This window comes from Lepus europaeus, chromosome 12 (assembly GCF_033115175.1).
Source record: "Lepus europaeus isolate LE1 chromosome 12, mLepTim1.pri, whole genome shotgun sequence".
Taxonomy (NCBI): Eukaryota; Metazoa; Chordata; class Mammalia; order Lagomorpha; family Leporidae; genus Lepus; species Lepus europaeus.
The window spans coordinates 20,596,095-20,837,130 of record NC_084838.1 but is presented as its reverse complement, the minus strand read 5'-3'; the positions used below and the strand labels follow the sequence as shown (position 1 = coordinate 20,837,130).

Below are 241,036 nucleotides of genomic sequence, written 5' to 3'. Positions count from 1 at the left end.
TGGCCCTCGCCTCATCCAGTGTATCACAGTGTCTCACTCGCTTTCTTTAATGCACAGCTGAGACTGGGACACCCTTGTTTGAAGGATGAGGCCATATCGAAAATAATTGACTGTTGGGGTAGAGTCCTCACGAACCCTCCTCCACCGCAGCCTCCCAGTGTTCTGAGAGAGAAGGAACCAGGTAACTGTTGCTAATTGCCATTTCTCCGCCATCTGGGTCTTAGGGAAGCTGGAGATAGCCAGCATTGAAGCTGACGTGAAGGCTTAAGAAATATGTTGGAACATTGTCCTAGGAGACTTCTATCCCCAAGAAAGCAGTCCTTAGTTTCTCTTCTCTTCTTTTTGCTTTGTGATCCTTGCTGAGATAGGCCTCTGGATGTGAGTCGCCGTGGTTTTCTGAGCACATTTCCAGTGACACTCGGCCCAGTCTGACTTGTATGTAGAAAAAGGATCAAAGAGATCATTTTCTAGGCTCACTCTCTTCTTTCAGAGCCAGCTGTCCTAGTTTGGTATTCATCTCAATCTTTGGGGTTACAGACTTTGTTTTTCAAGGTTTTGAATTGTATGAAGGTACTTTAAAAAGTTCATGGAAAAAGGAATGAGAAGAAGTTTATTTTGGTGCAAAAATTTTGAAATCCATTCTCATTTTTTTTTTTTTAATCTCTACTATCCATAGCTTTTTTGGAAGACCTCTTATAGAAAGATCCCTGGGCCTGGTGGGAAAGGGTCAGGGTTTCATCTGTGACACAGTTGACTCATAAAAAAATCAGCTTACCGAAATGCACCTGAAGGAATTGCTTGCTAAATTAAGGACAGAAATACTCTGACCTTTAGTTAGAAATGATTAGAGTTTCTTTGGAGTCCAGGATAATCTGGGAAAGAATTTCTAAATTTTCTTTCAGTTGCCATAAAGTACCAGGATAGGGAACTAATTTGTCCTTCTCTTTTTTTATTTTAAAATTTTATTTATTTTTATATGAGAAGTAGAGTTACAGACAGTGAGAGGGAGAGACAGAGAGAGAAAGGTCTTCCATCTGCTGGTTCACTCCCCAAATGGCCACAACAGGCTGGAGCTGTGCCAATCTGAAGCCAGGAGCCAGGCTCCTCCTGGTCTCCCACATGGGTGCAGGGGCCCAAGGCCTTGGGCCATCCTTTACTGCTTTCCCAGGACATAGCAGAGAGCTGGATGGGAAGAGGAGCAGCCGGGACTTGAACCGGCGCCCAAATGGGATGCCAGCGCCCGCAGGCAGAGGATTAACCTACTGCGCCGCGGTGCCGGCTCCTAATTTGTCCTTTTCTTTTTGCATTTATTTAACAAATATTTATTGCATACCTATCATGTGTAATAGAATCAACCTCTAGATTGTCTTATACAGAAAGGGAAAGCTCTGGAGAAAGTGGAGAGTCATTCATTCCCAGGAGTGCAGGAAAGTATCCCTGTATTAATTAGGAAAGTTTTTTGGGACCACTAGGTGGTGATATTATATTGCAAAAATCACACCCTGCCTTTACACCTTTCAAAGACTGGAGGCCTCTGGTTATTTTTAAGACCAGTGTCTATGCTGCCAAAGAGATTTCGTTGTGAGTTAAATGAAGAGAAAAAAATACATTCACATTTACATTTGTGATTCAATGTCAGTGCCTCAGGGGAGGGACAGTTTCTTAAAGGAGGGGGCTGTGTCTATTGTTGCTAAGGTTACAACCCCAGGTTATAACTCTGGTGTGTAGGAGGCTTCAAAAACTACTTGATAAATGAATGAATTTAACTCTGAACAATTCAGATTGTCATTGAAAAAACTATTTCTGGAGTGTGGCAAATTCTGGAACATGCCCAGAGACCTAGGACGGGGGTAATAGTTGAGAGCTATTATTTTTTTTTTTTTTTTAATGATTGATTTATTTGAAAGACAGTCACAGAGAGAGGTAGAGACAGAGAGATGTCTTCCATTCTCTGGTTCACTCCCCAGATGGCCGCAATGGCCAGAGCTGCACCAATCCAAAGCCAGGAGCCAGGTGCTTCTTCCTGGTCTCCCATGTGGGTGTAGGGGCCCAAGGTCTTGGACCATCTTCTGCTTCCCAGGCCATAGCAGAGAGCTGGATCGGAGGAGGAGCAGCTGGGACTAGAACCGGCGCCCATATGGAATGTGGGCACTTCAGGCCAGGGCTTTAACCCACTGTGCCACATTGCTGGCCCCTTATTAATGTTCATGACAGATGATTGGTTGGGCAGAGACTCAGGGAGGCAATATTTTGGAAAGCAGAAATACCAAAAGTGATCTGAGACAATTACCTTGCTTTGTGTCCCTAAGTTTATCTTGAGCAAATTTCACCTGTTTAAGAACAAAGAGTCCAGGGCCGGTGCCGTGGTTGGCGCTGTGGCTCACTTGGTTGATCCTCTGCCTGCGGCACCGACATCCCATATGGGCATTGGCTTCTAGTCCCGGTTGCTCCTCTTCCAGTCCAGCTCTCTGCTGTGGCCCGGGAAGGCAGTGGAGGATGGCCCAAGTGCTTGGGCCCTGCACCCGCGTGGGAGACCAGGAGGAAGCACCTGGCTCCTGGCTTCGGATCGGTGTAGCTCTGGCCGTAGCAATCATTTGGGGGGTGAACCAATGGAAGGAAGACCTTTCTCTCTGTCTCTCTCTTTCACTGTCTAACTCTATCCGTCAAATAAATTTAAAAATAAATAAATAAAAGAGTCGGGGCTGGGGTGGCACTGGAACATAGTGGGTTAAGCATCCCATCTGGGCACCAGATCGAGTCTTGCTGTTCCACTTCCAATCCAATCCAGCTCCCTGCTGGTGCACCTGGGAAGGCAGTGGAGGGTGGCCCAAGTGTTTGAGCCCCAGCACCCACGTGGGAGAACCCAAAAGAAGCACTAGCTCCTGGCTTCAGCTTGGCCCAGCCCTGAAAGTTAAGGTCATTTGGGGAGTGAGCCAGTGGATAAGAGGACTTTTCTCTCTCTGCCTCTGCCTCTCCCTCTCTGTAACTCCACCTTTCAAATAAATAAATAAATCTTTTAAAAAAATGAAGGGAGGCAGGGGCCTGGAGAATGCACATTTAGCCTAGAGGTTAAGACACCTGTGTTGGGGCTGGCGCTGTGGCATAATGGGTAAAGCCACCGCCTGCAGTGCTGGCATCCCATATGGGTGCCGATTCAAGACCCAGCTGCTCCACTTCTGATCCAGCTGTCTTCTATGGCCTGGGATAGTAGTAGAAGATGGCCCAAGGCCTTGGGCCCCTGCACCTGCATGGGAGATCTGGAAGAAGCTTCTGGCTCTTGGCTCCTGGCTTCGGATTGGCACAGCTTTGGCCATTGCAGCCAATTGGGGAGTGAACCAGCAGCTGAAAGACCTCTCTCTCTCTCTTGCTCTCTCTCTGCCTCTCCTTTTCTCTGTGTAACTTTGACTTTCAAATAAATAATAATAAAATGGCACCTGTGTTCCATATTGAAGTGTCAGGGTTTGATAGCTGACTCTGGCTCCTGACTCTGGCTTCCTGCTAATGCAGTAGTGATGGCTCAACTGATTGAATTCCTCCTTACTGGTACGTGGGAGATCTGAATTGACTTCCTGGTCCCAACTTTGGCCTGACCTATTTCGGACATTGCAAGCACTTGAGGGAGTGAACAACTGATCAGTGCATTCTCTCTTACATAAAAAAAAATTACAGGGAGAGTGTAAATTAGTAATTCCTTATTTTTTTTCTTGGTTCTATATTGTTTGTAAGGATAGCTGTGCTTTGGGAGAAATCCCTAAAGTTCTTTAGGCTTTTTTCACGGCCCATCATTCATTTATTGATTTAAATTCAATCATTGCACACATATTTATTGAACATCTATTAGGTACAAAGCAGTGGCCTGGACTATGTGATCATCTATGACATTTTCTTCTCATGGTTTCTTTGCATTTAGCTCATCACCAAATCCTATTAGTTGTGGCATCCAAATCTCCACTTTCTCGTCCTGCTGTCACCCTTGTCCAGGCACTGTTCTGTGCCACCATCATCCTTTTGCCTGTCTTTCCAACATGCAAATATGGCCAAGATATACTCTAACCTTTGCCCTCGGGAGCAAACCCAAACTCTGTCACAAGGGTCACAAAACCTCACAGAGCAGGGCCATGGATCTGCCCGGGGCCCGTGTGTCTCCCCAGCTCTAGTGCTGCCTCTTCCCCTCCAGCCTGCTCCCGTCTTGTATGTCTCCAGTCAGGATGCTTTTTGGTTTGGTTCTTCTAATGAGTCATGTCCTGTCTTACATTCAGATTTTTTTTTTTCTGGGTACTTTTCCTTCAACCTGGAACATTCTTTCCTACCCCCTTCTGCCTACTTTCTAATCATTCTTTCAGTCTCAGCTTACATGTTACTTATTTTGGAACTAAGTGTTTTATTCTGATCATGTGAAGATGAGGTTTTTCCTGTTTCATTTTCCCTTTCCTAGCCTCTAATGGGTTTCATTGCTTGTCTGTTACCCTCCACTGCCAGACTGAGTTCTATGAGAAGCCTTTGCCTGGCACATTATAAATGCTCAATAGTATATATTGAATGAATGAAAAACACATAAGATCTCTCCTTTCTTTAGGGTACTTTAACTATAGCGATGTGAGATCAGTGGCACAATGAAAGCACTAGTGTGATGAGAAGGAGCAGTCACTTTGGATGTCACCATTTTTTTTTTCAAAGATTTATTTATTTGAGGGGCCAGCGCCATGGCACAGTAGGTTAATCCTCCACCTGTGGCACCAGCATCCCATATGGACACCGATTCGAGTCCTGGCTACTCCTCTTCCAATCCAGCTCTCTGCTATGGCCTGGGAAAGCAGTAGAATATGGCCCAAGTTCTTGGGCCCCTGCACCCACGTGGGAAACAGGGAAGAAGTGCCTGGCTCGACATAGCTCAGACTGTTGCAGCCACCTGAGGAGTGAACCAACAGATGGAAGATCTTTCTCTCTGTCTCTCCCTCTCACTGTCTGTAACTCTCTCAAATAAATAAATAAAATCTTTTTAAAAAAGAGATTTATTTATTTGAAAGTCAGAATTACAGAGAGACAGAGAGAGAGAGAGCGGGAGAGAGAGAGAGGTCTTCCATCTACTGGTTCACTCCTTAGATGGCCGCAATGGCCCAGGCTGGGCCAGGCTGAAGCTGGGAGCCAGGAGCTTCTTCCAGTTCTTCCACATGGGCGCAGGAGCCCAAGGACTTGAGCCATCTTCCTCTGCTTTTCCAGGTGCATTAGCAGGAAGCTGGATTAGAAGTGGAGCAGCTGGGACTTGAACTGGTACCCATTATGGAATGCTGGCATCTTGGCGGTGGCTTAACCCACTGTACCACAGTGCTGGCCCTGGATGTCATCATTTGAAGCTGAGTTAGGTTTTGGTAAGCGGAGATGTTTGAGGTGGAGGTAAGTGACATAGGTTAAAAAAAAAAAAATTGGAATATAGGCAAAGAGTATAGGGTTCCTGTCTGGAAAGAGTGGGAAGTAGGCCTGGTGACAGCTTGTGACAAGATTGTGCAGGGCCTGGACTCTGTTAGCCAATGGGGAGTCATTAATGGCTCTTGAATGGGGGAGTGATAGAACTCAATTAGTGTTTTAGAACATGTTAATTGAATGGCAGTGGGAAACAAGAATTGGATAGAGACCAGTGAGACCAGTTAGGAGGCTGTCCTAGGAATCAGGATGAGAGGGAATCAGGGCCTGGATTATATAAGTGACAATAGGATGGAGATAAAGGGACACTGTGCAAAGGAGGGAAAAATGAACCTGAACCTGAAAACTGGAAAGAAAGGGTGGAGTGAAAGATTGTTCAGCTCAGCTTTGTGAGGTGCTACTGTTGCCAAAAAGGTGAAGTTAAGAGGAAGAACCAATTTAATGAAAGATAAAAGGGTTCATTCATCAAATCGGTACAATGGAGTTATGACTATGTGTTTCACTTGTGGAAATTCTGGCAGTGTGTGGAGTAAGAAAAAAGCACAAGTGGAGAGGGAGTGACAGAGAGAATGAGGGCATCCAGAGGGGGCCGGAGTGCGAGGTGCGGAAAGTACGTTTGCTGTTCCCATTTCATTTTCAAAGCCATGTGTATTTCATGGGTGACAGAAGGAATTGTTCGGAGTAATTGTGGTTATTCACAGTCTATACTTGGCATGTCTTACATGTTGATTTTAGAGCCAAATTCCCTGGCGAGATTTAGTTTTTCAAAATGTGTGCTGGGTCCTTGACTGGGCAGGAGGCAGGTATGAAGAAGACATCGCTGTTGCTTACAGTCAAATTGGGTGGGGAGATAGGGAAGCTGACAGTTGGGGTTACAGTGCAGGTGAGCAGTCAGGGAGAGGGGTGGGTGTGGAGGGGAAGCCGATGGGGGGCCCGGGTGTCAGAGCCGAGGTGGCCCTGGGCTGAGGAGAGACTTGGGAGTCATCACCAGTCCAGGTGAGAGTAGCAGTTGGAGAGTGTGCGGTCTCAGAGGGAGAGAATGTTGAGGAAGGGAGGCTGAGGGGCACAGATAGGGAGCACACTCTCACTGGACAGCAGGAAGGGTCATAGGCTTGAAGAGTCAGCAGAGAAGGCAGAGGGAAGCTAGGGCAGGGGAAGGAGGCTGTCACAGGCAAGTGATTTTCATAATGAGGAGGACAATGCTGATCACCGAGTGAATGAACAGCAGAAAAAGGTGCAACAGCGATAGGGACAAATCCAGAAACAAAGGGGACACCTGCCGCGTCTCTCGGTTACAGAGCCAGGGAAGCCAGTGGAGCTGTGCCCCAGCTCCCAGTGACGCTCCCCTGTAGGACGCTGGAATCTCTGTCCACTGGAGGGGCGCTTCAGCGTCACGGGACACTGGTCCGGAAATAGGCCTTGTATTCGAGCCTGAGTGCGATCCAGCTGAGCCACGACCTCAGCTGCGGTTGTATTTTATATGAAACACACCTGTATTATTTCCTTCCCTAAGTAGAATCCACATTCCCACATCACAGCAAATGCCCACTAATAGCTTCCCCGGAGTTTGCTTCTTGCAGTTACCTCATCAGGATTTAGGAAGGGCAACATGCAGTCATTTCCTTTAGGATGCAGTGAGCTCTGGCTATTTGTTAGTCAGTGGTCCCTTAGTGTGCTCTTTTAAAGAGATTTAAATAATAAGAAAAAACTCTTTATATGTACCCATAGAGTTACCATCTCCAGTGTTCTCTTTATTCCTTTATGTAGATCCAGTCTTCCGTATGGCATCATTTTCCTTGGCTGGGAAGACTTTAACATTTATCCTTGTATATGTTTGTACATGTTGACTTCATTTAGCTTTTGTCAATCTCAGAACATCTTTGTTTGGCCTTCATTTTTTTTTTTTTTTTTGACAGGCGGAGTTAGAGAGAGAGAGACAGAGAGAAAGGTCTTCCTTCCACTGGTTCACTCTCCAAATGGCCGCCACGGCTGGCGCTGCGCCTATCTGAAGCCAGGAGCCAGGTGCTTCTCCTGGTCTCCCATTCGGGTGCAGGGCCCAAACACTTGGGCCATCCTCCACTACCCTCCCAGGCCACAGCAGAGAGCTGGCCTGGAAGAGGAGCAGCCAGGACTAGAACCGGTGCCCCAACCAGGACTAGAACCCGGAGTGCCTGCACTGCAGGCGAAGGTTTAGCCTAGTGAGCAGCGCTGGCCTTGCCCTTCATTTTTGAAAGATATTTTTGCTGAGTAAGGAAATCTGGTTAACAGTTTTTCCTTTTTAGTACTTTAAAGATACTGCTGCACTATCTTCTAGCATGTAGTTTCTGATGAAAAGTCTGATGTCATTCCTGTCTTTGTTCCTCTGTGTGTAAAGTGTTTTTTCTTTAAGATTTTATTTGCTTTAATATTTTTATCTTTTTCACTATTTTAATTAGATTGTGGTGTGCTTTGGTATAGGTTTCTTCATGTTTCTGCTTCATTGGCCTCTTTGAATTTGTGGGTTTATAGTTTTTTTTAAATATTTATTTTTATTTATTTATTTTTATTTATTTATTTTTTTTGACAGGCAGAGTGGACAGTGAGAGAGAGAGAGACAGAGAGAAAGGTCTTCCTTTTTGCCGTTGGTTCACCCTCCAATGGCCGCCGCGGTAGGCACGCTGCGGCCGGCGCACCGCGCTGATCCGATGGTAGGAGCCAGGTGCTTCTCCTGGTCTCCCATGGGGTGCAGGGCCCAAGGACTTGGGCCATCCTCCACTGCACTCCCTGGCCACAGCAGAGAGCTGGCCTGGAAGAGGGGCAACTGGGACAGGATTGGTGCCCCGACTGGGACTAGAACCCGGTGTGCCGGCGCCGCAAGGTGGAGGATTTGCCTATTGAGCCACGGCGCTGGCCTATTTTTATTTATTTTAAAGGCACAGTTACAGGGGCCAGCACCATGGTGCAGTGGGTTAATCCTCTGCCTGTGGCAGCGGCATCCCATATGGGCGCCGATTCTAGTCCCAACTGCTCCTCTTCCAGTCTAGCTCTCTGCTATGGCCTGGGAAAGCAGTAGAATATGGCCCAAGTGCTTGGGTCCCTGCACCCACGTGGGAGACCAGGAAGAAGCGCCTGGCTCCTGGCTTTGGATCAGTGCAGCTCTGGCCATTGCAGCCATCTGGGGAGTGAACCAGCAGAAGGAAGACCTTTCTCTCTGTTTCTCCCTCTCACTGTCTGTGACTCTATCTCTCAAATAAATAAATAAAATCTTTAAAAAAAATAAAATAAAGGCACAGTTACAAAGAAAGAGAGACATCTTCTACCTGCTGGTTCATTCCCCAAACGGCTGCAATGGCAAGGTCTGGGCCAGGCCAAAGCCAGGAGCCCAGAGCTTTTTCCAGCTCTCCCACATGGCTACGGAGGCCTAACCACTTGGGACATCCTCTGCTGCTTTCCCAGGCACATTAGCAGGGGGCTGGATCTGAAATGGAGCATCCAGAACTTGAACTGGTTCCTATATGGGATCTGGAACTTGAACAGGTACCCATATGGGATGCCTGTGTCACACCACAATGCCACAGTTGCTGGCCCTGTACTTTTCATCATATTTGAAAAGACTTAAATCATCATTTATTCAAATATATTTTCTATCTCCTGTTTCCTTCAGGGATTCCAGTTATATGTCTTTTAGGGCTGCTTGAGGTTGTTCCAAGTTCACTGATGCTCCATTCATTTATTAATTTGTTTTTAGTCTTTTTTGTGTTTAATTTTGAGTGTTTTTTATTGTTGTTTCTCCAAATTTTTTTTATCTCTTCAATGTCTTCACTTCACATACTCTTTTTTTTCCCCTAAGATTTATTTATTTATTTGAAAGTCCGAGTTACACATAGAGAGAAGGAGAGGCACAGAGAGAGAGAGAGAGAGAGAGAGAGAGGTCTTCCATCCACTGGTTCACTCCCCAATTGGCCACAACAGCCAGAGCTGAGCTGATCTGAAGCAAGGAGCCAGGAGCCTCTTCTGGGTCTCTCATGCGGGTGCAGGGGCCCAAGCATTTGGGCCATCCTCTACTACTTTCCCAGGCCATAGCCGAGAGCTGGATTGGAAGTGGAGCAGCTGGGACTAGAACCGGTGCCCATATGGGATGTTGGCACTGCAGTGGTGGCTTTACCTGCCATACCACGGCGCCGGCCCCCACATACCCTTAAAGTATGTCTTTTGGGTCATGCTTTTAAGCTTTTTTTTTTTTTTTTTTTCTATTGAAAAGACTAGAACAGCATTTACTCTAGGGCTAATAATTCCCAACAAGGGAGGAGAGACCCTTCTGAGTTTTTTGCCTAATGCCTCATGAATTAGATCTGTCTACTCTGGATGATGAGAATAAGAACTGTTCCTGGTCATGTTTTTTTTTTTATTTTTTAAAAGATTTTTATTTATTTGATAAGTAGAGTTACAGAGAGAGAGAGAGAGAGAGAGAGAGAGAAACAGAGATAGATCTTTCTTATGAATGGCTGCAATGGTCAGAGCTGGATTGATCCAAAGCCAGGAGCCAGGAGCTTCCTCCAGGTCTCCCATGTGGATGCAGGGGCCATCTTCCACTGCTTTCCCAGGCCGCAGGCAGAGAGCTGGGTGGGAAGAGGAGCAACTGGGACATGAACTGGCACCAAATGGGATGCCTGTGCTGTAGGCTGAGGTTCAGCCTACTATGCTACACACCAGCCCCCCAGTCCTGTTTAAACTTCAAAGATTGTTCCCTGTGATCCTTTTGGGTGGTTCTTTCCCGCTCCTTAAGGTCCTTTTTTTCACACTGGTGAACTGGCCAGTACCTCTTGAGGACTGGAGGAGGACCTTCCACAGATCCCCAGGGACTCCCATTGTGTGGCTCGCTCCTCTCTGGTATTCTGTCCTGTGACCTGTAATGCCTTGGCCCCCTGAACTCAGCTCAGTGACGTGGAGTTAGCTTGGGTTCCTTGTGCCTTTTAAAAAGTCTCTCTTGGCCATAAACTGGGCTAATCATAGGGACTGTCTTGTTGGTTTATTGTTTCTCAGGGACCACTGACCTTTGCTGCCTGATTTTAGAAATCATTATTTCCTATGCTTTGTCCAGTTCTTTAGTTGTTTTAGGTAGAGGGGAAAAATCTAGTCCACTTTATCCCATCTTGGCTGGAGGCAAAGTCTATCTCGTTCTTTAAGTTTGCTTTTTGTTTCTGTAGCAACACTTTGGAAAGTGAGGTCAAGCCAAGTGGCCCATTATCAGGCTAGAAAAGGGGTGCTTCTGGAGTCTGAAAGGGCTCCCAGCCTAACTGTAAGCACACAGTCATTCTCAGAGGCATGGGGTACACTGTTTTTCTTTTCTGGCTCTTAGCAAGCCTTGGGTTGTTATTGTTGGACCCAAACTACTATTTCACACTTAAAATCTTGAATTTTGTACTTGGTTTCTGCTTAGACCTCATTTGTGTATTGAGGTCACTGATGGCTCCTATATCTGAGGCAAATTGGAATTTCTCAGTGGTATTTACAGCAATCAGCACCTGCTCCTGTAGAGAACCACTCACCCGAAGACGCTGTGTTCTACCTTGAAGGTGAATTGCAGACCTACTTTAAAAAGGCAACTCCTTCATTTCAAGAGTGAACAGAATACCATGTAACAAAGCATTCCAGCTGGTTAAATTTAGGACAAGGAAAAAAAAAAACCTGACCAAAGAGTATTCTCTGGCTTTGAGCCCAGGGTGTTTTTCTTTTCAGAGTGAATTTGGTGCACTTTCATTCATGTGGAGCTGTTGCCTCCCAGCATTTTATTCTGGGATGGAAGGTCAACAATGCTTGCGTTGTCACCAAATCCAATGAACACTGCTCAGTTATTAACCTATTGACCTCTCAACAGTATTTGACATCGCTGATAATTATCTCCTTCTTTCTACATGCCCTGGCTTTCCTTCTCCCTCTGGCCTTTCTTCCTCTGTCTTCTGTCTTTTCAACTGGGACTCTTCTTGGTTCTGTTCTGAGCCAACTTCTCACATACAACCTTTTCCTCGGGCTCTCTTATCCATGCTCATGGCTCCACTGGGAATTCCTAAGTCTAAATTTTTGGCCTAAGTATTTTTCCTGGGCTTCAATCCAGTGTCTTCAACTGTTCACTTGATGTCTCCACTTGGACAGTATGTAGGTAACTCAACCTGAGCAGCCTCATAGTTGAGCTCACCCACTCTCCTCTCAGTCAGCCCTTCCTACAATGTTCTCCAACTCGGAATTCCTTCCTTTCCATCTGCCACTCAAGCACCCAGTCATGGTGGTTCCACTTCTTTCCATTCTCATTGCTACTATCCTAGTTTGATCCTTATCTTTAACTGGAAAAGCTGGAAAAGATTTCTTTAATAGCACTTGCTGTTCCCATCCCATTCATTCCCCTCACCCCACTCTAGCTGGAACAGTCTTTCTTTCCTTCTTTCTTTTTTTTTTAAAGATTTATTTTATTTATTTGAAAGACAGAGTTACAGAGAGAGGTAGAGATGGAGAGAGAGGTCTTCCATCCCCCGGTTCACTCCCCAGATGGCTGCAATGGTCGGAGCTGCGCTGATCATCCGAAGCCAGGAGCCAGGAGCTTCTTCCAGGCCTCCCACGCAGGTGCAGAGGCCCAAGGTCTTGGGCCATCTTCTGCTGCTATCTCAGGCCTTAGCAGAGAGTTGGACCAGAAGAGGGGCAGCAAGGACAAGAACTGGTGCCCATAGGGGATGCTGGTGCTTCAGGCCAGGGCTTTAACCTGCTGTGCCACTTCCTTCCTCCCTTCCTCCCTTCTTCCCTTCCTCCCTCCCTCTCTCCCTCCCTCCTTCCCTTCCTTCAAAGATTTATTTATTTGAGAGGCAGAATGAGAGAGAGAGAGAGAGAGAGAGAATGAATGAACAGATCCATCTGCTGGTTCACTCCCGGAAATGCCACAATAGCCAGGGCTGGGCCAAACCAAAGCCAGCAGCCAGCAACTCCATCTGGGTCTCCCATGTAGATGGCAGGGGTCCAAACAGTTGGGCCATCTGCTGCTGCTTTCACAGGTGCATTAGCAGGGAGCTGGATTGGAAGTGGAGGGTCTGGGCCTCAAACTGGTGCTCACATTGGATGCCACCATCAAAGGCAATGGCTTAACTTGCTGTGCCACAATGCTGGCCCCCAGAGCAACCTTTCTAAAGCATGAATTGATCTTGTTTAAAATCTTTTGATGACTTCCTTGTGCCGTTAGGAAAAAGCCCAAGATCCTTGCAATAAAAGATGAGTTCCTGTGTGATTTGACCCGTTTGCCCTTTTTTAAATTTTTATTTATTTTTTATTTTTTTTTTTTGACAGGCAGAGTGGATAGAGAGAGAGACAGAGAGAAAGGTCTTCCTTTTTGCCGTTGGTTCACCCTCCAATGGCCGCTGCGGCCGGCGCACCGCGCTGATCCGAAGCCAGGAGCCAGGTGCTTTTCCTGGTCTCCCATGAGGGTGCCATCCTCTACTGCCTTCCCGGGCCATAGCAGGGAGCTGGCCTGGAAGAGGGGCAACCGGGACAGAATCCGGTGCCCCGACCGGGACTAGAACCTGGTATGCCGGCGCCGCAAGGCGGAGGATTAGCCTGTTAAGCCACGGCGCCGGCCCTGCCCTTTTTTTTTTTTTTTTAAAGATTAATTTTATTTATTTAGAAGGCAGAGAGAGAGGGAAGAGAGAGAGAGAGAGAGGTCTTCCACCTGCTTTTTTATGCTCCAAATGGCCACAACAGCCAGAGCTGGACCAGGCTGAAGCCAGGAGCCAGGAGCTTCATCTGGGTCTCCCACATGGGTGGGTGCAAGGGCCTAAGCACTTGGGCCATCTTCTGCTGCACATTAGCAGGGCTGGATTGGAAGTGGAGCCACCAAGACTTATGGGATGTTGGTTTTGCAGGCTGTGGCTTTATCTGCTATGCCACAGTGTTGGCCCCTTGTTTACCCTCTTGAATATCACTCCCTTTCTCCCCCTCTAAATTCCCTGCAACACTTTCCTATTTTCCAGTTCCTCATACTGCAATGCTACCCTATCCTTTGCTGCTCTACATGTTTTGTTCTTTCTGTTTGCAACCCTTTCTTCTCCTTTGCCTGGCTAACTCATCCTTCAGGTCATGTTCTTCAGGAAGTCCTCTCTGACCTCCTTTATCATCTTGGTCTGCCCAGCTCCCCAGACTACGCACGACATTGTCCTGCAGGTTACCATGCTTCCTCTATTCTGACACTCATCCAGTCTCCTAGTTGACTATGAATCCTTGTTCACGTCTTTATCCCCAGTGCCCGGTATAAGGCTCAGCTCAATAAGTGCTTAGCAAATATGTTGAATTGCATTTTAATGTGTCAGTACACATGGAGGTCTCAGTCTTGCTGGTCTGTGGCCTCACCCTCAGAGCAAGGAGCATTGTGTGAAAGATGGCATTCTATAAAAGCTCTCTTGCTCAGAGCTGTATCCCCACTGTTTATGTACTAGTTTAGCAACCTGATTCAGTTAGCAACCTGCACTTTGGTTGCTTCATGCACAAATATAAATTTATGGGCTTCCAGAAGGCAAATGGTGGGACCTGATCGTTTCTTTCTTTCTTTCTTTCTTTCTTTCTTTCTTTCTTTCTTTCTTTCTTTCTTTCTTTCTTTCAAATGTTATTTGTGTATTTATTTGAAAGAGGTACAGAGAGTCAGAGGCAGAGAGAGGTCTTCCACCCGCTGATTCACTCCCCAGATGGTCACAACCGCTGGAACTGTGCTGATCTGAAGCCAAGAGCCAGGAGCTTCTTCTGGGTCTCCCACACAGGTACAGGGCCCAAGGACTTGGGCCATCTTTTACTGCTTTCCAAGGTCATGGCAGAGAGCCGGATGGGAAATGCAGCAGCCGGAACTCGAACTGGCGCCCATATGGGATGCTGGCACTGCAGGCGGTGGCTTTACCCGCTATACCACACCACTGGCCCCTGTTTTTTTCTTCTTCATATCTTTGTTACTAGTATTTTATGTATTCATGGTATAGTTCCTCCCTTGCACAATGATTATTCATGTTCGTTGGTACATTTTATCTTTTTTTCTTATTGATTTGTAAGACTTATTTGTATTTGCTATATTTTATGAATATTTTAAACTAATTTTTTAGGTTAAAATTTTTATGGCCAAAGTCTCTAGTTTAAAAAAATTTTTCCTCAGTCATTTGGAAAAGCAAAATTCATTCTTAGTTCACCTGCTATACAAAAATAACTGGTTACCCAAATCTGGCCCATAGATCATGGGTTACCAACCCCTTCACTAATGTGCTCTCTAAATTTGAAATGTCTCTTTATTTCTTGAATAAATGTGACTTGATCATGAGCATACTGATGGATTTGACTTGCTAATATTGTATTTGTAGGATTTGTGCACCTAGACCCCTAAGCCGGATGGGTCTATGCAGAGGTTCCACATTAGTTGTGGTCGCAGATATGTTCTATGTAGCCCAGGTAAAACTTTGTAAAAATTTGCTTCTTTTATTTATTTGCTTCTTTTCCTTTTGTTTTGAAAGTCAGAGAGGCACAGAGAGATAGAGATCTTCCATCTGCGGATTCACTTGCCAAATGCCTGCAGTAGTAGGGGCTGGGCCGGGGTGAAGGCAGGGCCTGGAAATCCGTCTCAGTCTCCTGCGTGGGTGGCAGGGGCCCAGCTGCTCACGCCATCGCTTGCTTGCTCCCAGGATGCATAATAGCAGGAAGCTGAAATCAAAAGTGGAGTTGGCACTCATGAGCAGGCACTCTGGAATGGGTGCAGGTGTCCCAGGTGATGACTTAACTGCTGGGCCAAATGCCTGCCCCTGGCCTACATAATATTCTCAAGTTATATGAATCAGTTGTCAGTACTAAAAAACTGGGGGAAAATACATTAAAAATTTGACATTTCTGGTTCTTCTTTAACAAAAAGGGAGACTGTTGGCCCAGTTTTAGCCACATTTAAATAGCTCTTCTCTATTGTATTTCTTCTGTTTCATTGATTTCTGCTTCTATTTTTATCTTTCATCTTTGACCTATAGTTTTCAGTTGCTGACCTCATTTATTTTTGTTTATGTATTTGTTTATGTTGCCTACCTAGTACTGACAGATCTTCCAGTTGTTTTTTTTTTTTCTGAGCTCTGAAATAGTTTAAATTACGTTGGCATAGTTTGTTTCTTCAAATTCCTCTAGAGTTGATTTTTAAAATGATCTGGGTTATGGGGCTGGTGCCATGGCTCACTTGGTTAATTCTCCGCCTGCAGCTCCGGCATCCCATATGGGCTCCGGGTTCTAGTCCCAGTTACTCCTCTTCCAGTACAGCTCTCTTCTGTGGCCTGGGAGGGTAGTGGAGGATGGCCCAAGTGTTTGGGTCCCTGCACCCGAATGGGAGACCGGGAGGAGGCACCTGGCTCCTGGCTTCGGATAGGTGCAGCGCTGGCCATGGTGGCCATTTGGACAATGAACCAGTGGAAGGAAGACCTTTCTCTCTGTCTCTCTCTCTCACTGTCTATAACTCTACCTGTCAAATAAAAAAATAAAATAAAAATAATTAAAAAAATAAAAAAAAATTTTAAATGATCTGGGTTTTCTATAACTTTTTAAGGTAGAGTTTTGGTTTCCTTTTCTCTTTTATCTATTATTAATGATCTATTAAAATTTCAAACACATATCAATTTTAGTAATTAATACTTTCTAAAAAATCATCCATTTCTTCCCAGAGTTTCAGATTTGTATATTAAAGTTGAAATAGTTTTTAAAAAAATTTATTATTTTATTTATTTGAAAGTTAGAGTTACAGAAAGAGAGAGAGAGAGAGGTCTTCCATCCTCTGGTTTACTCCCCAGATGGCCTCAATGGCCAGAGATAGGCCAGTCCAAAGCCAGGAGCCAGGAGCTTCTTCTGGGTCTCCCTCATGGGTATAAAGGCTCAAGCACTTGGGTCATCCTCTGCTGCTTTCCCAGGCCATTAACAAGGAGCTGAATTGGAAGTGGAGCAGCCAGGACTCAAACCACACCTGTCTATAGGATGCCCGTATCATAGGTGGCAGCTTAACCTGCTATGCCACAATGCCAGTTCTAATAGTTTTATTTTATTCTTAAAAAAATTACGTTTGGGGCTGGTGCTGTGATGTAGAGGGTAAAGCTGCTGCCTGCAGTGCCAGCATCCCATATGGGTGCTGGTTTGAGTCCTGGCTACTCCACTTCTGAGCCAGCTCTCTGCTAAGGCCTGGGAAAGCAGTGGAAGAAGGCCCAAATGTTTAGGCCCCTGCACCTACCTGGGAGACCTGGAAGAAGCTCCTAGTTCCTGGCTTTGGCTCAGCTCAGTTCTGCCATTGCAGTCATTTGGGGAGTGAACCAGTGGATGGAAGACCTCTCTCTGTGCCACTGCCTCTCTGTAACTTTGACTTTCAGATAAATAATAAGTCTTTAAAAAAAATTACTTTTGTATCTTGGTTATCTTTCTTTCATAAACTTCTTAACTTATAGTTTTCTATGTAAGTTTTGCTACAGGTCTGCTTATTAGTTCCTTCAAAGACTAGGCTTTGGTTTGATTATTGAATTTTATTGTATTTTTTGGGGGAATAAATTAAAACTTTATGATTTCCTTTTTTTTTTGACAGGCAGAGTGGATAGTGAGAGAGAGAGAGGCAGAGAGAAAGGTCTTCCTTTTTGCCGTTGATTCACCCTCCAATGGCCGCTGCGGCCGGCGCATCGTGCTGATCCTAAGCCAGGAGCCAGGTGCTTCTCCTGGTCTCCCATGTGGGTGCAGGGCCCAAGCACTTGGGCCATCCTCTACTGCCTTCCCGGGCCACAGCAGAGAGCTGGGCTGGAAGAGGGGCAACCGGGATAGAATCTGGCGCCCCAACCAGGACTAGAGCCCAGTGTGCCGGCGCCGCAAGGCGGAGGATTAGCCTGTTAAGCCACGGCGCCTGCCTTCTTCTAACATTTTAAAATATATCTTTAGTTTTAAAAAAATGTAAGATTTTTGTTGTTTTCTAAATAAAATGTTTTTCCCTTTAACTTTTAATTCTATTCCATTGATCTGTTTATCTTGCCTTTCTGATACATTATTTTAAAAAAATATTTATTTATTTATTTAAAAAGCAGAGTTTCAAAGAGGCAGAGGCAGGCAGGGGGAAAGAGAGAGAGAGAGAGAGAGAGAGAGAGAGAGAGAGAGAAAGAGAAAGGTCTTCCATCCACTGGTTCGTTCCCCAAATGGCTGGAATGACTGGAGCTATGCCAATCCAATGCCAGGACCCTGGAGCTTCTTCTGGGTCTCCCACTGGGTACAGGGGCTCAAGGACATGGTTCATCTTTCACTGCTTTCCCAGGCCAAAGCAGAGAGCTGGGTTGGAAGTGGAGCAGCTGGGACTGTAACTGGCGCCCATATGGGATGCTGGCATTGCAGGCTTTACCTGCTACACCAAAGTGCCAGCCCCCTGATACTACATTATTACTGCACCATTCAATATTGATATTTCAAGTCTTCTTTATTATTATTTTCAAATTTTTCTTTGCTCCCGGGCCAGAAGATATCTTAAAAGTCATTAAAATTCTTTTATAGTTAATATGAAAATGCACCCAAATAAATCCTTTTAAATCCCTTCTCTCCAAATCCAAAATCCAGAAATCCAAATCCCTCCCCTCCAAATCCAAATATTCCTCATTCATCCCAATTCTAAGTCTTTAAAAATTGCTTGGTGCAGGCATTTGGCACAGTGCATGGGTCACTGCTTAGGATACCCCCATTTAATATCAGCGAAGTGGCCAGTTTGAGTCCTGACCACGCTGCTTCTGATCCAGCTTCCTGCTACTACACGCTCTGGGGGACAGCAGGAGATGGTTCAGATATTGGGTCCCTGCCATGCATATATGGGAGACACAGATTGAGTTTCAGGCTCCTGGCTTAAGCCTGTCTTAGCCATGGCCATTGTAAGCATTTGGGGAGTAAATTAGAGAATAGAAGATCTCTCTCTGAGTCTTTGACTTTTAAATAAAAATGAAAATCTAAAGAAATGCCTGGGGACTGGCAATGGCACAGTGAGTTAAGCAGTAACTTGCAATGCCAGCATCCTTATCAGAGTGCCGGTTCTCGTCCCTGCTGCTCTGCTTCTGATCCAGTTTCCTGCTAATGTGCTTGAGAAGGCAATGGAAGATTCCCCATTTGAGGAGTGGACCAATGAATGGAAGATCTCTTTGTCTCTGTCTCCCTCTGCCTCTGTCACTCTACCTTTCAAATAAGTAAATAAATAAACAAAAAAATAAATCTTTTAAAAAATGCCTACAATCAGGGGGCACATTTTTGGCACAGTAGATAAGTTGCACTTGGGATACCCACACCTCTTTCACAGAGTGCGAGGTTTGAGTTCCAGCTCCTCCACTTCAGATTCAGCTTCCTGCTAATACACACCCTGTGAGGCAGCAGGTGATGGCTCAAGCACTTGGATCCCTGCCACCCACACGGGAAACCAAATTGAATTCCAGGCTCCTGGCTTTGGTCTGGTGCAGTCCTGGCCATTGTGAGTATTTGGGGAGTGAAGCAGCAGATAGAAGATCTGTGTGTCTATATGTCTCTTTCTGTCTCTCTGCTTTTCAAATAAAAAATGAAAATAAATAAACATTCTAAAATGCCCATGATCAATCTGTCTATGTGAATATGATGTGTGTAGGAGGTATATTTTGTGTGTCTGTGGTGTGTATTTGTGGAATTATATGTGGTATATATGGGATAACGGGATATGATGAGTATTTTTTAAAAAGATTTATTTATCCATTTGAAAGGCAGAGCTAGAGAGACAGAAAGAGAGAGAGAGAGAGAGAGAGAGAGAGAGAGAGAGAAAGAGATACAGATCTTTTATCCCTCCTGGTTCACTCTCCAAGTTGCCACAATAGCTGGAGCTAGACCAGGCCAAAGCTAGGAGCTTGGAAATCCACTTGGATCTCCTACAAGAGTGACAGGGGCCCAAGCACTTGGGCCATTCTCTGCTGCTTTCCCAGGTGCATTAGTAGGGAGCTGGATTGGGAAATGGAGCAGAGGACACTTGAACCTATGCTCTGATATGGGATGCCGGCATTGCAGGAGGCGGCTTAAACCGCTGTCACAATGCTGGTGCTGTGTTCAGGTATTTATGTATGTATGCATATTGTGTGCAGTGTGTAAGTTTGTATGTGGCATGTGTTTATGTATGTGGGTATGTGGGAGTGGCTTAAAGAGATACCGAGGCTTAAAAGGGTGCTAGGATGCTCAGGTCATGCCAGAAAGCCAGGCTTGGTCCTCATAACCCCCTGCCTTGTTGGGGAAAGCAGGGCCATGACCATGACCCTTTCTAGATGCCACCTGTGGACAGCACTGTGGGTTAATAGGGCCAGTCTCTCCTGAGTGCTACTGCCCAAGTTGCAATTTACCTCTGCCCTTCAACTGCTGAGAAAAGGGCAATCCCCCTTTAAGAAAGAGGAAGCTCCCAGGGCCCTGCCAAGTGAAAGAGCCTTACTAGTGGAGGTAAAGGTGGTGGATGCAGTTCCAGTGGTGGGGTTCAAGTCAGGGTCAAGTTGGCTTGGGAGTCTCCCAGCTGAATAAGCTAGCTACTGAGCAGGGAAAGACTCAGGAGGGAACCTGCAAGATGGGGGGATCTCCCAACAAGGAGTTAAGTGCCTAGTGTGGGCCTTGTTCTTTTCTCCTCCAGGTCACACTCAGACAGTGCAACTCTGCCCAGTTCTGCTGCCTCCCACCTTCGTGTGCTGTACCTGCAGGTTCTTCAGTCTCCCGGGTCCGTGGTACAGGGCTCAACAGTGATTCCTGGTAGAGCTGTGAAGAGGGTGACTGTCACCTTAAGCATGTCACGGGACCCTCTCCCTGTAGACCTTCTTTGCCCTGGCTCCTAAACACTATCTTTCTAGTTTCTACTGAAGATGAAGACCCCTGGCAGGGAGCTTCTGCAGGCCATGCCCCCAACTCATGCTCTCGCCGTGCTCCTGCAGGGCTGCAGCACCTCCAGGCTCAGTGTCCTGTCCTCATCCTGTGGCTTGAACCTGAGATTACCTGTTTCCCAATTTCCCTGCTGGATGGAGTGGAGGAGACAGGATCCCTTCCTGTTCAAAAAGGATGCCTGGACTCAGATTCCCCAGGCCAGGAAGAGGATCAGATACCTCCAAATCCAGGGTACAGGTAAGCCCATCTGCCACTGGGTTGGGTAGGGGAAGTGCCAGGCAGGACTTCACACAGTGCCAGGATTCAGACAGTCCACTAGTCATTCATGCAACTGGTGTGCTGATTGTAGGGCTCCTTCTCCAGTTTCTGTGCCCTGCTGGTGTCCGGCTGGTCCTGTGGCATCTAGTTTCCTTACCTACCTCAAGAAGGAAGCAGAGTGGGCCGGCGCCACGGCTCACTAGGCTAATTCTCCACCTGCGGCGCCGGCACCCCGGGTTCTAGTCCTGGTTGGGGCACCGGATTCTGTCCCAGTTGCTCCTCTTCCAGTCCAGCTCTCTGCTGTGGCCTGGGAGTGCAGTGGAGGATGGCCCAGATCCTTGGGCCCTGCACCCGCATGGGAGACCAGGAGAAGCACCTGGCTCCTGGCTTCGAATCAGCACAATGCGCCGGCCGCAGGGGCCATTTGGGGGGTTAAACCAACGGAAGGAAGACTGTTCTCTCTGTCTCTCTCTCACTGTCTAACTCTGCCTGTCAAAATAAATAAATAAATAAATAAATAAATAAATAAATAATTTACAAAAAAAAAAAAAGAAGGAAGCAGGTCTGCTACCTCCACCTGCTATTGGCCATGGGGCAAGGGTGGGATCAGGAAGAATAAGCCAGTGGCCTTTAGGGTAGTCAGGCCTGGGTTCAAATTTCAGCTTGCCTCCTCCAAGCTCTATAAACCTTGTACAAGTCACCTGTCCTTACTGCCTGAGGTTCACATTTCTCCCTGGTCACGTGGGCTAATACCTCCCAGACTTCCTGTGAAGATTAAGTGGGATGTGTGTGAGTTGCTCAGAGCTCAGCGCCTGGCACCTGGTCCTCACTATACCATATATGCACATAACTCTGCTTCCCACTTTCTCTCCTGTGTCCCCCAGTCTTGCCTTGAGTAGACCACTGAACCACAGACATCCACTTGGCAGTGAAATCCGGGGACCACAGGCAGATACTGACACAGCTCATGTTCAGATTGCCGTGAGCCCAGCAGCTTTGCCTCCCGCAGCATAGCAGATAATCTTGGTGTGAAGCCACTCTCCGGAGGTGTTCTGCGAATGTTTGCCAACAAAGCCAGGCAGTGGCTGACTTTCCTTCCAACTCTGCCGCCCCACACCAGGCCTGGGAGATTCGAAATGCTTCTCTCCCTCCGTGTCCTGTGCATTTCTGTCCCTTAGATGCTGTGGGTCTGTCCTGTTGCTGGATGGGACCAGGCTGCAGATGGGAAGACAGAGGCTGGCTGGAGCCAGCTGCTCCCTTGGGCTCTGTAGCTGGGGGGAGACAGGAGGGAGATCCAGGCAGCAGTGTTTGGGAGAGGCTGCAGCATGGTGGCGGTGACTTGTCCAGGTGCGGAAACTCTTTTCCAGTCCCCACTGCACTGGAGCAGGAAGGTGCACCTTTGCTCTTGCTTGGGTCTCATAATTACAGGAATGAGCTTCAAAGCAGGTTACAGACCTTGCTAATTGCTGGCCTGGGGGAGCTGGACTAGCAGGCCTAGCCCGCCCGAGTGGGCATGCCGGGCTAAGGGCCTTTTGAGGCTGGCTCTGCAGTCCGGAGCGCAGTGCTGGAGCCCAGGCGGTTCCGCCAGCTCCTCTGGGAGGGAGCCGCCTCTGGCCGCAGGTGGCCCTGCTCGCCGCTCGGGCTCCGGCGCCTCCTCCCTTCTGGCCCCGCGGCGGCTCCGTCAGGTGGAAAGCTCCCCATTCAAACCAGCGCGGGCCAATCAGGGCCTGGCGCGCCCCGCCGCTTCCAACGCGCGGGGCAGCCGGGCCTCCGGCTCCCGCCGGTCCCGCCTCGGAGACACTGGCGAGAGGGCGGGTGAACCTGCTGCCTCGGTTACTGGGGACCAACAGAGCCGCCTTGGGTTACAGGCGCTTCCGCTGTGTCCGCAGCCGGGACGCCATGGAGCGCTCCCTGCACCGAGTCTCGCTTGGGAGCCAGCGTGCCCACCGGGACTTGTCCTTCTACCTCACCACCTTTGGTAAGTGCCCTTCGGGGCAGGTTGCGCTCAACGCTCCCGACGCTGACGGAGCCCCGCTGTCTCTGTCTGGGGGCCCCTTCTCTGCCCCACCCCCATCTGTTTGCCCTGGAGCGCTCAGGCCAGGGGCTCAGGCGGAGGAAGCCTCTGGACACCACCTGCTGCCGGGCCACTGGTGCCAAGCCAGTTGGTTCCGCCTCACTGGGCTAGAAATAATCACGCCCCAGCTGGTCTTTCAGAGGCCAGGGTTGTCACCACCGAGTTTCCCATTAGCAGGCAGCTCAGGTTAAATCAAGGTCTTGCTACTGCATCTGGAGGTCTCACTCACCCCTTTGCTGTGGCTCAGGGACCCAGTAGGTGCCGGCCGAGCCTAGATGGCCTTCCTCCTGTGGGCTAACCTTGGAGGCAGTAACCGATCCACAGGCAGATGGGAGAACTCTGCCCTCCAAGGTAGACCACCCTCTCAGAAGAGTCCCGGGACTGCCCTCAGGGCTTGAGGTGGAAGGGGATGGGCAGTGAGCCTCACCTCCAAGTCTCTGGAAAGCAGCCAGGATGTCCCCAGTTGCCCCAAAGACAAACTTGGCCTTGCAAGTAGCCAGAGCAAAGATAAGTCCCCCTCCTCCAGCACTGCCCATCACAGCTCTTCCTCTCCTCACTGGCCCTGCGACTCCCTGTGAGAAGGTTTTCTGTCCTCTGTGTGGACTTGAACCCAGAGAGAGCAAGATCTTCCCTAAGCAATGGCAGAGTGGTTTCCTCAACTCAAGCTTTTCCAGGAGTCCAGTGCATTTCCTTCCAAAGATTATTTTCTTTATTTGAAAGGCACAATGATAGGGAAACAGAGAATTTTTCATCTACTGGTTCACTCCCCAAATGACCACAACAGCAAGGTCTGGGCCAGGCTGAAGCCAGGATCCAGAACTCCAACCATGACTCTCACATGGATAGTAGGGACTTGTACTTGGGCCATCATCCATCATCCTGGCTGTTTCCCATGTACCTTAGCAGAGAGCTGAATTGGAAGCAGAGCAGTGGGACTCAAACCAGTGTTCTGATATGGGATACAGGCAACCCAAGCTGTAGCTTAAGCCACGCTGCCACAGTGGCTGCCCCTGTCCAGCACATTTCTGGTTGAACTTGCGTACGCTTTCCTTGTAAAGGTTGGGGCAGTTACTGTAGCATAACTGGGCTTTGCCCAAGGAGTTAGGCCCTTCCTGGTGTTCCTGGCTACCCTGCTGTCAGGCTTACTGCTGCCCAACACACTTGGTTCTCTACAGCCCGAGTGATGGAAAAGCAATGACTTGGTCCCTGGAAGTGGCCTGTAGTCTGGTGTCCTGAAATTTATTGGTTTAGTTGGTGAAGGGTAATAAAGAGAGCAACCAATTAGCCACCGTGGCCCTCACCATGTGCCTTGGCTGTGTGAGGTGTTTTACCTGCATCATCTCCTTTAATGCCCCCAATTCGAGAAACAATTCCTGTTAGCTCCACTGGGGTGAGGGTAGGGGCGGTTTGAGACAGGGGAGGTTTCCAGGATGATCTGGGTTGGTGTCAGGGAGCTGTGAGGCCCTGTCACCTAGCTGTGTCCTGATGAAAAAGTAGAAGTGGGTTTCATTGTTTTTCCTCTCCACATTAGCATAGTAAGACGTGTTCATTGTTGAAAGCTTAGTGAAAAGAAGGTAGTGAAGGTCATCTGACATCTGCTTGTTAGTGTTTTGGTTTCTGTTCTTCTAGACTTATTTCTATTTCTGAGCATGCGTGGTCTGATTTTACCAGAATTTAGGTTGGATTAGAGTTGTATAACCTATCCTTTTTTTCTGGCTGCCATTCTGTGAGTATTCCCCAGCATGAGCCCAGGCTCTTCTGCTGAGTCAGTCTCCCTGGCAGATCGGAGAAGCAGGGGAAGTCCAGGCCCAGGAGAGCGGAGCCTCACACTCGGTCATGACTGCTGGGTCCAGTGGTTGCTGCTTGCGCTCCTGAGTGTGCAGGAGACAGGCAGGATTCGGGGGTTTAGGGGGGCCTCTTGCCTGTATTTGTGCTCTGAGGATAGTAATGAGAATGTTTGAAAAGTTCTTGTGGCGCTGGCGGGGCACAGCAGATTAAGCTGCTACCTCTAACACCAGCATCCCGTATGAGTGCCAGTTGGAGTCCCACCTGCTCTGCTTCCAATCCAGCTCCCTGCTGATGTGCCTGGGAAAGCAGCAGAAGATGGCCCAAGTACTTGGGTCCTTGCCATCCATGTGGGAGACCTGGATGGAGCTCCAGGCTTCTGGCTTTGGCCTAGCTCAGCCCTGGCTGCTGTGACCACTTGGGGAGTGAGCCCCTTCTGTGTCTCTCCCTGCTTGTCACTCTGCCTTTCAAATAAATCTTCTAAAAAATTCTGTTCTGTTTCCTGCGTTAACTCTGTTTCCTTTGGTGCTGTTTGTTTTGGTGGCCTCTTTTAGGCTGCCACTTTTCTTTATACAGGGTGAGCTTTGCTCATTGACTCCTGAGTGAAGGTTCCTATCAGTGGTCACCAAACCTGGCCAAATCTCAGAAGCTTGTGGAGCCTATTGAAACATATTTTCCTAGGATATTCTCCCAGAGATTCTGGTTTAATAGGCTGAGGTAGAGCCTGAAAATCCATAATGTTAAGATGCCACAGAAGTATTTTGACCACCAGCCAGGTTTAGGAGCTGTGGCTTCAGGGTCACTTTTGGTAGCCGATGTGCACTCTCTTTACTGTGGGCGTCTTTGCTGTGTTTTCCCCAGGTTGCTGGCCTTTTTCCAGCATGGCAGGTAGTCCCTGGCCTTCGCAGTGGACTTTGCCTTGATAGAATGAGTAAGATGCTGCCCAGCTGGTAGGTTCCTGAATGCAAACATTAAAATATATATATTTAAATTTGAGAGGGAGAGCGAGTGAGAGGGAGGGAGGGAGGGAGAGAGAGCGACCATTTCTATCTGCTGATTCACTTCCCAAGTACCTGCAGTGGCTAGGGCTGGGCCTGCTGAAGCTGGGAGCCGGGAATTTAGTCCAGGTCTCCCACGTGGGAGGCAGGGACCCAACTACTGGAGCCATCATCTGCTGCCTCCCTAGGTGCATGTTAACAGGAGTTGGTTTGGAAGCAGAGTAGCCTAGATTAGACCAGGCAGTGTGGTGTGAGGTGCGAGGCTCTAACGCTAGGCCTAACCTTTGCCCCTTGAGGACAGACATTTAAAGGTAGCACATGCATCTCAGGAAATAGAGACAGTGTTGTTTTGATCAGGATTCCTGTCGGGAGTATAATGTATGATGTGTATATTTTTGTGTGTGCATGAGCACAACCTTTGTACCACCCAAATGAACAAATTCAAATCACATTAATGGACCACATACTGCCTTCTGAAAAGGCCCGGCTTCAGGGGAGTGGGTATGCAAGCTGAGGCTAGGACGCTCCTACTCTAGGGACTCTTTTTTTTTTTTATCATAATAACTGGTGTACTTTGACAAAATCATTTTAGGGTTATATAATACTTTCCATCATATTTTTATTTTATTCAAATATTAAAGTGTTTTGGGAAACAGTTTTATTGAGATATAATTCATATATACATAGTTGACTCATTTAAAATGTACAGTTAGTTCAATGGTTTTTAATATATTTTTAGAGTTGTACAACCATTAACACTGTCGGGACGAGCATTTGGCACAGGGGTTAAGATGTTGCTTGGGACACCCGCATAGCATAGAGGTGTCCCTGGCTTCAAGTTCCGGCTCCACTTGATTCCAGCTTCCTGCTAATGTATATACTGGGAAGTGGCAGATGATGGCTCAAGTAGTTGCATCCCTGCTTCCCATGTGGGAGACCTGGGTTGAGTCAGCCAGTGAATGGAAGATCGATCTCTCTCTCTCTCTCTCTCTCTCTTATGTTGCTCTGCCTTCCAAATACATAAAATGGATAAATAAATCTTTAAAAAAGGAAGCACTTGGGGCTGGCACTGTGGCATAGCAGATAAAGCTGCTAACTTCAGTGCCGGCATCCTATGTGGGGTGCTGGTTCGAGTCCCAGCTGCTTCACTTCCAATCCAGATCTCTGCTATGGCCTGGGAAAGCAGTAGAAGATGGCCCAAGTCCTTGGGCCCCTGCACCCATGTGGGAGACCCTGAAGAAGCTCCTGGCTCCTGGTTTTGGATCGGCACAGCTCCGGCTGTTGCAGCCATCTGGGGAGTGAACCAGCAGATGGAAGACCTCTCTCTCTCTCTCTCTCTCTCCTTTTCTCTGTTGTACCTTTTATCTTATTTCCCCTAATTCCCAATTCTTTCTCACTTCAGCCCTAAGCAATCTCTACTCTATTTTCTGTCTCTATGGATTTGCCTATTCCAAACATTGCATAGAAATGAAAACATATAGTATGTGCTTTTTTAAAAAAAAAAAAAGATTTATTTATTTTTTTGAAAGGCAGAGTGATGAGGGGAGGTGTAGGGCAGGGAGAGAGACAGAGAGACAGAGAAACAGAGAATATCTTCTACTCATTGGTTCACAAAGCCAAGGACAAGTCTCCCACATAGGTGGCAGGAGCCCAAGCACCTGGGCTATCTTCTACTACTTTCCCAGAGGCATTAATGGGGAGCTGGATCGGAAGGAGAACAGCTGGATTTCGAATTGGTGCTCTGATATGGGATGCTGGCATCCCAAGCTGCAGCTTAACCTGCTGCCCCACAGTGCTGGCCCCTGTATGTGCCTTTTTGTATTGACTTCTTTTACTTTGCTTAATGTTTTCAAAGTTCATTCATGTTGAAGCATGTATCAGTACTTCATTTTTATGTCCAAGTATTATTCCATCATATAGATAGACCACATCTTACCCATTTGTCTGTTGATGAATATTTGAGTGGTTTCTCCCATTTGACTATTATGAATATTTATTTATTAGAAAAGATTTTAATGAATCACTCATACCATGTAAGATGAACTGTTTATTTACTTATTTTATTTTTATTTGAAAGGCAGAGAGAGGGAACCATCTTCCATCTTTTGGTTCATTCCCCAAATGCTCACAACAGCTGGGGCTGACCTGAGCCAAACCCAGGGTCCCAGGATTCTGTTCAGGTCTCCCATACGGGTGGCGGGGACCCTGAGCCCTCGAGCCATCATCTGCTGCCTCCTGGGATGTGCATTGGCAGGAAGCAGGATTGGAAGTAGAAAAGCTGGGATTCAAACCAGGCACTCTGATAGGGGACACAGGCATCCCCAGAGGCAACTTAACCCTTTCCCCAAACACCAGCCCCTGCTAAGACTATTTATGTACAAGCTTTTGTGTGGACAAATGTTGCAGTTTCTCGGGTGTATACGTAGGAGTGGAATTGTGGGATCACATGGCAACTCTATGTTTAGAGTTGAGGAACTTCCAGTCTTTTCCAAAGTGGTCACACTATTATTTTACATTCCTGTTGGCAGGATATGCAGGTTTTGATTTCACCACATCCTCATCAGCACTTGTTTTTGGCTGACTTTCTAATTGTAGCCACCCTGGTGGGTATGAAATGGTATCTCTTCACGGTATTGATTTTCATTTCTCTGATGATCAGTAATGATAAGTATTTTTTACGTACATATTGACTAGTTGTATATTTTCTTCACAGAAAAGCTTATTCAGATTTGTTTATTCATATTTAAGTTGGGCCATTTGTCTTTTATTATTTATTTATTTATTATAAAGATTTATTTGTTAGAAAAGCATAGTTACAGAGAGAGGAGAGAGAGGTCTTCCATTTCCTATTTCATTCCCTAAATTGCCACAATGGCTGTGGCTGGGCCAAGCCAAAGACAGGAGCCTGGCACTCCATCCTCGTCTCCCGTGTGGATGGCAAGGGCCCAGGCACTTGGGCCATCCTCTGCTGCTTTCCCAGGTGCGTTAGCAGGGAACTGGATCAGAAGTGGAGCTGCCGGGACTCCAACTGCTGCCCATATGGGATGTTGGTGTTACAGTTGGCGCTTAATTCTCTGCACCACGACCCAGTCCTTGTCATTTTATTATTGAATTGCAAATATTCTTTATATATTCTAGGCAAAAATCCTTTATCAGATATAAGATTTACAAATATTTTCTCTCACTTTGTGTTGTTTTCACTTTCTTGATAGTGTTCTTAGAAGCCCAAACATTTTAAATTAAAAAAAAAATGATTTATTTAGTTGAGAGAGAATGAGGGAGAATTGGAAAAAGAGAGAGAGAGAGAGAGAGAGAGAGAGAAAGATCTCATTGTCTGGTTTTCTAGTACCCAAATGGCTGGACCTGGGTGAGGCTGAAGTGAGAAGCTAGAAACCAAATCCAGGTCTCCCACGTGGGGAGCAGGAGCCCAGTTACTTGAGACATCACCTGCTGCCTCCCAGGATCTGCATTAGAAAGGAAGCTGGAATCAGAAGCTGGAGTCAGGAACTGGAGCCAGGACTCAGGCCAATGCACTCAGATATGGGATATAGGGATCAAACTTGTGTCTTAAGTGCTAGGCCAAATGCTTGCCCCAATATTTTTAATTTTGATTAGGTCCAATTTACTTTTTCTTTTGTTGCGTGTACTTTTGGTGTTGTATCTCAGAATCTATTGCCATATCTGAGGTCACAGAGGTTTACCTTTATGTGTTGTTTTCTGAGTTTTATAGTTGTGACTCTTAAGTTTTTTATCTACTTTGAGTAGATAATTTTTTTTTATTTATTTAAAAATTTTTTTTTTTTAAATTTTTGACAGGCAGAGTGGACAGTGAGAGAGAGAGAGAGACAGAGAGAAAGGTCTTCTTTTGCCGTTGGTTCACCCTCCAATGGCCGCCGCGGTAGGCGCGCTGCAGCCGGCGCACCGCGCTGATCTGATGGCAGGAGCCAGGTGCTTCTCCTGGTCTCCCATGGGGTGCAGGGCCCAAGCACTTGGGCCATCCTCCACTGCACTCCCTGGCCACAGCAGAGAGCTGGCCTGGAAGAGGGGCAACCGGGACAGGATCGGTGCCCCGACTGGGACTAGAACCCGGTGTGCCGTCGCCGCAAGGCAGAGGATTAGCCTAGTGAGCCACGGCGCCGGCCTGCTTTGAGTTAATTTTGTAAATAGTATGAAGCAAGAATCCAGCTTTATTCTTCTGTATATGGCTTTCCAATTGTCCTAGCACTGTTTGTTGAAAATTCTGTTATGTCCTGCCCATTGGATGATCTTGGTACCTTAATTGAAAATCACTTGGGACCAGTGTTGTGGCATAGTGGGTGAAGCTACTGCCTGTAGTGCCGGCATCCCATATGGGTGCTGGTTCGAGTCTCGGCTGCTCTCTCCCTCTCCCTCACCCTCTCCCTCTCTCTCTCTCTGCCTCTCCTCTCTCTGTGTAACTCTTTCAAATAAATAAAACAAATCTTAAAATAAATCTTTTGAAGCTGGGAAGTATAAATCCTTCCATTTTGTTCTTTTTCAGGATTATGTTCATTACCTGGGTCCCTTGAGTTTCCATGTGAATTTTAGGCATGATTTGTTTTGTTTACTTATATGTTTTAAGAAAGATTTGTTATTTATTTGAAAGGTGGAAGGATAGCAAGAGAGGGAGGGACTGAGAAGGAAATCTATCTGCTGGTTCCAAATGGCCACGATAGCCAGGACTGGGCCAGGCTGCAGCCAGGAGCCTACAACTCCATCCTGGTCTCCCATGTGGGTCCACGGGCCCAAGTTCTTGGGCCATCTCCTGCTGCTTTTCCAAGCACATTAGCAGAGATCAGGACTGAAAGCGAAGCAGCTGGGACTTGATTTGGATTCTGACATGGGATGCTGGAGATGCAAGTGATGGCTTAACCATCTGTACCACAATACCAGACCCTAGACATGAAATTTTGTAGAGAAAATAGCAATCCAACGTCACAGACACACAAATGTTGGGTAAATATTTACAAACATCTCTTGAAGGAATATCAACTTACTAACTTGCCTGGTAAACCAGATTATTCACCTGCCTGGTGTTTCTGAATCAAATTCTTTACCTGCCTGGGCTCTGTGGTAGTAGTGTCAGGGGAGGGGAAAGGTTGCCTTTCCTCCAGCAGGGCCGGGTCAGGAGACGCTGTGCAGACTGCTCATGTTCTGAGGGTGCAGGTGGATGGACGCTGGGTAGCATAACCCGCCTCCCCCTACAAGTCCCAGCCCCCGGTGAACCTGCGAGATGAGCTGTAAGGAGCACTTCTGAGTGCAGGGCCTGGAGGGCTGCCTGCCGTCTTTGGTTCTCCAGGGAGAAGCCAGGAAGATGTGGTTCTGAAGGTGGAGTAGACTGAGGCATTTTCTTTCTTGTTCCATGTTTGCTGGAGAGGCACAGTGCTAACCACTCCCTTCCCTTCTCTGTCTCTGATTAGAAGCCGCAGAGATCAATCATGCCTTTTCCGTGGTGAGAATGAAGCTTGAGAACAGATGCCAGCCAGCTGCTCACGGTGCTGGGCAGAGTAGGGTCAGGCCTTGAACTGGAGGCCTCCACTGTGCCCCTGCCAACCGCCTCCAGTTGGCCCTTGTTCCCAGCCCTGCTGCTCTGAGCCTGGGAGAGTCCCTGGGCCTGGCTCCTCAATGCTCAGAGTCCCCAGCAGCCCTTGGCTTCTCTGTCACTCGGAGTCTTGCCGGCTTGGGTGCTTTCAGAAATTCCTGAGTTGATAGTGCTTTGCCATCTCTCCCAGTTCTGCTGTGTGGGTTCTTTTTAGGCCTTTTAAAATGATGAAATATTACACTGGGGCTGGCACTGTGGTGTAGCGGGCGAACCCGCTGCCTGCAGTGCCGGCATCCCTGTGTGTGCCGATTAGACTCCTAGCTGCTCTACTTCTGATCCAGCTCTCTGCTATGGCCTGAGAAGGCAGTGAAAGATGGCCCAAGTGCTTGGTCCCCTGCACCCACGTGGGAGACCTGGAAGAAGCGCCTGGTTCCTGGCTTTGGATTGGCCCAGCTCTGGCTGGCCATTGCAGCCATTTGGGGAGTGAATGAGCAGATGGAAGACCTTTCTCTGTGTCTCTCCTTCTTTCTCTATAACTCTGCCTTTCAAATAAATAAATAAAGCCCTCTGTACCACAGCACCAGCCCAGGCTCATTAGTTTTTTTTTTAAAGGTTTATTTATTTGAAAGGCAGAGTTACAGAGAGGCAGAGAGAGAGAGAGAGAGAGAAAGAGAGAGAAAGGTCTTCCATCCTCTGGTTCACTCCCCAGATGACCGCAATGGCCAGTCTCCCACACAGGTGCAGGGGCCCAAGGACTTGGGCCATCTTCTACTACTTTCCCAGGTCAGAACAGAGAGCTGAATCAGAAGTGGAGCAGCCAGGACTCAAACCTGTGCCCATATGGGCTGCCGGCACTGCAGGCAGCAGCTTTACCTGCTATGCCACAGCGCTAGACCCTCATTAGTTTTTTTTTTTTTTTTAAGATTTATTTTATTTATTTATTTGAAAGGCAGAGTTAGGAGAGGCAGAGAGAGAGAGAGAGAGAGTTCTTCCATCCGATGGATGGTTCACTCCCCAGATAACCACAACGGCCGGAGCAGTACCGATCCAAAGCCAGGAGCCAGGAGCTTCCTCCAAGTCTCCCATGTGAGTGCAAGGGCCCAAGGACTTGGGCCTCCTTCCATTGTCTTCTCAGGCCACAGCAGAGAGCTGGATCGGAAGAAGAGCAATGGAGACTTGAACCGGCGCCTATATGGGATGCCAGGGCTTTAATCCACTGCACCACAGCGCCGGCCCGTCATTAGTTTTTTTTTTTTTTTTTTTTTAACTTTTATTTAATGAATATAAATTTCCAGTGTACAGCTTATGGATTACAATGGCTTCCCCCTCCCATAACTTCCCTCCCACCCACAACCCTCCCCTCTCCCGCTCCCTCTCCCCTTCCATTCACATCAAGATTCATTTTCAATTCTCTTTATATACAGAAGATCAATTTAGTATAAAGATTTCAACAGTTTGCACCCACATAGAAACACAAAGTGAAACATACTGTTTGAGTACTAGTTATAGCATTAAATCACAATGTACAGCACATTAAGGACAGAGATCCCACATGAGGAGCAAGTGCACAGTGGCTCCTGTTGTTGACCCAATAAATTGACACTCTAGTTTATGGCGCCAGTGACCACCCTAGGCTGTCGTCATGAGTTGCCAAGGCTATGGAAGCCTTCCAAGTTTGCCGACTCTGATCATATTTAAAAGACAGAGTGAGGATAGTAACCAATGATCCTAAGAGTGGCATTTACCAGGTTTGAACAATTATACAGCATTAAGTGGGGAAGAGGACCATCAGTACACACAGGTTGGGAGTAGAGCCATTGGTGGTAGAGTAGAGGTTATGATTACAAAGGAATGAGGCCCAAGTGTGCTAAACAGGGTCTAGAACAAAGGACAGAGTCATTATTAGAGGAGCTAAGAAAGGTGCTGTCTAAGCTACAATTAAGTTTTCTGATTGAGAGGCAAATAGAACCTGATAGAAGGGGCTTGATAATAATCTGGTGGGCTTTAGGCCTTGTAAGTTAAGAGGCCCAGACCTATCTATCTCTTCACATGGGGTAGATCCTAAGGGAGGTGTGAACCTCCTAGGGGAAGGCACTCTGTTGACTTTCATTACTTGGCTGGCCTGGGAGGAGAGCTGGCCAGGTAAAGGCAGGTGGCATCTCTAACAAGAAATTTACAGTTCTGCCTGCAATGTTGCTGACCCTACTTGACCATCCCCTCAGCTGCAGTGGTCACTTTGGAAGTTGGGCTGAGTGAAGGGATTTTCAGCTTAGAGCCAATAAGATCTGTGGCTCTGACCTGGGCATCCTTCGACTCCAGGGCAGGTCCATTTCCAGTGATCCAACTCTTGGCAGAGCTGCCAGGGCTCTTCACAAGCTGACTTCTGCTGAAGCCCAGGCTTACCACATTGAAAGCCACTGTAGTGGACTGGCCTGTTGGGTCTCCTTGATGGCAGATCACTGTACAGATCAGCCATTAATAGGCCTGCCACCCATTGCTTCTGATGCCGAGCTTTCTTTTCCTCCTGGTTTGTGTTAAAGCAGACCAGAGGATGCAAGTCAAGGGAGTGCCCAAGTCCCATCTCTAATCTTCGGTGGCCTGAACTACAAGTCTGTAGTCACAGGCATGTTCTGTAGTAGTTTTTCTAAGGTAGACAATGCCCATGAGGAAAATTATATTCTCACTTTAAAACTTTCTTTCCCTTTGGTCTGAAAGGGAGGTTTTTTCTACTTACTGTATACTTCGCTGATGGCGAAGTGAATCTAGCTATGAGATTATTATTTAAGTTCTTATTTTGGCTATGCTATTACAGAAAAATGTTAGCCATCTCTTTTATAAGGTCTAAAGATTAAATTGTACGTCCTACAGATTCCTTCATAATAGAATTAGTTTCCTACCTTGAAGAGAATAGAGAAATGAAAGAACAAGTTGGGCTTAGAATAGAGAAATGAGGGAGCAAGTCCTAGATCGCTTGCTGACAATAGCAATATCACATGAATACTTAGCAAACCATTTCAACCATTAGATAACAACTTAAGAAAACATTTACCAGAAGGTCCAATGCCTTCTCTAAATTTTAAGAATCATGTATTTGGAAACACCTCTTAAATATCTAACATGGTGTAGTTTGTTTAACCAGTAAACTTAAGCACAACCATATAAAATGTTTTTAGTTTCTTTCTACCAACAAGTTTAAAACATGATACACAGATTTAGGTCACACAAATTAAAATGTATCTTTGATTGATTTTAGCAGCTTAAATTTATGGACAATCTTATCTATAAGCCATTTAAAATAAAACTCTTAATAAAATTTCCTATGTGGACATACAATATGTACACACATATAACATAGCATAATAGACCAATATAGCAATTTTAATAATAGCTTTTAAAATCTTTAACTCTTTTTGTAGATTGCCAATTGATTTGAATTGCTTTTTGTTTTTAGATTACTTTAACACATTGCTTTAACAGAGCATCAGAGTTTAATTCTATGTCAAAGAGAAATTGAGCTTCCTGTGATCTTTTGCTGTGAGGTTTCCTTCCTTTACCTTCTTTCATATTGGTGACCATGTTTCTGTGTTTCTGTGTGTAACACATGTTTAAGCATCTTTTGCAGGGCAGGATGAGTGGCAACAAATTCTTTCAGTTTCTGTTTGCTATGAAAAGTCTTAATTTCACCTTCATTCACAAATGAGAGCTTTGCAGGATATAATATTCTGGGCTGGCAGTTTTTCTCTCTTAGTACCTGGGCTATGTCTCGCCATTCCCTTCTAGCTTGTAGGGTTTCTGATGAGAAGTCTGCTGTGAGTCGAATTGGAGATCCTCTGAGAGTAATCTGACGTTTCTCTCTTGCACCTTTTAGAATCTTTTCTTTATGTTTCACTGTGGTGAGTTTGATTACAATGTGTCGTGGTGAGGATCTCTTTTGGTCATGTTTATTAGGGGTTCTATAAGCTTCCTGTACTAAGATGCCTCTGTCCTTCTCCAAACCTGGGAAATTTTCTGCTAGTATCTCACTGAAAATGCCTTCTAATCCTTTCTTCCTCTCCATGCCTTCAGGAACTCCTAGAACCCGAATATTAGGTTTTTTAATAGTATCCTGTAGATTCCCGACAATATTTTTTAGATTTCTAATTTCTTCTTCTTTTCTTTGGTTTGCCTGTTTCCTTTCCTGTTCTCTGTCTTCTAAGTCTGATATTCTCTCTTCTGCTTCGCCCATTCTGTTTTTAAGGCTCTCTAATGTGTTTGTCATTTGATCTATTGAGTTCTTCATTTCATTGTGGTTTCTTGTCACTATCATAGTTTCATGTTCTACTAGTTGTTTCATTTCATTTTGATTCCTCCTTAATAATTCATTTTCACGAGAGAGATTTTCTATCTTGTCCATTAAGGATTTCTGTAGTTCAAGAATTTGTTTTTGAGAACTTCTTAATGTTCTTATCAATTTTTTGAGATCCGCTTCTTGCATTTCTTCGATCTCATCATCTTCATAATCTTGAATTGGGGTGTCTTTTTCATTTGGGGGCGTCATAGTGTCTTCCTTGTTCTTGTTAGCTTGGTTTTTGCGTTTGTTGTTTGGCATGTTGGAGATATTTGGTTTCTTCACTGTGGTGTTTTTTCTTGTTACACTATGGCTCTATATTAAGTGGACTGTCTGCTTTCGGTGGAGCCTTAGAGGCTTGAGATAAGTGTGGACTGAGAGCTGTGTTTGGTTCCTCAGGGTTGAGGGTGTGTCAAAGATGACACTCCCAGGTTAGGCGTGGTAAATCTCTCTCTCTCTTTTTTTTTTTTTGGATTCAAAAGGGAAGTAATTCCGCACAGCTGAACGTAATTGGAGGTAGTTAGCAGGCAAATGATACACCCACAGGAGCCAGAGATCGGAAGCTCTTTCCCAAGGACCACACAGGGAATCTCTGCTGCCCTAGGTGTGGGCTCCAATTCTCCTGCAGTCTCCCACTGGGTTGCCAAGTTAGATGCTAATCTCCTGTTATTTCACCCCTCCCCCCAGAGTCAGGTTTTTCTGCTAGGCTCAGGGCCGGTGCAGACCTGAGGTCGCCCTGCTTATGACGTATGTCCAAAATGGCGCCTGCTCTTTGTCTTGCTCGCCTTTGAGGGGTGAGCGGAGAGAGAGAAACTCGTGTCCGTATCGGTCACTTTTTTTTTTTCTCTCTCTCTCTTCTAGTTAGCCTGGTGAACTTTTCCCCACGGGGTTTCAAGCCTCGTTCCCTCTAGTCTCCTCTTTCCGCTTGCCCGCTGGTGTCTCGGGCTATGGAGGTTTGGCTCACCTCGCGTTCCAGCGCTGGTGTGTTGAGTCTGCCGCTGGTGTCTCGAACTTGGGCTCCCACGCTCTCCACGCAGGTCCACTGTGAATCACTAGTTCCGGAAGAGTTTCCTCTGCTGTTTCTTCCCCTACTCTTCCTTGACCCTGCAGTATCTCCACTTATATTAATGTGTGTCTTGACAAACTATCAATGTGCTCCCTTCCTATTCCGCCATCTTGCCGCTCCCCGTCATTAGTTTTTGTAAGTGTTCTGTGTGTACTTGCATTCTGTGGCAGTTGGATGCAGTATCCTTTTTAGATGTAAAGTCTAGGTCAAGTTTGCTAATTATGTTGTTCAAATATTCTGTATCCTTGTTGGCTTTTCCTGTTTGTCCTACTAGTTACCACGAGAGATGTATTAAGATTCCTACTGTCATTGTAAATTTATCTATTTCTCATTCTAGTTCTGGCGGTTTTTGCATTATATATTTTGAAGCTATATAAGAACTTACAAGTTTAGAATTATCTTTCTGGTGAGTTGAAACTTTTATGGTGAAGTTGTCTTTTATCATTGTGGAGTCTTCTCTTTGTGGTACAGCTGTTGTTGACACAGCTACCCGGCTGTTTCTGCTCATATTTGCCTAGCCAATCTTTTTCGATCCCCTGTCTTTCCAGCCTTCTGTGGTTTTGCCTTTTCGATATGCTGTGTGGATTAGGAAGGGCAGGCACAGCTGCGTTCTTTTTCCTGCTCAGTGTGGACCTAGAATGATTTCTTCCTTCAAAAAGATCTTTATTTACCTGTCAGGGGTTGGGGGTCACTAGCAATCTGGGGCCATCTTAATTCAGTGTCAGCAACTGAGATTATTTGAAGCTGAGTTGTAGTCCCTCGAGGGCTGTGTCTGTTTATAGTTCACTCTGTTCCTGAGGAGCGACCCTTCAAGGGTCCCAGTACAAAAGGTGGGGACTCAGAAGAACCCCACATCGTGGTGGGCCCTGGCCTCTCTCCTGTTCTTCCAGCGCCGTCAGCTCAGAGAGGCTCGCAGAACCTCCGCTCAGCCTCTCTGCTTTCCGGCTCCCCCTCTGGAATTTGCAGACACCCAGGAGACAGCGAGCCCGGAAAACCACTTGGCGTCTATGGACCTCCATCCCCGGCAGCCCACCTGCTAGCGCCTCCCTGTTTTGTTACTGCTACAGAGAGGTGCTGTGCAGATGTCCTGTCTGGTGTTTCTAGTTTGCCTGTGTGGGTCTGTCCTCCTAGAACCGGAAGTCCCCTCCCTATGCTAATCCTTCTGGGTTGCTCTTCCTTCCTGGCTGGTGTTCCCTTATGTCCCTTCCTCTTTCCCGCCCTGTCCTTTTCGAGGAGTGCCATTTATGTGCCAGGGGCCTCACAGATCTATTAGACCCGTGTTATTCATGTTCCCATTGTGTAGATGAGGAGAGGGAGGCTGGAGTGCTGCAGGCTCATCCGTGCTGGAGCCGGCACCCACCGGGTTCTGTGCCTCTAAACCCATGCTTGTTCACAGCTCTGTGCTTTCCTCTCGTGTGTTTTCCATATGAAACTTATTCTGCCAGAAAACTTTGATAATTTAAAAATAACACAAATGGTAAACATAATGAAAATAGGTTAGTGATTCTATTGTGTGGCTTACAGCTATCAGCAAGCGCTGTTATAACAGACACTCATTATAAAGTAATACGTAGGTAACTATTGAGAAAAAAGTCTGTGATACGAAATAGGTAAGGATGCGAGTAGTTTATAAATGTGGTCAAATTGACAATTTTGGAATTAAAATTATATGACTTTATGTTGTGGTTTTACAAAATCATTATAATAAAATCTAAAAGGAAATTGCAAAAGGCAGAATAATGGTAATTTTCTACACATAATAACATTGTATACAAATGTATATGGGTTAGGGGTCACAGTTCCAGATTTTGCAGTGTAGTGGAATTGACATGATTTGAATCTATCAACAGTCTTTATTAAAAAGACCTCAAAAGCCAAAAGCCAAAGACCTCAAAAATCAGAAGTCTTTGTCTCCTTAGTAATATGTGCGGATTTATCTTAAAACTGTATTTTGTCTTAACCAACTTTTAAAATAAAAATTACCTCAGCACGGAGATCAGATTTATGCGTCTTAACTATGGATGCAGTGTGGGGACTGATCACTTGTCTATTGTTCTGGAACAAGTCTTCCCAATATTTGTTGGGTTGAAAACCTAACCATTTTCTGCGAGTCAGGAGTTTGGGAGGGGCGTGGCTGGATGGTTTTGGCTCAGTCTCCCTCTGTGGTTGCAGTCGAGATGTTAGCCAGGGCCGCGGTTATCTGAGCAGAGGTTACTGAGGCCGCTGGTCCCTTCCAAGACGACTCATTCATATGGCTCTTGGCGGGAGTTCAGTCCCTTGCTGCCTGTTCTTAGAGGCTTCTGTTTCTCATTGCTTGGGCCTGTTCCTGAAAGCTGCTTGAGTTTCCTTAGGACATGGCAGCTGGGTTCCCACTGAGCAAGTAATACAAAAAGGACAATGAGAATGATCTCCCATAAAAAGACAAATTACCCAATTTAAGAAGTGGGCAAAGAATGTGAATGGGTATTTTTCTAAAGAAGATATACTAATGGCCTGTAGCACCTGAAAAGATGTTTGACATCATTAGTTATCAGGGAAATGCAAATCAAAACCATACTATTACACTAGAATGGCCATAATAAAAAGACTGACAATAGCAAGTGTTGGGGAGGATGATAAGAAATTAGAATCCTCATATTATCACTGGCAGGAATGTAAAATTATGCAGCTACTTTGAAAAAGAATTTGGCAGTTCTTTAAACAATTAAATGTGGAGTTACCATTTGACCAAGCAATCCCACACTTAGGTATATATCCAAAAGAAATACAAACCTGTGCCCACACAAAAACTTGTACGTAAATGTTCAAAGCAGCGTTATTAATAATAGTCTGAAGTGGAAATAACTCAAATACCCTTCACCAGATGAATGGTTAAGCCAAATATAATATATCTGTACAATGGAGTATTATTTGGCCATAGAAAGGAATGAAATATTTTAAAATAATTTTTATGAATATAAAGAAGACAGACTTCATGTAGTTCATAGTACAGTTCTAAGAAGATAACCATCTTTGCCTCCCTTCCTCTGTCCTTCCCTCAATCCCCCTACTTCTTTCCTTTTTTCCCCTTAATTTTTGCAAAAACATACTTTCAGTTCACTCTATAATCACATACTTAATGCACCACTAACCATAATATTCAAAAAGTAGAAAGAACACAGTTCCACAGGAGGATAAATAAGGGCTAAAAACAAAAGTCAAATCACAAGATGTTCTTATGATTGATGTATTTTTTTAATATTTTATATTTACTACATATCAGAGAAAACATATGTCTTTTTAGGATTGGCTTATTTCACTAATCATAATGGCTTCCAGTTGCATCTGTTTTATTGCAAGAGACAGTATTTCATTCTTTTCTGTGGCTGATATTCTGTAGTGTATATGTACCCCCTTTTCTTTATGCAGTCATCAGCTGATGGCCATCTGGGTTGATTCTACATCTTAACTATTGTGACTTGAGCTGCAATAAATATGGGGGTTTAAGTAACTCTTTCATATGCGATTTCATTTCATTTGGATAAATTCCCAGGAATGGAATGGCTGGGTCATATGGTAGATCTGCTTTCAGATTTCTGAGGAATTGCCATACTGTCTTCCATAATGGTTGAACTAGCTTACAAAGAATGAAGTATTAATAATACATGCTGCAATATGAATGAACCTTGAAAAATTATGTTGAGTAAAACAAGCTGGCGACAAAAGACTACATGTTGTATGATTCCATTTATATGAAGTGTGCAAAATAAGCAAGTCCATGGAGACAGGACGTGATTAGTGGTGACAGGGGTGGAAGAAGAAGGGAATTGGAGATGACTGTTAATGAGCATGGGGTTTCTTTTTTTTTTTCTTCTTAAAAAGATTTATTTATTTATTTATTTGGAAGGCAGAGTTACAGAGAACAAGAGCAAGAGAGAGATCATTCATCCACTGGTGCACTCCTTAAATGGCTACAACAGCCAGGGTAGGGCTAGGCTGAAGCCAGGAGCCTGGAACTCCATCTGGGTCTCAGGGGCCCAAGTGCTTGTGTCATCTGCTGCTTTCCCAGGTGCAGGGAGCTGGATGGGAAGTGGAGCAGCCAGGACTCAAATCTGGCCCTCATATGGGCTGCTGGCATTGCAGGGCAGTGGCTTAACCCGTTGTATCACAATGCTGGCCCCAGGGTTTCTTTTAGGGGAAGATGAAAATGTTCTAACATTACAGAGTAGTGATTGCTTTTACAATCCTGTGAATATACTAAAAAAGAATGAATTACACGCTTTAAATCAGTGAATTGTGTGCTATCCCAATATAGCTGTTAGAAAAAAGGACTCCCAAATGCCTTGACTTTCTTAGTCTTGGAAGCCACCTTTTGTCACTTCTACTATATTCTGTTTGTTTGAAGCAAGTCATGAAGTCCAGCCCACAGCCGAAGTCAGGGACAGGGCTCTACCTCTGAGGCATCAGGGACTTGGTGGAACGCTAAGCATTATGACTTGGTGGGAAAATGACCAAGCCAATGACTTGGTGGGAAAATTTTAACCACCACCTACCACCCCATTCATCCAGGCACAGAGTGACTAAGAACAGAGGTCCGGGGAGTTGGACTGCCTAGATTCCAACCCGAGCTCTGCCGCTTTCTGTCTGCGAGACCTGGGTGACCTGTTTAACTCTTAAGCTTCATTTTCTTTGCCTATAAATGGTGATAGCAGTGATAACTTTTATGGAGTTGGTATGAAGAATAAAAGGAAAAGCAGGTGGTAAAGTTTGAGGGCCTGATAAGCACCCCAAAACTGTTGACTTTTTCTCCTTGTGCTTGTGCCCTGCTTAGTGTTCCACTATGAACCTGGACTCCGGGATGAAGTGTATATGAGGCGTATAGGGTATTTGCCCTGAGCCCCAGGGAACTGCTAGCCTTTGTGGTGTTATGGCCCAGCCAAGGGTAGATGCTGACTGCAGTAGATTCAGAAATTTTATTTTGCTGGCATGCCAAGGAAGGATCTAGAATCCCTTAAGTGATCTACAGAAATCTAATTCATTAGGAGACTTGAATGCTAATTTATTAGTTTATGCTGAAAAAATAGAATTGCTGAGCGGACTAAAAGGCTTCTGATGGACAGAGCAGTCTCTTTCTGGGAGCAAAGACAGTTGGGAAAACACAGTGTCAGGTTTCACAGGAAGCAGAGAGTCAAGCCAAGGGGGTTGAATTCCCCCGGCACAATTATACTCCCACCACAGTACCCCCCATTCACATTGACTCTTCAGGTCTTCTCCTGCCAGTGGGCGCCATCGCCAGCCAGGGCCACTTCTCTGAATGGAACTCTAGATTGTCCCTCTTCAGCACAGCCAGCACTTGAAATCAACCTCCAGGGTTATGTGCCAAGAGCAGGGTGGCTCCCAGTTCCCCAGCACTGCCGTGGCCTCCCGTTTCTCCGTCACAGGGCACGGAGGGAGAGTGACCCTCTCTGAGCCTCGATCAGGGCTATTATTGGGAGGAGGCGGGGAAGGGGTACCTGGCAGCTGGCTAGGCCCGAAACCGACTTGTTCTCACACATGCACGGGGATCTGTGAGTGTCAGTGGCTGACCAGGCCCCTGGTAGAGGCCCAGTCTCCTTTGCCTCAATATCATCTCCTTTCCTGCAGCTTTTAACACGTGACAGCTCTGAAACAGGCAGTTGTGTCTGGGGTGAATTGGGTTTTAGGATGACAGCTGCTGCATGGTGACCAGGCAAGTCCCTCCTAGCTGTATTCTCTCACCATACCATGACAGCATGGGCTTCCTCTGGGACACGTTCCTGCACACGCCCGAGGCCGGCAGCAGCAGGCAGCCCCATGTCCTCGTGCCTTTTTTTCTGAGTAGGTCTCTTCCTGTGTCCTGAGAGTCAACTTTTGTCTTCCCGCACTAAGTAACGTCTGCTGGATTGAGTTTCTCAGCCAGTTTCCATGTCCTTTTGCTTGATACCCATGTCTCTGATTCCCCGCCACATCCTGTGCCCCACAGAATTTGGGTTTGCAGTGTCTCTGAGCACTCATCACACCACCCTTTGTAGACAGAGTTGGTGCCCAACTGCAGTCCCTGGGGACCTGGGGTCACGCCCTCTGCAGGCACCCTATCTGAGTCTGATGAGGATGGCGTCAGCCTGAACCCTCGTGGGCATTCTCACAGAAGTAGGAACATTGAGAATGCCAGAGATGTAGGGGGCATGAAGGGGTCAATTAGCTGGCAGGGAGACCAGCTGAAGACTCAGGAGTTTAGTCTGACCCCTACCCCCCACCCCCCAGCTACACCTGCTGGGTTACCTCTCTAGACTTGAAAGCGGTTCATGAACGGAGCCAGCCCTCTCTTGGGCATCCTCACGGCTTCTTGAGAAAAGCTGTGGCGCCTTGCCTGAGCCTGACGACACTCTGCTCCTGAACTGAAGGGTTGCGTTGGCAGACAGAATGTTACACACTAGGGGGAGTGCATGTTAGACAGCCGTGGCTGTTCTAGAAGATCGGTGCATAGGAAAGAGTGCTGGAGTTAGGGTCTCCAGTCCTGGCTTGGGACTACCCTGGATTCTTTGAGCCCAGAGCAAGTCTCTGTGTGGTGTTGGTTTTTTTTTTTTTTTTTTAATCTCAGACACAGCAGTCTTAGTTACCAAATGTTGGGATTGAGCAAGGTGGCTTCAGGGACCTTAAGTGTCAGACATTTCTTGGAGTAGGCTGACGGAGGAGGACCGAGGAGAGAGGCATGACCGAGGGAAGGGTCTCATTCTTCATCCCACCCTCCTCATCTGCGAGCAGGAGAGAGAGGATAGAGTCTGTCCTGACCTGGGGAGCCTGCTTTGCTGGGTTTGGTGTCTCTGCTGGAACAAGGTGTAGGACACGCTGGCCCTCCCTGAGGCCCTGCTAGTCAGGGCCTAGAGCAGGATCTGCATGGAGCTGTGAGACTCTTCCGAGTTCCCAGGCTCCACCCCAGGTCCATCTCCTGCTCCAGCTCCGCCCCCAGCCTTGCTCACAGCCCTGTCCCAGCCACGGGGCTTCGAGCCCCCTGAGGGCAGGCACTCACCTCATACAGGTGCCAGGCAAGTGCTTGTTAAGTGGAATTGGTGGCCATTTGTATTGGGGCGTTCTCGTTCTTGTCTCCTGGGAAAGGGCCTCTGTCAGGTGGTAGATGTTGTGCAGCGTATTGGTTCCCATGGCTTTGGAAATTCAAACATATCCAGGCCAGAACAGCCTGTGCACTGCTAGGAGTGTCAGGAAAAAATGTTCTGTCTTAAACATAGATGACTTTGAATTGGTGAGATTCCACCTGTGTCTGCTGGCCCTGTCCATTTCTAAACTTCCCTCTCCCACCCGCCGTGCCGAATAGGGCACAGTTCTTGTAGGACGTTGCTCAACTCTAGGGAGCCCCAAAGTGGTGATTGCTCAGCCTTGATGTAATGATACTGTAGATCTTTGTGATGCCTTTCATCCAAGGGCCTCCTCACCTTGCGGTGTTATCTGATCACAGTTTGGGGAGTGCAGCAACCCCTGTTATTAAATATCTACTTCATAGCCATGGATGTTGAGGCCTGGAGAGAGGAGGGGGCAATAGAAGTGGGAACTGGAACAGGATTCTGGGCTTCAGTGACCTGTGTCCTGGGCAGGAGAGCAGCGGGCTTTTCTGCTGGCTGAAGGACTGAGCCTGAGTTTGCTGGATTCTGAGCTTCTCTGAACAGTGCCAGTGCAAGGGTTGGGTGACTGCTGGGCCACAGTGGTTGGTAGACGCAAGCCCCACCCTGAGACATGGCGATTCCCCCTCTTTTGTTCTCCAAACTCTTCCTGTCCTGCCTCTAGCCAGTCATGGAGCACAGGCCCCCACTGCCATCTGTCTCGTGGGGTGTGTCCAGAGATGAGCAGTTGGAGTGAGAAGGGGATGTCCTGCTGTGCCACGCGAGATGGTGGAAGGACTTCATGTGTGAGGTCTAGAGGAGAGAGAGCCCGGAGATGGCGGAACCAGATCTGGTCAAGGAGATGCCCTGAGAGGCCACTTCTGGTTCAGAATATGACAGAGCATTGAGCATCAAGAGTTATTTCATGGCCGGCGCTGTGGCTCAACAGGCTAATCCTCTGCCTAGCGGTGCCGGCACACCGGATTCTAGTCCCGGTTGGGGCGCCGGATTCTGTCCCGGTTGCCCCTCTTCCAGGCCAGCTCTTTGCTGTGGCCCGGGAGTGCAGTGGAGGATGGCCCAAGTGCTTGGGCCCTGCACCCCATGGGAGACCAGGAGAAGCACCTGGCTCCTGCCTTCGGATCAGCGCGCCAGCCGTGGCGGCCATTGGAGGGTGAACCAAGGGCAAAGGAAGACCTTTGTCTCTCTCTCTCTCTCACTGTCCACTCTGCCTGTCAAAAATTTAAAAAAAAAAAAGAGTTATTTCACAAAAAGGGAAAGGAGAGCAAGCTCCCCTCCCTGCAGGTAAGGGAGCAGAGGGAGCGGACTGCTGGACGCAGGTGTCTGTCATGGATGTAACAGACGCAGGGGCTTTCTGGCTGAGGCCCCAGTCCTACTCTCTGTCTCCCCAGTGTGCCATCAGTGGGTGGGCTTCAGTGGATTCTTTTTTTTTTTTTTTTGACAGGCAGAGTAGACAGTGAGAGAGAGAGAGACAAAGGTCTTCCTTTTTCCATTGGTTCACTCCCCAATGGCTGCTGTGGCCAGTGCGCTGAGCTGATCCTAAGCCAGGAGCCAGGTGCTTCTCCTGGTCTCCCATGCGGGTGCAGGGCCCAAGGACTTGGGCCATCCTCCACTGCACTCCCAGGCCACAGCAGAGAGCTGGCCTGGAAGAGGAGCAACGGGGACAGAACCGGCGCCCCGACCAGGACTAGAACCCGGTGTGCCAGCACCGCAGGCAGAAGATTGGCCTATTGAGCCACAGATTACAGGATTACAGGGGGCCGGCACTGTGGCACAGTGGGTTAACACCCTGGCCTGAAGCGCTGGCATCCCATATGGGTGCTGGTTTGAGACCCAGCTGCTCCACTTCCAATCCAGCTCTCTGTTATGGCCTGGGAAAGCAGTAGAAGATGGCCCAAGTGCTTGGGCCCCTGCACCTGTGTGGGAGACCCGGAAGAGGCTCCTGGCTCCTGGCTTTGGACTGGCACAGCTCCAGCCGTTGAAGCCATCTGGGGAGTGAACCATCGGATGGATACCTCTCTCTCTGCCTCTTTTTCTCTGTGTAACTCTGACTTTCAAATAAATAAATAAAGCTTAAAAAAAAAAAAAAGAAAGGATTACAGAGAGAGAGAAAGAGCGAGCTCTTCCATCTTCTGGTTCACTCCCCAGATTGGCTGCAACAGCTGGGGCTGGGCCAGGCAGAAGCCAGAAGCCAGGAGATTCTTCCAGGTCTCCCATGTGGGTGGCAGGGCCCCAAGCACTTGGGTCATCTTCCGCTGCTTTTCGCAGGCCATTTATAGGGAGCTGGATCGGAAGTGGAGCTGCTGGGACAGGCACCGGCGCCCATGTGGGAAGCTGGCGTTGCAGGCAGTGACTTTACAAGCTGTGCCACAGTGCCACTCTCCAGTGGCTCCTTGAGATTCCAGAGAGAGTCTCTGGCCTGGAAGAGTTGTCTAAATGTCCCTGAAGAAGAGGACTATGGCCCTGTCTCTTCTCTGACCCTAATAGAGGTCATTAGGTGGCTGTGCAGATGCCTGGAAGTTTTGTTTAGTCTTAGTTTTATTTTATTTAAATAAAAACAGGAAAAGCCAGTGGAGGAGGGTGGGAACCTCACCCAGCCACTCACTCTTCACCCATTTTTCTGTCCTGGCCCTTCTCCCATCTCACATTCCCCTCTTCTTTCCCTCTCTCTCCCTTCCTCTCCCTCTCTCCTGCCTTCTCTCCCTCTCCCCTGCCTTCTCTCCCTCCTCTTGCCTCTTTCCCAGTTTCCTCTTTTTCTTTGTTTTTAATGGTAGAAGTGCTGTAGCTCATGGATAGATTCATCTTGTTAAGACAACAACGCTAGCAACAGGTTGAAATCCTCGTGACCACCTTCGCTCTCACTCCCAGTCCCCTCCCTGGCTGCGGTGGCCGATTTCACTCTGGCATGTTTTCAGAACACACGCACATCTACACTGTTCTGCAATTTGCTTGTTCATTTTAAAAACTTGTGTCAACCGTATTCCCTTGCCAAGTCGTATAGCACCTCCCCGTTCCTGCTGGCAGCCCATTCTGTTCCATAGTGTGCCTAGCTATAGATGACTTGCTTAACCACTTTTGTATTGATGGACATTTCCGTTGTCTCCAATATTTCCTTATTTTAAATAACGCTGTGGTGTCAGCAGCCGTGTTGAGTTTCTGTCTCTGATAATTGCCTGGAATGAAACTTGCTAGGAACGCAGGACATGCATATTGGAATTCCAATAGATTTTGCCAAAAACTACCCTCTGGCTGTCCTCCCTCCAACAGGGTGCGTATGATAGTGTCTGTTTTCCCAATACTTTTACCAACATCTGATACCTCCCACGGCGAGCACTCGCCAGCATCCACCTGGGCTGCCCGGTACAGCAGTGAGCACCCCGTCACCAGAGCGGCATGAACCATGACAGGGAACCACTGCTGGGGACATTGCAGTAGGGACCCCTGGTGTGGTATAGTGGCTGAGCCAGCTGGCTCCTGAGAGCCCTTCAACCAGAGACTGTGGGAGTTTTTGGATGGCTTCAATGATCAAAAGAGCTTTCTTGGCACCTTTGCTCCAGTTTTTGCCCAACGAGGAGCAGAGGCGAAATTGTTCCTATTGTTGTTTCCTTAGGTCGGCTGAAGCTGTCAATTGATGCCCAGGATCGGATTCTGCTGCTCCACAGTGAGTATAGCTGAGTGCAGGCTCGCCAAGGAAGGGGACCATTCCCTCCCAACCTGGAGCCGGGGCCAGGGCATTGTCTTCCTATAATGTCCTGCAGCAGTGGGTGTTTACTTGGGCTCTTTGTACTGACCCAGCCCTGCTCCTGCCCCTGGTGTGTCGAGTCTACTCAGTGGGCCTCTGTGCTGCACAGGCTGGGGCTGTCCCTGGGTACCTCAACACCATCCTTGGTCCCAATGCAGCAGACCATGGAAGGGCTTTCTTATCCTCATTCCCATCTTTTCTCTCCCACTCATTGATGGGCAGTGTAGTATTACAGTTAAGATCACAGTCAAGATCATGGTCTTCAGAAACAGACCCCTAGAAGCTGAATCCTGGAGTGGCCTTGAGCAAGTTGGGGTTTCTCATGTGTTGTATAGTGGTGGTCATAGTATCTGTCTTATGTGTTGTTATAAGGATTAAATGAATGAATATTAGTAAAGTACTTAGAACAGTGCCCTGCTTGTAGGAAACCCTGTGTGTTAAAAATAGAAAACTGTCATTCCAAAAACAATGATTACACATTGACTTTTTAAAAAAGATTTTATTAACTTATTTGAGAGGTAGAGTTATAGACAGAGAGAGGGAGAATCCGAAAGAAAGGTCTTCTATCCACTCGTTCACTCCCCAAATGGCCACAACAGCCGAAGCTGAGCCGATCTGAAGCCGGGAGCCAGGAGCTTCTTTCAGGTCTCTGGTGGGTGCAGGGGCCTAAGCACTTGGCCCATTTTTCTCTGCCTTCCCAGGCCATAGCAGAGAAGTGAACTGGGCAGCTGGGTACTCCACACAGGTGGAAAAGCAGGTACAAAGGCTAGGGGTCAGAGAGGGCAGAATGCAACTGAAGAGCTATCTGGTACGATTAGGACACAACCCAGGAGAAGATTTCTGTTTTATCAATCTATTCATCCACTGTTCATCTTCCCATCCGGCACTTAAACAGTTGCCAAGCTTCTGTCATTGTCCCCAACACCTAGACTCTCCTGTTCAGCCTGGAAGGTGCGGCCTTTCTCTTCAGCCTTCCTAGTTCTGGTTGCTAAAATGGCACCCACCCCTTGTTTTTGTACCCCCTTGATTACATCCTGCCTGGCCTTCCTTCTGTGCCTTTGCACCCACTGTTCCTTGTGTTGGGTATAATCATTTTTTAAAAACTCCTTTTGAAAACCAAATCTCTCTGCCTCCTTGCCCCTGAATTTGCAAGAAATCTGCCCGTCTTAACCATCATTAAGCTTTCAGAGGGATGGTTCATGTCTGCCTTATTTTCCCCTCTAGGAATCACCTCCCCCAACCCCCTCCCCCCCCCAACCTGCTTGGGCTATTTGTTTGTTTCTTTCTTCGGTGTGTCCTCATCGCAGCCTGACTCTGCTGTGTCAGAGTCGGTCCACCCTGTGTCTAGTCCTGCCACCAAAGTGGGGGACACAAACAAAGCCTGCCTCACTGCCCCTGGTGGCAGGGAGACCCAGGAGGCGTTCAGGCCTGGAGCCTGCCCTAGACAGCCGTGCCCTCAAGGGAGTGATGCATGCAGGAGCAGTAGCTAGGATACGGGGTGGAACAGACCAGCAGGCGCCTGGGGTCCTGTGGTGCTGGCCCTGGGGGGCCCAAGGTGAAGTTCCCAAGGACCAGCAGAGGGGTGTTCTTTGCCTGTCGGGGCCTGACTCCAGCTGTGCAAACAGTTTTTGCAGGATGCATCTTGGCCTCCACCGCTCCATTTGTCCTGCACAGTTTGCTTTGGCTTCACCCCAGTTGCAGGCCTTCAGCCCTTGCAGCCCATCCCCTCTCCTTCCTTTGGCTTCCCAGGCCTCATGCCTCAGTCAGCTGGGAGCTCTATCCAGCTCAACCCTAGCACTCAATCACAATCAAACATAAAAAAAGACAGAGAAGAGGCTCAGGTTCTGTAAGATTTGTTGTTCATTTCTGCAGACCTTCGGCAAATGGCCATGCTTTCTTTCTTTTTCTTTTTAAATAAAATTTTTTAAAGATTTATTTACTTGAAAGAGTGATAAAGAGGGAGAGACAGGGAGAGAAGAGACTTTCCATCTTTTCCATCTGCTAGTTAACTTCCAAGATGTTCCTCAGTAGTCCAGAACTCCATCCAGGTCTCCCACATGGGTGGCAGGGGTCCAAGTACTCAGGCCATCCTCTGTTGCAGTCCCAGGCACATTAGCAGGACGTTGAATTGGAAGCAGAACAGCTGGGACTCAAGCTGGTGCTCTGATATGAGATGATGGAATCATCGTGATGGCTTAACCCACTGCATCAGCCCTGCCATGCTTGCCCTCATGACTAGACCTGCACCTGCCTTACATCTGTCCTTTACCTTCCTCTTTGTTTCCTTAGCAACCGTTGAATAGTTACTTACACACTATCTCATGTACCATGTGTACATCATGGCCTCATTGACTGTTGTAGTGTCCATCAGTCACAGCATGGGTCCCTCTTCTGGGGGCGTCCTCCAGTCTAACCCTTCCATTCCCAGGAAGCAGTCTTGTGTGGTATAAGGAGCACTAGACTTGGAGCCAAGAGATGTGGATTCTGATCCAACTGTTGTTACCATTCCTTCATGATTTTGGGCTCCTGTTTGGAGCCTCATTTTCCCCATTTTAGTGAGGGGCTTGGCTCAGTAACCTTTAAGTTTCCTTTTAGTTGGAAAAGCTCAAGAATTGAATGCCCTCCATCAGGCCTCTGTGAGGGTGCTGCTAGAGTTTGGGGGGAAGGTGGGAATGGACTAGGTAATAGCCACTGGTGGTTCTGCAGGTCCAGGGCCTGGGAGGCAGAGCCAGAACCCTACTGCTCACAGGTGTGCCTTAGTGTGAGTGTGTATGTTCCCCCTTACCTACCCCAACGTTTCAATTCTCTCTTAGTCATAGAAGCCAAGGGTCTGATGAGCAAAGAGCCTGGTGTCTGCGATCCCTATGTGAAGGTAAGTGACAGGGCTGGAGGTGTGGTGGGGGGGTTGGAGGGGTCACAGCTGGGGCCACTTGACGTGGTGGCTTCCATCCCCTTCATTCAGGCATTTATTAGGCACAGTGATGATGCTCTGGCCTAGGAGAGACCCCCTCCCTGATCCTGGCGTGGTCCCTAGGATTTTGTGCAGGAGCTAGAGTCTTAAGGCTGATCTTGGTTGCACACACAGGTGGGCACAGTGAGCGTGTGGGTGACCAAGAACCACAGACAATTCCAAGCCCTCTTGTGATGAGCAACATCTGCACTCTCTTTCTCTCCAACACTAGGGGTGGGAGGGCCAGGCTGGGCAGCAGAGAGCAGGGAGCATCTCCAAGATCCTCCTGTTTGGGGCCCATGCAGTGAAACCAGAGCCTCTGCAGGGGCAAGGGTTTACTGCCAGGGAGCGCCAAAGGCCAGGAGTGTGGCAGCTGGGGTGCCAAGGACAGGCCCTGATGAACACCTCTGCATCCTTCCCGAGGCCTTCCGTCTGGTCAGAGGCCCCTGGGCAGGGCCGGCTGCTGGAGGCAGGGGAGAACAGAGTGTGGATTTACAGCCTTGGCAGGAGGCCGACCTGCAACCTCTTGTGAAGGGAGCACTCGGCAGCTGCTGGCCACGTAGAAGAGAGAAGGCTTTAGGTTTGGGGGAAACCGATCTGGAGGAAGAGTTGGACCCATCTCTAGCTGGGCACCGGCCACCTTCCTGGAACCACCCACTGTGAAACCCTGTCCCAGGCTCTGACTCCACGGCCTCAGGGCTTGGGCTCCTTGTTCCTTTCCAGCATCGGACCAGGGCCTCTCTGTCCTCTGCAGAGGCAGGTTCGCAGGACACTGGGGAGCTGTGCAGAGTCAGCTGCTGGGCTTGGGTGATTACGTGGCCGTGAGATCCGCTAACACTTAACTTTCTCCAATTCAAGATCTCTTTGATCCCTGAAGACAACCGAAGGCGCCGGCAGAAGACACAGACCATTCCGGACTGCAGGAACCCGGCTTTCCACGAGCACTTCTTCTTGTGAGAGTCTGGTGCAGCTGGGCCCTTAAGAAGGGAGGAAGGGGTGTTTACCCAGAAGCAGCTCTGTTTGCCAAATCTACAGCTGGATCTAGGCAGCACAGCAGTCACTTCTAAAGGATGTCTTTGTTTTCTCATGCCCTTGTGTCCCTGCATCCCTGGCACTGGCCCTCAGTGAGGTTCATGATGATAAGCTGTCATCTGGCTGCTTCTCGTAACTCCAGTGCCCCACCTGGGGCTGGCAGCCCCTGGAAAGAGCAGGGAGTATCCCACTGCACCCTGGGCCAAGCTTTCGCCTTCAGCAGAAGGAATTTTCCAAATGCAGGGAGGGTTCGCCTCCCTGTCCTCCCTTTCACTTAAACTTGCTGACCTCCATGAGCCTTGGCTTCCCTTATTGTCACACAGGACTAAGGGCAGTACTAGCCCCAGAGAGTGATGGGGGGGGGGGGGGGACAGGACCTGGTAGCGCTGGGCCTGGCCGGCTGGTCGCTATTGGGTTATGATGCTTTCTTTCTCCTCTCGCGGAACTCTGGAGCCAGCAGGAAGGTGGTGGACATTTTGTCTTTTCCCATGTGTGCAAATTAGTCATAATCATTTGGTTTTTCTTCCGTATACAAGGAAGTTTTGCTTATTGTAGAAAAATAGAAAATACAGATAGATGAGCAAAGAGAAGGAAATAGAAAACACCCCTAGTTGTACTACTCAGGCAGAAATATCTTGCAGGATATCTTGTCAGACTTTTCGCTTCTGTGAGGGTGAATGTCTCTCTGTGTATAGAGGTGTGTTTACAAAATCCAGGTGTTTTCTACTAGTGTGTGGTCGCCTCCCTTTGTCCTTCATCGTGTAACTTCAACTCTGTCAGTGTGCCGGTGGTCACCTCCCACTCTATTGGCAGTGTGATTTATTTGACCAGCTATGGAGGTTATTTCAGATTTCTGCAGGTGTGGCGGACTCCGTGGCCTGGAGTGGCCCCCCTAACACTCTGCTTGGCTTCCCAGTCCTGTCCACGAGGAGGATGAGCAGAAGCGTCTACTAGTCACCGTGTGGAACAGGGCCGGCGGGTCCAGGTGAGAGCTACGGAGCGGGCGGGAGCCCCACTCCAGGTTAGAGCCAGCAGGCAGCAAGGGCTCAGTTAGTGCTTGCTGGATAAATGAGTGGTGGTGGCTACACCACATTACAGAGGCTGCCACCCCCAAGTCCCTGTCACTCTGGCTGATGCCGAAGACTGTGCCCCCAGTGAGTGTTTGCTGAGTACTGGTGTCAGCAAGGCGCTGTGTCAGTGGCCACTGGGGACACCAGCCAGCAGACACGTGGATCAGCTCTCAGGATGCTCGCTGGTCAGGTGGGGATACAGCAGGTGCTGCATGGAAGTAAATTAGTTTATAGCACGTGCATACCCAGTGCCACAGACTCCACGCATGGTGAAAAATATGCCAGTTTTTTTTTTAGTCACCTCTGTACCTAGGCCTAACACACAGATGTTGAATGAATATCGGCTGCGTGAATAAAGGACTGAAGTGTGTAACAGGGAGGAGGGAGTGCCCCTTGCAGGCCGAGATGACCAAGGAGGGCTTCGTGGGAAAAGCTAAATTTGCGGCTTGGACAGAGGTTAAGAATAAGACAGAGAAGGCTGGAAGGGGTATTGCAGGCAGGGCACAGCAGGATCAAAGGCAAGGAGACAGGGTTCTGTGTGCTGGGCTCAGGCTGCACTGAGGAGGTACAGAAGTCTTCTGTGGGGGAGTCCACACAGGCTGGCATGGCAGTCCAGGGCATGGGGGGGGGCAGGTGTAGTCATTGGTCGTGCAGTTAGCACACTGCAGGGGAGGGGTGCTGAGGAGGAGAGCATGAGGAGCAGCTGCTAAGCAAAGGGGCTCAGTGCGGTTGGCTGTGGCCCACAGAGAGCCAGTGGCCGGTCACATCCATCCAGTATCGCAGAACCAAACGGTGGCTCAGAAAGGGGCCTGTGTGATTCACACTCAGTTCTGCTCACCACCTTAGACCTGGAAAATGTTTTTTTTATTGGGTGGATTTTTTTTAGTACCCTAAACTTTATTGGCTAATGTGCTTTGAATATATATATATATATTTTTAAAATTATATATATATATATTTTTTTTTTAAATTTTAAAGTCAAAGTTACAGAGAGAAAGAGAGGTCTTCCATCCGCTGATTCACTCCTCAGATGGCCATAACAGCCAGGGCTGAGCCAGGGCGAAGCCAGGAGCCAGGAGCTTCTTCCAGGTCTTCCACATGGGTGGCAGAGGCCCAAACACCTGGGCCATCTTCTGCAGCTTTTCCAAAGCCATCAGCAGAGAGCTGTATCAGAGGTGTATCAGAGGTGGAGCAGCCGGGACAAGAACCTGCTCCCCTATGGGATGCTGGCATTGCAAGCAGCAGCTTTACCCACTACGCCACAACGCCAGCCCCAAGTGTGCTTTTTAAAGTTGAACACTATTCTTCCTTCAAAATGAAAGACTTTTCTTTTAATCGGGTATCTACTTTTCATCATAAAGTGGTACTCATAGTACTATAGGCCTCATCTACCCATCCAACCACTCACTCGCTCATCCATCAGTTCACCTGTCATTTCCTGGGTACTAATGTGGCAATAACATCCTGGGTGCTGGGAACATGTGGGACCCATCAGAGACTGTCCTGCTCCTTTGAGGATCGGTGAGAGCACCTTGGGGGGTGTGGAGGAAGAGGGGAACATCATGTTAATAAACCCACCATTGGCTGGGTGCTGGTCTTGAGCCAGGGGCCAACAGTTTACATATTATCTCGTTTAATTCTTAAAATTCTGAGTGTGGTTTTGTCCCAAGTTTTCAGAAGAGGAAACTGAAGCTAAGAAAGTCTGGTAAATGTCACCCAGCCAGTTACCAGTAGGAGCCAGGATGGGGACCAAGGCAGTTGGACCCCAGAGTCCTTTCCCTTAACATGGTACTGTCTTGTGGATGCACAAAAAAGGCACAGAAGAAAGAACCAGCAGAGTAGAGAGGACAGAGCAGGGCGGGAGTGGAGTGAGGTGTCTGCACACTCAGGGGGTGCTGGAGGACCCAGGGCGAGGTCGGAGCTGCCTAGAGATAAGATGCAGGGGTTGGCAGAGCTGAATCAGATGATTCTGCAGGTTCTCTCTGGAGTGTGGGCTTCCTCCTTGTGAGACACACAGCTTCCCAGGTGCCATAAAGGACTGACTGAGCCTGAATCTTCACGGGCAAAGCCTAGGAATCTACGCTGTGGGGTTAAACCTCCTGCAGCCAGTTTGGGGCTTGGGGAGCTGTTAGCTGTTGGGAGGTACTGAAGGGTGTTGAGCAGGGGGCTGGCAAGTGTGCATTTCAGACTGATTAGCTTGGAACGTCTCTGGGGGGTCAGGGTGAGAGATGGTTTGGGATAGAGAGGAGAGATAGAGACTCAGGAGGTCAGTTTGTGAGAGGTTTGTGAGAGGTCCCACTGTGAGAGCAGTGGGAGAAGGCAGGCTCACCCCTGGCTGGCTGGTGGTGTTCCTGCTGAAGTTAACGTGTACTGGAAGGGAATCCGCTTGGGCTCAGCTGAGGGGCAGGTGCCTGCAGAGCAGCCCGGTGAGAGCCGAGCAGGAGGGCTCACCTTTACCTTCCTGGTGTCGCATAGGGAGTCAGTGCTGGTGGGACTGTGGGAGCCGTGACCATCAAGGCAGGTGAGACTGCCCAGGAAGAGCACTGAGTGTCAAGAACCAAGGTCAGAGTCTGTCTGAGGGGTCAGGAGAATCAGGGAAACGCCCTGAAGGCGACAGTCGGGATGTGTCAGAGAGGCAGACACACCCAGCGGCCCCAGCTCATGGAGGCAGGGACTGGCAGGTGCTAGAGGCAGACCCTAACCAGGGGGAGCCGCCCGTGGCATGGTGATCGTCCCTCCCGCCAGGACACGATGAGGGGGCAGAGCTGCTGGAGAAGGAGCCGGGAACGTGGGTCACGTTTTTGGAAAAGCAAGTGAGGCCGGGGAAAGTGAGTCAGCCCCCAGTGAGGTGGCGTGACTGGGGCAGTGTCTCCACTTGTTGCCTATTTTGGGAAAGTGAGATTCTTTATTAAACAAAACACAGCCAAACTCGTGGTCACAGTCCCAGCCCAAAGCTCAAGAGGGACAGAGCAGGCTCAGGCAGGCCCGCCTTCGGAGCCGATGGCCCTGCCCAGGCTGTCAGCACCCGGGAGGGCAGCTCAGGCTCCAGTGATCTCTGCGGACTCTCTCCTGTCTCGACCTTTGAGTGAGCAGGCCTCTGGGCTGGGGGAGGCGGACCAGTGACAGCAGGAACCTTGGGCTCCGCTGGATGCTCTCAGATCAAACTGTGCTCTCAGATGGATGGCAAAGTAGCGACATCAAAGCAGGGAAACACATGGTTAGTGTGCCAAGCACTTTACATACATTATCTCATTTAATCCTCGTAACAGTGCCGAGGGGTAGGAATTGGTATCGGCCTTCTCATCAGGGAAAGAAGCCGAGGCTTATGAAGGCTAAGGAGCTTTCTTGAGGTATTATAACAGCTCTTACTTGATAAGTACTTCCTACGTGTGGTCATTTATCTAAGCCCATGCTATGTATGATCTGATTTAACCCTTACGGCATGAAGTAGGTATGATTATCGCCGCTGTCTTACAGGTGAAAAACAGGCATGGAGAGGTTAAGATAGCTCTCCAAGCTCACACAGCTGGGCTGCAGTGAAACAAGCTGCACGCGCCAGCTGTGTGGTGCCAAGTGCAGGCTGTGTCACGAGGGTCTAAATGACTAAAGCTGCACCCTTTCGGTGTCGCAGCACTTGCTCCTCAGGCCTCAGGGCGAGTCTCGCAGCACTCACAGTGTAGTTTCCGGTCATCTTCAGCCACGGGGGTGACCGTCACGTTCTGTAAGCAGCAGGACACAGAGGGAAGTGTCTGCCCTGCAAGTCCTCACTGTCCCTTCGGTGACGGCGAGGATTGGTACTGGAGGAACGAGACGCCCCTCCGAGAAGCTCTGGGTGAGGGCTGCAGGAGGTCGGCACAGCCCGGATCCCAGCAGGAGCTGCGGAGAGCCAGGCCTCAGAGCACAGGTTCTGACTTCGCTCTGGATTGGGCCAGTCCCTCCCCTGCTCTGGGTCTCAGTCTCCTCATCTGTAGAATGCAGTTATCTTTAAAGTTTACAGAGAGAGAGAGAGAGAGAGAGAGAGAGAGAGAGAGAGAGAGAAAGTGGGAGAGAGAGAAAGAGAGATCTGTCTTCTGGTTCACTTCACAGATGGCTTCATCTGGGTCGCCCACGTGGGTGCAGGGGTGCAAGCACTTGGGTCATCTTCCTCTCCCAGGCACATTAGCAGGGGGCTGGATTGGAAATGGAGCAGCTGGGACTCGAACCGGTGCCCATATGGGATGTTGAAATCTCAGGCAGCAGCTTCACCCCCTATGCCACAGTGCCAGCCCCTGTCTTGTGAGCTTTTTGAAGTCCCCTGGTGTATGGCCAATCTTAATTTCATCAATGCCCTGCCCTCTTTTCCCCTCTTCTAGTGGTTTTATTTACTTATTTTTTTTTTCTGGGGTTTTTGTTCTTTTTTAAAATTTTGTTGGTTTCTTTCTTATCTGATTTTTTTAGTAGGTTGCTTTAAAAGAAATCCCAGACATCATCTCATTTTATCATTTTGTATTTCTAAAAGATGGCTTAAAAATCATGATGCTATTATCATACTTAAAAATGAATAGTAATTCCTCAGAATCATTGAATATGCAACTAGGCTATTTGGAAGTTCTGTCTGAAGAAATGGGGAAAGCCAACCTGACGTTTCTAATGTCTGCTGCAGCGTTTCAGACATTGTGGCCAGAGAATAGTGTTGGGGAACACTGTAATATTAGGTGTCCAGTTAAATGCATTTATATGCAATTAAAGAACATCCTATTTCTTTAAATCTTTATTTATTTATTCAAGAGCCAGAGCACCACAAAGAGAGAGGGAGAAAGAGAGAGAGAGAGCGAGCGAGAGAGCGCACTTCCATTCACTGGCTCACTCCGCAAATGCTGGCAGTGAGTGAGGCTGGGCCAGGCTGATGCCAGAACCGGAAATCAATCCAGGTCTCCCATGTGGGTGACAGGGGTCCAGGTGCTGAAGCCATCACTTGCCGCCTCCCAGCCTGTGCATCAGCAGGCAACTGGAGTCAGGAGCTGTGGCCAGGAATTGAACCCAAGTACTCCGGTGTGTGGATGTAGATGTTTTAACTATTGTGCTAAATACCCACTCCAGGAATATAATGTTTTGTGTTAATAGAAGCTGCATTTATAGAGGATCTGCTTTCTCTGTGCCATGCACTGCCCTGGGCACCGCAAGTGTATTCTCTCATTTAATCTATTTTACAAACAGGACCTCGGTGCCAAGTACAGTTGTCTAACTTCAGAAAGCTTGTGACCAGTGGTGGGTACCAGGCCTAAAGCAAAACGTAAAAAGGAAAACCATCAAATTAAAAATAAACTGGGGCCAGCATTGTGGGTAAAGCTGCCACCTGTGATTCCAGCATCCCCTATGGGTCTGGTTCATGTACCGGCTGTTCCACTTCCGGTCCAGCTCCCTGCAATGGCCTCGGAAAGCAGTGGATGATGGCCCAAGTGTTTGAGCCCCTATGTGAGAGACCAGGATGAAGCTCCTATTTCCTGGCCTTGGCCTGACCTGTTATGGCCATATGGGGGAGTGAGCCAGCAGATGGAAGACCTCTCCTCTCTCTCTCTCTTTCTCTCTCTCTCTCTCTGTAACTCTTTCAAAATAAATAAGTTTTTTAAAAAGTAAAAAAAAAAATGCAATTGAATAATATCATGCTCTAGCAGAAATCGTGTAAGACCCCTCAAGAATGGAAGTGCACTCGCTGAGAAATGGTGCGTTTTCATCTTACAGTGGTCTGCTCTCTGCGGCAAAGCGAACGGAATACTCCTTCCGGTGTGTACATGAAGTTAGCTCTGAGCCTCCCGACGGGCCGTGCTGTCTGTCTGCTGAAATGTTCTTCCTCTCTTTTGCTCTGACTCAATCCGGAGGCCTTCGTCAAGCATCGCAGCCCTGCGCTACCTCCTGCCTCTCCAGCCTTCGGAACGCGCTGCTCGCACTGCTCATCTGTCAATCTCACCCTATCCTGTGACATCCCCTGTGCTGCTGTCTCGAGCTGCTATTTAAATCCCTGCATGTTTGTCTTGTTTCCTTAATGCTGCGGCTGCGTGCCCGGAGCCTGCCAACCGCAGGCGTGATGGATTCATCCATTTGTCAAGCTTTCAGTGAGCGCACTGGGCCCCACGCTCAGGCGCTGGCAGGCACAAGTAACCAGAGCTCGATTTCCGAGATTTTGTGCCGAACGAAGCTTCAGGCAGTCTGCAGGGTGAGGGCTAGCTCCGGAGTTCATAAGCTCACTGCTATATTGCCATGTGCTCAGGTCGCTTGCAGAAGTCTTTTCTTCCTCCCAACAAAAGCAGGCCTAAAGAAGCTAATTGACAAACACTTAGTGAGAGGTTCCTGCCTGCAGACATTAATGTGACCGTTTACTCTGCCTAAAGTATCATGAAATCTTTAGAGGCCCCATGGCAGGAAGCAAAGCTCAAGGGAGGCTACTAACCATTTAGCATTCTCTAAGCACCAGGAAACGAAAGTTCACTTACTGAAGTCGAGAGAGATGGCATGACTGCAGCTAATTCCTCGGCCCGCAGACCTGCAAAATTTCAGCCCTGTGCGGTGCGGGAAGGAGGTGCACAGCTAGGCAGTGAGGGCACCGGCTCTCCAGCCGCCATACCAGCCAGGCTGGACAGACACAATTACGTTGGTGTGAGGATGCTGGCGAAGTCTTGCCTGGGCTTTCCTGGCCTGGCACTGCCATGAGTGTCTGCACTTGTTTGTGTGCCTGCCACTGCTTCTTGTTAGAACTGATCTGGCCACTAGCCAGGGGGAAGGAGTGTCTGTCTCTGGCTGTGGGCCGGCTCCGTGGATGTGGAAGGGTCGCTTTACTGAGGGCACTTTCCTGTCCTCTTTGAGGGGATTATGAATACGGCCTTAGGTGATGGAGGAGGGCGAGAGAGACAGGAGCGGGAGTGGGAGCTGCTGGTGAGGGCCTCGGAGCATGGCCCAGGCTGAGTGTGGATTTGCAACAGGGGACCCATTCTGAGGACTCTACCCCGGCATTCTGCATCCCCACCCCTCACTTGGCTCGGCTGCCTTGGAGAAGCCAGTGTTATTTTCTTTGGACTATCAGGTGGCAAGTTGCCACTCTTTCCGGAGAATCCAAACAGTGTGTATTTATAGAGGCCTTCTAGCCCTCTGGGCGTGGCCTGTGGTGGGCATGGGTGGAGACCCAGCAGGATGTCTCCATTCCCGGATGATGAGGGTTCTCAGGCACGAGCTCTGAAGCCCAGATCTGGGCCAGGCTCTTCAGCTGGTTCTGGGATGTCCTCCTGGTTCTGGGGTGCACTCCTGGTTAGGAGGTGGCCCTGGCTCAGGCCCCTGAAGCCCAGGTTCCTGGGAGGCACATCTCCGGGGCTGCATTATCTCTACAGGCAGTCTGTTCCACCCTTGGCTTTGAGAGGATGCCTTGCACAGGACAGACCTAATCTTCCACCTGTGGGGGTCCCTGAGACCCACCATGTATGTCCAGCCCACTGCCAAGTCATCCTGCTGTCTTAAGATCCCTGAGATTCTTGATCAAAACTTATTAAGCTAATCTACAAAAAAGTCCGAGTTGGGGTTGCAGCAAGAGAGAAGAACTGAGAAAAGAAACCACTTAAAACCCAAGTGTTAGGGCAGAGTAGGATGTGGTATAGTAGAAGTACTTAGAAATACATTTATACTGTTTTTTCCCCCGATGACAAAAGTAGTGCTTGTTCCCTGCAAAGGTTTGCAAACGTGAAAACCCAAAGAAGAAAACAAAAATCCTTAATAATCTCACCAGATAGAACCATTGCTAGTATCTTTGACGGTTTCTTTCTCATTGAGCTATAGCTTTGTAAACTTCCTTTTCTCTGACAACAGGAGATTTTTTTTTGCATTTCTTTCATATTAACCATAATATTCATCATTTTTAAGTTAAAGGCTTATTTATTTATTTATTTGAAAGGCAGAGATATGGAGAGAGAGATAGAGAGAGGTCTTCCATCTACTGGTTCAGTCCCCAGATGGCCACAATGGCTGGAGCTGGGCTGGTCTGAAGCTAGGATCCAGGAGCTTCTTCTGGGTCTCCCACATGGGTACAGGGGCCCAAGCACTTGGGCCATCCTCTGCAGCCCTCCCAGGTGCAGTAGCAGGAAGCTGGATTAAAAGTGGAGCAGCCAGGACTCGAACCAGTGCTCATATGGGATTCCAGCATTTTAGGCGGCAACTTAACCTTCTATGCCACAGCACCAGCCATCAATATTCATCATTATTAGAAGCTACAGAGTATTAACCTGCCCTTGATTATCATGTGTTAAGGGTCAACAGTGGACATTCTTCAGGAACTTTGAATAACTGTTAACCAAGAGGCACCAGGTTGAACACAGCCCCTCACCATAGTCAGCTGTTGCCACGGGGCCTGACCCTGGCTCATGCCTATTTGCCCCATGGGCAGTCAGGTCAGATTGGTGTCACCGACTTTTGTGTGTCACTTGGGTCCTGCCTGACCTGAGACTAAGCTTCTCAAGCTTGAGGTCCCATAGCTTTTCTCTTCGGCTGAGCGTCAGCCAAGTTGTGGGAGTGGAGACTTGCTGTGGGGACCAGCCCTTGTGTTCTCTCCAGCACCAGAACCATGAAAACCTGTGAGGTAGTTCTGAGTGTCTGTGGTTGGTGGAGAGAGTGTGGCACCAAGGCCTAGGACCATCGAGACCCCTGGACCTGCCTGCTGACTGATCCTGTGATCTTGGACAGGGAGCCAGCTCTGAGCTTCCAGGTTCCCTCTGTGAAACAGAGATAATAACTCCTCCATAGCCTGCCTCTCCCCATGAAAGTGCTTTGTAAGTCAGAGCACATTGGGTAAGCCCATGTTGTACTTGACAATGAATGTCCCAATGTAGACCAGTGAAAAGGTGTTGACTCAAGCCTCTTATTCTCCCAGACACAGCGAACTCATCGGCTGCATGAGCTTCGGGGTGAAGTCCCTGCTGACTCCGGACAAGGTGGGTCCTGGGGAAGCTTCTGGCAGTCTCACCCAGCCTGGGTCAGTACTGGGACAGCCAGGGCATTTGTCTGTGAGATGGTGCCCCACTGAGGCAGGGGCCCAGAGACCTGAGTAACAGCAGCGTTTGTCACAGGCCTAGCTGAAGGTTTGGGGCCCCTTCTTGTTTGTCTTGCCAGAGAGCAGTTGTTAAGCAGCCTCAAGATCTCTGAGTCCAGTGCCTGCCACTGAGGACCCTGGCAGGTTCCGTGGGGCCCAGTACTCGTGGGCTGCCCGGGACAAGGAGGGCCAGGTGCTCTTTGTGGTCTGCTCCAGTGGTCCTCTTGATGTGCTAACCAGGCCTGACACTCTGGGTCTAGCAGGTGCACAGGGCTGGGATGAGCAGCTCATGCTCTGTGGGGGTTTCCTTCGTGATGCGCGAGGACTCTGGGGTGCAGAAACCCCTCCCTCTGGGACATGAATCCCTCATCTGTCTCTGATCTGCACTGTGTGATCAGGGCAGTGATATGCTCCCTTTGCTGGAAAAGTCCAGGTGGTGTCTGCTCTGTGTCCTGGAAGTGAGGTCTGGGTCTGAAGTGGGTGGCTGAGGACCATGTGTCCTGAGTATGGGTCCCGGTGACCCCTGGATTCATTCCCCCTTGAGAAAAGATAAACCCTGTAGATTGTGTGGGAGCCTCAGGATGCCAACTTCCGTCCTCTCACTCTGCTCTCGTTCCTTCTCAGAAGGAACATACATTTGCTGAGCTCCTCCTGTATACCAGGCTCAGGGCTAGGCACATCAAAGAGCCTGTGCACAAAAATCTAGTGAGAGAGGCAGGTAGGAAGTAGATGGGTGTCCTGCAGGGACGAGAGGCTATGAGAATTCGGCAGAAGGGAGGTCCAGCTCTGCCCGGGGCATCAGGGAAGGCTTCCTGGAGGGCCCCCACGGCGGCCATGGGGCAGAGAGGCTGGAGTGTCTGTGTGTCCTGAGGGAGGCTGTCCAAGGGTGACTTTTTGAGGGGGGGTTGGTGGCTGCCTGGCCAGGACCCTCTGCCACCTCCATCTGAGCATGTCATTCCTTCTCTCGTGGCAGGAGATCAGTGGCTGGTACTACCTTCTCGGGGAGGACCTGGGCCGCACCAAGCACCTGAAGGTGGCCCGGCGGCGGCTGCGGCCCCTAGGAGGTGTGAGCACGCCTGCTGCAGTCTCCCAGCTCTCGCTTCGCCCTCCCTCCTGCCCTCCCGGTGTCACTCCGAGTCCCGGAGCTCGTCATGAGCCCCTGCTGGAGTGCACACTGTTGCCCTTGACACCTTTACTTATCTGGTCGGGCTTTCCTTGGCAAGTCTGATGGCCTGACCCGTGAGGGTCAGCTCTCCCCACCCCAGGTGTGCGGTGCTTCATGGGCGGCCCCACCTCTGTAGGCGGAGTGTTCAGGCCCTGCTGTGAACCCCGGGGCCCAGGACTTGTTCCCTCTAGTTCTGCCCTTCCCACATACAGCCCTGGTCCCCAAGCCCCAGAGTGTCCTGGAGGCCGAGGTTGGCCCAGCCTCATCCCGTGGGAGGTCTGTGGAACGGACCCTTAACGTGCCTACAGAAGCGTTGTGACTCGGCTCTGCCACCTTTCAGACCGGTTGCTGAGAATGCCAGGACGTGGGGACCCCGAGAATGGGGAGAAGCTCCAGGTAGGTGGGGACAGGCTCGGGTAGGGCTGGGGTCCCTGAGCAATGCTCCAGGGGCTCTGATCTGCTCCTTATCAGTGCCCACGCCAGGGAGACCCTGAAAGAGGGCAGCATTTGGTGCTGGAAGCACAGCAAGTCTGTGCTCAGAAGGGATTCTTCTTTGACTTCCTCAAGTGGGCTAGAGGAAGTACTGTGCATTTCTCAGGTTCCTTGTGGTCACAGCACGGCTGGGGAGACCGCCAGGCCCGCAGCCCTGGACATGGGAGCATCTGGCTCTTACTGACTTGGGGCCTCTAGAAGCCAAGTGTTCCCTTTGCCCTGGCCCCTGGCTTCCCCTGGCACGGTGGGCGGGTCACCCTTTCAGGTTAGGCCCACTAGGGGCTGGGGAGCAGCTGTGACTTTGGGCCTGACGGAGCCGCCTCCATTAGGGCTTTGAATGCACAGAGGAACGCTCACTCAGGGTTTGGGAGAAGGCTCCAAACTTCCAAACACAGCAGGTGACCCGTGGTTTTCTCACTGTTAGGAGAGGGAGCCACACTCCCAGTGATTAAGTAACCCCTTCCTCCCAGGTGCTGGCGTTACCCGCTGCCCTCCACCCCCTCTGAGGCAGTGCCCTATCTTACCGCTGAAGGAGACGTTAGGTCCGTCTGTGCCACCACTCAGCAAGGGGCGGAGGCAGGCTTTGAGGCCCCTCAGTGTGCAGGTGCCACACTGCCTCCTGCAGGTGGCCTGCGTGGGGAGAGATGGTATTGCTGTCTTCCATACAAACATGTTGGGTGTTCCAATCTACAGAACGTTTTCCCTGTTAGGGACTCAGGTCAGTTGCTCACTCCCTCATTCAGTGCTTCCGGCCGTGGGGGCCACACCCTGTGCTGGGTACTGGGACACAGCTCTGAGCACGTCCAAGGCTCTTCCCTCATGGAGCACACAGTCTCGGGCTGCGTGGTTCCTGCCCGTGGCTGTTGCGTGCTTGAAGTGTGGCTAGTGTGGCCAAGGACCTGAAGATCATTTTATGTAGTTTTTTTTTTTTTTAAGATGTTATTTTATTTATTTGAAAGACAGAGTTACAGAGAGAGGTAGAGACAGAGAGAGAGGTCTTCCATCTGCTGGTTCACTCCCAAGATGGCCGCAACGGCCGGAGCTGCACTGATCTGAAGCCAGGAGCCAGGAGCTTCCTCCGGGTCTCCCACATGGGTGCAGGGGCCGAAAGACTTGGGCCATCTTCTACTGCTTTCCCAGGCCACAGCAGAGAGCTGGATGGGAAGAAAAGCAGCTGGGACAAGAACCAGCGCCCATGTGGGATGCCAGCACTTCAGGTCAGGGCTTTAACCTGCTGTGCCACAGCACTGGCCATATGTAGTTTTCATTCATTTCAGCTTTCCTGGTCGAGGACAGCATAGTGTGAGAGTGACTTGCGGGTCTGTTGTGTGTGACTTCATGAGGAGCTTAAAGGCTTCCCTCTGGCTTCAGAGGGCAGCTGCAGAGACCTTTCCCCCTCTCTTCACACCTGCTGAGCACAGAGAGGGTGGGCAGGGAGCCCAGGGCCGTCAACACTGCGGGCTTTCCAGCGGCTTGCGGAAGTCCTGCTTGGTGCTGGCCTCTGCACACGTGTCCCGAGGCCTGGATGCATTTTCCCCGGGGCAGTGGGCTTGTACACTGAGGTGTGCCCAGGACTCATGATTGTCAGTGTGGTTGGGGCTAGAGGAAAAGGCCAGAGGTCACCTATTCAACTTTTACATTGTGTGTGTTGGGGTGTGGGCCCAGAAACCTGGGTGATCTGCCCATGCTCACTCAGCAACCAAGGTTAGGCCGGCCCAAGGGATCCCTGCTGTCAGCGAGGATGTGAGTGGTTGGGTGGGGCTTCCCCAGAGGCTCTGGGGTGGCAGGAGTGGGGTGGGATGGGGTGGCAGGGGCTGGACTCACCCTGTGCCGGTCTACAGGTTTGGGGGCTACAAGGCAGGAGATGGGACCTCGGTTCTGGTCCCTGCCTGGGCACTGCTTTTCTGTGTGACCATAACCTCTCCTGGCCCCATCTCCTCAAGGGTAAGACAGGCTCATCTGATGGCCTGGAAATGCCACATTGGACCAAACGGTCCCCACATCATCAGATCCTGGAAGCAGCCCCTCCCATGGGCTAGGAGATGGACTTGGGAGTAGCTTGAGTGGCAGGCAGGTCCTCAGACTGCCTGGATTTTCTGTTCCCTGTCTCAGATGCGTTGTCCAGGGGACAACCATCCAAGGCGTCCCCTGCCTGGATCCCTTAGGCTGAGTTAGCCCCCCTGGCCTTGCTTGGGACCAGGGACTTAGGGGGAGGCGGTGTTGTTGTAGGGCGGGTGGGCGCGTTTTCTGCCTGGTCTCCTGCAGCAGGGGTGTTTGTGAGAACACTGGAATCACCAAGTGGCCCATGGCGGGGAATGCAGCCAGAACAAAGGCGCCCTCTCCCCGCCGGGCCCGGGGAATACTAACTAGTCGACAGGAATTTTAATATCAAACTCTCCCTCTTCCTTGTCACTCGGAGGGCTCAGGAAGCCTTCGGGCTTATCGTGCAGAGGCACACAGCGCAGACGGGGCTTGGGGAGGTGAGAGGTGATTTCCTGCCATTCTTCTGTGGGGCGGGCTTCCCAGGGCGGTCATGCCAGGCTGACGGGCGCAGTGTGGGCTCCCGCTGCTGGGGGGAGAGCTGGGTTTTCATGGGGCGGCAGCCGAGGCAGGACCCGCAGCCATGAACCGCTTCAATGGGCTCTGCAAGGTGTGCTCGGAGCGCCGCTACCGCCAGGTGGGTGCTTGGCCCCGGGGCAGGGTGTGTGTGTGTGGGTGTTGGGAGCCGGCCATAGGGGTTCACCAGAGCAGGACCTCTCCCCCAACCTGGCCTTCCTTGCAGGCTCGTTTTGATCTGGGGGAGACTAGAGGCAGGTGCTGGGCTGCTGGGCTGGCCTCTTACCTACTGGCCCACTTTGGGGGCAGATGAGGTCCGGCCCTGTGCCTTTTTCCCAGCCATCCTGGGTGAGATTATCGAGCTGATTTGCTGTCCCTTTATCTGGGGAGGGGTGTGGGTTATGAAAAGTCCTCTCCAGTCTAAGATTGCAAGTGGGTCAGCTGTGTGTGTTGGGGGGGTGCATGAGGAGCTGTGGTTTGGCTGACTTGGCCTCCGTGTCATGGCACAGCAGTCCGCCTCTGTCCCCATGCAGGTTGATATTCCTGGGATGGGGACACCCATGGGACTTTCTTCCTTCCAACATCCCCGGTGCCTTGAGGTGGCTCAGGGTGCCTGTGGCTGTGGGCCTCTCAGCCTCCAGTCTCTGACAGTGGGGCAGAGTGGGGAGTGCTCACCGCATTAGCTGCTGAGCCTCCTCTGGAGCTGCGATAAAGTGTTCTTTTCTTGGATAAAAGGGGAATGGGATAGGGAGGGTGAAGACAAGAGCTGTTTAGATTTAAGGCGTGTCCAAGCCAGAAGGGAGCTCAGAAATTGTTCTCATTTCCAAAACAAGCAGAAGTCCCTGTGTTGGTGTTAATGGCCAGGTCTGACTCTTATGACAGGCAGCCCTTATGTCCCAGGAAGTGCCTAGAGGTGCCCTGGTACCTGGCCCCCAGGGGACCTGCCCTGCTGACCCCACTTGGTATCCTCACCCTCCTGCATCCAGGCAGAGCAGCGCCTATCACACCAGGGCCTGGGGGCAGAGTGCTGGGGCAGGCAGAAAGTGGGTCGGGATGTCAAGAAGTTACCTTGGGACCTAGGGCCAGAAGGCTAGGCACTCCGGTGGTCAGGGTGGGGCCCTGTGTGGGTGGGGGCTCTGGGACTCAGTGTTCGAGTGGCTCCTGGGTCGGAAACCAGTGCGGAGCTGAGAGCACCAAGCTTCTGGCAGACACAGGCTCACACCCAGCTCCGTGTCTTTTCAGCCGGAGGTGCAGCTCTCGGAGCCCTCAGAGCCTCTCAGAGCCTCAGGCTCCTGGACAGTGAGCAGGAGCCGTGTGGTGCAGGGAGGGTGCCGGGGGAGGAACTGACAGTGCGTGTGAAGGGCCCGGCCCAGCGTCTGTGCCACACACACCTAGGGAGTGTTCAGTAAATGGCCGCTGCGGGGCTAGAGGCCCAGGGACCAGGCAGGGGAGCGAGCGCCTGGCACGGCTGAGACCTGCAGCAGTGGCCGTTCCCGCCCTGGACAGGAAAGAGCAAGAACCACCCCCAGGAAAGACAGCCTGTGACAGGAGTTGCCGAGGTCCCAGAGTCAGGGCAGGGCTGCTCCCTCCCCTGCTGGCCTGAGGCCCGAGGTCAGAGAGGGGGGCCGAGGGGTAGTGTGTGCTGCTTACGCCGGGCCTCAGTTTCCCTCTCTGTAAAATGGGCACGGTAAAACCACACTGCCCTCAGGATCACAGTGCTGCCCAGGCTCTGGGCTGTTACCTTGTCAACATGGTCCACGCTGATGATGCTCCCTCCATGCAGGGCCACCCCTCCCACTGAACCCCGAGATGAGCTCACTTCCTGACACTGCTCCCTTCCCCCTTTTCGCCCCCCACTGGCTAGGACTGCTGTGTGCACTGGGAGTTCCAGTCCATAGTCCTGCCTGGACAAGGGCCCCAGGGAGGGACAGTCTCACTGGGCCACTCTCCTCACTCAAAATGGCAAGCCTAAATCCTAGGGTGCTGGGCCTCCTGCTCTGTTGGGGAGGACTGGCGAGTTCTAGAAATATTTCAGGAGCTCAGCTTGGGGTGAGGGGTGGGTTACAAGGTCCCCCAAACGCCTGCTGTCCCGTGGAGCGGACCAGGCTGTAGCCATGTCCCTCGGCTTCAGGCGGCCTGGCAACGCTGGGCCGTTCTTTCCTCCAGCTTTCCACGGTCACCCCAGCTTTGTTTTTCTTTCTTTCTTTCCATTTTTTTCTCTTCCTGTCTTAGCTGCGTGTTTTCCCAGAATTCTTATGGGAATGGGGTATTTTCCTGCCCCCTCCCCCTTCCCCTTGTCTGTCAGATTTCCTGTTTTACAAACTCGCTTTGAATCCAGGCCCAGGGCTGGTGGGAAGCAGCGCCTCAGGGGCCCCAGCAGCTTCCAGAGATCCTGGTCACCCTGGGCCCCTCCCATTCTTCTGTGCGCCTAGCCTTGGGACAGCCGGCAGGTAAATGCAGGTGCCCGCCACGAAGAGCTGACCCAGTAAGGCCGCCGTACTCTTGACCTTTTCTGGACTCGCAGAGCTGGCTTCTTCTGCACCCTGCCTAGGAGCCCCGTGGCCATGGCTCTCCAGGGTGCCCTAAGTCCCATTCTAGCAGGTCTCTAGCAGACACACTGTGGCTGTGACTGCCCTGCCCTCTGCCCCCGCCCCTCGAAGCCCTTTTCTGACTTTTGCTGCCTTAGCAGCTTGCCTGAGCCAGTGGACACACCGCACATGGCATGTTGTGCCGGTGGGAAGTGGCCATGCTGTCCTGGCTAACTTGGCTGACTTCCTACCATGCACCAAGCATGGCACCCGAGTCAGAGCACACAGGACGGTTCACAGCACAGCCCCCAGGTCTTGCCCTGTTGCTTGTCACACGCTGTGCTGCTCTGGAGAGATTTGTGTGCCCTTGTGCCCCTCTGGAAGCCGGAGGACAGGAAGGCCTCTTGCCCCTATTCCTCAGCAGAGGTTGGCATGCAGTAGGAGCTCAATCATTGTGCATCGGTTTGAATAGAATATCCGGGTGGCAGGGCCCTTTGATGGGACTTCCGACAGTAGGGGTTGTGACCTGCCATGCTCACAGGCCCCAGCAGGCGCAGTGAGGTCCGAGGCTAGTTCAGGTTCCTCCCGGAGGCCTGTTTGTGCCCTCATCAGGCACATCTTGGGTGCCTTGAGGTCCTGGCCATGGGCTGCACCAAGGAGGCCAGGGCTCTTCCCCTGAACCTTGGCTTGAGATTGAGTGAGTGCATCCTAGTTTCCCTCCCTTGTATGCTGGGAGGGCAGCAACCAGACTGGCTGTGGCTGTGGACCCTTGGCACAAGGCCAGCCCTGGGCCAATGCCCCATGGTCTGTGTGGCACAAGGAGAAGGGAATGAGGCTGGCAGTGGTCCATGGGCATCGTGGAGGGGCACAGCTCCTGGGGACTCAGAGTAGAGGGCGGGACTGCTGGGGCAGAGGAGGGTGACCCTGTTCCAGGCCCTCTGGACATCTGCCTGGGTTTACCTCCTGAGCTCTCAGCCTTCCTGCTTGGCCCACAGCTGAGCTCGGGAGGCCTGGACCTCGCTGGGGACAGCAAGGGGGCTGGCCAGCTCCTTCTTGGCTCTGATCTCCTTGGAGAGGAACGTGGCCCTGGGGTGGGGCCTGTGGGCTTCCAGGCCTCGCAGCTTCTGGGAGTGACCGGGAGGGCTGTGTCCTAGATCACCATCCCGCGGGGGAAGGACGGCTTCGGCTTCACCATCTGCTGCGACTCTCCTGTCCGCGTGCAGGCCGTGGATTCCGGTAAGTGAGTGCCTCGGGGTCTGCCTGCCCCATTTGCCTGCCAGGCCCCTGGGCGTTGCACATGGAGCACGAAGTGCAGGGCGGCCCACGCTGGAGCACAGCGTCCTGGACTGTCAGAGTGAAAAGATAATATTTTTAAGTGGCCACAGATGAAACTGAGGTTTATGAAAATATGCTCACCCTTTTTTTTTTTTTTATCAAAATGAAAACAGCTTTTTATATTTAGTTTCCCAATTGTTTGAACAGGAACTAAACCTATATTTTCTGTAATGACCGCATGGGAAAATGAGAATCATTTATGAACTCTGTTTGGAATTAGTAGTTTATCCTACTGTGAGCCTGTTTGACCCTTGAATACAGCCATTCCTTCCCCACTTGCTGCATAGAAAAGATTTCACCCCTTACAGAGTACGCATCTTAAGGGCAGATGCTAGGGCTCAGTGCTCAGGGTGTCCCAGCGCTGGTGCAGGGATGGGCGTGGGGGGAGTGCTCAGTGGACGATGTTGAAGGAATGAATGAGATGTGTGAGCTGGGCTGCAGGGTAGGGTTCCCAGTGAGGTAGGAGGCCTCGGGTGGTGCTGGGTGGCATGGTGGCCTGCAGAGACATGAAGCAGAAGAGGGGAGGAGAGGGCCCAGGGTGCCTCCCTCCAAAGCCCTTGAGAGCGGCCAAGTTCAGCCCCTCATTTCACAAGGAAACAGAGAGGACAAGGGCGGGCCTTGTCTGACGTCCCTGTGAAAGCAAAGGACGCCAGGCCCTTTCAGGAGGTCTTGGGCTTCAGGGGCCCCTGATTGGTTTTGCTTTGTCCCCACAGGGGGCCCGGCGGAGCGGGCAGGGCTGCAGCAGCTGGACACGGTGCTGCAGCTGAATGAGAGGCCTGTGGAGCACTGGAAATGTGTGGAGCTGGCACACGAGATCCGGTGACAGGGGCGGCGGGGGCCTCAGGCTGATGGCACATCTCCCCTGCTCCCCACCCCCACCCTAACTCTACCCCAGCCCTGGACGCACTGCCTCACCGGCCCTGCTCTGGCTGGTGTGCCTCTGCCAGCTGTGAGCGATTCAGTGTGCTCCTCAGGGAATCCATTTCTTGGCCTGCAAATGGAGGGTTCAGACTCAGAGCAGTTTGGATCCTGGAGCGAGCCGCAGGGAAGCAGCTCTCCAAACAGACCCTGGGGTTCATGATAGGCTTCAGGGCGTCGCTTTCCACTTGAGCTAATTATTTCTGCTACCTCTAAGCTAAGCCCATCGTTTTGGAGTGTGTGTAGACATTACAGATGTTTCAATTGCACACTTACTCTTTCAAACGTTGGAGCCCCTTCAATTTTGACTCTCTGGGATGAAACCCGGATGACTCCAGTCTTGATTGGCTTCTAAAGTAACTGGAGAAGAGCAGCATGTAGGTGCCTGGCACGCTCCATCCAGCCTGCTCACATCTTACTCTCGACAGGCATCATGGGTTGAGCACAGCGTTCTTTCCTGTTCAACGTGGACTTGGCCTAAACATTTTCAGCCACTGCCCATCAGTTAGAGTTGACCTAAGAGACCCCTTTGCTGTCTCTGCTTGAAATGGCCTCTTCCATCCCTTCCTGTCCTGACACTGGGACCTTCTCCTTGGGTCTGCCCCCCACCCCGCCCCGCCCCTTCTCTCTGTCCTGCCTTAGCTGACTTTGGCTCAAATTGTCTGTGCCATCCCCAACTTCCAGGAGCTGCCCCAGTGAGATCATCCTGCTAGTGTGGCGCATGGTCCCCCAGGTCAAGCCAGGGCCAGATGGCGGAGTCCTGCGGCGCGCCTCCTGCAAGACGGCACATGACCTCCAGTCACCCCCTAACAAGCGGGAGAAGAACTGCACCCATGGAGCCCAGGCTCGGCCTGAGCAGCGCCATAGCTGCCACCTGGTGTGTGACAGCTCTGATGGGCTGCTGCTCGGCGGCTGGGAGCGCTACACCGAGGTGACCAAGCGCGGGGGCCAGCACACCCTGCCTGCCTTGTCACGTGCCACTGCCCCCACCGACCCCAACTATATCATCCTGGCCCCGCTGAACCCTGGGAGCCAGGTATGGACAGCTGATGCATCGAAGGTGAAGGCTTTGGGTCACTGTGGGAGGCCAAGAAGTCTCAAGGACTCAGAACTGGGTTGTGGGGAGGCTGCGGGGTGTTGGGAGTGTTGAGTCAGGACATGGGTAGGTGCTAGCTCTGGCTCCTGTGACGCTGTCCTGGGAGAGGGTGCCGATGGGTCTGTGTGGCCTCAGGGCCCAGCTCCAGGACCGGGGCGGGGGGGTGGGGGACACAGGCTGCCAGATTTCCACTCACACGAAGGAAGAGCTTCCTACCAGCATGCACTTCCCCACAGAGGAATGGGCTGTCTCGGAGCTGCTGCGCGCCTGTCACCGGAGGTGTGAGAGCAGAGACTGCTTGACTCATGGTGGGCCTGTGCAGTGTGTTCTCAAAAACATTAGTCCCCCGAGACACTCTGGGAAAACGTGTCCTGAGGTCAGCTAAGCCTGGGACATGTCTGAATCCTCTTCCTGTCCCGGGAGGACTCGCAGCGTGGCTCTGAGGGCGCCCTGCAGTGAGGAGGGTGGTCCCAGCCTCTCCCCAGTGGCGCCCTTCAGGGCACAGGCGTTCCGCCCCACCATTCCAGGGTTCTGTGGAATGCACGGTGGTCCCAGCAGCTGCCAAGGAAGTCGGGCGCTTGCTCAGGCCTTGCACTTTATGCCACAGAAAGCCTCCCTGGACTCTAACACTGGGGCTGGGTGCCGCCGCCCTCGTCCCCGTGGGCTGGCAGAGCCGCTGTTTCTCCCTGGCGGCCCGAGGTGCTCACTTCTTAGCCCAGGTCCTGCCCCGCCCCTGGGGCTGAGCTGCTTCTCCCATCTCTCCCTGCAGCTGCTGCGGCCCGTGTACCAGGAGGACACCATTCCTGAAGAAGGTGAGTGTGCTCTCGCTGCCCCGCCCCTGACCCTGCCTGCTCCTCTGAGTCCAGAGGCCCTCCTCTCAGTCACTGCTGCCCAGCATCCTGGCAGGCTCTTTCCTGTTGGGAAAAGAGCAGTGTCTTCCTTCTCGCTCCCGTCGGATCCGAGGAGGAAGAGCGGCGACCTTGCCAGCATCATCGAGAGGCAGTGCCGGGACTCGGGTGGTCAGTTGAGCTTCGTTCAGTTTTACAGGGCAGTCAGTCTGTGGCAGGTGCTGTGGGCAGCAGGGCTGGGCCTGTGTGGAAGGGAGCCATGGAATTTGGAGCGAGGCAGTTTCAAATCGGACTCCTGACTATGGAACTTCAAGCAAATCACACCCTCTCACTGGGCCTCTGTTTCTTCATCTGTAAGATGGAGACGGCAGCTCCCACCGGAGCCGCTGTTGGGAGGGTGAATGAGTGAGGGCATGGCTGTGGTGGGAGCCGGTGAGCTGAGAGGCAGCACAGAGCCCACGGGTCTTTGAAGTGCGTGGCTGTCTCTGCTGCTTGATGGACTCTCCTTCGCCCTTCAGATCCCGACCAGTAACGGAGGCCAGGCTCAGACCTGTTCCTTCTCTCGGGAAGCCTGAGATTTCAGTCTTTCAAATAATTTTCATTTACGTATTTTCATTTTATTTGAAATGCAGAGAGAGAGAGAGAGAGAGAGAGAGAGAGAGAATGAATGAGATCTTCTGTCCACTGCTTTACTCCCCAGATGCCTGCAGCAGCCAGCGCAGGCCAGGAGCCCAGAACTCAGCCCAGGTCTACCACTTGTACCTGAGCTATCCCCTGCTGCCTCTCAGGGTGCACATTAGTAGGAAGCTGGACTGGTAACAGAGCTGGGACCGGAGCCAGGCACTCTGATATGGAGTGTGGGCCTCCCAAGTGGCGTCTTCACCTTGCACCAGACGCCTGCCCCTGAGCTGTCAGTCTTGATGGTGGAGCTGGCTGGGCTCTCCTTTAACCCCTCCTTGCACCTGCTGGCGAGCTCAGACCCTGTGAGGCTCAGGTCACTGATGGAAGATATTTTCTTTCCCTCTGGGGCAGTTGGCCTGGTCTGTAGGAAGTGAATTTTTGTTCCATCTGGGGAGGAGTCTGACAGTGATTCAACAATGAGTTTTTTAGAAAGCTTTTAGTTGGTACATTAAGTTAGAGTGGAGGTGCCACTTCTAAGTGGTGACTTCATTAAGGGCAGGGCCTGGGCCTGACTTATTTCTGTGTGCCCAGTGCAGGACCCAGGGCCTGGCAGACAGCATATACTCAGTAGAATTCCAGTTGAGTGACTGACCGAAGGAGAAACATTCTAGTAGCCTTTCAGGTTTGAAGCCTGGAGGAAGGAGGAGGGATGGGAGTGTTGCCTGCAGTTTGCACATAGCTGGGTGATCGGCCATTGATTCCCCCTCTGCCTGGGGGATGTCTCTGAGTCCCTGGTATGCTCCCAGTCTGTGTCCATGTTTTCATCACCCCCCCCCCCCCCCGTGAATATAATGCTTGGTGAAACAAGAAGGGCACAGTCAGCTAAGCTGTGGGGAGAAGGACAAGTAAGGAAAAGATGATGTCAGTAACACTGGGACTTTTTGAATCATTGCATTGATATCTTGATCTCACCTCATGTATTCATTATAATAATCCTTTGGCATCCAAGGACATCTTTGCTGTTCCGGGGTTTAAGTCTTCTTCATAGCTCCCAGGCCTGGGGTTCAGAGGCAGGGGTGAAAGTCATGGCACAAAGTTGCCCTTAGACACACTTGGGGTTGTCTAGAGATTAAGACTGTCACCAGTGGGTGACTTCTCAGAAGGGAGGGTGGAGCTATCCCAAGTGGAATAGAGTCTGGTATCCTCCCCAGGTCAGGGTGCCTGCCCGGCTGTGATTGGCAAGTTCCCCATGGTTGCTGGTGCCCTTGGCATTGTCCCCTGCTCTGTGAAGGCGGCCTAGCCTCAGATTCACCACTGCCCAGGGGGCATGGCTGCTGGGCTCACCTTGGAAGCTGGGGGAGAAGCCGTGTCCTTACTGTGTTTGGTCAGTGAAGCAGGTGTTAAAAGAGGGTGTTAAGGAGTTTGGGCCAGACATTCCAAGAAGTTACAAGTGGAAATAAAAGAGTTTGCCTCCACAGAGCTCAGTAACTGGGTTGCAACCTGGATTGCTCTAAGAAAAACATACTTCAAAACCAGGTTGGGAGGGCCATGCTCACTTGCTATACCTTGCCTGGGGTTTGTGGAGATGGGGCATCACAGCATGACTGCCACATGGGTTGGGTTGATCCTGCCTTACGTCGTTTGCTGGCCAAATGACCCTGGGCAGGTCATCAACCACTCCAGGCCTCAGTTTCCTTGTTTAGATTATGGGTTAGACAGACCTTTCCTTTCTCAAGTCTGAGTTATGGGACTCTCAAGGCCGCAGGTGGGGATTCTCTGATAGCCCTGGGCAGTTGGGCTGGGGCAGGGAAGAAAGAAATTCTTATAAGTCTAGGACTGGGGACCTAAGGCCCAGGCTTTGACACTTGCCAATGGTCCGTTTCTTTAGCTTTGGCCTGTTTTGCCTGAGTCCCCTGCTGGTCAGTCTTGCATGTTTTCCCCTTCTGTGTTCTAGGTGTGTCCATGTTAAATTGGTCTGCCAAGTTCCAGGCCCACCCTGTGGCTCCAGTCGTAGCATGGTTTGAGGCCCAGCAGAAACTCTGCCTCTGCCTCCACTGGCCCCGAGGAGTTGGTTATTCACTGGCACAGGATTTGTGATCATCTCTTACCCATTCACACTTGGGCCCGCTTTACCAGCTCTTTCCTATCAGGTCTCCTGTGCGAGCCTCCTGCCGGCCCGGGGCAGGCAAGTCAGTATCCATATCTGGTCCACTTGGCAGTGGAGGAAACTGCAACTCAGCAGGGCTAGCAGCCTGCTCAGGGTTGCAGAGCCAGACTCCGGCTTGGGAAGCCAGCGTGCTCAAGTTCAGGTGTCACTTCCCACCCCCATCCAGGGCAGAGCTTGACGCTCAGGATGGGTTCTCTCTGTAGAAGAGCCGGGGCCCGGCAGCACAGCTCCTCTGGGCCTGCCCAGACGAGGAGCTGTGCAACCCCTTCCTTGCTTCTGCACCTCCTAACCCCGTGGGCTCTTGCTCCTCCTCTCTGAGCGACTTGTAGAAGAGGCAGGAAGTGGTTTGAGCGATCATGGTTTGAACGCTGCCCCCAGATTTGACTGTGTTCGGTGGTCACTTAGTGGGGGCAGTGAACTTGTTTTTCTTATCTTCTCAGTAAGAATGGGCACAAGGTGGTGGGAGGAAGCAAGTGTGAAACCTTCTGAGTTGAATTTTCCTCTCAGGGCCATAGACTTTGCGTTGGTGGGGGGCTCCCCTGAGATGTATGATGCACAGGGCCACCTGTTTACCTGCTGGCTGCCTGGGCTGGGGGTGGCAGAAGGAGGCCCAGGAGCTGGGACTCAGGCTGGGCACCCAGGCCAGGGAGGCCTTGTTGGTTGCCCGTCTGGTAGCAGGAATCCCTCTGGAAGAGGCCCATGTGTGTGCAGAGTCCAGTCCTGTGGGGTTGGCCTCCTACCTGCTTGTGTCCAAGAGTTCTTGGCTCCAGCTACTGTGTTTGGCTCCTCTGGCCATCTGGTGGGCTGTGATACGGTCCTCTTGTTCAGCTGTGTGTCCAGAATTCCCTTGAGGAGGGACCCCCACTGCACCCCACTCCCCTGTCGTGCAGCCTTTGGCTCTCTTTCCTGAGGGTGGCCTTGTTTCTCTCTCCCTTCCTCCCTTGTGTGCTTTGACTCATTTGTGAGCTGGTGGCCAAGCTGAAGTGCCTTTCTGGACGCCATGAACCCTGGAGTCCTGTGGGGCACCTTTTCCAAGGGAAGGAATCACAAGCACAAGTTAGCAGCTAGGTTTTACCGCACATTTAGGAGGTCCCCGGCACTGTGGTTCTAAGGACTTTACTTAGTGCACCTCATTTACTCCCCACAGCACCCCAGTGAGCTTGGCACTGTGTTCCAGGGTCACATGGCTGCAAGGGGGAAACAGGATTTCAGTGCAGCCATCCGGCTTCAAAGCCAGTGCTCTTGACTGGGAACTGGGGCAGCAAGTGCCACTCCTTCCTCTGGGCTGACCAGGGTGAGCCAGGTGGCTCCAGCTCCCTTGGCTGGTACAGGACAGACTCCGATGCCTCGCTGTCTCTGTTCCCACTGCAGAGCCTGGTCCATGGGCCTAGGCAGCAGAGCCAAGTGTACAGGGAGTTGTGGGGACCGTACAAGGGGTGAGCACGTGCCCTGGCTCAGGGCCAGTTGGTACGCCTCTGCGACCCACTATTCTCTGGGGGACTGTGGGCTTGAGAGGTCAGACCTTTTGAGTTTTCAGAACCTGAGCGATCTTGGTTTGTAAGAGGAGGCCAAACGTAGAGGTCTGGCTCCCAGCCTGGGTCATTGCTGCCTCTGTCGCAGTCGGTGAGTCCTGGCTCTCTCCCAGCGCTGGAGTTGCCTGTTTACGTGTCCGTGTTTCTCACTAGAGTGTGAAGGAATTCCTCGAGGCCTGAAATCTGTCTGGAGCCTCCCTGTAGCTTCAGCACTTTTCCCAGGGCCTCGCATGAAGTAGATGCTGAGGAAACAGCTGCCGACTGGATGAGGCCGCATTCCCTGCTCCTGCGAAGGGGATGTCTGGCAGGGCTGGCAGGGCGATGGAAGTGCCTCGCGCTCCCCAGCTCTGCCCCACAGAATCCGGCACTCCCAGTAAGGGCAAGTCCTCCACAGGCCTGGGGAAGAAGTCCCGGCTGCTCCTGAGAAGGGGATGTCTGGCAGGGCTGGCAGGGTGATGGAAGTGCCTCGCGCTCCCCATCTTTACCCCCACAGAATCCAGCACTCCCAGTAAGGGGAAGTCCTCCACAGGCCTGGGGAAGAAGTCCCGGCTGATGAAGACGGTGCAGACCATGAAAGGCCATGGGAACTACCAGAACTGCCCGGTCCTGAGGCCGCACGCCCCGCACTCCAGCTACGGCACCTACGTCACCCTGGCCCCCAAGGTGCTGGTGTTCCCCGTCTTTGTTCAGGTGAGCCTGTGGCTGGCCCCAAGCTTCCCCCTGGAGGAGCTGCCTCAGTCCAGGCCTCATGCTGGGACTGAGGCGCCCCCTGGGGAGGAGAAATAGCTTCAGCTGCTCAGGGTCCTGGGGGTTTCACTGACAGAGCAGAGGGAAACGTGGGGGAGGTGAGCCCAGCGGTAAGGGGGTCCTCCTGCTGTCCCTTGCACTCTGCTGTGCTGGGCACAGAGCAGGTGCACCACCACTGCTTGGGCTAACGTCACGGGCCTGCTTGCCGAGGCTCCTGCTCCTGGCTCTGGTGGTCTCTTGCTTGGAGATGGCTGAGGAAGAACCTGGAGGTCTGGCCTCTGACCGGTCTCCTTGGGCTCAGCAAACCTGCGAGGCCAATGTTCGCTGGTGGCCTGAGAGCCATTCAGGTCTTCTTCTCTCTCCTCCTCCCTGTTTCCATCTTCCTCTCATTATTACTCCATCCTGATAAAACCAATGGGGACGTCTAGGTGCCTTTTCTGTGTACATACACACATCAGAAAAATCAGACTGAATTTTATATTGTTTTAAAACACAAGTTGTAGCATGAGCCTTTCCCATGTTGTTAACCGTTCCTTGAGCCTGTTTTGTATCTTCTGCACACTCTGGTGCGTATGTCACCAGTTCTCTATGCAGATACTTCTGAGTGTCTACACTTTGTTGTGAACAGTTCTGTGAGGCAAATCCTTGTGTGTGAATGGCCTCTCTCATAATTTTCCTTGGAAGAGTATTCCTGGAGCCACTTGACTGGGTCATAGTCACGATCATTTTTAAAGGCCTTTTACACACTTGGCAAAGGCTTTCCAGGAAGATGCTTCCATTAGTTTATCCTCTTTTCAGCACCATAGAGGGGACATAGCCCCGGCAGCTTCATTTCTGACCATGCCTTCCTTCTCTGGTAGCCCCAGCTCCCCATGCTGGGCCTGTTGCTGTGCAATGCACCTGCAACTGAACGCTGTGTTAGGACGGCTGCATCTCTGGCACGCAAATGCCTCTCCCACACAGCTCTCTATCCACAGGGCCTGGCTTCTGCCTTTCCCTAGGTATTTTTTTCTTTCTTAGGATGTGATGCAAAGGTCATGGGCATCACAGGAAAGTTATTATTTTATTTTTGTTTTTGACTTTTTATAAGCAATTAAAATTAGTTTTCAAAAGTTATAATTTTTAAATTATGAAATATGTAAACTAAAGATGGCATAACACTTAAATGTATGGTCTAGAAAATAACCCTAGGACAAATATCCACTAAGATGAAGAACTAGACCATAGCTACCGTTTTCAAAGCCTGTGTGTCTCTGCCACTCATACAGCACCCTTCCTACCAGGCGCACCCACCAGCCTGGCTCGCTTTTCTCTAGTTTTCCATCTATGTGCCGTCCTCTAAATAACACTTTTGGTCGGCCTCTTTCTAAATGTTATTTAATAGAGCCATCCTGCGTCCGTTTGTTTGGCTCCTGCTTCTTTTGCTTCATATGATTTAGAAGATTCATCTAGGTTGTGTGTGTAGTTGCTGTTTGTTTCATTATCTTTCTTCAAGCACTTTCAAGCCATGTTATAAATAGATGGCCACAAGGACCTGTCCTGCTGGGGAGAGCAAGGCCTGCTGGGTAACCTAGAACTTATGGAGCTCTCTGCTGGGCTGAGTGGGGCAGGCTGACGGGTGAGGTGAGAGGTGTGGGTGAGAATCGGTCCCTTGGGAACTGCAGGCTGAGAAGGAAGTCACTTGGCTGAAGTGTGGAATGAATGCAGAGCAGGGCCTGGCCCGGCCCGGGAGGGACTCCAGTGACCAAATCTCTTGGCCTGTAGCTCTCAGGATTGCTCCAGGGTCTGGCACCAGGTGCCTTCCTCAGGGGCAAGAATAGCATGATGGGGGCTAGGGGGGCTGGGAGCCCAGGGGAGGAGAGCAGTGCTTCAGAGGGCCTAAGCGGGTGACTTCCTCCCAGAGAGCGTGGCTGTCACGTGAGGGCTGGTGGGGAAGGTGGCAGCCACAGTTCCACACAGGACAGGAGCATGTCTTTCAGTTTCCAGTTTGCGCTTGAGGGGGCGTGAGGGTTCAGTGGGCTGGTGGCTGGCAGTCCCCTCTCTGTCAGGCCGCACCCACGCCCGCCTGAGCCTCACAGGGCTCTTTGAACTCACTCAGCTCAGGCCTTGCTTTGTTTGCAGCCACTGGATCTCTGCAACCCTGCCCGGACCCTCCTGCTCTCAGAGGAGCTGCTGCTGTACGAGGGGAGGAACAAGGCTGCCCAGGTAAGACTTGCACGCGCCGTGCCCAGGGAGGCCGTCCTGCTGCCGTCGCTGGTTGACCTCTGGCCCTCACCTGTCCGTCTTCCTGAGGGTCTTGGAAGCGTACAGTCTCAGGCTAGAGGAGACCTGGCAAGTCTGCCAGCCCCCTCCCCCTCCCTGCCTCCTTACCAAATGGCTGGCCTGCTTTTTCTTTCACATTTCCGGTGATGGGGAGCTCAGCTCCTCTCAGGGCAGTTTAGTCCATCTTGGCTGGCTTGGACGTTTCCCCAGCCCCTGCAGGCATCCCCTGGTCGGTCCCGGCTTCCTGTAAGGAGCAGAAGAGACGGCACTTGTGCCCCGCTGTGATGAGCGGCTTTGTGGGTGAGAAGATTAAAGCAGTTAGCTGGAGAGATGTTTTAGGGAAGCATCGGTTACCCGAGTTTTCTGAGTCTGTATTAACCCAAATCCCAAATCCTGTGCTGAGAGATCAGTCTGTGGTATATCCTGGCTGTGCCAGCAGAGCTTGGGGGTGGGGGAGGGGGTGCGGGCAGGTCCAGGGCCGGTCTTCCTGGGCCCTCGGCCTGCTTCCTGCTGGTTGGGAGAACCTCGCTTACAATCCCCAGAGTGCCTGGGTATCAGCTCAGCCCCTGAACTTCCAACTGTTTGGGAAGGCAAATGGGAGACCTGGGACCTGGCCAGGCTCTCTGGAGGTTTTAAGGCTTCTGCCAATCATGTCCTGATGCCGAATTGGCTCCACCAAGTTGAGGAGCAGCTGGAGGTAGTGGAAAGTGCAGGGAGCAGGGAAGCAGGAAGCACGTATCCAGCCGCAGCTCTGCTGCTGTCCTCTTGTGACTTCTACCCCTCTTCCTCTGTCTTCCCATCTGAATAGTGGGTATGTAGTGTGTATTTGAGGCATCAAGGGCCGAATCTGAGGTGGGCTGATCTAACAGCCTCAGCATTTTGGGGCACTGTGACTGTGGCTAAAGCAGGCAGCTGGCTTTGCTTCGTTTTGTTGTTTAGTCAAGCAGACCAGAGCTTATATGTTCCAAACGGGCACTGGCTTTGTCGAGGGAGCTCCCTGAGGAGGCTGCGTGCTCATTTCTGCCGCACTGGTATTGCTTACTGTATTTCTGGATCTCTCCTCTGAGAGCGTATCTTCTGAATTGCCTTGCTTTAAGTAAAACTTCATCTGGTATGAGGTTAGGTTTGACCAACAAGCACTGCCTTGGAGCGGTGTTTGGTCAATGCCTGTGATTGTGTCAGGAGTCAGAAGGTGTGGTGGAAATTCATCAGCGCCCGAAGAAGGGGAGCCACCCAAAAACATAGAGAGGAGCACTTTGAAAAGTTCATGGAAAGGGACAGCACTGTGGCATTGTGGGTAAAGCCCCTGCCTGTGACTCCTCCAGCATCCCATGCGGGCGTTGGTACGGGTCCTGGCTGCTCCACTTCCCAATCGGCTCCCTGCTAATGCACCTGGGAAAGCAGAAGATAGCCCAAGTGCTTGGGTCTCTGCACCAATGTAGGAGACCCAGAAGAAGCTCCTGGTTCTTGGCTTCTGTCTGGCCAAGCCCTGGTTGTTGGGCTTACTTGGGGAGTGAACAAGCAGATGGAGGATCCCTCTCTCTCTCTCTCTCTCTCTCTCTCTCTCTCTGTAACTCTGTCTTTCAAATAATAAATAAAATAAATCTTAGAAAAAAATAAAAACAATGCAATGAAATTACACAAAGAAAGTTCACAGAAAATGGAATTAAAAGGTAAGTGTGGGGACTGGCACCATGCGGTAGCACATAAAGCTGTTGACTGTGGAGTTGGCATCCCATATGGATGCTGGTTTGAGTGCCGGCTGTTCCACTTTTGATCCAGCTCCCTGCTAATGGCCTGGGGAAAGCAGTAGGAGATGGCCCAAGACCTGGAAGAAGCTCCTGGCTCTTGGCTTTGAACAGGCCCAGTTCCAACCATTAGGGCCATTTGGAGAGTGAACCAGCAGATGGAAGATTTCTCTCTCTGTAACTCTGCCTTTCAAATAAAACAAAAAGTTTTTTGTAAAAAAATATGTGTGTTGTGCTGTTGAAATGTTTTGGAATCTATGCATCTGAGAAACTTCAAAAGGTTCATAGAAAATGCATATTATGCAAAAATTATGCATGGATTTCAAAACTTGCTTCAACATAAACTTATCTTTTAATTCCATTTTTACATACCCTTATACATATGTCTAGATTTGTTCTTTTAAATTTTGCTCAGCATTAAAGCTGCACATTTTTTAAGGCTTGTTTGTACATTTGAAAGGTAGAATCAGAGAGAGAGAGAGAGAGAGAGAGAGGGCTCTTCAGTCTGCAGGGTTCATTCTCCAAATGACTGCAACAACTCGGGCTGAGCCAGGCTGAAGCCAGGAGCCTGGAACTCCATTTGGATCTCCCACATAGGTGGCAGGGGCCCAAGGACTGGGACCATCTTTAGCTGCTTTTTCGGGTAGGAGCATTTACAGGGAGCTGGATTGCAAGTAGAGCAGCTGAAACTCGAGCGAGCACTCCGATACAGGTGCTGGTGTGGCAAGTGGCAGCTTAACCCACTGTGCGGCAGAGCTGGCCCCTACTCTGCAGATGTTGGGCACTTTCCTGCGTGTCCTCACTCTGTGTCCATTTCAGGAACTGAATCCCAGTGGGGTGGGGGCACCCCCATGGGAAGCACGATGAGGAAACTGAGGCTCGGGTGACATTCACTAGGACCCGAGGGCTTCAAGGTTGGGGAGGGCTGGAGCCAGGAATTAGTTCTTCAGTCTCTGGCTCAGCACCGCTTCCTGTGATCCCACGCTGCCTCTGGCATGATTGTTTAAAAACAAACCAGCAAGCCCAAGCTGAAGCCATCCAGAAAAATCTTTGCCTTGTGCGTCTTTGGAGCCTTAAAACCAAGAACATCCACCCACCCCTTGAAGATTGAAGGAAGCGATTTGAAGACAAGTAAAATAAATACATTCCTTTCTCCTGCATTGTGATGGCAACCAACTATGTGGCTCCTTGGTGCCCTATCATGTTATTAAGCCAAAAATACAAACCAGCTCCAGAGAGATCTGGATAAATTCATAGAGCCCCAGTGTTGGTCAGACTCTCAGGAATCATTTCTTCCAATTGCTTCCCTATAACTTTCCAGCTACAGATTTCCTGGTCAGTTCTCCTCGGGGCAATGGAGAACACTAAATTTTAGAAAGTCTCTACGCAGAATTAATGTCTGTATTTCTGGAATGTTCTTTCCTCTTGCTTCTTTGTCCCATCTCTTCTCTGGGCAGGATCAGATTTGCTAATGTCTGTGAGCCAATCCAGTCCCACACCATGAACTGTCCCCCCCTGCCCCATCACACCCCGTGCTAAAAATCACACGCTTGAGTATCCTGAGATCAGACCAGCACTTTGGAGCAGCCTCACTGAAGCCTTCAAACCATAGTAACTGCGCGTGTGCTGCAGAGGCCAGGCTTGTGCTAGGTTCCAGGAATACTATGAAGCACCGGACACACCCTCACTTTACACTCTGACTCATTCAGTTTACCATTAACCAAGGCACCAAGGTCTTTTCTGCAAACCCTGCCTTTAGGCCAGATTCCCGGGAGAAGGTATGGTTAGGGCCCCTTGGGAGAAGTCACCCTCCAAATTGTAAGGATTCCAGTAACCAAATGGTCCCCTCAATCCCTGACCCTTTGGGAGAACAGATGTGTCCTTGGAGCACGTGTGGAGAAGACACCTGGTGACTCCATGGCCTGTGGGGGGAAGCCAGCAGGTGCCTGTTCCAGGGAGATGGCGTCATTCTACCATGGCCAGCAGGATGCTGGTGACATGGGAGGGGGCCACGTGTCCTCCCCAGGCACGCTCGCTCTCCGCCTTGCCTCAAGCTGTGTGCCAGCTCTGCCTTTTTCCTGACCTGACCTTTGGGGAAATTTTTCATTCATGCCTTAATCACTTCCTGTCTAGACCATATTCTCAGCTCTGGGACTCAGCCCCAGCAGTGGCCTGGGGCTTTTCTCACCTTGCCCTGGCTCCCCCCACTTGCCTTCCATGCAGTCTTCCCTGGGCCTGCGCCATCTTTTGTCTCCCCAGGTTGTCTCCTCCAGCCCTTCCTTTGCGGCCTTTCCTGTGGGTCGGGAGGTGACTGCCAGATTGCCCTGGAGTTGGGGGCATCTGTTGGGGGAGCCTGAGGGTTTGCAGCTAGCTTTGAGTCTTCTTTCTGTCGCCTTGCACTTTGAGGTCCTTGCCTCAGACAACCAACCCCTCAAATCCTCATGAACTCTGTGTTTTTTCCCCCCCTTCCTTTAACTACTTTATTATTATTTGGTCTCCTTTGTCCCTCTTCTTTTTGGAATCCCTGTTTGGATTCTTTTACATTCAGTGATTGGACAGCTATAGGGTCAGACAGACCTGGCTGTGTGGCTATGGACAGGTCACTTAACCTCTCTGATCTGTAGGGTCCTCACGTGTAAATGAGGGCAATGATGTTATTTAAATGAGGATCCACTGAGCAGGAAGTAACTCACTCCCAAGATCCCTTCCAGCCCACAGCTCTGGAGCCTCCATGTTTGGGCCCCGCTGGAGAAGCCAGAGCTGCTGCCAGTCTCCTGTTTGAGGACATCTGGTCCCCTATTGTCTGTGTGGCCCATATCCCCTCATTTTCCTGTGTTTATGCTACTTTCAAAAAGCCAAGAGATTCTTGGAATACAAGATATTTTCAAATTATAAAAATAACAGAGTCTTATTGCAAAATAATGCGAATTAAGCAGAAATATATAAAGTCAAGTCCCACGCCCCTGGGTGTAAGGAATGTGTGAGTATTCTAAGTAGTGAAAAGATCTATAGGGGTGTGCGGTCGGTGCTGAGACTAAGATACCACTTAAGATGCCTGCGTCCCACATTGGAGTGCCTGGGTTCAAATCCTGGCCCCGCTCCTGAGTCCAGCTCCCTGCTCATGCATCCTGGGAGGCAGCACGTGATGGCTCAAGTACTTGGGTACTGGCTATGCACATGGGCAGCCCAGATTGAGTTCTGGCCTCCTGACTGGCCTGGCACAGCCCTGGCTATTGCGGGTATTTGGGGGAATGAAACAAGATGGAAACTCTCTCCCTGCCTATCTCTGTCTCTCTGCCTTTCAAATTAAAATTAATAAAAAGTTAAATAAAAATGGAGAGAGATCTATAGTTTTACAAAAAGTGGATCATACTTTCGGTATTTCTGCCCACTGTGCTATTTTGGCTTCTGATAGATTTTTAGTTCTGCCCACACAGCCGTCCTTTGTGCTTTGCATGGTCACATCAGTTCTGCCACATGAACATAACGTGGCTTGTGTCCTCCATCCTCTCTGGCTGGGCATTTGCATTGTTGGTGAGAGCATCCTTGTAGGTTGCTATTTACGTATCCTGGTGTTCTTGGAGGAGGGAGTCCTAGGAGTGCGTGGTGCGGACTTGACAGCTTTCACGCAGCGTGTTGACCCCTTACATTTCAACAGCAATCCAGCGCACTCTCGCTGTGCCCCTCAGTCCGTCCCAAGTACCTGGCTGATTCTTTCTACGAAACAAGCGACGGAACAGCGAAATGTCAGGTTTTGACACCTCAAAGGGGAGTTCACATAATTAATACTTTGTTTTCTTTCGAGACTCTAAAATTGGATTTTATTGCTTTTTGCTGAAAGGCCACCGCAGGATTTACACAACAAAGACCAGTGTAATCTTCAGTGGCATTAGAGGATCAAGTGGATTTTTTTTTAGCATCCAAATATGCTGAGCATGCCTGTTGGTTTACCTATAATGTCTAAAAATAGTCTTCTCCTTTGTTTTTGGAGCAGCAGATACATGTATGTATCTGTATTGGTGCATAAGGAACTGGCTTTTTCTCCAAATGATTTATGATTAATGCAGTTAGTGTTTTCTGTAAGGACTTTGGAAATAGAACCTCACAGTGCACAATGTTCACTCCAAAGGGCTTGTGCAAGGAGCCTGGGAAGGACCCAGGGACCTGGCGGGAGAGTCCAGGGTGGTCATTTGGTCAAAGAGGTGGGCTGGGGGCCTCGGGCTGTAGAGAGACCTGCCCAGGCTGTCTGCCATGGAGGGTGACAGCCCTTCTTGGTCTCCTGTTCCTTTTCTCCGGCTTTGAGGAGTGGAAGTGTAGGAAAGTGGCGGGTGGAGGGGCTGTCTCCTCTTCAGGCAGCTCTCTGTGCAGGCCTGAGTTGCTCCTTGTTCTGCCCCAGCTGCCAAGGTTGCATTACCCGGAGCTCCAAGGGAGGCTGGGGCTCCCATGCCCAGGGGACAGCGGAGCAGCCTGTTTGCCTTCTTCCGGTGCAGGTAACCCTGTTTGCCTACTCGGACCTGCTGCTCTTCACGAAGGAGGACGAGCCTGGCCGCTGCAATGTCCTGAGGAACCCCCTGTACCTCCAGAGCGTGAAGCTGCAGGAAGGTAGGAGGTGCCCCGCTGCCGCGGCAGCAGGCAGCACGGTGCTGGTGTTCCGTTCTCCCCTGGCAAGACCTCTGCTGCGCCCCGAGCTTCCCAGGGACATTTCTGTCCTAGGGAGTGAGGGGGTGGGAAGAGCTTTGCACTCAGTGCCGTGTCCTGAGTGTCTCAGCCCTGCCCCTCACTACCAGCTTGACCTTCCTCAGCCTCTCTGTTTCCTCCTGTGTGAGTGGGGATAATAATAGCATCTTAGAAAGTTGTGAAGATTAAATGAGGTCATATATGCAAAGCGCCTGGCCCACAACAGGTGGCCAATAAGTGCTTGTTGCCGCCCCCACTCGCCACACAGCTCTGCCATCGGAAACCACGGCCTCTTCTACCCGCAGCTGCGAGGCCCTGCCAGAGCTGGCGAGCAGGAGCCAGTGGGAGTGTGGAGTGAATGTCTAACCCGCCTGTGCACTGCACCGCCTGCACTCGGGCCAGCCAGCCGGGAAGCAGCTGGGAGTATCTGTCGGGCGGTTTGGTTTGGCGCCTGAGGTCTCCGCTGTGAAGGGCTCGATTTCCTCTCCCAGATTATAAAAACAACAACAGACCTGTCTGAGCACGGGTGACAGGGGCAGGGAGGAAAATGTGACCCAGCAAAAGAATTCTGTTTGGGCGGGTTTTGCTCCAGGAAAACTTCCTGAGTGCTTGCAAAGCCGTCCTGCACACAGGGCCCCTGGAAGCTGTCAGTGTGAGAACCGCTCTCCGGGCGCCTCGGCACAGGAAGGCACGGACTTTTCCTTCTCCGCCTCCGGCTTTCTCCAGGGCGGCCCCCGAGGGGCAGTGAGGACGAGTAGGCCTCTGAGCTGCCAGGCCAGGGGGCTCCCTTGGGCCAGCCAGAGGGGAGCAGCCTGGACTTCTGGCAGCTCTGCCCTTGGCCTCCCGGCTGCTTGCCTGCCGCTTTCTGGCACCCGGCTTCCCCCTGCACTCCCCTCTCCCCTGTCCCCCAGCGTGCAGGTTTGTACCCAGGCACCCATGGGATAGCTCTTCTCTGCCGCCCTCTCCCTACTCCCAGCTCAGACAATCTAGGACCCAGCCAAACGTGAGGAGCCCAGCATGGGGGCCCTAATGTACACTGATTCGCTCTGAGACCTGGACCCTTGCTCTGTGCTACACCTGGCAGGTCTGGGGCCCGAGCCTAGGACCCTCTTTGCTGCTAAAAGGAGGGAGGGAAGAGAAGGTTGCGTTTCAGGTAGAGTCTGGGGATGGAAAGAGGGCAGTGCCAGACCTGGAGGCAGTAATGGTGGTGCGGGGGTCTGGCCTTGGCTTTGCTGCTAATGCACACTTGGAGTACACCCTCCCCCCATGCCATTTCCGTTTTCAGAGCCTCAGCTTCTCTGACAGGGGACGTAAGGGTGGGGCCAGCTCCACCCCTCCAGCTCTGACACCTCCCAGACAGGACCCTCCCAGGGTTGGGGTGCTGTGAGGAGCTAGACCATGAGTGTACCTTCTTGCCTCCACCCCTCAGGCCTGGACTGGGACTTGGTTGGATTTTCCTCTCCTAGAACCCCCAGACCCAAAAGTTGGGGAGCTCCTGTGGACAGGATGGCCTCTCATTAACATTGCTTATGGCAGGAAACTCCTTGGTTTCTTGTTTGTCTCTTTGAAATCAACATGAATGCCAAGGTCAGCGAAGGTGCCACTGACCTTGCCTGATGGTCCCTGGGAGGAGGGAATCTGCCCCACCCCAGGGACCAAGGACTCCATCATGCAACTTGCCTGAAGGGTCCCTAGCCCCTCGGGCCATGCACATGATCAGGGCCTGGCATGGGACATGGACCATCATGGATGCCCCATGGACATTTGTTGGGTGAATGAATGAATGATTACAAGAAGGCCTGGGCCAGCCTAGGAGGAGGGTGAGATGGGGCAGGTTACACCCCTCCCCCTGGGCTCCCCACCAGCAGCCACTCACGTTCTGCCTGCCCTCCTCCCGCCCAGCTTGCCCTTAGCCTCAGCAGGCCTGTGGTCAGTGGGATGGGAATAGGCAGAGAGCTGGCGTTAGTGACATTGGGACCCCTCTGGTCAGCCCGGCCCATTGTGGTCTCTTCCTGCCTCTGCCACCTGCTGGCTTTGCTACTCTTTGTGTTTTTGTCTCCCAGGTGGCAGCATCACGCCCACAGTGTGTCTTGCTGACTAGCTGTGGTCTCGGAAATGGCCTAGAAATGTCCGCTTGATTCCTGGGCGCTGGACTCGCCCTGGGGAGCCAGGGGCCCAGTCTTGGAAACTTAGCTGCCAAGGTCCCACCCAGCTACGGGAATGCTTGCAGCTAGATCTTAGACCTTTTCTGAGTGCTTCCTCAGAGCTCAGTCAGTGCGGGTGGCCAGGGCGGTGGCCGGGGTCGGGGTGGGGTGGGGTGGGGAGCCACATTCCCCTCTGGAGAGCAGAGCCTTGCGGAAGTGCAGAGGAGTCAACCTGCAGCCAGGCGGGAGGGTGAGGCTGTGGTCACCGACACAGGCTTTGGAAGTAGCCGCCTGCCTTCAAACCTGAGCTTTATTCACTGTGTGCCTTGAACAAGATATTTGCCCGCCCTGGGCCTCAGTCTTGGTGTCTGGAGAATGGAGACCACAGCCTTCATGGCTAGCGTCAGAGGAAAGAGGAGAGGGTTTGGTGAGTGGTGGAGTCTGAGAACGAGGCGGAGGGGCACATGTGGGCCAGGAAGCTGTCCCTAGACTCTGCCCGGCCCTTGGCGGGGGCTCACTGCACATGGTGGGACGTGAGACGCACTCCAGGACCACATGGCTCCTGGTTAGCTCTCAGAAGGGCCGAGCACTTGGGGAGTTTGAAGGAAGACGCGAATGTATGTTGGTGCCCTGCTCCTCGCAGCTCGCAGCTCAGCCGCTCAGCGGGCCGCCCAGCAGGGCTTTCCTGGGTCAGCCCCTTGCAGCCTGCGGCTCCTCTCCGCCCCCTCCACTCCGCACTTCTTTCTCAGGCCCTGAGCCATGCTGAGCGCTGCCCCCATTCCATCCTTCTCGCAAAGTGCTGGCAGCACAAGGCTGTGACGGGGAGCAGAGCGCAGTGAGCGTTCACAGTGATGCAGGGCCGGCGGGCCAGGAGGGGTTCGGCTGGCACGCGTCAAGGCATCCGTCCACCCTCCCCGGCGCAGGGAGCATGTCCCGGGGTGTGTCCCCCTGACCTTCGTCTCCTGGCTCCTTGAGGCTCATCTCCTGGGCTTTCTCAGTCCCTCCAGCGCTGTGTCCCGGCCAGCTTTCCATTTCGCTTACTTTCTTCCATAGATCTGTTGGCCCACTCTTGGCACTGGGGTCTGCTTGTGGAAAGGTCAGGAAGCGACCCAGTTGCTTTCTTACGGGAAAACAGCCACCTCCTCTGGTCTCCACCCTCAACGGCACTAGAAACCGGCAGCAGACACTTCGGACTGTGGTTTTCTGAAACACGATGGCGTTCTTCCCTCCCAACCCCTCTCTCAGCCGGGAGAGCTCGAAAGTTGGTTCTCCCTCTGCCCATAGCAAGCCCCCATTGACTTGGAAGCTGTTGGTATCAGGCTCTGGCTGGCAGCCCCCAGCCCTAGGGATATTTTTGTCTAGGGAACTGCTTGTGGACTTGCTTCCAGGGTGCCTGGTCTACACCCACACCAAGGCCCTCACTCCCTGCTTTTCCTGGGAGCTGACCTGACCCACATTCTCTGTTTCCACCTTGCTGCCTTCTCCTTACAACACGCTTTGGTTTTGTGGCTGTTTCTTTGCTTCAACTATGTGTTGAGGGCATCTACTTTGGGCCCAGCACTAGGCCGGGTGCCTTGATAGGAGAGAGGGGCTGAGCAGGACCAACATGGTGGGTGGTTGAGGGGTGGAGTATGTAGTGGGTTGGAGCCTGTCCTCTGGATGCTGCCCACATTTAAATCTAAAGTCTTGGGGCTGGCATTGTGGTGCAGTGGGTTAAGCCACTGCCTACAACGTCAGCATCCTATACAGGAGCCAGTTTGAGTCCCAGCTGTTCCATTTTGCATCCAGTTCTCTACTACAGCATTTGGGGGAGGAGAAGAAGATGGCCCAAGTGCTTGGGCCCCTGCTACCCACTGTTTTATGGGGGACCCATATGGAGTTCTAGTTTTTTGGCTTCAGTCTGGCCCAGCTCAGGCCATTTTGGGGTGTGAACCAGTGGGTAGAAGCTCTCTCTGTAATCTTAAAGAAAAAAAAAAATTAATCTTAGTCTCCTTACTGTAAGCTCCTGAGAGGTGCTTGTGATGAGGGTGGAGCTTATGCATGGGAAGCATTTAGAGCAGCAGGGGGCGCATAGCCCTGTGGTACTGGAGGCTCTCTGGCACGCAAGTATCACACCTGTGCTGACAGCCTGTCCGGTGAGGTCAGTTGCTGAAGTACAGGGAGCTCCTAACTGCACCACGCCTGGGCCCCAACAAGCGGCCCGTGGGGCATGCTGCTGGGTCCTGAGGCATGGCCGTGGTGGTCAGTGCAGGTGTTCTGGAGGAGGAGAGGGGGTGGAGGCAGGGCGTCTTCTCGGCACTGTGTCCCTTCAGGAGATCATGTGCTTCTGCATCTCCACTCCTTTGCCCAGGCTCTTCCCACCTCCTGCAGTGCCCTTTCTTCCAGTCTCCAGTTCTAGCTCAAGAGGGGCCTCCTCCTCTAGGAAGCCTTCCCCAGCAGCAGGGGCTGCTCTCTCTGAGCAAATCCTTTCCTGCCTGTATTCTACCTGGGAACCTGCTTGGGGTTGAGGAGGGAGCAGCTGCCTTCCAGCAGGGAGAGGGCTTGCTGACTGTTGAGTCTGGGATCCTAGACCAGGGTGAGGGGGTGCAAGCTGGGCTGGGAAGCCATCTCTGGGCTGCACGCACAGCCCACACATTTCTGGTGGGAAACAAGGCCCACCCAGGAACCGGATGGCTCCTTGTATTTCAAAATGGCGAAGACAGTTGGAGCGTATAAAGGAGAGCCCAGGCGTCTGCTGCCTCTGTGTCCCGCATTGCAGGGATCTTGGAAAGGGCAGGTCCTCCTGGGATGCATGGCAGCTCCTGCCTCTGGCTGTTGGTCGCTTGGAAGGTGCTCCCGGTTCCCTGTCCTGGATGGGATTTCAACATTCCTAGGGTCAGGCTGACCGGCAGGCGAATGCCTTGCGGCTGAACATCACTCTGGCTGGTGACTAGTGGGCTTCCCTCTAGAGACTTCCCTATTGCCTGGGTCTTCCTCTTTCTCCCTCTTCTTCCGGGAAAGCGCCACACTCAGGGTCTGGACGGTTCAGCGGCTGGGACTCTTCAGCCAGGGCTAACACGGGTCTTCCTTTCTGTCCCTTTAAAGGCTCTTCCGAGGACCTGAAATTCTGTGTGCTGTACCTGGCAGAGGTGAGTCCTTCCCTTTGACTTTGAGGAGAGAGGTCTGTGTCCTGGCACTTGAGGAAAGATGTTGGGCTGGGTTCCTTGATGCCAGCCTCCCCAGTAGGGGTCATGCAGGGGGCCCAGGGAAGTCCAGAATGGCAAGCTCCTTGCTCGGTAGCAGGGAGGTAGCATCCCTACCTCTCTGGTCTCTGTGAAAGAGCAGTAGACAAGGAAGCACTGGGAATGGCTTCATGATGGAGTCCTCGCAGAAGCCTGAGAGAGCACAGCCCAAGTTGCACGTCCCCCTTCCTCTAGGGCTCACCCTGATTCCCGTTGTCCTCATTCTTTGAACAGACCTCTGGGAGAGAAGACAGTTGATAAGATGTTAGCTTCAGAGGCAGTGCACATGTAGGAGGTGAGCTGGGGACTCTGGCTACTGGAACTCAGACCTGAGGACCAAGGAAGCCTTGGGTGCCCTCCCTTGGGGCAGTCACATCCCACCAGGGTACAGGTGTGACAGGTGGGATCCCTTCAGTGTTGGAGATGTTGAGTCCTATGGAGCCAAGTGAGCAGGGAGCAGGTAGAAGCCCAGGCTGGCCCCTCCTCCAGCCTCACCACTCTGGATTCCGCTTGGCTCAATAAGCCTTGCAAGGGTTATCCAGGCTCCTTTGTGCCCAGAGAGCTTCCTGCAGGCTGGGTTTGTTTTTCCCAGAGAAAAAGCACTTCTGCTGTGTTGGTTTCCAAGGATCTGTGACCTCCTAGTCCTCCGAAGATTGATGGTGTGATACTTAGTTCAGTAATGTGCCAGGTGATCTGACCCCAGGGGGCTAGGATAATGAAGTTCATGGGCAGCTACAAGCCTCTCTGTTCTCTTAATGGATTGGTGTTCATGAGAGGCACATCTGTAATGCAAGGAAGACAAATGCCTGCTTGGTCCGCAGCTTGGGACATTCTTGATGTGGGTGGTTTTAGGTCCCATGGAGAGCCCAGACTCACATCTTGATGGGAACTTCCAGCATGTGGTCCCCCAGAGAAGAAACCAGGAGAAGAGAGTCAGGATTTGGAGAGGCTTTTCCACTCTGCATTGAGGCAGTGCCAGTGCCAAGGTGTTCTCTCTGATAGCTCCCTGGCCACAAAGGTTCTGGATAGTGTTGCCCTCTACAGTCCTTGGCTCTGGGTCCCTAGCCCCTGGACAGGTGTCCCTCAGCCCCTGCAATCCCTGGGGCAGATGTGCCTCTGACTGGCTTCCGAGCACCCAGGGTTATTGGGTCAATTGGCACATTGGTCAGGGACCATCTCCCAGCCTGGAGTCTGATCCTGGCTTCATTAATTTAAGAGTCCTGGCCTTGGAGTTAGGAAGGCAGGTCTGCCAGTTCCTGAGCGATCTGGGGCAAGTTATGTAGTTATCTGACAAGAGGCCGACGAGGTCCACCTTGCCGGGCTGTTGTAGTGATTAAATGAGATTCAATGAGATGCTGCATCCAGAGCACTTAGCACAGAGCCTGGCACACAGCGAGTGCTCAATAATGCTAGCTATCATTATTTTCAGATTCATAACAAGGGGAAGAGCTTTTCATATTCATTTTCTCTCCATTAGAGACATCACCAATGCCTTATTGATCTTTTAAAATGAAAGTTAGAAGGAATTGCTCCTATTCTTTGTGTACACATTCAGATAGAGCAAGAGCCCAGGCTCCGGAGGAGGCAGAAGGCAAACCATGAATCTCCTCTTCCAGACCTGGGCAGACAACTTACCCTCTCTGGGTCTTAGTGCTCGCAACTGAAAAATGGGCATAGCCGTGCCTTTGCTTCCTCCCTCTGTTGTAGGGCCATTAGGAGAACTGCATGAAATGAGAGAACGTTTGTCAAAATACAGGGACAAACTTTAACTGTAGCTGCAGAGAAAACATTTTAGTTTTTACAAAAACAAAATTAACTCAGGATGAAGGAGGTCAGGCAAGATGGGGTTTTGAAGAGGCCGGGTGGAACTGGGTCTCTGGTTGGATTTGAGGATGCCCACGTTCCAAGGCAGGGATCTGCTGTGCATCCCAGAGGTCTGTGCGGGGCAGCACTGCCTGTGAGTAAGTTTCCTGAGGATGCCTTCAGGGAAGCTTATGGGCTTGGCCCTGGAGCCTGGGATTGAGGACACGCTGGGAGCTGGCTCAGCTGGATCACATGCTGGCTCCAGAGAGATGGTTCTCATGTTAGGGAAGCCACCAGGAAGTGAGGGCTCCCAGTTTAGACAGATTTAGGGAGATGGGAACTCAGTCTCTCCGGAGGGAGCTGGCTCAGCGCTTTTTCCTTTGGCCAGGCCAGTTTCCAAGCTCAGACTCCTACAAATATTTGTCCATCTAAGACAGTCCGTCCCTACTCCTGGGCCCAGCCTGGGTTTCAGCCCTTGTTGCTTTGGAAGCCTGCTGGGTCCTCTAGCATTATCAGTGTTTTCAGCCTCAAGCTCTCAGGGCCAGAGAGCTGCCCTACATGCTGCTACTGAGACAGGCAGTGTGGTCGCCACCCCACGCGGGGAGGCATGGCTTTCCCCAATTCCGAAGGAGCCTCCGTGCTCAGTGCTATGGACTCAGGGGCTTATTGAATCTCAACTGCTTGTGACAAATGATAGGGCTGCTAGGTCAGATGGTGACACGTGGCTTCCCAAAGAGGAGGGGAGCAGGAGTGGGTCTTGCAGGTGTCAGTAGGGTGGAGATGGTCACAGCTGCCACCTTGCACGGTTGTTGGAAGAAATGGGAAGGCATTGCTGGTCAAGTGCTTTGCACAGTGTGGGGCACTGGGTGGGAGGGCAGACTTAGACTCAGGGCCGTGAGAGGCTGTCTGTTAACTTCTGCAGGGAGGGTCGAGCGGGCTGCAGATGTCCAGCAAGCTGCCAGGAATTCTGCAGGTGCTCGTAGGCCCACTGGCCTAGAGTCTGTTCTGAAGGTTTGCACTCTGCTTGCCTTCAGGGCCCATCTGCCGCGGGAGGGTCCTGCCAGCCAGGTGTGCAGCAGCCTCCCCAGGTTCCGGGGTGAAATTCCGCAGGTTTTTCTCCAAGTCCTTGAGTCTTCTCTCTGCCATTCCTTGGCAGTGAGACTCAGTGAAGCCCTTGGCCACTCTGGGCTTTGGTTTTCCCCTTCTGGAAAATGGGAACAACGACCCACGTCCTCAGGCCTCTTTGTGGAATGGCCCAGATGCTCAGGTGATCGTAGATGAGAAAGTGCTTTTGAGGACTGAGAATTAGCTATAAAGAATTGGGATGAAGATGGGATTCCCGCTTCAGAGCAGAGCAGAGCAGAGCAGAGGACACTGAGGCTTAGCGGGAGGAATTTGCTGGATCCCACCCAGGTGGATACAAGCTGGGCTGGAAGGCTGAGGCCAGGGCATGGCCTTGGCAGGCTGGGAGGGACCGTGGTCCTCACTCACCCCTCCATTTGCAGGGGACCAGGACAGGACAAGGGGCAGAGGGCTCTCTGGTCAGTGGCTGCCCTGCCTGACTTCTCCCAGGGAAATCTTGAGTCCTTTGCTGGGTGTGTCCCTGTCCCTCCCGCTCCTCCTGCAGTGGGCGGGAGGGTTCTGGGAAGCAGCAGGAGCTCCAGTGTTGCCCAGCACATGGCTGCAGTCCCTGAGGGCAGTGGCCAGGGCTCTCCTCTGCGGCCTTCAGGAAAACCAGCAGCCGAGGACTTAAGGCAGCAGAGGAATGGCTGGCACCCAGGGGACACTTCACATTGCGGGGGGGGGGGGGGGGGGGGGACCACCCTGAAGTGTGGGAAAATCCCCGAATGATGCTAGGTGATGCCAACAGCCATCCCTGGCTCAGGGCCTCTGCTTTGCTGTCCTCTGCCTAGGGCTGCTTCTCCCAAGCACTCTCCTGGCTGGCTCCCTCTTGTTATGTAGCCCTGAGCTCCAGCGTCACCCCCTTCTAAGGGGACTTTTCTGACCACTTCGCTTAAGGGTGGCCTTGCTTTCTGAGGTTTGTGACTTTTCACGGTTTCTCATTGTATCATTATGTATTTCTTTATTGTCCTGACCCCCGAACTCAAGGGTGGTAAGGGCTTTGTCCCCTCTACCTCCTTATCTCCAGTGCCTAGGCTGGTCCCTGACGCGGAGCAGGTGCTCAAATACTGTTTACTCGGTGAGCACTTCCTGACCTGTAGCAATGGCTGCTGTGTCACGAGGCCTGGGCTGTCTTCACCGCTCGCCTTCTCCGTACCCTGAGAGGTGGATGATGTTGCTATCACCCCAGTTTACAGAAAGCTCTCAACTCTCCTGAGCTGGGAAATGCAGAGTGGGATCAAACCAGGCCTGTCCAGCTGCAGGATAAGGAGGGCCTGGGTGGGAGCACTGTCTTTTTCTCCGTTCTAAGTGTCTCATGCTCTTAGCTCCCTGGCTTCACCCATCTAATTGCTGTCCTGTGGGGCTCTAATAAATTCCCTTGGAGTTAGAAAGTGTCCAGTAGTGGGTGGTGACCCTAGGTGGTGGCACCGCCCTGCCCCGCCCCCAGCACATTCTGACTGCTTCCTGGTGACTCCCTGGGTCCTGAAGCTCCCCTGCTTGTACCAAGGCTGGCCTGGGTTTGACTCCTGGAAGTTCCTCCAGACAACCAGAGCTTACAGAGGCCCATCCCTGCTATGTACTCTATGAGGCCCAGAGGACTAAGGCCTTCCTAGAAGGAGTTTATGGTCTACTTGGTGGGATTAAATGATAGCCATGCCAGAGATGTGGTTGTCCACAGTTGGGCTGAACAACCATTGATGTCAGCCAGCTCACACGCTGGGCAGTGGTGGAACTGCAGAGGGTTACGTGACTGCCCATCATAGGCTTCCCAGAGGGACCTGAGTGGCTGTTTGGGTTCTGTTGGTGTGTCTGTCCAACGCTTCTAACCTCGGCCTTGTGACCGGAGGAGTGTGCCCTGAAGGAGAGGGGTTCTGAGAGCTGGATGGAAGTACTAGCTGCACAGAGCATCAGCCTGTGGCTTTAGCTCGCTGTGTTCCCCATGGCTCCCCCAGCTGCCACCTTGCTCTGTCTGCCCCCCGGACTGACCTCATCATTCTGTCCCCACAGGCCTCCACTGTGCTGGGAGCCACTGCCTCTCTCCTCTCCCCTCCCCCGCGGGCCTGCAGCTCACCAGCTGCCCCCAACCTTGCTTCCCAGCTTCTCTGGCTGCCTCAGTGTCACCAGGGATTAGTGTGCATTTGTGGCTTTTAGTGGGCGCTCCCCTCCCCACTGCAGCCTCGCCCTCAGGAGCCTAGGGCTGGGCTTGGGCCTGGGAGCCCCCTGCTCGGGGAGCAGCCCTGACCGTCCCTCTCTCTGTTTCCCTGACGTCAGAAGGCAGAGTGCTTATTCACTTTGGAGGCACACTCACAGGAGCAGAAGAAGAGAGTGTGCTGGTGCCTGGCGGAGAACATCGCCAAGCAGCAACAGCTGGCAACCTCGCCCCTGCAGAGCAAGGTAAGGGCCTTGTCCGCCGCCTCACCCCTGCAGAGCAAGGTAAGGGCTCCCTCCACCTCGCTTCCCAAGGCTGGCCTCCACCCTCAAGCCTCGGAGTTGAGTTTGGGGCTGGCAACTTGCATCTGGGCAGTGATCTCCTGGTAAGGGGGCCTGTGCTTAATGTCTCTGACCTTGGCTTTTCACTGGGTCCATTGAGTGGATTTGACATTGCCTGAGCAGATTGGCAGAGACAAATTGAGCCTGACCCATCAGCTCTTGGCACTGTTCTTTTTGGTTTGCCTGTGACTGGGCTTCATTTGGGCTGGCCTCCCTGGTGCTCGCTCCCCTCTGCCCACGGGCAGGCTTTGCCCAGGGGCGGTGTGCTGGTGTTGAACACTGGCCCGAGGCAGACATTATCGAGGGGAGGTTTGCGGCAGAAGCTGTTACAGTGGGATACAGGCCAGAGGCAGGCGAGCTGCGTTTCCACCGCTGGGGCTAAGGACTAGCCAGCCGGAGCATCAGAGAAGACCCAACTCTGGGGAGGCCCATCTGGGCCAGGCCCACTCAGCTGGTCCAGTGGCTGGGAAGGGAGAGGGGATGGGATGTGATGGGAGCTGGACCAGTGCCTTTCCCTTTGACCCCCCAGATGCCAAGCACAAAGCATAGTCACCATCCCCCATCGCTGAGACTTTCAGGTCTCTTCTCTTTCTGAATGTGGGCCCCTGAGGGGGTTGGGTCTGACTGGCTGCACAGTTGCTAGGTGTGGTTGCTTTGCCCAACCTGGGAGAAGAGGAGAGATGAGTGCGAGCTACAGCTGGAAACTCGCTGGGCTGGGTGCTCACCAGGCCAGGTGGGGGTGTGCATCAGACCCGCTGTGGCAGGAACTGGGGGGGAGGGGGCGGCAGCCTCTCCTGAGCACTCCCCAGCCACCCCCGCAGGGAGTGAGCCCCTAGAACTGTGTCTGCTGAGTGTGAACACACGTGATCTTGCTTGACATTAGGCAGGGGTGCGATTAAGTTTGGTGAGGGAAGACAGCGGGCAGGGCAGGGATCCTGGGTCTCACTGTGTCTTCAGTGTGACCTTGGGCAAGTCACTCCGCTGCTGTGCGCTTTGATGTCCCTATCAGTGACGTGGGGACACTGGTTCCTCCCCCAGAGGGTTGCTGTGGATTTGCAGAAGGGCTGACATAGATCTCGTGTAGTTCGTAGCACAGGCACTCACTTGCCCACAGCTGTGGGGAAGACGCTGCCCCCATCCTGCTCCCGACGGTGCAGGTTCCCACCATCAAGTTCATCTCTTGAAAAGAGACCTGCCACCATGGCAACTGCCGGCCTTTCCCCGTTGGTCTGGCCTGGGCCACGGCCACAGTCCAGGCTGCTCTCTCTTCACTGAGCAGCCACTGCGGCGCTGGATGGCTGAACGTGTGCCTCCAGCTTGCTTTGCGTTGCACTGACTTAGTTCCTCCTCTTCTGAAGGAAAGAGGATGTTTGTGCCTGGGCTTCCGAGTTGCTGGCTCCAGCATATGTCAGCAATAGCCTTCTCAACGCCTTGGAGACCCTTTCCTCCTCTGGGTCTGGGAGGACGGTGGGTAACTGCAGATAGGCTGTGCTTGCCCGGCGCGCCTGTAGTCCCAGCTACTCGAGGCTGAGGCTGGAGGATCGCTGGAGTCCAGGAGTTCTGGGCTGTCGTGCACTATGCCGATCGGGTGTCCACACTAAGTTCAGCATCAGCATGGTGACCTCCCGGGAGCAGGGCACTGCCAGGTTGCCTAAGGAGGGGTGATCCGGCCCAGGTCAGAAATGGAGCAGATCAGAACTCCCGTGCTGATCCGAGGGGCTGTGCTCGGCACAGGCTCTGGACTCGGAGGCTGAGCCTGGAAGGCGTCCAGGGTTTGGGCATCCTGAGTAGGCATCAGGGTGGACACTCTTCAAGCCAAAACTGTTTAAACATTGAGTGTCATGGAGAAGCCGTGTGCTGTGTAGGAGAAGGGTGATGAAACAGGGGGCCTGGCTACTGAGACAGCCTTGGCGTTGTCTCCTGGGCCTGAGAACCAAACCCTGCCCCAGACTCACACATTCTCCTGGGCCCGCACTCCTTAGAAGGCAGTCGTGGACCCGTCTTTTGTAGGGCAGGTCCCTTGGAGTCTCTGCAGAACCTCCACCACCCGCCCTTAGAGTTTTAGCAGTTTAGCCCTCCGAGTCACGCGCAGAGTGCTTCCCGCAGATACGACTCTCTCCAGCCTTGTAGGTTTCCAGACAGCTTCTGCGACCTCAGTGACTGGGCCCAGGTGGCTGTCCAGCTGGCCCAACCTGCGCTTGGCTCTGTCAGCTCCCGGCTGCCTGAGTGACCGTGACCCTCCTTCCCCAGGGCTGGGCCGCAGCCTTTCCACTAAGGTCTGTCCCCCAGGGTCGGAGAGGCGGGACCGAGGCCGGCTCAGACACTGGCTGCTTGCTTTCAGTGCGTGACAAGTCCCGCTTGACTGATGCCCTTGGATCCTGACTAAGTAGCATGCCCTTGTACGCCTTTTCTGTGATCCTGCCTTCTGAATGTCCGCCTTCGGTTAAACAAAGGAAAGCGAGAGTGAAGTATCCCCCTCCCCGCCCCGCCCAGTGCCTCCCTGCGGAAAGAGGAGTTCCCAGAACTCCCAGGCTTCCCTGCCCGCCCCGTGTCCCGGCTCCTCTCCGCAGTGGCTGCCTGTGCCTTGGGATGGGAGTTCTTCAAAACTCTCAAGGAATGTGAAGCTCTTTCCAGATTCATAAAATGTAGCCAGTGCGCTTTTCCCTGAGAATGAAATAGCTGCTGGTTGGGGAGCAAGGGTGTGGGGAGGTTGTGATTTCTGTGGGAGCCGAGGGCCAGGGCTCATCCGGTCTCCTTCAGGGATCTGCGCCCTGAAGATTTCTGCCTGATTCGACTGCCTGTGAAATCCGCCACCTCGCGGGGCCAGCTCTGTTCTCCCCTCCCCTCGGGGGTGGGCGGGGGCAGGCAGTGTGGGGGTCCCTGTGGAGGGCATCCCTTCCCTGGGGGCCATTGTCTTTCTGTTGCTCACTCTTGGCCTGCAGTTCCTCCCACTTCTGTAGAAATCTTGACCTCCTTCCTCTCCTGTTCTGCACCGCGCCCCCAGTCTTGCTTCATCTTCCTTGCTTTGGGGCCCGCTGTGATGCTAATGCTCCCAGCTTCTACCACCTGTGGCCGCTGAGGTTCTAAGCCAGGACAGAGAGGCAGGGTGGTTTTATTTTGGTTATCAGTGAAATGTAGACACTAAATACCTTCTCTGTGCCCTTTGGGGTCCTTACTGATACCTCCTAACTGGAGAGAAATGGTCAGGGCACTGGAGAGGAGTTGCGAGCATTAAAGACCAGGCCTGCGGGCCCTAGGGGTGGCCCAGCAGGGTCCCGGCTAGCTGTTCATCATCTGTTCACTGAGCCCTCCGGGCTGGGCTGGCCAAGCCGTCTGAGAAGAGTCGGCTGGCCCCTGAGCCCTCGGGCGTGAGAAGTGGGGGTCAGTGCAGCGGAATCTGTCGCACTCTTCCCTCTGGAGATCCCAGTGTAGTGACAGAGACAGACGTGGCAACAGACTGCTCCAGATGACACGGTGAGTGGCCTGACCCCGGGAGGGCCACCTGGCCTCTCCGAGACGCAGTGTCTGCACCAGTAAAGAGGACGGATTAACAGGGAGGAGTACACGCAGAATGCGCTTGGCCAAGTGGCGCGCAAGAAGAACGCTGTCAACTAGCTGCTGTCGCTAGCCTTGTTCTAAGTGATGTCTATAGGAGGAGCCGTCTGCTAGCCCTGTTCATGGAAGCTGCCACCGCCACTCAGCACACGGGACCACCGCCTGCCTTATTCCAGGGCCCAGGCGGGGACACAGGGCCTCCAAGGCACAGAGGTGCGTGCCGCCTTGTCATCTCTACTTAGACAGCTAGAGCCTGGCCTGGAGATGCCAGGGTCTGTCTGAGTGACTTAGTGAGGGGCAGAGGCAGGTCCTGGAGTCAGGCAGCCCCAGCCTGAGTAGACAGCAAGCTAATTCCAGTTCTGTCTGGTTCCACAGAAACTCCACCCTTACGGCTCTCTCCAGCAGGAGATGGGGCCAAGCAACTCCTCCAATGCTACCCAGGATAGAAGCTTTACCTCATCAGGACAGACTCTGATTGGCTGAGCAAACCCAAGGGCGGGACTCTGCTTCTAGCAACTTAACCCTTTCTTGGGCCTCCCCTACCACACAGTAACCTCACCTCAACTGGACCCAAAACGGAGGACCAAGATGGTTGGCCTAGGGTCATCTGAAGGGAGTGGTGCCAAGGGTGTGTGCAGAAGGACTGCAGGTGACATGGAGGCCCCGTGAGCCTGTGCAGACTGTACAGACTGGCTGCAGGAAGTCGCTGATGGAGAAGGTTCCGAAGCTTATTCCCTCCATGCAGAAGGAGGTTAAAGGGCATCTGGGCCTCCAGCAGTGGTTCCAGCACCCACTTTGGGGCCAGCAGGAGAGGCTGGAAGAGGTCACCCCAATGGAGAACAGCGCCGTGATCCACTGCTGCCTGAACACGTCTCCAGCCACTCGCCTCTCACGCGGACACCTTCGCTGGTTCCTTCAGTGGGTTTGGGAGAGGGGGTTGGGACTGGCATCTGCTTTGTACCAGGCTCTGTGCTTGGGGGTACCGCAGAGAACAAGGTGAGCCTGGCCTCTGCTCTCATCAAGATTCCCGTCCTAGGAGGGAGTAAGTGTGAACCAAGTCACAGCACCAGCACACACCTGCCCCCATGGTTGCCAGCGGTGATAATCTGGGAAAGTGGCAGTTTCCTACAGAAAGGACTGTAACTGGATTGCTTGGGGGGGGGGGGGCGGGGCAAGGGACGGACATAACTTTGCCCACTGGAAAGGAGCGAGCCAGTCGAGACTCAGGGAAGTGCGGTCTGATAGGAGGAGGTCCCAGCGTGGAAGGGCTTGGAGAGCAGGCCAGTGGGCCAGAGCTCTGAGAGGAGCAAGAGGGGTGAGGGCCACATTGTGTCACAGAGCCTGGGGTAGTTTCTACAGGGGTCCTATGGCAGACAGGAGGGGCCAAGTGGATAGGAGGACAGTTTGTGCCCCCCCCCCTCCCCAGTCCCCCAAGGCTGGAGCAGCGGTGTGTCAATGCCAGGCTCTGGGATGAGAAGAGCTGGTTCCCATCTCCCTTCCAGTCCTCGTCCTCCACTGCCCTGGATGTGAGGGAGGACTGGGGCCTTCCTCACAGAACCCCACTCTGGCCAGTCTGGGCTCGGGGCCAGTGCCGAGTTCTAAGAGTGTCCGTGGGAGTTGGGAGCCGTGAGTGCTCAGCTTGGCCACAGTGGGAAGGCTCACGGCCCCCAAGCTTCAGCAGGGGTTGCCTGTGTTTTCCCTTCATCCTATGCTGAGCTTGAGCCCCGTCAGCTAGATTTGCCTTCTGTGGAGCCCTAAGGGCCAGGGACCAGGGCTGGGTATGGTGCAGCAATGCTAGTGGAGACTCCTGCTACAAGGCTACAGGAGGCCCTACCGAGGGGACCGTGACCAGAGCCCAGCCGGCTCACGCCTGCTGCAGAAGCTCCCACACCCTTTCCTAACTGCCAAGGCCCAGAGAGAGGAACACCCAAGGCCACAAGGTCTGAGGGACACGGTTCTGCACTAAGGTATATCTGTAGGATCAGGGCCACTTGTCTAGGAGAAGGAGGTCAGAGACCCCCCCTGAGCTGACACTGTCTGTGGCATGTCGCACAAGACCTTAGAGAAGTCTTGGGCTAGGCCCTTGTGAGATTGCTCAGTTGCTGTGGCTGCTGGAACACTAAAAATGAGGGCCCGGCAAAGAATATGCCCTTCACCTGCCCCTTCTCCCCCTCCTCGCCCAGGAAAGATGAGACATACGGACTCGGCCGCCTAATGAGTGGTGGGCTTGTGTGCCTGTGATTAGGATAATGCTCCCGTCCAGCGGGGCACAGACGTTGCCTGGACTGGGCCAGCTGACACATAGTGGCTCTGGCAGCCAGGGCTCAGCCCGCAGGGTGCGTTCTGAGAGGCTGAGCAGCCGGGGCTGCACAGACAGCAAGCTGCACTTTGATTTCATTTGATTCCCTTACAAAATGACATTAAGGGGAATGTGAGGCACAGGAGAATTGCCTGTCTGGGAAGGCAGCAAGCTTGTCTCTACCGGGCCTGGTGACATACCTCTGGCCACCAGACAGGGGCCAGAGCACGGGAGCTGTGGCCACACACAAATGGAGACTTTGAGTGCAGCGTGCGGCCCCGGGAGTGGGACTCTGCCCCAGCTTGTTCCGATGCACTGCCGCGGGGAGCTCGTGCTCCCATCAGGATCCAGGCTGGGCCTTCTGGTGGGCCCGGGGCTGGTCCCCCCAGTGCCTGTGGTGAGCCACAGCGCATTGCTGCTCTGCCTCCCCAATCAATGAAGCACTTAATTTGGCCGTACAGGCTTAAGAAGATGAAATACGACCTGGTGGCCACTGCTCTTCAGCATCCCAGTCCATCCCGGCCATCCAGGATGATGAACAAGCATTCGAAATTGCCTCTGAGAGCCATAATCACGGGAAACATGGCGCAGCCCCTCCCCACCACATAAATCACTCCAAGAAGCACACAATGGCCTCTTTCCTGATGGGCCGATTGTCTTGGTTGGCTGTCTCGGGCGGAGCTGGGAGGAGGGGAGCACAAGCCTTTATTGTTGAAAAGGCCATCTGTGCAATTTGAATACAAAGTAATCCTTTTCGTTCCCCACACACCCATGTTCATGTTTTCTTGTGTCTCGGCCTCTAGGGCCTTTTGAAACTCTCATCTGCCCTGGAAGCCGTCATGCCTGGGTCTCTGCCGGCCTGGGGCTTTCGGTGCCTTGGAGTTGAGACAACACGGACCGTTTTGGAAATGATGACATTGTTGGTGTATGTCTTATGTGTTGTTTTTATTCTTCAAATTTCTTTTTTCATAAATTCTGCCACCAAAAGCCCTTGTTACACATGACACCAAGACACCCGAGAGAGTTCTACAGAGTGGAGGTGCAGGCAGTTTGACAACGTGGGAGAGTCCACTGTGAACACGCGGGCTTTGGAGGTGGCAGGCTGAGCTGGTGCTCATCTGTGGCTCTTTCCAGATGCAGGGTTTCTCTTTTAGGGATGGAAGTAAGAGAAATCAGGGAGGCAGGAGGGGGACATCCGGCCTGCCAGAGGTTGTGGCTCATTCAACTGTAGAGGGATACTTTTAGGACAAATGAAATGAAATACCTTATTTCCTACCTGGTGGAGAAGAAACTTCCAGAATTCATTTTCCTGAGGGATGGCACAGGCTGAATAAGTCAATCGTCTCCCACGTGATTTGATCAAAGTCTGATAGGAAAATCAAGGTTGAGCTATTGTGATAAGCTCATAGGGGGCCCAGCCCCAGACCACCTACTTCTGGTTATTCTGCAACCATGGACCACCCAAGTTGGGAGGGGCCGGGGAGGCTGGGCAGTCACTCCTGCATAAAGGCCATCCTGGGAGGCCTTGGTCTTCAGAATGAAGCCCAGGTCTCAGTGTGGCTCTCCAGGCTCTCCCTGGTTGCACTGCCCCCTTGCTTGACTCTGACAGCCCAGCCCCTGGGACTTTTTCCCTGCTATAAACTTGCCGTGCACATTCATGTTTAGGCTGTTCCTTCTGTCCGACACTGCCTGCCCTCCCGGCTGTCGCTGCTGGGTGCAGTCCGTAACCTTCAGGGGGTAGCACTTGCTCAGAGATGCCTTTCTCAAGCATACGTCAGCAGCCATTGCTCCCCCCTTGGCATTTCTAGGCCATTTTGATCATCCTTAGCACAGTGTGTGGGGCAGATAGATCTCCTCTGCAAGGTAGCTTCTTGGGAGCAGGTGGAGGGCATGCTTTATTTCTCTTGAATTCTGTTGTTGCCTGGTCTCCCATAGGTGTTCTGTAGACACTGTGCGATTCAGCTGGACCATCCACTTTAGCCTTCCTATGTTCTAGAGTCTAGATGAGGAAGCAGGTGGAAAAGGGAAAGTGGCTGACCAGCATCACGGGGCAGGCTGGCGTCAGAGCCAGAGCGAGGACTCAGCTCTCCTGACTGTTGGCTCAGTGTTTTCTGTTGTGCCTCAGCTTTGCAGAGATACGACCGTGGATCCCCAGCTGGTAGATGAAGCGATCTGGCCAGGTTCACTCCAGGGTCATGGATACCACCATATTCCCATGCTGACACAGGGATGTCCCTGGAGAGGAAGCGCGCCTAATCAGAACTGCCGCTGTGGTTCTCTTCCCTGGGTTGTGAGGCCCCCTTCTCACTGAGCCCTCAGAGAAAGCCAGAGTAAGGTTCTGAAGATCTTGGCTCGAATTCTGACTTTGCTGGTCCTTACTGTGTGACTTTGGACAAACTCCTTCACATCTCTGATCATCACAAAGAATAAAGGAGTTGAATGTAGATGTCGTCCAGGAGTTGCCTGATCACAAAATATGAGGACAGAGTAATAAACCTAAGTGTAAAGTAGCCACTCCTCGCAAGAAAGGTGGAAAGCCTGACATAGGGCAAAAGTTGGTTCAGGCTCTTCGCTGTGCACACGGTCCATTGAAACCATTCCATGAGAGATTTCAGAGGGGAAAATAGGCAGAGTTCAACGTTTCAGGCATAAAGAAAGAAAAAAAAAAAAAACAACCCTGGACATTTTAATCTTCGCGTTGAAACATGAGTGCTTGTATGTGGATCCATGCAAATATTGTAGCTGGTTTACCTTCACCACAAACCTGTAACACATAAGTACACGTAGGATCTCATCCAGGAAGGAGTCCTCATCAGAGACACCCAGCTTATAAACACACTCCTACCTCTTCCCCAGCCTAAGGTGCCGCTTCCAGGCTGTGCAAGCGGCTCTCCAGCCCAGTACCCTCCTCATTCCCCTTCCTTTCTGTGCAGGTAGGTGCACACATGCTGGGTTCTCTCAGCTGAGCCTCACCCATGCCTGTATCCATGCCTACGCTCTAGCCTTTCCGGGCCATGGCATCAGGGTAATTTCCAGGTGGAATTTAGGGTCCTCAGTGTGCCAGGTCTTTTGTTTCTCGTGTGGTCAGAAGTCTCCTTCACATCCTTTCCCAGAAATCGCCATTGACAGTTTTATTGCCTTTAAGGTACCTTGCTCAGACGCCCTGCTCAAGATAAATGTTCTACAAAGGGGTTTTTAAAGTGTTAGCGGTTTTCCATCTTGGTTTAATTCTATTGCTGCAGCATCGTTTTCTGCTTTTCCTTGGGGAAAGTCCATCCGGGGTTCAGTAGGCTAGCCTAGGAAGTAGACCAGCCCTCATCACACGGTTTTCAGTGGGGAAACGCCCTCTGAGACCTGGAATCAGCTCCCAGGCAGGCTTACGGAGCATCGCCCAACACACAGGCAAAAGCACAGAAAATGGTGCCTGTCTCAGTCGTAGCTGGAACGCTGGTCGAACCCTTGAGTCCTTGAACAAGCAGCTGAAAAGCCCGAGCTGAGTTGATGACCAAGCCCATCTGTAGAAACCACAGCCAAGATCGAGGCAAGAACCTGGCCCAGAGCACTGAGTGGCTGACTCCTGAAGATTCTGCCAGGTTGGGGGCAGGGGAGGGGCTCACTCAGCAACCCACTGTGTTGTCATGGGGAAATCGAAGTCACCACTCAGGGCTGTAATGGAAAGAGTGAGAGATCAGCCCTGCTAATGGCGTGGGGCGAGGTTGTCTCTTCGGCTGGCTTGTCTAGAAATTCCCAGCGCGTTCTTGCTGGAGCGGAATGAATGGGGCGGCTGTGTTTTACCTGGAGCTCCAAGCTGTCCCTGTGGTCTAAAAATAGCAGTGGGAACGGAGCTGAGGGGAAGAGGAGGGGGCTCCTTCGGGAGCAGGGTGGGGACACCTCACCCCCTTCCTCTTCCTGCTGGGCCCTGTGTGAGGAAGTCTCACGGATTCAGAGGACTCAGATCTGGGAGGGTCCTGGAGCCACCCAGCCCTCACACCCCCACCTCATCCAGAAGAGGGGACCCAGAGGGGAAAGGACTGGAGCCCCGGGAGAAAGTGCCAGAAGCAGCGCGGTGGCTGCAGGCCTGGCGAGGCTTTCTCTCTTGCCTCTGGGCACACAGGGCCTGGGAACCACTGGGGCTGAATGTAGCTGGGCTTCCTGAGAGTCGCCAGGCAGGCGAGGAGTCCCTGGCTAGTCCACCCTGAGCCCGACCCGGGCCAGCTGGCCTTCAGCACCATGCCTTCCCCTTGCAGCTGTCCCCTCCCTTGCTGACTTGTCCCCCTGTCACTTCCTACACTGTCTCCAGGGAGGGAGGACAAAGGCCAGGGCAGAACTGTCAGACAGAGAGCCTAGCGGTTGTAGACTTTTCTCTGCCCTTCCTCAGGAGCAAGCAGAGGAAGCTAAGGGGCCGGCAGGTCTAGAGACAGGCAGACCAGGGTTCAAACCCCAGCTCTGCTTCTCACCAGCTGTGGGATTGCTTATAGATCACCTAGTATCTACAAAATGGAACAAGAATGCCTGCTCACGGGGGATGTACTAGTGGTCAAAGGACTTGGTATGTGCAGTGTCTCTCAGAATACCTGCTAGGTGGCAGGTGTGCTGTAGTGGCACCCATCACTGGGGATCAGTGAGCATCCTTGACTCTCTATAACCCCCTTCTTTGGACTTCTGCTTGAGGCAGTTGACTTTTTTTATTGTCACAGAAGTAATTCATGTAACTGATGTTTATTATGAAGAAAGCATTTAATGTAGATGTACAGGGAGAAGGAAATGCAGTTCATTCTTGATTTCAGCACCCAGAGATAACTGATGTTGGCCTTCTGGGGTGCATCCCGTCAGCCATTTGCTTATATGTACTTATTTGCAGGTTGAGGCCACTGGTACAGTCCTCTTACCTGCCGTTTCCCATTTTAGAGCGTAATGTATCCACATGTCCATGTCAGTAAATACTTTTCTTCATCTTCATTGTGAGCGCCTGCAGTCTCTTTCATTGTGTAGATGAGACTGCTTTATTTCAACAGATCTAGGCGCTCCATGTTCAGGTTGTTCCATGGTTCCCTTGTTATAAAGACCTGAGATAAGAACATCTTGGTAGGTATATGAGGGGCCTTCAAAAAGTTCAGGGAAAAAGTGGAATGAAAAGATAAGCTTATTGTGATATTTTTTAAAAAAGTGAAATTTGTGACTATTCAGAATATCCATTCTCCGTGACCCTTTGGAGATTCCTTGTTATGGTATGCCCTAGCATTCAGTTCAACACCTGCTAAATATTGGATCCTCAGCGAATATTTATTGAATGAACATTTTGTTAGAGTAAATTTCTGGTAGTAGAATTTCTGGGTCATGTGTATTGGAAATAGATTCTTGATCCTGTTGCCAAATTACTTTTCTGAATGACTGTACCGAATTTCTACTCCCACCTTGAATTGACCGTTCATCCTGCTTTGCCAGGGACTTGCCCTTCTCAGCACTGAAATTCCTGACTCTTGAGAAAGGCCTGAGTCTGGATCGGAGAATGTCTGTTTGCCCACATCCTTAGCACCACTGGTGTTGTTAGATTTTTAATAGGTTCCCTTCGTTGATTACTGAAGATACTGAACATTAATTTATATGCCTTTTATTCACTTATATCACCTATTGTCAGAGTAGCCTGTTCAAGTCTTTTGCTCATTTTCCTGTTGGGTTGTTTATAGCTCAATTATTAATTCACAAGGAAGACTCCTAATATAATAAGGTTATTTATCTGTTAGGCTTTTATTGTTATTATTTCTTTAAGTTACGGTTGTCTATGATTTATAGGTAATCATATCTGCCAATTGTTGTGGTTTCAGCTTTATTGAGATATATTTCGAATTCCATACAGCTCACCTAGTTAAAGTGTACAATTCAGTAGTTTTTAGCATATTCAGATTTCTGCAGCTGCCATCATGATCAGTCTTAGAACATTCTTATGATCTCAAAAATTCTCAGAGCCAGCATTGTGGTGCAGAGGGTAAGGCTGCTGCCTGCAATGCCAACATCCCATATGGGCACCTATTCGGGTCCTGACTGCTCCGTTTCTGACCCAGCTCCCTGCGATGGCCTGGGAAAAGCAGTGGAAGATGGCCCAAGTGCTAGAGCCCCTGCCACCTACTTGGGAGACCTGGAAAGATGCTCCTAGCTCCTGGCTGCAGTCTTGCCCAGTACTGGCCATTGTGGTCATCTGGGGAGTGAGCCAGTGGATAGAAGATCTCTCTCTGTCTCTCCCTCTCGCTCTCTAATTCTGACTTTTAAATAAATAAATAAATCTTAAAAAAATTCTCACCAAGTCCTCCATTCCTTCCAGTCCTAAGCAATTATCAATCTACTTTCTGTCTCTGTAGATTGCATATATTTGACATTTCATATAAATAAAATCATATAATATTTTGTATTTTCATGACAGAATAGTCTTTGATTTAGCATGATATTTTCATGTTCATCCATGTTGTAGCATGTATCACTACCTAATTCCTTTTTGTGGCTAAATAGTATTCCATTGTCTGGAGAGACCACATTTTGTTTGACCACTCACCAGCTAATGGATATTTGGGTTGTTCCCACCACTTGACTATTATGGATAATGGGGCTGTAAGTGGTTTTGTGCAAGTTTTTGTGTGAATGTATGGTTTCATTCCGTTTGGGTGTATACCTATGAGTGGGATTGCTGGGTCAAATGGTAGCTGTGTTTAGCTTATTGAGGAAGTGCCTGCTTGGCTGTGCGACTTTAATTTCCAGCCACCAATGTGTGAGGATTCCAGTTTCTCCACATCTTTGCTAATGCATGTTATTTTTCTGTTTTAAAGATGATAGCCATCCTGGTGGGTGTGGAGTAGTATCTCATTGTGATTTTCTTTCTTTCTTTCATTTTTAAGATTTATTTGAAAGGCAGAGTCAGAGAGAGAGAGAGAGAGAGAGAGAGAGAGAGACAGACCTTCCACCTGCTGATTCATTCCCCAAATGGCTGCAACGGCCTAGGGCTGGGCCAGAGTGAAGCCAGGAGCCAGGAACTTCATCCAGGCTTCCCATGTATGTGCAGGGGCCCAAGCACTTGAGCCGTCTTCCACTGCTTTTCCCAGGCCGTTAGCAGGGAACCGGATCAGAAGTGGAGCAGCTGGGACCTGAACTGGTGCCCACATGGGATGCTAGCAAGACAGATGACAGCTTTACCCACTATGCCATGGCACTGGCCTCATTTCCCTTCTTATTTTCTTTTGACTTCTCTGCAATAACAGACGTCCAGTTTACTTTAAAATCACAGGGTCAGTACTCTTAAACAAAGAGCTCTGTAGGTAAAAGGTGGCTAGACCACTGTTTCACAGTAATGTAGACAAGGTTATAGGCAACAGTTGCATTTTCCTGGAAAAGCATATCATTTCTGTGCATTTTAAAATGTATATTTTGCCTTTGATGTTGTGGTATTTGACTAGGGATTATACGATAGTCACTTTTTTCTACTTGAACTTCATGGTTTCATTAACATTTTAGTTCGCATGGACTTTCCTTTGGTGTATAACATGAGGCAGAATGTTTTCCAGGTTTTTTTCTCCAGTGTTTGCACATTTACATTAGGATAAGCACCCTCTTGTTCCTCTTTATAAATTGCTCCCCCCACCCATTCTCAACTGTTTCTTATTTTAAATGAAATCAGTATATTTTAAAATTATTTTATCTAAAAGCTTCTTTATTTGAGGGACAGACAGCATTTGAGAGAGAGAGAGAGAGAGAGAGAGAGAGAGAGAGAGAGAAACTTCTGCTGTTTGACTCCACAGATGCCTGCCAGGACCAGGAGTAAGCCAGGCCAAAGCAGGCAGCTAGGAACTCAATCTGGGTATCCATGTAGGTGGCAGGATCCCAGCTTCCTGAGTTTTGACTGCTACTTCCCAGGGTCCACATTAGCAGGAGGCTGGGTTCAGGAGCCAGTGCTGGGAACTGAACCTAGGACTTCCAATACGGGTTGTGGATGTCTTAAATAGTATCTTAACTGCCAGGTCCAAAGCCTGCCCCTAACTACGACTTTATAATTCAGTCACCATCACCTTCCTATTGGTTCTTAAAAAAAAAAAAAAGACTCATTGAGATTTTTATTGTCACTTGATTAAAATATTTGGGGGCAGACGTTCGGCACAGTGGTAAGACACCACTTGGGCTGCCCACATCCCGTATTAGAATGCCTACTTCTGAGGCTCAGCGCCTCGGCTTGCAACCCAACATCCTGCCAATGCACATCTTTGGAGGAAGTGGAGGATGGTGCAAGGACCTGAGTCCCTGTCACCCACGTGGGAGGCCTGGATTGTGTTTCAGGCTCCTGGCTGGGGCCTGGCCTCACCCTGGCTATGGAGGGCATTTGAGGAGTGAACCAGCGGATGGGTGATCTCTGTCTGTCGCTGTTCTCTTTGTCTCTCTGCCTTTCAAATAAAGTGAAGAAAAAAAATCTTGTAAAAGTTTGTAGCTACACATACACACATACACCCCAAAAAGGGAAGTATTAAAACGATATATTATTTTATTCTCATATGGGAATAGGATTATGTTTCTTCATTTATGCAAATCTTAAGATTTCACAAGCAAAAGTTTGAAAAAAATTTCATATAGGTCTTGTCTATTTTTGTTAATTTTTTGATGAGATTAAAATATTTTTAAAATATTCATTTTGAATGACAGAGTGACAGAGAGAGAGAGATTGATTCCATTTGCTGGTTCAATACCCGAGTGACCACAAAAGCCAGATCTGGGCCAGGTCAAAGCCAGGAGCCAGGTGATCTACATGGGTGGTGGCAGGGATGCAAGTACTTGGGCCATCTCCCAGCACCTCCCAAGGTGCATTAGCAGGAAGCTGGATCAGAAGCAGAGCAGTCGGACTCAATCTGGGGCTCCAATGTCACATGCTGTTGTTAGTGGCCAGGATTGGACCTGGAGCTCAAGTGTGGGATGCCATCGTGTGTGACAGCTTAACCTGCTGCACCATAGTGCTGGCCCCTAAGCTCTTTTATTTATGGTACAAATGGGAATGTTTATTAATCTGTTATTATATGTGTTCTTTATCTGAAAATATACTTGTACAAAATTAATACCAAAAAACCCTGTTACTGAACTGAACAAAATAAATACACATCCCATCCCCCAAGCCCTGTCGCTCTCAGTATTAACTTCTAGTATCTCTTAGGTGTGGTTCCTCTAAATCTTTTTCCATGAGTATCCATACATGTATTTTATTTTACTGGGTAATACCACATTATACATAAATTTCTGTAACTCATCAGTAAAAATAGATTGTAGAAGTATTTTACATTATTACCTGCAATTATCTTTTTAAAGAACCAGTGGACCACAATTTATTTAATTTGCTGATGCACAGTTAAGCTGTTCGTCATGTTTTGATCATCTGAACAATGCTGCAATAAGTGCCCTCAGAATGTCCTGTGTGTTACAGTTACGTTTGTCTGTGGAAAGCAGAGTGACACACTTTACCGATGTGCTCTAAAAATGGTGTCCTTCTGATTACACATGTAATCTGCCGGCTTTATAGATGAGCAAACAGGAACAGGTGGATTACGAATATACAGCCTACCTTCCTACTGACAGTGAGTGAGAGTGCTCATTTCCCTACACCTACCTAATATGCGTATTGAATGTTGTTGCTCTTTTAATGATTGGTCCAAGCAGTGAAAAATTCTGTTCCATCCTAGCTCACATTTACTTGATTATTAATGAGGCCAGACTCCTTTATACATTTATTAATGATATATATTTCTTCTTTTCTGGCTTATTAGTTCATGTCATTTGGCCAGAATTCCAATGGGGCTTTGTTGCATTTATGAGATATCTTTATGTGGTTAGAATATTAAACATTTGCTGATTACATAAGTTATAAATACTTTTTTCCATTTCATCATTTGTCTTCTAATTTCATTTATAGTGTCTTTTATCATTCAAAACTTTAACATCTTTTTTTTGGTAAGCTGTATTTTTATAATCAAGTTTTTCTTTGGGAGTGGGGCTATGCTTTCTAAGACCTTTCTGACTCAGGGTATAAGGAATATTCTTCAATATCCAGGGACTTCCATCCTTTGGGTTTTTACATTTATGGTTTCAATTCCTTCGCAATTAATGAAGTGACTGATGTCGGATGGAAATCTCATTAATCCCCACCCCCAACAGATGAGCAGTTTTTCCAACCCTAATTTTTTAAAGATTTATTTTTTATTTTGAAAGTCAGAGAGATAGAAGGAGAAAGAAGGAAGGGGAGAGGAGGGTGGGGGAGAGGGGGGAGAGAGAGAGAGAGAATGAGAATCTTCCATCTGCTGGCTCACTCCTCATATGTTTGCAAAACCTGGGGCTGGGTCAGGCTGAAGCCAGGAGCCTGGAACTCTACCCAGGTCTTGCATGTGGGTGGCAGGGGCCCAAGTACTTGGACCAGACTCTGCTGCTTTCCCAGGTGCATTAGCAGGGAGCTGGATCTGAAGCGGAACATCCAGGACTCAGCTGGCACTCTGATAGGGGGTGCCATGTCTCAGGTGGTGGCTTACCTCACGATTGCAGTCCCCAACCAGATTTTTTTTCAGCTGTCCTTCTCTTTTTTCACTTATCATAGGCCAACTTCACACATCTGGGTGGGTCGACTTTTGAACTCTCTTGTCTCCGTCATTAACCTGTCTATTCCTACATCAGAATGAGGTGTTGTCATTGTAGCATTGCGCCTGCTGGAGCCAGCCTCCATTCATTCTCCTGCAGAAGTTATCCACCATCATTCCAGTCTGCTAATGGCTCTACACTCAGCTCTTTCACACATCTCTTTCAGGGGTCTGTAGTCATTTGTCTTGCCTCTGCCACCTGCCATGAGTGTGTCAGCTGACCCATACGCCTCTTCGCCTCTTCGCTTTCTTCCATACTGCCTAAGTATCAGTGAAATAGCCTGGAATGTTGGTTTCTGGTTGTTACTACTTTTAGATATTCGTTCTAATCTAAGAATCATCCTAGACTCAATCAACCTAAAATTGCATTTCACTTCCAGTTACATGATGAGTAGTAAAATCTGCAAGTGTTCCTGGCGTCATCGCTTGCTTCCGTCTCTTGGATGCCTGTCGTCTCATCCTTGCCTTCTTGGTGTCGATTCACTTTTGTCTGGAGAGCTTTCTTGACCAATTTTTCCAGAAAGGATCTGAGGTGGTATATTTTCTTAATCCTTGTAAATCTGAAAATACCTGTCCTCATGCTGGAGTCACAGTTTGCTTGCATCGTGAATTCTAGGCTAACAGCCCTTCTCCCCAGGAAAGCTAGCAGCAGTGTTTTGTGTTCTGTGTGTTCAGTTCCCTCTTTCTGGGATTCCTGTCCCAAAGAATAAGGGCACCTAGCATTTACGGAGCGTGCTTTCCTCCTGCTCTGTAATCTGCCCAACACTGTTGTCATTATCCCCATTTTATAGATGAGACAAAGGAACAGCGAGTTGGGTAGATTGAACTAGGTGTTAGAGCTAGGAGGTATAGGCCATGATGCAAACCCAGACACTGGCTCCAAAGCCTGTGTTCATAGCCATGACTACACTATATTTCTTCCCTGTCAGGTCCATCCCAGGGCCAGCCTTGGCCCTGACTTCGATACTCTTCAGTGACAGTATTGAGTGTTGACAGCTAAGTCTCTGTAACCAGTAGGGCAAACTTGGGAGTGCTACGGTTATAGACAGGTGGTGATACTGAGACCCGGGGAGGGACAGGAGTTGTCAAAGGTTTTCTTGTTGGGGATCTTCCCCCTCCCTCCCTTTCTGTCTGTCTCAGCTACCTCTTTAGGCCTCATCTCTGTCTCTGGGACTATTTCATGATCTCCTGTGGTTCTCCCTGTTTCTACTCTTCTCTCTGTTTCTTACCTTTCTGAACTGCAGCCAAGATGATTCTTCCTATGGTGCAAACCAAGTCACCATCTCACTGCCGAATGTTTATTAAATGACTGCGTGAATGAACAAATACTTTCAGAAGGACGAATATGCTTAGTCCTGGTGACTAAGTACGTAGTCAGGAATCCACTGGTTGCAAGCAGTAAGAACCCAGCTCAAGCGAGCTCAGTCAGTATGTGGACTTTATTGAATTATGGAGGGTAGCCTTCAGGCATAGTTGGATTCAGGCCCTTGAGCAACATCACCAAGAACTGGGCTTGCCCTCTTCATTTCTTGGTTATACTACTTATGTGTTGACTCACTCCCTCAGTGGTGGCTGAAGAGCTGCCCTCAGTATCAGGGGCACAGCCTTCCAGTTTGACTTGTTCATTCATTTCAACAGTAGTCCCTGGCCTGAGTTCTGTGGGCCTGAATTGGATCATGTGCCCATCTCAGCCACTGAAGACAGAGGAATAGGGTACACTGGTTGGCTGAGGCCTGGGTCATGTAGCCTTGTAGTAAGAGATGGGCCAGGTCTGGGTGAATCACCTGTTGTGGGATGAGGGAGGGATGATGGCAAAGAAGGGCAGAGGGAAGCTGGTCAGGCAGGGCCTCAGGTGTCCTCTTCTTCACCCACCCACATGGTCCTCCTTCCCCCCAAAGCTAAGTCGGCTGTTGGAGGAGAGACAGACACAAGCCCACTATGAATGGCACGGAATGACTCAGGGACAGTTGTGAAGGGGTCAGTGAGATCACCTGGTGGGTGGGACTTGGTCAGGGACATTGGGGAGTTTCTGAGACAGAGGGCAGGGGTGTGAGGTATAAGAAGGATCGTTCTAGGTGTTCTAGGTGAGGACCTGAAAGCAGACCAGTGTAGGTGGAAGAATGAGGAAGGTGGACAAAACCCACGATGAGGCTGGAGAGTGTTCAGGGGCTGGTGGGGCATGACCCGGTGGTTGGGGCAGGGAGTTTGAACTCCACTCCGCAGCCGTGGGAGCCGCCTTGCTGGCTTTGGGTGGTAGAAAGCTCCCTCCAGGCTAGGAAGAGGGCAAGGCAAGAGACTGGGAGCAGTTTGGAGCTTTTGCCCTCAGCCAGGTGAGGGTGGCTTGGGCTAGGGTGGAGTTGGTAGGGATTGAGCGAGGGGTGAAGGAACCACATGATGTGGAGGAGGTGGGATTGGCAGGATTTGGTGGGTGATCGGACGGAGTGTATTGGGAGAGGGTTGACACTCAGGAGTCAGGTTCAGGCAAACAGGTGCATGGTGTTGCCACTCTCTGAGCCAAGAGCAGTGGAGGAGGAACAACGTGGGTGACTAGGTCATGAGTCCCACTGTAGTTGTAAGCATTGTGGAGCACTGTGATGGAGTCCCAGCTGGCAAATTATTACGGAAACCAGAGCGTTTACACCAGGCATGTTCATCCACCTGTGGAGATGGACCTAGCCTTCTGTAGAACTTACACTGCATGATTTGCTACATTGGTTTGACATCCCCTGCTCTAGTCTTTAGCTTATTCAGTGGGATCAGTCCCACTGATCACACTCTGGGATGCACCGTCAAAGTTCCTATACATTCTCAATCTTTCTACTTAGCTCATTGCAGACCAGTAAAAAGCAGTTCATGAACCCTTACCACTCTGCAGACTACTTTTTGAGTAGGCAGATGTAGTCCTACTACATGCATGTTTACAAATAGGGACACTAAGGCTCAGAAAAGGGGTTGGCTTAGGCCCAGGAGTCACAGAGGGCAGTGCAAAATCTGCATTTCAGTCCAGTCTTTCCCCCCATTCCTCTGTTTATGGCCCGAGCTCAAGCCCAACAGTCCAAGCAGGGGTGGAGCTGGGGGAGTGCACGGATGAGCTGTGTCTAGCAGCCGAGGCCACAGGGCTGGCCTCCACATAGCTGAGTCAGTGACTCTGTGCTCAACACTTCCCAGGAACTCAGGTTGTCAGGGCACAGCTTGGCCCTAGAGCTGGCACAAGCACAGTGGGTCGAGGATTACTCCCAAAAGCCTGAAATCCCAGGCCAGCATCTGGCTGGTTGGGCTGGAGCCAGGAAGGGTCATGGCTCCTGGCCATCCTGTGCTGCTATAGCTGCCCAAGGTCAGGCTGATATGGCTGGGGTGACTACAAAGTGTGCCCCAGGCTGCAGGCAGAAGCCGGCCAACTGCAGGCCTCAGAGCCAGCTCTGGGGAGGGGGGGGGGGGGACCTTGGTATCCTGGCTGCTGTTGCATGTGGGCTTCTCCTGGCCGTGGTTGGGCACTAAAGTTCCTGCTAGCAAGTTGGGACTTGTCCTTTCGTGCCGGGTGTTTGTTGGTGAGGAAGCCACAGATGGCATGGGAAGAGACTGTAGGGAGCACGGTATTGAAGGAAGAGCATACCGGTAAGAGCATAGGCCTTAGAGCCAGTCCGCCTCCATGCCACTGCTTTGTCATGCTACTTTTCTTTGCCTCAGTTGCCTGATCTATGAGATGGGTGTGATGATAAAACCCCATGGTTCAATAAGTGTTCATTGTATTAGTCGCTTTTCCATTACTATAACAAAATATGTGAGATTGGGCAATTTGTAAAGAAAAGAGGTTTATTTATTTAGCTCACAGTTCAGTGGTTCAGGAGCATGACACAGGCATTGGCCCGGTTCTGGTGAGGATCTCATGGCAGATGGCAGCACGGTGGTGGGAGCGCGAGTGGGAGGGAGAGATCCCATGGCAAGACAGGAAGTCAGCAGGGAAGGGCCGGTGGTGCTCTTTTGTGACAGCCCTCTCACAAGACCTTGCCAGGGTCCCTTGAGAACTACACTTATTCCTTCCCAGGGCAGTGCCCCCGATGACCCAATTACCTTGTGCTAGGCTCTGCCTCTCAGAGGTTCTGCCGCTTCCCAGCATTGCCACACTGAGGACTAAACTTCCAGCACACGAACCCTTGGAGGACTCAAACCAAATGGAAATAGTACCCTCGATGATTACCAGCTCTCAGTGTAGGCCAGGTGCGTGTTAGGCTGTCAACAGATTTTACGACATTTAACTTTACTGCTTACATCAACCCTCTCGAGGTAAATGCTGTCCGCTTACAGAGCCACAGTGACAAGATACTAACAAGAATGATGGCTCTAATTTATTGAACACCTACTGTGTGCCAGGCAGTCCACATACACCACCTCATGTAGTCCCCTGCAAGGCCCAACCCAGGAGAGGGTGCTACCCCATCTTACAGATGTGGAAACTGAGACTCAGAGATATTAACGAGACTTGCCCACAATCATTCACACTCAGATTTTTTGGACCCAAAGGCTGGGCTCATTCTGAATACTCCTGACAGAGCCAGTTCCTTTAATGGGAGAGCGAGAGGGAAATGAGATTGACCACTACTGGGACTCTGGGTCCCTACTCCCTGGCCAAGGTTCATTCTAGAACCAGAACCTCCCTGTGAACTTGATCCTGAGGATGCCCCATCACTTGTGATAGTGACCTCAAAACAAGGCATGTGCTACCAGGAACAGTAGGACCCATGTCCATAGCCAGCTATAGGAGAGTGTTTCCTTGTGTAGGGTCCCAGAGGCCAAAGCCTGGCAGGACAACTCCTGCTTAGAGCTTCAGCACCCGGATGTGCCATGCCTGCCTCTAAACTCTATCCCAGAAGCAGGCTGCTTCCCTGCCAGCTCTGTATCCTTCATTCCCAGCACGGAGGCTTAGCACAGTGAAGGAATTCAGTGGTTATCAAAATAACAAACTTTCCTATCTGACTCTGCAGTGGGGAGGGCCTTTCTGTGTGCAGTCTGTAGACGCCAGACTGCAGCTAGAAGCTCCAGTCCTAGGCGGCTTTGCGGGTTCAAAGCTTGGGTCAGGGTGAGCATCTGCAGACACTTCCATGGAGTTTCAGAGCAGCCCAGCCACCATCCCCCTCTGCAGCCGCAGGCTGGAGCAGGGCTGTGTTGAGGTGTGGCCAGTGTGCACCTGGCCCAGGCTTGGGTGTCTGGGGGTAATGCAGGCCTGAGCAGCTGCTGGCAGCGGGGAGGGGATGCTGTTAGTCTCTCGGATGTTCAGAATTCCTGTACCAGCCCTCCCGCGGCTTCTACCCAGTTTGTGCCATAGCAGTGTCGCCTTCCAGGATGGGAAGGCTCAGGGAACAGCCCTTGGCAGGTGTCCTTTTCTCTTTGTGGAGGACATTGCCAGGGCTTCTCTTCCCCGAGCAGTGGGGGGCGGGGGTCGTCTGCATGGGGAAAGGAAGTAGGCTTCTACCTGGGCAGGGTGTTGGCGACATATTGGGCTGAACACAGCAGAGACAGGAAGGGAAGACGGTGGAAACCTCACTGGGTCGTGGGCTGTAGGGGAGCAGGGGGGCCCAGCGCCTAGGCTGCATCTCCCTAAAAGGCCTCTGTGGACCCTTTGGTCCCGCCTGAGGGTGCTGCCCTGAAGAAGCTGAGTCCCTGCCAACTCTCCCGGTCCCACCCTGGTGCTGCCGCCGGCTGAGCTGGCGTGAGCGATGGGGAGTTTGCTGGTGTGGCTGGGCTGCACAGCCAGCCGTCTTCTCAGGATACCCGATGGGCTTGTCCGTTCCGCGGGTTGCAGTGCCGCACACACAGTAGAAAGTGGACCCGGCTCAGTCTGTAGCTCTGCACTGCCTGATGTGTGATCGCTGGTGGAGTTCATAATCTCTCAGGGCCTGTTTACGCATCTCTGAAATAGGGGTGTTAGAAACTGCATCTGAAAAGGTTTTGAGGAATTAGTCATCAGGAAGTGCTTAGAACAGTGCTGACATTGAGGGTCAGGTGTTTGGTACGTGGACTCTGTGGACCAACAAATGGGGCTCAGCCCCTGTGTGTCCAGATGTTGATGTCATCCTATGGCCCGTGGGCCACCTGGGTTTCGCTGCTCTGAGATCCCCGTTTCTCCTGTATTGAGCACTGGCCTGGGGCTGAGCAGTCCCTGCTCCCAGCCCTGCTACCCAGTTACTCTATTTCTTTGGAAGCCACTTTGGCTCTCTGGGCTTCAGTTTCACTGGCTATAAGTGGGGAACAGAAGTGAATGATCTCCAGGGTCCCTCTGGCTTAGGCTTGTGTAGCCTGGCAATCAGTGATACCCCCAAACTGTCCCCAGACTGTACTCTGGAAGGGCCACCGCATGGGCAGAAAGAAGACAGCAACTGCCCCAGGACCCCTGGGCACTCAGTGCCCCTGAGCCCGGCCTGGCCAGCTCCTGGCTGTGGGGCACAGAGCTGTTCAGCCCTTCTCCCTTAGGCTGTGGTCCAGAGCTCTGATGGGTGTGTCCCGGGCCCAGGGCCTCAGGTTGGTAGAGCTGCCTTGCCCATCCCAGCACAAAGTCTCATTGTGGGCTGGTTAGTTTGACCACGTGGCTGCCGTCTGTGCCCCTCACTGCACTGTCTGCCCTCCCTGTTCTCCATCATCATATTCCCAGGGCCCATCATGGAGCCTGGCATGGATTTGCTGCTCTCGAGCCAGGAGTCGGCTGAGAGCAGGTAGGGGCTCCCCACCCTCAGAACTCTCGTCCCAAGGCCCCCCGAAAGGCTGTCCTGGGAGCGAGCCCCTGGAATCGGCCATCTCCTGAGACTCACTCCCTAAGTCCCCAGGAGCCTGTGGGATGACGGACGACAGCCTCCAAGTCTGAAAGCTCTCCGGGCCCTGCCTGGGCTGCTGTGGCTGAGTTCGTGGGTGACCGGATCACTGGGGACTGTTCTGAGCTGCCCGGATGAAGGGTGTTTTCTTACACCAGCATGTGTGTGTGTGAGAGACAGGAGAGGCGGGAATAGAGTCCGAGCTGGGAAGGGGCAGTGTGGCAGGAAGAAACAGACGCTGAGGCACTGAGACCAGGCTAGGGAGAGTAAAAGGCAGAGGGTGGCTCAGGTGCGACGGGTAAGGACAGGAGATGGGGCTCCTTCTGCCTGATATTTTCTGTACTGACATCCCAGGGTACCTGCTGCTGAGGGGAGAGCCATCCCTGAGATAGGCACCCCCAACCTGGACCCCAGGAACAGCGGTGTTGTGTGATGGGCTGAAGCCACCCCAGCCACAGCATCTGAGAATGGCTTTGTGCGTGCAAACTGCTTGGTTTTTGCCAAGGAAGAGTGGGCACCCAGAGCTGGGCTCTTCAATCCTGGCTTCACAGCCAACTAGCTTGAGACCTCTGCTGTTCTGTACCTTGGATCCTCCATCTGCAGACAGGGTAATAATAGTCCCGCCGCACACAGTGCTGGGGAGCATTAAATGAATTAATGCAGATAAAGCTCTGGGACCGAGACCTGGCACAGAGCTCATGTCCAAGAAGGGGTAGCCAAGAGCTTGCTCACTGAATCCTCAGTGAATCCCACAGGTGAGCAGTTCAAGGGTTTTCAGCCCCATTTTACAGATGTGGAAACTAAGGCTCAGAGAGGGGCAGGAACTTGCTCAGCGATGCCCAGTACTGGAGCTGGAACTAGAATCAGGGACCCTCGCTTCCCTGCCCAGTGCTCTTTCCACTGCCCCCGTGGTCCCTGGGTTAGGGATGTCTCTTTCACCCAGTCTTAAGCTCTGCCCAACTCAGATTCCCCGGAGTTTGGTGCACAAGGCTGCTCAGTAAAAACGCTGTCCAGCTGTGCTGGAGGGCTCTGTCCAGAGGGAGCTGAGACCGCCACTCCCCCACCCGCGAGTTGCTTGCATTCTCAGAGTCAGCTGTGCCGGCTCCAGGTCCCTGGGTTCAATTGCAGCCGCCCGCTGGGACAGAGCAGCGTGGGGGTGGGGGTGTGACGGGGAAGCCTCGGTGATTGGCTGGGTCCTGCCAGGGAGCGGCAGGCGGCGGCTTTGCGCTGCCCCAGCCGGGGAGCCTTCGGGCTGTGTGCGGGGTGGAGCCGGCTCAGGATCCCAGTGCCAGGGGGTGCCGCCGGGAGTGAGGGATGCCTCGCTCTCTAGGGCGGCACTTTGGGGCTCAGCTTGGGCGCTGGGGCCGGGCGGCAGGGGAGCCGGTATCTGGGAGCGCGTGAGCGTGGCTCTGGGGCGCCGGCTGGGTCCCCGTGGCTGAAGGACAGGCTCGCCTCCGAGGACTCCGTGCGGGAGGCATCCCGGACTCCTTCTCCTATGAAAGTGGTTTGGGAAACCACAGAGTTTTCTCTCTGATGGAAGAAAGAAGTGCAGCCTTTCTTCAGAGTGGCGGCGGCCGGCTGGACAGGGTGTGTGTTTGGGAAGGGCCCTGGAGGAGGAGGAGGAGGGCGAGGAGGAGAAGGAGGAGGAGGAAGAGGAGGAGTGGGAGGAGGGATGGGTGATGCAAGGGTTTTGAAAACGCAAATGCTACCTAGATGTGGGAGGTGGAACCTGGCCACTGGGTTCTGCTTTTTCCCAGCAGGTACCGCTCCCCTGGGGAACTTGGGTGAGTCCATAAATAGCCCTGCTAACACAAAGGAGCTCTGTCGGGGAGGGCAGCGCTTGACACGGCCGCCAGGAGCTGCCACAGCCGCAGCCGCCTGCCTGCCCGCCCGCCCGCCCGCCCGCCCGCGGGAGGAGCCGGGTGGAGACCCGGCGGGCTGGCTGGGAGCTGCCTGGGTCCCTGCCGCTGAGTGCTGGGTAGGTGCCTAGGTGACAGGGTGGGTGTGTGGCGGGCAGGGGGCTCTTCGGCTAGCTACTCCATGCCCTTGTTCCTTTTGTTTCTTCCCCAGGGCAGCCATTGAAGGCATGTTGCGAGCAAACCAGTTGTATTCTGTCGAGATAGCTCTCTGTGTGTGTGCGTGTGTGTGTGTTTGTGTCTGTCTGTCTGTCTGTCTCAGGGCCCTACAGGGCTAGGGGCACTCGTTGCTGCTCCCCACTTCTTGTCTTGCCAGCCAGCATTTCTTTCCCAGAGGGACAAGGAATGTTTGGTGACCGACAAGTCGGGACACTGCGTGGGGAGGGAACACTCAGCCAGCAATGTTGGCTATTGTGTCAGGGATGTTGGCCACACACCAGACGCGGGGGACAGCAACTCTTGCCTAGTTCCACTGGTGGGGAGAGAGGTGGTTTCTAGGGCTACTCTTGGGGGGGAGGAGGTTACCCCTGATCCCTGGGACTCAGCTTTTGCAGAAATGTCTGCTGGAAACACCAGCAGGGATGCTCTGCCTCCTGGGCTCCAAGTCCCTTGGGGCAAGGGCGTGCACCTGCTCCTTTGGCTCCAGCTAAAAGTATAAGAAATGGGGTAGTGGCTCAAGACCCACTCACCCACAGAGCTAACTGCTGAAATGGACAGAAGCCAATCCTCTTCTCAGCGTGGAAGGTCCATGTTGCTACTCTTGTCCCAAGGTGTCCAGGGAGAACCTGGGCCCGGAGAGGGGGAAAGCTTGTCCAAGTTCAAACAGTGGCTGAGCCCGGACTGGGATGGAAGATGTGTCTCCTCTACCCTGAGGACAGGACACATGGGAAGCCGTTACCTTGACTGTGCAAGATAGATGCCTCACTTGGGGCAGGGCCATGAGGCCCTCGGTAACTCACAAACTTCCCACATCCTGCTGCCCTCGGGTCTTCTGGCTGGGAGGCTCCCTGGCCCCCCTGTCACGATGGTTAGAGTGGGCATATCTCTGGAAGCAAGGAGCTACAGGGCCTGCCCCATGATGCCTGCGGGATCTCAGCCAGGGCCTTGCAGGCATCGTCAAAGTTTCCACCAGGGCCCCTTGAGTCTTCTGCACCCAGCCAAGGGGCACCTCCCCTCTTCCCCAGCCCTGGCACGTGGCATGGCTTATCCCAGGGCGGGCCCTCCAAGGAGCCAAGTTCTGCAGCAGGGCTCGCTTCAGGGCCAGCCCAGCATCCGGGAAGAGGGCAGATGGCGAGAAGAGAGGCAGCCGAGGCGAGCGGCCCTTTGGTGGGAAGTCTCCAGGGTTTCGGGCCCGAGATCACCGATGGGGCTTCAGAAGTTCTTGGTGTCCGTGAGGCTGCTGCACCTCCTGGCCCTTTGCCCTTGCGCATGCGCTTCCATCTGCTGGGAAGCCCTTCTCTTCTCTTCCCTCCAGGTCTTAATTCCACCCGACTTCCACAGCGAGAGCCAAGAAGTCTGTGCATTGTGGAGGCACCCATGTGGGTGCTTTGTGTCCTGTTTATGCAGGATCTGGCCCGGAGTCCCCGGGGGCCTGGCTGGAGTCCCATGGCGTGGGTGGAGAGGGGTGTTGAATTGCCCTGGCCAGTTAGGGTGGGGTTCTCTTGAGGACAAGCACTCTGCACCCGTCAGCTCTGTCTGCCCATCTCCTAGCTCTGTCCCTGGCAAGAGAGCGGGCACTGGCAACCGCAGGCCTGGTGAGCAGCCCTTTCAGGAGTGACCCTGGTCTCTGTAAGTCAGGGTTGCATCTAGGCTGAGAGCCTGCTTTGGTGGGCGCTGAGGTGGGAAGTTTTCACCTGGCTGAGGCCATAGGGAAGCTGACTCGGGGGGCCATGCTGGACCGGGTGGTGTCCATGTGTCGCCTGGGCCGTGGACAGTAGAGCTCTGGCTGGTTCAGACACAGTGCTCACGGTCCTCTGCACAGGCTCCTGGGGCTTAGAGCTGCGCTCCTTGGATTCCTTCAGGCTGGGTCCAGAGGTGACTGATTCTCAGCAGGTGGTCTGCCCAGCTCCCCCAGAAGAGGCACAGCTGAGGAGGGGTTGCCCACACCCAGATAAGTCCCTGGGCTCGGAAAGCTGCTTCCCAGTTGGCCTGTAAGGCCCTGGAGATGGTGGAATCTGTTTGCCTTCTGGATGGATAGGTGGAGAGACAGGGGCCTGGGGCAGGAGAGGAAGGACTTGCCTGCTCTTAGACACGACTCAGCAGCCAAGCAGAGACAAGAGCCCGCTCTCTGGTTCCCAGCCTGGGTCTCTCCCCTCTGCACCAGCTGGGTGTCTCAGGAAATCTGTTCCGTCCTGGGGCTCCCCAGTGACACTTTCCTTTCCAGACCCTTGGGTTTATTGACTAGATCCCTGCTGTTCTCTGGAAATGATGATGTGTGTGGTAGAGACAGCTCAGGAGATGGAGGCATCTTTCAGCCCCTATTCATTGGAAGAGCTCAGGCAAGTCAGCCTCTCTCTGGCTCAGTTTCCCCTTTGCAGCAACCAGGAACTGGACCAGGTATTGCCGTGCCCCTGTCAGCCGTCTGATTTCTCTGATCCTCTTCCACTTCCTGGGTTCCAAGAGTCAAGGCCAGGGTCTGGCTCTGCAGGGGAGCAGCCCCCAACCTGCAGCTCAGGCATTCTGGGTAGAAGCTTTCTCATGCAACTCGCAGCCCAGGCTCTGGACTGGGAGATTTGTTGTTGTTTATGGAGCCAGGCCGTTTCCAAGATGTCATTGCTCAGGGAAAAACCATCATTCCTCCCAGGGATAAACAAGGCTGCTTATGGCTCAGCCCCCTAAGCCCGGAGAGGCTGGAGCCACTCACAGCAGGCCAGCTGGGCTCAGCCCCAGGGAGCCGCCGCCTTTCCCTGCACAACCAGCTGCACCCAGACATCCAGGAGTGGGGTCGGGGAAGGGTAGGGGAAGGGCTTGGCGGAAGGGTGCTGAGGCCATGAGCCACTTGAGAGATCAGAGCTTCCAGACACAAAGGAGAGGAGAGAGGGTCCTAGGATATCCCCTTCCACTGGCAGAGGGCCTAGGTCATCCCAGCAGATGTGTGGATAGCTGCCCGGGGTGCCCTCTGCTCCAGATGGCTCAGGGCTTCTCCCCTCTTCCTGCCTGCCATGGGCTAGCCTGCCCGCACCTGGCACTGTGGCCCAGGCTGCTGCCAGGGAACTACCAGCGACCCCCTCCTGAGAAAGGCGGGGTGTACAGGAAGTTATTTGGAACCAGGCATGCTTTTCACCCTATAGCCAGGGCTTGCTGTGGCATCCTGTCATCTCTTGGTGGGGATAGTCTCAGGCTAAGAGCTGAGCCTGAGACACGGGGGATCCGTGATGGTGAGGAGACATGGGCAGAGGCAGAGAAGGGGCCCAATAGAGCCACTCCTTAAATGGCAGTGGACATCTTGAGAGAGGCTGGGGGCAGCCGGGAGAAGAGCCATGCAGGGGAAGGTGGCCTGGCTGTGACCCCTCAAGTCAAGGGCCGGAGCTGATGTCCAGCGAGGACACGAACCATCACTGCTCAGACCTCGATGAGCGGAGTCTCCAGCTGACCCAAGTGGCAGCTCTGTCCCATCCTCACTGGCTCCCTGCCTCCCTGCCTTCCATACGAGCTAAGCATGTGCTTTGTGCCTTGCACTTACTCGGTACCAGTCTCTAAAGCCCTGGTCTTCAGTGTCCGGGGTGGGCCGGTAATAGACAGAAATCACACAACTTCGATGGGGAGACACTGCATGTCCTGGGAACCCCCACCAAGCATCCAGAGCAGCCTGGGTGCCTCAAAGCTTCCTGCAAAAGTGGGGCTGAACTGGTTGTGTAGACACTCCCCAATGAAGAAGTCTCTGGTTTATGTGTGAATCTGAGGTGCAGACACGTCTGCCTGTCTGGACATAGAAACTGCTTCTGTGTGTCCACGAGCCACCTGCTCCTCCTTGTCTGGGGAGGCCATCTGAGATCTTTTACTCAAGACCCCGAGCTTACCTGCCTCTGGTTCCTCAGGCAGTGACCCAGCTTCCTCCACTCGTGTGAGATGATACACGCAAAGCAGAGACGCTTCATGTGTATTGGCTCCAGGTCACGTGAGCAGTGGGCGTGCCTAGACCAGTACCTTGCCTTGTGTGGTGTGGTGACATCGAGTTGGGGGGATGCTCAGCTCAAGGTCCAACACAGAGAAGGCATTCAGCAAATGGGAGGCATCTCTTGCTTCTCACAGGCTGTGAAAGATGTGTACAAAAGACAAGGAACTCACAGAAGGAGCCACTGCCTCAGCCCAGGGAACCCAGGAGGAGACACTGGAGTGAGCATTTTGTTTGTTTTTCAAGTAAACTTTCAAACAGAAGTGTAGCACACTCACAGGAATGTGAGAGACAAGGGGATGCATTGTCACCAAGTGCACACACTTGTGTAGCTCCTTTCTGGGTCAAGAGATAGAACATTCCAATCCAAGTGCCTGGTTTCAAGTCCTAGCTCTGCTTCCAATTCCAGCTTCCTGCTAATGCACACTCTGGGAGACAGCAGTGGTAGCTCAAGTACTTGGGTCCCTGCCACCCACATGGGAGTCCTGGGCTCCTGACATAGGCCTGGCCTGGCCCTGCCTGTTGTGGACATTTGAGGGGTAGATCAGCAGATGGAAGATCTTTATTTCTGTCTCTCTACATTTCAAAATGAAAATAAATAAAAATTTTAAAAAAGAAATAGAACTTTACTATACCCAAGAAACCTCCTTTGAGTTTGCTACCACCTCCAAGTTAACCCCTATCCTAGTTCTGTCATTGATTAGTATTGCCTGTCTTTGAACTTCTTATAAAACATTGAGTATGGGTTCTTTATTAAAAAAAAAAAAAGGTTTACTTATTTATTTGAAAGGCAGAGTGAAAAAAAGGTGAGAATGAGAGAGAGAGAGATTTTCCATCTTCTGGTTCATTCCCCAAATGCCTGCAACAGCCAGGGCTGCCCCAGACTGAGGTCAGGAGCCAGGAACTCTATGCAGACCTCCCACGTGGGTGACAGATCCCAAGTGCCAGAGCAATCATCTGCTGCCTCCCAGATGCACCAGCAGGAAGCCGAATCAGAAACAGAGGCAAGACTCAATTGTAGGCATTCTAGTGGGAGGCAGCTCAAGCTTCACCCACAGCACCAAAGTGCCCGCCCCTGAGTATGGGTTTTATTCTGCTGACTTCTTGTGATGAGTGATTTGATGTGAGATTCATCAGTGTGATTGCATCCAGTTTTGTTTTGTTCATTCTCATCACTGTGTGGTATTTCATTGTGGGACTATACCACAGTTTATCCCTTCTACGTTGGTTTCCAGTTCACGGCTATAATGAGTAGTGCTGCTGTGAATATTCTTGCCCATGTCTTGATTTCCTGTGTGTGCTTTCTGTTGGGTAAATACCCAAGGTTTGCAACTGCTGAGTCATATGGTTGTGTATAATTAGCCTTAGTAGACACCATCATATAATTTTCCAAAGTGTAACACCACTACCGCCTCTTTGGAGTCTTGCACCAGAGTGCCAGTTGCTCTGTGTCCTTACCAACATTAATGGTATTAGACATCGTGATATCTAATTGTGGTTTCAAGCTGCATTTCCTTGATGACTAATGAGGTGAGCACCTTTTCACATGTTGAATGGCCCTTGAACAATCCCTTTTGTAAAGTGCCTGTTAGAGTCTTTTCCTTATTCTGAATAATCTTTTTCTGATTGATTTGTAGGCGTTTAAAAATCTTCTGGATATGTGTTCATTGTTGGATGAACACATTGCAAATATCTTTGCTCCCTCTGGGCTTGCCTTTTCACTCTTTCCAGGGAATATTTGAAGAGCAAAAGGTCTTAATTTTCAAGCAATCCAATTTGCTAATCTTTTTCTTTTAGGGAGAGTGCTTGTTGATTCTTGTTCCTTTGCTTACGTTAAGGCTATGGATATATTCTCTTATGTTATCTTCTAGAAATGTTATTGTTTTGTGTTTCATATTTAGATCTAAAATTCACTTGAAATCGACTTTTCTGCATGGTGTGATGTAGAGGCCAAGACTCATTTCCTCTGGGTGGATGGCCAGTTGATTAAAAAGACCATCCTTTCTCACTGTAGGGTAATGTCACCTTTGTCGAAAGTCAAGGGCAGTGCATGGCCAGGTGAGCTGGAGTTCTGAGGACTGAGGAGCGTGGTTCTCCAGGGAAGTGGGGGGAAGGGGAGTGCTCCAGGAAGGTAGTACAGGGTGAGCATAGGCGTAGGGGTGCCTGGGAGGCGAGTGTATTTGGAGAACTGTAAATAGATCACACTGGCTGGATGGCAAAGAGGAGAAACAGCAATAAAATGTCGTCAAGAAGGACCAAACATACAGGGCAAGGGGCTGGGACTGCCCCAGAGGGACTCAGGGGTAGATTTTGAGCAGAAGAAGAATATGGTCAGTGAGACCGAGAGGGTGCGAGGAAGTCCCATGACACCGCGATGGCCGGGGGATGAGCCGGAGCAGACCCGGCCAAACCCAGCCCCGCCACGACCTCAGCAGAGACAGGGGTGTCTACCCAGGGAGGCCGTGCAGGCAGGAGTGTGCCCGGAGCCTCAGAAGCAATGGCCTTCCCTCGCACCACTTCAGCGTCTCAAAGTGTTCCACATCTCTGAGCTGTTGCTGGGAGGGAGGCCTTGATTTGGGGGTTGGTCCCTGGTGATGCCCCCCACCCCCCACCATGCAGGAGAGTCAAACCATGGAGAGGAAGGCAAGGAGCAGAGGGCCCAGCCTCCACCTATCCTACAGCAGCCCTAGGAGGCCACACTGACTTGATCACATGATGAGGAAGCGGGAGTCAACCCCGGGCCTGCCCAATGCCAAACGCTGGCTTTGTGACCACAGCATGGTTGCGCCCTTCCCTGGGGTCTTCCCGGCGTGGCAGAGCTTTCTGTTTGATCAGCTCTGAAGAACACCGTGGAGAAGCCCTATGCTCTGCTTCTCCCAACCAGGGACCACTTCCAGGTGGGGAGAGTTTGGGAGGGCCGCCAGGTAGCTGGAATTCTGTGTCCTTCCCGACCCCCGGGTGAGTCTGATTCCTGCTACCTGGTCTCCAGCGGAGTAAGAGAGGGGTCCCTGCCCCTGGTCCTGCTCGCTGCTGCCTAGCGGTCTCCAATGTATAGCACAGCGCTTGCCCCAAGTGGATGCTCAGGTGCTTCGAAAGGAGGGAGGGAGAAAGGAGGTGAGGCAGGGGGCAGAAAAGGAGATCCCAGGCTAGTGGGGAGAGCATGATGTCAGAGTCCGGCCCAGCCGTGGCTTCAGTTCCGGCTCCTCCACTCCTAGTGTGCGTGCGCATGCACCATCTCATTTCCCTAACATCTCTGCTTCCTGCCCATCCGGTTGGATGCTCTCTTGATGCCCCCAGCTGGAGGGTTGTCTGCTGCCCTGCCAGCCCTGGCCTGCCCCCCTCATAGAGTTTCCTCTACTTGTTTGCTTCTCAATCTTGCACAAGTTACTTAACCTCTCTGGGCCCCAGTTTCCTTATTTGCAAAATGAAACCAATAATACTAACTTCCTAAGTTTGTTAGAAGTGAGAGCATATACAGTGGAACTTCAAAGAGTTAAAAGTTTATTTTGTTGCCCCAAATCTTTGAAACTCATTCCATCCCCTCCCCCCACAATGTGCATATCCCGGAGCTTTTTGCATGTCCTCTTGTGTCAAGCCTGGTGTGTAGCAGGTGCACAGTTAGTGACCTCACTCCCTCTCCCGATCCTTGTCATCCTGTCTCTGTCATCCCTTGCCCCACCTTCCCTATCTCTACAGCACTAAGTAATCATAGCTTTCAGGGTAAAGTCCACATTCCTTAACATAGCCACACTCCTGCCTGCGGAGCTACCTGTCCTTGTTGCAGTGTCCCTGCAGCCGGGGTGTCCTGTCCCTTTCCTCCCTCCCCTCCCCTCCCCCATAAAAGCCTCTTTCTTGCTGCCTCTGTGCTTCCGTAGCCCCCTGGGTGGCAGCAGAGTGGGGTTGGAGATCTGCCTGGCCCTGGCCCTGGACAACTGTTGCCGTTGCCCCGGTCCCTTCCGGGCAGGGAATGTGTCCTGCCGCTGTTTGGCTCCAGCGCCTGGCACAGGCCCTGGCCCATGGCTGGGGCCCTGTGGACATTTGCTGAGTAACTCTGCGGACAAATGGGGGGTCAGTAATCCTGATGAGCCAAGCAGGGCCTGCCCAAGCCCCAAGAGCAGGGCAGGCCAGAGCTGCAGCGGGGCAGAGAGCCCTCCAGATGGGGCATTGAGGGAGCATCTCGGTGGGGCTCACAGGGACGGGCAGGAAGCGGGTTGAGGAAGCAGAGATATTAGGAAAATGAGGCAGCGTGCGCCTGGGGCAGGCAGAGGACGAGGGGGCCAGCTGAAAAGGAGAGTGTGGGTGGAGCCCGCAGGTGAACTGGTGCCTGAGCAGACAGGAGAGGCCAAGCAGCCTGGAGCGGTCCTGATGAGGCATCGGTTAGCAGAAGTATAGGAAGAGTGCGGAAACCACAGCTGTGGACTTGCTGCCTTTCAGAGAAGAGAAATAGAGGCAGAGGCTGTGGGGTGGGGGCATAGACCACGAGGTTGCTCCCTCACCCCTCCACACCACCACTAAATCCATGTTGTCAGAGGCCTTGAAAGAAGAAGGGGCACACGTGACATAATCCAGGCCCTGGGAGCTGCCGCCCCTGCCCAGTGACGTGGGATCTCCAGCAGGCTCCCAGGGGCGTGTCCTGGCCTGGTCAGGTAGCATGGATGAGAAGAGGGAAGGTTTCTAAGAGGGGCCTCCTGTCACCTCACTTAGGAGTCCCCTTCCCCGAGTATTGGCCTTTCCCCGAGAGTCTGACCTGGGCCGAGGGGTTTCAGGGGGCCTCAGTATTGCTCTCAGCAGAAGGCACGCTCCCAGCTGCCTTCCAGCCCCCTGCCAAGACCCAGACAGACCCACAAGCTGCGGGGGTCTTTAGAGACAAAGTCTCAGTCTATGACCACTTCCCTTCCTCCTCCCTCTGTCTCCTCCTGCAGCCGGGCTTCTGTGTATCGGCAGCATGAATGGGTAGGTGCCTGTGGCACCCCTGCCAGCTCTCCATCCTGCGCCGAGGTCATGCGTCTTGTTCGTGAGCTTCCTGTTACAAAGGACGCAGGGTGTGTGCGGGGAGCTGGCCCTGGCTGGGTCCTGGGCGGGATTCTAGTCTTGATTCTGTTGCGTGACCTCGGGTGTGTCCCCTGCCTCCCCTGGACCTCAGTTACCTTGTCTGTTATCTGAGCTGCTCCCCAGAATTGTCTTGGAAGTGACAACCATACAAGGGGCTGTGCCTTACTCTGAGGGACTCTGGTCCGGTAGGTCTAGAATTGAGCCCAAATATGGGTGATCTAAGGTGGAGCTCTCTTGAGAACCAGAAGTCTAGAGATGCATTTTTCAAAGTTTAATATGCAAAGGAACCATTTGATTTCTTGTTGAATTGCAGCTTCTGATCAGGCAGGTGTAGACTGAGAGTCCGTGTTTCTTCCAACTCCCTGTAAAGGCTGCACTGCTGGTTCATAGGTCACACTTGGAGAAGAGAAAGTCTACATGGCCTTGTGAAGTTCACGGAATTGCTCACTCATTCATTCACTGTGCATCAAACACTCAAGGAGGGGAGTGGTCAGATTGGAGGCTAGAGGGAGGGATGGAGCCCAGGGTCTCCCAGGACTACAGGATTTAGAGTTGATCCTAGAGCCAGGTGTATCCAGGCCTTAAGCAAGGGAGTGACAAGTTCAGGTTTGCAGTTGGAAGCTTCCCCTGGCACAACACAGAGAGCCACCAGGGAGGACTGGGCCAGCCCAGGGGTTCCATGTCGTGTGGATGGGGGATGAGGGAGACCTACAGGGCAGTGGTGGTATGGCTTGGAGAGAATGATTAACTGGCTTCAGTCTTTAGGGGAGTTCTGGGAGTTAAGCAGAAAGGACAGAGTTCCCAAGTATCCTGTGCGCCACCCCCCCCCCCCCCCATTCAGCCTCGCCAGTGGGAAGATGCCTGTGCTTTCACAGTGGGCGATGGATAAGAATCTGGTGATTGGCCAGGGGCTTCGGTGGTCAAAGGGAAGGAAGAGAGAAGAGTATCCCAGCGCCTGGCTTGGTGACTCTGGTGGTGTCACTGATACAGAGACCCCAAGAGAAGGAAGGAGGGTGCTGATGGGACTTCTAGGGGGTCTCCACCTGCGTGTTCTCCGTTCCACCAGTGTATTAAGCCCCTTCGTGGCACAGGGCTCTTGCCTGTGCTGCTTCCTGCCCCGCTGAGCCCCCCTGCCCAGTGACCAGATTTCATTGTGTCGTTCTGCAGGGCGGCCCTTCCCAACACACATGCCCCTTTCTCTTTCACAGCACCTTGGAGTTTCCTTCATGGTGGAGGTTGTGGTTTGTGTGTATCCCCTGGCTTATGTGGGCGGTGACTTGGTTCAAGTCTGTCCGTCCCCTCTATGCTGTAGGCTCCATGTGGACAGGGATTGTGTCTTTCCTAGGAAGCCTAAGATGGCATTTGGGGACATAGCCGTTCTGTGGAGATTTGCTGCCTGCTTGTCCGCAGGATCCGGCCTCGGCACACGGCCCCGGGCTGGCCGGTGGTGTGGACTCGAGGTGTCCGCAGCCAGGTGGCGCACAGGGTGACTGTAGCCTGGAGTGGATGGGTGCATGCAGGGCTGAGATGGTGCCTGGAGCAGGTCCTTCGTGACAGGCAGGGGAGCCCGTAACAGAGGGAAGGGGTTAGCAGACGGGTTGGAGGAGTCCAGGGAGGGAGATGTCAAGGCCAAGGTGTACCGGAGTGGCCATGGCTACTGTTTACTGAGTGTTTACAGGCTCTAGCCCTGTGCTGAGCTCCGGATGTGCGCCAGCTCATTTAGTCATTCCTCTAACAGCCCCGTGAGGGGGGCTCGTTCATCCCATGATCTAGCTAACGCTATTAGGTGCAGGCGGGTTAAGCCCAGGTCCCTCCAGCCAGTAAGTGTGAAATGGAGGTGGCGTCAGAGCCCTCGCGCCATCGGTGCCACCCCCACCTTCCCAGACTGCCCAGAAGGAGAGCAGCCTGGAGGGCCCCTGAGCCGGAGGCAGAGGCAGCCAGAGCTGGAGGAGCTCAACTGGGGCTGGGCCAGGCAGCCTGAGCATCTGGGCTTCCTGGAAGTCAGCATGGAGCCGGGGCCCAGGAGCTGGTGACCTGGCATGCACCACGCTGGAAGGAGCAGCCCCTGGCAAAAGTGGGCAGGCATTCTGAGCGCCTTGCCCTTTGCCAAGTGGCATTCTCCCCCACAGAGCACTGGCCTGCCTGGCTCAGCTGCCCGAGCAGGAGGCGTCCTCATCCTGCTTCTTGGTGGAGGGCTCCACGCACCGGCGATCACAAGAGAGCAGACGCTGTGGGAGTTCCCCACCCCTCCCCACCGGGTTTCCTGGCTTTCCGTGCCCTGCTCTTTCTGTAACATCCCCACTGCCTACGGGCTGCCGTGAGGCCTGCACACCCTGGTTGACTCCTGCCCCGCCACCCCCACCAGAGCAGGAAGTGGTTTTGGAGGGCAGATGCTGAGGCCAGCATCTGCGGTGGAGCTGATGAGTCATCTGAGAGCTGCAGGTGGCCTCAGGGGTCAGCAGTTGCTAGCTGTGTGACACTGGACAAGTCACTTCCAGCACCCGCTGCCACCTCCAGACCTGGGCTCTAGGGGCCGGGCCGGTGGAAGCTCGAGCTCTGGCCGTCAGCGCTGCCACCCTTCCCCAGCCTGTGCTGAGCTCTGGATTGGATTTGGGGGAGGATTTGATTAGATCCTAAGTAGTGGCTCCATTTAGAGGGCCTGCTTCATTTCCTGTGTGCTGGCAGCAGGCGAGACCTGGGCAGCATTAACCCTGGTCCCGCCAAGGCAAAGAAGTGATAGACGAAGGAAATGCAGACCCTTAGGAGGGTGGAGGGGTGGCATCCAGTGGCGCTCTGGGCCCAAGGTCCTGGGGGAGCGGGCTGGTCTCTCTGGGGTGCCCTGGCTGAATTCCTGCGGCCCCAGCCTGTGGCAACAGCAGCCTGGCTGGGCGGCCCTGCTGCCTGCACTTCCTATATTGGAGCTCTCAGCACCTCCTGCAGACCAGTCGTCTAACCTTTGTTCTGCTTAACGGAGGACACAGATGGTGTGTGACAGTCCCTGCTGTCCCCAGTACCTGCCTCAGTGCCTGGGAAAGAAAGAAAGAATGAATGCGTGAGCACACACAGGGCCCCTCCTGACCCCTGCCACAGTGCCCACTTGTGCCCCCGCAGCAGGTTTGCCATAGCACAGCTCTGCCTGAGCCATTCCTGTTGACAGGGCACTCCATGCCTGCCATTCGTTCGGCTACCTCACCCTCATCATCCTCTCCTCTCCTGCCTTAATTCTCCCCTGCACTCGGCACCCGGCCCTGCTGTCCCCGAGCACGGGCCTCACCACGTCTACACAGTGGCTGCTGCTCACACAGCCCTGCCCGGGAGCCCAGGAAAGAGCTGTGCTCTGGTCCTCATGGCAAGGGCTGTGGGGGGCTGAGCAGTGCTCGTGGCCTGCTGCCCCTTGCTACAGATCCCCTGCGCTTGTGGGTCAAGGGCCCAGGGGACAGGAGGTACAAGTCTGAATCCCACATCGGCCTCTGATGTCTTAGGGAATTCCTTTACCCACGGAGGGCTTTTTCCCCATTTCTAATAAGATGTGACACCTACCAGCCACCATGGTGCTGTGAGGAGACGGAAGAGGTCGTGGGGGTCCAGTGCGTTAGCCCTGGGCTCTGCTCCAGATGAGGAGACAGAGGGTCTAGCCACACAGCTAGCAAGTGGCCCCACTGGGGTCACACTCCTGAACCTGGACCAGCTGGGCACCTGGAGAGCCCTTCGGGCCAGGTCTGTGGGGGTGGGGGCACCTCTGCTGAGAAGCACTTCCTCTCCTAGCTTTGTTTGGTTTGGCCTCTTCTAGGGCAGGGTTGGCAGAGGCGGGTTGACTTGCCTTTCTGGTTTTGGGGCTGTACTACACTTTCCCCAGGGGTGGGAAGGCTGCTGGGACAGGCGGGCCCGGGCCCCACTCCTACCACCCAGGAAAGGGGGAATGCGGCTTCTCCCCAAGCTGCTCCGAGCTCTCTGCGTCGCTCCGTCCCAGGCCTCCAGGGCACCCGGCTGCCTGCGGCTTCCTTCTGCCCTTCCAGAAGCAGGTGGGCCTGCCTGTTGGGCGCTAGCTGCAGGGCCCTTGGAGTTTCCTGAAGGAGGGTGCTCTCCGGGGGGCTGTGGGTGATGGGCAGTGGGCAGGGCTGCCTGAGATCAGAAGCAGTTCGGGAAGGTTGCAGCCCCTCACTGGGCAGGTCACTAAGTTGCCATCCGGGTGGGCTGTCAGTCTTCCTGTCTGTGCAGTGCAGGTGGAGGGTCTCTCCCCATCCAAGAGCAGTCCCAGGGGGCTGAGGCCCAGCCCTTCCTTTCTAGATGAGGATTCTGGATTGGGGGTGGGGGGGCACTGCCTCAGTTGCTGGCTTTGACCCTGGCATTGGCAGAGCTTGCTTCGAGGACAGTGTGGGCAAGATGCATCACCATTTGAGGTCTTTGACTTCAGAATTTCCCTCTAGATCCATTTTAACATCGCCTTGACTGTCGCCACACCATGTCCCTTCTTTGTATTGTCTACTGTAAGAGGTCATTTGGCTGCATTGGTAGTCGCATATCTGAGATGGAGACCTTGAGGCCCAGAGGGTTTGTGCCTGGCCCTGCCTGGCCCCTGCCCGCCCTGAGCCGCAGCCTCCCTATCCGTGCAGTGGGGCTCAGGAGTTGCTGATGTTTCAGGGTCTGGGACTGTGGGGTGATCACCCCCCAGCTGCAGGCAGGAGTCCCCGAGCAGGAAGGCCACAGGGTCGGGGGTACCTATCTTGGGCCTGGGAACCGGAGCCTAGCATGTGCCCTCCCTGAGCCCACCAGAGCACCCAAGAGCTGTCTGAGGTCGGAGGCTTCCTGCACTTCCCCTGGCCAGGCCCCACTTTCACTTTCATGCTCCCAGACAGCAGCTCCTACCTACGCTGTGCTTTCACATCCGCCCCTGCCAGGGTGACCCCGGCTGCGTGTGCGGAACCCTGCAGCTGCCATGAGCCGCCCGGCTGGGCTGCCTACTCCTGGCTTCAGGCTCCCCAGGGCCTCAAGGACGTCTCGGCTCCATGCGTGGGCTTTTTGGTCTTGAGAGGATTATGCCACAGTGGGGAAGTCACTGCTCTTGGGGCTCAGTGGTCTCATCCATGAAATGGACATCAAGAGTCCCCATGGCAGGCACTCTTACCCCGTGTTCTGCATGTACTGACAGTGTGTGTGTGTGTGTGTACGTGCCACCTCCTGTCACAGCGATTCTTAGGAACGCGTATGATTTTTTGCCGTCATTAGTTCCAGGCGGCTGTGTCGTTCTGAAGGACGAAAGCTGGGCTCTGAGCAGTTCTAGCCCCACCGCTCCAGGTCCTGGAGTGTGACGAGGGCCTGGCGCCGGCCTGAGGCTGCCTCCCCCACGGGGCTGTCTGTGATGGTGCCTGCTTGTTAGCTTCTTCTCAGAGCGGCAGCAAGGGAACACTGGTTCCCTCCGCAGATGACATTTATGGCTGGGACGCAGCAAGCCCCCAGGGCTCCGAGGGCTGGGGGAGGCAAGAGATGCTTTGCTTTTTTGCGGAGTCCCTGAGGTTCCCACAAACAGTTCGGAAATCTCTGGGCGGATGGTCTCGCAGCGAGGTTCCATGTGTCTGTGATGTCTGCTTAGTCCAGGTGTATAAGGTTTGGAAGTTCTGGTCTTGTTCCAGTTTACCAGTTTCAAAAAAAAGATAGTTGACATTTAGAGCGAATTCTTATTTGAATGACTCACTGGGACTTTTTTTAAACTTTGGTTTGGTTGACGCGCCCCTTCGGCTAGGCTCAGGACTCTGCCAGTCTGCCACTCCGAGACGGCCCCGGCTGGGGGCTTGATTTGCTTCTGGTCCCCGAATGTAGACTTCCTGGTTTCTCTCTTACTCACAGAGTCAGCGTCACCCCTGTCTCCTTTTCTGTAGAAGCGGGACAGTGATGCCTCCCTTTCAGGGCCTTTGGGAAGATCGCGTGAGAGCCAGGCCTGGTACCTGGCACACAACAGGGACAGGCCATCTGGCAGGTACTATGCCCTCTGCTGTCCTAAGTGGCCAGCCATGTTGTTGATGGAGCAGAAGCCTTGGGCAAGGAGATGAGGGTAGAACCCTCGCAGAGCTGAGCCACAGGGGTTTTCAGTTTTCCATTGGGCACAGGCTTCTATCCGCGGGGGCTGCAGGGTCCCGGCCCCCGCCAGATTCCCCATCACCTTCCGTGATGTCTGTGCGCGTGGGGCCAGCACCGTGTGGCCTCCTCTTCTGAGCCTTCCTTGTTTGCTTTCTGTTTCCCAGATGTTTGAGACCGAGGCAGATAAGAGGGAGATGCCCTCAGCTGAAGGGAAGGGGCCGGCTGCCGAGGCCCCCCCACCCAGCACGGACCCCTCTTCTGGCCAGGAGCCTCCTCCAGGGCCAGAGCCACCCCTCAGCCAGGACCCGCCCAGCAGAGATGCACCCACCTGCGCAGAACCCACTCCGGGGCAAGAAGCCCCACTGAGCAAGGACGCCACGCCATGCCAGGAACCGCCTCCGGCCCAGGACCCCCCACCCCGCGGTGACCTATCTGCTGGCCAAGAGCCCCCTCCCAGCCAGGACACTCCACTCAGCAAAGACATCCCTGCCATCCGAGACCCCCTGCCCTGTCAAGGCCTGCCTCCCAGCCCTCCTCCGCTGGCTGAGACCGCGAGCACAGGGGACCCCCCAGCGGCCCCCGGGGCCCCGCCTGCCGCCTCCAGGCCCGCCTTTGTGATCCCCGAGGTCCGGTTGGACAGTGCCTACAGCCACAGGGCAGGGGCCGAGGGGGGCAGCTCAGGAGAGGAGGAGGAGGATGCAGAAGAGGCAGAGGAGGGCGAGGAAGGGGAGGAAGATGAGGAGGAGGACACGAGCGATGACAACTACACGGAGCGCAGCGAGGCCAAGCGCAGCAGCATGATCGAGACAGGCCCGGGGGCCGAGGGCGGCCTCTCGCTGCGGGTGCAGAACTCACTGCGGCGCCGGACGCACAGCGAGGGCAGCCTGCTGCAGGAGGCCCGCGGGCCCTGCTTCTCCTCGGACACCACCTTGCACTGCTCGGACGGCGAAGGCGCCGCGTCCTCCTGGGCCATCCCTTCACCCCGCACCCTCAAGAAGGAGCTGGGCCGCAATGGGGGCTCCATGCACCATCTGTCCCTCTTCTTCACAGGGCACAGGAAGGTAAGGAGACCGGTGTGGAGGGAGGATGGCTAGGTGGCTACATGAGAGGGAGGTGGAGGGACCCAGGGCTGCAGGATCTGAGCAGGCACCCTGTCTCATCCCTGCTCTCTGTGAGCCTCCCAATGACTCTTCTACCCATTGGACAGAGGGAAAAACTGAGGCCCGGGGGGACCAAGGAGGCAGAGCCTGGACTGAAACCCATGATTTTAGGATTCCGGATGGTGTGTTCTTACGCCTCCATCCCACTGCTGGTCCCCACAGAACATAGTGCAGATGTGACCTGGCCCAGGGCACTGCGTACTTGGGTTTAAAAGATCTGATAGAGTAGCTGAGGAAGTTTTATCTCTGGTTTATCTCTGCTCCAGGCCTAGCCAGACCAGAACTCCACTGGCCAACAGCAAGCCAGTGACAGGTCTTACTGTGTGTCATTATTCTAAGCAGTTCACATCCACTCATTTAATTCTCACAATGGCCCTACGCAATAGAGAGTATCTCTGTACCCATTTTATAAATAAGGAAACTGAGGCACAGGGAGGTTGTCTAACTCAGCCCCAGTTACACAGTCTATAAATGAGCTGGAATTGGAATCTGCTACCAGGGCTAGACCTCTGAACCACCGAGCTGTGGGCCTCATGCAAATCTTTATAAATAGATGCGTGTTGATTACCCCCCCTGCTGTGTGCCAGGCCCTGTGCTCCATGCCACAGCAGGGGCCACGGAATGTGTGAGGCTCCTCCCAGCCGTCTGTGTGGTGTGCAGGCGGGGAAGGGGGCCTGAAGCCCAGCAGCCGGCTTGGGCGGGGCCCTGTGCCTTATGTGCCGTGTGGCCTTGGGCGAGGGAGGTTGAGGGTGCACGGGAGGAGGCTGGTGCCTGACGAAATTAAGGTCCTGGGAGTGTGGGTCCTGCTTTTCTGGAGGTGTAGTAGCCAGTGCTGGGTGTTGTTAGGACAGCTGTGCTGAGGCCAGGGCTGAAGGTGGTCGGTGCCAGTGGGGTGCCGTGCCCTCTGCGACCCGGACATTCAGGAGAAGGGGAGCCTGGGCCCAGGGCCATCTGGGAAAGTTCCAGGAGACAGATGCCCCCAGCATGGCTTTGCGGGTTGAGCGGGTTTATAATGGACAGGAAGAGGCAGGCGCTCGATGGCCAGAGTCAGGGGTGGCAGAAGCGTGACATGCGCACTGCCATTCTGCGCTGCCGACGTGGTGCGAGCAGACGCCCCCCGAGTGGGGACATGGCAGAGGAGCCTTCCTGGCTTCCTAGCTGCCAAGTACTCAGGCAGATGGCTTTCGGGAGCCCGAGCCCTCCAGAAAGCGCCTGGAACTTTGGGCGTCGGAATGGGGACGAAATCCCAAAGGAATGGCAGCACCGGATCTCGGTGCCTGCGTCCGTGAGCCCATGTGGGTCTCACACACTGGAGAGCTGTGGACTCACTGAGGGAGCCGTTCCTCTGGGGTTTCTGGTCCTCAGCCCTCTGGAATCAGGATTTCCAGGGGCAGTGCTGAGGCCCCTGAGGTCGTGAAGTTTGAGTGCCACCCTCTGAGGCCATCCTTTGAGGCAGCTGCAACTAAGAGTCAGGAACTCTCTCCTAGCAGGCGGGGCCTCAGGCTCACTCGGCTGGGGCCTGGCCACTCCTCTCCGGAGGGTGGCTGAGGCCAAGGTCCCACCCTGCCTTGAACCTCGCATCCCTCTCCCCAGTTCTGTTTCTCTGCTGCCGCCTTTGTTCCCATACAGATATTTGTATACAGATACGTTCACGTCTGTACTTCTACGTAGCTGCCCAGCTCCGCTGGCCTCAGCTCTGTTTCTGGGACAGATCCTTCTGTACCAGATCTCTCCTGTCTCAGCTTCCTCCTTTGAGTGACCGAGGTTCCCCCTGGAACTCCCACACCTCCCGCCCTGCCTCTTGGCCTGCCACTTCCTTTCTTGGGCACGAGTGCCTGAGCTGGCAGGGGCCCCAAAGGTTGTCTCTGGCCCTGCCCCGGCCGCCCTCTTGTGCGGCTCCCACTTACCTGGGCTGGAGCCCTTCGCTGTTCACCTGCTACCCCCAAACTGCCAGCTTCACAAGAAACCCATCTTTTTTTTTTTTTTTTTTTTTGACAGGCAGAGTGGACAGTGAGAGAGAGAAAGACAGAGAGAAAGGTCTTCCTTTCTCCAATGGCCGCCGCGGTAGGCGCGCTGCGGCCGGCGCACCACGCTGATCCGATGGCAGGAGCCAGGTGCTTCTCCTGGTCTCCCATGGGGTGCAGGGCCCAAGTACTTGGGCCATCCTCCACTGCCTTCCTGGGCCACAGCAGAGAGCTGGCCTGGAAGAGGGGCAACCGGGACAGAATCTGTGCCCCGACCGGGACTAGAACCCGGTGTGCTGGCGCCGCTAGGTGGAGGATTAGCCTATTGAGCCGCGGCGCCGGCCAAGAAACCCATCTTAAAAAAAAAACAACAGAAACCAGGCTTTTTATTATTTTTAAATCTTATTTATTTCTATTTGAAAAGCAGAGAGAGAGAGAAGGAGGGAAGGAGGAAGGAAGACATCTTCCGTCCACTGGTTCATTCTCCAAATGTCTGCAACAGCTGGGGCTAGGCCAGGCAAAAGCCAGGAGTCAGGAAATCTATGCAAGTCTCCCATGGGGGTGAGGGGACCCGAATATGTGAGTCATCACCGCCGCCTCCCAGGGCGCGTTAGCAGGAAGCTGGATCCGAAGCAGAGCGGGGACACTTAATCCCAGGCACTCTGATACATGCTGTGGGGGTCCTGAGCGGCAGCTTACCCCCTGCCCCACAGTGCCTGCCCCAGGAAACCCACCTTCTTCAAGAACCACTGACAGCCGGACTGGACAAGCACTTGGCCTAGCTGCATCCCCCACTGGCAGTGGGCGCTGGGCCAGTGTCCGTTTCCTCATTGGTGAAATGGGTGTGGTCGCGGGACCTCCCTCCGAGGGTCACTGAGCAGACTCACTACCTCGGCGGGGGGAAGGGCTCTGTGGCCGTGCCTGGCACTCGGTGCTTCAGGGTGCTGAAACAGAGGCGCAGAGTGGAGGAGGAGGCGGCCCCTCCCCGTGGCCTGGCCCTCTGGGAGCCTCAGCTGGTGCTTCCTCCCCGCAGTGCCAGGCCATGGGGGCAGAGAGGGGGAGGTCTTCAGGCCGTGGTGTCAGGCAGACCCAGAGTCGGGTCTCAGCTCTGCCGCCGCCTGCCTGGCTCTGGGAACGTGGCCCACTCACTTCTTTAGAGAGCAGGTAGCAGTGTGCAGAAAGCTGTGTGCCAAGCACATTACAAGTTCTGCACGTGGCAATGATCCTGTGATGCCGGGAGACCCAGGAAGCCCAGATGGGCGGGCAGATGGGCAGGCGGGGCTTTGGGCTGTTCACTGGTGCTGCTGTGTGGAGGAGCTGAGGCTGCCCAGAGCCTTGCCCCCTGCCACAGGGTGAGACCCAGTCCCACCCTAGCTCCTTCCCCCGCCGCTGTCCTGTGCTCTCGGTCCTGGGTGATTTCTGCTACGAGCAGGATGGTTGCTTCCAGACAGACCTTGGAGAGGCCCTGTTGGTCCACCAGCGCTCCACACAGCAAGGCCCCAGGGTCATCCGCGGAGCTGGCTCCTGGTGCGGAGTTGTCCCATGGCGCCCCCTGCTGCCAGACCCCGGAGGCTCGGTAGGGCAGATCCTACTGGGGTCTACTGGGGTCCTTTTCCTTCTTCCCTCCTGCAGAAACTGTCTCAGTGGGGAGCGGGGTGGGTGGAGGCAGCTCTGTGGTGCTAAGCTGCCCACCTGGGTGGAGTCAGCCAAGAGGACCCCAAATACCTTCCAGCCCCAACGCCTGATGACACCTTCAATCATTTCAATCATTCTTCTTCTTTTTTTTTTTTTTTTTTTTTTGATAGGCAGAGTGGACAGTGAGAGAGAGAGACAGAGAGAAAGGTCTTCCTTTTTGCCCTTGGTTCACCCTCCAATGGCCGCTGCGGCCAGCGCATCTCGCTGATCCAAAGGCAGGAGCCAGGTGCTTATCCTGGTCTCCCATGGGGTGCAGGGCCCAAGCACTTGGGCCATCCTCCACTGCCTTCCTGGGCCATAGCAGAGAGCTGGCCTGGAAGAGGGGCAACCGGGACAGAATCCGGCGCCCCGACTAGGACTAGAACCTGGTGTGCCGGCGCCGCTAGGCGGAGGATTAGCCTGTTGAGCCACGGCGCCGGCCCAATCATTCTATTTTTAAAAAGCCCAAAGCAGAGCAACTTCCTATCTCTGAACAAATCAGTGTAGAGTTGGGATCCAATGCTTCCGCACGGTTTCACAGGACCCGCCAGGCTGTTCCAGCCGAGAGGGCAGCCACGTGTGGCTGGTGGCCACAGAGACCACACTGGGACAGGTAGAAGCAACCAGCCAGGACCCCACCCACACAAGAGCCCGTCAGCACCGGAGGGGTCTGGAGTGGACCCGGCATTCTGCCACTTGCCAGTCGGGAGGTCCGGGCAGGTCACCAGATGGCTCTGGGCCTTGTGCCCTTACCAGTATTTTACTGGATTGGGGGACGTCAGAGCAAATTGCTTAGAGAATTGTACAGGGATTAAATGAGATAGATTAGCCCGTGGCGAGTGCTCAGTTAATAGACAACCCCCCGAAGCTAGCGGCTGCTGAGTGCCTTCCCACGTGTGGAGCGCGTCACATGCATTGACTGACTTCGTCCCCATGAGGAGGGCCAGTTTAGTAGCCTGGATTTGCACTGAAAGAAATGGAGGCCCAGAGAGGGCGTGTTGCTGAGCGAAGGGCAATTCGCTAACAAATGATTGAGCCACGCTTCCAATCTGGGCAGCTTAGAAGCTGCACCCTCGGCACTACTGTAATTAGAGTTCTAATGACAGTCCGATTAGAGCCATCACTCTGAGAGGCAGTGAATGTCCAGTTCTGGGGGTGGCTGGGTGAGGCCCCAGCCCCAGGGACTGCTGCGCAGAGGGGAGGGAGGGCTGGCTGCTTCTGGGCTCCCCTCTGATTGCCTGTCAGCAGGGCGGGAGCAGCCAGTGAGAGAATGAGGAGCAGTGGAGGGAGAATCTCTGGGGAGTCCCTTTGCACATGGGGCCCGAGCCTTGCGGCAGCTGTGAGCAAGCAGGGCCAGAGGCCACGGCCTCCCTGCAGATCTGGGGAGGCCCTAGGGCTGGGGGTCAGAACGCTGTCTTTCCCTCTGTCTCTTGTCTTGCCCCTGGTGCCCCGCTGGCCCTGGCTGCCTGAGGAGGAGGCCCACTTCCAGTCCTAGCAGCCCAGCCGCTCTGTCAGGCCGCTTGGCTCGGGCCAGTGCCTGCTGAAGACGGTCTGCTCCCAGCAGTGGAAGGAAGAGCCCATTTCCCAGCATGCAGAGGCTGGGGCGGTGGGCAGGGCGGGAGTGGTCCCCAGGCCCATTGTGTGGGGCCCATAAAGTGCGGAAGCTGAGGTTAGAATGGGAGGAAGCCCAGCGCTTGCGGCCGCTTTCCCACGGGTGGGGGCTCAGGGCTGCTGCGCTCAGCAGACAATGAACCCCCATTACAGAGGGCACTGTGTGTGCCAGGACCGGGCCATGGGGGCCCCGACTTTGTCCTGGTGAACCTTCCAGCAGCCCCCCGAGGCGGCCATCGCCAGGACTCTGCTGTAGCCACACAAACGGAGGCTGAGAGCCCTGGACACTTCTCCCAGGCCGAGGGAAGCAGGCCTGGCCGTGAGCCCTAGCTCTGCAGGCACACACCGTGCGGGCGGGCGCCTCCGAGTGCACGTACACACACGTGTGTTTACAGCTCTGGCAGGGCGGCACTCTCCGGCAGGCAGAACTTCCCCTGAGCCTTTCACTGGAAACGTGCAAACAGTGCCCGGCCTCGCCTCTGCGGAGTGGCAGCCTCTGCGGGAGAAACATGGCCTCGAAGCCACACTTAGACTCCAGCTCTGCTGTTAAATGCTGGGCGTCCTTGGGCGAGCGACTTCATGTCTCTGACCCTCCGCTTGCATTATGGATGTACTGTGAGTAGCTGGATTCTGTGCGTGCCAGGGTCTGGCCTGTAGTATGATCTCAGTGAAAGATGTCATTCTTCCATCATCCATCCATCCATCTGTCCGTTCATCCATCCTTCCATCCCTGGTGGATGTCCCACGGAGGCCAGGTGCTTCCCCTGTTGGCTGTATCTGGAGATACCCCCACCCCCACCCAGAACTAAGAAGGGCACTTCAAGGCTTAGCCTATTTTCTTTTACAAATGAGGAAACAGGCCCCGGATGGGGGCGTCTCCCGGGGAGTCAGAGGTGAGCTCAGCCCGGTGGCCTTCTGTCCTGTCTGGGGACACAGGGTCACGCCCGTCCTGAGCCCTTGCCCTTCTTCCGTCTCTGAGCATGTTCAGGTTCCTGTTCCGGGGTAGCACTGCCGGGGCCCTGGGTCTCCCCGGAGGAGGATGCCTGAGCCCAGGCAAAGCAAGGGAGACGGCACAGCCCCCGTGGAGCTGGCGGGAGTCTGGAGTGGTCCAGAGCAGGGGGAAGAAAGGATTGAGGAAAGACAGCTTTCCACGGGGGTGGCCGGCACAGGCCAAGGCCAGGGGCTCAGCTGGGGAGGAAACAGTGGGCTGCCATGGAGTTGCAGGCCCTGGGTCAGGCAGTCATGGCTTCAGAACTTGTCTCTCCAAATCCGCTTCCCCTCCTGACCCAATCATTCATTCGTTTGACACATTTGACTTATTGAGCTGCTGGTGTGGGCCCCACAGAGTGGTTCAGGCAGACAGAGGCCTTGCCCTCGGGAGTCCACAGCCCAGAAGAGGCGACGGGTTTGGAACAAGCCATTCTGGGTGTGGTGGGGCCCTCACGAGAGGTGAAGGGGCACAGCCTTGTTTGAGGGCTCAGGGAGGGCTTCCCAGGGGAGGAGGCATTTGAGTTGCTTACCTGAGGTCTAGGTCTTACCTGAAGCTGGGTCTTGGGAGCAGAGGGAGGTGGGAGAGTCACAGAGGCATCCCCATGGAGGAACAGCATGTGCAAAGGCCGTGAACTGGGGGACTTGTAACTCATGCCAGAATTGAACTTCCTGGGGCAGGCATTTGGCCAAGCAGTTACACTGCAGCTTGGGATACCTGCATTCCATATTGGAGGGCCTGGGTTCGAGTCCCGCCTCTGCCCCTGATTCCAGCTTCCTGCTTATGCACACCTTAGCAGGCAGAAGTGATGGCTCAAGTATTTGGGTCTCTGCCACCCCGATTGGAAACCTGGATTGGGTTCCCAGCTTCAGGGCATCTGAGGGGTAAACCAGCAGATGGGAGGTGTCTCTGTCTCTGCCTGTTTCTCAAACTAAGTAAATAGATAAATAAATAAAGATCTTCAAGCCTGGCACTTTCTTCCCAGGTCCTCAGATGGCAGACGCCGTCATACTACAGGGTTCACATTATCCGGGGTACTGGGGAGCCATGGAGAGCTTGAAGGCTGGAGAGGTGCTCTCGGGCCCGTGTCACGCCTCACTTCCACCCTGCTCAGCAGTCCCAGGTCTCCTTCAGTCCTCAGGTCCCAAGTGAATCACCATGATCCCTGTTTTAGAACTTAAGGAATGGAGGCAGAGAGGGGTAGCGACTGTCCAGGTCCCACAACAGAAGCCTGGCTGGAGCCGTGCCTGCTGCCTCCGCCGCCTGCAGAGGCACCGCCCCAAGTGCTCCACCCCGCCGCGCCCCCCCCCCCCCCCCGGCAAGCCAGGGTCCTAGAAGAATCAGGAGGGGGTGCAGCCCATCGCACGGCAAGGGCAGGCAGGCCGTTCCCAGCAGTGGCTTTCCTCCCTCACCTATTCGGTCCGGGCGGGAGCTTTGGGGACTGGGCTGGCTACAGGCGTCTTCGGGCCCCTGTGCCTCTCCTGCTTGGGTGCCAGCCCAGATGCCCCGACTGCACTGTGTCTGTCTTCTCTCTGCAGATGAGTGGGGATGATGACGAAGCCTCCCGGAAGAGAAAGAGCAAAAACCTGTATGTTGGAGAAACGCATGGCCCCTTGCTGGTGATCGGGGAGCAACCCCTAACCCTTCTTCCTCCCCGCCCTAGGGCTTCTCTCGCCTTCTGGGGTACAGGGGGGGAGAAGGGGCTGTGCCCGATCCCACCCCCAGCCCCAGGCAGACACCAGGAACCTGCGGGATTGGGATTTGGCAGTGGGGCAGGGTCGCCAGGGCCCTGAGCACTCACTCAGAGAGAGACAAGGTGCTGACTCAGTACCCGGAAGCCACGCTGCACCCCAGGCAAGTCGCCAGGTTGCCCTGGCCCCCGGCCAGCTTCTGGGCCCAGCAGCGACCTGAGGATGGGGAGCTGACCATTCTAGGGCTCTTGAATGCTGGCTGTCTCAGGCATTACCAGGAGGGGGCGCTGCTGGCTCGGCTACTGTACACCATCCTCCCCAACCAAGGCTTTCTGGCCCCACTCTGGCCTCCCATGCTTCGCGAGGTTTGTTAGAGAAGTCAGTGAACAAGGTGTGGGGAGTACTTCTCCCCAAGGCCCTGGATCCTGGGGAGAGGTACAAGCAGACGGCACACGGTGGCCTCCAGGAGCCCGTAGCACCCACCATGAAGCAGAGATTGGGCCTGAGAGAGGAGGACACCCGGGCTTCCCAGATATCTCCTGCGACCCTTTTCCCTGGCCTTGACCTTGGCTGGGTCCTACTGCCCTGGAAACCTTTTGTGACCCCAGCTCCCCTGCCCCCTCCAGTGTGCTGCAGCAATTGCAGGCCTGTCTCTCGGTTGCCAGGAACAACTGCACTTCCTGCAGAAGGTGGCACGCACACACTAAAGTAGCCCTTTGCACCAGCGCCCTCACTCGGCTGTTGGTAGGACGAGGCAGGGTCCTGGCAGCAGAGCCTTTCTGGAAGGCACTCGCGGGGTGAGCGGAGTGGGGCCCTGGAAGGCAGGCTCCCAGGTGCTGGAGCCGCCCTGGCCCAGACTCCACCCCCTTTCGGAGTGGGTGCTGCCTGAAGCTCATACTCCTAAAATCTCATTCGAGGACCCAGTGCTGAAAATGTACCTGACATTTATTGTGTCGGGCACAGCTCTGTGTGCACACGTATCGGCTCACTTCATCTTCACCATTATTTTTATTTCACATTTGCTGTTATGTTATCCTCATGTTAGAGCTGAGGAAACTGAGGCACAAAGAGGCTACATTACTTGCCCGAGTCCGGGAGTGAGTACGCGGTAGAGCTGGCCCTGACACCTGGCACGCCAGCTGCGTGAATGTGCACCTGTGTCTGTCCCGTATGTGTCCGGGAGGGAAGGCCTGGCTGGACAGGAGCGTCAGCCTCCTCCCGCCACCGAGAAACACGGTGGGCTTTGAGTAGGCAGGGCCCTGGTGATGGAGGTCCCCCCACCCCCCCGCAGGCTGGGGCTCAGGCAAGCCGCTTGCCTGTCCTGGGCTTCTGTGTCTCACCTGGACACAGGTGAGCTGGAGGAGGGCCCTCAGACAAGAGCTCTGTGCCCCAGGAAACAGTGCTCCCTTGCTCCGTGTCCCGCAAGGCTGAGGATTCCGATCCTCACCCACAGAGCAGCTGATCCTGGGACTCCCCGGCCTTATCTCACCAGCCTGGAAGCTCTGGAGCAGGATTCCCTGACCTATGGGCCAGGTGGGCCTCGGCGACCTTGGCCCGGGCGCTCCGCACCAGGCACTGGCAGCGGCCCAGCAGGTGCTGCTGCTTTCCTCCCTGTCGGACATTCAGAGAGGGTCGGCTACCTGATGGAGGGCACACAGCCCACAGCTGCCGGAGCTGGAGCTAGAACCCAGAGCTCTCTGGCTCCTGGGCCTGGGCTCCTCAGCCACCCCCCTCCTGGTACCGCTTCCCTTATATAAGGTGTCCCTGCGGCTCCCAGTGCCGTTTGAAGCTTCATTAACTTCCAAAGAACAAAAGCTACAAACTTAAGGAAATGCACTTGAAAGTTTAATTATCTAAATTCCTTTGACACTTATTCAGCCTTGTGATTCGATAATAAATTTTGCGTTTAAACTTCTGGTTCCCATCAGCATTTTCCACCTTCAGAACGATGGTGACCAAAGATGAAAACTATATTATTCAACAATTTGTTATTCGATTTATTATTCCAAAAAAATTGTTCAAAAATCATAAAACTAAATATGCGTACAAAATGCAGTAATTCAACTTCCAAGTGACATGCTTTGCGAGTGTACAGGATTTGAGCTCCGGAAGTTAGCCGAGAGTTTGGGGACTCCTGGTGTATTCAGGGTTGGGGACGGATGTACCCAAGCTCTCCTCCAGGAGGTGCCCGTGCTGCAGCTGGGCAGTGGAAAAGGTGGGGACCAGAGCTGAGAGCCAGAGGCGTTTAACCTCTTCCTTGCTTCAGTGGTAGCGGCCTGGCTAAAAATGGTTCTTGGCTAAAAATAGCCCGTCCTGCGGCCCTGGTGGGCAGAGCCTCCCCTCCCTCCCTTCCCGGCTTTCCTCCCGGCAATTTGCTGACTTGTTTTCTCTCCCCTTCCCGTTGCCGGCTGCCATGGGAACCGGGAGGCTGGTGACAAATAACTGGGTCTGGCTGGGGGCCGAGGGCGGCCCCGGAGGAGGCCCGGCCCTCGCAGACACATGCCCCTTTCACGGCTCCCTCTCCGCGCCCCCTCCTGGTCCCTCCCATTTCCTGGCTCCTCCTGTCGGAGTCCCAGCCCCAGCCTGTGCCTGGGCGTCCAGTCGTCCGGCCAGGCTCCCAGTGAGCGCCCGCGTGGCTGCCGCCCGCACCACTGCTACCCGCTCAGACCGGGGCCTGGGGGGCAGGAGCCCGAGGGGTGCTCCCAGCTTGCCGTCCTGGGGCCCCAAACCTGGGGGCCCTGCAGAGATGCTGCGGGGCATGTACCTCACCCGTAACGGGAACCTGCAGAGGCGGCACACGATGAAGGAGTAGGTGGCCCCTGCCCAGCCCGCGGCCTCCCTGCCCCGCCGGAGTGCCAGTGCCGGCTGACCAAGCGCTTTCTCTGCTTTTGCCCCCAGAGCCAAGGACATGAAGACCAAGCTGGGCATCTTCAGGAGGCGGAACGAGTCCCCTGGGGCCCAGCCGGCGGGCAAGGCAGACAAAATGATGAAGTCATTCAAGTAGGTCCTGGCTGGCCCCCCGGGACCCTCCGCGGGCAGCGGGGCAGGGCGGAGGGGCTAAGGGCTGTGTGTGCCTGATTCCACTCTGGGCAGCTGGAGGCGCGAGGGGGGCGGGGTACCCAGCCAGTGGCAGCGCTCTGGGGGTACGGGGCCCAGGTGGGGCTGGAGGTGGCAAGCACCCCAAGAAAGGGTGCGAGCTGCCTTCCTGCGCTCGCCAGCCCAACTCAGCCGGAACCCCGGGTGCGGGCACCTGACAAAGGGCCCCAGGCTCATGGTCTCCGTCGTGTTCCGCCCCTCACCTCTCAGGCCCACCTCGGAGGAAGCCCTCAAGTGGAGCGAGTCCTTGGAGAAGCTGCTGCTGCATAAGTGTGAGTAGGGCTGGCCTTTTCTCCCCTCTGGGTTCTCTCTCTCCTTTCTCGCTGTCCAGACCTACAGCGTGGCCCTGGTCAGGCCGCCTTCCCTCTCTCCTGCCCAGGCAGGTGTCCCTACCCCTGGGGAGAGGCCCTGGCTTTGGCCTTGCTGCTGGCTTCTGCCAGCCGCTCCCTGTCCATGGAGCTGGCCCTGCTTGTCGGAGGTCACCTGGGACCTGTGTGCCCAGACCCGTATTCCCAGAACAGCAGTAAATACCTCCAGGTACTGAGGGCCCACGTCGGCCGCAATGTGCCCGGTGTTTGCAGGGCAGGAGCTCTGATGCTCCCAAGGTCCCCGGAGACGGGGTCGACGACCCCTTCTCACAGGTGAGGACACTGAGGCTCACGTGGGCCTCTCGGGAGGCAGTCACAGGGCTGAGAGCACAGTCCAGGGCGGGTGGGGGCTTTGCGAACTGTGCAAGGGCCGGTGGGACTGGCCCTGCCTCTCACGGGGGGCCGGGCTTCTCCTCCTTACAGATGGCTTAGCCGTGTTCCAGGCCTTCCTCCGCACGGAGTTTAGCGAGGAGAACCTGGAGTTCTGGCTGGCTTGTGAGGACTTCAAGAAGGTCAAGTCGCAGTCCAAGATGGCAGCCAAAGCCAAGAAGATCTTTGCCGAATACATCGCGATCCAGGCGTGCAAGGAGGTAGGGCTTCGGGTCGCCCTCGGCCCCCAGTTGCCACTGCCCAGTGGAGCTTCAGCCAGCAGCTCAGGGTGGCAAAGAGGCAGAGGGACTCTTGGAAGCTGGGCACACAGGGTGGGGGTGAGAGGCCCAAGCGGGGAGCAGAATCCTGGCCACACTTGGGCACGGCCAGGGGCCAGGCACGTGCTAAGCCCTCTGCGCTGGGGGCTTTCGTGTAATCCCCATGACGACCTGTCAAGTGGGTGTTAGTACCATCGTCTCCCAGGGGTCTAGTCCTGGCTGCTCACTTGCGTCGAGCGCCTGCTGTGTGCCAGGCAGCCTGAATTTTCAGAGCTTCTGGAGGTGTGTGCGTGATTGCCAGCCCGTAGAGAAGGCAGCTGGGGCACAGCGCGTGGCAGTGGTCGGCTTCAGGTCACAAAGCCCGGGCCAGCACTGCTGCGATGGGAAGCCTGGGCAGCCGGCCCCTAGTGGGGGTCTTTTCAGGCTCTGTAAACTTTGCCACCCCCCCGGCAGGGTGACACAGAGCCAGGACTTGAGTCCTGCGGCCTGAAGGCCCCTGGTGCAGGTGACCCTGCCCACGCAGGGCAGAGGGGCTGCACCGGCCGCCAGGCCTCTGACCGCGCCACCTCTGCCTCTGCAGGTCAACCTGGACTCGTACACGCGGGAGCACACCAAGGACAACCTGCAGAGCGTCACGCGTGGCTGCTTCGACCTGGCCCAGAAGCGTATCTTTGGGCTCATGGAAAAGGACTCGTACCCCCGCTTCCTCCGCTCCGACCTCTACCTGGACCTCATTCAGCAGAAGAAGATGAGTCCCCCGCTTTAGGAGCCGCTGGAGTGGAGCTCACCTTCAGAGCAGGCAGTCTGGGCCCCCCGCCCACCTGCCTTCCTCCCCACTGCGACAGAGGGGGCAGGCAAGCCCCCAGAGGACAGACGGACGGACACTGGGATGCGAGGCCAGGTCCAAGGAGACCCAGGCCGCTGGAAGAGTAGAAGGGCTGGGTCCCCGCTGGGTCCCCACTGTCCCGGTACGAGGGGGCCCAGGGCCCTGGCAGGGCGGGGGCCCCGGCGGAGCCAGATCTGGAGCTGCCGCTCCCGGCCGCAGACTTCGGAGACTTCGCGTTGACCAAGTTCCTTAGAGAGCTGGCTGAAGGGGCAGGAGGCCTGGGCCTGGGCTCGGGGCCCCGCTGGGGGCTGTGGGGCTCGGCAGTGCGGCCCCCCGCCTTGAGTTCTATTTATTGAAACAGCAGCTGGACGCTTGGCCGTCATGCCGCGCTAGGAAGCCCTTGCCGCGTCAGTTTCCCTCATTTCCAAGTGCAATATTTTAACCAGCGCCTTGTGAAAAGCCACCTGCCAGACGAGGGGCCGCCATTCTCCAGGTTCAGGGCGTTTGCTGGTCTCAGGCACCAGGGGTGGCAGCAGGGCCTTCTGGACTGATGGGGCCTGGAGGGCACCGCGGGCTGACCTCACAGACACCTGGCACGGGTGGGGTGTCGCTTGGCGGCTCTGGGCAAGCATGGCACCCTCAGACTACACAGTAGCCAAGTTCTGGAACAAATAAAAGGCCTGTGTTACTTCTCCTTCTCGACCCTTCCTGTGTTCCTGGTCTTGAGCCTTCCCAGGGTGGCTGCCCGGGGGTGGGGTCCACCGAGGAGCTGTCTGTCCTCCCTGCTTCCCAGCTTGTGGTTGTGCACCTGTGGGAGCTGCTCCCTAGCTGCTGCCTCTACACCGGACTCCCTGCCACACTCGGCTCAGGTGACTTCCCCGGGTCACCTGGTCAGCAGGTGGTGGGGCCGGGTTCAGCGCCGCAGATCCTGAACACTATGAGCCACAAGGTGCGTCCCAGCCTGGCCACGCCGCCGGCAGGCCCAGCAACCTGCAGCAGGTTCCTGCACTTCTCTGCCGTGCCGCAGCCGGCGTTTCTCATGGCGCTCTCAGGTGGTGCTGGGTGGTCAGTGGAGGTGGACAGGGCCAGAATCTCGGGCGTGGTGGCTGCTGGCTCCAGGAGGTCTGGACAGAACTGCTTCTTGTGGTGGTGGTGGTGGTGGTGGTGGGGTGACATGAGGCAGGACTTACACAGATGGCAGTGGCCCTGTGATGAGGCTGTGCCGTCCGTGCCTTTGTTTTGCCTCTTGCCTAACAGGATAGGCAAACTTAGGAAAGGCCTGGCCCCGAGGCATATTTCAGAGAGGGACATGGCCCCCTCTCCTAGGAGTGGGCAGAAGGGGGCACAGAGCCCAGGCCGGACCCTGATGCCCACGCGTATAGCCTCCTAGGGTCCGAGGTGGAGACCCGCTCTGCAGGCTGACTTAGAGGAGCGGATGGAGATGTGCGGGAGGCCCTGGGCCCCATCCACATGAATCTTGTTCTGCACCTGGGTCCTGGGCCCCGCTCTGCCCCTGCAGACACAGAGGACATGGGTGCTGTGCAGCCCCTTCCTCCCTGCCCCATGCTGGCCACCCACCTGCCCCCTGCCCAGTGAAAGGGTCTCAGCTGGTGGTCTCTGGAGGCTGGCAGGGAGTTGGGGGGGCTGAGCTCTCCCCAGGATTGCAGGGGGCTTGGGCACAGAGGGGGTCCTTGGTCCTGCTCCCACGGCAGATCTTGAGGCCTCCTCCCCCGGGGTTGGGGAGGGATGGCTGAGCTGCCTGACCGGCCCAGACAGCTGCCGTCTTCCCAGCCTCCTGCAGGTGGGGCTCCCTGCTCCTGCCACCCCTGCGGCCCGCCGGTAGCACCACCACACACAGCTCTCCTCTGGTTTGAGGCGGCCTCGCTCCCTCGGAGGGCAGCCCCTTCACCAGCAGCGGCGTCAGGGGCCCACTCACCTGTCGGAATGGGGCGGGCCTGGTTGGAGACCTGCCTTGACCACTCAGTTGCTGTGCACCCTTAGTAAGTCACTGCCCCTCTCTGAGCCTGTGGAGGTGGGATTGGTGCTCTCGGCTTCTCCACAACGGGAGCGGAAGAATCCCTGGAGCCCATTGCAGCATGGGCCTCTGGAGGTCCATCTCGGCAGCTTCTCCCCTGGCCTGGGAGCCTGAGCTCCTCCCACGGGGGCTGGGTCTTCCTCCTGCGGACCCCAGGGGCCCGAGCCCTGTGTGGCTCTGTGAGCCAGGAGGGACTTCTTCCTCCGCCACCCCGGAGCCTGCGGGCCTCTCCGAGGCCGGAAGGACCAGGGAGCAGAGCTGTTCTCTTCATTCTCTGCGGGGCACCCAACCGGTGACAGCGGAGGGGACTGAGGCCCTGAGAGGACCGCAGTACCACGTGCTGTCCCCCGGCGGGGGGCCCAGAGGCAGAGCTGGCTCCGAAGCCAGGACTTCGCTGTCCCAGCCTGGCCTGGCCGCTCCCTGGCATCTTGGGCTTGGAGAAGCCGCTGGGCCCACGGAGAGATTCATCGTCCACTTTCTTGAGGTTCCAAGGATTCAGTCTTGAGCCAGGCGCTCCACCTTCCGGCCCCCTTGTTGCCATGGAAACCAAAGTCCAGGAGCGCAAAGTCAGGCAGATGGAATTCCCATTTCAGAAAGGCCATCGCGGCCCGGTTTCCATTACTCACACCCCGGTGCCCTTGGCCTCCGAGCGGCTCTGGCTGTGCAGAGCAGCTGGAGAGCCCACTGGAAAGGCACGGGGTCCTCCTGCCCTGGCCTCTCCTGGGCTCCCTGGAGGCCTTGGGTACACCCCCCAAACCCTGCCCTGCGTTGCTCGGGCCGGGCTCCATTCTTCTTTCCCACGTGGGGAAGGAGCAGGCTCCCTGGTCTCCGGCCGGCAATCCCAGCTGGTTCAGGTGGGGCCTCGGCGCTGGGAGGTCCTGGTGTCCAGCTCCCACCCCACTGCAGAGATGGGAAGACTGAGGCAGAGGTGGGGCAGGCAGGGCCCAGGGTTCGGAGCCAGGCTCGTGCGTTCAGACCCTGGCTGCACATCTGCCAACCTTGCTATGGATCACATCACCTCTGGTCACCTCGGCTTTCTCAGGTATACATTGTGCGTGTTGGCACCTACCCAGGAGTGGCGATGACAGAGAGAGGCTGCGTATGTGTGTGTGGGGGCAAGGACAGGGCAGCGCCCGGCACGCGCATGCGCAGCTTCAATGTGAGCGGCTGTTAGCATCAGCCAACGCCCAGACAGTGTGGATGGGGAGCCCTTAGCCTGAGACCCAATTCTCACCCTTCCAGGAACAGGTTCAGGGAGTGGCTGGAGCAGCTGGGGTCACTGGCAAGGAGGGCGGGGCCGGGTGAGGAGCGAGGAGGGTACAGCAGCAGCGCTCACTTGGGTGAGTGGCAGGGGTGGGGGGGCGGGCAGTGGGCACCACCTGCACCACCGCTGCTGAACTCCTGGCGAGGGAGCCAGGTCCCTCCTGCTCTTGGCCTGTGCTGTGTGTGCCACGTGCCTGCATGGCCTGGCTTGGTGTGACCATGGCCTCCTGGTATCTCCAGCCTGGAAGGGACCATCTAGCTGCCCAGTGCTCAGCCCCTGCGTGGGTTTCTGTTTGCATCCCTTCCAGGACAGGGAGCTCATTACCTTCAAGGTAGCATGGGAGGCCCCGGAAGCCCTCTGGGGTGCTAAAGTTCTCGCCATCTGAAGTTAGGGTCCTGGGGTAGGGGTGGGAAACAGGCAGGTCAGCAGGGAGCCATCTGCCCAGGAAGCCACCTGTCCACCCACCGGAGTCTCCACTCCACTCCTCCATGTTTCCTCCCCTGCACAAACTCCTCCTGGTGCCCCACCCCTGCCTCTGCACCCCTGGGCCCTTTGCCTGGGTCCCCTCCCTGGGTTCCTCCCGTGGACAGCCTATTCCCGAGAGCACCCCCGCTGCCCTCTCTACCCCTCCAAGCCTCAGCCCGCCCGCCCATGGCTCCCAGCCCTCGGCCTGCGGACCCAGGGTCTCAGTGAAGCCCCTGGTGTGCTGTTGTTTTGCTTACAACTGGCGACATCTGCAGAACATCTGGCTCTGCTGTCCTCTCCCTGGACGGGCCAGGCCAGAGGGAAGGAGATGCGAGCCCCGTCCTGGGGTGGGGCGAGGCACAGCTTGGGGGGCGGCTGGCGAGGGTCTCCTGGAGTCAGAGGGCCGTGAGGGCAGGGCCAGCTTGCAGAGAAAACAGGTGCACACCCCTCACCTTCCTGCTTTCCCTCCATCATCCTCACCACAGCCCTGAGCGGGAGGGAGGGCTGCGGATCATTTGCAGCTCACAGATGGGACAATTAAGGTTGAGAGAGAGTGGCCACGCACTAGGACCAGAGCCCCGATCCCAGGCAGCCGCAGCCCGGCCTTCAGGAAACCGTCTATACCGTGGGGCCATTCGGGCGGGCGGCTCTGGTGGCAGGTTCTCCTGGGCTGGAGGGTGGAGCTCTGCGAAGCAGGTTGGGAGAGGGGATTAAAAATCAGCCCATTTGTGGGCGGTGACATCCATCCCGGAATCTTGTGAGGCCTCAGGCCAGGGCCAGGCCTGGAGAGAGCCACCCAGGAGGGAGGCCAGGCCTGCCTCCACCAGCTGCCCGGGGCCAAGCAGCCCCCACATCTGTCCCCGGGGCCAGCTTCTAACAATGGGCCAGTGACCACCTGGGCTCAGCAGGGTGCAGGAGGTTCCTCCACGGTCAGTGGTCTGGGTTCTCCCAGATGTGTCCCCCACCCCCGGGTGGCCTTGGACGAGAGCCCTCGTGTCGCTGCGTGTGTGAGCTCCGAGGACTGTTCTGCCACCTCCCCCGAGGCCTGCTGGGCTTGGACAGAGCAGCCTGTTTCCCGCTTGCCCAGGAGTCACGGGGCTCCCGCCGCTGCGACACTGCCCTCCTCTCTCTTGCCCGCCTGGAGCTGGACTGCGGATTATTTACAAGCTCCGCCCTGCCACCGCACACCCTGGACCCTGGGGCCAGAGCAGCCCCTCTGGGGGAGTCAGCTCGGAGGGCGCCTTCCAGGGTGGAAGGGTGGGGGCGGGATCCCCACAGGCCAGCTGATGGCCCCCAGACTGCAGGAAAAGAGCCCAGCCTTCAGCCGGCTTCTGCTGTCAACCTGGGGCAAGGCCTTCCTCCACCAAGCCTGAGCCTCACTTACTACATCTGCACAATGGGCAGGAGCTGTCTGACCCCAGGTGGCTGAGTGTCTCCCTCTGAAGTGCTCTTGGGACAGGAGCTGACTTGGAGTTCTGTCCCTCACTGGGCAGAATGGTGGTGACTGGGAGCTCGGGTTGGAGTTCAGGCTCAGATGTGGTCTTTGCTGTGTGACCTCGGGCAAGTCACTTACTGTCTCTGAGACAGTTTCCTCATTTGTAAGGCGGGTTAGCGGTCGTTCTTGCCTAAGGAGACTGTGAGTGAGATACAAGCAGCCCCACAGGTCTGCCTGGGGAGCCAGGAGCTTCATCCGGGTCGCCCACGTGGGTGACAGAGGCTTAAGGACTTGAGCCATCCTCCGCTGCTTTTCCCAGGCCATTAGCAGGGAGCTGGATTGGAAGAGGAGCCGCCGGGACATGGAGCCGGCGTCCATATGGGATGCCAGGGCTGCAGACGGAGGCTTACCCTGCTGCGCCACAGCGCCGGCCCCAAGCGCTGTTATTCTTAACCATGGCCATGTAGCGTCTCCAGCACAGACCCGGAGCCAGGCTGCTGGGAGCTCTTCCACTTCACTGTGTGAACTTGGGACCTTGATTTACCCCTCTGTACATGGGGTTGGGAGCAGTACTGTATCATTAGGTAGCTGCATTGAGAGACTGCGCCTTGTCCAAGGTTAACACAGTGGCAAGAGGAGACGGGACCTGAACTCTGGCCGACTGGCTCCAGCTCATGCTCTTGAGTGCTAGGCTATATTCCCTACTCAGCTTGGCTGAAGTGTCACCTCCTCAGGGAAGCTTTCCCTGGTAACCCTGTCTGCCCCCGAAGTGCTCTGTGATGCCTTTTCTCTTGGCACTGGTCCTAGGTTGTAATCCGACACACGTAGGCATTCATTTCTTTGCTGTCTCTTCCCTTTCAACCTTACAGCCCCCCGGGGCAAGGACCCCTTCTGTCTCCCTTCTTGCTCTTTGCTTCCCCAGCTGGGGACCCACCACCAGTGCAGAAGCAATGCCTGCTTGGCAGGTGGGAGGGCGTATGGATATTGATTAGCATTCCCAGTTTCGAGGACAAGCCATGAAGCCTGGGTGAGAAGCTACTGTACAAACACATTGACCTCGCACAGAGGGTCACGAGCCAACATGGAAGTCTGTGTCTCTCTCACATAAAGGAAATCCAGACCCAAGCAGCCCAGGCTGTCTGGCATCAGCACCATCGTCAGGAATCCCTCTATCCCATTACCAGGGAGTTAAACCGCTGCCTTCGATGCCGGCATCCCATAGCTGAGCGCCGGTTCCAGTCCCGGCTGCTCCGCTTCTGATCCAGCTCCCTGCTAATGCACCTGGGAAAGCAGCGGAAGATGGTGCAAGTGCTTGGGCCCCTCAAAAATGGAGCTTGCACCTCGTGTCCAAAGTGTCTGGTTGAGCTCCCGCCATAATGGAGGGTGAAGGGGCTGGAGAGGAGGGGACAGGAGGTGAATAAATGAACGACAGTGATCTCTTAGGATGCCCGACGCTGTCAATGTCACGCTCTCCTTACTAACCATTGGCCAGAACTGGGTCCACAGCACCCTTGGTTATACAGGAGGCTCATTCCAAGTAGCCGTGTGACCAGGTGAAACCCTGCAACCCCAGGACTCTGGGGCGGAGCAACTGTTGCTGCCACAGCCACCAGTGACTGACAGTCGGCTGTGGGGCGGGGGGAGGTGGGGCAATGGGCGTGTGTCGATCAGCCTTGCAAGCAAACCTCCCCAAAGCTTGGTGGCCAAAAACAGAGATCAATTCTTTTCTTTCTTTCTTTTTTTTTTTTTTAAAGAATTATTTATTTATTTGAAAGGTAGAGTTACAGAGATGCAGAGAAAGAGAGAAAGAGAGAAAGAGAAAGAGAGAGACAGAGAGCGAGAGAGGTGTCTTCCATCCACAGGTTCACTCCCCAGATGGCTGAAACAGCTGGAGCTGCACCAATCTGAAACCGGGAGCCAGTAGCTTCTTCCAGGTCTCCCACGTGGGTGCAGGGGCCCAAGGACTTGGGCCATCTTCTAGTGCTTTCCCAGGCCATGGCAGAGAGCTATATCGGAAGTGGAGCAGCCAGGACTCGAACCGGAGCCCATATGGGATGCCGGCTCTGCAGGTGGCAGCTTTACCCTCTACACCGCAGCGCTGGTCCCTGTCGTTTCTGCCCTCTTTGCTTCTGCACCTTAGCCAGAGTCCACAATGCAAGAGGAGCACTGCTGGACGTGGCTTTGCCCTGTGGGCGGGGCTTAAATCTGCTCCATGGGACCCTCCCTATACCTGGGGAAAGCTGTCATTGCAATGCAAGTGTGGTTTTGTTTTTTGATTTTGACATTTTGAAATAATGATATATTCACAGGCAACTACAAAGATAGTACAGGGAGGCCCCGCCTCTCCCCAAGTGCATCTCATGTAATTACAGTAACATCCTAACAGTGGACACTGCTACAATGCTTGTGCAGAGTTCTATGTCATTTGATTCCATGTATGGATTTGTGTTACCACCACCACAATTAAGATACAGAACCATTCCATCACCACAAAGATCTCCCTCGAGACCCTTTTACAGTCACACCCACCGCTACCAGAATAACCACCGATCTGTCCTTGGTCTGTATAATTTTGCCATTTCAAGAACGTTATAGAAATAGCATCATTCAAAACATTTTGACATTGTCTTTTTTCCCTCAGCATAATAATGCCCTTGAGATCCATCCAAGCGGCCGTGCGCCTCAATGGTTCCATCGATTTCCTTCCTGGTCGTGTTTAGTTTTTTTCCCTGGTGTGGATGTGCAAGAGTTTGGCCACTTACCTGCTGATGCCCACTTGGACTGCTTCTGGCCTGTGGCCTTACATGCAATGGTGCTGTGAACAGTTGCGTGGAGAGTTCTGTGTGGACGCATCTTTGGATTTCTCTGGTATAAATGTCCAGGGGAGTACAACTGCACAGGGACTGTAGGTTTAGCTGTTTAAGAAATTGCCAAGCTCTCTTCCAGAGTGGCTGCACTTGAGAGATCAATTTCACCACAGCCTTGCCAGCATTTTTTTTTTTTTTAAGGCAGACTTACACAGAGAGAAAGAGAAAGACACACACACATACATACACACACACAGAGGGAGATCTTCCATCTGCTGGTTCATTCCCCAAAGGGCTGCAACAGCTAGGGCTGTGCTAGGCTGAAACCAGGAGCTAGAGTTTCTTCCAGGTCTTCCGTGTGAGTACAGGGGCCCAAGGACTCGGATCATCTTCCACTGCTTTCCCAGGCACATTAGCAGGGAGCTGGATCGGAAGTGGAGCAGCTGGGTCTCGAACCAGCGCCCATGTGGGATGCTGGCACTGCAGGCAGAGGCTTAACCTGTTACGTCACAGCGCTGGCCCTTCCTTGCCAGCTTTTGATATTATCCCTTTGCTTTATCTGAGCTGTTCTAACAGACGGGTGGTGACATTTCATTCAAGTCTTAATATGTGTTTCCCAAATGGCCAGCTAACATCTTTTCCTGCCCCTGTTTGCCATCAGTGTATTCTCACTGGTGAGCTATATCATGTCTGGGATGGTGCAGTGGTGTAGCGGGTAAAGCCCACGCATACAATACTGGCATCCCATATCCGTGCCTGGCTGCAATGGCCAGGGCTGTGCCAGGCGGAAACCAGGAGCCAGGAACTCCATCTGGGTCTCGCGTATGGGTGGCAGGGGCCCAAGTGCTTGGGCCATCTTCCATTGCTTTCCCAGTCCCATTAACAAGCATCTGCATGGGAAACAGAGCAGCCAGGACTCAAAGCGATGTTCATATGGGATGCTGGCATCGCGCGTGGCAGCTTAACCTGCTGTGCCACAATGCCAGTCTCTGTCTCTTCGTGTCTTTTGCCCATTTTCTAAAGAGACTGTTTGCTTATACTGACTGTTGAGGTTTGAGAGTATGCCACATATCTTATGAATGAGCCATTTGTTGGATATATAATTCGCAGAACATTTTTCTCCATCTGTAGCGGGTCTTATCCTTTTCCTAACAGCATAATTTGCAAAGCCAGCTTTTTCATGTTTGATGAAGTCTAATGTATCATTTTTTTTCTTTTATAGATCATTTTGCTAGTGCTATGTCAAAGAACTTCTCACTAAGATTTTCTCCCATGTTTTCTTCCAAAAAATTTATAACATTACACTTCACACTTAAATCTATGATCCATTTTGAGCTCATTCTTATATAGAATGTGAGGTTTATGTTGTGATCCTTTTTAAAAGAATTTATTTATTTATTTGAAATGCAGAAGAGGGGGTGAGAAAGTTCTTCCATCCACTGGCTACTCCCCAAATGGCCGCAATGGCCAGGCTGGGCCATCTTCTACTGCTTTCCCAGGACATTGCAGAGAGCTGGATCAAAAGTGGAGCAGCCGGGACTTGAACCAGCACCCATCTGGGAAGCTGGTGCTGCAGGCAGAGGCTTAACCTTCGATGCCATAGCACCAACTCTGAGATCCTTGTGTATGTGTGTGTGTGCATGTGTGCATGTGTGTGCAGATGTTCAATTGCTCCAGCACTCTTTGTTGAAAACACTGTCCTTCTGTTGAATTGCTTAAAAAAAAAGAAGAAGAAAGAAGGGCCTTTATGGATAGAGTTCCATCTCCCAGAGTTCACCTATTTAAAGTGTACGATCCAATGGCTTTAGCATATTCACAGAGTTGTACAACCATTGTCACAATGACTTTTAGAACATTTTCATCACTCCCTAAAAACTCCATCTAGGCCGGACAGCAGTTGCTTCATCCGCGAGATCCTACCCTCCCAGCCGAGGGTAACCACGAATCTACTTCCTGTCTTCACGGATTTGCCTGCTCTGCAGTGGAATCGCGTGACTGTGGTCATGTGGGACAGGCTCTTTTCCCTTTACACAATATTTTCAAGGCTCGTAAGGTTGTAGAATCAGCATGTAATTTCTTTTTATGACCTAATATTCCATTGTGTATGCACGTTTCATATGCCACAAATAAAAGACATCTTATTTCTCCATTCATTTCTGGATGGACATTTGGGTTGTTTTCCACTTTTTAAAAGGAGATTTATTTATTTTTTATGTATTTGAAAAGCAGAGTGACAGTTAGAGAGGGAGACAGAGATGCCATTCATTTGCTGATTCACTTCTCAAATGCCCACAACAGCCAAGGCTGGGTCAAGCCAAAGCCAGGAGCCAAGAATTATATTTGGGTCTTTCATGTGGGTGGAAGGGACCCAAATGTTTGGGTCATCACCCACTGCCTGCCCTGGTCTCATTCTCAGGAAGGTAGATTGGAAGCAGGGCAGCCAGGACTCAAACCAGCACTCTGATCTGGGATGCTGGCATCACAAGTGACGGCTTAGCCCATTGACCCATGCCACTGCTGGAACTCGAGCCAATGCCCATATGGGATGCTGGAGCTGCAGGCAGCAGCTTTACCTGCTATGCCACAGGGCTGGCCTCTCTTTTGTCTTTCTGTATAAATTTAAAATAATCTTGTTTAATCCACAAAAAATCTTCTTGAATTCTTTTTTTTAAAAGATTTTTTATTTTATTTATTTGAGAGGTAGAGTTACAGACAGTGAGAGGGAGAGACAGAGAGAAAGGTCTTCCTTCTGTTGGTTCACCCCTCAAATGGCCTGAATGGCCGGAGCTGTGCTGATCTGAAGCCAGGAGCCAGGTGCCTCCTCCGGGTCTCCCATGTGTGTGCAGGGCCCAAGCACTTGGGCCATCTTCTGCTTTCCCAAGTCATAGCAGAGAGCTGGATTGGAAGCAGAGCATCTGGCACCAGAACTGGCGCTCATATGGGATTCCAGCGCCACAGGTGGAGGATTAACCTACTGCACCAAGGTGCCAGCCCCTTTCTTGAGTTCTTGACAGTAGTTGTATTGAACCTGTGTTTCCTTTGTGGCAAACTGGTAACTGCTATGTTGCATACTCTAGTCCATGAACATGGTATGTCTCTTTATTTGTTTAATCTTTGATTCTCTTCATCAGTATTTTGTAGTTTTCAGAATACAAGTCCTGTTCCTGTTTTTGTGATTTATACACAACTGGGACCAGTGTTGTAGTGCAGTATGTTAAGCCCCCACTTGGGATCCTGGCATCTTTTATCAGAGCACCATTTCAAGTTCTGGCTGCTTGGCTTCTGATCAGCTCTCTGCTAACATGCCTGGGAAAACAGCAGCAGATGGCTCAAGTGCTTAGCCCCTGCCACCCATGTGGCAACTTTGGAGTTCCAGGATCCTGGCTTCAGCGTGGACCAGCCCTGGCCATTGTGGCCATTTGGGGAGTATATCAGCAGATGGAAGATCTCTCTGTCTCTGTCTCTTTCTCTCTCTCTGTCTGCCTTTCACTTTAAGTAAAATATTTACACTTTTTTTTAAGATTAATCATAAATGATCCTACATTTTTAGCTTCAGTTTCCATGTGTCCATTGCTAGCACAAAGCATATAGAAATACAGTGGATTTTTGGGGCTAGCATTGTGGCATCATGGGTAAAGCCACCCCCCACAACATTGGCATTCCATATGGGCACTGGTTCATATCCTGGCTGCTCTAATCCCAATCAAGCTCTCTGCTGTGGCCTGGGAAAGCAATGGAAGATGGCCCAAGTCCTTGGTCCCCTGCACCCATGTGGCAGATTCAGAAGTTCCTGGTTCCTGGCTCTTACCTCCTGGCTTTGGTCTGGCCCAGCCCTAGCCATTGAGGCCATTTAAGGAGTGAACCAATGGATAGAAAATCTCTGTCTCTTCTTCTCTTTTTCTCTGCAACTGTGCCTTGCAAATAGATAATAATAAATTTCTTTTTAATAATAATAATAAATTTTTAATAATTAATAATAAATTTCTTTTTAAAGAAATACAGTGGATTTTTGTATGTTTATCTTGTACCTTGTGACTTTGCTGAATGCATGTAACAGTTCTAGGAGCTATTTTTTATAGATTTCTTGGGCTTTTCTACACGAACCATCATGTCATCTACAAACAGGGACATCTTCTTTCCTGAACTGTATGCCATTTAGTTCCTTTTCTTGCATTACAGGGCTTCAATCTTTCACCAATAAAAATGATAATGGTTGTAGGGTGTAGGTATTATTTACTTAGTTAGGAAGTTATTTTACTTACACAGGAAATTTATTGATGTAGCAAGTTGCCCTCTATTCCTAGTTTTCTGAGTGTTTTTTGTTTTTTATCATGAATGGGTATTGAATTTTGGTAAATGCTTTTTCTTATATTAACTGATAAAATCATGATTTTTCTTCTTTATCATGCTAATGTGGTAGATTACAGTCATTGGTTTTTCAGGTGTCAAACCAGCCTTGTATCTCTGGATTAAACTTCACTGGGTAATAACAGATAATTTTTAAAACATTTGACTGAATTCTATTTACTAATATTTTGTTACACATTTTTGCATCACATACATCCGGGATGTTGGTCTGTAGTTTTCTTTCTTTTGTATTGTTTTTGCTTAGTTTTTTGTAAAATTCTGAAAATGAATTGGGCAGTGCTCCCTTTTCTGTTTTCTGATAGCTAATGTAAGGAATTGGTGCTAATTTTTAAAAGTTATTTATTTATTTAATTTGAAAGGCAGAGAGGGAGAGGGAGTGGGAGAAAGGGGGTGGTGGAGAGAGAGAGAGAGAGAGAGACCATCCATCTACTGGTTCACTCCCTGAATGCCTGTGACAGCCAGGGCTGGCCAGGTTGAAGCCAGCGGCCAGAAAACCCATCCAGGTCTCCCAGGTGGGTGGCAGAAACGGTACCACTTGATTCTCACCTGCTACCTCCTTCATCAGCAGGAAGCTGAGATCGGGGGCGGAGCTGGCGTTAGAATCCAGGAACTCCAGCACGGGATACGGTGTCCCAGGCAGTGCCTTCACCACCATGCTAAATCCCTGCCCTTGGAGTTAATTTTTCTTTAAGAAGCAGGTGCATTTTAAGCCTCTGAGACTTATCTGTTAATCTCCTATTGGTCAAAATAAGTCACCTGTGCCTGGCGTCAAAAGGCAAGCCGCAGAAATGCAAACTCACGGCACAAAGGGTGGATGCTGGGAAGGATGGAGAACCGGACTGGTGAGTCAGCCGCAGGCACTTGGGTGCTGCCTGCTGGGTCTCCCCAGAGCCCAGCCCTGCCTGGCTGCACCCTCCCACGAGGGACTTTTGGGTGTTGTTTATGCAATATTGCTGGGCTCAATTTAAGCAGAGCTTAAATCCAATCCACAATGCAGAAATGGCACAAGACCTGCCTGCCCGGATAAGTATCGCGAAGTCTCTGAGTTGAAAAAGAGTGGAATTTAGTGTCGTTTGGTTGATTGCCACTTTTGTCATTCACTGGCACTTCTTGGAGAGAGACACACACACACACTCACACACACACTCTCTCTCACACACACACACTCATACACACTCACACACACACTCAAACACACACACACACGCATGTATGCGCCAGCTGGGCTCATTCACACACACACTCTCTCACACACACACTCACACACACACTCATGTGTGCGCCAGCTGGGCTCACACACCACAGCCTCCGCAGAGGCTGCTTCCTGACCCCTGTTCACCCCGGGTCTCCTCTTCACACCCGAGGCTCAGCTCTGGGGGCGTGTCTGCTGGGGCACCTTTCCTGGCACCCCCCCATCTAAAGTAGAGGCCCTGGTCTTGTTACCGGAGAAATTGCAGGGTTCTTGTCTTCGCGCAAGAAAGAATTCAGGCGTGAGACAGAGAGTAGTGGGAGGTAAAATAGCAAGGTTTATTAAGAAGGAACATCTGTAAGGACGGATGGGCACCTCTCCAGACAGGGCCTGAGAGAGAGTGCCCAGTCCCTCAGACTGGGGGAGAGCGGGGCTGCATGGGTGAGTGGAGAGTACACCCGGCCAGGCCAGGCGGGCGGCTCAGCAAAGGTGCAGAGAGCTGAGCGCGCCCAGTCCAGTTGAGGCTGGGGGTTTTAAGGAGATGGGTCTTGCTTCCCCACCTCTGCTCCTCTTGGAACAAAGGGCTTTTTGGATGTAAATAGAAAAACTTCTCTTGAAGGTCTGAAACAAAGGACTTTCTGGATGCAAATGTTATCAGACCTGAGGAAGGGAGCAGGGTGTTTGACATGCAGATACTGGGCTGCACCTGGGAGATTGTGGAAGATTTATCAGGCAGGAAGTAGGAGGGGTGAGGGTCTCCACCTGGCAGGTTATCAGGTAGAAGGGGGCAGGGCAGGCAGGATGCGAAATCTGGGCTTCCCCTGAAACCTTGTTAGGATGACTTTGAGATGCAGATGCATATAGATGTCTTCTCTTTAGGCCTGTCACACACACATAAGCTCATAACTGACTTCCTACCTAACATTCCCCCCTCAAGAGGTTAATACCCAAAATTCTTTTTGGGATTATGGATGAAGTTCCGTCTTCTGTAACTTCTTCAAAGCTGGCATGTGGGCGTCGAGGGAGATTTGGGTATTTCCTCTTGCTCTCTGTCTTATGGTGTGTGACGGTGGCCTTGGAAAGACTGTCCTGTTCAGTCCAGAGGGCTGCTCAGGTCGTCCAGTGGGATGGGCTGGAAGCCTTGTCTGACGACAATTTGGAGTTCAACAGCTCTTAGTCTGCTAGAGACAAAACGAACAAGGGCATTAAAAACACACGGTCCAAAGAGAAGCAGCAAGATTACAGAAGTTATTGGGCCAAGGAGAGGAAATAGCCAAGATTTCCATGACCAGATGTTAGGCCAGAAATCCCAGCCCTGCTTGGCCTGGTCCTGGAGCTGTTTGGAATTGTCCAGGAAAAGTACAAATTTGGGTTTGTACCTGTCCAGTCTGACCCAGAAACAACATTCTTCCTGGAGCATGGCACAGATACCCCCTGGAGCAGCAGTTAGCATGTTTAATACTTTTTTTTCTTATAACCTTTTGTGACTTCCACACACCCTCTTCAACTTACTTTAAACATTTTACCATTTCCATTCCAGTCTAGAGTAAACTAGCCATCAGGATAAAGTCATTCTTACAAACCATGTCCTTTCCCTATATAAAAAGCTCTTTCCTTTTTAACCCTTCTTACCAACAACACTCTTTCCTTCTGAACCTTTCTTACCAAGCACACATTTCTATACTTGATGTTTTCCATAGAGCCTGGTTGGCTCTTCTTACCTTACCAGAAGACTAAGGTCTCCATGCAGAGTGAAGATGCCTTAAAAATCCCTTGTGTGATCTAGAGCTCTGGTTTAGGCAATTAGTTTTGCTAGCTGAGCAAAAGTTCCTGGGGGCAGAGCACGTTTCAATAACGTGCCATGCTGTAACTGTTGCATACTCTGAGAAGCAGGTCCTGTCTGACAAAGCTGCTTCCATCTATGAACCAAACTTTATTTGCATTAGTCAGGGGGCTGTCTTTTAGGTCCCTTCTGCTGGCATAGATCAAGTCAATAGCCTCAGTACAGGAGTGGAGGGGACCACTTTCCCCTGGAACTGGCATTAAAGTAACTGGGTTTATGCCTTATTTTTACCTGAGGGTTTTCTAGAAGGAGGACCTGATATTTTAGTATTCTACTATCTGTGAGCCAGTGAAAGCCCTTTTGCTCTAATAGAGAATTTATTTGATGTGAGGTATAAAGGGCGATATTTTGCCCCAGTGTAATTCTAGATACCTCCTCTGTCAGCAAGGCAGCTGCTGCCATTGTCTTTAGGCAGTGAGGCCATCCTTGTGCAACCATGTCTAAGGTTTTAGAAAAGTAGCCCACAGGTTGCTTAACAGGTCCCAGATCCTGAGTTAACCCTCCTAAGGTGACTCCCTGCCTCCCAGTGATGTACAGCTGGGAGGGTTTCTCTGGGCTTGGCAGTCCTAGCACAGGGACTTTAGCCATAGCATCCTTTAGCTGAGCGAAGGCTGTGGTTTGCTCTTTCCCCCAAAGGAGGGGGCTCTGCTTTGGCTGCCTGTTAAGAGCCTGGTTTAGGAACTGTGCTATTTCCCTGTATCTAGGAACCTGTAACCTGATAGAGAAAAGCTGGGACTGCCTGAAGTTTGCAGAAGTAGGAATTTGCTGCATGGCCCATATCCTCTCTGGGGCTGGTTTTCTCTCCCCAGGGGAGAGGACAAGGGTTAAATAGTTAACACTTTAATGGACTAGCAATGCTTTGTTTTCCTCCAGATACCTAGTAGCTAGTTTTGCTAGCAAGTTAAGCCAATGTACAAGACTAGAGTCTCAGGCTGGGAAAGGAGACAGACTAACAAATTGTTTACATTTAATCATCTACATTATGGATTATTGTGCACCCCCCTCAAGAGATAGTCCCTTTAAGTCCTCAGTGAGGACCTGTCCAAATAGGTGCAGGACTATCTGAGTTAGCTGTTACTGAAAGCCCTGTTTTTAGGAACTGGCAGGGAGGACTTTCTCTAAGCTTAATACTATTGGATAGACGTTTAAGGCCTGGCTGGGTGTGTGAGGCCCAGACCTATCCAGGGGGTGCTGGAAGAGAATTGCAAGAGATGCAAATCTCCTTTAAGGGAGGCACCCTGTTGACTTGCATTACCTGGCTGGACTAGGAGGAGAGCTTTAATAGGAGGCTGGTAGAAATAGGCAACTTGCGTTTCACTGACCCTAGGCCATCCCCTCAATAGCAGTGGCTGGAGCTAGAAGCTAGGCAGAGGCTGGGCAGAGCTAAAGGCTTTTTAGCTCGGGGCCACAAGGTCTGCGGTTCTGAACCAGGAGTCCTTCGACACCCAGGGCAGTTCCGTGTCCAGTGGCCATGCTCTTGGCAGAGCTGACAGAAGGCAGTTTCTGTCACGACAGCTGCTTGCCCAATGCCCTGGCTCCTTATATCAGCAACAGGTGCTGTTTGGGGTGCACTGGCCTTGCTGGGTCTCCTTGACGGCAGATCACCGTGCAGAAAGCCATAGATTGGCCTGTTGCCTATCCTCATATCGCTCCTGCTGCTAGCTTGCTCCTCGTTCTCCTGGTCTCTAATAAAGTAGACCAAGGAGGCAGCCTCTATGTCAGTCAAGGGGGTGCTCAACCCAACCCTGATTTCTTTAATATCAGGGTGAGCTAAAAAAAACTATGGTCATGGGCAAATTCTGACACTTAGTATTTTTTTGCGAGTTAAGACCATGCCCATGAGGAGAACTATGACCTTTTAGGTAAGATCAACTGTGGTGACCTGCTTGTATACTTTGAGGTCATCAGTACAACTTTCTATTTATCCCTCAATTTGGTTTAAAAGGGGAGTTCTGCCCATTTACCGCGTACACTGAAAAATTGATCTAGCTGTCACATTATTTCATAGTTTAACCTCTTATTTTGGCTATGCTGTTTGGCCAGGCATTATTACAGAGAAGGTCAACCATTCCTTACATAAGGTCTGGGGATCAAACCGTACATCACAGTGGAGAGTCCTGCAGAACTGTAGTAACTTCCCTTCTGGAAGAGAAAAGAGGAGAAGTGAGGCAACGAGTCAGGTCTCTAGACTGACTTCCTGGGCTTTCAGATTTAACTGGCGGTTTAACCAGTGCTTACTGCGTAGCCTGACTTAGAGGAGAAATTGTGGCAGACGTCACTGCCATCCTTTGGCTTCCGGATTATTTACCGTGTAGCCAGTGGGCTATGGGCCTGGGTTTCCGGGTTTAACTAGTCTTACCGTGTAACCCATAAGTTTTTGGGCTTCCGGGCTTTCACCGTGTAGCCTGTGGACACTAGAGTTTTCTTGGGCTCCTGGAACCTGGTTCTCTAGCACCTGCCGCATAACCATCTCCCATCGTCTCTAAGTCTCTTTTGGAACACTTTCTCCCTTTTGGCTAGACCTCCCGTTTGATCCACATTTAAACTAGCAATACATTTGAACTAGCAATGCCTGGTTGTTCAGCATTAGCTGGCCAGAGACTTCGTCAGTCCCTCTTTAAAGGATCTGGCTTCTGAGCCAGAGACTGGAGCAGCTAGAAAGAAACACGTTTATAGCTGAAGTTTAGCATCATTTCACATCTTGGCACCACTTTTAATCTAAACAGCCGATTGGTTATTATCTCTGCAAGATGAGAGATATCTCTTTTGACATCTCCAGGGGCCCTCTGGGGATGTCAAAAGTCCGGATAATTTAGAACTTTGATTTTCAGAAAGTCTGTTAAAGGTGCCAAGAGAACTTAGAGTATCTGGTCAAAATAGAATTCCTTAACATCCTGAAATGATAGCCATTCATTAGTCAGGGTGATTTTTACACTTTTAAACCAGATCTGATCATAATACTTAACAATGCTTTTCATCAATCTGAACTTAACAGAGACAGTAGAGTACACAATAGATTACTTTGGCAGAACATGAATTTTATGTCTCTTGTTTGTCGAATAAACCAGAAATAAAAACCTTGAACATAAGGGTTCACATAATTCAGAACTATTTAACAGAGTCAAAAAGAGCTTACAGGACCTAACTCTAGAAATGGCAGAGCAACCGATTAAGCAGACACTGTTAAAATAGACGTTACAGTTTTTGCAAAAACAAATTTCAAGATTTACGACTTAGACCATTTCCAGATATTTACTAACATTAGTGCACATTTTTTAAAAACCTCATTGTTGTAACAGAAGATCAGACTTCAACTCTAGGTTAATGTAATTTTGGCATTAGCACTCAACTTAAAGAAAACTCTGTAAACAATTTTAAAGTTGTAAACCTTTTAAAACTTTTCATGACTTGCTCACACCTTCTGAAACTTTATACCTGTAGTTACTTTTACATAATCTTGAATTGTCATGTATGGACAATCTATGAGAATACATGCTAACAAACTCAAACAGTCTCTCTTATCGAATTTAAGATGTGAAAACTACACAATACATTTTCCCACATTTTGTTTAGCATTGATGCCTAGATGGCTTAAGACACTGAGTTATTACTGAATACCACACCATTATCTGAATTAAAAGTCAAAATTACATTTCCATGCTTTTAAGTAACATAAGAATAACTCCTCCTGGACAGCAAACATGGACACAACTTTGAAAAGATCTTAATCGTTAAGAGAAACACGTTTAAAGCATATCAAAGACATGTAAAACCGAGCAAGTGAGCTACCAAGCAAACCAAAGGGCTTTGGCATTAACTTAATTCTCTGAACCAATGTTAACAACATAAAGGCTTGTATACACAGAATTTACTCTTATTTTTATAAGACCACTCTAGCTGGAAAGCAAAAACATGAATACAGCATAGGTCTGACACCATTTACAACATTTTAATACATTTTACATAATCTGAATTGACTCAAGCAGCTGTTACTTTAACAAATTTTAGAGTCTCATCCTTTGAGAGTTCCAGGGATCCGACTGGAAGCCCAAAGTTGGAAGACTCGGTTTAGAATTTAAGCTGTCAGAGTCAAGCGGTTTAGCCAACAATTAGTACATTTCTGATCAGTTGGGTAATCACTCAAACACTGGAAACAGATAAACAACATAGACAACTTCGCGTTGCAGTTTTCCCAATCAAGACTCATAATGGCAATAGAAAAACGCGAAACCTTCAAGGCACGTGAACGAACACTCTCAGATAAGTCAGGGACAGCAGCACAGAAAAGAACTAGACATCAGCATATGAGCCCATTGCTTAGGTTTCCATTAACTGCAAAGAGAAAAACCCATCAGGTTGGAAAGGGTTAATGGCTTAAGGTACTGGCTCCCTTAGGTAAGGCCAGCAGTAGTATTGAATTGGAAATTCCTCCAGGAGAGGAAAAAAAAGCAGCCCTGGGGGGGCGCTTTCCATAGGGATATCTGGCTATGCCTGCCTGGGTGCAGCAGGCCACGTGGACTGGAATAGAGTGCAGAGAAAGGCTGTGGTCCCCCATTTACAGGGCAGACTGCGCACACCTGGGCCTGGCAGGACTGGCCGTGGGGTTGGGTAGGTGCGCCATTTCACCAAGAGTGCTGGGAACCTCCTATAATTCAGCCAAAGCCAGATCAATCAGGACTACTGCAAACACTCAGTCAATTGCAAGTGAGCTACCATAAGCTGCAAAGACGGACAGCCTTCTACCAGGTTGGAAAGGGTTAACTGGTAACAGCTTTTCCCTAGGTGGACAAGATGTGAGCGGCTGCCCTCACCTTCCCCTATGAATCTCAGCTGGAGGAGAGCAAAGGGAAAAGGCCCTGATGTCTGGGGGCTGAGTGGGGTTTGAAATCTCCTATCGCTCAAGAGTGCCCACTACCTAGTTGTCCGAGTTTACCTGGAGGGCCAATATTAGCCTCGACCGAAGCTAAGCCCTGCTCGCGTAGCAGTAGGCAGCGTGACCAGGCGTCCCTCCAAGAGAGAGACCTGGTCCTCGGGTTGCGGTCCGGCCGCCGGGAAGCCAAAGCGAGCTCAGGGGGTCTCCACGCTCTCAGGCAACTGCCCTTCCTAGTCGCCCTCCCGTTCCTTACAATCCCTCTGGAGTTTCGGCCGTAGCTAAGCCGTGGCCGGGGGGACTCCGCGTTCTCGGAGAGCTGTGGGGTGCCGGACACTCAACGGTCACTTCCACAGATCCGGTCCCGCTTGAGGGAAGGAATACTGACCTCCGATGTCTTCTCAAACTCCTGGCTGGCTCGCCAAAAATGTTACCGGAGAAATTGCAGGGTTCTTGTCTTCGCGCAAGAAAGAATTCAGGCGTGAGACAGAGAGTAGTGGGAGGTAAAATAGCAAGGTTTATTAAGAAGGAACATCTGTAAGGACGGATGGGCACCTCTCCAGACAGGGCCTGAGAGAGAGTGCCCAGTCCCTCAGACTGGGGGAGAGCGGGGCTGCATGGGTGAGTGGAGAGTACACCCGGCCAGGCCAGGCGGGCGGCTCAGCAAAGGTGCAGAGAGCTGAGCGCGCCCAGTCCAGTTGAGGCTGGGGGTTTTAAGGAGATGGGTCTTGCTTCCCCACCTCTGCTCCTCTTGGAACAAAGGGCTTTTTGGATGTAAATAGAAAAACTTCTCTTGAAGGTCTGAAACAAAGGACTTTCTGGATGCAAATGTTATCAGACCTGAGGAAGGGAGCAGGGTGTTTGACATGCAGATACTGGGCTGCACCTGGGAGATTGTGGAAGATTTATCAGGCAGGAAGTAGGAGGGGTGAGGGTCTCCACCTGGCAGGTTATCAGGTAGAAGGGGGCAGGGCAGGCAGGATGCGAAATCTGGGCTTCCCCTGAAACCTTGTTAGGATGACTTTGAGATGCAGATGCATATAGATGTCTTCTCTTTAGGCCTGTCACACACACATAAGCTCATAACTGACTTCCTACCTAACAGTCTGGGTGATCCTTTGTCAGGGACTCAGCCCTGGAGTCACAAGGGGTGTTACCTGCCTCTCCTGGAGCTGTACAAAGCCTGTAAAGGCTGGAGCCAGGTTGTGCTGTGGGACCCAGCACCCAGTCCAGGGCTGGTCCAGAGCAGGTGCTTGGAAACTAACAGCAGAAGGTCTGAACGGCCCCAGGCCAACGTGGCACTCGCAAGGAGTCTCCCTGAGATGTCTTGGGGTGAGCAGCCAGCTCACCACCCCACCCCACCCCATTCTGAGGCCTGGGGGCGGATCCCCAGCCCCTGTGCTCCTGTGAGGTGGCCCTGGAAGTGAAGGGGTTTAAGGAGTCAGCCCACAGGCAGACTTGACCTTGAAGGTCGTGGAAAGACTTTCTCAATCCAGCCTGAGCTTCCCCTCGAAGCCCCTCCTCCTGCTCCACCGAGTAGACTCCACGGGCTCTCGCTGCCGCGGGCACCTCACCCCTCACCCCTCTTGGGCTCTGTTTCCACCACTTGGAACACTGTTCCCTGTGCCTCTGCCTAGCCAGTTCCAGCCTGTTCTTCCAGGCCCTTCCGTGGAACCCCAGCTCACCCCTGACCTCTGAACTCTTGCACATTGAGAGTCTGCACCAAGGGAGTTAGAGCCAGCATCGAATTTTCCACTCAATCTTCCGCGGTGAGAGTGACTTTGGGCTTCCCGGTCAGGGCGATCCAGGCCTTGGCCAAGCTGGATTTTGGCCAGAGTGGTGGCCGGGAAGAGCCAGGCACCTCTTGATCCCTGGAGGGAGATAAGCAGCAGGACCTAGACAGTGGTGGGGCTATTTTTAGTCGCTGGTTCCCGGCAGGCCTGGCCCCCTCGGTCTTGTAGGGGAACAATGGGCCCTTGAGCCTTATGCAGCCCCATGGCCTGTGCGGGCCTGCAGGGGGCACATGTGGGGGAGGGGGAGGCGGTGCTCAGAGGCAAAGGCTGCAGGAAATGTTTCCACCCTGGCCTCGTCAGACTTCCTGTGGAGCAGGTGCGGGGCCACCTGGAGATCCCGGAAGCCGCTGCTCCTTTGTGGCTGAGCATGGCCCACGGTCCTGGGGTCGCGTTCTGGGGGCCACGCGCGGCCTCTCAGCCTCGCCCTGTGCCTCAGCATACTGAGGCCAGCCACTCACACTCAGCAAGTAAGAGGAGTGGGGGTCCGAACCCAGGTCCTCTCTGTCTCCTCCCAGCAGGGCGCCCCTGCTGAGCCCCCCTTAGGACCTGCTGGCAGCCATGGGCATCACCATCTCCTTCCCAGCTGCTCTGACTCCATGAACGACCTTGGGCAAAACACTTGGCTTCCCCGAGCCTCAGTTTACCCATCTGTATAATGGGCGTAGGGGCTTTTTTTTCTCAGGGCTGTAAGCCAGGTGGATGGCACATCCAGATGGGGAGGGGCGCCGAGGGAGACGGGGAGAGGCGTTACGGGTTGTCCCACTTCCTGGCCCACATTCTGGAAGATGTCCACGCCGGGAAGCACTTGGGGCATGGTGAGTTCCAGGTCAAATCTGCCAGAGTGGCTGGGGACAGGCCCTCAAGCATGGACCACAGCCCTGCCCTGACAGCCGCATAGAAACAGGGACCCCCTCTTCGCTGGTGGATCCCCCACCGCTGCCACACCGAATGTCCCCAGCGGGGGCTTTGACAGGAGCGATCTCTGGGTGGACCTTAGATACAGTGCTTAAGAAGCCGCTCGTGGCCGGCGCCGCGGCTCACTAGGCTAATCCTCCGCTACGCGGCGCTGGCACACTGGGTTCTAGTCCCGGTCGGGGCACCGGATTCTGTCCCGGTTGCCCCTCTTCCAGGCCAGCTCTCTGCTGTGGCCAGGGAGTGCAGTGGAGGATGGCCCAAGTGCTTGGGCCCTGCACCCCATGGGAGACCAGGAGAAGCACCTGGCTCCTGTCATCGGATCAGCGCGGTGCGCCGGTCACAGCGCGCCTACCGCGGCGGCCATTGGAGGGTGAACCAACGGCAAAAAGGAGGGCCTTTCTCTCTATCTCTCTCTCTCACTGTCCACTCTGCCTGTCAAAAAATTAAAAAAAAAAAAAAAAAAAAGAAGCCACTCATGGGAAGCCCCGCCCCACGTCAGAGCGCCTGACACGGACTTCCTGCTAACGCACACCCTGGAGCGCGCAGGGACTGAGCCCCTGCCACCCGCATGGGAGGCCTGGATGGAGCTCCCAGCTCCCAGCTCCAGCCTGGCCCAGTCCCAGCTGTTGGGGCATTTAGGGAGTGAACCAGAACCAGCGGATGGGAGATTCGCTCCCTTTCTCTCTCTCTCTGCCTTTCAAATACATAAAATAAGAATACCTAAATCAATGATTTACTTTATTCCCTGCAGGGGTGGAGGCCTGGGTCTGAGATCACGAGAGGGCGGGGCTGGGGTCTCCCGAGGTCTCTGCCCTTGACCCACTGATGGCTGCCTCCTGCCGGCATCTCAGCCGCTCTCCCCTCTGTGCCTGTCCGTCTCCCCGTCGCCTCTGCTTACAAGGATGCCAGTCACGTGGGGTAGGAAGTCACGTGGGGTTGGAACCTGAGGGTTCAAAGTCAGCAGGTGGATTTTTGGGGGTCGGGGGAGATGCAGAGCAACTGGCAGCAGCCCCTGTGTCTGTGGGCAGAGGGCATGCTGGGATCTGAGGGACCCTGCATTTATTGTTAAAGATTTATTTATTTATTTGAAAGGCAGAGTTACAGAGAAGCAGAGAGAGAGAGAGAGAGAGAGAGAGAGAGAGAGAGAGAGAGGTCTTCCATCCACTGGTTCACCCCAAATGGCCACAATGGCTGGAGCTGCGCCGATCCAAAGCCAGGAGCCAGGAGCTTCTTCCAGGTCTCCCATGCGGGTGCAGGGGCCCAAGGACTTGGACCATCTTCTACTGCTATCCCAGGCCACGGCAGAGAGCTGGATCGGAAGAGGAGCAGCTGGGACACAAATCGGTGCCCATATGGGATGTGGGCACTGTAGGCAGCGGCTTTACCCGCCACAGTGCCGGCCCCAGGGCGCTGCACTCCCACATGAGGGGCAGGGAGGGGACAGTTTCCTGAACAGTCCCAGAGGCTGGGTCCTCGAGCCCCAGCTGTGGGTGATGCGCTGTGGTGAGGCGTGGGTGACGGCGCCCTGGGCGTCGCGTGTCTGACCCCGAGTATGTAGGGGGAGGAGGGGGTTTGCCTGTCTGCAGAGTGGAGGAGAAGGCCTAGGGGCAGTCTGCCCGCCGGGAGAGACGGTGGGCTTTGAGGCAAGGGCCCAGTGAGGGCAGTGTCTAGTGTTTCTGCAGACTCTGAGCCGTCCCCGGGGAGCCAGACCCCGAATCCAGCCCTTCCTGTGGGACCGGGGGCAGGAGGGCACAGCAGGGCTGGCCGGAGGCAGAGAGGCCCGGAGTGCCAGGTACAAAGGAAGGGAGGGTTGAGTGAGCGACAGCAGGGAGGGGCTGCCGTGTCTGGTGCGGCCCCGGCGCCCGGTGCAGGGGCCACCCCAGACCCCGCAGAGGGCGCGGGCCGTGTGGCATCGTGACCCCTGGCCCGGCTGTTCTTGGAAGGACGCGATGGCAACTTTCCAAGAACTGCTGTTTCTTTCTCCCTCTGGCTGCTGCTGGGCCCAGGAAAGCAGGGACCTTTGCACTGGTCAGGCCCAGCGTGGAACTCACGGCCACGGGGGCTGCTGGGGACGGGAACAGGACGCACGCTGATCTTGTGCCCGCCTCGTGCCCGCGCCAACTATGCCTGCCACGTGGTCCTCCCAGCTGTCCCAGGAGGCAGCAGCTGATAGCTCCACTTTTGTTTTTTAAGATTTGTTTATTTATTTGAAAGGCTGTTACAGAGACAGAGACAGAGAGACAGAGAGAGAGGAGAGAGAGATCTTCCATCTGCTCGATCACATCCCAAATGGCTGCAAGGGACAGGGTTGGGCCAGTGTGAAGCCAGGCGCTTCGTCTAGGTGGGCAGCAGAAGCCCAAGAACTTGTGCCATCTTTACTGCTTTCCCAGGTGCATTAGCAGGGAGCTGGACCAGAAGTGGAGCAGCCAGGACTTGAACCGGCTCTGGTCCTGGGTGGGGCCGTAGTCTCTGCAGAAGAAGAGGAGGCCGTGCCCCTCAGGGGAGCTAGATTGCTGCATACCTGGAACTGCCCCGGCTGCTCCACGAGAGCCCAAAGCTGCCTTCCTCGCTCTGAGGACTCCTGAGCTCCTGGTGGCTGCCAGGAGCTTGCCTTCACCTCTGTCTCCTCTCCAAGCCCATTTCCTGTTTCTGATGGAGCAGGGCAATGATGCTGTGATGCTGGGTCAGCATGAGTGGAAAAACAGGCCATCTCCATAACGCACACAGGTCACCAAGTGCCAGTCCTGGGAGAGCTGACTTGCTGCGAGGGTTGCTGTCTTGGCCAGTGTCCCAGTCTTGCCCCATCTCTTCGGCCCTGACGGACTTCAAAGGCAGACCCCACTGCCGGGAGGGGACGGGGGCCCGGGCTCTACTTCCTGAGCTGTGGGGGGCTCTGGGCCGTTGCCTGTCTACACTGCAGCTTTAGTGTGCATTCGGGCTGGGGGCGGGGTTAGGACTGGGTGTGGGGGCGAACATGGGTTCTGATATTAGGGGCAGGGACTGGCGGGGGCCGAGTTCCAACAGCGGCCCCGTCTCCTCGGCTGCCTTCTCCACCTGTCGTGTTTCACTCCACAGGTGGCCCAGGTGAGACCTCGGAAAAATGTCCTCCGGGTGGGGTGCGTTTGGGGGCAGCAGGGACCTTCCCCGACCCCGCAGCCCCCAGTGCCAGGTACGCCTTGGGCTGCACCGCCTCTGGCTACGGCATCGGCGCACAGCCCCCATCAAACTCTGCACATGTCAAACAGGCACCCCGCACAGAGCAGCGCACGTCACAAATACACACAATGAGCATACGAACATCACACACACACACACGCACACACACACAGCAGCGTGCACGCGTGCTCTGATTGGCAGATGCATTGCAGCCAAAGCTGCCTGACCTGGGTGACACGGGGAATGACGCGGGCTTCCACGCACCACAGCATTGTCACAGGCGACTGGAACTCAGCGCCCAGAACAGCGCCTTTAGTCCAGACCCAGAGGCGCCAGGCACCCAGTAGGACTGCTGTGCGCCCCAGGGCTCCGTGGGGACCCCTGGCTGGCTCAGGCCACCATCCGGTTCCCCTCTGCCGGTGGGACGGAGAGCCTGAGCCCCTGGTTCCTCCTGCCCCACCGCGGTCCCTAACCCAGTGCGGGGCTGCGTGCGGGGGTGTGTGTGTCTCCGGGAGGGACGGTGGTGGACCCGGAGCCTGGCCCCCACGCCCTGCCCCGTCTCTGAGCTCAGAGCTGCTCGGCCCAAGGAGCCTCCTCCGGAGACATTTGCCAGCTGCAGCCAGCAGGAGAGCAGATGGAAAATTGGAGCAGGCTCTCGTCTTGGGTCAGAGAAGAAAATACTCTTTTTTTCCCCTGCTCTCTAAAAATATGCTCAGGGCTTTTTTGAGCCTTGATGCAATAAAACCAGCTGCGGCCCATGAGGCCCCCGCAGCCTTCGCCCCGGAGAAGAAAAACAAAAACATGGGCTGGCGGCCGGCTCCACGCCTTGTCCAGGCCACCTCCGACCCGGAACAGCGGCCCGGAGCGCGCCAGACGGCCCTTGTTTGTCATCCCGGTCACTTAGCCCTTGCTCTTCTCATGCCCGGTGGGGCGCCTGAGCAGGCGACAGAGGTGGCTGCGGCTGGGACTCTGCTCCTGTCTCAGGGTGGGCGCACCAGGTACCCAGAGGCAGCCCAGCAGGAGCCAGCAGGCAGCGTGGCCCTGTCCTACTTGGGGGAGCAGGAGGGCTTCCTGGGGCAGGTGATGTTTGGATGACCTTAAAGGACGGCGGCCGGGAAGGGGCCAGAATCCACAAAGGGGATGGAGATCAGCAGGTGGGAACGTGAACGGAAGTGGACCTGGGGCATGAGGGAGGGGACACGGGGAGACCAGCCGATGGCTGGGAACCTGGATGAGCCATGAGATGCGCACTGGACAGCAGCGAGCCGCCGAAGGTGTCTGAGCAGACCGGTGGCTTATCTGGAACCCGGCTGCTGGGGGCACATTTGGAGGGGGAGGCTGGCTGCCCCATTGGAGCCGAAGGCTTTGGTGCAGGAGTCCCTTAAAGAAGGGGCTATGGTTTCCATCAGGGCCTCTCCTCCCTGTGGCCTGGGTGAGGTGTGGGGGGGGGGGGGGTGGAGTCCAGGGATCAGACTCCAGGCTCCGCCCCTGCTGGGGACTCCGCCCCTGGACAGGTGCCTGTCCCAGGTCTCTACCTTCCATCTGCAAATAAGGACCAGGTGACCTCTTCTCCTGCACAGTCAGTGCTGGGAGGCTCACTGGGCATCTGAGCTGCTGCCCTGCGGGACAGACAGACAGACAGACAGGGACACTGCACTTCAGAGCAGGGAGGGGCTGCTTCCCGGCACCCACAAGCCAGGGGCCGGCAGGTTAGGAACCTTGGCACCCAGGCTCTGGAGGAAGGCTTCCCAGTGTGGCTTTGTCATTCTCAGGGTCCCCTGGGGCTGGCCACTGGCCACAGCTCTGCCCCCAGAGAGCTGCCCTGTGCTGGAGCCCCGGGGGCGGGGCCTGCTCCTGTCTGCTGAGGCAGGAGCTGTCAGTGGTGTCACCGTGGCAACTCTGCCCCACACTGTGACTTGTCCCCCTTCTTGGCAGGACACAAAATGGAGGCTGGACGGTCCCCACGACCTGCACTGGGCTCAGAGCAGAGCCCCAGGGGGCCCTGTCCTTCCTGGCACACCCCCGCCCCCTCCCAGCAGCCTTGTTCTCCCTTGGGGTCTCAGGGCCTCGTCTGGGCACACAGGCAGTGTGGGGGTGGCTGGGTGCCCGGGGGAGAAAGCACAGGCTAGGCCATCCCTGCCCCTTCCCGTGCCAGAATGCTCTGCGGGGCATAAGAGTCCCCTTCTTCGGGCAATCCTGGTGTGATGGCCTGCGACACCCTTCACCCCACCCCCAGCACCCGAGGAAGTTCCTGGCCCAGGCCTGGGTCCCTGGAGCCGCTATTTCCGACCCCAGCCCTGTCCAGCCCAGCCAGCAAGTGGGCAGCAGCGTGGGCACTGGGAGGTACCTGGAGGTGACAGTGGGTCCTTGGCTCAAAGCAGGCAGCAGGGTGGCTGGGGGCCCCTGAGAAATGACAAGGGGCCTGCCATGGCAGCCAGCTGAGAGCATCCCCAGGGGCAGGTGTGTGCTTGCTGCAGGCCGGGTTGCATCCAGGAGAACGTGCTCTGGGCTTGGGTGCTGCCCGGTGTTTTCCAAGCCTCTAAGTGGTGCCAGCTGCACCCCTGGCACTGTGATAGATCTGGGCCGGGAGTCTGGGCCCCTGGTCCCACAGCCGAGACCCCTCCTTCCTGCCAAGCCCCCTTTCCTGCCTTAGTCCCTGAGACCCGATGCAACCTGGGGTCCCTAAGAAATAACAGCAGTAAATGTTTCCTGGATCTTTTCTTTTAAAAAAAGAAAAGGACTTATTTATTTATTTTAAAAGCTGAGTTTACATAGAGAGAGAGAGAGAGAGAGAGAATCTTCCATCCACTCTTTCACTCCCCAAATGGCCACAATGGCTAGAGCTGGGCCGGTCTCTGGTCTGAAGCCAGAAGCTTCTTCCAGGTCTCCCATGTGGGTACAGGTGCCCAAGCACTTGGGCCATCTTCCACTGATTTCCCAGGTGTGGTAGCAGGGAGCTGGATCGGAAGTGGAGCAGCCAGGACTTGAACTGGCGCCCATATGGGATGCTGGTGTTGCAGGAGGCAGCTTGACCCTCTACGCCACAGCTCCGGCCCCTTGAACATTTTCTTATGCGTCAAGTACCAGCGCTGTGCTCGCTGCTCTGCGTCCCTGGGACCCTCGCAGCCGCCTGGGGAGCGGCTCATGAGACACACACAGCCCAGCCGCAGCAGTGCACGCCGTGAGTGTCAGCCGCGTGCATGCCGGGGTCACCCAGGGAAACATCACGGCTCCCGAGGCCAGTGTCCCCTGCTAGAGACGGTGGTGTCCGTGCCCTGGGGTGGGGCCCCGGGGTGGGGATTTTTAAAAGATTCCCGGAAGATGCTAATGCACAAACACGTTTGGGAACCACAGTGTTTCTGAAGAAGCTTCAATAACAGAACTTTAAGCGCAGCCAGCTGTGCTGTGGTCTAATTGATAACACACGCCCCCACGATTTGCTGAGGTTTTTTTTTTTTTTTTTTTTTTAACAGCACCCTAACCACTTTGAAGGTGCAACTCGGCAGTGTTGCGTATGGTCACGGTGTGGTAAGAAGACGTCTTGGAAGTTTTCATCTAGCAAAAGCGGGGCTCTGCGCCCCTTAAACTACTCCCCACTCCCCCCACCCCCACGCCCCGGCCTCCAGGAGCTGGGCACAGTGTTGCAATTTCTCTACCTGGTCGCTGACACTCGCTGTTTTCTGTTTTGGGGACAGTGGCCCTCCTAACCGGTGCAATGCTGAGTGATCTTTTCCTCGCCTTGATGGTCATCTGGAAACCATCTTTGGAGAAGTGAGGGCGGGTGTGGCCCGGGGCCCAAGGCCCTAGGAGGGATAGGGCCACACTTTTCCCCTTGAAAGGGAAGAGGGGAACACAAAGCCGGCATCCTTCAAGACTGAAGGGGTGGAGGGGGCGCAGGTGCGGGGGAATAGGGGTCCCTGACAAGCTCGGGGACTGGACCCCAGGACTCCTGGCTCTCATGCTGGTTCTGGCTCCTTGCAGGGAAGGCAGAGCCTACACTGACCGTCTGAGCTGGTCTTTCCGGCCCCTCACCTGCCAAGAGCCCGCAGGTGGAAGGTGGGCACTGGGGGGGGGTCATCCTCACCTATCTACCAGAGCAGTCCCCCTGCCGCCCGCGGCTGGCCAGGGCTCGGTGGCACGGGAAGAGCCCCTATTGCCACGCTCTTTGGTGGCACCAGTGGCCACTGCGTGGCTCAGTCAGGCAGGGCACCTGCTTTCCTCTCCCTCCTGCCCACCCCCAGCTCTAGACTCCCTGTGGCTGTGGTGCCTCCCTTCGTGCACCTGCAGCCCAGAACCCTCCGCGCTTGACCTGGAAGGGCCAGGGGACCTCAGGCTGTCCCCACACCCAGGGCTCCAGCTCAGCCAGGCACAGGGAAGCGGACTGAGTGGGGTGGGTTGTCCCGAGCTCCTCAGGAAGGTGCCGGGGCTGCTGGTGCAGCCGGCGGCTGGCAAGCTCCGAGCTCTTCCTTCCCGCCCCTTCCCTGGGGCTCTGCTTGGCAGCCACCCCCTTGCATTTTTGCAAAATGATGTCAGCTGCAGATAATGGTTTTTCCGTTCTTGGTGGAGTAGGAGTTCCAGATACTGTGCTCCGGGGGAGGGGCTGGAGAGAGGGCGGGTTGTCCACCCTGCGGGCCCCAGGTCTGGGGGAGACCCTCTCCTCTGACAGCTGTATTTGAGGTGTAAGACAGTGCCCGCTGGACTCCTGGGCTGAGAATGACCAAGCTGCACAGGCCCCAGAGATGAGCCTCTCCTGCCTCCTCTTTGTGCAGAGGGGAGTCTTCGGCTCAGAGAGGGCAGTGTCTTGCCCAAGCTCACACAGCATTTAGTGGCAAGATCTGGACTCGCACTCCAGGCTGCTGGCTCATGGTTTAGAGTTTTCTACTTTACAGCTGAGGCTTTTGCTGTGGTGGGGAGGTCCCGAGATTCGTGGGATGTTTCACAACATCTCTGGTGCGAGCCGCCAGTGGTACCCTCCCCAGCTGTGACAAGCAGCCACGTCCCCAGGCATTGCTGAAAGTCCTCCCACTTGAGGGTCAGTGTCCCAGCTGTCACAACTGGCAGCAGTCACATATTCCCCCACTTTAGAAAGGGGTGCGGGGGCCTCCTGAGCGGCTGCACCCCCGGAGTGCTGTGTCCACTGCTGCAGGCAGAGGGGGGCGTCTTGGACACAGAGGCGCAGGGGTGCTCTCTGTGAGTCCCACTTCACGTCTGACACCTTTGGGCTGTGAAGGCAGCCCCGGGAGGGGAGTGCGAGGCGCTGGCTCGGGGCTGGGACCGCCTCCTGGCTAGAACACTGCTTCCTCTGACCACTTTTCTTGGAGCAAAACTGCCGATTTATTTTCTCGGGGAAGTAAAAATAAATGCTGGCTTTTGTAATCCCATCCCCAAACCCATCTGGAAAAACCGGGCTCATGGAGCTTGGCTGAGCAAGCTCTGCGGCTGTGTCTGGCAGCTCCTGCAGTCACAATGGGCCTTGAACATCGGAACAGGCACGCTGACATTTCCTTTCCTGTTACACGGTGCCTTGGAATGTTAGCCCCGGGAGGCCGGCCGTGGGCAGGCGGAATCCAGTGGGAAGCAGCCCTGGACGGGGCCAGAGGCGAGCTCGGCTTCTGACTGGCCGTGCAACTCGGAGCCTCTGCCCTTGGTCTCTCTGGGCCTTCATTTTCCCATCTGCAAAAGGGGAGGAACAGTGTTTCTCTCCCTGGGGGTCCAGGGGCCACCTGCCTCAGAACCGTGGAAGGAGTTTCTATGAACTTCCAAGTCACCTTGATTGGACCCCCCCTCCCCAGTCCTTCAGGGCCTCCCTTCCCCCACCCTCATAATCAAGAACGAGGGTCTTGGCCGTGGCTTGCGCTGCTCTGGGATTGGGCGCTGCTCCTGAAATCCATCTGCTTTGCAGCTCTTGGCCAGGCCCCTGAGGTCCCGCGTCCAGCTGAAGTCACCGTCAGAGCACATGACGCCTCCAACAAGGAAACCCGAGCTGCTAGTTACAGAGTTTGGTTTCAAAATTGTGCCATTTATTATTTTTGTTGGATTGGCTCGGGAAGCCTCGTAGCATCCGTCATACATCATTTCGAGCGCATTATTCCCCAAGAATGCGTTTTCTAGCTGAGGCCGGTTCCTCCTGCTCAACGCTGGAAACCTTCCTGGTTTTGGCAATGGAAGTCTTTCACAACGGGTTAGCTATTTATACTGCCTTAAAGGACAGGCCAGGAACACTCTGTCAATCATTCTGAAGCCCCAGGGCTGCCACTGTCAACTTCAGCTGTTGCCATGCGTTGATGCTTCTGGGGACCTCTGAACTCGGTGGTCCTTGGGCCTGGCCCCTGCAGGTCCCCCAAGCTGCCACATCCTTGTGCCTGCTTTTGGAAATTCTGTTTTTCTTTTATGCAGAAAACCCATAACCCCTGAGTGTCAGGATTGCAAGCGTTGCAAGAGTTAATAAGCAGCCAACAGGAAGGTTCTCTGATCAATCAAGGACTTTTGCTGCTGATTTTGACAGCTGGGAGAAAAGGGTTAATTTTTTTTTTCTTTCCCGTGTTCGGCCCACTGCCATTGCATCCACGTATCTCCCTGGGCAAATGAGGGACAGTGTAGACACATTTTCCCATGCAGCCAATTTGCCTTTGAGGTGGACACGGATGGTTTGGGAATTAGAGACGCCTTCATTTCCTCCTCATCCACACCCTGTTCTTGGAGCTGCAGCTCTACCCCTAGTCCGTGACCCAGGACCCACGACTCGTGCCCCAGCTCCACTGGGCACCTGATGCTCTGGCTAGGAAATGAGCAACTGGGGTTCATAATTGGAAAAAGTCACCTGTGCGGAGCTGAACTTGCAGCTGAACTTGTGACATAGCAGCCAAGGATGCCATGGGGACCGCGGGTAAGCCCAGAGCGAGCCCAGGGGCCAGGCTGCGGGGCCTCCCTGAGCAGAGAGTATGTGTTTGTGTGTGCCCATGTGTGTGTGTGTATGTGTGTGTGTGTATGTGTGTTGGTGGGGGGGAGAGCACATAAAAGTCCTAAGCCCCCGAGGGAGGGACTGACCCTAATCAGTCACAGAAAAAAAGGGCCGAGAGAGCTCGGAAGAGCCCTGTCCGCTCTCTCCATTCGGCAGCCGGAGGCCCTGGGGTGCTGCAAAACCGCCCCAAAGGCACCCAGAGGGGCCGTGGCCGAGCTGACCCTGAACTCCACTGCGCCCGTTCCGCTTTGCTGTCTACTGGCTCAGAGGAGACTCGGTTTCTCTCTCTCTCTCTCTTTCTCTCTCTCCCCTTTCCTCCCTCCCTCTCCTTCCCTCCCTCTCTCCTCCCTCCCACCCTCCCAGATTCTGTTCTGCCGGGAATCAGAAGCCTGGCCAGAGGCAGGGACTGCATGGTTTGCTCCAGGTATCTCCCCCAGCTGCTCTATTTCCACCGCTGGAGCTTCCGTTTCCAGGCAGGTGCACACCCTGTGTCTTGCTCATGGTTTGACGAGCCCGCAGGTTCTGATCTCCAGGCAATCTCCACCCACCATGCAGGTTTGTGAAGACGGCCTAAGCACACCCGTTTCCCAGAGGAGGAAACTGAGGCACAGAGAGAGGAGGTGAGCGGCCCAAGGCCACACAGCAAATCAGGAGCCGGGCTCAAATCTGCCTATAGCGTCCAAGTCTTTTGGTTTTTTTAAAAGATTTATTTAAAAGGCAGAATTATAGGGATTGGAGTTGTGGTGAAATGGGCGCTGGTTGAAGTCCTGGCTGCTCCACTTCCAATCCAGCTCCCTGCTAATGCACTTGGGAAAGCAGTAGAAAATGGCCAAGTGCTTGTGTCCCTACCACCCACGTGGGAGACCCAGATGAAGCCCCTGGCTCCTCCTGGCTTCATCCTGGAACAGCCCCGGGCGTTGCAGCCATCTGGGGAATGAACCAGCAGATGGAAGATCTCTCTCTCTCTCTCTAACTCTGACTTTCAAATAAATATATGAATCTTTTGAAAAAAGGCAGAATTATAGAGAGAAAAGGAGATACACACACACACACAGATCTTCCATCTACTGGTTTAGTCCTCAAAAAGCTGCAAATGTGGCCAGCGCCGTGGCTTAACAGGCTAATCCTCCACCTTGCGGCGCCGGCACACCGGGTTCTAGTCCCGGTCGGGGCGCCGGATTCTATCCCGGTTGCCCCTCTTCCAGGCCAGCTCTCTGCTGTGGCCCGGGAAGGCAGTGGAGGATGGCCCAAGTGCTTGGGCCCTGCACCCGCATGGGAGACCAGGAGAAGCACCTGGCTCCTGGCTTTGGATCAGTGCGATGTGCCGGTTTGGAGGGTGAACCAACAGCAAAAAGGAAGACCTTTCTCTCTGTCTTTCTCTCTCTCACTATTCACTCTGCCTGTCAAGAAATAAAAAAAAAAAAAAAAAAAAAGCTGCAAATGCAGGCGCTGGGAAAAGAAAAAGCGAGGGCCCTAGAATTCTGAGTCTCCTCCAAGGGTGGCAGGGGCCCCAGCACTTGGGCCATCTCCCACTCTTTCCCCAGGCACATTAGCAGAGAGCTAGAGCAGAAGTGGAGCAGCTGGGACTCGAACCAGGGCTCAAGCAGAATGCTACATCTCCGGTGCCTGAGCTCGCTGTGCCACACCGCTGGCCCCAGAGTCCTGGCTCTTGCCTGGGATCGGCCGGGGAGGGGAGTTGCTAACAAGATACACTCATCCCACAGAATTGCTCAGCGGACCCCTTGCCTAGTCTCCAGTTCCTCCTCTCCAAAGCGTGATTACACTGGGTGGACTCTGAAGTTCGGAGACCTCTCCCGGCTGAGAGTGGGCCTGGGCAGAAGGAACAAGAGGTGATGGATGTCTGCACACACATGGTTGATCCAGATGCCAAGGGACCCAGCCACCAGAGCCTGGCTCCCAATCCCCCTGCCCCACCCACTATCACCATGTACACTCCCACCGGTGAAGCGAAGCGCTCCAGGCTTAGTCTTCTCATCCATAAAATGGGGATAGCGATAGCATCTGCCTCATTGCAAGGCTTAGGTCAGCTGACACCTGCAGTCAGGCCCGTGCCAAGCCCCCAGCGAACACTCAATGTGCATGAATTGTCACCGTCATCTTCACATCCTGCGGCACCCCCTGGGGGGGTGGAGATGGGGGGAGGCTTCCGGCCTCCCTCCCCCCCGCCCCGCAGCGTCTCCCTCTCCCAGATGCTGGCCAGCCCTAGGAGTCTACAGCCGGCCCCCGTGGGCTTGTTTCCTGGGCAGAATGAGTCCAGGATCACTCAGACGTGACACATGGCCTGGCCACCCCTACCGGGACCGCAGGCAGCCAGTCCTGGGCTAAAAATACCGCTTTCATGAATGGAGCCAGGGAGGGCTGTTCTGGGAGCCACAATTAGTGCTCCTGGTAAAACCCAGCCTCTGACTCCTGCCCCCCTACCTGCCCCCCCCCCCAACACGCTCAGCACCGTCCCCACTTCTGTGTTGCCCCTGCTGCTTCAAGGAGACTCGCTCAGGGTGGGGGGTGGGGAAGGCAGCTGCGCCTGAGGCCCTATAACAAGTAGGAAGCCAGCAACCGCCCTCCCCTCCCCAGCCCCCTGCAGAGTGAGTTCACAGCCAAGGGCTGCAGAGTCAAGTGTGGGCTCCAAGTCCAAGGTCTCTGTCTCCCAAGCACCAAGGCACCCCCCCATGTGGCCGCCCCCTGGGGACAGATGGGAATTGGGGGCGGGGGAGGTGCAGGCTGACCCCAGTCACCTTTCTTCCCTTGAGATCCCACCAGGTGTGGTCATTTCATGAGGACCAGAGGCAGGGAGTGAGGGCCCAGCTCAGGGAGCCCAGGCTGAGGCTGGGGTGGACGTGGAGAACCAGGCCTGGGGTGGCCAGAGCGGCCTGCGGTTCTAAGTCAGCAGAGGCCGAGGTGGGCAAAGCTCGGAGGAGCCGCCAGGGACAGGAGCCTCCTCCCGGATATCTCAGGAAGAAATGATGAGAGGAGACTGGGGGTGCGGGCTTCCTTAAATGTATTAATTTATCTTTTTGATTTGAAAGACACACACACACACACACTCACACACACACACAGATCTCCCATCGCTGGGTCACTCCCCAGATGCCCACAACAGCTGGCCACACTAAAGCCAGCAGCCAGGAACTCCATTCGGCTCTCCCATTGGAGTGGCAGAGGCCCAATTACTTGAGCCATCACCTGCTTCCTACTGGGGTGCACGTTAGCAGGAAGCCAGAATTGGGAGCAGAGCCAGAGCTGGAACCCGGGTGCCCTGGGTTGGGGTGCAGGTGGCCCAAGTGGCAACTTCACCATTGTGCCAAATGCCAGCCCCTGTCCCTTCCGAGAGAAGAACTGCCGCTCCCCTACCCCACTCAGGGGCGAGGGTCTCCAGCTCCGCCTGATGTGACGGATGTGGGGAGGGAGCGAGGCTCACCGAGGGCACTTCGGGAGCTCTAGATTCGGGGAAGCTGAGACCCAGGCACGTTTGAGGGTCTGGGCACTGGGAGAGGCCTGGGGACCTCCAGGAATCTTGACATCTTGGGCGTTTTCGAACTTCTGGAGAACTTGTAGACTCTGGGACCCTGTCAATGTGTTCGGAAGCGGGTGTGCGATAGGGGCTCTGGGGCTCGGGGAGCCGAAGCGCCCTGGGTGGAGAGGTGGGTGTTCACCTGCAGGGCCCCCACCCCCCACCCCCGCCCCCAGCTAGCCCTCAGAGCTCATTTTGTAATTCAAGGTTGTGTTTCTCAAACCGGTGACGTTTGTTGGCCTATTGGGTTTTTATGTTTCTAGCTTTTCTGGAAAAGATGATTTTTGCCTCAAGTTGACCAAATATTCACCTATGGGATGGGATACAGAAATCACCTACTTTTAAGTTTTTGTATTAATTTATTTGAGAGACAGAGACAGACAAAGAAAGAGATCTTCCATCCGCTGGTTCACTCCCTAAATACCCACAATGGCTGGGGCTGGGCCAGTTTGAAGCTGGGGGCTGGGAACTCAGTCTGGGTCTCCCACATGAGTGACAGGACCCCAACTCCTTGAGCCATCACCTGCTGCCCCCCGAGGTGTGTGCTGGCAGAAAGCGAGAACCAGGAGCAGAGCTGGGAGTTGAACCCAGGCCCTCCCAGCGGCATCGCGACCACTAGACCCCGGAAATGTTATAGAAAGGGAAACGGAGGCATCAGCTCAGGGTCCTACTGAGCTTCACAGTCAGCTCTGGGCCTCGGCTTCTGGCTCTGAGCTGCGCCCACCCCAGCCCCTCTGTTCTCCGCGGCTGCCTGTGACGGTTTGGATAGTAGTTAGGGTGGTCCCCAAGGACCCGTGTGTTGAAGGCATGTATTAACAGATTATGGGTGATTATGGGTATTAGTCCAGTTACGGCGTCTGAAGCTGGGGCCTTGGGAAGTGGTTGGATTGGATTGAGCTGCTGGGGGGAGGCCCACCGTGGGCCATGGCAGTTCTCTATGGAGATGTCGGCTGAACCTGAGCCCACCCTCTCTGCTTCCTGGCTTGCTGTAGGTTCCTTCCCATCCACTGTGGGTATCAGCCACAGACGAATGGGGCCTCCCGATCCCGCACCATGGGCCCCCCAAACTGGGATGGACAGTAAACCTTTTCCTGGATAAGTTAAGCTGCCTCCCGGGATTTTAGGGCAAGCACCAAAAACAAACAAACAAACAAAAAAAAACCAAAAAAACAAAAAACCCTCCCTAATGCACTGCCCCATGTGTGTCCACAGAGGGTCCTTGCTGCCTGGGGGGATGTGAGAGTCAGGGCTACTCCCGGAGCTACTGCAGACCCCACAGGCCGGGGGCTTAGTCCCGCCAGACTGTCCCTTCTCCCCCACCTCAGCTGCCAGCCAGGCAGCCCAGGAACTTCCTGTGCACCTGAGCCATGGGGGTCCTGTGGCCCGCTCCTCGGAGACGCTGATAACTCCTAGGACAAGTGGCAGAAGTCAGGGTAGTGTTTGCAAGGTGTTCCTGGTTTGTCATAAAGGATTCAACTCAGAAGGAGCTCGCAGGAGGAGATACTGTGGATGCAATGTGGGTTTGCCAGGAGCTTCCACACCCTCCCGGCCAGGCCATGCCTGCCCCACCACCCTAAGCTCTGCAGGCGCTGTGGCTAAGAGGTTCTTAGGCAGCTTCGTTGCGGTTGATTAGATCATTGACCACTGGGTATGGACTGCAGTCTCTAGTCCGTGTTGCCCCACGGGGCACCCAGTTCCCCTCCTGACCCTATCTGGGGCTCCCCTATGAGTCATCTCAGTAGCATACAAAAGCCACCCAATCCAAGGATTTGGGGGCCTCTGGGTCAGGACTCAGGAACAAAGATTATGATTTATTCTCCCCCGTCCACTTCCCACTTCAAGATTGGCAGCCCTTAGGTCAAGATGCCTGCGTGGCCAGGGAAGCCTTGTCCAATATCACAGGCCAGCTGTTCCACTGGGGGTGGGCACCACGGATGATGGGGGGTGGGGGCACCAGGCAGCTCCTTAGCCTGCCTGGGCCAGGAGTATTCATTTAAAGGTTTTGTTTCCAGAGATCCTCTCTCCCCGATCCTGCCGTCCCTCCATATCTCCTTTGCTGTTTTGAAATGCACCTGTCAGGTCTCCTGTCAATTCCTCAGGTGCTTTGCACCTGCTGTTCCCTCTTCTGTCATGCTCTCCCCATCTGCCTGGCCATGCCTGGCCTCTCGCTCCCAGTGGCCAGCTCCTGTGCCACACGCACGCACCTGTATTCTCAGTCGCACCCATCAGCATTCCTAACGATGGACCTCATTGCGTGGTTGTTTAACAAACACCGACTGCCAGCTCCAGGAATGTAGGGGTGCTCTGCTCTGCTTGGTTCAGCACCACGTGCAGCCTCCGTCCCAGGCCGAGCTTGGTAGATGGATCGCTGCCAACTGGAAGACTGAATGAGCGCGTCAGGTCAGAGATGATTTCAAAACAACAAAGGCTTCTAGGTGTGAGTGAATTAGCAAAATAGGCACCACGTGATTATTCAACAATAGCCAATGGAGAATGCGCGCTGGTCATCCGTGATGGAATTCGTATGGCCCGAAAGATCAGGACCATGGTCTGGGCCAACACCAGTCATGAGGGAAACACAAATCAAAAACGCGGCGGGACTCCGCTTAGCACTCACCAGGACGGGGGAGGGAGCGCTGTGGTGGGGAGGATGTGGAGAAACCGGAATCCTCGTATGTTGCTGGTGGGAATGTAAAATTGTGCAGCCGCTGTGGAAAATAGCCTGACAGTTCCTCCAAAAGCTAAACATAGAATTACCATATGACCCGGCAAGTCCTCTCCTAGTTCTATTTCCAAGACAAGAGAAAACACATTCCGGCAAAAACTTGCAGTTGGATGTGCACAGCAGTGCTATTTTTCGTTTGCAAAAAGTAGAAACCAACTTCCATGTTGGTAAACTGATGAACAAAGAAACAAAATGTGGTCCAGCTGGCAGTGGAATACTAGTCAGCCATAAAAAAAGAATCAGGTACAGATCCAGGCTACAACCTCGAAGATCTATTCGATTCTATTCTTTTTAAGCAAAGGAATTCAGTTACAAAACCTCCACTCTGTATAATTCCATTTATATGACCTACCCTGATGGCAAGGCCAGAGAGGTGGAAAGTAGGTATTAGTGGTTGCCAGGAGGTAGGAGGGAAAGGGAGTTGGGATGGACCGGTTACAGGTTTGAGGTTTCTTTCTGGGATAATGGAAATGTTCTGGACTCAGATAGCAGGGAGAGTTGTGTAACACAGCGGGGATGCTAAAAGCTACTGATGCGCACGCTTTAAAACGATCCATTTTGTGTTGTGTAAGTTTTATCTCAAAATGTAGTGAATACACATTAAACGTGTATTCACTAAAAAAGAAAGCAATCATGATTTCTTGAAGGGAAAACAGTGGGTGCATGATCTAGCCACACGGTATCTGTCGGATTCTATACATACCACAATCTCTAAAAATCATTCAGGGGTGTGTGTGTGTGTGTGTGCGCATAGCTGATACAAATGCAACCACAAACTCAGGTCAGAAATGCTGTGCTTGTCTCCATTTAAAATGAGGCTGGGGGACTGGTGCCACGGCACAGCAGGTTAAGCCTCTGCCTGAGGCATCGGTGTTCCGTACGGGTGCTGGTTCGAGTCCTGGCTGCTCCACTTCTGATTCTGCTCCCTGCTAATGGCCTGTAAAAGGGATGGAAGATGGCCCAAGTCCTTGGGTCCCTGCACCTGCCTGGGAGACCCAGAAGAAGCTCAAGTTTCCTGGCTTTGGATCAGCTCAGTTCTGGCTGTTGTGGCCAATTGGGGAGTGAACCAGCGGATGGAAAGCCTCTCTCTCTCTTTCTATCTCTGTAACTACCTTTCAAATAAATAAATAAATCTTTTTAAAAAGTTATCAAGGATCTGGCTAAGACCTTGGCCCACAAGACCAGTGGGGAATCCAATCTCAATCATTTGGGGGCTCCTTCCCTCTCTCCTCTGTCCACACCAGCACCCCTCTGCTGTGTGTCCCTCTGATGCTCCCTGCTCAGAGGTCTGGAGTTCCTCTCTAAAGTCCTCACCCTCTCCAGGGCCTGGCTGTGCGCCAAGCCCCGCCCTGTGCTCTAATGGGGGAAGCCCCAGCCTTTTCCCCGACTCCCTTCCTCTCTCCGGCCTTAAAGCCAGCACCCTCCGGGACCCTTTGCACAGGCCAGGCGTACCCTTCAGGAAGCTCCATATTTAAGCTCTGAAAAGGCACCCCCAGCCCCAGCCCCTGGCCCGGAGAAGGGGAGCGGAGGCCCTGTGGAGCAAGGAGGACAAATCATCCTGACTCACTGTGGACGGAAAACTCGACTTCCCATGTTCACAGCCTCCATGTCTGGGGCGGGGGGAGAGGGGAGGGATTTGTGGATCATTTTCATTATTCTTCATAGTGCTTTTCTGGGTGTTCTACTGTGACTGTCTATGACTTTACTGATTCAAAATACGATTTAAGGGGCAGGTGTTGTGGTTCAGCCAGCTTGGCCATTAAGCTGGGTTTGGTATACGCACATCTCATATGGGAATCCCAAACAATTTCCTCTGTTTCCAATCCAGTTTCCTGCTGATGCGCATTCTGGGAGGTGGCAGGTGATGGCCCAAGTACGTGGGGCCCTGCCACCCTCTTGGGAGACCTGGATTGAGTTCAAGGCTCCTGGCTTCAGCTTGGCCCAAGCCTGGCTGTTTTGTGCATTTGGGGAGTGAACCAGCAGGTGGAAGACTCTCTCTCTCTCTCTCTCAAATAAAAATAAAAAATAAAAAGAAATAAATAGAATCTAAAACCCTGCCCCTTGCTCCCTAACCAATTCCTTCCCTCCTGGTAAGGCCGGGTCCTCTTCAGTCCCCTCCCCCAACCCCGCGCACGCCGGGCACAGTGGAGGGGAGCGGGTGTCGCAGGACTGGGCCCGCTGGGACCACCTCTCAGTGACAATAGGTGGCTGCGCCCACGTGGCCGGGAGCAAAGTCACTGGCTGCAGACTCTACAAAGGAAACGGTGAAGAATGCCTGGGCCTTGGACGGAAGCCCTGAGAGCGCGGGGAGGAAGAGCAGGCTTGTGAGAAATTTCTTTGAAGACGGCATTGCAGGGTGGGGGCTGGAAGGGGCAGCCACTTCCTTCGCCCCGAGCTGAATGAGGCCACTGCACTGGCCCTGAGCCCCGGGGGGACACTGGGGCCCGGGGAGAGTGCGCGTGGCCGTGGACGAGGTGTCTTTCCTGGGGTGGACCTGCACACTTGTCTTCTGGAAAGTGGTAGGGTCATCATGAGGCAGGGGCAGAGCTTTGTGCTGGAGTGCAGACCCCCCCCCCCCCATTAAACTGCCCAGGACAGGGGCAGGTGTGTGGTGCAGTGGTAAAGATACCCCGCACCCCACAGCAGGGTGCCTGGTTGGAGTCCCGCCTCTGCTTCCTGCTAAGGCCCCTCTGGGGGCAGCAGATGATGGTGGCACAAGGACTTGGGGCCCTGCCCCCAGGGGGGAGACCTGGATTGCGGTCCAGGCTCCTGGCTTCAGTGTGGCGCAGTCCTGGCTGCTGCAGCTCCCAGCTCCCAGGCCTTGAAGCTGCCTCTGCCGAGCCAGCCAGGAAAGCTCTGTCTTCCTACTGCTCGGCCAGGCTGCGGGGCACTGAGGCCTGGACGGCGGGGACCGGCCCCAGGTCGGGGGGCGGTGGGGAGAGAACGCTGACCTCTGCTCGCACCCAAATCTCTATTTTTGGACCAGAACACTCTGCGCTGGTCTGGGCCTTCTTGCCTCAGGCTGAGTTTGCAACTTAAAGGCTCTATTGTTGGAGCCAAGACATCAGCTCTCCCTCGATGGCATTTGAAAGAAGCAGATCAGGGACGGGACTTAGCGATGGGACCTTGATTCCCTCCCAGTCTGCGGGTTCCAGCGCCTTCCTCCCTGGTCCTGCTATGGCGGCAGCACTGGCCTGTCTCAGGAGACTCCTAGAGGCGGGCCGCAGCCCCCTGCTGATCCGGAGGCCAAACCGAAGCGCAGAGGGATTAGAACGCACCTGCTCCGGTACTTAGCTCGAAGCAGCCAGTCTGTCTCTCGGAGCCTCCGTCTGCTCGGCTGGGAAATGGGCTTGCTGGGGTTCCCTGGCAGGGCCACCCCAAGGAGTCATTTGCAGAGATGAGTGGAGGTGCAGCCTGGGATCTCACCCTCCCCTTTGAGCCCGCCCTGTCCCCTGGCGCTGTGACTCCAGGCCCTCATGTCAGGAAAGCATGGCGGCTGGCACACGTGGGTTTGCGATTCTGGAGGTCCTGTCCTGCTACCCGACCCCACCCCCACCCTTCCTGCAGTCTCTGGGCAGCTGACAGGAGGAATCCTTCAATCCAGACTCTGGGGGTCCCTGGCTCCTGCAAGGACTGCTATGTGGGGCTGGCTCAGCCCTTCTCGGGCACGGCTGCCTATTAAGCTCCCTGGAGCTCTCTGGGGGAAGCCAAAGGAATGCGCCGAGTGCTGAGAATGTGAGAGGCTGAGGGTTTCTCTGCTGGGGGCTGCCTGGCTCCCGGGCTGGCCCTGGCTGGGGAATCCAGGGAACTGGGTTTGTAGGGATCCGGAGTAGGTGCAAGACAGCACCTTTGTCCCGGGGCTGCCAGCCTCACAGCCGGACCCTCTCGGCTTCCATATTGGAAGGGCCCCCAGCCCTGCAATCCCACTTCCCGCGGAGTGTGAATGCAGCCATGGCCCTGGGCCTCACGAGCCCGTGTGTGCCCAGAGAGGACTGTGTGTGCTCACAGGCAGTGCGTGAGTGTGTGTGTGAGATACGGGGCCGGGAAATGAAGACGGCTGCTAGTGGACCATCCCACGTAACCAGGGCTGGTGGTCTCGCTGAGAACTTCCCGGCCGGATCATTGCTGGGGTCTCTGACTTTTGATTATTTTAAGAATGTTATTGGCACAAAGCTTATGGCTACTTAATCCAAGGATGACTTTTCTTACGCAAACGTACCTGTCATCACTTGAGTCCCTCTGATAGCGGGCACAGGCCCACCCGCCCAGGGAGAGGGTGAGTCTGGCTCCCTGGGAGGCCTCTGGATGGGGGTGCAGGGGAGGGAGCAGAAAGTCCCAGCCCTCACAGCCAGGAAAGCCTGGAGTCATGCAGGGGAAGGAGGCGCAGGACAGGGAGGGGACAGGCACAGTGGCAGGATGGCCCTTGGATGGCCGGGGCTGTGTGTGGGGTTGAGAGGAAAGGGTGGTAGAACCAGAGCTTCAGGATTCAGCGTGTGTCCAACGTCCCAGCCTCAGTTAGGTCTGGGCATACCTGCAGGTGTCCTGGGAGAGTGGTCTTCCTGGTGGCTGGGGAAGGGGCCAAATGATTTGTCTTAGCAGGTGCACTCGGAGCTGGGACAGCGCTCTCAGAACCCTTGGCAATTGCCTCCAGCGAAAGTGACGGAGGAAGGCAGAGAGAGGGCATCAGAGGCCGTGAGGGGGCAGTGGCCCACGACGCAGGCTTGGGGAGGCTGTGGACTGTCATGGGGTGGGGGTGGGGCGTGTGCCAGCCCAGTGACAGTGACAGTGACGGTGACCGCACTTACTGAACGCTGTCCTCACAGCAGGTGCAAAGACCTGCACTCAACCGTGTAGTTCAGTGGTGACACAAGCAGGTTCCCAGCCCTGCTCTTTCCACTCGTGTGGCTTTGCCAAGGGACACCCGTGTCTGTAAGAGTCAACTTCCTTGTCTGGGGGATGGGGGTCATCTCTGCACTTCCCAGGAGGTCCCTGGGAAGATCCAGCACCATAATCCACCATAATCCACGTGCAGCACCGGACACAGCCCTGGCGTAGCTTTCTCAGCCGATGTAGCACGTGCTACCTTCCACCACCTCCAGGATAAGGCAGACTGTGGCTGGCATTTGGGCTTCGCTTATATTTGCTCATCTCATTCTCACACAGGTTCCACAAGGCAAATGTTTGACTCCCCGTTGTACAGCTAGAGACACGGAGGCACAGAGAGGTGCAGTGGCTTCCCTGGGGCCACACGGCCACCGAGCACGGGAGCCAGCATTTGAACTCAGGTCTCTGTGGCCCGGTAGCCTGCTCCTGCCTCTCCAGGCAGCCTGCAGAGTCTTCACAGGCGCTGAGCTGCCCATCACCAGGCGAACTGGAAGATTTCCGCTCTAGGAGTCAGCTCTGTGATCCAGTTTCAGGACTTAGGAAGGGGCATGGGATTTACCGGGTCGTGGGGTTCGAGGGCCAGGGAGTGCTGACAAAGCTCAGAGCCCCGAGGCCTCGTGCTGCCCGCAGTGCACGGGAGGGGGGGGTGTGTGTGCGCGCGCACGTGTGCTGGACGGACCCCACGTCCTTTCTTCACTGAGAGCTCCAGCCTTGCGGGTGCCCAAAGTCGCAGATGGTGACCCAGGACATGGGAGCTAAACTCTAGGAGGGAGGTGACAGGGAGTGCTGGAGGCTTGGTGACCACTGTGACCCTGAGGTCCCTCATGCAGTGATCCTGATGTTACTGCCCCTGGGACTGGCCAGAGGGCCCCGGCCTCAGGAGACGCAGGCATGAGAACACACACGTGAGCCTGTTGGCCTGGGGGCGGTGGGGAGTGAGTGAGTCACCAACTCAACGGGTGACCTCATCCCCCACCTGTCCGAGAAGGGTCCTGGGCGGTGGAGGGGGCGGGTGCTGGGAGTCTGGCTGGAGTTCCTTGGAATTCCCCAGGCCAGGAAGGCTCAGCGGCACTGCCCTAAAAGGCCTGCTGGGCGAAAGGCTGGCCCCCGGGAGCTTGGTGGCATCCGAGGACAGGAAGCAATTCAGGGGTAGGCTTTTCCCGTCTGGAAGGTACCCGGGAGACTGCTGGGTTGCTGGCTGGGTGCGCTCTTCCTGCTGGGGGCCTGGGGCCTCTCGGGTACCAGCAGCTGCTCCCGGTCTTCAGGATGGACTGTGGGAAAAGGAGCTTTGCTGCAAGAGAGGAGCAAGGTGCACAGTGGGTTCCACCCGCTCAGGCAGTCCCAGGGATCCCCTGGCCTGAGGCGGTAAGCAGGCTGAAGGAGGCTTCGAGAAATCCCAGGCTGGACAGAAGTGGGGATGTGAGGGGAAGGTAAGGTTTCAAATCAACAATCAAGTTCAAAGCCTTGGCCTCGCTCCTGGGACTGTGCGGGCATCTTGGCCGAGGACACGCGGTGCCTGTTCCCCAGAAACTGGTAGCACATTGCTGGAAGAAGACATCTGAAAATGAAAGTCAAGGGCCAGAAAAGAAAAAAACAACCACCAAACAGACAGAAAAGTCAAAGTTCAAGTTCAGGGCGTATCGCTGATCGGGCACAGGCCTGCCACCGGCCCTCTGCAGGCACTAGATCGTGGATGCAAGAGGGAGAGGTCTTTGGGAGTCCCTTTTGTGGGAGGGGCCGTGGGCTCAAAGAGGTTGCATCCCTCACCCAGGGCCACTCAGCCATCAGTAGATGGTCTGACTTTTTCCCATTGTGCTATAGGGGCCTTGCTAGGTGCCCAAGCGGGGGGCCTTTCTCATTCCTGCTCTGAGCCAGGAGCTGTGTGGCATGGGGGCGGGGTTCCAGAGCCCACGGGCCACACCCCATCCTCATAGCTGTATACTCTCTGCAGCTGGTGTAGACAAGGAGTTCCTGCTGTTGGGGCTTCAATGTCCAAAAACCCATTCCCGGGGACCCGAGGCAGGGCTGCAGGGGCTCGAGGGAAGTCTCCCAGAGGGCTCGGGGCAGTCAGGCCGGTTGAGGACAGACATCTCGCACTTCAGGAGTGCTCACAGAGGAGCCCCGCAACAGCCATGCAGCGGACAGTGCCCTTGGAGGCAGGATGGCAAAATGGTCAGGGACACTGGCTTTTGGAATCGGTCAGTCCTGGACCCTGGCTCAGCTCTGGCTCTGTGTGATTTGGGGCAAATGACTTGCCCTCTCGGAGCCCGTTCCCCCACCTGCGGAACAAGAATACTCACGCATCCCTTGCTGCGATGTTAACTTGCTTGGTGCATCAGATACACCCCGTAGGCAGTTGGCACTGTTCAGGTCCTGATCGGCCCCTCCCTCCTCCACGTGCAGGGCCTCTGGGCAGCTCTGAGAAGCCAGGGCTCCGGCAGACTCCAGGCAGGGGCTGCCCAGAGCCCGGTCCCCACGGAGATCAAATTTCCAGCCCCTCAATGGAGCCAAGTAAACACAGGGGAGACAGCGCGGCTCCCTCGGCCGCCCGCTAACAACCAGATTCCGAAGCCGCCGCAGCCGCGGCTGCCCACTCTGATTATGTCGGGCTCCAGCGTCCCGGGGCCCTGCTGCTGTCACCCTCATGGGACTCTGAGGTTTGGGGCGGGGGTGTGGCAGGGGCAGCACAAGCCAGGGTGGTGGTGGCGAGGGTGGGGCAGCCTGGTCACCTCCTCCCTCTGTTGCTGACTTCACCATACCACTGACGGCTGCTGGCAGATGACACAGAGCCCAGGACCCTAAAGAAACTCGCTCTCTCTTTCTCTCTCTCTCTCTCCCTCTCGGCCCCACACCTGCTTTGTTCTTGTCGCTCCAAGGTTGAGGCCTCGGTTTAATAACCTCTACTTTCTTCTCCCTGTCTCCGGTACTTTTGCTTTGCCAGGAGAAATCAGCATGTTTTTAATGAATACAACGATGGGAGAGGCATAAGTAATTAAGATCCAGGATTCTAAGCCCTAAGGTGTGCCTGGTGAACTCCTATCCACCCTCCAAAACTCAGTTCAAATAGCCTCTCCCACCTCTCCATGCTACCTGGCGCAGGCCACTCCCGCACATGGCACATGGCCGTGAGACCTTTCAGCCCCTGCGAGGACCTTGCCTGTGATCTCTGGCCCCTCCCCAGCAGTAGCCCCCCCACCCCCCTCCAGCAGCCGACGCCCACCCTCCAGCTCTCAGCTCCTACGGTCCCTCCCGTGGGCCCCTGCTCCATCCCCAAGGCCATCACTGTGGTCTGTAATTGAAGCATCTGCAGCCTGTTTATTTGATTCCTGCCCACTTCCCTTCTTGGAAGCGAGGGCTACCCGCTGGGTTACTTTTGTCTGTCTTGCGTCTGCTCCAGGGGCCCCTCCTCCATGAATTCTTTCTTGCTTTCCTGGGGGCTCATTTAGATTCTCTCCCCCAATCCCACATCTCCCAGCACTGTCTCGTTGATGATAATATTTTCTTTGCATAGAAGAGGGCGTGACGCGTGTGTACAGCTCAACGAATCACGGATCGGGACACGGGCGTCCGCTAGGGGGCGTCGCTTTCCCGACTCAAGGGAGCCCTGGCCTTGGGATCATTTCCTTTGCTGTACGTCCTAGCTTTGCTCTCCCCACGCATTCCTCGACTCGAGTCTCATTTTGCCCAGTTTGGAGCTTTCTGTGCCCAGCAGCGCCCTGCGTGCTCCGGTCTTGTGTGTTGGACTCCTTGGGCTCAGGGTTATGTTCCTGAGGCGCAGCCCCGTTGGCCACGTGGCCTTCGTCCTCTGCTGACCTCTGCTGTGGCTGATGGACGTTGGAGCTGTGCTGCTGAGAGGTTTCCTATCTGTCTCCCTGGGCGCAGGGGCCCTCCAGGGTTAGGGGACGTACTTAGGAGGATCACTGGGTCCTAAGACCCTCACTTCACCGATGTTACTAATACCAAACTGTTTTCTCAAGTCTTCTTCTAACCGGTTGACTAGAGTTCTCATTGTTCCACATCCTTGCCAACACTTGCTATTGCCAAGTTTTTAATTTTTGCCAGTCTAACAGATAGGTTATTTTATTTCATTGTGATTTTTTAAAAAAGATTTATTTATTTGAGAGGCAGAGAAAGAGAGCAAGAGCTAGAGCGAGAGCGAGAGAGAGAGAGAGAGAGAGAGAAAGGTCTTCTATCCACTGGTTCACTCCCCACTCCCCACCGCTGGGTCTCCCACACGGGTGCAGGGGCCCAAGGACTTGGGCCATCTTCCACTGCTTTCCCAGGCCACAGCAGAGAGCTGGATGGGAAGTGGAGCAGCCAGGACTTGAACCAGTGCCCATACAGGATGCCAGCACTGCAGGTGGCTGTTTTACCCGCTATGCCCCAGTGCTGGTCCTGAAAGAATTCTTTATATATTCTGGATGCAAATCCTTTGTCAAAATAATATGTTGTATTTTCTCCAAGTTTATGGATCACGTTCTTCTTCTTAACACTGTCTTTAAAGAACAGAAATTTCAGTTTTTATGATGTGTAACTCAGAATTTTTTTCTTTTATAGTTCGTGCATTTTCTGTAGTAGGAAATTTTGCCTAATTCAGAGCCAAAGAGATTTGTGGTTATGTTCTTTTGTAGGAGCTGCATAATTTCAGTTTTCACATCCGGGTCTCTGATGTGCTTCACGTGAATTTTGGTGGTGAGAGGTCGGGGCAGGTTTACTGCTGTCACACTTATACCTCATTGGCCTAGCACCACTGGCTGAAGAGTCTGTCCTTCTCCCGTTGAATGACGTTGGGGCTTTTGTCAAAATCGGTTGACATGTGTGCTTAGTGGTCCTCAGGACTCCCTGCTTCCTGTTTATGTCAGTCCTTCAGCCAGTCACACACAGTCCAAATTGCTACAGCTTTATAGCAGTCTTGAAATGAGGTAGTTCAAGCCTTTTGCCTTTCTTTTTATTTTTCAACATTATTTTAGTTATTATAGTTTGTTTTTTTTTCCTTCCCACACATATATTTAGTAATTGCCTTATCACTTCCACAAGAAAGCACGCTGGGATGTTGGGATTTTGATTGGGTTACACTGAATTTGTAGATCAATTCAAACCACACTGAGATTTACAAAGAATATGGAACCTCTTTTTTTTTTTTTAATAAAGATGTATTTATTTGTTTGAAAGGCAGAGTTACAGAGAGAGAGGGAGAGACACACACAGAGAGATCTTACATCTGCTGGTTCACTCCTCAAATGGCCACAATGGTCAGGGCTGCACCAGGCTGAAGCCAGGAGCCTGGAACTTCATCCAGATCTCCCAGATGGGTGGCAGGTGCCCAAGGACTTGGGCCGTCTTCCACTGTTTTCCCATGCGCATTAGCAGGGAGCTGGATTGGAAGTGGAGCAGCCAGGACTTGAACTGGTGCCCATGTGGGATGCCAGCCTCACAGGTGGTGGCTTACCCTCCTCTATCACAACATGGGCCCCAGAAATTCTTACTATTAGCAGTGTTTCATAGTTTTCCACATACAGATAAATATATATTACATATATTTTGCTAAATACAACCCTAAGTGTTTAATATTTTTGATGATATTGTAATTGGTATTTTCACCAAATCAATTTCCAAATGTTTATTGCCAGTATATAGAAATACAATTCAATTTTAAATATTGACCTTATATTCTGCATCCCTACTAAATTCACTTATTAGATCCAGTAGATTTTTTTAGTAGATTAGTTAGAATTTTCTAGAAAGCAGATTATGAGTTTTGAGCTTTGGTTTTCTTCAAATATAGATTTTTTCTTAATCCTTGCCTTCCACGTATATGTAATTTATTTCTTTTTCTTGCCTTATTGCGCTGGTAGGTACCTCCTATACAATTTTTTTTTTTAAAGGTTTATTTCTTTATTTGAGAGGCAGAGTTATAGACACAGAGAGGGAAGAGACAGAAAGATCTTCCATCTGCTGGTTTACTCCCCAAATAGCCACAACGGCCAGAGCTGGGCCCATCCAAAGCCAGGAGACAGGAGCTTCCTCTGGGTCTCCCAAGTGGGTGCAGAGGCCCAAGCACTTGGGCCATCTTCTGCTGCTTTCTCAGGCCATTTGCTAGATCAGAAGTGGAGTGGCCAGGACTCAACCTGCGCCCATAGGAGATGTCAGCGCCACAGGCAGAGGCTTAGCCTACTATGCCACAGCGCCGGGCCCTGTACAATGTGGAACCCAAGTGGTGAGAATGGGCATCTTGACTGATTCCCAGTTTTAGTGAGAAAGAGTCAATCTCCACCATTAAGAATGATTTCAGCCCCAGTTTGTCACAGATATCTCCTTAGCCAATCTGAGAAATTTCCATCTATTTTTTGTTAGCTAAGAGCTTTAAATCATGTACGAGTATTGAATTTATTGTCTTTTTTTGAACCTGTTGAAATAGCCATGTGCCTTTTCTCCTCTATTCTGCTGAAATTGTGAATCATATTGATTTTCAAATATTGAACCAACATTGCATTCCTGGGATAAATGTGCTTGATTATTCTATACATCACTAGATTCACTCTGCTAAAATACATAGGGTTTTGGTCCCTGCTGAAGAGGTATACTGAACTGTAGTCCCTCCCTCCCTCTCTCCCTTCTTTCCTTCCTTCCTTCTTTCTTCATGTATTCTTTCCCTCTGGCTTGGGTGTCAGGGGATGTTAACCTCACACAGTGAGTTGAGAAATTCTCCCTCCTCCTACATTCTTTAAAGGAGTTTATATAGGTTGGTGTTATTTCTTCCTAACACGTTTGCTTAAATTCATCATCGAAGCCATCTGGTTTTAGAGTTTAATTTGTGTGGCACTTTTAATTACAAATCTAATCCGTTAATAGATATAGGACTATTTACATTCTCTATTTCATCTTGAATTAACTTAGGTAATTTGTGTATTGTAAAGAATATTTTCAGGGCTGGCACTGTGGCTTAGTTGGCTAAGCCTCTGCCTGCAGTGCCAGCATCCCATATGGACGCCAGTTCAAGTCCCAGTTGCTCCTCTTCCAAACCAGCTCTGTGTTATGGCCTAGGAAAGCAGCAGAAAATGGCCAAGTACCTGCCTGGGAGACCCAGAAGAAGCTCCTGGCTCCTGGCTTCAGACCGGGCCAGCTCCAGCCTTTGCAGTCATTTGGGGGAGGGGGTGAACCAGTGAATGGAAGACCTTTCTCTGTTTCTCCCTCTCTCTGTAACCCTACCCTTCAAATAAATAAAAATCTTAAAAAAGATTTTTTTTCTTTTCATCTTAATTGTCAAGCTTATGGAACTAAAGATGTTTGCATATCCTGCATGGGTCTATAACGAGGCCCCTTTTCCATTCCTAACAGTGGTAATTGTGTCTCCATTCATCATTCTTTTCTTAATCAGTCTGGCTAGAGATGAATGAATTTTTATCAATTTTCCTAAATCTTTTAATTTTACTGATTGACTCTACAGTTTTCCCTCTCTTGGTTCACTGATTACACTAGTCGTTTCACCTGTCACCTTTGGGTTTATTCTCCTTTTGAAGCTTCTTCAGTGGAAGCTCAGACCGTTGATTTTTTTTAAAGATTTATTTTTTATTTTTTTGAAAGACAGAGTTACAGAGAGAGGTAGAGACACAGAGAGAGGTCTTCTATCCGCTGGTTCACTTCCCAGATGGCCACAACGGCTCGAGCTGCGCCGATCTGAAGCCAGAAGCCAGAAGCTTCTTCCAGGCCTCCCACGTGGGTGCAGGACTTGGGCCATCTTCTACTGCTTTCCCAGCCCATAGCAGAGAGCTGGATGGGAAGAGGAGCAGCCAGGATTAGAACCGGCACCCATATGGGATGCCGGCGCTTCAGGCCAGGGCTTTAATCTGCTGCGCTACAGCGCTGGCCCCGACCGTTGATCTTAAACGCGTCTTTTCTCTGATATAAACACTGTGTCCATCAGCTTTCCATTACTATAGCGAAATAGCTGAGACAGACTGCTCGAAAGGAGAGGGATTGTCGGCTCATGGCTCTGGAGGTGAAGGTCAAGGGCCCCACCTGATGATGGCGGAGCCCTGGGGTGGCTCAGATCATCAGCTGGAGTGTGTGTGCCTGCGTGTGTGTGCATCTGTCTGGTCCTTCCCGCTTCCCTCCCCCCCCCCCCCCCCATAAAGCTGCCAGGAGTCAACCATGAGGGCTGTATCCTAATGGCCTTACCTAACCCAATCACTCCCCAGAGACCACACCTCTAAACACCAGAGTCAGAATAAGTTCCACACTTTTTTTTTTTTTTTTTTTTGACAGGTAGAGTTACAGACAGAGAGAGAGACAGGAAGAAAGGTCTTCCTTCCATTGGTTCACTACCCAAATGGCCACCATGGCTGGTGCTGCGCCGATCCAAAGCCAGGAGTCAGGTGCTTCCTCCTGGTCTCCAATGTAGGTGCAGGGCCCAAGGACCTGGGCCATCCTCCACTGCCCTCCCGGGCCGCAGCAGAGAGCTGAACTGGAAGAGAAGCAACCAGGACTAGAACCTGGAGCCCATATGGGATCCCAGCGCCGCAGGCGGAGGATTAACCAAGTGAGCGACAGCACTGGCCCCAGTTCTACCCTCTTAATAACTCACAACCAGGACCCTCAAACCAAATCTAAACCAGAGCAAACATTGAAAGCTATCAATTTCCCTTCAAGCACAATTTTAGCTGCATCCCACTCAATATACTGTGCTTCCATTCCCATTCAGTTAGAAATGTTTTCTGGGTCTGGGGCTGTGGCATAGTAGGTAAAGTCACTGTCTGTGACACTGGCATTCCATATAGGTGCCGGTTGAAGTCCCAGCTGCTCCACTTCTGATCTAGCTCCTGCTAATGACCTGGGAAATCAGCAGAAGGTGGCCCAAGTGTTTGGGCCCCTGCACCCACATAGGACACCAGGAAGAAGTGCTTGGCTCCTGGCTTCAGATCGGCGTAGCTCCGGCCGTTCTGACCATTTGGGGAGTGAACCAATGAATGGAAGACCTTTCTCTCTGTCTCTCCCTCTCATTGTCTGTAACTCTAGCTCTCAAATACAAAAAAATCTTAAAAAAAAAAGAATTACTTTCTATAATTTCCAAATATTTAGAGATGTTCAAAGTATCTCTCTGTGGGGTCAGTGTTGTGGTACAGTGCGTTAAGCCACTGTTTGCGATGCCACCTTGTCACCTGGGAGTGCCCATTTGAGTCCTTGCTGCTCCATTTCCAATCCAGCTCCCTGTTAATGTGCCCAGGAAGATAGCAGAAGATGGCCCAAGATCTCAGTGTCTCTCCCTCTCTCTCGGTAGCTCTGCCTTTCAAATAAATAAATCTTTAAAAGCAGAACAACAACCCAAAATATCTTTCTGTTATTGATTTCAAATTTAATTCTATTGTGGCCAGAGATCATACTCTGCATGATTTCAATCTTGTAAACTTCGTGGAGCCTTGTTTATGGCCTCGCATGTGGCCTGTCTGAGCGGCGGCTCCATGTACACTTATGCATTGTGCTCTTGCAGCGTGGAGCTTTCTGTAAATGTCAATTAAGTCCAGTTGGTTGAGAGCATTGCTCAACCAACATATCCTTTACTGATTTTTAAAAAGATTTCTTTTACTTACTTGAAAGGCAGAGTGAAACAGAGAGAGGGCAAGCCAGAGAGAGAGATCTTCTAGCCTCTGATTCACTCCCCAAATGTCTGCAGTGGTCGGGGCTGGGCCAGGCAGAAGCCGGGAGCCAGGAACTCCATCTGGGTCTCCCACTTGGGTGGCAGGAGCCCAGGCACTTGGGCCAACTTCTGCTGCTTTCCCAGGTGCATTAGCAGGGAGCTGGACTGGAAGTGGAGCAGCTGGGACTTGAATCAGTGCTCATATGGGATGCCAGCGTCACAGGTGGGTTAACCTGCTGCACCACAACACTGGCCCCTACTGATTGTTTATTTTCATTGGTTGCTCTTATTACATAAGAAGTTACATTCATATTATAAGAAAAGGTGGAAGTTTCAGATGCAATCAAGTTTTTGAAGAGGCAAACATTATTAGCTGTTTTTTTAAAGCAAGAGTTGATAGATACTACCTAAATTTCTTTCTAATTTTAATTCAGAGGCAGAGAGATAGAGAGAGAGAGAGAGAGAGACCCATTCACTGGTTCCTCCCCCAGATGCCCACAACAGCCAGGGCAGGACCAGGGTCAGACTAAGGCCAGGAGCCAGGAGCTCAATCCAGGTCTCCTACATGGGTGGCAGGAACCTCATTTGTTGAGTCCTCATTGCTGCCTCCCAGGGTCTGCGTTAGCAAGAAGCCGGATGCAGGTGCTGGCTCCAGGAACCCGACCCACATATTCTGAGATGGGAAGTGAACACCTTAACTGCCCAGGTAGCCGCTGGGTCAAACACTGTTCACAGATACTGCTTCTGAGAGCAGCATTGCCAAATCACCTGGAAGCAGGTCCCTTAATGGACTGCACATGGTTTGCACGGCCTTCTCACTCAGGCTCATTGAATCAGAAGGTAGGGCAAGGGGGCTTCAAGCTTTGGGGTTTCAGTGTAGACAGCCGAGTGGCCGCGAGCAGAGGTAACGCTTGTGTGTGAACCCTGTAGACCCCGGTGGGGGCTCTGCTTGAGCAAGACAGCTTGCAAACGATTCCCGCTGAGGGACCTACACCAGCGGCAGAGTGGGTCAGTGCTCCCAGGGCAGGAAAGGGCCATGACACTCACGGAATAAAAGGAGCTCATGGAGCAAGGTGGCTGGAGCAGGTGAGCGGGGCGGGCCTCGGGGGCAGGCTTGGTGTTAAGAGCCGCTGATTGGGCAGGGAGCAAGTCAGTCCTCATTAGATATGGGTGTTGTCTCGAGCGGTGACCACGTGTGTACACAGATAAAACAGTCACAAACACCATGATTTATGAACCTGGGAAATCAAACACACCCCCGCTGGACTGCAGGAGGAAGAGTTTAAAGTCTGTTGTATCAGAGCCTTGCACTGTCTCCTGCCCGTGCTCCACCAAGTTTTTAAACTCTATGCCTGGCTTCCACCGGACTAAGAAAAATGCCCAACAAAAACAACCTATGTGAAAGATCTTGGTGAACAAGACCCCAGCAGAGAGAACGGGCCATCAGAGAAGGAGGTACCTTTCTCTGAAGGGAGGAAGGAACCTGGAGGTGATATGGCCTTGACTAAACAAGTTCAGAGTCGGTGAACTCAAGGGGCTTCCATAGCCTCGACAGCTCATGGCAAGAGTCTTGGGTGATTGCTGACGTCATAAATAAGAGTGCCAATTGTTAAATCAACAACGGGAGTCACTGGGTACATGCTCCCCATGCAGGATCTCTGTACTTAATGTGTTTTACTATGAGAGTTAAAGATAACACTACTGGTCGAACAGTACTCTATACCTTGTGTGGTTGTGTGAGTGCAGCCCGTTGAAATCTTTGCTTAGTATATACTAAGGTGATCTGTATATGAAGGTAATTGAAAACAAAACTTGATGAAGGGTGGGATGGGAGAGGGAGTGGGATAGGGGAGGGCCGCGGGAGGGAGGGAGGCTGGGGGGGAAGCCACAACAATGCAAAAGTTGCACTTTGTAAATTCACATTTATTAAATAAAAAAGAAAGGAAGAAAAATGCCCAAGCCCCTACCATGGCCAGTGGCCAGTAGGCCCTGCAGGAAGCACTCGCACCCACCTCCTGGGTCTCACAATCTCACAGTAATAACAATAATAGTAATAATAATAGTAATATCAATGGTAACACATAGTCAATAGTAGTAATAGTCAATAACAGTAATATCAGTAGTAATAAAATCAATAGTAGGGGTAATAACAGAAATACATAGTCTATAGTAGTGATAACAATAATAGTAATAAGTACTCGTTAATACTAACAGTAATAAATGGCCAATAATAGTACTACCGGTAGTAATAAAGTTATTGTCAGTAGTAATAGTAATAGTCAATCATAGTAATAATATTAGTAACCAATAGTCAAGTAATAACAAGAGTAATAGCCAATACTAGTTATAACAATAATAGTATACATGTCAATACTAGTGAACAACAGTGACGAGTAACCAGTAATAGTAATAACAAGAGCACCGGACGGTCTGTAGCAGTGATAATGACAACAGGAATAGCAACGCTAGCAGCTGCTGTTGGCTTGGCATGACCTGTGCGCGAGACGCTTGCGTACCTCGGCTCCTTCTTACAGTGACCGTGCGGCTCCAACATCGTCATCCCACTTTACAGGTGAAGAGCCAAAGACGGCGAGGGGAATGAGTAAGTTTGCACCCCCACCCCAGGGTGGTAGAATCAGGATTTGAACTCAGGTCCGCCCAGCCCTGAAGCCAACCCCTCCTCCACCACCTGGGCTGGCTCTCAGTCTCCCCTCCTGCTCCCTGGCCCCCTGTAGGGTCTGCATCTGTGGCAACCACTCCAGGCCTTGCTGAACGTCTGCCCAGCTGGCCCCCAGGGTCTGGGCCAAGGGCAGGCGGCTGCGGCGGCACACGGCTGGCAAGCGCTGCCCTACCAGGGCCTTTGTCTCCCCCGTAATTGGGACCCTGTGGTTTCGGCAGGCCCCGGAGAGCCTGCGAGGCTGTGGGCCAAGTCCTCAGCCGAGGACGCCGAGTGGAAGCAGATGTGTCCGGGGCCGTGTCTGGCCCGGTGCCCGGAGGAGCCCGTCCATCTGGAGTGCTGGGGCTTGGGGAGGATGCTCCAATGGTTAGGGCCGGGTGGGGGCTGCACACAGACGGAGGCCCTCCCAGGGGAGGATTTCCATCTGTTGGGGTTAAGAAAGAGCTCGAGTCTTCATTGTTGACATGATGCCAGGGCTACTTCTAAGCCAACAATGGACGGAGACGAACATCTAACTTCTGACACATTTCACAGAGCGGGAAACTGAGGCCCAAGGCAGGGCAGGGGCCTGCCCAAGGGTCCTCCCACACCCTGTGCCCTGGGCCCTGCTAAACTAGTCATGGTGATGATGGGTGTGGACCGAGGGCAGGGGCTCCCCAGTCTCCCTCGGGCAAGGTCCGCGTGGGTGTCTCTCTTGGGGGCCCCAGAGCCGTGGAATTTTCTGGAAGGAAAGCCCAGCCTGTCCCAGGCCAGAGGCTGGTGGCCGAGGTCTGCCTGTTCGATCAGGTTAACCCCAGCCTCCAGTCACAGAGGCTCCTTCAGCACTGAGAGGCAAAGGGACCTCTCTCCAGGGGCCCTCTGGTGGGGTGGGGGGGTCTCCGGGCAACGAACCCTGTGACCTTAGTGGGGAGCCCTGTGTTGGGTCTCAGGTCTGCCTCTGAAAAGCTCTGTGACCTTGGGCAAGCAGCTTCCCCTCTCTGGCCCTCGGTTTAGCCATCTGAAAAATGGGAATAATAGTATCCCAATGTCCTCCAAGGCAGCAGAGGGTAAAAATCTGTCCCTTTCTGGTCAGCCTCTCAGGCCAGCCCTCCGAGGCGGGGAGAGCCATCTTCCCCCTGCCTGGGAGGGAGGAACAGCTCAGAGACACACAGCATCCACACAGCCCTGCTGCGCGGCCGGAAGAAGTCTTCCTGGCTCCTCGCTCTGTGGTCATCTCCTCCCCGGGAGACCCCCTGCCCACGGCCAGACCACACAGGGCCAGCAAACCTGACCTTCAGCCCAGGGTCTCCCTCACCCTCATCAAGGAGCTGAAAAAGGGGGCAAGGCCCAGAGCACTGGTCCTGGTAGCCCCCGCCCATGAGAAGCACCTCTGAGGTTCCTCGGGAGGTCCCGTCTTCTGCACCCTCACGGAGAGCTTGGGCCGCCTCGCTCGGCTCAGGTCACTCCCTACCGGGGCGCTCACGACTTGTGCACGTGGCCCGTCACACCCCAGCCTGTGAGAAAGTATCCTGGGCCAGGCTGAGACCCGACCCCACGTCAAGACCCCTGCTCCCCACGGTACTCCCAGCCCCAGCCCTGCAGACAGCTGCCCAGCAGCTCCCAGAAACGGGTTTCCCAGACTCCCCTGCTCTCGTCTGGACCCTGGCATGGAGAAGCAGCCACGCCGGAGAGGCCCCGGGCTCTGCGGGCTCACCTCGTCCTGTCCATCAACTTGAAGGACACCGGCCTCCCCAGTGGGGATGAGGGACAGCCCAACAGGACGATCGGTGGGTCTGGAAGTCAGCAAGCCCGAGCCCTGGCAGCCTTCAGCCAACAACTTGACATGGAGTCTCGGAGGGCTTGCTTTGCACCTCCGAGCCTCACTTTTCTCATCTGTAGAATGGGGGTGGACATCAGAATTGCCAGCAATCCCAGAGGCGCCCTCTGGGCTTGTGTAGCACCTAGGGGAGGGGTGGCGGGAAGGGAACACCAGCAAGCTGAGTGCCCTAGTCCCAGGTGAGGGCTGTGTGGAGTGATTGTGTCTCACCCAGGTGTGACTGGGCAGTCCCCTGCAGCTGTGAGCCCGCCCCCCCCCCCCCCCCGCTCTGCCCTCTCGGCCCCTCAGGTCCTTATCTGCACCTGCTAGGCTGCTATAGATTCTTTGTCCGTAGTGACAGCACTTCAAGGGACAAAGTGCATGTGGCCCTATGACACAACAGGTGTACCCAATGATCAGAGTCTGGATGAGCACCCCCAGGCCAGTGTCCACCCCTCTGTCTGGTCAACCCGTCCCCAGACGTTGTGGGTAAGCATCCCCGAACCCTTTCCTTGCAGAGATGTCAGCTGGCTGTGACCGTGTGTGTCTTCTTAGCATGCTGTGAACACACACGCGAGCCCGTGAGACCCCCGGTGTCTCCCTGAAGTGTTCCCTCGGAGAGGAGCGGGAGTCTTGCGGGAGTGCAGGTTCCCACGCAGACCTCTCCCGGGCCCGTCCTGAGGCCATCCTTGGGCCCCTGCAGGCCGTGAGTGACGGAGCCAGGGCTGGGGCGGCTCCTTCCCCCTGCCGGCTCCTTCCAGAACCATCTGGGCAGCCTGGGACGGATGGCATCAGGCACTGCGCCCGCAGGACCTCAGGAGCTGGAACAGCATGACAGGCGATACCAAGTGACCGGGGCAAGACCCAGGTGTGCGCGCCACCGGGGATGGCTGTCGGGGAGCGGGATGTGGCCGGTCTTGAAGCAGCACCCCCGAGGCTTTCTCACCACGCTTGCTGGAAACGCTGGGTTTGAGGCTCCCCGGGCACCCTGTGGGACAACCTGCAGGACAGGTGGCCTGCACACTTCAGAGCATTTAGCGTGAGGAGGAACAGGGCCAGAGAGCTGATTGGCTCCTGGCCTGGGAAAAGCACAGGGCGCAGGGCGTGTCTGTGCACCCCTGGGAAACCTGGAGTGCGGGCGCTGTGGGGAGGGAGGGGGCGCCGGCAATTGCCAGGTGCGGCCCTGGGGGGCGCTGCAGAGCACATCCCATTTCTCGGAGATGCTCCCCCAAGTGTTTGTCATGATAGCACAGCTGGCAAAAGGGACCAGAGAGCGAGAGTGACAGCCTCTGTGTGTGTGTGTGTGTGTGTGTGGTGGAACACAGAGGGAGACACGCAGAGCTTGGGTGGGGAGGAAGAGAGAAGCGGACTGGTACAGACAGATGTCAATGGCGGATCTCAGTGAAGAGCGCTCTTTCTTTCTTTTTTTTTTTTTTTTTTTGACAGGTAGAGTGGATAGTGAGAGAGAGAGAGACAGAGAGAAAGGTCTTCCTTTTTGCCGTTGGTTCACCCTCCAATGGCCACTGCGGCCGGCGCATCGCGCTGATCCGAAGCCAGGAGCCAGGTGCTTCTCCTGGTCTCCCATGCGGGTGCAGGGCCCAAGGACTTGGGCCATCCTCCACTGCCTTCCCGGGCCATAGCAAAGAGCTGGCCTGGAAGAGGGGCAACCGGGATAGAATCCGGCGCCCCAACCGGGACTAGAACCCGGTGTGCGGGCGCCGCAAGGCGGAGGATTAGCCTGTTAAGCCACGGCGCCGGCCTTATTGTGCTCTTTCAATTATTCTGTGCTCCTGGGGCTGGTGTTGTGGCTTAGAGGATTAAGCCCCTGACTGCCATGCTGGCTTCCCATATTGGAGTGTCAGTGTGAGTCATGAGCTGCTCCACTGCCGATCCAGCCCCCTGCTAATGTGCCTGGGAAAGCATCCGAAGATGTCCCAAGTCCTTGGGCCCCTGCCACCCTTGTGGGAGACCCGGATGAAGCTCTTGTTCCTGGCTTTGACCTGGCCCAGCCCTGGCCTTTGCAGCCATTTGGAAATAGAAGATTTTCTCTCTCTCTCTCTCTAATAAATAAACAAACCTTTCAAAAATCCTGTGCTAGATCTTCCAAATGAAGCAATAATTAATGCAAGCACTTGTTAAAGAGCCCGGCCACTTTCCTAGAATCTCAGCGACACAAGGCAGACTCAGCAGTTGGGAAATGTCTTCCATCTCTTCGGCCAGCTGCCCGCAAAGCCTCGCTCATCACGGAAGCTGCTACTCATAAAACCCCCGGCCTGAGTCTCTTCTCCCCTGGCACGGCGGGCCCTGGGGGCCAGCAGCTCTCCGAATCGTGCCGCCGCCCTGGCTCTCCCTCCTGCTCGGGGCCATTCTTCATGGACTTGCGGTAACTTTTCAACACCTCTTTGGTGGCGGGGGGCCTGGGGTCGGCAGGGGGGGATGTCTGACTACATCTCAGCCTGGCATTCGCCAGCTGCCAGGACTTGCCCAGAGGGCTTAAACCTTCCTGTGCGTCAGTTCCCTCATCTGTAAAATGGGGTGGAATCCTAGCAGCTACCTGACGGCGTGGTGAGGATTGAAAGGGCTGATGCCCCCGGAGCACTGGACGGTGAGTCCACGGCAGGCTGAGCTACACGAGGGCTGGCGATGGTGGCTTCCCAGATGTCTCCGAGGGCCCACGCTCTGCACTCCTGGCCTTCCTTCTCCTCGGGCACGTGAGTTGGGGCACAGCCAGGTGCAACCATTCACCTGCAGGGGTTGCACTTCCCCCACCGCGGGCTCCCTCCCTGGGCTGCCGGGCAAGGGTCAAGCCTGCTCCCACCCAGACTCCCTGCAAGTGAGAACGCCACGGTTGCGGTCTGAAGCCTCTTGGACTTGCGGGCTGTTTTGCTTCCATAACCTTATCTAGTCTGACTGATAGGGCAGGGTTACCCTGTCCTGGCCAAGGCTCCCTGAGTGTGCTCACGCTCAGCTGGAACTTTGCAGGCATCTCTGGCTCCCAGTCAACGCGCTGGCCCTGTTAGGAGGCTCCCGCTCAGCCCTCCCAGCCCTCAGCAGCCTGGGCCCTGGTTGAGGGTCACTGAGGCCATGCTAGCAGTGGCGGCTGCCTCGGCCTCAGCTGCTGCAGGATGTTTGGTCATTGTCTTAGTCTAGACATCAAAATTAAAATCTCTTATCTTCACACATACTGGGAAAGCTGGGGCAGGCTGTATCTGGGTCAAAATTCCTCTGCCTCTGGCCTGCTGCTGCTCCACCAGAGACGAACCTTCTCGAAAAAGAAACCAGGGATGCAGGATGGAGCCTGGGCTGGGGGCAGAGAGGCTGGGTTTCAGACCTGGCTTTACTTCTCGCTGAGTGAGCTCCAGGAGTTGCATTTGCCTGCCTCAGGGCCTTTGCACAAGCCATGTCCTCTGCCTAAACATCTCTCCCCATCCGCCTTCTTGCTCAGCTGGTGAGCTGTTGCTCAGCCATCACATCTCAGCCCAAAACCCAGGCTCACAGCGCTCAATGCCGCCTTTGGAGCAGACACCTTCCTTTAATCACTCATTTGGAGATTCACACACAGGCCCCGCCCCCGCTAGGCTGGGAGCTCCCTGACGGGGATAATCTGTCTGTCTGTGACTGGATCAAGGCTTGGTGGAAGAATGAGTGATGTTTACTGGCATCCAGCGAGGAGGGTGGTGGATTCAGTCTATTTATTTAAAATGGTTTACTCATTTATTTGAAAATCAGAGTTGCAGAGAGAGGGAGAGACAGAGAGGTTTTCCGTCCACTGGTCCACTTTCCAGATGGCCACAAAGGCCAGGGCTGGGCTGATCTGAAGCCAGGAGCCAGGAGCTTCCTCTGGGTCTCCCATGTAGGTGCAGGGGCCCCAGGACTTAGGCCATTAGCCAGGAACTGCATCAGAGTGGAGCAGCTGGGACTCAAACCGGTGCCCATACGGAATGGTGGCATTGCAGATGGCTTTACCTGCTACACCACAATGCCGGGCCCTGAAGGTGGGGTTTGAAGATGTCGGCCCACCCCTCCTGAGGGCAGCTCTCCTGCTACCCTTTCCTGCTGCGGGATTGGAAATCTTGGACAAGGGTTAAGCAGGACTGAGCAACTTGGTGCTGTGCTGCCCCCTGGTGTCCATTGCTAAGAAAACCCCGGGGAGGAAAATGAATGCGTTGTGTGGGTCGTGGTCTCCTTATTCCTAATGGCAGCCGTGTGAGACAGGAGTAATCAGCCTGTTTTCCTATGACGCAATCCCACACTTGTCCATCTAATGGCGAATGATCTCTGGGTGCCTGTTGCTTGCCAGGCACTTTGCTGGGAGCTGGTGCTTCCTTCGTGAACAGCATGCACGCTCCGGTCTCATGGAACCTGTATGCAGATCTTCAATAAGGAAAGCAGATAGCAAATCAGATCATATGTGTGTGTGTGCGTGTGTGCGTGTGTGCGTGAGCCCATGCAAGTCGCCAGGGTGACGTAGCAGGTGCACAGGTGGCCCAGACGTTAACCAACTTGTCCAAGGTTACGAAGACGCAGATAGAGTTGAATGGAGTAATCAGCTGGCAGTAACAATGACAGAAGCCCTAACTCTGTGCTGTGTGCTCAGGGCTGCTTACCCATTTGTGAACTTTGCATCCTTACAACGATTCCCCCCCAGCAGGTGGGGAAACAGCACGGGGAGGGTGGGTCCCTTGCTCAGCCAGCTGCTAAGTGGTGGAGCCAGTTTGGACCAGAGTCTGTCTTTTTTTTTTTTTTTTTTTTTGACAGGCGGAGTGGACAGTGAGAGAGAGAGAGAGAGACAGAGAGAAAGTTCTTCCCTTTCTGTTGGTTCACCCCCCCAATGGCCGCTGTGGCCGGCTTACCACACTGATCCGAAGCCAGGAGCCAGGTGCTTCTCCTGGTCTCCCATGCAGGTGCAGGGCCCAAGCACTTGGGCCATCCTCCACTGCACTCCCTGGCCACAGCAGAGAGCTGGCCTGGAAGAGGGGCAACCGGGACAGAATCCGGCTCCCCGACCGGGACTAGAACCTGGGGTGCTGGCGCCGCAGGCGGAGGATTAGCCTAGTGAGCCGAGGCGCCAGCCCAGAGCCTGTCTTCTTAATGCAATGAGACAAAACCAGAAGTCCAGGTATCCAGGCTGCAGCCCAGTGGCCCCTCTCCTGCCAGTCCCTTGTCTCCAAGCCATCCCTGGTGCCTGGGTGTCTTCCACGGGTTGGACAATGGGGAGGAGAGGGTGGCATGATGGCCCTGCCATGAGGGAGGCAGACAGGTCTGCTCTGGAGACAAAACTACCCCTCCTGTGCCATCAGAGGCTCAGAGAGCAGAGGGGCTTCAGGGGGGTGAGGGTGGGAGGGGCCAGGAGGCTCAGCAGGATTCATTGTACAGTGCAGTAAGAAGGAATGGGGCTGGATGAGGCTCGGGCAGAGGGAAAGTCAGGCTGCAGGAGGACCCCCAGTGCCAGCGCTTATCCACCAGGCTGAGGAGCTGGGCTGGCCCTCAGGGGGCTGGGGCCCCTCGGTGGGACAGGGATGGTGGGGTCTGGGCTGCCCGACAGCCTCTGGCTGCAGGGGAAGGCGGGCGGGGGCAGTGAGATCCGCAAGAGGATGCAGGTGCTCCTGCAAGTGTCCAGGCAGGAGGGGTCTCATGGCACGGAGGTCCAAGGTGCCTGGGCTGAGCAGTGGCCTGGCCCACTCCTGCCTGCCCCCTCTGACTCGATTCCTCCCATTCCCCCCCACCTCCCACTCTTCGCTGCTGCTTAAGGGTCCTCAGCAGTCCCAGCGGGATTGCCTCCCCCAGACCTGCTTGCCACACCCTCACTGCCCCCTGGCTCTAAGCCAACGTCACCTGCCACTCCCAGAGGCCCCCAGCCCTTCCTGCGACCAGTTTCTCCTCACATGTGTCGCCGTCTGCTCCCGACTCGTTGCCACGCTCTGCATAGCACACAGCGGGCCATACCCTGTCCACAGCAGCTCTACTATCTGTCATCCTGGCTTGTCGCCCACACACAAGCACACACGCACACACACCTACCACACGTGTACCCGCATGCGTGAGCACGCACAGCACAGCTGCAGGTGTGCCCACATGCAGAGAGGCACACGCACGTACTCCCGACCCTTTCCCCTCACTAGGATGGGGCCACCTTGCCCCAGGGCCTGGCTCAGGTGCAGTGGCCGCTGGGGCTCTGAAAGCAATCATGGACTGGAGAGTTGAGCAGAGGATCCTACTGATCTTCTGCTGCCACCTTGTGGCCACTTTCCAGATGGTACCAGTGGCTGCCGATGCCTTTGCCTGCTTCTGGTCCAAGTTGAGCCGCCAGGCTCAAATCCCAGGGCTCCCCGGGAGAGGTTGGTGGTTCTGTCCGGTGTGGGGTTGTGTGGGGGAGAGGCAGCTGGGAGGGTAGCTGGTGGCTCCTGGAATAGGATAATGGGCCCCCCTCTCCGTGTCACCCCTTTAGCCCTATCCATCCCTGCAGGACTATGCTCAACACTCCCCCGTCCCCCACTGCTCAGGGGGCAGCTTGGGGCAGAGCCCTGGCTGTGCTCACCTCGGAGTCTGTGGGCCTCGCCTGGGCGCCAGTACAGACAGGTGTTCCATGAGCGTGTGAGGGAGGGGGCAGAGAGGAAGGGAGAAGGAAGGAGGTGTGTGTCGGGGTGGGGTGGGGGGTCTGCTCACTGAGCTGTCCCAGTTTTAGCACGGAGAGTCCCCTGGCGCAGGCCTGAGTCAGCTCGCTGTCCACTGGTCGTCCTGCTAGGGAAAGTGCCTCTAGGGAGGTGAAGGGGGAGGGACCATGTAAGGTCAAAGGGCAGAGGGGGGCTTGGCTGGATGGATGGCGACTGTGATGGTGATGGTGCTGGTGATGGTGACAGTGCTGGTGACTGAGCTGGTTGTGCCTGAGATTAGCTGTGAGCCTGTCATCAGGTGTGAGGAGGAGCCTCCCAAGGAGGCAGAGACAGAAAACCCTGGCCATTGCCCAGCTTGTTCCAAGGCTCCACCCCCGCCCATCTGAAACAGACACAGAGACTGCAGGGCCCTGTGTTAAGTGCTGGAGAGAGGGGGAATCCGAGGACAGGGTTCCTGGTGGGCAGTAAAATGTTCTTTTCCCAGCAAGGGATTTGGCTGTGCTCAAGCAGAGCTTCAAGATTCTATTGGGGGTGGTCCTTGAACTTGACATGGAATAAAAATCAGAGGGTATGGGGCAGGCATTTGGCCCAGTATTTAAGATGCACGCATCCCATGCTGCAGTGCCTCGGTTCAATTCCTAGTTCTGGCTCCTGAATCCAGCTTCCTACTACTGCGGTGATGTCCCAGGTGGCTGGGTTCCTGCCACCCACATAAGAGACCTGGATGGAGTCCCTGGCTTCCCAGCTTTGGCCCTGGCCCAGCCCTGGGCACTGTAGGCATTTGGAGAGGGAACCAGCAAGTGGGAGGCCTCTCTCTGTCTCAGATATATTTAAAAAGTCATGGAGTGGGGGATTGTTCAATGTGCAGGCTTCTAGGCAGGTCCGCCAGAGATGCTGACTCAGGATGGGGCTCCAGAATGCATAAGATGTTTCTGCAGGTGTTAAATAAAAAGCACTCACTGATGCTGGTTGGAGCACAGGAGGGAGACTTTCCTTTGGGTCATTGAGATAGGCACAGGGACAACTGCCATGGGGTTCGGCAGCAGGAGAGACTCAGTGGATGGAGGTACCAGGGCCAGGGGGATCCTGGCTAACTTGACCTAGCCGGATTCCAGACCCATACTTGGAGGAGCACTCTGCAGGGATGGGGTGAGAAGGACGGAGTGGCAGTGACCTACACCACCTCGAAGGAGAGCCGGGGACAGGGGGAGAAGCTGGATGTGCATGGGCTGCCACGCTGTGCACAGAGGTGCCCGGGTGGACGGACACGATGGCCCCTGGCCTGCGAGAAGTGGAATGACCGAATGCTGGCCCTGGAGCAGATTGAAGGAAAGATGGTATTCATCGATTTCTGTCTTGTTCTTGTTCCATGTCACCAGTTCAAGTGCATGTCGCAGAGGTTCTGAGCACTCACACTACAAGGAGGAGCACAATGAGGAGGTGCCAGGGTGGGCACTTGGCCTGGCAGTTAAGACACCCACACCCCGTTTCAGAATACCTGGGTTTAATTCCCAGCTCCTGATTCCAGTTTCCTGCTAACCCAGACCCTGGTGATGGCTCAGGTCATTCCTGCCACCCACATGGGAGACATGGAATAAGTTCCCAGCTCCTGGCTTCAGCTTTAGCCCAACCCTGACTGTTGCAGGCATTTGGGGATGAACCAGTGGATGGGAGCACTGCCTGTCTGTCACTGTCCATCAGTTAACAAACAAATAAAAGGAACAGGTACAGCCTGCTTAGACTCACCACTAAATTTGCCAGGACCCTGGAAACAACCGGCACAGGCTTGTCTTAAAGACAGAAACCTTAAGTTTTTCTCACTAAAGCCAGCACTGCCAACGCTGCTCCAACCTGCACTCCCCTCCGGGTGTGGGGTCCTTTTGCCTTTTTGAACACATTGGGTGGGCCATGTTGACTTCGATTTTATATTCTCTGGTGTTTTAGAAAGCGTATGCTTAAGTTCTATTTGATGGATGAAGAACTTATGTTTTCCAGCATCATTCTCAGCTGGGTTGAGATTGGGAGGCAGCCTTCTTCCTTGCTTTTCTTCTTGAGCATCATTGACATTAACTGAAGCTTTTTGAATCCAGGTTATAATTATTAGATGACCCACCCAACCAGGTTATGGCAAAAATTTGGATATGCTTCCAAGGCTTGTCTCCTTGTTCCATCACACATAAATTCCCATTTTTCTTCTGCCATTCATACACACATAGGCTGATTTCTGCCTGGCTACCTTAACATTTCCCCCTCAAGAGAAGTAACCCAAAATCTTATGTGGGGTAACATGAATGAAGGTCCAGCTCTGTATTTCCTTCAGAGATGTTGTATGGGCGTATTCTCTTGCTATCTATCCCACAGTGTTTGGAGGTGGCCTGGGGAATGATTGTCTTCTGTAGTCCAGAGAACTGGACATAGTGTCTGGAGGGGAAGGCTGGAAGCCCTGTCTCATGACCACCTGGAGCTGGATGGCTTGTTCTCCAGTTGAGACAAAATAGATGACAACATCACAGACACACAGGTCAAAGAGAAGCAGCAAAAGATGGGAGCTTTAGGGCCAACGAGGGGCAATAGCCAGGATTTCCATGACCAGATGTTAGGCCAAAAATTCCAGCCTTGTCCACCCTGCTCTCTGACCAAGAAATGGTGGACATGGCTCTGTACCTATCCAGTTTGACTGATCCCCCGAAAAATATTTTTGGAGCATGACCGATGCCCACTTGTCTGCCTGTTTTGAAGGGATGGGTTTGCCCACCCTGATGCACAGGCTGCAGTCTTGACAGCTTTTAACTGGGAACAGACTATGTTTTGTTCTTTCCCCAAAGGAGGAGGCCTTGTTCTGGCTCACTCTTGAGAGCCTGAGATAGGAATTTTTGCTATTTCCCTGTACGTGGGAATCTAGAACCTGTTAGTTGGGCTCTCCTGAGGTTGTAGGGGTAGGAATTGCTACATGGGTTGTATCCTCTCCAGGACAGTTTTCCTTCCCCTTGGGGGTGAGGATGAGCATTAAATTGTTTACTTTCTGACAGACCAGTTGTACCTTTTTTTTTCTTGGACCTGCGGTAGCTACATTCTATTAGGAAGTTGAGAGTGCTGGTCAAATGCTCAAAACTGGAGTCTATGATGGGGAAACAGATAAGCAAGTCATTTACATACTGGGTTATTTTTGTACCCCTTCAAGAGATAGGTCCTTTAAGTCCTCCACAGAGGCCTGTCCACGTAGGTGAGAGCTGTCTGCAAATCCTGTGGCAGTGGTGTACAGGTTAGCTGGTACTCTGTACCCCGTTTCCTAACCCGTTTAATGGTGGTCAGAAACTGACAGCGGGGTGGGGGTGGGGGCAGGTAGGGTTAATAATAATCAGGTGTGTGTTAAGGGCTGGCCAGGCATGTGTGGGGCCCAGACTTACCTCTCTCTTCACATGAGCACTGGAAGAGACATTGCAAGGGAAGTGTGAACCTCCTTAGGGAAGACACCCCAGTGACTCCCATTACCTGGCTGGGCTGGGAGGAGAGCTGGCCTGAATAGGAGGTTAGTACCCAAGAGGTGGTGTCTCTAAAACAAAACTGACAGTCCCACATGCAACCTCACTGAACCCAGGCCAGCTCCTCAATAGTGACGGCTACTTGGGAAGCCAGATGAACAGGGGTCAACAGGACCTGTGGTTCCGACCTGGGGGTCCTTCAACCCCGTGGCAGTTCTGTTTCCAGTGACCCAGCTCTTGGCAGAGCTGTCAGAGCTCTTCAGAAGCAGCTGTTTGCCCAGAGCCCTGGCTTTCCATATCTATAGCAGGTGCTGTCTGGGGTGGGTTGGCCTTGCTCGGGCTCACTGACAGCAGATGACCATGCACAGCGACAATGAATGGGCCTGCACCTGTCCTTATGCTGCCCCTGCAGCCTAGCTCCCTCCTGCTCCTCCTGGTCTCTGTTAGAGTAGACCATCAAGGCAGCCTTGGGGATGTCAGCCAAGGTGGTGCTCAGGCCCAGCCCTAAATATTTGAAGCTTTCTTTTAACAGTGGGCAGGTTGAGCTAGAAATCAATGGTTACAGGCATTGTCCTGACCCTGATGTTCCCTTTGGGGAGAGCTGTGTCCTTTCAGGTAAGATCCAACATGTCAGTCACCCTGGACCAGCCCTCTCACCACCCATGAGGGTCCTTAGTGAGGCCATCTATCTCCCTTTGTGTCTCAGCCAATCTTCTCAGGCCTCAGGACCTACAATGCAGGGTGGTGGTGATGGCAGAGCGCTGAGTCTAACGGGCTTAGCAAGGCGTAAATTGGCCCCAACCATAGACTGCAGGGACCTTTAACAGGGGAGCAGAACAACTTCCATAACTTAGAGCTCCTCCCGCAGGAGTGCGGCGGAGTTTAATGAAAAGAAACGATGATGAGAGGCAGGTGCAGGGCACCGGGCAAGCAGGGCTGCTCATGTGGGAGGCTCTGGAGAGGCTCAGGAGCCATGAGAGGGCCAGGCTCCCCCGTGCACCTTTGCCCTGCCACGCAGCCCTGGGGGGTGGCAGGTCACCTGGGAGTGTGGAGGAGGAAGCCCAGGACATGGGCCTAAGAGAGGCAGCCCCTTGGTGCTGTCCCTGGGGGATGTGCAGTGGGGTTCCGGCATGTTTCCGGATTGGAAGCTGATGCCACTGCCACGCTCTCCTGCCCGCCTAAGAAGGCAATGACCATGCCAGGTAGCAGAAACAGAAGCAGCTGGAAGCGGACACTCTCAGCGCCACTGCAGTATGTGGCCCACAGTGTCGCTGACTGCCTGCACCTGCAGCTTTCCTGGCCAGGTGTTCCCAAAGGGAACAAACTGGCAGCACGTGGGTGTTACAGAGAACAGGACGTGGGCATGAGGAACTGGGATGTTACGATGACTGCAAGCAACATGGACTTTGCTGAAGTCAACTTGAAGTCCCAGCTAAGTGCACCTCTGGGGTAGGGGATGACGAAGAATGTGTGGTATGGCTGCAGCTGAGCCTGGTACGGGTGGTCATGCTGGCATTTCAGAGCTAAGTGGGAAAAAGGTCTGAGGAATAGTTGTGCGTAATGTAGTGGAGTGGAGAGTACTTAAAAATTATTACCATCATTTTGGGTGAGAATTAAACCTTGTTCTCAAAAGATGAAGAAGAAGATGAAGAAGAAGAAGAAGAAGAAGAAGAAGAAGAAGAAGAAGAAGAAGAGGAGGAGGAGGAGGAGGAGGAGGAGGAGGAGGAGGAGGAGGAGGAGGAAGGGGAAGGGGAGGGGAAGGGGAAGGGGAGGAGGAGGAGGAGGGGAAGGGGAGGAGGAGGAGGAGGGGAAGGGGAGGAGGAGGAGGAGGGGAAGGGGAGGAGGAGGAGGAGGGGAAGAGGAGGAGGAGAAAGAAGAGGAAGAGGAGGAGGAGGAAGTGGAGGAAGAAGAGGAAGAAGGAGGAGGAGGAGGAGAAATGATGAAGAAAAATATGATGTACACTTGACAGACCAGGCTGTGTCAGGCTGGAGCCAGGAGCCAGGAGCTGGAGCCTCATCCAGGTCTCCCACATGGGTGGCAGGGATCCAAGCACTTGGGCCATCTTGCGCTGCTTTCCCAGGTGCATTAGCAGGGAGCTGGATCAGAAGTGGAGCAGCGGGAATTCAAATCGGTGTTCCAAAATTGGATGCTGGCATTGCAGTCGGCAGCTTAATCTGTCATGCCACAACACAGGCCCCTGACAATCGTTTTTTTTTTTTTTTAAGATTTTATTTATTTATCTGAGAGGCAAAGTTACAGACAGAGAGAGGAAGAGACACAGAGAGAAAGGTCTTCCATCTGCTGGTTCACTCCCCAAATGACTGCAATGGCTGGAGCTGGGCCAATCCAAAGCCAGGAGCCAGGAGCTTCTTCCAGGTCTCCCACATGGGTACAGGGGCCCAAGCACTTGGGCCATCTTCTACTGCTTTCCCAGGCCATAATAGAGAGCTGGATCAGAAGAGGAGCAGCCAAGACACTAGCCGGTGCCCATATGGGATGCTAGTGCTGCAGGCGGAAGCTTAGCCCACTATGCCACAGCTCCGTGCTCCCCCCAATCTTTCTTATAGCGTGGTTTCTCTATGCTTTTGCTTCTCATTTTGTTTCAGCCCTCAATAAGTTAGAAGACATCTTTTTTTTTTCAAAAGCGATACAGAGGAGTGTGTTTTCTGAGCCCATGTTTGCCTGAGAGTAAGCGTCTTCTGTTTTCTTGTTGAAACAAGCCAGCTTGGGCAAGAATGAAAATATTATCAAACTTCAGAAAATGGTCATCGGACAGTGGCTGTGTAACACAATGGTTTAGGAGCGCACGGATTCTAGTTCCAGTGCGCCGATGGCCAAACACCAGCTGCGTCATGGCTGTGTGACACTGGGCATGCCACCTGCCGGCTCTGTATTTCAACTTGATCCATCCACAGAGATGACAGTCACTGTGCCTTCTGCGGCAGGGTTGGGGCAGAGGACAGAGGGAGCTGCTGCGTGCGAGCATCCCGCGCGTGCTGGGACCTGGCCCGCGCCGTGTGGATATCAGCACCTGTCACTTGGCATTCAGGGTCCTGCAGACAATGCCGGTGTGTGTGGCCCAGAAATGTGCCAGAGGCCAGCCCGAGTCACAGCTCTGAGCACTCAGTGTCTGCAGCACAGGAGGGGCCCTCCCACTCCGCCTTTTTTCACATCCTGGACACGTCCCAACCCCTGCTAGAAAAGCCCCAGCAACCTGCTCCCCAGGGAGGCAGTGTCTTTAGGGGTTTTACCTTCCTGCCACCTCAGAGCAGCCCCCGCGTGAGGCTGATTATTTGGTGACAGCCCAGGTGAACAGGCCCCTGTGTGCGCTCACCGTGTTGCCCGGCTGGATGATCCCCGCTCTCTTCCACGCCCACCCCTTGCTCATTCTCTCAGCCATTCATTCACAACGCATCTCCCAAATTTCAGGCACACGTTTAAGGCCCCGGCAGCCCTGCTCACATTGCTGCGTGAAGGACGGACAGGTGTATTCCACAGCGTCTCAGGCGCTCCTCCCACAGGGACTCAGCAAATGCTTGGGGACCCGAACCCAGGGCCTGACGTGAGCTGTCACAAACCCGCACCAGCGTCCGCTAGCAGGCAGCACTCTCAACAAGTGCAGAGCCTGAGTCCCTGAGGCTGCTGGTGCTGGGCTCCCGGGAGAGCCGATTGGATGGGATCACGGCCTCCCATGGGGCAGCCGCAGAAGGTTCCAGGCATCTGCCCGAGGCCCTTTCCAGCTCTGGCCTTTCCAGGACCATGCAACCATGCAGGCTGTGGAATTCAGTTCTGTTCAGAGCCTTTGAGAATCCAGGGGGGCAGAGGAAGGGGAAGGGCTTGTCCCAGGACGAGCTCCAGGTGCACGGAGGAATAGAAAGCTCAGACCAAACCTCCAGGGCTGTGTTTAGCAAACGCAAGGGCAGCACTAACATGGCATGACCAGACATTTAGTCAGCTGTCAGCACAGAGAAAGCCCCACCACGCTGCTTGTGTGGTTTTAAGAAATCGGAAAAGATCTACTTGTAATCTCTCTTTGCAAAGGCAGAGGCTCAGCCCCCTTGGCTCATGAGAAGTAAATGCAAAATAATCACAGGTTTCAGGGCCTGAAAGCCACCACCTGGGGAGGAGGCGGGGTACTGGGGGGGGCAGCACCAGCCTCGCAAGGTAAGGTGGGCAGAAAGCAGCCACCAGCACTGCCCGCTGTGGAACTGTCAGTTAACCGGGTTAAAAAAAGCTATTCCCAAACAGGCTCCTCCCGACGGCTTCCGAGCTGACGTGGAAGCCGCCAAAGTGTGTATTTGTGGAGTCGTAAGTAGGTCAGATATTTCTGTCGCTAATTATTACTCGTGAAAAAATATGTCGTGAGCTTGCCGCAGGGAGAGAGTATCGGAAGCAGCATTGATCTCCGGAATCTCCGGCTAGGTTCATCGGTACAGGGCTGGGATCCCAGAGATGGCCACAACAGGGGAAAAGTGCTCCTCACTCCGGGTCCCCGTGGGGCCGACGGTGGGAACTCCAGCAGGGAGCTGGCAAACCTGGGTTCCAGGCCCTGACTGTCACTTCCGTCTTCGGGGTTTCAGCTTCCTCACTGAGTCGCATGGTTTATCCTGTGTGCAGGTTCCGCCTCTGTGGCCTTCCCAGTGGAAGTTGAATATCTGGAGATGTGGAGTTTCCCTTTGGATTTTAGGGATATGGGCCATTTCCTGTTCTGGGAGGGGGTCAGCCAGGAGTAGTTCAGAAGTGAGATCAAAATGTTCTGGAGTTGAGTTTTAGGTGGGAAGTTTGGCTGTGCCTGGGTCAGGCCCGTGTGCCTGGGTATTTTCTGAGTATTGAGTGTGTGCTAGACATTGTGGCAGGCATGTGGGAACCAGTAAAGCATACAACTGTACACTCCTTTGTGTATTTAGGAGGGGTGGCCTCTTAGTATTGGGTTGCAGAGAGTGCACCAGCTTCCCAAGACTACAGAGATAGGAAGTTACAGAGCTGGGATTAGAACCCAGTCTGACTCTGAGCCAGTGCCATCTTCTGCTCTTCCAGCCCCAGTATTCCAAACAAAGCCCCATGGTTGCATAGGAGGGAGCAAAGAGGCCATGACGTCTTCTCCCTTCCCCCTACTACCATGGCAAGATGTGCTCTAATTAGTTTTATTTTGCAGGCTCTGAGACTTGTCAGTGCTTTATGCAAAGTTATGCAGAATATGCAAATCAGGAGTGACTCTGCTTGTGTTGTAAACAGTAGGGCACCTGTGATTCTCTGATCTGGAAAGCTTCCTGGTGGTGTGGGCCGTGGGGAGGGTGCTGGGTTCTTCTCTCCAAGGTCATACCTGCTTGCAAGTTCCCTCTACGGGTTGTGCCCAGGAACTGGCATGTAAACACCCCTACCACATGGACAGCAGTAGCCCCAAGTACCTGGGCAAGGATGAATTTATTTGATCTGTGAATTTTGTATTTTTTTTTAAAAGGTGTGTCTCAGTTTTCCGAGTTGGTCTTGGTGAGCTTTCATGTCCTTGTCGCACTCTGAGTGTTCAGCTTCCTACGTGGAGGCTTGGGGAAGAAGGAGAGCTTGTTCACTCTTCAGTGTTGCTAGGGTGCACCTGCCCCTGGCCAGCAGTCACTGCCACCATGCCATGTTTGTGCTCCCTCACTGAGGGGTCTGACCTCCCCGATCTTCTTCCTCTGCTGGTGCACATCCCATTCCTGCTTCCCAGGACCCCTCTCTCTCCCTTTGCCATCTGTCTAATGCCTATTCTTCTTCAAAGGTCAGTTCATACTCCCCCTCGTCCACCTGTCCCCTCCCCAGGCTGGACCAGGTACCCTATGGACCCAGCCTTCTTGCCAACACCTCCCACCTGGTTACTGTCTCTCTTCTCCCAGAGCTGGTGAGCCCACTGGGGGCGGAGACTTGCTCCTTGTCTCTGTCTACCCCCAGGGCTGTGGCTAACCTACAGCTGAGGAGAGAACAAAGATAAATGCACCTACCCGTTCTGGTTCAAAGCAAGCAGTTGGATGAACTCCCTACCCGCCTTGCGACTTTAGACTTAAAATAGGCATTGGGACACCAGGCTCCTCCAACTCCCTGATGTGAATTTTAATTTTTAATAACTTGAGAAATCAATGAACTATACCTATGGGAAAATGATGAGGAATCAGCCACATAAATTAATGGGAAGTATGTGTTCACATTATCTAACTGTATTAAGTGTGAATAATAATTAATTATAGATTCTACATGCAGTCTTGTCTCAGAGAATTCTCTAACCCAATGTGAAGGAATTTAAAAAGTCATTCATCACCCACCCCCCGCCCCATGCTCCACCTCAGGCCATAACATCAAAGGCAATAGCCAAAGAATTTTCCATAATTTATGAAAATCATCATCTTAGAGGAAAAATAACCCTCATTAGGAGCATAATACTTGGAAAGTGAAGCTGCCCCTGAGCGTGTTTGTTACGCCGTTGTAATCGGCTGACCCACCTTCCCTGTCCTGGCCTGCATTCATTCACTGTATGTGGTGCAATGTATGGGGAGGCGGCATAGCAGGTGCATAGCAGCAGGAACTCTGGAGCCAGCCTGGGTTCAACTCCAAGCTCATTTACTTTCCAGCTATGCCGTGTAAGGCAAGTCACTTAACTTCTCTGTGCCACAGTTTCTCTAACTATAAAATAGAGAGGATGATGGTACTGACAGTACCTATCTCACAGGGCTGGCGTGGGAGTCAAAAAAGGCAGCACGTGGCCAGCACTCGGTGTAGACCTTAAGCACTCAATAAATGCTCATTCTAGTTGTGGGCCTGAGGTTGCCATGAGCACTATTTGGGACAGATGGAGTCTGCCCTTGAAGAGTGGGCTGGTTGAGGGAAATCGTGCTCGGTTAAACGACAAAGTGCGTGTGTTACCTGCGGAAGTGGGTAGGATGATGATAGGGAATAACCGGGCGTCTCACAGGAGGGCACAGCTTCTCTGGGGGGGTCTGTTAGGGTAGCCTTCAGGAGCTGGTTAAGGAAAGGCTTGGTTGCAGAAGGCTCCAGGGCTCTGTGTTTTCTCCATCTGGGTTGCCCTTTCCCTGTTTAGATTTTTTTAAAAATTTATTTAAGGGGCCAGCGCTGTGGTGTAGCAGATAAAGTTGCCGCCTGCAGTGCCAGCATCCTGTATGGATGCCAGTTCAAGTCCTGGCTACTCTACTTCCAATCCAGTTCCCTGCTAATGTGCCTGGGAAAGCAGTGGAAGATGGCCCAAGTCCTTGGGTGACTGCAGCCATGAGAGAAACCTGTAAGAAGCTCCAGGCTCCTGGCTTCAGATTGGCTCAGCTCTGGCTGTTGTGGTCATTTGGGGAGTGAACCAGCAGATGGAAGACACCCCCCCCCCCGCATCTGCCCCTCTCTCTTTCAAATAAAATAAAGAATTTTAAAGAAGGAGACACACACACAAACAGAGAGAGAGACAGAGAGAGAGATCATCCCTCTGCTGGTTCCCTCTCCAGATGTCAGTGGCTGAAGCCAGGAGCCAGGGGCTTCATCCAGGTCTCCCTTGTGGGTAGCAGGGGCCCAAACACTTGAGCCAATTTCTGCTGAGTTTGCAGGCAACCAGCAAGGGTCTGCATTGGAAGTAGAGCAGCTGGGACTTGAACTGGCTCCAACACGGATGCTGGTATTGTAGACAGCAGCTTTACCTGCTATGTGACAATACTGGCCTCTTGAGTTTGTTAAAGCATGGGCCAGGCATATCTGGTGCGAAGACACATGGCACAACCACCATGATCAAAACAACGTGGTAAAGGATGCAGCAAAGTCCTTGGAGGGTGGCACGGAGCAGAGCGCTTCGGACAAGACTCCTGGGGCCGTCCCAGGGCAATGGGAAAGGACAGATCCCTTAGCGTCTGCAAAGCCGGCTTGCTGTTGGGAGAAACTCAATCCTGTCTTCCACCCCATAATCCTGGTAGATTCATGACAGTCCGTCAAAACTCTGAAGGGAATAGAAGGAAACTGGGGATAATGGGTTTTTGACCTGGGGAATAGGGAAAGACTTTCTACGACTGAAAAGGCACAGACACACAAAAAAAGAGGCCAAAAAAAAAAATGGTTTGATTCCACTACATCAAAATCAAGGATTTCCGTTCTGCAGGGGAAAGCATAGACCAATGAGGCAAGCAGATGCCAAGCTGGGAGAAGCCTAATTATGTCTAAGCAGAAGGGGCTCACTGACTGCGCTAAACACGGAGCTCTTTTAAATCAACAGGGAGGAAAACCAGGAAATTCAACACATATGGTCAAAGGCACTCACAGGGGATCACACGGCCAACATCACATGGCACTAGACAATACAAGATGTGCAAATGAAAACAACACGCGGACACCTCCCTCCTGCCTCAGAATGGCGTCCATCAGAAAGCTGGGCAGGGCAAGGCTGCCACGTGCAAGGGGGCTCCTGCTGTGACCTGCAGCTGGGCGTGGTTCTCAGGGCTGCTGAGTGAGGTGCATCGTCTGTGGATCAGTCTCCAAACGCGAAGCATGGTCTCGTGGCCTAGGGCTGGGTGTGCCTGGAGAACGGGGTCCTCTCCTCTAATTCACCCAGATGCCCACCTGCCATGCTCGCCAAGGGTCTGTGGGGTGGTGCCTGAAGGTCAGTGGAGCATGTAAAGACCCCCAAACTAAGCAGGGAGTCCTGAGACTGAACACAGAAAAAAGCTCCACACAAGAACAAGGAGTGTGTTAAGGCAACTGACATACAAGATTGCAGACAGCCAAGATCTGGACAGATGCTGCGACAAGGTAGTTTTTTAAAAGATTGATTTATTTATCTGAAAATCAGAGTTACACAGAGAGAGAAGGAGAGGCAGAGAGAGAGAGAGAGAGAGAGAGGTCTTCCATCTACTCGTTCACTCCCCAGATGACCACAATGGCCAGAGCTGCACCGATCCGAAGCCAGGAGCCAGCAGCTTCTTCCAGGTCTCCCACACAGGTGCAGGGGCCCAAGGACTTGGGCCATCCTCCACTGCTTTCCCAGGCCATAGCAGAGAGCCAGACCAGAAGTGAAGCAGCCAGGACTTGAACCGGTGCCCGTACAGGATGCTCGCACTGCAGACAGTGGCTCTACCTGCTACGCCACAGCGCCGGCCCCATGCAACAAGGTTTTCCATGCACAAGGTGGCAGAGGAGGATGATTTCCCGCAACTCCAGAGCAGTAGGGAGATGAGGTTGGAGCTTGTGCTGCAACATTCTTTTTACTGTACTCTAGGAGTTGGCCCCCCAGGCACCCTGCTGGCCTTCCCGACCTTATTAGAAAGACTTGTGACAGCACTTAAGCTTCGTGGCTGGAGAAGGGTGCTGGTGAGGCTGGCAGGTGGTCAGCATCCTTCTGAGAGAGAGAGAGAGAAAGAGAGAGAGAGGTTCTAAAGGAGGGGGGAGACTGCAGACGGCATTGCTATGGCTTCCTGCTACTCCGAGTGCCCACCCAGACAGGCCACCTTTCCTAGTTTGTACAGAAATGACATTTAGGCTACAGTGAAGCCACCTGACCACAGTTGAGGAAATTAAGTATTTATCCATTGATCCTGGTGTCTATGTCAGAGACATCACTCACAGGGCCAAAGGGATGCTCCATATGGTTCCTTTACGGAGGTGTGGCATGGAGGACCGGGGAGCTGGAGGCCGCCCAGCTGTCCATCACTGGGGAAACATGTGAGAGAAACGTGGTGGATTCCTGCTGTGGAATGTCATGCACAATTAGAAGCAACTATTACATACCACTGGGTACACTTTGGTGCCGAGTGAACAGAAAAGGAGTTGGAGAGTTATAGCATAGATTTAGTCATATTAATTAAAAACATGTATAAACAGAACGGCTCAACATGCTTTGTGAAAATTCATGCATATTTAAAAACATGCATCAGATACGTTAGCAAGGATGTGGGAATCAGGGCTAAAGGAGAAAAATCAAACAACCAAAAAACCAAAGCCACAAAAAGGGTCTTGTGCGTCATTCACCAGTGAGAATGTTCTAGAACCTGGGGAGACGGGTACCTGTGTTCTCTGCACTTGAGCCCAATAAGAATGGCACTACACTGAAACGGAACAAAAGCCAAAGTCCCATCTGTGCATTTGAAGCTCAACTCCCAGGCTTCTCCTAGGGCTGAGCCATTTCTTCCTCCCCTGAGGACCCCCAGCCCACGCTCCTTCTGCCTGGGAAGCCGTGAGTCCCGTGGGGATGGAAAACCATAGATTCGTCATTGATGTCTCTTCCAGTTGCCAACAGCAGGCCCCAGTGAAAGCCTGCAGCGTTCTTCTTCTGTTTCTTTACTCACCAGGGCAGCATGAGGCCAGCACACGTTAGCAGCATGCCAGGCTCAGAGAAGGGCAAAGTGATGTGATTTGAGAATAAGCGTGAGGGCTGCTGGTGTCCTTGCTGCCATCAACAGGACAGGTGGCCACAGAAGCACACGACTTTCCTCTCTGGGCCTCAGTATCTCAGTGGCAGAAATGGGCTGATCACCCTCAAACTATTTCCCTTATTTTGCCTGGGCTTGGTTCGCTTGCATGCCCCAGGCTCCTTGCGGTTAGGAACCAGCACGCTGTTGGGCTCTGCCCACAGGAATGTGGGCGGAAGTGACAGTCAGGCGCTCTTCGACTTACGACGGCACCATTCCCACTCCCCCAAGTTGACATTATCATTAAGTGTAAAACCCATTTCATACACTTAACCTACCGCATTTCGTAGCTTAGCCACGACAGCTAAGTAGTTTCCCTTTGTGCTTGCAGGGCTGCCTGAGAACTGCCATTCACTCCCCTGTCCGACATCGCCAGGGAGGAGCCTACAGCACATAGCCAGCCTGAGAAAGATGAGATTTCACGACCGGAAGGACAGCTTCTGCTGATTGCACGGCACTTTCACGCCATCATAAAGTCGAAGCATCAGAAGTCGGGCCACCGTAAGTCAGGGACAGTTTATCCGCTTCAAACCTTCTTGCAGGGGTCTCCCCGTTCTTACACCATCTGCTGCCCAGAGCCTGAGGACCCCCTAAAGACACAAGTTAGAAGCAGCCTGGGTCCCTGAGCCACCCTTTGCAGAAAAGCCACCCAGGAGACCTTGGAAACCAGAAGCGCCCCCGTCGGATGGGGGGATGGCTGTGTGAGCAAAGCTAAACTCTCAAGTGTTTTGCCTTGGAAAGCGGAAGGCCGTTTGTGACAGCAGGTGTATCCCACTCCCTTTGGGTCAAAGGCAGATGTCACTGAAATTTTCAGTGTCATTCTAGGGGGATAAACGGATGTCTTGGCAGGCATCTCAAAGGAACAAAAAGGTCATCTCCTAAAATGCGTTAGGTCCCTGTGGCCGATGATGATGGATCTCTGGCGTCAGAGCTAACTGCACTGAGAAATCCCATACAGGGCCCCAGTGTGGTCCCAGAATTCTCATCTGGATCTGGACTCGAGGTTTAGACTGACACGAGGAGCCGGACAGGAAGTCCCATGAGTGTTGGGCAGGCAGACGGGCTGGGAGGAGCTCCTTTGCCACAACACGCACCCTGGCAGGTGCACAACCCGGTCTCTGGGGTCTCTGGAAGACGGGGCCACTGTCTTCTCTGCAAAGCAGCCATCTGTGTCCCTTGATTTGCACACTCGGGAGACCTAGGGAGGCCCTGCTAGATAGAGAGAAGAGAAACGCTCCAGAGACACAGGCTCCTGCTGCCCGCTCTCAGGCTAATTACAACACGCATGGAGAGATCCCTTCGGGTAGATTAAAATGAGAGGGCTGATGGTTCATTTAAGAACAGCGTCAGCTTGGCCACCTACTGATGACCTGCAGCCCAACCACTGGTTCCGGCAGGAAGGGGCTGCGCTCTCTCAGCCCAGCAAGAACCTAAAACCCCAGGCCAGAAGACCCCAGGACTCCCCCAAAACACCAGTGCCCTTGCGGGCAGGACAGGGCCTTTGTCGTAACACGGCACGTCTCAGACTCGGACGGGAGCTGCTGCTTCCTCCTTTTTCACCCAATAGGGAAACCTGTGTCGTTGACCCATTGCTATTGTGTTAATGGTTGATGCGAATGCCCTTCCAAGTACACGGGATTTTGATTTTTTCTCCCTGTTCGTACTCTGGGTCATTTCACTTTCATTTTCAGATTTCCCTTCCCCCTCGAGGGGGCTGGGCCCACTTACACCTCGCAAAGGTCAGAGGCTGCTCTTGAGACTTGGGAATTGACACCCTGAAGCGTGGCACTTTGAGCCTCAGAAGCACACCTTGACAAGCAGAGTCTTGGGGCCGGCTCTGTGGCGTAGTAGGCTAAGCCTCTGCCTGCAGCACCGGCATCCCATAGGGGCCCTGGTTCTAGTCCTGGCTGCTCCTCTTCCGATCCAGATCTCTGCTATGGCCTGGGAAAGCAGTAGAAGATGGCCCAAGTTTGAGGGCCCCTGCACCTGCATGGGAGACCTGGAAGAAGCTCCTGGCTCCTGACTTCAGATTGGCCCAGCTCTGGCCATTGTGGCCATTTGGGGAGTGAACCAGTGGACAGAAGACCTTTCTGTCTGTCTCTCCCTCTCTCTGTCTTTAACTCTACCTCTCAAATAAATACATAAAAATCTTAAAAAAAAAAAAAAAGGCAGAGTCTCTGGGGCTGGTATTGTGGTGCAGTGGGTTAAACCACCCCTTGAGAACCTATTCCAGTTCCAGCTGCTCCACCTCTGATCCAGCTCCCTGCTAATGTGCCTGGGAAGGCAACGGAAGATACTCCAAGTGCTTGGGCCCCTGCTACCCATGTGGGAGACCCAGAAGCAGCTCGTGGCTCCTGGCTTTGGCCTGGCACAGCCCTGGCTGTTGCAGCCTTTTGTGGGATGAACCAGTGTTTGAAAGATCTCCCTCTCCTTCTCCCTCTCCACCTTCTTTGTCCCTCTCCTCCCTCTTTTTGTTGCTTTGTCTTTCAAATACATAAATCTTTATTTACTTATTTTTATAGACGTATTTATGTATTTGAAAGGTAGAGTTACAGAGAAAGAGAGAGATCTTCTATCTGTTTTCCCAGGCCATTACCAGAGAGCTGGGTTGGAAGAGGAGCAGCAGGGACTTGAACTGGTGCCCATGTGGGATGCTGGCGCTGCAGGTGGATCAGACACTCTCTTCCAGGCTGTCGGTGGGAGGTGCGTCAGCCTGCTGTGCCCAGCAGCCCTGCTGGCCCCCGTGTGGCCAGTCCTCTGCCCACGCTTCCTCCTAGTCATACTGGATCACATGGAGCCCCCGGGGTCACAGGGTTCTTCCTGGAAGCGCTGCTTTCTCACAAATCCTACTCCGCCTCCCCCAAGGACCCCGTGTCACTCTCCTGGAAGGCATCGCGTGCCCCTGCGCTGGGCTCGGTGCCACTCTCCTGGCCCCCACAGCTCTGGGTGTGCTCCTTACTGGGGAGCCTTGGAGCCATCGTCAGTGTGTGCCTGTCCCGGTCCAGCCGCGGAGTGACCCGAGGGACCAGGAGGAGTGGGAGGGCTGAGCGGTGGGGGCCCACAGCCGGTGGCCCTCTGCGGAGCAGGGCTGGAGGAGATGGGGACAGCAGGTGAGGTCTTTGGGGAGCAGAGGCAAGGTAGGCGAGGCTGCTGGCTGAAGGTGCCTGCGGAAGTGCAGCCGGGGGCGGGGGGACTCCACTTTCTTGATTGACGTAGGAAGGGGTTGGGGCTCACCCTGTTCTGTTGACATCCTGGGGTTCTCTGATGTCTCGCAGCCCATCCATGAACTAGGAGGACCATGTTTGGTGTCCAGAATCTGTAAAGAGCTTGCAACGTTCAGAGGGTGTTGCTTATGCATGGAGCAGGCTGGCGGGTGAGGGGTGGGTACACAGAGTGGGAAACTGAGGCATAAAGGCAAAGACATCTCCAGGGTGCTGTGTGCTGATGCCATCATGGAGGGCAACCGGGCCTCCAGCCTGGGTCTCTGTCCGCCCTCTGCCCCCGAAGACCCACACCCTTAATTGTCGTTAGGGGGTGGAAACCTCTCTGTATGCCCACCCTGAGGACCTCAGGAGGTTTGGGGGAGCTGATAAGAGATTATCGCTCAGGGCACACTGGCCGCAGTGCAGCGAGGAGGGGCCTCCGCCAACGTATGTCTTGGGCCCTTCAGATGCCAAGGCAACAAGAAACATCGTGTTTTGCCATTAAGGAGAGTGAGGCTCCCGGATCAGATGGAGACCTCGGTGAGTCCGGGCTGAGAGCTGAGCCCTTCCCATTGCCTCCCCCGCCTCCGCCCCCAGGGCCCGCAGCACAGCACAGGGCTGTGAGGTCCTGAGCAAACGCTATTTTTGGAAATCATCTACGAATCAATCATTTAAGAACACAGATCGCCTGGTCAGCCTGAAGTGGGTGCTGCCAACCCGGACGACAGCCTGGCGGCCCCTCCTTTCTAGAATTTTCCACGCCTCCCCTCCTGCAAACAGCAAACCCTTATAAGCAACAAACAAACACAGCCCTATCCACGGGCTTCTTTCTTTCCCAAGTAATTTCTTTAATATTATGTCTGAGTTCAGGACATTCCAGCCACCCCCTTAACAATCAGAACATTTTCCCTGAACCAGAAAGAAAAAAAAAAAAAAAACACTCTACTGGGGAGAAAAGGAAAATTGTATGTTCTTTTGTTTACATGAGTACAGAAAATCATTATTCTCCATGTGGCCTTGGTGATTTTCCATTGTGCTACCAAAAGAGAAATGGATAAACCGGAGTTTGCAACCCAATCCTGAGGGATCGCTTTTCTTGCTGGGTGACCCCTGAGCGGGAGAGCTATTTTTGAAAGCAAAGAGGAAAGGCTGAGAGCTGGCCGCCATTAGCGATAGTTCACTCCGATGCTAAGTTGTGCTGATCTTTGCTTATTTTTATTTTTATTTAATCTGATGTGTTGATGCGATTGTTGGTATTTTGGGTTTGACCTTACACCAGTATAATTCATCTTGGGCTGCCAGGAGAGGCGACGGGCTCTTAGTGACCAAGAAGCAGCCTATTTTCTTAAAATATGACCCAGCCGTGTTCACTGAAGTGGCGCGGGGCAAGGTCAATGTCGGGGGAGGGGCAGGTGGCACTGCTTTGCTGATTATTTAGGCCTCTGCTGCCAGAGATGGCGGCTTCTTTCCTTTGCCCAAGATTCCAGCAAGAGGGCTTTACCTATGGTGGCCCAGAGTCTGCGGCAGCCCCAGCCTTGAGTTAGGAGTCAGTTAGCGGAGTCCTCTCCGGACCCTAGGAAGGGAATTGCCATTGTGTTAGGGTGCTAGGGACTGAGCTGGATCCGCGCTCAACTACTTTGCCCAAGCCAGGAAGTAGTGGCGTTTTGGAAACAGGTGCAAGGAGTCTCCCAGCAAAGACTGAGGTGTTTTTTTTTTTTGTTGTTGTTGTTTTTTTTTTTTTTTTTTTAAGATTTATTTATTTATTTGAGAGGCAAAGTTACAGAGAGGCAGAGGCAGGGAGAGAGAGAGAGAGAGAGGAGAGAGAGAGAGAAAGAGAGAGGTCTTCCATCCTCTGGCTTATTCCCCAAATGGTCACAACGGCCGAAGCTGTGCAGATCAGAAGCCAGGAGCCAGGAGGTTCCTCTGGGTCTTCCACACAGGTACAGGTGTCCAAGAACTTGGGCCATCTTCTACTACTTTCCCAGGCCATAACGGAGAGCTGGATTACAAGTGGAGCAGCCGGGACTTGAACCAGCGCCCATATGGGATGCTGGTGCTGTGACCAGGGCTTTAACCTGCTATTGCACAGCACCGGCCCTGAGACTGAGATCTTAATGACCAAGCCCAGAGCTCCTCCAGATCTGCTGTGTGATTCTGGTCCAGTTCCCTCCCTTCTTGGGGCTCCCGTTTCCTCTTCTCTAACACATGAAGGGCTTGGCTGGATGGTTCTCAGGTCCCTCTCTGGCACTGACAACATGTGACATGATCTTCCCTAAGTCCAGTGGGCATCTAGACCCTCTTGGGGGGGTGGTGTCATGGTCAAGTCTGGTCTCCAGGGTCTGGATGCAGAGTTTCATACGGATGGGGAGAAGCAGCCCCGCGTAGGTCACTGCTCCCGAGCTGCATGTTTTGCACCTGCCTTCACCTCCAGTCACTTGTCACCATGGTTTGGTGGGGTAGGTACCATTGTCATACCCATTTTACAGGTGGGAAAATTGAGGTCCAAAGAAGGCGTGTGGCTTGTTCAAGGTCATAGGACTGAGGAGACGTGGACTCGGGGTCAGCCCCTCTTTCCCCCATCGAAGCCTGCTTTAGGATCACTGTCAGTGTCCCAGCAGGACCATGAGTTCTGAGGCAGGGACCCTGCTCCAGGCTCCTCTGTGTCTCCAGGTGCCGGCGCCGGGTCAGGAACGCTGATGGACGAATGCGTCGACGGACGGATGGATCCGAAGCTCCAGGGTTCACACCATCCCCTGGGCTAACTCCAAGGCAGCCTCAGAAGGAAAACAGGGGAGTGGGCAGAGGGGTTCTGCCAGAGTCTTCAGTTAAGGAGCCACGGCTCGGGCCCCTCCAGCTCCGAGCCCAGGGCCCGCCCCCCTCGCACCAGCTCGGAGTTGAGCTCAGATTGGCAAACGTTCTGTGGAAACGCCCCATTTCTCCCCCCAGGCAGGCCGTGCTCACTCCTCTCTCTTGAGAGCCCTAAGGAAGACGTGGAGGGCTTCCTCTCCAGTCGCATGTCTTGGGTGTGCTTGTTGATGTCTTCAAAACTCCCTGCAATGATTTTTCAGAAGCAAAACAGATGTGTAACTTCTTCAAGGCAGGATCAATAATGAGATTGGATCTTTGTCTTTCAATACTTTGGGACACAGGAGAGTGGTACTGGGGGTATCATAGAAGAATTGTGGCACTGAACCAAAGAGGACTTTAAAAAAATTTGTTTATTTGAAAGGCAGAATGAGAGAGAGAGAGAGATCTTTCATCTGCTGGTTCATTTCCCAAATGGCCCCAATGGCCAGGGCTGGGCCAGACCGAGGGCAGGAGCCAGGAGCTTCTTCCAGGTCTCCCGTGTGGATAGCAGGAGCTCAACTATTTGTGCCACCTTCTGCGGCTTTTCCAGGTGCATTAGCAGGGAGCTGGATCAGAAGTAGAGCAGCCGGGATTCGAACCGGTGCCTGTACAGGACGCTGGCGTTGCAGGCAGTGGCTTAACCCACTGCACCATGACTCCACCCCCTAAAGGAGCACTTTTAAAAAGGAACTGGGATGGCCATCCGCGGCGCAGTGGTGAAGCGGCTTCCCGGGACGCCGGCCTCCCGTGTCGGAGGGCTTGGCTGAGTTCCTGCTACTTGGCGCCTCCGAGCCAGGTCTTGCTAAGGTACCTGGGACGCAGCAGACGATGGCCCAAGTACTCGCGTCCCTGCCACCCACGTGGGAGACCCTGGCCTCGCCCTGATTGTAGGCATTTGGGAAGTGAACCAGTGGATGGATGATCTCTCTCTCTCTCTCTCCCTCTCCCATTCTGTTCTGCAAATAAATAAATCAATGTTGCAAAAAAGAAGAGAGAGAGAGAGAGAGAGAGAGAGAGAGGCCAGCATTTGTAGCAGCAATAAAGGTGCCTGCGTCCCTATGGGGTGCCTGGGTTCGAGTCTCAGCTCTGCACTTGACTTTGCTTCCTACTGACGCTCACCCTGGGAGGCAGCAGGTGATGGCTCCAGTGCGTGGATCCCTGCCACCCACAAGGAAGACCTGGACTGAATTTCTGGTCCCTGGCTCCTGGCTTTGGCTGTCACGGGCTTATGGGGAGTGAACAAGCCGAAGGGAGACCTCTGTCTGTCTCTTTGCCTTTCCTAAAAAGAGTCCTGGCTACTCACTAAGATTTATTCTTAAAAATAAACATAAGAAGTGTATTTAAAAAGAGAACAAAAGATATGTAAATGTAAAAGGGAAAGAGAAAGCCAAGGAGACAGACCCAGGTGGAAAGCCCGCCGCTACCGCTGAAGCCCACAAGAGGGCGTTTCAGGGTCATCGGGACGGCAAAACTCAAGGCGAGATGCACCCCGCCCAGCAGCTGCTAAGAACCGGGAGTAGGTTCTGGAATTTCGGCGACGACCCCGCCTCCGGCACTACACAGTTTCCACTGGACGCTTTCCATCCCGTGTCATTTGAGGCTCACGGGGCCACCTGTCCCATGGGTTCCTCTCCAGGGGCCTTGGTGGGTGTCTTTGCAGCCACAGAGGGGCCTGGGCTCTGGGGGTGTAGGGAGGCAGGTGGGTCCCGCCTGCCTCCCGCCCTGCAGGAGGCCCCCCTTTGAGGACCTCTGGGGCTGTCAGATCCGCAGTCCGCGGCGGTGTGGCTCTTCAGTTAGAGGCAGCTGGTCCCTGAACTTGGCCATGGCTCCGGAGGCACGGGTCCCAGGAGAGCGCGAGAGGGAGCAGGAGAGGGGGAGGGAAACGGGCGTCAACCCCGGGGGAGGCCTGTGGTGGGTGCTTTAGGTGTGTGCCCTGGGCCGGGGTAGCGCAGCCATCTCCGTTTTACAGACAGGGGAACTGAGGCTCGGGCGAGTTCAGTCATGAGCCCAGGGTTACACCTCTGTAGGGACACCTAGCACCCAGGGCTTCATGGCGGAAGCGCTCAGCGCACGGAATCTCTTCCCCATTAACGCACACTGTACTTACACCTCTTCCTGTAATTACTCTGCAGTAATTAACAAGGGAAAATAACACATCTGGGTCTCTGCTGCGGCTCCAAACAGATGTATGTGGGCGTCCTGCCGGTGATTGGACAAACACGGATGGAGCACTAACCAGCAGCGGCCCGTGGAGCCAGGCCCCTGCGGGCGATGTGGGTGGAGGGAGAGGCCGATGGACCAGGGGCGAGGGGGCACATCAAAGCTGTCAGCTGGCGCTCAGTGCTGTGAAGAGGGGGAACAGGCTGCTCCGGGCTCCCTGGAGGCGGCGTCTGAACTCAGGCCTGTGCGGAGCTCTGTGTAAGCAGGCCCAGCTGGGGAAAGGCATGTGCCAAGGCCCTGGGGTAGCATGAGTTATCCCATTTTGAGAAGGCACAAAGGCCACGTGGCTGAAGCAGGGTCCGTGCTGGTGCAGGGTAGGAGGTCTTAAGGAGTGGACCAACGCCCTTAGGGCTTTGGGGGCCGTCAGAAAGCAGCTGGAACCTGCTCGAAGCCCAAGGGGGCCGAGGGGCTTTCAGCAGAGTTGTGGCAGAAGCGAACTTTGCACCTTTCAGAAAGGTTCGGGGTTGGTCTTTTTCTCTTGGCAGAGAAAAATCTGTAGGCACAGGGACCATGTGGGGAATGTGGCCTCAGGAGGTGACTGGGGGCTGTGACCTGGCTGGGGGTGAGGGAGCGGGGAAGGCAGTGGTGGGAACAGAGAGGGTGCGTCTGGTGGCGATTTGGGGTGAAAATCCGCGTCATTCACTGATGAATGTCGGCACTGGGCCTGCGCAGGAAGGGATTCCGCAAAGAGCAGATCTGGAGGTGGGAGAGGGATAACTCCCCCCTGCCCCAGTCTCTGTAATGCAAAGGAAGTGGAGAGGGAGAAAGGAGGGGGGAGGGAGGCAGGGTGGGGGAAGGAGCAAGGAGGGTGGGGAGGTGGGCACGGCTGGGCCGCCCCTCCCCAGGGCCCCCAGCCTGCAGACTCAGCTCGCACACCCAGCACTGCTCTCAGAGGTAACTGCTCTGCTCCGGAGCCACCCACACAAGGCAGGTCGTTGTCACCATCTCAGCTCCTAGTAGCTCTGAGCCAGGTCCTCCCTCTTCTCTGTCCCTACCCACTCCCTCCTGCCTTCCCCGCCCTCTCCCCTCTAACCGGCTCCCTTATAAATGTTCCCCCAGGGGCTGGCCTTGCCTCCACCGAGCTGCCTGCTGTGGGCGGTGTCACTGGGGACTTTTCCAGGCTGCCGGCTCCCCGCTCCCCGCTCCCCGCTCCAGGGCGCAGAGGTTCAAGTACCGGAAGTGCGGAGTCAGCACTTCTACAGTCTCACTCCTGCCGATGGAGGTCAGGTGGGGAGGAGGGAGCCCCCACACTCTGGCCCCCATGCTCTCTCCCTAACCCCCGGGGACCCCAGGAGGTTTGTCCTTGGCCTTGCTCTTGACTTGACTTTGGCCCTTCTCTGATCTGCTCCTTGGGAAGTCTTTGCCTTTACCCAGGGTGTGAAGGAGCAGTTGTCGAAACCACTTGATAAGCAAAGATGATGAATTTATGTGGGTAGGGGGCTTACTGTCATATATAGTTTTTTAAAGATTTATTTATTTGAAAGGCAGAGTGACAGAGTGGCAGACAGGGAGGGAGGGGGAGAGAGAGAGAGAGAGAGAGAGAGAGAGAGAGAGAGAGAGAGGGAGATCTACCATCTGCTGGTTCACTCCCCAAATGCCCACAAGAAAGCCCGGGTCAGGCCGCAGCCAGGAGCCGGGAACTCCATCTGAGTCTCCCATGTGAGGGCTGGGGCCTTGGGCCATCTTCTGTTGCTTTCCTAGGAGCATTAGCAGGGAGCTGGCTCAGAAGCCGTGTAGCCCCTGGGCTCAAAGCCGTGCTCACGTGGGATGCCGGAGTTGCAGGCAGAGGCTTAGCCGGCTGAGCCACGGTGCCCACCCCTCACTGCAGTCTTCGCTGGAGAGACCCGGCCCCAGGGGCCCCGACTCCAGTGCCGAGTAGCCCTGCGCGAGCCCTTCAGCTTTCTCTGCCTTGCCTTGGTTTCCTCCTACGTGAGGTGGGAGATGATGTTTGTGGCGCCCATGGTGGTTATTTTGAGAATTTAGTGTACTCCCATGTGAGACGTGCTTAGAAGGGTGACTGGTACAAGAAGCACCCAGTCAGTGTTGGCTGTTGTAACTGCCACCCCATTTCACAGGTGGGAACAGTGAGGCTCCAGTATGGGTGACTTTTCTTTTTATTTATTTATTTAATTACTTACTTTTTGTCTTCTGAAGAGAGAGAGAGAGAGAGAGGGAGAGAGAGAGAGAGGGAGAGAGAGAGAGAGAGAGAGAGAGAGAGATATCGAGAGATCGATCTTCCATCCACTGGCTCCCTTCCCAATGGCAGCAATGACTGGGACTGGGCCAGGCTGAAGCCAGGAGCCAGGAGCTTCTTCCGGGCCTCCCCGTGGGTGCAGGGGCCCAAGCCCTTGGGACTTCTTCCGCTGCCTTAGTTCACTAGCAGGGAGCTGGATCGGAAGTGGAGCAGCCAGGACTTGAACTGGCGCTGTATGGGATGCCGCTGCCTCAGGAGGTGGCTTTCCCGGCTACGCCACAGCGCCGGCCCCTTGGGGGTGCCTTTTCTCAGGGTGCACAGCTGATCCCGGCAGAGTCCGGATCTGCACGCGGCCCTGCAGCTGCCTCCTGGTGTCTTGCCCGCCTGGACATCGTGAGG

General features: G+C 53.3%; 1 protein-coding gene across 5 annotated transcripts; it reads left to right on the top strand.

Moving 5' to 3' along the window:
* Window positions 1–22,470: 22,470 nt before the first annotated feature.
* RGS3 (regulator of G protein signaling 3) lies at window positions 22,471–151,992 on the top strand. Of its 5 annotated transcripts, XM_062207715.1 has the most exons (18): window positions 22,471–22,549; window positions 47,122–47,172; window positions 50,067–50,125; window positions 51,062–51,156; window positions 52,152–52,220; window positions 61,193–61,253; window positions 62,325–62,415; window positions 62,857–62,912; window positions 69,247–69,328; window positions 70,141–70,246; window positions 71,030–71,381; window positions 72,211–72,257; window positions 77,110–77,299; window positions 79,478–79,561; window positions 85,857–85,968; window positions 91,272–91,315; window positions 96,605–96,727; window positions 100,754–101,473. In XM_062207715.1, exons 1-18 carry the CDS (start codon window positions 22,471–22,473, stop codon window positions 100,859–100,861), a joined length of 1,809 nt encoding a protein of 602 aa, XP_062063699.1. In that variant the 3' UTR covers window positions 100,862–101,473. The 5 variants fall into 5 exon arrangements, with proteins under 5 accessions (XP_062063699.1, XP_062063703.1, XP_062063698.1 ...); XM_062207719.1 differs by lacking the exons at window positions 22,471–22,549; window positions 47,122–47,172; window positions 50,067–50,125; ... (3 more) ...; window positions 62,325–62,415; window positions 62,857–62,912 and adding an exon at window positions 65,632–65,685; XM_062207714.1 differs by lacking the exons at window positions 22,471–22,549; window positions 47,122–47,172; window positions 50,067–50,125; ... (8 more) ...; window positions 72,211–72,257; window positions 100,754–101,473 and adding exons at window positions 137,448–138,344; window positions 146,219–146,268; window positions 149,270–149,371; ... (1 more) ...; window positions 150,259–150,425; window positions 151,063–151,992 and having other exon boundaries at window positions 77,128–77,299.
* Window positions 151,993–241,036: the final 89,044 nt, after the last annotated feature.

What these genes read in the sequence shown, in the direction of transcription:
- RGS3 (XM_062207714.1), top strand. Translation starts at nt 77,162, where the DNA reads ATGAAGACGGTGCAGACCATGAAAGGCCATGGGAACTACCAGAACTGC. An exon ending in GGAGGAACAAGGCTGCCCAG is followed by an intron (nt 79,562 to 85,856) that starts GTAAGACTTGCA and finishes CTTCCGGTGCAG; the next exon opens with GTAACCCTGTTTGCCTACTC. An exon ending in AAGAGAAAGAGCAAAAACCT is followed by an intron (nt 146,269 to 149,269) that starts GTATGTTGGAGA and finishes TTTTGCCCCCAG; the next exon opens with AGCCAAGGACATGAAGACCA.